At 38.5% G+C, this 259,732-nt stretch overlaps 4 protein-coding genes, 1 long non-coding RNA gene and 1 pseudogene across 7 annotated transcripts in view; 3 read left to right on the top strand and 3 right to left on the bottom strand.

Moving 5' to 3' along the window:
- Positions 1–47, top strand: part of LOC148846512 (ATP synthase small subunit 6, mitochondrial-like) — a 777-nt gene extending 730 nt beyond the window's left edge. Inside the window, exon 2 of the mRNA XM_088952774.1 lies at positions 1–47. This exon is cut by the window's left edge and continues 423 nt beyond it. The gene's annotated coding sequence lies outside the window, so the exon portion shown is untranslated.
- A 10,287-nt stretch (positions 48–10,334) lies between these two features.
- Positions 10,335–43,741, bottom strand: LOC148846511 (potassium transporter 10-like). The gene is made up of 8 exons (XM_088952773.1): positions 42,527–43,741; positions 41,894–42,119; positions 40,067–40,312; positions 38,110–38,160; positions 37,721–37,981; positions 37,441–37,608; positions 37,115–37,369; positions 10,335–11,429 (listed from the first exon to the last, which is right to left on the bottom strand). Exons 1-8 carry the CDS (start codon positions 42,647–42,649, stop codon positions 10,381–10,383), a joined length of 2,379 nt encoding a protein of 792 aa, XP_088808899.1. The 5' UTR covers positions 42,650–43,741; the 3' UTR covers positions 10,335–10,380.
- A 2,883-nt stretch (positions 43,742–46,624) lies between these two features.
- On the top strand, positions 46,625–47,953 carry LOC148846510 (uncharacterized). 2 transcript variants are annotated; one of them, XR_016101942.1, is made up of 2 exons: positions 46,625–46,809; positions 47,003–47,953. It is a non-coding gene; the product is annotated as an uncharacterized LOC148846510 (long non-coding RNA). The 2 variants fall into 2 exon arrangements; XR_016101943.1 differs by having other exon boundaries at positions 46,625–46,816.
- Positions 47,954–90,967: 43,014 nt separating this feature from the next.
- Positions 90,968–93,070, bottom strand: LOC148846509 (pentatricopeptide repeat-containing protein At4g32430, mitochondrial pseudogene; annotated as a pseudogene).
- Positions 93,071–94,898: 1,828 nt separating this feature from the next.
- Positions 94,899–118,870, top strand: LOC148846508 (Tetratricopeptide repeat (TPR)-like superfamily protein). Of its 2 annotated transcripts, none has more exons than XM_088952883.1 (2): positions 94,899–98,135; positions 117,674–117,805. In XM_088952883.1, the coding sequence occupies exon 1, from the start codon at positions 95,388–95,390 to the stop codon at positions 98,127–98,129; it is 2,742 nt and encodes a 913-aa protein (XP_088809009.1). In that variant the 5' UTR covers positions 94,899–95,387; the 3' UTR covers positions 98,130–98,135; positions 117,674–117,805. The 2 variants fall into 2 exon arrangements, with proteins under 2 accessions (XP_088809009.1, XP_088809010.1); XM_088952884.1 differs by lacking the exon at positions 94,899–98,135 and adding an exon at positions 116,210–117,491 and having other exon boundaries at positions 117,674–118,870.
- Positions 118,871–123,380: 4,510 nt separating this feature from the next.
- On the bottom strand, positions 123,381–252,983 carry FC2 (ferrochelatase 2). The gene is made up of 10 exons (XM_088952771.1): positions 252,643–252,983; positions 246,609–246,936; positions 230,377–230,520; positions 179,390–179,491; positions 167,505–167,608; positions 167,284–167,410; positions 149,907–150,059; positions 129,340–129,440; positions 128,965–129,166; positions 123,381–123,920 (listed from the first exon to the last, which is right to left on the bottom strand). Exons 1-10 carry the CDS (start codon positions 252,705–252,707, stop codon positions 123,696–123,698), a joined length of 1,551 nt encoding a protein of 516 aa, XP_088808897.1. The 5' UTR covers positions 252,708–252,983; the 3' UTR covers positions 123,381–123,695.
- Positions 252,984–259,732: the final 6,749 nt, after the last annotated feature.

Raw genomic sequence — 259,732 nt, 5'->3', positions numbered from 1 at the left:
GATTATTATAATGTGGACATGATGATGGTGTTTGTTTTTCACTCAATGTTTTATTTTGGTAAAAACTAAAAAGTAACAAGTAGTGCTGTTAAAGAACGCTTCCATTCATACTAGTTAGATATGTTTTTCTTTCTTTCTTTTTTTTTTTTGCATTAAATGTCTCATTTTGCTATGAAATAATACATTTGAATTTTGAACCTTGGTAGTCACTTCTTTCTCTCTTTGTTGGATTGCTTCTTTTTGTTGCATTTATTGGTGGTGACAATTTTCTCTTTGTTTTATTATGTAGTGAAACGCCAGTTCCAATAAAAAATGAATGTATTGAAGTAAATAAGTTAACGTGGTCTTTGATGGTGGACCAGTGCTACATGATATAACAATATGCAAATGAAATTTATTGAAGAAAACTAATTACTTTGTTAGTTCAGTAGTTTAACACTGGATGCAAGTGATGGTAAGCAGGCCAGTGGAACTAAAAGGTTTTGTTGAGGTATTCTAACTCGTATATATAGAACAGAATGTGTGCTTCTTGGAACTGCTTTTTATTTGATTGCATTGTTCTGTAAGTGATACTGCATCTTTTCGCACCATGCACATGAGTGTAACAGCTACATTGCATATTCTGGGGAATGGGGGTAGGGTAAAGAAAAAGGATTTACCTGGATTTCCCAGCAAGCATCTATTGAAATTATGTTGTATGCTACCTGAGATTGGAGGACCATTTCGATGAAACTTCTTTCATGGCTATAGAAAATATTGCTAGTATCAATCAATTTTGTCAAGGTGGCAGTGGCACCTAGGTAACAAGGCTTTTTAGGGGGTTTTCTTGCACCTTGATGGTTATCATTTTTATCATGTTGGAACCCAGGTTATAAGCCATTTTTAGGGTCATCTTGCACCTTGCTTTTGCGTTTTTACAATGGGGGTTTACAAATTTTAGGTGTAGTGCAGCTATATCATATTGTGTAATGCAGCTCTATTTTAATAAAAATAGAGCATCATCTGCTTCTCTCTGTCAGTCAGTCCTATATTTGCACTTTTTTTCCCTCTTTTTCTCTTTAATCACTCACCCCTATCTTTTCAATTGGGATCTCTCTTCTGTCTCTCTTCGCATACTACACACATGAGCATGCATTCCTTTATGTATTTGCTGCAGTCAACATAGTTACTTGTTCCTTTGATTGTTTATTTATCACACATGTAAATGCATAGATGCTTTTCTCACATCTTCAAGCTTAAAAAATAAGGTTCCCACCCTTAGTTTGATTATAAACTATGTAACGTTGTTTTATTCTACTTTTAATGTTTAATTTATTCGTTTTAGATTGACTTGTAATGTTCTGTAGTCATTACTTCAACTGGGGAAATAAGGTACCTATAAAAAAGGATAGAGAAACAAGCTAAAATTAACGAAGTATTGATCACTTTGACAACTGTGCCTGTGGTAGTTATCAGTTCAAATGTTCAATTATAACATCAACCAACATACCTTTTGAAGGTCAGATCAGCCCGACCTTTGTCAACATTTTTTATTTTACCGAAGTTTGTCTTAAAAGATACCTTCATTTCTTGCTTTACACCACATGGATGCCATATCCTAACTTCTTTGGATTTTACCGCAAAGAAACTAAGCAAGGACAAAACACTAGGGTGGAAGCGTCCAGCTGCTAGATCAAAGTTCAGAGCGTCTTGAAGGAAATCTGGGGGATTCCAAAAGGTAGAAACTTGGCCACACTGGCTCCAAGAAGCCAAAAGGTGAGCCAGCACATTTGCCTCCCTTTGAACAAAATGAAAGGAGATTGAGCTTCCACATATCTTGTACATGTCATCTAAAATAGGCCAAACGGGAGGTTAGGTCTAGACTCTAGAGAAGGGTCCAAGGTTTGGGGTTGAAGGGCTAGAGGCAGGTCTAGAGAAGGGGGAATGAGGGTTTGTGTAGGGTATATGACTGTATCAAGTGATTAGGAAGCTAGAGAGAGAAAATAGGGAAGTTTTAATATTTTAATTTTGGAATGGAATTTCTTTAAATTGTTACAGGAGGGATTAGGTGAGTGAGCCAAAGCAGGGGATTGCATTTGGACAGGTTTTGAGAAGGTTGGGCAGAAAAAGACAAGCTCTCAAAATTATAAACGTTCAAGAACTAGGATTTTAGTGGGAAATTTTGAAAAATGTTTTAATGAGATGATAATGAGCCTTATATATGTGGGATGCCGGATGGCTAAATCTGATCTGGTTTTCACCAAGGTTTTGTAAAAGATTTAGATAGACAAGTTTCTTTCCCTCTAGAAAGGTCTGAGACTTGAAGGGAATGGAGAGGGGACTGACCCGTGATTAGGCTCAGTCCTCTAGATGATGATGATTGTTTGCTTTTGATTGTATTTTCCCAGGTTTTTTTATGGCGGATGGTGGCGGAGCTCAAAAATTTGAGATAGATGACAAGAGGAGAGAAAGAAAGAAGTGAAGCCTAGGACTCACTCCTAGGGTTTTTAGAATGACTCTAGGGCTTGGGCATGAATCAAAACAAGCCACACAAGCAGAAAATAATATCCAACATACATTGCCCACATGTTGCAACTTTTACACATATATAAACTGTAACGGGTCAGTCAAGCTACTTTCCAAAATAGGAAAACTCAAAATTACAATTCTGCCACTTATAAGTTAAACCAACTTAAAGAAAACTAAATAACTCTTTAACTGCTTAACCAATGACTTTGAAAATTTAAACATGACTAAACTATGACTAGACAACTCAAATTAACAGGCTGGACTGCACGTACAATGTTAAAAATACCCTTGGAGGCTAAATCAACTTGAATTCCAAAAATTGTCATTTTGCCAACTCCTTGCTGCATTTTTAATGCTTAACTCCAAGAGATGATTAAAAACTAAAGTTTCTACCTAGCAATGAACAAAGAGGTGGTTTAATTGAATCAAAAAGTCATTGCTGCATTATTAATGCTTCACTCGCTCACCGAAGCTTCGAGAACCCCCTCTTTGGTAATGTTGTTCATTCATTCATCCTAATAAAATATCTTCTTAAAAAGCAATTAAAACTATAAAATCATTATTTTTTGTGTGAGAACTAAGAATTTAAGACCTAATGTGGACTTGTTTAGGCTGCCTTGAGGGGTGTGGCACGGGGGTCTGGGGGCAGAGCCCCGGGCCAAGCCACTAGACATAGAAAAAGCAAAAAAGTGTCAAATTTTCAAAAGGTGCACACTTGAGCTGAGGCGCAAGGCGCACTAGGTGTGTGCCTTTTGAAAGGGCTGCGCCTAGGACCTGGGCGAGGTGCCTACCCTAACATGTGCCTCACCTGTGTGCCTAGGCACAACTTTTAAGTCATTGCCTGCGCATCATTATTTTTTTTCATCAATACCTGTGCAACATCAAATTGCAAGTATTATTTATTTGCTGAGATGGTTTAGTTGTGTACATAAAAGACCATCTAAAAAATTATTAGAAAAAAGTGATCTGTTACAAGTTGAAAGGGCTAGAAGAGCTAGGGGTAGACTGAAAAGGACTTGGAAGCGATAATAAATGATTCAAGTGCTCATAATTTAACGATTAATATGCCACTGAACATAACTGATAGGGATCATAAAGCAAACTTGAAGACTTGTAGAGAGGAAAAGTGCCCAACGATTGTAAGGCTTTGGTTCTTATTTGGCACAATGATGGAGAAGATTCTAGTTGGGAATTTGAATAAATGCTGGGTGTTTTGAGTTAGTAATCAACTTAAGTAATAACAATGTGTTAGGAGAGTGTTTTACAGCAAGGTTATCTTAGGTATATTGTTTTTAGAAGTCATTGTTTTCGGTTTAAATTAGTGTTCTTAGTAATTTAAAAGGCGTGCCTAGGCGCACAGGCGAGGCACATTTTAGGAATGTAATATGTTACATTAGCTGCTTGATGCAATTGAGAAAAAAAAGAGATTGTGGGTTTTATATGCTTGAAAATGTTTTATATGCTTGATTTCATTTTTAAATTCTCATATGAATATGCTTTACATATTATATTTATGTATTTTAATTTTAGATAATAAGTTTTTTAAAACATTTATTTTAAAACTTAAGTTTATATTTTTATTAATATTATGTTTTATAATTTTTTGAATTTTTGCATTTTTTGAATTTTTAGTTTTTTTTTTTTTTTAAATTGTGCACCTTGTGCTTTTAAAACACTGAGTGTTCTGTACTCCTAAGCCAAGCAAGAGTAGGATTCCTGGTTAGAAACAATCAATTGCTGTTTTAGGTTATAAATATGTTATCTTGTTTTTTTCCCAAGATAGAGTGAACAAAATACAGAAGTTTGTTTCCTTATGTGGATGTGTGCTGCTTCCAGCGTTTTGGGTTGAGGCCTAAACCCTCTAGGAGTGATTCCTATTATCTCTCCCTCTTTAAAATTCTTTGCTGTTCTGCATCAAGAACACAATGGCAAAACAGGATTCGTGCAGCTGATCCCATATGGTTGGGACAAGGCTTAAATGATGGTTTATTTTCTGACACTTCTTGTCCAACCACTGACTTTTGGAGGTGCTTCTGACCTCCAAATGGCCTTCAATGGGAAGGCATTTGCATAGTGACCTCATGGCTGTCGAAAAAAATTAAAGGGAGGAGTTTTGCCTAAGATGGCCTCTGTCATTCATCTTGGCCAGAGGGGTAGAAGACTTCAGTTAAGAGTAGGATAAAATATACCAATTTAGCCTTTTGAAGACCCCTTGGAACACCGAAATTTCAAGAAAGGCCTAAGGATGATATTGTAGCACAAGTGCTGGAACTTTTGAGGATTGCTGATACACGATAGAGCTGAGGGATTCTAGTTCTTTTAGGAATTCCCCTACCTGAATACCGTAATAAAATCTTACCCACATCATATTTCATAAAAGAAGGATATGGAAGAGGTGGCACTAAAAGTTTCAAGGGTTTTAAAGGGAGTATCTTCATATGTTGCTGAAATCCCAATCATTTCTAGTCCATATTTGCTTTTTGGTTAGAGAGCTTCATGTTCTTTTACATTCTTTCAGAAATTTTCATGTCATTTTCTCAGTAGAGAAACTTTACATCCTTTTTTTTTTCCCTTGAAACATTCTTAAAATCCCAGCCTACCCTTCTATTTAGGTTAGTTCATATCCTTTTAGTTTATTATATGTAAGAAAATATGGATTTGCTGAACTACTGAATTATTAGGTAGGGGATTGCATATTAAATGTCAAAACAATGGACATAAATGCAAATTTGTTAAACACAGGGTGTGAATATGCAGAAAAATATTTTAAATTCGCTTAATGCAATATACTATATGGATCGTATCTGGTCAAACTTGAAGAAAAGCTGAAATGAATATCATAGGACTATGCATCAACTGAAATAAAGCAGTCTGAAGCTAATGTGCTCTGATTCTCCAACTCTGCCATTAGATGCAGTTGACCAAATAATTTCAAGTCGCCAACTATACAACACTCATTTTGTTTTTATCTGGATTGGTTGTCTAGTTGGGGAACTTCGTTACATTTTTTTTGACTCCATATACCATCTATCTATATGTATACTCCTTTAAAATGTATGTGCCTTTGAATTTCTGGAACCTTATTTGACAAAATACCCTTATTTGTAATTTGCCCCATTTTTACTGAAGACAGTTGTAAGAAAGCATTTGGTATGATCAGGTACTTATGCATTATAAATAATAGTTAATATAAAAATGTCCTTAATGTTTCTGGTTGTTTTTGCAAGAAGTATCCTTATTTGGAAAATCTATCCTCACTGTATGGTGAGGGAGAACTCTTAATTGGGTTGGGTTGAATTGAAGGAAGCTGTCCTGTCTTTTTTTTTTTATAGATTTCTAGTGGTTGCATTTGAACCAAAATGACTAATTTTTTGTTCTTTAAGACTTTTTTTGTAATATAATTCCAAAAAAGCATATTTTTGTAGCTAGTTACTTATTAGGTAGGTTGCATGACTATTGATCTCTCAAATTGCCCAAAGAGCCAAGCTTTGTAAGCTAATATTTGCAGTGATTTGTAAACCACTGAAACTCAAGGCGAGAAGAAGAATATTACTAGGGGTGTTTGGTTCCATTTACGTTTATGGTGGCCATTTATTTGTACCTTTTCACTTTAAACGTTTATTTATATTTTTTCACTTTAAACGTTTCCTGTTTTTGTTGCTTGGTTGGGCTTTACTCTAAACGTTTTTTACTCTCCACCTCAGATTAATACCCATTAAAGTGTGACACATCAGCATTTGGTTTCAAGAAACGCTGGGATGTTGGGGAAACAAGAATTTGGCATTTCCCCAAATGCCCCATGCACAGAAATCAAAGTGTTTCAGTTTTTTACCGTCTATTTGATAAACGGTAAAACCAAACAGTTATTTCGTTTTGCTTCATATGCAATAAACGCCAATGCCTATGTGGTGTTGATGTGGTCCACTAGTTAAGTAGTTGTGAGTCTTCTATATGGCTTAGTCTTATTCTTTTTTTTGAGAAGTCCTAGTTTTGATATACTGTCACTTAACCTAGAATTTATAGCATCCAAGTCAAATATGTTCTCCTAAATCGATTAGTTTCTTCGTAGAGGCACTCATATGACTTTAAATTCTGAGTAGTCAGGATGATACCTTTTTATCACGTCCATGTGAATATTTACATTTGTTAAATTCTACAAGCAAATAAAGGTGAGTGGAAAAATTATCTGTATTTTTTCCTGCCATATTATTCATTTTGGTTAGAAGCAAATTAAACAAGGACTACAAATAACAGGGTCTTACCAAGGTTCAAATGTTAACAGTATTGTATATTGTATCGGGATGGATACAGATATGCTTGGATTATAAACTCACGCAAATGCATGCAGAGTTGAGTTTTACAACTTTAACTTCCGACAGAAAGTTGGCTTAATGAAAGTTGTTAAGGAGTAGTCTTCGCGAGTCACAGTGCCATGTAGCATTGTTTGCAATTTGGCATGATGATTCGAGCTGGTCATCGCGTACAAGCTCAAGCTTGTTCCGAGAAAAGATTTCCTGTGACCACAGATCATGCGACCCCAATTGAATGTCAGTATGCCAGTGTTTTAAACCAATCAGCAGTTGAGATGGAGGGGGAGGATGATAATAGATGACTAGAGAGGAGGATGATGAGGAAATCGAGTAATCTCTGTGCCAAGTGGAGCCTAAGAAAGCTCCAGGTCCGGATATGGCTTTTCAAAGTCTTTCTTGTTCAACATTGTGGGAACAAATGCCAAAGAGGTAGTTAAGGAATTCTTTAGGACTAGAATTAGAATTGTAAGAAGTGTAAGTGCCACAGGATGCGATCCAATATAGACCAATTAGTATCTATAATATAATTTATAAGATTATTGGGTAGATCATTGCAAGCAAGCTAAAGTTTATCGTTAGTAGAATCGTTCCTTTCAGGTAGGATGATCTCAGGCAATGTTCTAATTATCCAAGAAGTTCTTCATCATATAAAGCTTTGTAAGTAGAAGTCAAAGCTTGACATGAGTAAGGTTTATAATAGAGTTGAATGGAATTTTTTCATGTTTAAATTTAGGAAAGGGAGGGCGAAAGTTACTGTTCATCATCTTCTTCCTCCCGAAAACAGAGTAAGAGAGATGCTTGTGCGAATTGCTGGTAAATCCCAAAGTGGCTGGTGCCTTAATCTCGGTTGTCGAACCAAATGGATGATATCACTCACAGTCAAAGGTCAAAGCACGAGTGGAGATCCCAATTCCTGACTGTGATGGCAAAGCAGGTTAAAGAGAGGAAAGCGGTGATGTTTACGGTCACAGGTCAACCGCATGTGTTCATGCATTATCATCCATGAGTAATGACTGAAAATCCTGTTTGCGGTCTGCTACTGTGCCAATACTTCACACACATGTGGTAGCTTCTATTAATTTTTATCCATCATCCAAATGATACCCACCTTTAGCCAAGCGAGAGAAATTCTAGCCAAATAATACGCACCTTTAGCTTCTGCTAACTTCTGCCTCAGGAGACGGAAGGGAACCAGTTTGTTACTGGCCCTTGTAGAGACGTCGAAGCTCAGAAAAGACAGAATGGTGTAAATTAAGGCGATGATTTTAATCAAAATACCCATCAAAGCATTAGTCGCTATGGGATTTACCAGCAACCAGCACAATATAATCAGAGCATCTAGCTTACTATTTTTGTTTCAGGGAAGACGATGAACAGTAACTTCTACCCTCTGTCAATTTGATTTTCAAATTTATAAAAGGGGCAAATTGGTCAGAAAATGATTTTCTTGTCTTGTTCACTGTTTTCTTAATGTATTTCATAACATATCCGAATTTGCAGTTTCATGAAACTTTATTATTTTTTTTTTGTAAAAAGCTCATATAAAAATATATTATCAACAATATATATTATACATATGTATGTGTTAATATATTATAGAATATATACATATGTATTTGTTAATCGAGCCAAGTTCGTGAGCTTTTGAGTTAAACTTATTGGTTCAACTCGAGGTGGAATAACTAATTGAACTCCTGAGGTTTGAGGTTTGAATTTGATTCAAGCTCGACCAGAGCTGAACTCAAATTGAACCTAATGATCTTGAGCCCAAACTATTCCATTAGAGCTCAATTCGACTGCAGCCTTAGTTACAAAGTATAATTTCTGGCACAAAAGTCTCATCTGCTAACAATTGCCCTTCTATTATACTTTGTTAGATGACTCGTATATTTTCAAAAGTTGATCTCATTGAATTGGGCATAAACAAGGAAGTGGGTTTAACTAATGTCAGAAAAGACATGATACCGAAAAGGGTTTGACTAATCAAAACCTCCTATGAATTTTGATAAAATCCACCAGCTTGATTGCCACTTTTATGATGCTGGTTAATTGGTTGTAACTTGTAAGTTTTTCTAACATCATGTCTTTCTGACATCATAGTTAAATCCTAAGTAAAAATATTTGTAAATCCTTTAAGAGTTAACCTGAACATATTCGCATCCGCATCCTCTTGGCTAATATGCTTAATTAACACTTGATTTCGATTATATTTTATTTTAAGTGCCTTCATGGACACTAACCCTTGTTGTAATTTTGTAATTAATATCAACATAACTACAATGTCATTTTTGTAAAAAAATGATTCTTATTTCTATACCTAATCAATATGTTGTAATTTACTTATTCATTGTAAAGTAACTTAGTAATTAATATTTTACAAAAACGAAATTATCTTATCTTGAAAAATCTATTAGGACCATTAGGACTTCTAAGAAACATATTATGTGCAATACATAATTTTTAATTAGTAGTCACTTTTGTTTTACATTATTTTTATTTCTGTAAATTACCAAAAATTAAGAAAAAAATAATTTTTGGATAATGGATTTTATATATCCATCTTAAAGTTCTTTCCTAATTCCTACCATGAAAATCATTTAAGATGTATAAAATAAACTATTTTATAATTTCATAATTTCTTATTTTTTTTGAGAAAAATCCATAAATCTACTAATAGAAGCCTAAAATCACAGTTATCCAAAAAAAAATCGACATATTTGCATCAACTGAGCATTAAAAGATGAAATGAAGAAAAAGGCAGACTCACCTTCCCTTCTTTTTAATTTTAATTACTTCTCTTCATTCAATGCAAAATCTCGGGTGTTTTGGCTGATGACTCTCCCACAAGCTTTTGAGACAGAGATACTTGTAATTCTACTAGTCTGTAGTTGCATGGGGTATTTTTGTCTTTTTTCATTTCTTTTATTGGAAACTGTCGCCTTAAGTATAACTAACTACGGCTTCGCCAGCTAAAGATTTTTGGTGCCTTCTCTCATTTCTCCTCCCTTCTCCCTTCTTTCTCTCTTCTTCCATCTTTTTCTCCTTTTATTCTTGGATTAGAATGTAAAATTGGAAGTGATAAAAAAAAAAAGCTGTAGAAGAAGACAAAACATGAAAAATACATATTCTGCAAAACCAGTCATTGCATCACATGATATGAAGCCTTATCGATCAATATTCAATACCATGTGGGCAGAATGGCATTAGTTGAGTGGAATGGTTTGGCACCCAAGTCCATTCCACTCGTGCCATGTGCTTATCCAATCCATTTGGATACTGATATGATGTGCCTTTGTATCAAGTGTAACTTATCCATACAGCCATACCTTGAACCATGACTCTTTTGTGGCAAGGATAACATTTTAAATTCTTATGAATCTGTGCTACCCCTTTTTATTCTTCTGCAACCAACATAAACTACCTAAATATTATAGAAAGAATTTTTTTTACCTATTTTATGGTAAAACAAACCAAGTCTACAAGTGACTGAAAAATATCAGAGAGAGAGAGAGGGACTGAAAGAAACTTGACATGATTTTCTTATTGATCACATCTAAAAGAACTATACATAAAATATTTGGCCAACATTCAACAGGCTCTCATGAGGAATGTTAAATATTACACTGTTTTCCCTGCATATCCTCCTAAGAAATGCATATATGTAATCAATAGCAATCTTCTTAATGAATTTGGACTCTCTCCTTGCCCTTACTACTGTGTTCCCCAGTATGTGAACCACCCCAGCACCTCTACAACTATTCAAGAATTCCAATTCATCCACCTCAGTCTGGCTGCTTGTCTGCCCTGATGACCTAACAACACTCCCACTGTTTGTCTGCTGTGGGGATTTGATGGGTACAATTGAATCAACTGATGACAGTGTAGCCTCTAAATTGGAGGAGATTGTGTTGCCATTCTCGGTCAGTAAGAAGTCTCTTGATCGCTCTGTTTGTTGTCCATACAAACTGTACTCATCTGAGTCTGAGCATCCCTCCATCATTGACTCGAGCCGGACAAATAAGAAAAGACTATCGAAAAGCATCTTCTCAAAATCATCATCCTTCTTGTGAAGATCTTTATAGCCATATCTTGCCACACATCTGAACATGTGGAAGTTCTTTGGCCCAATTCGTTTTACCAGAAACCTCTCTTCTATGGGAACAGTATAGACGGGGAGGTATTTCACACACACAAATACAACAACAGAATGAATGGCAGGGAGATTGGTGATGAAGTGTGAGAAAATGTGTGGTACACCACTTGCTAGTTCAGTGTATACCAGGCCAATCCCAGGCACTCGGACTAATCCAAGGCTGGGACCCAGACCAAGGATCCAGGCCATGGAGACCCTACTGTGCATCTCGAATTCATACCTCTTAACCGTTCCATAATGCCAAACATACATAATGAGAAGAAAGGCCGCTGCAATCACAAGTGGGACCCATCCACCTTGATCAATCTTGAAAAGTACAGCAGAGAAATATGTACACTCCACAACCAGTGATAAGACGGTGAAGATCAGGACAAGAATCCAATGGCACCTCCAAACCAGTAACATTATTAGAATCATGAGAAGTGTTGTGACCAACATAACTACCACAACTGCAGTGCCTGTTTGGGACATAAGAAAATATCTAAAAAACGTAATTCTAATTTGCCAAGTTATAACATGCAATTCATTAAAGAGAAAAAGGAACAAGAATAAAAAAAGAAAAAAACTAAAAAAACATGCAATTTATTAAAGAAAGAAAAAAAGCGAAATCTATGTTAACAAACACAATTTTTACACTTCTTTGATCATGTTAATTGTTTGCAGAGAGGGAAAACATGAAAAGCATGATTAATCTGTAGCCTGACTTCATCATCATCATCATCCCAAATGCCCATTATTGTAGTCTGGCAGACCCGAATTTATCTGTTTATGCACAAATTAAATAAATGGAACAGAATGCATTTAGCTACAGAAACATATACTACAACAAATATCATTCAACCTATTTGGAGAAAATTTTTTGGTATTTCAGTATAAACACGTATGTTTTTTATTTTTTTATTATATTTTTAATTTTCTCGCTAGTAATGAAATATAAATGAAGAATATCCTTATCATTCTGAACTGTCCTATCAGTGATTCTTCTGCCACGGATACCTTTGACTGAGAATCAGTTTGACTAGATGATTTTTACCATCCAACAATCATGATCTTTCACTCCTGCATTCACTTTGGCTTATATGTTCATACTTACTGATGCGAGAACCCACATCAAAGAGTGATACACAACAAATTAAGAAGGAAATTTAACTGTGAACAAGAAACAGAGTTCCCATCAAAGTTCTATTCCTATCAAATCTTGATGTCCACCTGCTGATAAAAAAATAATAAAAAAAACTCTTGACGTTCGCTCTAGCCTTGACAGAGGATTCATTTCTCGTTCATGGTTATGTTTCCTTCGTAGTGTGATGTAGATCATTGTTTGATGTCAGTTTATCTTTATTGACTGGTAGATATATTAGCCAAACAACAAAACTCTTTCACCCTATTCTACCACCTCTTTATTTCTTGCAAACCAAAAGGATTGTGTTATGGGCCCGGGAATAGGATCTCGTCATGGGTCGGTCCACAGGGAAAACCTCCTGTTTTCCCTTGTTCCTCCTCTTTTTTGCAGAACCTATCTTGGCGTCCTAAGGGTGATTTGTCCAAGAGATCACCTAACTCACCTTTTACTCTCTTTCTTGACTGAAATTCGATACCTTTATTGAATAATATCAGCTCCTTAAATAGGAGATTACAAGAGGTAGAATCCTACTTTTAGGTGGACTCCTTGCTAATCTACTACTCCATCCTATTAAACTGATAAGATAAGACTGAACTGATAAGATGAGATAAGACTTCCTTAATCTATCCTACTGAACTGATAAGATAAGATAAGACTCCTACTAATCCCTGCTACTGAAAGCAGATAAGGTAAGAATACTGAATAGATAAGATAGGATGAGAACACTAAATTGCTGCTACTGAGAACACTAAATTACTGCTGCTGCTGCCGGTGCCCACATCAGATTGTAACTAGTTATTGCTTTGAATCATCCAATAGAACTGTACTCTCTTGAAAATCTTATACATGGGACACATGTCAAGACACCGTAGACTATGAATATTACCCTTTGCATGGGAAATACAACACTATTCTGTATGTGTAATTTGTGGCAGACAGGAAGGAGGTCCATTCCATCTATTAAAATATGATGCACCACCAGCTTAAAGTGCTACTATTCAGTGTGTCCAATAAATGACATCTTCTTAGACCAAAACTCAATCTGATTAGATGAATTTGTATGTCAAAGATCAGTAACGTAACTAATTTTAGTGTAGTTTGCATTAAATCTGGTGTCATCATTACAGTTATAAATCTAATTAATAATTACACTGTTTTTCATTTTAATATGCATATCAAAGACCAAAAATCCTTAATTTTAAAAATTTCAAAAATAAGCTGGGTTCAGACACTCTCACTGAGCCTCCAGCATCCATAAGTAAAATCAGTTTTTTTTTTTTTTGATAAAGCATCAGTAAAATCAGTTTTAAAAAATGGTTTTTTTGACACCCCTAGAATAATTGCAGCTGGTGGTATCAATTAATGTTTTTAACATCCTTTAAAATGTATGCAAATTTCCTAATATTTCCACAACATATTTCCATTTCCATGGATACCAACACGAAATCTGACATTCTCTAGTGAAAGCTACTGTACTGTGTGGAGTACAAGAAATAGTATTATAACATAAGTTGGCGATAATATTTTAGATATGTGGTATTATTGCCCACCTAGTGGACATGATTACCACTATGATCTAACTCGAAATTCTTTTCAAACACGAAGTTAAATCTTAGTTTCCATTGTATAATAAATTATTTGGTTGATCTATTAGAATCATTTGCATTTTCTATAAATTTAAATTGTACTTGAACTCACTAAATTATGCAGTTTTGATAATTAAGAACAAGATAATAATTTATAAGTGTCTACTAATGCATCTTTTATCATTATATAGAATAGCATTATATATATTTTTTGTATATTTTACAATGTTTCCACCATGCTTATAATTTTTACAATATTTCCACATGACATTTCTGACATGTTTCCTATATTTGGATGACTGAGTAGTCAAGCTGGAGGCAGGATGACTAAGGAGGAGAGAAGTTTAAGATGGATTTAAAAAAAAGGAATTAGAGGAGATATTACTTAGGGAGGAGATCTTCTAGAAGCAGAAGTCAAGACATAAGTGGATTAAGGAGGGCGATGGTAATATTTAATTTTTTCATGCAATAGCCAATGGAAGATGAAGGAAAAATTTTGTGGATAAATTGGAAATAAATGGTGAAATCTCGAGGAACCAAGAGGAAATTGCAAAATGTTTTGTGGATCATTTTAAGAGTGTATATAAGAAGGTGAGTGATGGTGGAGGGGTTAGACTGGTCAAGGTTGGATCTAGAAGTGGCAAGGGTGTTGGAAAAGGATTTTGAGCTGGAAGAAATTAGGAAGGTGGTTTTCTCAATGGATATATCTAAAGCTCTAGGACTAGATGGCTTGATAATGGCTTTTTACCAAGATTGTTGGGAGATAGTTAAATTTGATTTGCTTAGCAGCCTTTGAGGAATTTGCTGAGGAACATTTACTTAGTCCAGGGATAAATTCCACTTTCTTGGCCTTGATACCTAAGAAGGGTGATGCCATTAGTCCAAGAGATTTTATACATTAGCCTGGTGACTAGCATTTCTAAAATTCTGGCTTAAGTTCTGTTGCTAAGATTGAGAGAGGTCCTCCCTAGTTTGGTTACACAATCTTAAAGGGCTTATATTCAAGGCAGACAAATTACCAATCAAAAACTGATAGCCGATGAATGTGTGGAGGATTTTAAGAGGAGGAAAGGTTTGTGTGTAAATTAGACTTGGAGAAGGCCTATGACATGGTGGACTGGGTTTTTCTGTTGGAAGTATTGAAATGCTATGGCTTTGGGGAAAGGTGGTGTGGATGGGTTGAAGGTTGTTTGAAAACCTGTCATTACTCGGTCTTGGTGAATGGTGTGGTAAGGGACTTCTTCCCAGCTACTAAGGGATTAAGACAAGGGGATCCCCTGTCCCCCTTCCTTTTTAGCCTACTAGCAGATGTGTTTAGTAGACTCCTCCTAAGAGCATATATGATGGATCCCTTTAAAGGGTGGAGAATAGGCAGGATTAATACAATGGTGACACATTTACAGTTTGTAGATGATATGATTATCTTCTGTGAGGGTGGGGATCCATTAAAGGCAAGGCAGTTGAAGGAGGTGATTAAGTTGTTCGAACATATTTCTAAGTTGAAAACTAATTTCAAGAAGAGTTGTGTGGCAGGGATAGATTTGGAGCAGGAGTTGGATGAAGTAGCGGAGTCTTTAGGATTCCCTATAGTTGTTTGGCCCTTGAAATACCTTGGGATGCCACTAGGAGACAATCCGAAAGAAAGTAGGTTTTGGAACCCATATGTGGAAAGGTTCTCTAAGAGATTGGCTACTTGGAAGAGAAATTATATTTCGATGGGAGGTAGAATTACAATGGCCTTTTATTAGGATTGCCTGGAGATCATTAAACCGGACCTACTTGGAATTTTTAGAGAATTCCACAAGAGGGGTAAAATTAACTCGGGAATGAATTCCACCTTTATCACCCTGATGCAAAAAAAAAGTTTAATGCTAGTCACTCAAAGGGTTTTAGGCCAAGCAGCTTGGTAACTAGCATTTACAAGATAATTGCTAAAGTGTTGTCCTTGAGGATTAAGAAAGTTCTTCCTTTGATCATCTCTCATTATTAAGGGGCTTTTATTTAGGACAATCAAATTGTGGATTAAATTCTTATTGCTAATAGGGGCCCGAAAGAGATCTAAGAAAAAGGGTGTGGCAATCAAGTTGGACTTGGAGAAAGCCTATGATCAAAGGTTGCTTACAAGCTAGTCACTTTTTAGTGATTGTGAATGGTTCAATGATGAACCTTTTTGAAGCCATTAGAGGGCTAAGACAAGGAGACCCCCTCTCTCCTTTCTTTTCATTTTGGTGGCAGAGGTTCTTAGTAGGTTGATCTCTAGGGATAGCCAATTACAAATTCTTAAAGATTGGGTGGTGGGAAGAGATAGAGTGGTGGTTTCCTATCTCCAGTTTGCAGATGACATTTTAATTTTCTGTAATGGGGAAAGCAAAGATGGGGTTGGAAATTTGAATCTATTGGTGAGCCTCTTTGAAATAATGTCTATTTAAAAATCAACTGGAACAAAAGTGTGGTGGTTGGTGTAAATATTGAAGAAGAGGAGGTAGGCTCATTTGCGGAGATTTTGGGGTGTGAAAGAGGGTAATGGCCCTTAAAATATTTAGGTTTACCTCTAGGTGGCAACTTGAGATTTGTCAGCTTTTGAAATCCGGTTGTAGAGAGAATTGAGAAAAGATTAGCTAGGTGGAAAATGAATTACATCTCTCCATGGGGGGGAGATCACTTTGATAAAATCAACCTTGGATAACCTCCCTATCTACTTCATGCTTGTCTTTAGCATGCCTCGAGCAGTTATGAAGAGTGGAAAAATTGATGTGAGACTTACTGTAAGAACCGAGAGATAGAAAAAGGATCATTTGGTAAGATGGGATAAGGTGGTAAAAAGGAAAGAAGAGGAAGGGTTGGGGATAGGAAACATTAGTAAGAAAAATCTCTCTCTTTTAAGAAAGTGGTTGTGGCACTTCCCCTTGGAGAATGATAGATTGTGGCTGTGTGGCATAAAGTGGTTTAAAGTATTCGTGGGCTCTCTAGGTACGGATGGGATGTCTTCCATTTCCTTTCCTGTAAAGGAGGTTTTGTGTACCCCTATCCCCCTAAAAGTCAGTGCCTTTTGTTGGGAAGTTTATCATGGGTGCATCAGAGTTATTTGCTGCAAAAGAAAAGGCCAATTTGGAGCTTGTCTCCCAATTGGTGCATTAGTGTAAGTTGAATGGTGAGAGTGCTTTCCACCACTGGAATTTGCAGTGTCCCACTTTCTCTTTTCGCTAAAAAAATGTCAAACTAAAATCACTTCAGCTACACCGAAAATCAACACATTGATTAGTTTCATCATCATCATCAACCATGGCTAGGGGAGGATTGAAGGAGGAAGGAGATTTTATCATGGCAACAAGCTGGAGAAGGACCTTGAAGGTTGAGGCTAAGCAGTTTCTTTTTGAAAGCTTTAGGGTGAAAGGGAAGAAAGTTCTGAAAATCAGAGAACTAAACAAAGCTATGGTTTTACTGGTTGGGAAAGAAGCTGTAGTTTGGTTTTGTACATTCTTGGAGAAAGCAGTTCAGGTGAGTGGAAAGTTAGAGTGCGAAGAATCAAATGAGGTTAATGGTAGGAGATTTGTAGCAGAGAGGAGGAAGAACTCTAGAGGAAGGTTTGTGGCTTTGTTGGAGTTTTTTGGGGAAGGAAAAAAACAAATGGTTTGTTTCCCTGAAGGAAAGCTGGGGATTGGATGGAAAGAAGTGTCAAACTGTTTTGAAGGATTTCTTTGCCCGAGAGGGATTTGGAGAAGGTAGCAGCTTTGAGAAGGAAGAACAGTTACAGGTAGTGAATGGAGTTGGTGGAGTTAGGAAACAAGAGTTCCCGAAAGAGGTTGCAAGTGTAAAAATTCTGGGTAAAGCAGCAAAAGATTGCAGAATAGTATACAATGAGCTCAAGAATGAGTGGGAGAAAAAGTTTATAGCAACTTCTACAGTACCTCCGAAAAACTGGAGGACAGTTGCAGAAGAGTTATTAAAGAAGTTAAACTTGAACTGTACTATCATCTTAACCCCCTTTGAGTCTTGTAAGGCCTTGATTGAGGTAGTTGGAAAGGAGTTACAACTATATGCTTTGTGTTGTAAATTGCACTCAGCTTCTGTATCTATCACAAAATGGACCCTTCATTCAAACTCTAAGGATATGCATGCAAGGTACAAAGTAATAGTTCAGATATTGGGTCTGCCGTTTCATCTTTGGACCTCAGGTGTTTGATTCTATAGCTGCTCTGTGTAAGGCAAGACTGGAAGGTTCCTTTGTAGAAGACCTCCATTCACCTGCAATTTGCTTGAGTAATGTGCATCTGGAAGATATCCCTCGTTCAGTAAAGCTGATGGCTGATGAAGTGTTCTATGTGGCCTGGCTGGTTACAGCCATTGAAGTTGCCTTGTGGAGTGAGGGGAGAAGGAAGGAGGATGAGAAGGTTGAAGAAGAAAAGCTATGTGGAAGTGAGGGATTGGTGTATTCAAATCTAGCTGACAATTACACTAAAATGGTATTCTTGGGAAAGGATAACTCAAAAGGAAATTTACCAGCAACCAAGGGGAAAGAGCCATTAGGAGAAGAGGAAAAGGTGGTGAGCTACAGGTCTTATGCTCAGGTTCTGACAGAAAGAGGGAGTAGGGAGAAGGCTATTCGACAGGTTTCACCAAATAAGAGTGGTTCTAGTCAAGGTGGAGAGAAAGGACTGAAACATTCTTTAAAAAAGCAAGGGGGTAAGGTGGTAAGAGTAGAGGGACACGTGGGCACAAGTAGAGAGGGAACTTGTCTTAGCCACAGGGAAAGTTGTTCTAATGGGCCTAAAGAGGGCAGGTGGGGTGGGCCCATGTGGGCACAAGGGATTACTGCATCCCAGAAGAGGGCAGTTGGGGTGGGCCAAGTCATTTAAAAGGCTGATTGTCAACAGGTCCTTAAAGGAGGGTTTGGGTCTGGCCCAGCCAGACCACTTAAAATTGTCATGTGACCACTTAAGTGGTAAGTGGTCACGTGGGCCAACTAAAGGGACAGATGATGGACTCTAACTTTGGTCCGTCATCTTCTCCAATTCGAAGGGATGCAGGGAGTGGAGGTCCTGGGAGTTTCAGCTCGTTGCAGTGGAGACCTGTGTCAGCGCCGGAGCTAGGCTCGCTGGAAAGACGTAATCCAAGAAACAAGAGAGCCGGTTTAACAGAGGGTGTAGCAAAGGAGGACGATTTTCTGGAACTCAGTGAGGAAGATTCTGAGTTTGACGAATCTGAAACTTCAAGTATTGGGAGTGTTCGGCCAGAGAAATCCCTTGGGTTTCGAGGGGATGAAAGTTTTGACACAGAGCTGCTTTTCTTGGAGGAAGACGAAGGCAAAAAAGATGATGGTGAGACTGTTATCATCACCTCTGAAGCCGCCTTGGAGGTGGATAGGGAAGAAGAGATGCCAACCAGCCTGGGTATTGGACACTGCCCGGGGGATCTGGAAGCTATCTTCGAGGTCTCAACAGGTGCAGGGTGTTGCGGTTTTGGTTTCTAACTGTTCTTCTGAGCAAAGTAGGGGTGTAACCAGTAAGGGGGCACCGATTTCTCAAGTTCAGCCGCCCATTCAACTTCAGTCTAACATCGAACCTCCGGAAACCAGTTCTTGTAGGTTTAGTCCCAAGATAAAAACTTTCTTTGGAAGTCCTTCAACAAAACCATCATCTCCAGGTATGTTAGTCTTTGATTTTAAGAATACTAATGAGCCTTCTATGAGTGCAACAGATTTCATCCAGACCCTTCCATTGTTTGCCACAATCCAACAGGTTCCGGTTAGAGATAAGGAAGAAGGGTTTAATGGAGGGAGTATGGAAGCTGAATGGAAGGCACAAGGTGATAAAATCTGGGATTTAGTTTGTGATTCCTTTGAGGAGCTGACTAGGAGGGATGCAGAAGTTGGATACATTGAAGAAGACTTGAATCTACAGGAGGCTAGCCAGAGAAAAGGGAAGGAAAGGAATGAGGGTGAGGGAATGGGGAAGCAACTGATGAATCAAGTGGCTGAAGAGATGGGCCTGAAACTGAAAGAAGTAGTGAGTGTCATAGCGTATTCCAAAAAGAAGGGGAAGAAGGAAAAAGATCGTCCAAGAAAGAGGAAGCTTTTGGAGGTAGAAAGATTAAAATCAGATGTGGCAGCAGACTTAGAGTTCAGTACAAGGGGGGAAAGAAGGAAAGGAACCAAATAAGGGATGGTGGTGTCTAGGGTGGAAATTTAAGTAATCCAATGAAGATACTGAGCTGGAATGTTAGAGGGTTGGGTAGTGCTAGGAAAAGGAGGGTAATAAAGGACTTGATTAGAGGGGAAAACCCGGATATTGTCTTGCTTCAAGAAACAACAGTGGCAGTTTGGGATAGGAAATGGGTAAGTGTGTGGTGTTCTAGAGGAGTAGGGTGGTCTTTTCTGCTGTCCTGCGGGGCTTCAGGAGGTTTAGTGACTTTGTGGAGGAAAAAGGTAGTGGAGCCAATGGAAGAGCTAATAGGTCGGTACGATTTCTTTGAAATTTAAGAGTGTGGGCGAAGAGTTTACCTGGGTGATGACGAATGTCTATGGCCTGAATAGATATGGAGAGGTGAAATGCTAGAAGAACTCTATGATATAAGGGGTTTGTGGGAGGGTTCGTGGTGTTTAGGTGGGGATTTTAACGTGATTAGGTTTACAAATGAGACCAATAACCCCAATCAAGCAATCACAATTAGCATGAGGAAATTCAATGAGTTTATTAATGTGTGGTTTGTTAGAAATCCCCCTCCAACAAGCTGTCTTCACTTGGTCCAACCTACAATCTAACCCGAGATGCTCTAAGCTGGATAGGTTCGTCTTTAGTTCAAATTGGGGAGAGTATTGGTTAGGTCTATCAGCTAGGGCCTTGCCAAGAGTCACTTCAGACCATTGGCCGATAAGCATTGGAACTAGGAATTTCCTGAGTGGGCCTAAACCTTTCAGATTTGGAAATATGTGGTTAACACATCCAGACTTTACCCAAAACGTCAAAGAGTGGTGGAGTGAAGAAGTGGTGGGTACCCTTGAGAGGGGTGTCAAATTTCATAGGAAAATTCAAAGGCTAAAATGTAAAATTAAAGAGTGGAATAGGGAGCATTTCGGGAGAGTGGAGGAGAAGAAATTAAGTGTTATTTCCCAGATTAAACTTTTGGATGAAAAAGGACACAACTCTCTCTCAGAAGAAGAAAGGACCTTAAGATGGAATCTGAAGAAGGAATTGGAAGAGATAGTGCTAAGGGAAGAGGTGTGTTGGAGACAAAAATCAAGGCATCAATGGATTAAGGAAGGGGATGGTAATACTAAATTTTTCCACACAATCGCTAATGGAAGGAGAAAAAACTTTGTGGAAAAGTTAGAGATTAATGGCGAAGTAGTGGATGATCAAGAGGAGATTGCTAATGTTTTCACGAATCATTTCAAGGCGTTTACAAAAGACAGGGGGATGTGAGGCTTAGAGTGGATGGGTTAGATTGGCCTAGATTGGACTCAGAGGTGGCAACTCAGTTGCAAAAGGAGTTTGAATTGGAAGAAATAAAGGGAGTCGTGTTTTCAATGGATAGATCTTGGACCTGACGGTTTCACTATGACTTTTTTTAGGATTTTTGGGATATCATCAAGTTAGATCTGTTGGTAGTATTTGAGGAGTTTGCGGAGACTCACTTTATAAGTCCAGGGATCAACTCCACCTTCCTGGCTTTGATCCCTAAAAAGGGAGAGGTTGTTCAACCGAAAGACTTTAGACCCATTAGTCTAGTGACCAACATTTATAAAATTTTGGCCAAAGTGTTGTCGTTAAGTTTAAAATCAACCCTGCCAACTTTAATAAGCCAATCACAAGGGGCCTTTATTCAAGGTAGATAGATCATAGATCAAATCTTGATAGCAAATGAATGTGTGGAGGACTTCAAGAGAAGGGGGAAGAGAGGTTTTGTATGTAAACTGGACTTGGAGAAAGCGTGTGACATGGTCGATTGGTCTTTTCTGTTGAAAGCCTTGAGGAATTTTGGGTTTGGAGAGAAATGGTGTGGCTAGATTGAGGTTTGTTTAAAAACTTTCCAATTTTCAATTTTAGTTAACGGAGTGGTTAGAGACTTCTTTCCAGCCTCTAGAGGGTTGAGACAAGGGGATCCTCTTTCTCCTTTCCTTTTCACCTTGGTAGCCGATGTATTTAGTAGGCTCATTTCGAGAGCTGATGGGTTGGATATGTTTAGAGGATGGAGGGTAGGAAGAGAGGGTATTATGGTGTCACACTTGCAATTTGCGGATGACACAATCATTTTTTTGTGAGTCTGGAGATCCCTTAAAGGCTAGAAACTTGAAAGGAGTAATAAAGTTGTTTGAATGCGTGTCGAAGATGAAGGTCAATTTTGAAAAGAGTTGTGTAGTGGGGTAAATTTGGAGATGGAGGAATTGAGTGAGGTAGCAAAGTCCTTAGGTTGCCTTACATCTAGCTAGCCCTTGAAGTGCTTGGGTATGCCTCTAGGAGATAATCCAAGAGAAGGAAGGTTTTGGAATTCGATCGTAGAAAAATGCACAATGAAGTTGGCAGTTTGGAAGAGAAACTACATTTCCCTTGGAGGTCGGATCACTTTAATTAGAGCTACTCTTGCAAACTTGCCAACTTACCTTCTATTTGTCTTTAGAATGTCACAAAAGGTGATTTTGAAGGTAGAGAAAGTCATGAAGGATTTCTTGTGGGAGTCAGGGGAATGGAGGAAGGATCATGTGGTTAGGTGGGAAATAGTGTGTAGGAGGAAGGAGCAGGGGGGATTGGGATTAGGCAATCTAAGGAAGAAAAATACAGCATTATTAGGTAAATGGCTATGGAGGTGGCCTCTAGAAAGGGAGAGACTTTGGCATAAAGTGGTAAGGAGTGTGCATGGTGTTGCAAACAATGAATGGGATGCTGGTGTATCTCGGCGTGCTACGCTGAAATCCCCATGGAAGGCTATTCATAGTATTCTTTCCATTTTCCTAAACCTAATCAGGTATGATGTTAGTACTGGAGATAGGGTTTTGTTTAGGGAGGATGTTTGGATTGGTGACTGTGCCCTCAAGGACCTCTTTCCCTCCTTGTATTCCATCTCATGTTTTAAAAACAAGCCAATTCAAAAGTTTGTATCATCATCCTTTTCTTCTGGCATAAACTGGAATCTGGGTTTTAGAAGAGGTTTGAGAGATTCTAAGCTTGAACAGGCTGCTTTGCTCCTCAAAACTACTGATTCTGTTTGCTTGGACCCTCCTTCTGTAGACTCCCGTATTTGGAAGTGTTAAAGTGAGCCGAATAGGGGTAGTTTAGTCATCTCATGTTTGTTAAGTACCTTGCTTATGTGGCAGTTTTATTAGAGATACTCTGCCCCCACTTAAGTAAGGGCAGTTTAGTCTTTGTAAAGGTTATTAGAACCTAATAAACATTAGGGAGTCGAATGAACAGTGAACGAATCAGTTTTGACTAAACCCTCCTGTTCTCTCTTTCTCTTTTCTTCTTCTTCATCTTCTTCCTTCTCTCCTGGTTCGGGTTACTGTAGCTACATTCGAAACATGGTATTAGAGCGAGGTTCCTGACCTGCTTCAGTTTGTAAAGCATCTCAGCTGTGTTCGTGACACATTCTTCTTCGTTTCTGGTTAGTTAATGGAGAGAACTGGTTCGCCCTAGGTCTGAGACATCACAGCTCATTTCTCTCTGCTGCGCACAGTCTTCTTCATCAAGGAAAGTGATTTCAGCAGTGAATGGTTGGTTGATACTCTCAAAGGAAGGTTGGTTATCTAGTCCTTTTGTGTTGCTGGTATTTCTGGGTAGAAACCCTCCAAGAATCAGTTAGTACTGATTAGAACCTAAAGAACTAGGTTCATTGTTGCCCTAGAACGGGCTGTGTACAGTAGCCGAATGGTGTAGGGGCTGCTGTAAGTGGTTGAGTGGGTTAGGGCTGCTGCAGGTGGCCGAGTGGTGTAAGGTGTAATGCAGTGACCTAGCCGAGTTCTTTGTGGTTGTGTAATGCCCTCTTAAATGTGTTAAACAAGTATGAACTGGGTGTAGCAGATTTGACTGTGTTATGGAGCTTGTGGTGCACAACTTCTAATGAGTGGTTGTAAGAGGGCCTACATGTCATTAGTGAGTGCTAAATTGATGCTTATTTAGTTCGTGGGTTTGTGAAGACAGCAGTAGTGTGAATAAGAACAAGGCATGGGCTCTCACTGTTGTGTTTAGGGGCTGCAATAGGTGCTGAAATAACATTAGTCAGCTTGTAGCTGAGAAGTCAGATTAGTGGCAACTGTGAAAGAGTACAATGGCAGCAATAGGAGATGGGTACAATGATCAGAAACCTAGTGTGGTGGTTTCCCCCGACTACCTAGGGGTACAGATGACCTCAATTAAACTGAATGGGGAAAACTACGTTCCGTGGGCTAAATCTGTGAAAATTTTTCTCAAGGCAAAGAGGAGAGTGAAGCATGTAAAAGATGAGAAGCCACCGGCTGACTCTCCAAGGTTTGATGATTGAGAACAAGAAGATGCACAAATCATGACTTGGCTATGGAATAGTATGGAGCCCAAAATTAGTGCCAACTTCATGTTCCTTGATACGGCTAAGGATATATGGGAGCATGCTAAGAAGCTATATTCTGGACAAGATAACACAACAAGAGTATATCAACTTTATCAGGAGTACTTTGATTTACAACAAGGAACCAAAACACTAGAAGAGTACCATGCCTACATGAAGAATATAAGGAATGAACTCAATGTCTATCATGCCCTCACTCCAGATATTAAAGTTCAGCAATAGCAAAGGGAACAACTAGATGTTCCAAGATTTTTAGTGGGGTTGAAGTCGGAGTATGAACCAGTTAGAGCCCAAATATTAGGGGGCTCTTCACTTCCTACACTTGAGGAAGTATTCTCAAGGCATTGTAGAATTTCTTTGGGACAAACAGAGAACTCCACACAGTCTGATAGATCAACACTTGTGACAGCTAGAGGAGGTGGACATAGTACAAGAGGGGGAGGTCATGCTCCCCAAGGAGGCCGTGGCAGTTCCATGATTGGTCGGGGTGGTCGTGACTCAGGGGGAGGCCGTGGCAGAGGGAAGAATTACTCTACAAGGAAGTGTACTCATTGTGGTAGGGAAGAACACACAGTGATTTTTGTTATGACCTACATGGCCCTCCCTCTAAATGGGCTAATCATGCTATAGCAGGTGAGGTTGATATCAGTGACAGTAAATAGGCAGACCGAACTCCTCCCACATACTTCTGGGAGGGAGATGGTGAGTGTACTGCGTGATGAGTATGAACGGTTCCTTCAAACCACTTCACAGCATACCACTGCCACATTTGCCCAATCAGGTATTGCTTGCATGTCATCTAAAACCCCTCCCTGGATTATTGACTCTAGAGCCTCAGATCATATGACCGGGACTCCAGGTGTGTTCTCTTCTCTTTCTAAAACCTCCACATCACAAACTGTTACACTTGCCAATGGGTCCTCATCTCCCATCTGTGGTGTTGGTAATGTTGACATGGCTTTTATGCCCTTATCATCCATTGAATGTTCAAGAAGCTCTTCAGACTTCACTTACTCCTCTACAATGGCATTGCCGATTGGGACATCTATCTCTCAAGGCTCTCAAGATTTTGGTCCCGTCACTGAGTCATTTGTCAGTTTTGCAATGTGAGTCATGTTAGTTTGGGAAACATCGTCGTGTGTCCTTCAGTCCAAGAGTTGAGAGTCATATGTTGAGTCCTTTTTTTTTGGTTCATTCAGATGTTTGGGGTCCAATCAAAATAGAGTCTTATAATGGGTACAAGTATTTTGTCTCCTTTATTGATGATTGTTCAATAATGACATGGATTTACTTAATGAAAGAAAGAAGTGAATTGTTTTCCATTTTTCAAAAATTCCATGCTGAAATACGCACACAATTTGGTGTTCTAATCAAAATTCTCCGTTCAAATAATGGTTGTGAATACCTTCTTACTTCATTTCAACAATATTTAGAACAGCATGACATTATTCATCAAACCTCATGTGCATTCACCCCTCAACAAAATGGGGTAGTTGAACGGAAGAACCGTCAGCTTCTTGAAACTGCTCGGTCTATTTTTCATCACATGAATGTTCTTAAACGGTTTTGGAGTGATGTTGTACTCACTGCATGTTTTCTCATTAATCGGATGCCCTCTTTCATCCTTCATGGTCGGTCCCCCTTCTCTATCTTGTTTCCTACTTTATCTCCATTCCCATTAATTCCTCGTGTCTTTGGTTGTGTGTGCTTTGTCCACAATTTGAGTCCTAGAATAGACAAGCTAGATGCACGCTCAATTAAATGTGTCTTCCTTGGCTACTCACGGACTCAAAAAGGGTACAAGTGTTATAATCCCATTACCCGGAAGTGCTATGTCTGCCCTGATGTCACCTTTTTTGAGTCTGTCCCCTTCTTCTCAAGTCTTGAAGCACCTTCGTCTCCACCCGTACTTCCTCTTCCTCTTCCTGTCGGTGATCCAATTCCAGATGCTGTTGTTGGAGTAGACTCATCACCTCATGCAGTGCAAATCACCACCAAACGACCACTAATCCGACAAGTGTATACACGTCGAACGACACTGGCCCCTCCTCCAGCTTCTACCTCATCTACCGATCCTCTCATGGCTCCTATTGTTGAACCTTCAGACCTTGACCTACCCATTGCCATACGGAAAGGTAAATGCAGTTCTACCCTCCATCCCATTTCCAATTTTGTTTCATTATCTCATCTTTCTACCTTACATCGCCAGTTTGTTTCACCTTTGTCCTCTATTTCCATATCTAACAATGTTCAAGAAGCTCTTAGTTCACTTGGGTGGCGGCGGGCAATGGAGGAAGAACTTTCTGCTCTTCAACATACTCAAACGTGGGAACTTACTACTCTCCCACCTGGTAAGCATGTTGTGGGCTGTAAATGGGTGTATACTGTGAAATACTTGCCAGATGGTAGTGTGGAGCGTCTGAAGGCCAGACTTGTTGCTAAAGGTTACTCACAGTTGTATGGAGAGGACTACATGGAGACATTCTCTCCGGTGGCTAAGATTGGTTCTGTTCGTGTACTAATTTCCCTGGCAATTATGTATGATTGGCCTCTGTTTCAGCTTGATATAAAGAATGCCTTCCTCCATGGTGATCTTGTGGAGGAGGTATATATGGAGCAACCACCTGGGTTTGTTGCTCAGGGGGAGGATGGTAAGGTATGCAGATTGGAGAAGGCAATTTATGGGTTGAAACAATCGCCGCGTGCTTGGTTCGGGAAGTTCAGTGAAGTGGTGAAGAGTTTTGGAATGAAGCAATGCCAGGTTGATCACTCAGTGTTCAACTATGACTCAGAAGCTGGGAAGATCCTATTAGTGATCTATGTGGATGATATTGTCATTACTGGCAGTGATAAATTGGGGATTGGCAAACTAAATGTATTTCTGCAAAATCATTTCCAAACAAAAGATCTTGGAACATTAAAGTATTTTTGGGAATAGAAGTTGCCAGGTCAAAACAAGGTATAAATCTATGTCAAAGAAAATATGTTCTTGATTTATTGGAAGAAACATGACTGTTAGGTGCAAAACCGGTTGAGACCCCTATGGAACCAAATGTTAAGTTGAGCAGTGATATAGGAGAAGTATGTGAAGATCCTGGACGGTATAGACGACTAGTGGGGAAGCTGAAATATCTGACTATCAGGAGACTTGACATATCCTTTGCAGTCAGTGTGGTGAGCCAATTCAAGCAGAACCCTCGTATACCTCACTGGGATGCAGTTCTTAGAATTGTAAGGTATCTGAAAGGAGCTCCAGGCCGTGGACTATTGTATAAACCAGGAGGAAAACTTGAAGTAGTGGGGTATGTAGATGCAGACTAGGCAGGCTTAGTGAATGATAGAAGATCTACTACAGGCTATTGCACATTCCTTGGAGGAAATCTTGTGACGTGGAAGAGTAAAAAGCAGACAATTGTGGCCAGAAGTAGTGTTGAAGCTGAGTATAGGGCCATGGCACATACTACTTGTGAGTTAGTGTGGTTGAGGAATCTTCTACAAAAAATTGGGTTTCACATGGATAAACCTATGAGACTGTATTGTGACAACCAAGCTGCACTCCATATCTCATCCAATCCTGTATTTCATGAGAGAACAAAGCACTTAGAGGTTGATTGCCACTTTGTGAGGGAGAAGGTCCTTGCTGGAGAGATAAACACAGAACATGTTGGCTCAAATGATCAATGGGAAGATTTGTTTACAAAAGCTCTAAGCTCAGGGAAAGTGAACTATCTATGTAACAAGCTGGGATTATATGACATATATTCTCCATCTTGAGGGGGAGTGTTAAAGTGAGCCGAATAGGGGTAGTTTAGTCATCTCATGTTTGTTAAGTACCTTGCTTATGTGGCAGTTTTATTAGAGATACTCCGCCCACACTTAAGTAAGGGCAGTTTAGTCTTTGTAAAGGTTATTAGAACCTAATAAACATTAGGGGGTCGAATGAACAGTGAACGAATCAGTTTTGACTAAACCCTCCTGTTCTCTCTCTCTCTTTTCTTCTTCTTCATCTTCTTCTTCCTTCTCTCTTGGTTCGGGTTACTGTAGCTGCATTCGAAACAGGAAGCCATTACCTTCGGGTTCCTTTTCTTGTGCCTCCTCTGCTTCCTTGTGCTCCTCTCCATTGCCTCAACCTTTTCATAACAAGGAAGTTTGGTCCAAACCTGTCCCTCCTAAAGTTGGAGCCCTTTGTTGGGAAGTCTCCCTTGGGAAAATCAACACTTTGGATGTTTTGCAAAAAAGAAGACCTAGTCTTTGTATCTCCTAACTGGTGCACCCTATGCAAAGCTAACGAGGAAAGTTGCTACCATATACTAATCACTTGCCCTTTTGTTGTAGGCCTTTGGGAATTTTTTTTGATCTTTTTGGGTGCAGGTGGACAGAACCAGTGCAGATTTGCAATCTTTTTGATCCTACAATTTCAGGTGGCCAAAGAGAAGAGGAAGAGTTTTGTGGAGGTGTGTTAGAGCTGCTTTGGTGTGGATTGTGTGGGAGGAACGAAATGCTAGAATCTTTAATGACAAGGAGAGGGATCAAACATGTGTGTTAGAAAGTATCTTATGTAGGGCCATAAGTTGGGTAAAATCCTTGGATCTGTTTTCCACCTACACTTTCGATGACATAAGGAGAAATTGGGAACAACTAGCTAAAAGTTCTGCAATCAGAAGCAAGCCGGTGGTGGATTGGAAGCCTCCTGATGAAGGCGTCATTAAACTAAATTTTGATGGCAGTAGTTTGGGCAACCTCGGGGCAATAGGGGGAGTCTTTAGAAATGATGAGGGTCAGATTGTAGCTCTATTTTCTGATCCTATAGGGTGGGAAGACTCTGTAAATGCAGAACTCCAAACTGTTACAAGGAGCAGAATATGCAAGATAGTTGGCAGTGGAGCATTTAATGATTGAAGGTGATTCCAAATTGGTTATTGGATGGCTAAAAGAACCAGAGACGGCAGCCTGGCCGTACAGGGGGGCTTTGAGAAGATTTAAGTGGCTGACTTCAAATATTTCAGTCACAGTTCAATGGGAAAGAAGATCGGCAAATGGGCTGGTAGACCTTCTAGCTAAACAAGGAGTACATAGGAATCAGCTCTTTTGGGCTCAATTGTAAGCTTTATGATGCAGTCTGGAGGCTGCACCTTGCGCCTCTTTGTGGGGAATTGTATGATGAATACTTAGTTCTTTATTTAATAAAATTTTCATTATCATTATCAATCAAAAAAATGGTGAGAGTGCTTTCCACCTCTTAATTTCCTGTTCCTTTGCTTGTTGTGTTTGAGAATGGTTTTGCTCTCTTTTTGGTTGTAGGTGGATCGCTCCTGTGAGTTTGGAAAGGCTTTAGCCCATCCTTTCTGAGAAACACAAAGAGAAGAAGTAAAACCTTGTAGAAATGTATAATGACAGTGGTTGTGTGAACAATATGGGAGGAGAACTTAAGAATCATTGAGGAAAGAGAAAGAAATAAGGAGGCAATTTTGGAGAAAATTACAGTAAGAGTAGCACATTGGCTGAGGACCTTCTCTTGACAGTATGGCTGGCCAGAAATAAGAGGAAGAGAAGAGAAGAGAAGAGGAGAAGAAGAGAAGAGAAGAGAGGAGAGAAGAAAGAAGGGTTTTGCAATGTAACAATGCTGGCGGCGCCAACCTTTATTTTAATATATATAGGGCGGTAGAAATAACAAGGGAAAAGACCCTTGTGCCCCTGAGTACATTAACAGACATAACAGAAAGAAAAAACGAAATAAAAAGAACTTTAATTAGCCAAACAGACCCTAACATCAGCAACTAAATTATTTTAACACTCCCCCTCAAGTTGGAGCATAGATGTCAATCATGCCCAACTTGTCACACAAATCTTTGTGCCGCACATGATGAAGACCTTTGGTGAAGATATATACAAGTTCTTCTTCTGAGCTGACATATGGTGTACACACTTCTCCACTTTCAAGTTTCTCTCTAATAAAATGCTTGTCCACTTCAATGTGTTTTGTCCTATCATGCAGAACTGGATTAGCAACAATATTGATGGCAGCTTTATTGTCACAGTAGAGTGACATAGGATTGCTCACTATTAAACCCAGTTCACCTAACAGATTTCTTATCCACATGATTTCCGCAACCCCATGAGCCATCGCTCTATACTCTACTTCAGCACTGGATCTAGCCACCACACTTTGTTTTTTGCTTCTCCATGTGACAAGGCTTCCTCCTACAAAGGCACAATACCCACCAGTAGACTTTCGGTCATTGACTGCTCCTGCCCCTGCCCAATCTGCATCAGTATATACTTCCACTTTTAAGTGACTGTGTTTCTGGAACAACAAACCAACTCCAGGAAACTTCTTGAGATATCTCAAAATCCTCTCTGTAACCTCAAAGTGAGTTGTCCTAGGGCTGTGCATGAATTGACTAAGGACACCCTCTGCATAGGCAATATCAGGCCTGGTCATAGACAAATACAAAAGTCTCCCCACGAGTCTTTGGAACATCTTTACATCTTTCAAAAGCTCTCCTTGACTATCTGCCAGATGGTGATTAGGTTCAATAGGTGAATCAAATGGTTTTACCCCCAACTTGCCTATATCTTCTAATAGATCTAGTACATATTTCCGTTGGGAAATAAAGATGCCCTTGTGAGAGCGGGCAACTTCAATTCCAAGGAAGTATCGTAAGGGGCTTAGATCCTTCACCTCAAATTTAGTGGCTAAGAATTTTTTCAGTCTTCGGATTTCAGCCTCCCAATCTCCCGTGATCACTATGTCATCCACATACACAATAAGAGTTGCAATTTTACCTTGACATCTTTTCACAAATAGAGTATGATCTGACTGACATTGTTTGAACCCCATCTGTTGAACTGCTAAATGAAACTTACTAAACCAAGCCCGAGGTGATTGTTTCAACCCATTTAGAAATTTTTTTAACCTGCACACCTTTTGCTCACTGCCTTTGGCACAGAACCCTAGGGGTTGGGTCATGTACACTTCCTCTTCCAAATCACCATTCAAGAAAGCATTTTTGATGTCCAATTGGTGAAGATCCTAGTCAGGATTTGCTGCCAAGGAAAGAAGAATCCTGATAGAGTTCATCTTGGCTATTAGAGCAAAAGTCTCTGCATAGTCCACTCCATATACCTGTGTAAAGCCTCTTGCTACCAGTCTAGCCTTGTACCTTTCAACAGTTCCATCAGCCTTGTGTTTCACTGTGAACACCCACTTGCACCCCACTGATTCCAAAAGTCTCTGCATAGTCCACTCCATATACCTGTGTAAAGCCTCTTGCTACCAGTCTAGCCTTGTACCTTTCAATAGTTCCATCAGCCTTGTGTTTCACTGTGAACACCCACTTGCACCCCACTGGTTCCTTCCCTTCAGGAAGGTCTACCAACTCCCAAGTGTCATTTTTGTGTAAAGCATCAATTTCTTCTTGCATTGCATCTGTCCATTCAGGTTTAGACAAAGCTTCTGCCACAGTCTTAGGAACGGGGACATTGTCCACAAAAGAGAGAAAGGCATGGTATGAAGCCGAAACATGCTCATAGGACACAAAATTAGAAATAGGATGATTAGTGGTACAAGACCTAACACCCTTCCTCTTAGCGATAGGAATATTAAGATCATTGATGACAAGTGAATCAACATTTAGAGGAACAAATATATCAATGGGAGCAAGTGTACTGGCTGATGAGACGGATCTGCCTCGGGTGAATTCGATGATTTTGGTTGCATAGTGTCAGGCTCCACGACTCTTGAACTCTGCTGGCTCTTATGGCGACGATGAAAAACCCGAAATGGAGGATCGGGTAAAGAAGGTAGTTGAATTTGAGTCGTCGCCTGTTTCTCCTCAACCCTACTCTCCCCCTGAGGAGAAACTGAGAAAAAAGGTTGATTCTTAAAAATGAGACATCAATGGAAACATAGTACTTGTGAGCAATGCGATCATAGCAACGATACCCCTTTTGAGATAAAAGGGTAACCAAGAAAAACACAAGGAATAGCCCGAGGATCAAGCTTACCATGAGTAGGGGACAGGTTATGGACAAAACAACGACACCCAAAAACACACATCGGAATGGTGGACAACGGGGCTGTAGGGAACAAGAGCTGATGTGGGGCCTTATACTCTAGTAGCCAAGAGGGCATGCGATTGATGATATATGTCGCACACAAGACTGCATCCATCCAAAACTGTTTTGGCACATTCATATGAATCAATAAGCCACGAGCGACTTCGAGAAGGTGACAGTTCTTCTGTTCAGCCACACCATTTTGTTGGGATGTCCTGGCACAAGAGCTTCGCTAAAGTGACCCACTCGAAGCAAAAAACCTTCGTGAGATCACTATGGAAATATTCCTTTGCATTGTCTGACTAGAAGATATGGATTTCCGTTTGGAACTGAGTGAACACCATGCGTTGAAAATCTTTCACAATTTGTGACACTTCATCTCGAGATCGCATAGGGTAAACCCAAGTGTATCTAGAATAATCATCAATCAAGGTAATGAAGTACTTATAGCTAGTCGCAGTAGGTGAGTAACAGGGCCCCAAACATCAGAATAAACAATATGAAATGGAATTCAGATCTTTTATTTCGTAAAGGTAAAGAACTTCTACAATGCTTACTCAACTGACAAGTTTGACACTGTAACTGACTCACTGACTCAAACAACTTTGGAAACATAACTTTTAACGACTCAAAAGAAAGATGACCTAAACGACTATGCCATAAATAGGCTTGGACTCTCACTTGACGAACTCATGGACTCTATCGCCACTAGACCAACATTATTCTCCAACACGTAGAGACCATCCACCATGCTTCCTCTACCAATCGTCTTCCTCGAGGTCAAATCCTGAAACACACATGAAGACGGAAAAAAAGTGACTGAGCAGTTCAAGGAGTGAGTCAGACTACTAATAGACAACAAATTAATAGGTAATTTCGGAACATGCAGTACATTGGGAAGAATAAGTCCAAGTGGGAGAGGTAATGGTGCCTCGGCCAACTATGGTAGAAAAAGAACCATCAGCCGGTCTTACCTTGTCTCTCCCAAAGAGGTTATATGTTTGAAACAAATTTGACTTACCGGTTATGTGATTTGAGGCTCCGGAGTCAATAATCCAAGGAGAATCTGTAGTATGAGATGACACATGGAAGGCTGTGGCATTACCCGATGTAGACGCAAACAAGGTAGAGGGAGTAGGACCAGAATCCATCTGGCGGAGAGTCCTATCATACAATTCCAAATGTTCACGGAAGGAGTTGACAATATCTTCCTTAGGGTCAGAACTGGGATGCCTCTCTTGAGTTACCAAAGGACTAGTCTCTGTCGATGCCATATTAGCTGAGTTATACATTTTTTTATTCTACTGGCCTGGTTTCTTGCCCTGATCAGGTGCTGACTTCTTACCCAAATCCTGTGCCCATTTAGGTTTTCCATGGAGATCCTATCATGTATCTTTTGTGTGTCGTGTCTTCTGGCAGTGAGTGCACCAAAGTTTTCTCTTGTCATCTGGTTTTTTTTTAGTGTCATCCTTTTTAAAACCACCTCTGACATTTGTATCTGAATTTCCCCGGACAGCTAGGGCAACTGACTCCCCTTCTACACCATTCATCACACTTCTGCTTTCTTCTGACTGCACCGAGGCATACACCTCCTGAACTGATGGCAAGTCTTTACTACCCAAGATCTACACCCTGATGGACTCATACGAAGGATTCAGCCCTAGGAGGAAGGCAAACACTCGTTGCTGAGATACAAGTGACTTATAGGCCTTTGCATCTTCATCACACTTCTAATTCACATTCTGATAGTGATCAAGTTCTTTCTGTATTGATGTCAAATCAGAATAGTACATCGAGAGACACGTCTCCCCCTGCTTGCAAGTAGAGGATTCAGCTTGCAGTTGATATATCTTGGCATAGTGTCTCTGCTCTGAATAGGTGGACTTCGCTTGTTCCCATATCTCACAAGCAGTTTCAGCCCACATAAAAGTCTTCTTTACTTGTGGCAGCATTGAAACCAAGAGCCAAGACATCACCACACAAGTCTTCCTTACTTGTGTTTCTGCTCTTGGTTCCACCTATCATGCTCAGCACTTCCATACTTCGGTTCCTTCACTCTCCCATTGATGTATCCTATTTTCCCCCTAGCAGTGATGTAGAGTTTTATTCCCCTAGACCACTCAAGGTAATTTAGACCATCAAAGGGAATAACAGCCATGGGAAAGCTCATATCCATTTCCCCACTCACTCCATTGTGGCTCTCTGAAATCTCTGAAGTAGCAGAATTCTCAGTCGACATGGTCAAACAGATAATCAGTCCCAAACACCGGACTTAGGACCCCTCCTTATTCCACAAAACAATGCTCCACTCAGTCCACACCTACACACTTGGGTTTAACAACCAGGTTGAGCACAAACAGTACCAAATTTAGGACAAAACAGAGGTAGTATTCGGCAGATTTCAGACCTGTATAGTTTTAACAGTCCCAACCTACCAGAATTCCAGAATGTCTAACAGCCACTAATCAGCAGGAGAGATCCTTATTACTTATAGTCAAATCAAATCATTGAGAAGACAGGTCATCCTTGACCTACAGTTGTCTTAACACATGAGCAGGATCACACGATCCAAGAAAAAACAGGGGTATACAGATTTGACAGCATTCAGCCGCACAGACTCATAGGGTTTTCACTCGGCACATTACCAAGGAGGGTAAAGAAGAGAAAACAGGGAGAACTGTACCAGTTGTAGAGCTGTTTTTTCAGTCCAGAATCAGATTTCTGTTCCGCCCAGGTTCAGCAAGTCTGTTCGATTTGTTCTCTCAGTAAGGTTGTTCGATCTGCACTCTTTAATCAGTATTCCTGCTCTGATGCCATCTTGACAGTATGGCCGGCCAGAAATAAGAGGAAGAGAAGAGAAGAGAAGCGGAGAAGAAGAGAAGAGAAGAGAGGAGAGAAGAAAGAAGGGTTTTACAATGTAACAGTGCTGGCGGCGCCAGCCTTTATTTTAATATATATAGGGCGGCAGAAATAACAAGGGAAAAGACCCTTGTGCCCCTGAGTAAAATAACAAACATAACATAAAGAAAAAATGAAATAAAAAACACTTTAATTAGCCAAACAGACCCTAACATCAGCAACTAAATTATTTTAACACCTTCAAACTATTCTCAAATTTCTCAATGGAAGACTTTTTCTGAAATTGGGGGTCGATTGCCCTTTCCTCCTCTAGAAAACAAAAAGTCCTGGAGGTTTGGTTTCCCCCAAGTGGTGGGTGGATGAAAATTAACTTTGATGGAAGTAGTTGGTAATCTGAGACCCTCCGAAATTGGAGGAGTGATTAGAGATGGGAGTGGAAGCATTTGGAGCTTGTTTTCGGGGCCTACTGATTAAGGAAATGGGAATTACAACGTTGATTTTAGAAAGGGATTAAAAAATAGTCTCATTGGTTGGTTGAGAAAAGGACGAGTGTTATGGCAGTTCAGAAATGAATTTGGGCGGTTCAAGCTATTGTCAAGACAAATGAAAATTCATGTAATATGGGTCAGGAGGTCTGGTAATGGGTTGGCAGATGGACTATCTAAGCAAGGAGTAAATAGACATCATTTGTTTTGGGCTCAATGTTAGATGGGTGGTGGGAATTTTTGTTGTAAAGTTTTTTTTATCAAAATAGTAAAGGGTTTTATTTCTAACAATTTCTTGTTGTATTCTCTTCCTTTTTAAGCTTTAATGGAATTCTTTGGGTTGCTGATAATAAAAACAGTTATCTTCCTTCCCATATATGTATTATGAACAATGCTAGTGGAGAGACTAAATCATGTCTACTTATCTCTTACTCATTCATGTAATTGACCCCATATAGTTGGCATAAGGCATGCACGATGATGATGATGTTTGGGAGTTTTTTGGTTGCAGATGGACCCCACCCTTGGAAGCTGCCAATTTATTTAGCACATGACTCCTATCATTTTCAGAAAGAAGAGGGAAGGTAATGCGGAGTGCCACTAGATCTCTCTAGTGGCTAAAGGGGTAGAGTAAAAGTTTGGATACTCTAATAGAAGAGATCAAATTGAAGGTGATTTATGGGGTCAAGGCAATGGAGAATTAGAGAACTTTAATGATTTTTTTGGTGGATGATTTCCTTAGAGGGTGGGATGTAATGCTAGGCAGCATCATCTACCTTGAAAGTATCAATGCAAGAAGTATGGGTTGCACCCAGTTGCAATAAAATCAAAATGAACCTCTATGAAAAAAAAAAAAAAGAAGGGAATCTATTTTGGCCCTCTACTCTGGTCCTATAAGGGTTGGAGACTCTTTGAACACAGAACTTATAGCTCTCCTTCAAGGTCTAAAACTAGCTAGGTAGCTGAACCTAAAACAAACAGAGATTGAAGGAGATTCTATGTCGGTAGTGGGCTAGATGGTGAACAACAGTCAGGGTTCAAACAGGTTATGAAGGAAATTATGAAGCTGGCAAGAGAGTCAAGGCCACTTATAGGTTGGCCAACAGACCGGTAAATTCATTGGCAGATGCTCTAGCAAAGCAAGGGGTATCCAGGGAGCAATTTTTTGGGCTAATTTGTATTCATAAGCTGTTTTTGGGTTTCAACTCTGGGTGAGAGCTGTGTATTCTAATTAAAATTTTTGAATTAATACAATTTATCAGTTACTGATAAAAAGAATGTTCTTTCTAGTCCCTGTTTCATCTGTTCGGAACCTAATGGATAACTTTTATTTTTTTAATAAGCAACCTTAACATAATGGATAACAATTATATGTTGCCCTAGATGATAACCAATTACAGTTTGGAATTCTAGGAACACACAAATACGAATGCCTTCCAAAAAAAATAAAAAGAAAAGAAAAAGAAGTTGCAAAGTACACCAGGAGATCAGCTTACCATAAGCATTTCCAATCTGGTTTTGGTTTTTGAAGCCAATAGTGACAGCAATGCAGAGGATCATAAGAATCCAATTAATATCTGGAATATATATCTGCCCAAGAAACTTCCTTGATGTATGAACTACCCTGACTCTTGGAAAACAGCCAAGTGCAAGGGCCTGCTTGATTATAGAAAACGTTGCAGATATGGTGGCTTGGCTAGCAACAATAGCAGCTGCAGTTGCAATAATAAACATTGGCCAATATATACCATCTGCAGAACAGGGAATTGTCAGCTGACTTGCAAGTAAAACAAACAATGAAAAGCAATGGGTCAAGACAAACCTGGAATTGAACGGTAAAATGCATCCTTCACATGTTCCTGGTTTTTCATGAGGTAAGAAGCTTGTCCTGAATAGGCTAAAAGAAGGCAAGGGAACACAACTATAGTGAATGCAATCTGAACAGGCAACACTGGAAAATGGGATAGGTCAGCAAAGAGTGCTTCTGTCCCTGAAATAGAGATGTAATTGTCAAGACTCCATATGCCGATCAGAATCCTAGGATAGTAACTATTCGTATCTGATTAAAATGAACCATGAATGGATTTGAGGATTGCATTTACCAGTAATACTAAGCATGATCCCTCCAAGGGATGTCCAACTATCTTTCCCTCCCCTCCTGAAATATCGATAGATATAAACAGGAGAGAAAGCTCTGAGCACAGTGCTATCATATTTACATATGTTGAAAATACCAACACCTCCAATTAAGAGAAACCAAAGAAGCACAATTGGAGCAAAAAGCCATCCAACTCTATCTGTTCCATAGTGTTGCATGCTAAATAAACCCACTAGTATGATTGCTGCTACAATTACAACCACATCTGAACCAGAAAAAAATATAACCATTAGGCAAAAGCTATATATTCCAGATACAAGAAATGTGAAATGAACAAAACATATATAGAAAGAAATCTAAAACAATGAGAAAAATTCACATTTAAGGCAATACCAGTGCTCATCTTGGGATGATCAACCTTGATCCCTCCGGCAGCTGAAAGAACTGCCAAAACATAATTTCAATTCAAAATCTTTCAGTGGAAAGGAAGGAGACGGAACAGTAAAAGCTTCAGTGAAATATTCAAGAGTATTTCAAATGCATGATATAGCATTAGCATGTAACAATTGAACTAAAGATGAAACAAATAAAAAAAAATGAACTAAAAAGAATGAACATAGAAAGCAAAACCTAAATAGAAAAGGGTACAATTCAATGGGAGGGACAGAATGCTATTGTTGTGGGTGGTTTGAATATCCATGGTTCACCTCAACTTGACACAACTCAAAAACCTTGTTGAAATCCAAATGGTTGGATTCCACTCAACCGATTGAATGACTAATACCAGTCATTTAACAGGTTGGAAATGAGAGCCAGAGGTTGGCATGCAACTGACTGAAAAGCTTATTACTTTGTCTTTCGGCAAATAAGATTTTAAGGAGGTCAGAAACTCCTTAATGGCTGAAGCTGAAGTTGGGTAGCTTATTACAACCAAGAATATTTTATTATTTAATTATTTTATCTACTAAAAGACAAAGCAATAAGTCATTCAGTTCAGCAACTTAAGCTGTTGTCAAACAGCCCATTAGCTGAAACTATAAAATTATAAGACTAAACTGTTAAGCTAATTTGATTCACTGGTACAAGCAAGTGACATTTCTGCACAGAGGAAGTCGCTAATTTATTCACTGATTCAAGAAAAAACAACCTGAATTATATGAAGAATCCATGTTGGTTAGGCAGGTTCTTCAATGATTGCATGGCAAGAGTGGGCTGAGGGGTTCACGAATACCAACCTCAGCTAGATCTGTTTGATAATCAAGTCAAAAGATGCTAACATAAGCTGGAAAAAACCTAGGATTACCAGGTAATGTAATTATTTCCACCTAAAAGTAATTGCCAGTAGGGAAGACGGCCACTTATTGAAAAGCTCTATACATAGAAGAATCCAATGAAACCAACTCCACAGCAGGTTCACATAAAAATCAAGCTATTAGGAAGGTCATTTATTAAATGCAGCTAAGGGATGTATACCATAAAAGAATATATAATATTACACTTCCATATATCAAGCATTTGAAAAGCTAAGTTTAGTTCTATATTGTGTATCTCCACATCAGTGCCAGATCTCACGACCACAGCTTCACAGTTGCATACATCTTCAAGGCAATGTTTCAAAAAGTGCTGGAGGCCCTCCATGTGATATGCTAATGAAACAGGTGGAGGCATACAGGAGATACACAGATATTGTGCTTTACACAGGAGGTTTACAGTTACAGCCAATATGTTCTTACCTTTTAAGCCATTTAATTGCATACCCTGTTAGATGCTAACATGATACAGAGGAGGGAAACCTTCCAAACTTGTTTATTATAACATTTATAATAAAGCATTACAAGTAGAATGAGGACACCATTGCTTTAATTGCTTCAACATTTTAAATTCATTGAACATAAGATAACACACCTGTTAATGTCAACGTTATGCAATTTATGTAAATTTTTAATTCTGAAATTTTGATTTGCAACTTTGCAAATGATGCATTGAAGGCTGATGGTATTTATATAGTAATAGGTTATGAAACATCATGTTATGACACTTCAAATTTATATTTAAATTTAATGGTTTTATTATTAGAAACTGCAAATATGAAATTTACTAATTTCTCATATTTTCCTATTTTGGGATATTTACAACATTTATTTTAATTATTTATTAATTAAAAAAATCTATGCCTGGGAGGCTTATGCCTTATACCTTAGCATAGTCCACATTTTAAAGCATTGGTTCAATGAAAGATCAATCATTTGTAACAATTCCTTGGTTTTACAATCTTCCTATATAAAATATAGAAAAAGTGATAAAGGAAGAAAGAAGAATGGAGAGAGATAATTCAAGCATGGAGTAAGACCTGATATGGCTGGGGTGAGAATGCCATCCCCAATAACCATGCATGTCCCAACAAGGACAAGAATAAGGAGTGCATTCTTCCTGTACACATGTGCCTCCAACCATTTTTTGGTTTTTCCAGCAAATGACTTCTCAGGGAATATGTGTCTACTATATGTTGTTAGCTCCTCATCTGTCCGGTGTTGGTTTGGAATAGTTTTTACTTTTGCATGTCGACAGAGCAGCGAATAAAGAGCAAATGTTCCACCTGCAAAAGTTAGAGGGTAAGCTTAGCAGAAGATCAGTAATCCACCAATTTCAAGAGCAGATAAAAATAGAGTATCATACAGAGATGAACATTAGATGCAAAAAATTGTCAGAGACAATCGGTACTTAAGGGTGCTTATGGGTATCTCCTAATAACCATTATAAGAAAAATATTGCAAAATATCCAAATTGTGCCATTCATAGTTACAGACAATTATACGAACTTCTGTTACTTTTCTCTATTTCCTTAAACACTTTTTGCAACCATCAGACATATGCAATATTGTCTGAGAGACAGACATTCCTAGAATATATCAGAATATCTGGGGCATCATTTACCAAAGTGGCTAAAATCAGCTCTGCAGTAAATATTTAAATCTTAATGAGAGTTTGAAACCAACAACGGCACATTGATAACCAATGAAAATATGGGTGACAGCTGTTATGTTTGTCTGCTTTGTTTTACAGCTTTCAAGGTGGATTACAGAGAAGAAACAAATTCTCCACGTTTCCTTAAAAGAAGCCATGAGACTTTTATCATGGTCAGATCTATCAGTCCATCAAATGTCAAACTGGTAAACCAAGCTGGCTTGACCCCTCTGTTTAGTTGCTTATCCATAAGATCAACATCTTTTTGTCAGTTTACCTGCTGGAGTGGGTAAGATTGGAAGCGAGGGGCTCCCAAAAATCGTCATGCTTTCCCTATTAATCAATAAGAATAGATGTATAGAACAAACATGGAAAATGGCAAAACCACCCAATTCCTATAAGATTTCGATTCTTTCTTCATTTACCAAATGTGAGTTGCATTGCATATTAGAAAAAATAACAAAGGATAAGCCTTCACAAGGCTGAAACACAAAATAACATCGACAAAAAGAAAATCCACACAGAATAATGCAGAATAAACAAGTGTAATAACCTAACTTCCCCGGGCAATTAAGAAACCCAACCTACAAAAGAAAAAAGGTGCCACTTCCCAACCCATCTACACAAACAAAGCATGAACAAAGTTTCAGACAAGGAATTCATACTAAAATTTGAAGAATCAAATATGGACAAGAACCTATTTTGAAGTATCCATGTAGCACAGGCATAGACTCACACTCTTTAAGAATTGAGGCCTTATATCAATCTCCTGTTTCAAAAGAATGATTATACCTCCCTTTGGAGATGTTATAACTGAGCATGCATGGGGCCATCATGCAAAGGATCCAACACTGACTAAAGAAAAGATCAGGCTGAAATCATTGGATGTTGGCTAAAAGTTCAGGGTTGGGTGTTAATCCTGCCAGATTTTCAAGGACTAAAGAAAGAAGATTTTGGGGCAGACTTTTGGAGCTCCTTAATGCTTAATTTCTGGTTTTCTGATGTATTCTGTTTGTAAGTCTGTTCTGTTTTTGTCTGACTGTTTCTTGGGGGTGACCTCTTGTCACCTATGAGCTGTAAACACTTTTTGGTAATAAAATTTTTTCTTTATTTATCTTCAAAAAAAAAGGCGGCTGGCCACATCATCCTGTGAAATGCAGACACTATAATGCTCAAAATCTAAACACAAATTCATGGCCTGAGATAAATTTACCTTGACCATTATCATTAGCCCTCAAAACAATAAAGACGTACTTCAGGAGCGGAATAAGAGTAAGAGAATATATAATCAATGAGAGAGCTCCAATGATATCCTCCGGATCTTCGATTCCACGAGGGAACGTATTGTAGAAAACATACAAGGGAGACGTGCCCAAGTCTCCATAGACAACTCCTAGACTCTGGAATGCAAGCCGCAAAACCAAGACTGCTGAGAATTTCTGCACACAAACAGAGAAAACAAAAACTGAATCAGCACCCAACCCAAGATTCAAGCCCCGAAATCACTCTCAACAAGCCATAACCCATGCATAAAAAACAAGCAATAAACCCCTAAATGTATTCCCAGTTCCCATTTGAATGAGTAGAACGCACAATCAGTGGAGGACCAACATGTTAAAAACTAAAATTTCCAATACCAACTTCAATTTGACAAGTCAGAACAGTTTAGCAGTGCAGATAGTAAGATAATAAAAAGCCCAAGTATCCCAAAAGAAAAAGCATGCGGTATCAAAAGGATTTTCGTGATCATGGGTGAAGATTTCAAATGGAAAAGAAGAAAACAGGAAAACAAAAAAGAGGGACTAAAAAAAGGTGTACTTTCGCAATAGAGCAAAACTAATCTCACCTTTTCTCTGTACATATTCTTAATTCTTCCAGCCTCCTCGTCCATGGGCTGATCAAGCTTCTGATCCAAATCCCACATGCTCCCTTTGTCATTAGTATCTTCGTCAATTGGTCCGGATGCCATAGAAACAAGAAACCTTTCCACACGATTTCACAACCTTCTTACCCTTGCCCTCTTCCCCTTTCAACCGAGTTCAAAATTGAAATCCAAAAGTCCAACCATCCGACTTAATTGATTATTTCACTAGAACCCAAATTGCGGAAAACATCTGTCTTGCTTCAATTGGCATACTCAGTCCGGCACACGCGCCCTATGCGCCAAATAAGTAAAGCCTATCAAAACCCCAGTCTTCTTCTTATCCAATGCAAATCCTTCGATACCCAAATCACCAAGACGAACCTCCGCAGCAGAAATTAATTAGTAGTAACCAAAAACCCACCTTAGAGAAATAATTATAGTGACTGAAGCGCAGCTCAGAAAAGCAGAGGAGCTGCTAATTGATGCCAGCAAAGCTCAGAAAAAAGAACCGAACCCACCTGAGGTCTGAGGATAAAAATAAAATAGCTCAATATGACAATATCTCCCTCGCAGAGGAAAAAATACCATAATCCCTTTAATTTCTATTTATCCTCTCAATCATGTTTGACGGATTGCAATTTTCACGTGGGGTCAGCTTCAAGCAGCGAATATCAACCACAGAATGATAAAGCTACAAAAATCTCAAATACCCGGTACAGAATTCAGAGACTTCAGCCCTTCGGAGTCGGTGATCCCGCCAGTTCAGAGCTTTAACCATGTGGGTTCTACCTACAATAGCAGTAATCTAATGATCTTGCTCCCGGAAACGAAAGAAACCGAGAAAATGAACCCACTTCTTTCACGGAACTAAAATAGAAAGAACGAAGCCGATGACTCGATCACTGCTCCAGCGTCGTTTGTGCTGAATTTAGGTACGTCGTCCACTCGTCCCATCCTCTCTCACAGAGCAGAAATGGAGCGACGTCGAAACGTGTCATAAGGCACCAATAAAAGACAGGAGTAGAAGAAGACTCTCAACCGTCATGTGAAAAGAGAGAGAGAGAGAGAGAGAGAGAGAGAGAGAGGCAAATTGAAGTTTCGCTTCTTCTTCGGTTAGTTTTGGGGGAATTGATGATTGATGCGTACCTGTAAAAAGAAAATAAAATATAAAATTAGAAGAATAACACAAAATAATGAAAACAGCGGCAACTGGAGAAGGTTTATTTAGTGGAGACTCCACATCTGAGCCGTACGGTGGGACCACATTGTTAGTTTCTCCGTACGAGCATTTTACAGCCGTTCATGTCTCGTATATACTTGTCGTTGTCATATACTGTCGCTGTATAGAGACAGAGATATACGTAGGCTAGACTACTAGAGCTTTACGTAAAAAGATAAATTAAAGTTTCCACCCCATACTGTTGAGTATTGACACTTAGCCCCCGAACTTTAAAAACTCCAACACTTTGTCCTATTCGGTCAGATTTCATAAGCTTGTTAAAAATTTCTAAATCCTCAAATTACCCTTCTTTTAAATTTATTAGGCCGTTTTGCCCTTTCATAATTGCATAAACATTTTCTTCTTGAGAATAAAATAAATACGTTCCAATACCTTGTCAACATGATCTCACTATAAATCTCATGCATGGCCGGTCCCATTGCACATATCATGCATGGTGTGTCCCAAACTCATGGTTAGACCTGTTCATGCATTGGGTAGCTCGATGACCTAGTTTGGCTTGATTATCGAATGGACTTGAATATGATTTTTAGTTTGTGGGCTTGACCTCGGGCCTAAAAGCCCGGCTCAATTATTTTTTGGGTCGGGTTCAGGATTTGTCAAAAAAGCTCAGCCCAAGTCTGAATTTTTATAGTTCTTAAATCCTAAATCCTTAACTCGACTAACCCTTTCCTACTTTCCCTCTCTCCGGTGGTGACCAAGTCCTCTCTCTCTCTCTCTCCAGCGATGACCATTACTCTCTCCCATCTCATCCATGAAATGTTTAGAGCCTTTTGGAGTTAGCATCTCTATTGGGTCAAGCACTGGCGCCACCAACAAACTAGGTCCTCTCACTCTCTCTCTCTCTCTCTCTTGTTATCTTCCTTTCTCGGTCTCTTTATCTCCGGCGGTGACCGCTACTCTCTCCCATCTCATCCATGAAATGTTCAGAGCCTTTTGGAGTCAGCATCTCTATTAAGTCAGGCTTTGGGCTTTTTAAGAGGGTTGGGCTCGGGCTCAGGCTTGAAAAAAATTGTTAGTGAAGAGTAAAAACCTGGCCCGATCAACCCATGAAAAGGTCTACTCATGGTGAGATGTGAGATGTCGGATCATGTTGGTAGGTTGTTGGAACACATTTTGTTGGTAGTTTGTTGGAACACGTTTGTTGGTAGGTTGTTGTGACATATTTTGTTGGTAGGAGATCCTTGTGTTTCTTTCTTCTATTTTCTTGGGTCATTTACTAAAAACACTCCCTATAGTTTCACGAATTTACTAAAACCTACTCTATAGTTTATGTTTTACTAAAACATCTTTTATAGTTTGTAATCAATTTACTTAATCGATTAGATGAAGGTGGAAAAATGACACTTTAACACTAACGCACACTCAAATAAATTTAATAAAAAAACTAAAAACAAAATGCCATTTTTGCCCCTAGTAAAACACAAACAACCACTCTATTTTTCTCTAATTTGTCAATTTTTTTTTATACAAAAAAGTGTTTGGGTACTTTTGGAATAAACAACCATGGATCCTTACCCTTGAACATTTTCCACTTAGTTTAGGGGTACTTTTGGAATAAGCAACCATGGGTCCATGCCCCTTAAACATTTTCCACTTAATTTAGGTGATCATGTTACTATTTTCATGTGAAAAACAAATAGTTCTTAATAGAAGGTCGGTTAAATAGATAGGCTACAAATTATAAGAAGCATTTTAGTAAAATGTAGACTATAGAGTAGATTTAAGTATACTATAAGGAGTGTTCTAGTAAATGACCATTTTCTTCATTCAAAGTATGTAAGAAAGAGATAATTTGCTTTATCTTGCCCATTTTCATCATTTTGAAAATATCAACTTACTCATGAGAAGTAGTGGGAGGAGGGGTCCCAATAAATTTCATTTGGTCCAATGGGATAAAGTATACAGACCAAAAGAGGAAGGGGTTTGGAGATTTAGAAGAGTGGGATCTTTTAATAAGGCACTTCTTCACCCGTTGGGGAGGAGAGTGGTGGTGGAGAAATATGGGGTGGTTAGGTTTGGATGGGAATCAATGGAGCTTAGAGCTTCCTAAGGGGTTTATGTGTGGAAAGGTATTAAAAAATTCAACTACGAGTTTAAGAATTTCACTTGTTTTTCCTTTGGTGATGGGGAGGGGATAAGATTTTGATGAGATTATTGGAATAGGGTGGATAAGTTGGAGGTGGAGAGCTTTACTTAGGGTTTAATGGATCTAGTGTCCAAGGAATAGGAGAGCTTTACTTGAAGGAGAGGTGGAAGAAGGTTTTGACTTGCTAGAAAAACTAGAGGGGACAAAGGTTTCAAACCACTTGAGAGATGAGCTATGGTGGAAGGAATGTTTTAATGGTAAATATACAATCAAATCCTGCTACCTCAAGCTTGTGCAAGAATCATTTGGATTTTGATCAGGATGAAGGAATTTGGGGCAATTAGGTGCCTCTAATGGTGGAAGCTTTATCTTAGCTCATAGCTATGGATAGTGTGCTATATGTATTTGTATTGTACATATTTGTATTTATACTTTTTTCAAATTGAGCTTCTATGGATTTGTATTCCTTTTATTGCTTGGTGGTGCATTTGGAAAGAAAGGAATAGAAGATGCTTTGAAGATAAATGCTAGAGCTTAGAAAAACTAGTGATGGCTATTGGCAAAACTTCTTTTGTTTAGGTTTGCAGTATCAACCTACTCCAAAGGGCATTTTGAAATTAATTTTTTCCATCAATTTAATTAAGGGAAAATTGTGATAGGTATCCTGTATTTTAGGCCGAGTCCCAATTTAGTACCAGTACTTTAAATGGCAACAATCTAGTACCCAAACTTTCAATTTGTCACAATTTGGTACCTGGTGTTAAATTGAAAATAAATCATTATCAATTTCGACCAATGCAAGTGGGAACCACTGCTCATACTTGCATTTACAGAGAATCCGAAAACCAGCTCCCTCACGCTGGTGGTGTCAAGCGAATGCGCTGCCGGAGAAGACGACTTGTTGCCGGTGCCGAAGAGACAACCAGGGCCAACTAGGTAAAAAGTTATTCCTCCTCCTCTAGCTCCCTCTGTTTTTCTTTTAACAGTAACCACCATTGCAACTTCGGGCAGCGGCGGTTTCTTCGCCCACCCGCGCTCCCTCTCTTTCTTCTTTCCACTTCTCCTTCTTTCTTCTTCTTCTTCTTGGAAAATCCCCCTGATTCGCCGTTTCTTCCCTATGAATGAATAGACGCGACGGCGGCGTTTCATCATCGCTGCAACCTGCAACTTGTCACAGCAGGGGACATGAAATCGGTTGGGACCAGAGCCAGAAGTGATCCCTAAGCAAATCCGGATCGGGGACCTGAAATCTGTTTTGCCTCCTGCGCCTCCATTGTCTCCTCCAACGCTGCTGTTGTGAGGAAATGGGTCTACAAAATCCGCCACTTCTACAGTGCCCGGCGCAACCAACTAGTCGTCGGCCTCGGCGTTCAGTGGCCCCTAGATGACCCATCACAAGCATATACATTGCAGCTCTGCGTCGGTCGACACTGTTTAGTCATTCATCTCTTCCACGCCCGGTATGTCCCTTGAATCCTCCATTGGTTCCTCTCTGACTATCAAAATACCTTTGTTGGTATCTGGAACTATAGTGATAAAGCCAAGCTGAGGGAGTCGAAGCACAACCTGTCTGTTTCTCGTCTTATGGACGTTCAATGTGTTGTAGCAGCGAGAATGGATCTGAGTTTGCAAGCTTCCATGGAGGCCTTGGCGGAAGCAATTCTTGGCAGAGAGGGCGTCACTAAGCAGAGAAATTACAACGAGTGATTGGAGTCATGGCTTTCTTTCTAAAGAACAGGTGCTCTATACTTGTGTTGATGCATTCGTTTCATCAGAAATCACTAAGCCTAGAATGGGGTAGGTTGTCTCTTCGGCGTCGGCAACAAGTCGTCTTCTCTGGTGTTGCATTCGCTTGATACCGCCAACGTGAAGGAGCTGGTTTTCGGATTCTCTGTAAATGCAAGTAGAAACAGTGGTTCCGAATGATGGTTATTTTCATAATTCTAATCGATAATCGAAATAATTGGGGGTATTTAGGACTTTTTATTTTCTAACTAACAGAAATTTAACATCCGATATCAAATTGTCACAAATTGAAAATCCAAGGAGTTTTATTGCAAATAAAAGTTTAGAGAGAAGACATCTGGATTGCGTGATTGCTTTTGATGGTGATGATAAGAAATATCAGATGTAGACCATGAAGAATGTTCTAGGTCAATGAGTCATGATAATTACCAATTTGGTGTGGGACCATCGAAGATATCGTGCTGTGGTCCTAAAAGACAACTTTTCCGCTCTCCACTACGATTTATCCACCGCATTGTAAAACGTGGGAGGTGGTGGTCCTCCTGTCTCTCCATCACGACCGTCTGATCTGTCCCACCACATTCGTTAATGCGGTAATCAACGTAATTGGGTTATTGTCTCCGTACGATCTACCATCTCTCGTATTGTTGCGATACGAGCCTACGACTCTACGAGTACGAGATCCAGCACGGTCTAGACACTAGACGGTTGGGCCTATATATTGGGCGGAGAAATTGGGGTCCGTTTGGAAACCTAATTTAAGATACATTTGACATTCTTTATTTTAAAGATTTATCTCTTTTTTCAGTTAATAGACATTGAATTTTTTAGGATAAAAAGTTAAAATAAGAAATGCCAAATGCAGCTTTAAAGATTCAACGAAGGAATAAGCTATTCAAAAAGGTTTCTGAGCTATCTTGATTTCTTCACCAAACATACTTAAAGTTTAAAGGCTGTCCATATAGGGCAGCTTCTGGCTTTACATGGACAGCCTATGAAATTGTGTTTGGTGAAAAATTCAAATTACCTAAATCTGGCCTAAATCAAGTGTTAGTCAGTTTTTGGAATGTACACTTTAGCCTCTTTAAATAACTTATTCCGAGTAAGGTTTTTAAAACCGATTTGGACAATCAACCGGTTAGGGGTATGGTTTTTGGGTTAAACATTAGAGCCCGTTTTGACAAAAAAATAAAAAAAATAAAAAAATTAAGAAAAATAAAAAAGGTTAAAACCGTTTGAACAGTTCGAATGATTAACTGCTCGAGTCAACGATTTGTTGGGAAAAATGGAACTAGCCACCTGACCGGTTCCTGGTTTTTTCCTGTCTAATCGTCCGGTCCGGTCCGATTTTAAAAATCATGATTCCAAGTGCCTCGAGGTGGTTCAACCAATTTAAGCATAATGTTCAGCTAAGCCCTCCTAAAGTAATTCGGATGAACTGACACATCAGCTACATAGCGGGCTCTAGAACCAATATTAATGCCCCACATCAAGAGTAGAATACATAGTATTTATAGTGAGAGATTAAATGGTTGTGGGTACCATATATTTTGTATATATTTGGTATTGATGCTGCATAACAGTGATGTATATGTGTAGGTTGAAAGCACCGTTTTTTGAGAAAACAATGTATTTTTTTTTTGTTTGAAAATGTTGTTGCTAGGAGGATGTTTCTTGGGGTAACAACAATACCTTTTATTTGGTATTAGTGCTCCATATATGTTTTCAACATTGGTACCCATTATAAGAAATCCACTATCACATCATGTCGTTGTTGGCAACAATAAGCTTCAAATTGAGAAAGCATCGAATTCGGCGTTTCCCCAAACCATGTCTTCTCGATTTTCAAAGTATGATTTAGAGCACAATTTTTTATGAAAAATGTTTTCAAATATGTTGCCATTTTTAGGAGTACCGATTTTTCCAATGTAACGCTGATGTATCACCATTTTCTGAAGCAACGACATTAAAGCCAAACACCACCTTTATAACTTGATTTCAGTTAATCATATCTTCTCCCAAACGGTCACTATGTTTTATCGCTTTGGAAAGAATGTGGAGGAATTAATAGGCCCCACCCAAGTTGGAAAGATCTTAGATGAAAGAGAGAGTAGAAAGTAAATTAAACTATATGAAAAATGTAAAAGAAAAAGTGTTTAAGATACTGATTAATTAAAAGAATAAAATATATCGAAAAGAAAGTCGGAAGGATCTATGGACTAGTAGTATATATTATAGAATATACAAGAGCAGGTGGGTCGTGAAGTAAGACTTTAAAACATAATTGATTCACACAACCACGTGAAGGACATGTTATAATAATATGTTTGTAGGTCTTCTCGATTAATGTGGCTGATTTTTTTGACTTAGTATTTTATGGTTCTAAAATATTTTTATAAATATTTTTATATAAAAGGTATGTCAGTGTAGCAGGCTCCGGCCGGACAGATGTATGCAGCCTTATTTATGTATATATAAAAAACGATTTTTAATAAAATATTTTTATATATAATTTAAAAGAAGCCTTTCAGTCACTCACCATGTTTAGTTAAAATAATAAATCGTTCAATTCAGCCATTTCAGCACATCGTATATGTACGATAGTTGTCTTAATAGAACAAAATTAATTTCTTATTCTTATTTTGTTCTAATATATATATATATATATATATATATATATATATATATATATATATATATATTTTTTTTTTTTATAGTTTAAACACATGCTCCACCAAAAATGGTGCCAAAAAGCCAACTGGTGTATTGAAACCAACTAGAAGGTTGATACCTTTTCCTTTGGGCCGGCGGTTCAACAATTTAAGTAAATGGATCAATTTCTAATGTGATCAATATATATATATATATAAAGAGTTGGAAAGATCATTGGTTGAGTTGATTAATAGTTTCTCTAAGGCTATGTTTGGTTTGAAGGGAAAGGTAAGGAAAGGAAGGCTAGGTTTCCCTGTCTTTTCCTTCATTTCCCTGCATTTCCCTTCAAACCAAACATAACCTAAGAAAACATGCTTGAGATTGGTTCAAATTAGAGTTGTGAAGGGGTCATTAGTACAAAGGTTTACAACTTAGGCCGGGTTAGCCTAAACCCAGACCAAAAAAATAGGGTTGGGTTGAAGTTTGTGCTCAGGTTAGAGTTGAAAAATGAAAAGTATGAACCTAACTTAACTTCATATTCGTATGTATTAATATCATATAAATATGTTCATATATATGTATATATGTATGTAAAAAATTTTAAGTTGAAAGGAAATTCTTTTTAAATATGATGGCTATGTTTTTTATACATAATAATGACAATATTCAACTCTTAGGGTATAGGAAATAAGTACATTTGTTAAAAGGAAGTAGAAAATGAAAGATTCTAGTGGTTTCTTTAATTATTTTGCAACGAAAAAAAAAGAAAATATCGAATTTTGATAAACAAAGATCACACCCATGGTAGTGTGTAAAACCCCAATTAAAAAAAAAAAAAACACTACGTACCTACTGAAGATTGATTTGCACAATATTCTGTGAATAAACCTGCTTTGGTTCTCCCTTACAACCTTGTAAATGTTTGGCCTCCAAGATATTCCATACAAAGCAGCAATAGATCAAAGCTCTGGTTCTCTTGGTAGAATTCAATCCAAAAGAAAAGGCAGAGGGAGAAAAGGGTGGAGTGACTCTAGGAATTGTACCGGCAATCCTATTAGTGATTTAGGATTTTAGTTAGGCAAAAAGAAGTTTCTCATTAAACCCTAGGGTCAACCATACACTCCTTTTATGAAGGTAGATTCCTATTGCAATTAGGAGAGCTTATCTCATATGTTTCTCATAATTACAATTAAGTCCGTACACTAAAATCTCTCTTAGTGATTACACCTTTTTCTCATACTTTGTCTGCATTTTCCCCTTTAATGTGTATGACCTCTTAGATTCAATACAATTAGGCAATGGCAAATGATAACAAACTCCTTCAGCATCCTAAGAATTGAATTAAAACCATTTTAATTTTCCCTTTAATGTGAATAATTGACCATTATTCATAGGGGTTCCATACATCATAGCAACACCTAATAATATCTAATGACCACCTTAATAATAGTTTGCATTTGAACTTGTCCCTAAAGAGCAAAGGGCCATGGTGAATATATGTCAAATCCTACTGGCTCAATCATCTACCCCACCAAATTGATGATGACTCTATTGTGAAACTCTTTCCATATTGCCCTGGTTAAGGATTGCACCTGTACACTTGTTTGAAAAAAATCAGTTTTTCTCTTACAAAAACCTAATTTTGAACTTGTCCCACATTGGAAAATTATAAGTTTTGTTTTCAATATTTCAATAGGAGCTGATTTACACTCCTTAGAATTAGTAGAGGAGAGTATGGGGATTCAATACCGCGCAATGCGCGCGCACGCGTGTGTGTGGTGCAATGAGGCGCTTTAGAGGCACACTTTGCTCGCACTTTGCGCGTGGCTTGCGATGGGCGGCTTTGGTTTTGGTACGTTGATGACCGTTGATCACCATTGATGAGATCAATGGTCACGATTCGATCAGGTGTGATCAAGAGGCACAATTCAAAGTTAATAGTCACCAACTGTTGTGACTGTTCAAGGTGCCTTCTCTAAACCAACACCTACCTTTTCCTCATACCTCTTCACAAGTTATTTAAGGAGCATGAATTAGACTCCAAAAACACAAATTTCGAAATTCACTATCTCTCTCTCTCTCTTAGTCCGGTATGCTACAATCTCACAGAAGGTTTCTTTGGAGACTCTTCAACTTTGCTGGTTGCAGATTCTCGCCCAAGGCTCTGTTGTATCCTGGGAACGAATTTGCCTGTAACCCAATAGCAAACTCAATAAAATTGAGTGGGGGCAAATAACGTTCTAAAGACAGTGTCTTCAGACGCGCCTCAGAGCTTCTCCTCCTAAGTTACAGTGACCCCATCTTCCCCAACAATTTTAGAACGTTATTTTGCAATGGAGGCGGAAGCAAGCATGACTTCGATCAAGATGATGAACCAAGATCTTGTTCGACTAGACCAGTTCGATGGAGCAAAATTCAGCCGATGGCAAGACAAGATGATCTTCTTTCTGACCACACTGAAGCTATACTATATGTTTGACCTGAATCTGCAATCACTTCCTGAATCCACTGACAAAGATTCTGAGAAACTAAAGAAGGAAAGAGCAAAACGGGAAGATGACTCACTTCTGTGCCGATGACACATACTGAATGCCTTATCAGACCGGCTCTACAACTTCTACAAGGAGCTTACATCTCCAAAAGAAATCTGGAAGGCCTTGGAATTCAAATACAAGGTGCAAGAAGCAGGTACGAATATGTATCTTATTGCAGAATACTTTGACTTCACCATAAACGACCATAAACCCATACTAGAGCAAGTTCATGAACTACAGATGATAGTCAATAAAATTCGATCCCTTAACATCATCATTCCTGAATCTTTCCAAGTGGGAGCAATCATTGCCAAACTTCCACCCTCTTGGAAGGATTAAAGGAAAAAGCTTCTACACAAGGCTGAAGAACTTACTTTGGAGCAAATTCAGCAACACCTGCATATTAAAGAAGAGTCTCGGTTTAGAGACAATAAGGATAAGACCCTGGTTGAAAGAAAAATAGAACACTTACAGAAATGATAAACTGCATGTTGTTAAAAGCTAATGCACCCTTAAACCTGTGGAGGGGACTCTTAACAGTCTGCCATTTACATAATAGAATTGTTTCTAGAGTTAATAACAAATGCCCATATATGAATTATGGACAGGAAGAAAACCTAATTTAGCATATCTAAAAGTGTGGGGGTGCTTAGCATATTATAGAGTTCCAGATCCTAAAAGAACCAAATTAGGACTCAGAGCTAAGAAAAGTATGTTTGTTGGATATGCAGAACATAGCAAGGCTTATAGGCTTCTAGACTTAGAGTCCAATATAATATTTGAAACTAGAGATGTTGAATTCTTTGAAAATAAACTGTGTTCTGAACTTGCAGAAAATGAATCCACAAAAAATGACAAAAAAACTCAGATCTCAATACCTATTGATAATAATGAGACTGAAAGAAGAAATGACACAACTATAACACCTACAATAAGACTTAGAAGAAGTCAAAAACAAATAACAGAGAAACACTTATGTTTAGATTTTATCTCTACTCAGTCAATTGTATTTTTGGTTGAGGTTGATAGAGAGAAGATTTTAAATAAAATACCCATTGTCCTAAACATTGAAAATGATCCAAAAATCTATAGTGAGGCCATGACCTCTAGAGATGCTACATTTTGGAAGGAAGCTATAAATGATGAAATGGATTCAATAATGTCAAATAACACATGGGTACTAGTAGATTTGCCTCCAGGATCAAAACCAATAAAATGTAAATGGGTGTTTAGAAGAAAATACAACACTGATGGAACTGTGCAAACTTTTAAGGCTAGATTGGTAGCCAAAGGATTTAGTCAAAAGGAAGGGATTGATTACTTTGACACCTATGCACCAGTGGCTAGAATAACTTCTATTAGAACACTTATAGTATTAACATCCATTTATCACTTATCTATTCACCAAATGGATGTTAAAACTGCTTTCTTAAATGATGATTTAAATGAAGAGGTTTACATGGAACAACCAGAAGGATTTGTTCTTCTTGGAAACGAAAAGAAAGTCTGTAAACTGGTTAAATCACTATATGGATTAAAACAAGCACCTAAACAGTGGCATGATAATTTTGATTTTTTGCATTATAGCTTTTGGTTTTAAACATAATAGTGCTGATAGATGCATCTACTCAAAATTCACTGAAAATTATGGAGTAATTGTGTGTCTTTATGTGGATGATATGCTTATTGTGGGTACAAATATGATTGACATAAATGAAACTAAAACTACTTATCATCTGTTTTCTAGATGAAAGATTTAGGAGAAGTAGATACCATCTTGGGAATAAAAGTTAAAAAACATAGTAGGGGCTATGCACTAAGTCAATTACATTATATTGAGAAAGTACTTGAGAAATTTAAGCATTTAGGTTTTAAAGAATATAGCACCCCATATGATTTTAGTATAAAACTAGTAGAAAATACTGGTAGAGCAATTGCACAACTTGAGTATGCTAGTGCAGTAGGGAGCTTGATGTATGCTATGCTTTGTACCAGACCTGATATTGCATTTGCAGTAAGTAAACTCAGTCGGTTTACAAGTAATCCCGGTGCAGAGCACTAGAAGGCAATTGAGAGAGTTCTTGGGTATCTCAAGAGAACCTTGGAACTTGGCTTGTTTTATTGTGATTATCCAGCTGTATTAGAAGGGTACACTGATGCAAGTTGGATTACCGGTAATGGAGATAACAAGTGCACATCTGGATGGATTTTTGTCCTTGGTGGGGGTGCGATCTCTTGGGCATCCAAGAGACAAATTTGTATATCTCACTCGACCATGGAATCCGAATTCATAGCCTTAGCGGCTGTTAGAAAAGAGGCTGAGTGGATTATGAATTTATTATTGGATATAAAACTTTGGCCTAGTCCTATGCCTCCAATTTCCATTTATTGTGATAGTGTGGCAACTCTGTCAAGGGCCTACAGTGGTACCTACAATGGTAAGTCCAGACATATAAGTCTGAGACATGAATTTGTTAGGCAACTGATTCAAGAAGGAGTCATCACTATAACCTATGTGAGGTCAAGTAAAAACTTGGCTGATCCTCTTACCAAGGGTTTAATTAGAGAATTGGTAAGAATGACAACCAAAGAGATGGGATTAAAACCCTTTACTTAGTCACCTGTAATGGTAACCCAACCTGAATTGAAAAGCCATCAGTATTGGGTTTAATGGGTAACAACAAGTTACAGCAATGTGATTGTTAGCATTGACATTGAGAAATTTCCCATCACAATATAAACAGTGTTGTTCGTTATGATGAGAGGTTGAGATAAACTCTTAATGAAGTTCTGAAATGTGTCAAATAACGGAGCACATAGTGGAACTTCACCTATGTGAACATAGAAGTGGTGCCGCTTCTCATGAGGGTTTGGGTTTGCTCTCGGGATTGTTCATGAAACCAGGAAAGAAGCACATGGCCATAACAGTGCTGAGCAAAATTTGAAACTCTTGCAGAGACTGAACATTTTTATATGTATAGGTGCCTCCGGTCTATCTTGAGAGTAGTTGGTTTAAGGTCTTACCACCAACAACTTTGACAAGGCTCTGAGATAACTATACTAACAAGAGGTTTAAGTTGATAAACACCTTTTGTATGCATAACTGTGTCATAGTAGTTTGGATTGAGAGAAAACTATGTAATTGTTTAATCAATGTGGGGGATTGTTGGATTTTAATCTCATAGGAGATTAAATCCAATGGGTTTGATTGGTCAATTACATGAGAAATTGCACCTGTACACTTGTTTGAAAAAAAAACAGTTTTTCTCTTACAAAAACCCAATTTTGAACTTGTCCCACATTGGAAAATTATAAGTTTTGTTTTCAATATTTCAATAGGAGCTGATTTACACTCCTTAGAATTAGTAGAGGAGAGTATGGGGATTCAATACCGCGCAACGCGCCCGCACACGTGTGTGTGGCGCAATGAGGCGCTTTAGAGGCGCACTTTGCTCGCACTTCGCGCGTGGCTTGCGATGGACGGCTGGTTTTGGTACGTTGATGATTGTTGATCACCATTGATGAGATCAACGGTCACGATTCGATCAGGTGTGATCAAGAGGCACAATTCAAAGTTAATAGTCACCAACTGTTGTGACTGTTCAAGGTGCCTTCTCTAAACCAACACCTACATTTTCCTCATACCTCTTCACAAGTTATTTAAGGAGCATGAATCAGACTCCAAAAACACAAATTTCAAAATTCACTATCTTTCTCTCTCTTAGTCCGGTCTGCTACAGTCTCACAGAAGGTTTATTTGGAGACTCTTCAACTTTGCTGGTTGCAGATTCTCGCCCAAGGCTCTATTGTATCCTGGGAACGAATTTGCCTGTAACCCAATAGCAAACTCAGTAAAATTGAGTGGGGGTAAATAACATTCTAAAGACAATGTCTTCAGACGCACCTCAGAGCTTCTCCTCCTAAGTTATAGTGACCCCATCTTCCCCAACAGTGAAACTCTTTCCATATTGCCCTGGCTAAGGACTTCTTAAGTCACATTAGTCTCAGATGCATAGGACATTCTCCCTCCTCATGGAGAGTGATAAATTTCCACATACTTCCATGCATAAGACACTATAGCTTATGTGTGCATACTTAAATCCCTTGGTTAGGGTATAAGTGTTTAAACCATCAAACTATAGCACTATATGCACAAGATATCCATAACGCCTTATGTCTAATAATCATTTCCATGATTATTGTGATAGAATCAGATATTTGCTTTAGTGTTTCCACACAAGTAATTTGAGAGCCATCACCCTTTAAGGCAAGCATAATGTGTGCCAATCTATCTGAATTATCAAAGCCCTCTTAATAACCCTATGGTTGGAAACTATTTTAGTATCTTGTACCAAGGAGAGGAATATTTTAAATTCTTAGTACACTTTTAATAATATACTAGCTTGGCAAAGATATTATGGATTATTCATGTAGTTATAAGCAAAAAGATATGAATGAAAGCTGCCCAATTTGTATTAAAGTATGAATATTACAAAGTTGCCCTTTTACACTATCACTAGCGGAGGGGCCTTTCTTTGCAGGGGTTGAAATGGAACCGTCGACTTGTTGATCCGGTCCCTGGCCAAAAACCATTGAATAGGTTAATAATTCATTGACTCGAGCGGTCGAACCATCAACCCATTGACCCGTAAAATGGTTTTTGACCTTTTTTATTTTTTTAATTGGGAACCATCCAAGCATCTGGTTCCGTTTTATCCTAATCTCGGTTCCTAGCCAAAAATCATTGAATCGGTCAATGACCCGGTCGAACCATTGACCCATTCAATGGTTTTTGGTCGTCTTTTTTTTTATTTTTTTAATTTTTGTTGTCAGAATAGGCCATCTATTCGAAGCGAACAATCGAATCGTCGATGCGAAAACCGATGGACAGAATGAATCCATTTTCAGGTCATATGAGTCACACACTTGAATGACATAACACGTATGGTACTGTTTAATGGACCTCACACACTCAATTTTTTGCTTGTAATTTTTGTTGTCAAAACGGGTCATCCGTTTTTTTTTTTTTTTTTTTAATTGGGAACCATCCAGGCAACCAATTCCATTTTACCCCAATCCCAGTCCCTGGCCAAAAACCATTGAATCGGTCAATGACCCATTGACCCAAGTTGTCGAATCATCAACCCATTGGCCTGTTTAATGGCTTTTGGCCGTTATTTATTTTTTTAAAATTTTTGTTATTAGAATGGGCCGTCCATTCGAACCGTTGACTTGAAAGTTGGTGGCAAGAACAATTCCATTTTCGGAGTCACATGCTCAAATGACATAACATCATGATTTTTAAAATCGACCCGAAGACCGAATCGGTCAAGGGCCCGGTTACCAGGTCGAACGGTCCGATCGTTTGAACCAAATGATCGGCCCATTTTGACAAAAAAAAACTATCAAAACCGTTTGAATGATTCAATATCTAGTTATTAACAATAATTATAATAATAATATTTATAATATATATAATAGCTATTATATATTTTTCTAACAATATTTATATAATTAATAGGAAATGGGTTGCTCTCACGTGAAAATCTACTAGCACGATAGATTCCATTTCTTGCACGGAGAGAACACCCCAATCCTATTATTATATATATAAGATTATGTTAGTTTCGAGGCATATGACTAACAGAAAAGACAAGCCAGCCTGAGCCCAAATATGATCATAAACCCAAACCAAAAACTTTAGGTTGGGTTAAGGTTGACCTCAACCCAACCTAACCTGGCCTGACTTGTACCCATACTAGTCTAGTCGAGGTCAATAATAGGTTGAAATATTACAAGAAACCAATAATAATGCAATATTTGAGACTAAAATATTTGAATTATGTATTTTTCCCTTTTAGGATTAAGTAGAGTAGAAGAGACCCTTAAATGCATGGGCTGGTGTCAAAAGATGCCCTTATAAAAGGAATGATTACATTCAATTTCCTAATAAGGCCCCATTCATTTTACTTACCCGGGTAAGTTGCTCAACTTACCCACTCCTGTATACTAGAAAACGAATGGGGCCTAAGAGGGAGTAATGTAATTGCATTCAGTTTCCTAATAAGAAAGGAAATGGAATTGGTTTTCAATGAGTTTAAATAGCCCCATATTTATGAACTAATAATGGTGGCCCAGTTGGTAAGTTCTCTGGTTAGTTTTAGTGGATCAAATGCTAAAAAAGTTGACATGGAGAATTTCAATATTATATATAATACACTAAATTGTGGGTGGGTTTAAATAGCTCCATGAAGGGGTGTCAATTGGATTGGATTTGGTCCAATCTGATCCAGTTCAATGCGAATCCATTACAAATAGACCAGGTCCAATCCAATCCAATGAATAGTCTGGACCATTTTGGACTGGTCCAATTCAATGTTTGGACTGTTCAATTTGTTTAAATTCATTTTAATTTAGATTGGTTTCAATCCAAACCTGATCCATTGACACCTATATTCTTATCTTATATCAATGGACCAGATATTATCTTACTCCAACCAAATCCAATATAAATTTATTACAGATGGACCAGATCAAGTCTAATCTAATGAATATTTTGGACCAGATTGGTCCAACCCACTATATCATTGTGGTCTGTCCAATCCATCCAAATTGATTTTGGGTTGGACGGGGTCCAGTCCAAAACCGGTTCATTGACACCCCTAGCTCCATGTTGGTTATTTTTTTTTTATATTTTTGTCAAAATTCATTAAAAGCACAAAATTCTAAGGGGTTGAGAAGCGATATGAGGAGGAAAGAGAATATGCTGTTGTGGACAACTGCACTTTAAATTTATAGAATAGATATCATATAATACCTTTTTTCTTCACCATTAAATCTGAACAAATTAGAAGAAGCAAAAAGATAAAAAAAAAGAGTTTTTGCCGTAAAAAGGAGTTAAAAAAAGGAAAAGCATCACCAACATAATTTGTGTAGTTTTCCCACTTCTTGTGGGGTTGTGGGTCATAAAAGACTTCTTTTGTATAACATAAAAAAGCCTGTTAGACACCACTAAAATGGAATTCCACATCTACGATGTCAAACGAATAGTATGATGCATAGTAAAAGTTGAAAAGAGCAATGCTATCATCACGAGCCCTGGTCAACATGAAATCCAACATGGGCAACCTGTACATTGGGGTCATGGGATTGGGATGTTTTATGTTTCAACCTTTTAAGTTTTGGTAAATTATAAACTGCCACCCAGGACTTTACATTAATAACACTTAAGCCCCTAAACTTTCATTTCTGACAAAGATCTACCCTGAACTTTTATATTCCACACTTTGCCCCTGCCCTCACTGATGGGCTTTGACTGTAAAGATAAAATTATCAAAATGTCCATTCAAAGTTTTTTCCCCTATCTTTCTGTATTTCCTCTTTTCCTTTATTGCAAATTTCTGTATTTCTTAATTTCCTTTTCGTTATATTTTTTCTTTTTTTTTTGTGCAAATTTTAGTGTTTTTGTAATTCCTCTTCTCCTTTATTATATTTTCTGCAATTTCTTATTTTTCCTTTATTTCTGCTTTTTTGTTGTATTTATCAATTTTCTACAAAATGGTCTTATAAAATGATATAAGGGCAATGTGGGGTTTTAGAAATATTTAGACATGCATATGATGGTCACATGAGATTTTTTTTTTGAAATTAAATGATGGAATGACAATGGTGGGGGCAAAGTGTTGGAATATTAAAGTTCAAGGTGGGTATTTGTCCCAAAATGAAAGTGTCATTAATTACCCCAAAGTAAAGGGTGACAATCTGTAATTTATCATTTTTTTTAGTTAAAACTAGGGTAAATCTATGATGATGGAAATGTATGATACTGAAAGAACTTTGATCAATTAATTAAACCACCTTCCCATGAATTTTGATGAATACCATCGAATTGGTTACCACTTATATGATACTGGTTGTTTGGTTATTATAAATTTTTCTGGTATCATGTTTTTCCCTGTATTATAGTAGAACCGTGAAAAAAAAATTTAAGCCATCACAAACCAGGTGAATTTGAATGAATATTAGGTGATTGATTACCAATTGATTGGTTATAATTTGTTAGGTTTGAATATCAATTGATTGCTTACTAATTGATTGGTTGTTAGTTTGTTAGGTATGATACCTTTCTGAGAGTCCTGATCACCTGCCAACAAAATATGTCTCAACCCTCTACCAACATCATCTCACACCTCACATATCATGCATAGCGGGTCTCACTTTTATGATGGGTTCCAGTCTCATGATGAGATGTGCGGTGTTAGATGAAGTTGACAGAGGGTTGGAACGTATTTTATAGAAGATCTCAACTCCCTTTCTGATCGGTTTCGTTATTAGTTTGGTGGTGAGAAATCATCAAAAAGGTGGTGAGCATGGAAAGATGATGGGGTTTTGCCAGAAATTAGTTTGGTGACTTGGGCCCAAGTCACCACTTCATCTGGCCTGTCCATTGTCATATAAAATATCTACAATAATGAATTTCCAGTACACAACAAAATTTAGCAAATGCTCAACTTGAGCCAATCTGCTCAACTTGCACCTCTATATGTTAAGACCTGTTCATTTAAGATAAATTATCACCATCACCATCATCATCATCATTATCTAACCCTTGTCCCAATTATATAGGATCCCATTACATAAATCCTGTTTTTCCATTCTATCACATCCATCATTTAATCATGGGCATCATTATCATCATCATAGTCAACATTTTCATCTAAGCCTTGTCCTAATTACATGGGGTGGGCTACACATTTTGCCATTCTGTTCTATTCAGAACCATATCCATCATTTAATTATGGGCGCTTAAATCATTTCTTATTATTTCCACTGAAGTCTTTTTTGATCCGCCCCTAGCTTTTTTAGGCCTTCCCACTTGAAGGTGCCAACTGGCTTTTGTGCAAAGAAAGAAAAAGGAGACCACCAACTCAATTAGTAAGGTCTAGCTGGTTGTAGTGGAGACTTGAGATTGACCTTCATCAAGGTTGGGGGTTATGGGTTTGGGCAATTGGCAACTTCCCATTGCTTAGCCCCATGGAGGGCAAAAGAAAAAAAGTAAAAAAAAAATCTCTGCTAGCTGTCCATTTTTTGTTCACTTCAAATTGTATAATTCTCAGGAATTTTCAATGAATCCACAGAGGTGTTTTGTTTTAAAGCAAAAGTGCTTTAAACTAAGGTTCAAAATTTCATCACATATTGAGGCATACTGAGTGTATCATATCATACATGGCACACCACACTAAATATTAGGTATCTAATGTTTTTAATGTTGTAGGGTAGGCCTTACTAAGACCAGCCCTCTGTAAAATTTTGGAAAAAAAAATGAGCAATTGGGTCAAAACCCTAATATTGGGATGTATTGATACTTTGAACCATGCTTTAGACTATCATCTTATCTTGTCCGATGATTGTTATGACATATGGCAAGTTTGGTGTATAAAGAATGGCAAGATATTCATTGAGAAATCCTGACAAATCTAAAACCTAAATGCAAATGTTCCAAAGTGCATTTCATTCATACCTGTTTATGTAAGGTGGTATAATTACTAAACTGCTTCTGATTTTCATAACTATGACAGAAATCTGATTTACACTATATACAATTTAGATTTTCATGCATTTTCTTGTGATGTATGAGTGGAAAAACTAGATAGGATAAGGTTAAAATTGATGTTATTTTAAGAAACCTAGATCTAGATTCTAGAATAGCTCCAATAGATGATAAGATGAGAGAAAGTAGATTGAGATGATTTTATCACGCGTGTAGAAGATCATACAACACCCATAAGAAGCAATTGGTTTTAAGTTAATTGGGGCAGACTAAAAAGGACATGGGTTGAAGTATAAGAAAATATTTAATTGTTCATAATTTAATAGTAAACAGGACAAGGCTTAGATGGTAATTATGCAAGTGTTTGTGATAGGGATGCAAGTAAGGTACCTCACATCCGGCCAGGGATTCTAGGTCGAATTTATTCAAATTTTAACAAATTCCCAACCTAAGCTGACCCAAGTTGCATTTCTAGTTTGTGACTGTGATTTGCATCGTACTTGATGCAAAACCTGCACTTCTTGTCTCATTTGCCTTCATTAGAAGTGTAAATTTTGCATTCCAAAAATTAGTACAAAATTTACACACCTATCTCCAACCTTCATTCTCTGACACATAAAAGTGTTGATCAAAATATTTTACTTATTACTTCTCCTACTTTCATTTTCATTTTTTTTTCTCATAAAAATGGGTACAACATCATTCAATTTTTAATTTTGCTCCCCAAAACAAAGTAAAACCTGAAAAAAAAGGTAAACTAGAATTTAAGTTCATCCTATTTGCACTCTTAGACATTTGCACCAGAAAAAATAAATAAAGCCTAAAATTAATGGACTTTATTTACCTTAGAACAAACTCAATATTACACATAGCCCTCAACCTTCCTTTTCTCCCATGTTTGACCTGGCTTAGGTTCATTTTGATGTATCCGTTTCTGAGCCACTACTAAATCAATATTTTAAATTCCATGTGCCATTAATTTATTATAATTTCCATTAGATCTCTCTCTCTTTACAGTTTTAATTTTGTGAGATATGAGGGTTTGACAAAGACAAGTAAGGTGACTCCAAAGTAGTCTTTATTAATTAACTGGTCAAAAGGTTTCATAATGAAGATTAGTCACAAAAGCACTCATCCCCTTTATTTTGGGAAAAAGCTGCAGCACTTTTAATTTTGTAAGATATGAGGGTTTGACAAAGACAACTAAAGTGACTCGAAACTAATCTTTATTAACTGGTCTAAAGGTTTCATAATGAAGACTAGGTACCAAGCACTCGTCCCTTTATTTCGGGAGAAAGCTGCAACATTTTTGGGAGATATGGGGGTTTGACAAAGATAATCAAGGTGAATTCAAACTAATTTTGGAGTCATTTGGTAAGTCTTTTTGGGAAGATCTTTTGGTAGCTCTGACAGTCAAAAGACACATTAAACTTTTATATGAAGATATGAACAGCTCGAAGTTAGTTTGGAAGATACACATCTTTTCATGTGTCTTTCCATGCCTTTCCGCATAAGAATAAAACACGAAAGATGCGAAAATGTTCACTTGGAGCTTTCCGAAATCATTCCAAAATGGGCTCCTCATGTCTTTTCGGTGCTTCAATTTTTGGCGGCTAAATCTTCCGCGAACCAAATGAAAAAAAACCGAAAATCGATCTATTAAACTTATAAACAACTAAAAAAAGCACACAAAAAGACACATCAAACAGGACTCTTATTTATTAACTGATGTACAGATATAATAATGAACACCGAGCACCAATCACTCAATGCCCCTTTATATTTTGTGGAGAAAGCAGCAGTTTCAATAAAAATAAACAAACAAAAATAAATCTGAACATCATGGGTCCATTCTGAGTGAGAAAAGATCAGTTTAGCCATCCTGAAAAGAAGGTGAGTGAGAAAAGATCAGTTTAGCCATTGTCAACCTGAAAAGAAGGTGGAACAAAGTGATCCCACAAGAGTGGATGCCTGTATGGAACCACTATGTCACATGGAATGGCGGAATTGAAATGCCCCCACCATAACCACCAAGGTGAGAATGTGACTAAGAATGTGCTCATTATCATTTGAATTTATTAAAACCATCCAAGATATAAAGTTCTTAAGCCTTCATAACTCCACCATGGACATAACAAATGGACTGATAAGTCATAAGTATATATGTGTGCCTAATCTTGTAACCCATTAGGCGATGTAGGATCATATGATCTTTGAAAAATGATTTTAGGGTTTCTATTCATAGATGGGTGAATCAACCACCACGTGGGTAATAATAATACCCCTTAGACCCAGCTACATCAGCTTTTTATGTGATTGTGTAGTTTGTCTATAGACTCCAACTTGAGTATGTCTCATCTAAAAAAACAAAGGCATAATAATAGAAAGTTGTCCTTTATTACCCAACTTGAGTATGTCTCAGAGAAATTTGCCATATGAGTAGTGGGTGATGTGAGAAGAAAGTCACCTATGGAACCATAGTTACACTAACTATTGCAATATGCATGTATATGGCTCATGGCCTCATGGGTCTATTACTGGAGAAATTTCTGGAAAAACCCCACCATCTTAGGTGATGTTTGTCAATGTGAATGATTTTGTTTTCTAAAACAAAAATGCGTTTTTATTGATGTGGCAGTTTTTTGGTAAAACCCCACCATTTTAGAAAATATAAGTATTTGTTGTTGGTATATATTATTGGCAAGCACCCCTTAGGCTGCATTTGGTAGCGATATAAATTTTGGATCGGTGCTATATTGCAATCTGGTCTGATTTTATAGTAGAGATGTAAATAAACTTTGCCAATCGATGCAAAACTACAAATATGTCAACTTTTACATCAAACATCGATGAAAAGTTTACATTGATTTTATTCAATGTAAAGTTTTCCTACATTTCCGATCAAAATCGATGGCACTTCCCTTCCACATCTTTGATTAATTCCCATCTCTGTACATCACCGCCACTGGCTCCTCTCTTGGCGAGAACAGCTTCAACAGGCCAAAACATTTCAGAAGAACATTCAGAAATGGGCTTGCTTTGGGATCACCATATTTCTGCTAATCATTCTCATCAGTCATTATCATGCAAAAGTTACTGTTTGTGCCTATAGGTGTCAATGGATCGGTTTTGGTCCACTTCAAAATCAATTTGGATGGATTGGACAGACCAATAAGACATATTGGATTGGACCAATCCAGTCTAAAATATATATTAGATTGAATTGGACCTGCTCCGTCTATGATAATTAATTTATATAGGATTGGGTTGGATTAAGCCAATGCCTGATCTATTGATATAAGATAAGAATATAGGTGTCAATTAATTGGGTTTGGGTTGAAACCATTCTAAATTAAAATGAATTTGAATAGATTGAATGGTCCAAACATTGAATTAGACTGATCCAAAATACTCCAAAATATTCATTAGATTGGATTGGACCTGGTTCATTTGTAATAGACTCACATTGGACTGGATCAGATTGGACCAAATCCAGTCCAATTGACACTTCTATCTGTGCCGTTCCATGCCAAACAAACAAGAAGAGTGTAAAACAATTTCAAACACCTGGTCCCATATTGCATTCAATTGAACCGGAAGAGTCATCATTTCCACCAAATATAGCCTAAGTAAATCTTTTGACAGCCTATTAAGTTTCCCAATTTTAGGATATTTTGGTTTTTCACACATATTCATCTTTGAATCTTTCGGTCTACAAGACACCAAAACGGAAAAACCACTTTTTGATCTTTCAAGCTTTCCACAGACCATTTTATGTGCGATGTTGTTTGTTGAGAATGGAGTAAGTGAGATCAACAGGGTTGGAAGATGGGTGTGGGTTGAAATTGGATACATCGAAGGTGTTTGGCACCTATGTCTTTTTTTTTCCCTGCCGTTATGCTTAAATAATTGGCCACATCAGCTTTTCATAATCTATTTATTGATGTTTGTCACCAATACCGTTCATTTTTCTATAAGCTATTTATCTGGGTAAGTGCATTTGTCCATTTTCTTTTATTTATCAGGTAAATAAGACAATGATCGTTTTAATTATGTATGTGTTTGGTATAACTTCCATTTATTGTACTTGATTTGTCTTCAAAACCAAGAAAAAGTAATTGATAAACTGTTTGTTGACAACTAGGTGCCACTAGGCACCATTAGGCACCACATCAGTGAAACAACGAATAAACGCTGAACCGTTTGGGGAAGCGTTAAAATGAAGCTTCCACCAACGGTTGGTGTGCATATAAATCCAAATCAACTTTTATCAATACCTATGCGTACGAATCAACATGATAGGATAAATGTTGGTGTGGCTATGACATGACACCACTTATCAAATAAACGAAAGTCATACCAAACACCACTTATAGCAGTTTTGTCCCATCCAAGTGTTGATAACTTTCTCCCAAGTGGGAAAGGTACTTACCCCCTAAATAAGTGATACCTAGAGAAAATAAATTTTCCATAGACTCCACACAGATCTGAAAAAAGAACATGGGTATCTTATTCAATGGGAACCAAAATCCCATTGATCTCAAAGTCTAAGAAATGAAGAGGCCTTGAATGGATAATTTTTTCCTTCTTTTTTTATAGTGTACGTATGATTATTAGGAACAACACTTTGGTGTTTGTAATGGGGCCAATGCTGCAACACTATCATGTTGTAGCCATGGTAAATATTTGTATGATGGTAAATAATCTATAAAATACATATTCATGTCCAATAAATTCTCATTTAAAAAGTTCGAATTAAAAACTTGGCTTTTATATGCATATGTAAAAATATAAATATCATTTTAAATTTGAATATATATATATATATAATTAAAAGTTACCAAATTTTTGTTCCCATATTTTTTGTTCAACCACAAAATTGGTAATATATTCATTGAAAAGTTCAAAAAAATTAAGGTGGTGTATACATAGATTGAGAAACTATTCCACTAAAAAACAGTTTAAGGAGTTGGGATATTTTGTGAGCTGCCAAATTAAAGCCTATATCTTAAATTGGACATCATTAAACTTATTTCTATAAGTTATTCGTATTAGATGCTCCATGTCCCTTTGATGGACCATGTAGGTACCAAAGGTGAAAAGAAGTATGGCTCATTTATAAGGCATTTGAAAACATTAACCATATATCCATGATGGCTTCTGATTCATGTGTTTGATCAATAGCATGATTTTATTATTTTAAGAAATAATATGATGATATCGAGTCAGATCAACATCTTGTTATACTTTTTTGATATATATTCCTGTGCATCACACGAGTGTCTTGCTAGTTAAATACAATACTTTGAAACCAAGAACAAAAAAGGGGCTACTTTTGGTCAAATAAATGTATTATGGTAAAAAATCTATAAAATGCATATTCATGCATACACCCTTTAAACTAGTCAAAACCCCAATACACCCTCTGTAGAGGCATATTGGGGTGTTCCCGATATGATACGTATTGGCCGATACAGGCCGATACGTGTTGATACTTTGAACCTTGATTGGAAGGGTTTTGACCAATCAAAATCCATGTGTGAATTTTGATAAATACCACCTGATTGGTTAATATGTTTATAATATTGATTGATTGGTCACAAAATTTTTAGATATAATGTCTTTTCGGTATTATATTTGGACCCCATCTATATAGATATAGAAGATATTGCCTAACCAAGAAAAATATATATAAGATATAGATGTGGTGGTTCATGAGATGGTAAAGCTTTAAAACCACATAGACTGACCTCCTCTTTTATATTGTTGTCGAATTCCAACTTTTGTAAAGTGCCAACTAGCTAATTGTTAAGGTGTCTTGTTGGTTGTAGTAGAGACTTTGGGGTCAAATCTTGCTTGCACCAAGTTGGGAGGGGTCATGGGTTTAGCCGGGGGTTGGGCTATCCCCATTGTCTAGCCCGCATGGAGCCAAAAAAGAAAAGGTTCAAGGTGACTTTATAGATGGGTCTGATGAGTGCAAGATTGACAGAGCTAAGTGGAGCTATTTAGGGCATTTTAGAGTACTAGTAAGCATGCATGTGCTTTGCACGTGGCAATTTTAGATGATGATAATGATAGTAATAATATATCCAAAATTTTCTATAAGCTTTTATGTATTTTTTTGTTTTTATATTTTATATTTTTATTATTAATTGGATGTAGAATGCAAAATCCAAATCTAATTACATAAACATCTCATCCAAATATGTGATAAGCGGATTGAGTTATGAAGTTTCAGGTATCATTGACAAGCCTACCTGCTTGCTAGGGGCCCAAACGGATTGGATCAGATTCCAATCATGGTATATTTGAAACCGATCCAATACTATTAACAACAAATTCGATCACATGTCATAAACTTGGATTTGAATACGAATCTGATGAGGAAGTCATACATTTGGATATGATCCACTCCAATTTAATTTAAAAATTAATAAAATATTAAAAGAAAATTAGAATATAACAATTTAAACAAAGAAAAACAAAAAAATATAAGTATCTTTTCAACTATTTTCATCAAATATATATATATTTTTTATAAAAAAGATAAATAATATAACAAATTTACGAAAATGAAACATAAATAATATATTTATAAATAAATATATAGGTTCAGATAAGGAATGATCTGAATTTGATCCAGTTTCTGATTAGATCATATTATCCAACTCAATCCAATCCAAAGATCTGGATGGGGGATATTTGAATTCAATAGAAATGATTAGATCGGATCTTGATTTTATCCATTTGCACCCCTACTGCTTGACTAAATTCTTCATTTTGCAATGTTTTTTTTGTGTACTTTTTTTGTTCATTTATAAAAAAAATGTAAGATTTAAATAAAATTAATTGAATGTGGTGAAAAGTAGTAGTCCAATTTACAATTTAAGCATCACAATTAAATAGGGAGTAAATTAAAAAATGAGTATTTTAGTCAAAAGAAAATTCCACAATCTTATTCATATTTTTAATAGTAGTGTAAATATGGAATTAAAGATGTGTTCAATTTTTACTATAGTTTTTTTTTTTTGTATTTTTGTGTGTAAAACTAATTATGATATTTTCCACTTACTTTTTGTTTAATATGATAAATATATTATATTATACATGTGCATGAATGTTTTTTTTGCAAAATGTATGCATTTTTTATTTTTGTATTTTATTAATTTTTATTATTCTTTTATGACATTAGAGTTTAATACATTTAACCCAAAAGTTGAACTATTTATCATTAATTTTTATATTTCACTTTTCGCCAATTATAAATTATGTATTTCATTTTCATTACTAATAAAAATAAGTGTTGTTTATTACTCTTGTTTTTTAATTTGATTATATTAATGTGTCTAATTTTTTTTACATTTTTTGCAATTTTCTATATTTATTTCTATTTTAAAATTTTTATTACCTAACTATGACTCCATAGATTAATCAATTTGATTCCGATTGCTGAATTGCTTAATCCCAACTAGGATAAAGAATGGTTTTGTTTTTGAGTCAGTTTTAAAATATATGGATTTATATTGTTAAAAATATTGACATAGATCTAATTAGTAGCGTTTATTAGTAAAAAATTGCTTAAAAATATAGGATTTAATAATAGAAAATGGGATTTAATGCCTTAAGTATAAGACTTAATTAGAGGAGATTAAATGATGTGGAAAGTAATAGTTGAAGCTATATTTTCAACCCTTACAATTAGATATTGATTAAATGCACAAATATTGGCATTTTAGTAGCCATTAAAGTTATAATAAAATAACTTTTATACCCTTTATCAAATAAAGAAATAGAGGGTAGTATTAGTCCAAAAAAACTTCCATACTACATTCACACTTTATATATAGTATAGATATTCAACACTATGGTTTTCATAAAGTGTTGTGTGTTTGAATCCATTGGAACCTACTTTGGTGTGGTTGAAAGTAGAAACCACATGGTTTGAATTGAACCACTGTGTTGTGGTTGTAAACAAAATTTTCAATAGAATATTTTGGTCATTTATTGCAAATAGTAATTAAGCATGTGTGTTGCACGTATGATTTTTTTTTCATATTAATTACTTGAATTTTAGATATATCATAGTTAAGACAGAAATTAAAGATTAATAAAAGTAACAATATGGCTAAAAATAAACTTAAATATATACTTGTACTAAATGTGCACCTGTAGAACTCTATACTTTTTTATCTTTTGTGTTCTATCTTTTTTTTTTTAAATATTTATTATTCAATTATGACATTATGAATTTCTTTGAAAAGTTGGATCATTGGCCCACTATTCAATAACCGGCCGTCTCACTCATCAGGCTGGCTTGGATCAACTTAGATAAGGACGTGCACTCCATCACGTCGACCCTCTCGATTCAACTTATCGACACCTTCTCCTCCTTGGTGAAGCTGGGTCATGCTCAGTGCCTTCACCTTAGTCCTTGGCTTCTGAAGCTCAGCCGATAGAGGTCAGCCTCCAGGATAGTGCATAAAGAAGAATTTCCCTTTCTAGCGCTTCATTAAAGATAGGGCCCTAACCATCACCTTTATGCACTGCCAAGATGAGAAGTAGTAATACCCCTGCTGGTGATGCTTCAGTTGGAGAAAGTAGGTGAACAAGGTGATCTCAAGGCCATGGACAAAACAGTAGCAAAGGAGATTGACTATAAACCTAAAAGACTTTGGCATTAATTGGACAGGCAGTACCCGTTACCACCTTAACACTTCGACAATTCCCTCGCACAAAGTAAACCTCATCCCAACTATCAGGCTATGCTTGTACACGCAAAGCTTGCTTGGCTGAGCCGAGGTGGCACTCTCACCAACACCCAGGCACCTGAGCTCATACTCCTCAGGTATGCAATATAAGGCTCTGATTCGGGTCAAGTCCCCAGGCGTCAGATAGAATGGAGTGGTCCCGAATTGACTATCAGCCCATGGAGGAAGGTCAACCTCCTCCTCAGTTGACGACTCAGCCTCGACCTGCCAGTGTGTGGCCCCTTGGCCCTCATGAGCAGCAAGGGCGGCAGCCTCGATAAGAGACCCTGGCTCAGACCCACTACTAAAAGAAGAAGAGGAAGAAGAAGAGGAAGAAGAGTGGTTAGAGTCAGAGGATGAGGAAGAAAACATCTTACCGAACTTTATAGAGGTTTAGACTGCGGAACTGAAGCAACACCGAGCCGAAGACTACCACTAGCTGACCTCTACAAGTACTCCCTTTGCAAATGAAGAAGTTGAAATGCTCTCCACCCCCTTTTATAGGGCTCCCAACAATCCAGATCAAGGCGAATCAACGGTGTAGATCAAACGCCACCCTCTGATAGCTCGGGAAGACAAAATGCCTCCGCCACCCTTCGCATGCGTGTAGCCTCGGGGAAACAAAATGACGCTCCCACCAACCCATTTTGGAAATGGTACAAGTGTCGAGCCAGCTAGTTCGCCTAGAAAACCGGTTCAACCCCGAGCCATTCAGCCTAGACAACGCACTCAACCTAACTTCAAATTCAAGTTTCTTAGCTGAGAACCGAAGAGCACTTCTACGCCACATCGCGACCGATCACTACACTCATCTACTTCGAAACTGGGAGAGTGGTGTTTGGGTTATGGTTGAGCTGGCCCCGGATGCCACATGTCACCTTCACGGCCATCTTATCTCTTCTGTCACATCGGCACCACGTTAGATGGATAAGCGCGACCAAGAAAGGAGAATCCCATATGGATCAATAGGACAATTCCGCTGGGGATTAGGCCTTGTCCCGAAGACCTCGATGGACAACCTCATCCTGACAACCTCGGAAACCTCATTCGAATTAGACATGGGTCCTTGACTATAAGTAGGTAATCTCTGCTCAAGGTAAATGACTTTTGACTCTCTAGCACCCATACTATTATTCTGCTCAGACCAGCATTACTCTTAACTGCTCGGCCTGACTATCCACCCAATCTTTTTACTGACTTGAGCATCGGAGTGCCTACTCGGGGAATAACTCCTTGGGCCTCTGATCTCTTTCTTGGTTTCAGATCTTGCTACACGACTTCGTCCTTCCACCTTGGCTTCACCAATTGGTATGACTATTCGACTGCGACCTTAGTTTGGGACACCTCATATCGAATAGCATGATGTATAATATTTATTTTCGTTCAATATAATGAATGTATAATATTATATATGTATCCAAAATTTTATTTTATTTTTATAAATATATAACATTATTTCTTATGTATAATATTTATTTTTGTGATTTTTTGTATTTTCTATTTTTAAAAAGCTTATTATTTGACTATGATATCATTTCATTTTTAGGTTGATTTTAATTTTGGCATTCCATTTTTCATCATTCACAAATATACAATGCCTAGTTCTTTTTATTTTTTTTTTGTATTATAGATTTTATTTATTTTAATTTTTAATTATTTAATTATGATATTATTTATTAACGGATTTGACCCTAAATGGTTGAATTGCTTACCCACCACCGAGAGGGAAGAAAATGGTTTTGTTCTCAAATTATTTTTTAAAATATTTATTTTTATATTATTAAAATTATTGTTGTGGATTTAATTAGTACAATTAAATGTTGAGAAAAACATATCTTAAATATAGGATTTAAAAATAGAATATACCTTAGATATGAGATTTAATGAGAGATAATAGTAAAATAGTTTTACTTCCAATTGGTTTTAAATTTTACATTTCATTTCCATCATTAATAAAAACATTTCTTATTTATCATCAATGTTTTCAACTTGTTGTTGACCTGGTCGATTGAATCGTTCGAACTGTCACTCGACCTTGATTCTAGGTTTGGTTCTATTGAAATTCTCCCTTTTGGTTAAAACCATCTAACTTGGACGGTTCAACCATTGACCCGTTCAACCCAATAACCAAGTCGCAGGTTGCGCACTTAATTATGTGCAAATTTTGGAAGCCATAACTTTGAACTCTGATGTTCAATTGGGGTTATCTTTCTTTCTTTATTTATTTTTTATTTGAGTAACTTTTCAACATCTATGTGTCCCACGGGCATTATGTGCATTGCCTTTCTATTTCGCAAAACAACCCTTTTTGGCCCCAAATTGCACATTTTAATATATTTTTTTTATAAAAACAATTAAAATGGAATTAAAAAATATAAATAAATGTAGCATAATACATATATTATATGTAATATATGTAAAACATAAATATGATATACGTAAAACATAATTATACTATTTATTGATAAAATGTGTATTTTTACACACACACTTAGTGTTGACGCAAAGTGGTTTGACTCATTTGACATTGATAGTCGAATTGGTGACCTGTGACGCAAAAGCAAAAGCGGGTCGGCCTGTAGGTCAGTTTTTAAAATATTGTTTATCATACTTATTATTGTTTAATATGTTAAATATATGATGTTAAAAATGGGACCCACACAATGCATGAGAAAATCTGAAAGATTGAATAATTTTATTTACTACTAATTAATTGATAAAATAATAATCAAAAGTTTCTACTAATTAACTAAATGTATTCAAAGTTTTTGTTAATATTTAAAATTTTAATAATTGTAATTTTCATTTAATGTTGATTGATTTACATAAAATAATTATTGTTAATTTAATATGAACAAATATTTTTTAATAAATTTAAATTTACTATACATTTTTAGTAATTTTAATAATTGTTATTATTTTCATTATTTTTTAAATGAAATTTTGATTGACTTTAAATAAATAAAAATCATTACAAAAGCTAACATTTTTATTAATTTCACTAATAATTAACAATTATATTGGAATGGCACTGGCATGGGGCACCTTATCCATGTCCCCCGCCCTATAGTCAAGACACTCTATCCCATCCCTGCCTCATACTAAGTGTTAGGTGGGTTTAGGTTAAGGCACCCACTCCCTGTTAGGGATTGGAAATCCTCGAATTTCCCTACCTCATCCTTAGTGTCGGGCAAGTTCAGGGCAAGGCACCCACTCCAATATAAATTAATTAGTAATTTGATTTTTCAACATTATAATATTTTATTCCCCCTTCTGCATTCAATTATTAACTATAATAATAGCAGTAACTAAAATTTTACTTTTTGGCAATTGTTAAATCTAATTCTCAATTTTATAGTAATTAGTTAAAGAGTTTTCAATTTCTATAAAATGTTGTTAACTAACATGAATATAACAGTATTTACCCAAAATACTTTAAAAAGTAATGATGAGTTAATTAATAACAATATTTATTAATTTATGGTAATTTATTAGCCACACTAATAAGAATATTTAATTTTTGGTAATTTACAAGTTGTACTTATTAATTTTTGGTTAATAGTCATTAAATATGGGTTGGATTAAATGTTAACTGTATTTAGCTATTTATTAATTTATATGAATATTTTAAATGAGAGAGTGGATATAGATTGTGGGAGAGATTTTAGGAATTGATTGGGAAGTGGGGTAACAAGATAAGTTCCTGATGGCTTAGAGGAGATGCCTTAGGGAAGAGATTGTAGGAATATTTTTAGGTAGTTGGGTTGGGAATGGTGACGTGGTTTAATGGGAGTGGTGGAAAGTGGAGAGGAGAGAGAGTCAAGGAGTATATAGGATGGGGGTAATGGAGCAAGGAGAGACATATTGCATATGATATACGAAAGTTAAGTTTATTCGGTTAACCGAATTTCTAATTCTAAAAACCAAATTAACCAAAACCCCAAAAAAACCAAAATTTTTAGTTCGGTTTTAACCGAATTATGCTCACCCGTATAATAGATGTGCCCAAAATTGTTTTGTATTTTTTGTATTATTATATTTTAAAATTTTCATTTTTAATTATACATCGTGAGTTAACCCATTTGACCTAAAAGATTAAACCACTAACCCACCCCCTAGATAGAAAAATTGTTTCATTTCCCATCGGTTTAAAGTTATATATTCAGTGTCAATGTAGGCATGTTTTGATCGCTAAGATTACGGGGGCATAGAAGGTGCTAAACTGATACCACAAGAACACCCGTGACGAGTCCATGATTCGGCCCAGACCCGTTATGATCTCAGAACCTGCAAAGACTTGTGATGAACTTAACAAACCATTACAGACTTGTGATGATCTTAGTAACCATCGCAGATTTGTGATGAGCATAAAATACCACTTGGGACCCACGGTGAACAATGGGCATCGCCTGAAACTTGTGATAACATCGCCGATCTTGTCCTTTTACACGTGGCCATTGGAAAACCCGTAAGGAGACGTAACCTACATGTGCCATGTGAGAATTCTTAAGAGAAAGGAAAGTTTGTCTTTAAGGATCTTGTTGGACATGTGGTGAAACCCCAATGGTTATCTAGTAATAGCCAATATAAAGACAAAGATCCCCTTTCCTAATAGGAAATGTCTCATTTTAGATCATTCTCCTTATAACATTGGGATCATCTCTATAAAAAGGGAATAACTCTCTTCCGCAGAGAATGATATAACCTTGACCGAGGGCTTCTCAGAGGAGGACTCTCCCTTCTCTATTCTCTCCCCCTCTTTTCCCCATGCTCTCTCTCTTTCCTGTCGCCTCCTCTAAACCTTTGGAGATTCGACCACCCGCCAACGAGAATTCATGTTATCAACAACAAATATATAATAATATAATTGTGTCTAATTTTTTCAAAACTTCTTTATTTTCTATATTTTTGTATTTTTTATATTTCTAAATTTTTATTATTTATTTATGACATCATGGAATTATCCATTTGACCCAAATGGTTGAACTATTTACCCACCACCTAGATGGAAAAATATGATTTCATTTCTAGGTTCATTGTATTAATAATTATTGTGTATAGATTTATTAGTAGAATTGAATAGTGAGAAACAAAAATATTAATGTTAGATTTAATGAGAGAGGATGTGATTTATTTAATGATTTAAATGTGAGACTTGTTCAGAGGTAATTGAATGTATTTGATAGTATTATTTTAATTACATTTTCTGCCCTTACAATGGAGGTGAACCAAATTCAAGAGAATGAGTATTTTAGTAAAGAAAATTTCCAAAAGCCAATACCTTATCCACACTTTTATATGTAATATAGATGGACACTGATAGAGGAGCTAGAGGAGGTCGACATAGATCAATGAAGGAGGACGTGAGTCTTAGGTCTCTGATACCATGAAAGACAATAGTGGTTGAGAAAATTTTTTAATTGATGGTTTGATTACTAAGAAGCCTTGGGTATTTATACATACAAGAGGAAGACGCATAAGATAGGAGTGTACAGAGATTAACACAAAGCTGTTACACTGATGATAAGGATAGATAAGGATAGGTGATATCCTTAGATATCCTTATCGTGATAGTGTTTATCATGTATCCTTATCGTTATAATGCTTATCACGTCTATTAGATACATTATAATAATGGTTGAATCTACCGAAGCATCGGCCTATTCACAAGATTTAGGCGTAGATGAAAACTTGTAATGTTTTGTGTTCTGATCCATACCATACCTCCAAACGAGCAGCATTTTGGTGTAGCATGGATTGAAACTAATCATTCTACAATTCAATCAGAATCGAAAAGTGTCTTTAAGGTTCTGTTTGTTTTTTAGGCTCAATTTGGAAAGAGTACAAATACAAATATGTACAATGCAAATGCATACAAAATAATACAAAATACATGGATTTGCACTTTACATATTTGCATTTATACTCCTTCCAAACTCAGCTTGGAAGGAGTACAAATACAAATATGTAGAGTGCAAAACCTTATATTTTGTATGTATTTGTGCCATACATATTTGCATTTGTAGTCCTTCCAAACGAGCATTAAGAAATAGGAAGGGGGAAGTTGGTTAACAGGAAATTGATTCTCATTGACCAATTTTACAGTGTTTTTTTTTCTTTGGTAAACTTTGGGCTTTATGGTAAATTTAGTTTTCCTGGATATCACTTAACCACCTCCCATGTGAGTAGGGGTGAGAAAATGGTTTATTTGGTTAAAAATCGAACCGAATAAACGAAATTCTTAAAATGAAAATTTTAAATGGAAAACCAAACTAAAACCAAAATTTTTGGTTCTGTTTTCAGTTATTTTGGTTAAAACTGAATTTCACACTATGTATGTATGTATATTATATATATATATATATCATATTCATATATGTATTATATATTATACATGTTATATATGTATTATATGTTAATATATATTATATAGTTAATAAAGTTCAATTAATTTGGTTTTTTCACTTAAATGAATTCCCAAACTTGAAATCCGAAACCGAAAATGAAATTTTATAAAACAAAAAAGATTGAACTGAAATGATTCTTAGAACCCTTCCAAATAGAAGGCGGGATCAAACCTGTAGAACCACATGCTCTCTATGATATGATCAATGGGCCTCACATGCACCTTGCTCTGTGCCAACCCCTGTAATGTGTGATATGTAATATCCAAGAACAAGAAAGAAAGAAATATTATGAGTATCTATTACAAATGGGGTTTCATAATCAACCAGTTCAACATTTTGCATACAAATGTTGCTTAAATTTGTTTGGCCAAGAGGGCCAGTTTACTTGAATGGAAGTTGGATGGTTAAAATAAATCAATGTTTTAAAATTTGACTTAGAAATTGAATAGTTTTTTTTTTCCCTTTGAGTGGCTGCAGGTTAACAGTTCAATTGTTCAGGTTAAATGGGTTAACCTATGATATCATAGATCATGTAACAAAATATAAAAATAAATAAAATATAAAAAATACAGAAAATTTGCAACAACTTGGACATGCCTATTCATCATATTAAACAAAAATAAGTTAATAGTTGAGAATTATTATTATTATTATTATTGCAATGGTTAAAAGTATAACAAATATGAAAAAATATATTTAATGTATGACCAATGACCCACTTACCAAGTTGAACAGTTTGACAATTTGATCGGACAGGTCACTAGGTTGTTGACTCAGTCAATGTCTTTTTTCCCTAAGTAAATGTTTAGGGCTTAACAAACCCTAGCTAGCCAGCAATTATATTTTGGTCCAACCAGCTGAGTAAATAATTGATTGAAAACATTTGAATCAATAGACCTTATAGAATCATGGATCAAAGCAAGGGGCCAATAGTTACCCAAGTAAGCGTGACTAAGATTTTTACCAAGGCTCAGTTTGGAAAGAGTACAAATACAAATGTATAGAGTGCAAAATCTTATATTTTATATTATTTTATATGTATTTGTACTGTATATATTTGTATTTGTACTCCTTTCAAACTGAGCCCAATGTAACAAAATTGATTTTAGGGCAATTTGGTTATGTTTCCTAAAACAAAAGCAATTTCTACATCAGCACAAGTACATTTGTTTTTATCTTAAAAAAACAACACATATTACCATTTGGATGTGATTTTGTAATATGAAAAAAATTAACTAGCTTTCTTAATAATTTCATTATAGGCAGCACTATATAATCACTCAGGCTCAGTTTGGAAGGAGTACAAATACAAATATGAAGAGTGCAAATCTGTGTATTTTGTATAAATTTGCATTGTACATATTTGTATTTGTACTCTTTTCAAATTGAGCCTCCGTGAAATTTATTACACCTGCCCCTTAAATACCCCATCCTAGCCTTGAAAAGATTTAAAGCAAATTTCTAATAACTATCAAAATGTTTTATTGAGTGCTCATTAAGAGGTATCTCTAGGAAGCAAAATCTCTTTGCACAGACCATCCAATTGCATATTGGAAATATCTCAATCCAAGTTAAATTCATGGGGAGATGTTCCCAATGTAGGGTCTTTTCCTTGAGTGTGCTTACATGGGGTGTAGCTGTTGGATTTTAATCTCATAAGAGATTAAATCCAATGGGTTTGATTGGTCAATTACATGAGAAATTGCACCTGCACACTTGATTGAAAAATTAGTTTTTTGTTTTTTATTACAAAATCCAGTTTTGAACTTGTCCCACATTAAAAAATTATAAGTTTTGTTTTCAGTATTTCAATAGGAGCTGATTTACACTCCTTAGAATTAGTAGATGAGAGTATGGGGATTTGATACTATGCAATGCGCGTGTACGCGTGTGCGCGCGTGTGTGCAGCGCAATGAGGCGCACTTAACTACTTTTTAAACAGTCACAATATTTGAAATTGTGACTGTTCAAGGTGCCTTCTCTAAATCAGCACCTACTTTTTCTTCATACCTCTTCACAAATTATTTAAGGAGTATGAATAAGACTCCAAAACATATAATTTCGAAATTCACTCACTCTCTCTCTCTCTCTCTCTCTCAGTCTCACAAAAGATTTCTTTGGAGACTCTTCAGCTTCGTTGGTTACAGATTCTCGCCCAAGGCTCTGTTGTATCCTGGGAACGAATTTGCCTGTAACCCAACAGCAAACCCAGTAAAACTGAGTGGGGGCAAATAACGTTCTAAAGACAGTGTCTTCAGACGCGCCTCAGAGCTTCTCCTCCAAAGTTACAGTGATCCCATTTAAATCCAACAATTTTTAGAACATTATTTTGCAATAGAGGCGGAAGCAAGTATGATTTCGATCAAGATGATGAACCAAGATCTTGTTTGACTGGACCAGTTCGATGGAGCAAATTTCAGCCGATGGAAAGACAAGATGATATTCTTTCTGACCACACTGAAGCTATACTCTCTGCTGGACCCGAATCTGCAATCACTTCCTGAACCTACTGATAAAGATTCAGAGAAACTAAAGAAGGAATGAACAAAACGAGAAGATGACTCACTTCTGTGCCGATGACACATACTGAATGCTTTATCAAACCGGCTCTACAACTTCTACAAGGAACTTACATCTCCAAAAGAAATCTGGAAGGACCTGGAATTCAAATATAAGGTGCAGGAAGCAGGTACGAATAAGTATCTTATTGCAGAATACTTTGACTTCATCATGAATGTGATTAAATTGGCATTGCCTAATGCCTAAATCTCATATGTCAAATAACCATATGAAATCTATTGAAACAAATTCTAGGTGATTGCTCAAATCATATAAAGACTTTTTCAACTTGCACACCTTATCTTCATTTCTTTTGGTACGGAAACCAAGTGCTTTACTAAAAATACCTAAACCCATACTTGAGCAAGTTCATGAACTACAGGTGATAGTTAACAAAATTCGATCCCTTAACATCATCATTCCTGAATCTTTCCAAGTGGGAGCAATCATTGCCAAACTTCCACTTTTTTGGAAGGATTACAAGAAGAAGTTTATGCACAAGGCTGAAGAACTTACCTTGAAGCAAATTCAGCAACACCTTCGTATTGAAGAAGAGTCTCGGCTTAGAGACAGTAAGGATAAGACCCTGGCCGGTATTATATATATATTTAAATAATATTATATAAATTATAATTATATAATAATATATAGTATATAATATATTAATAAAATAAATAACTTTTCGTAATTTTATTATACTCATTTATTTAATTGTTGTATATATAAATAATTTTATACACAAAATTCATATAAAATTAAAATTTTAAGTTTTTTTGTCAACTTTTTATTAAATAAATAGCTTTGGCCTTATGCACGGACTGACCTGGCCCAAGGCTCGCCCCACGGGCCTACACGGGCCTAAGCTGTGAGCTGTGTTGGGCCGACCCACAAAATTTTCACTAGGAAGGGCGGCAAGACCCATAATGGCTCACGGGCGAACATAGCCTAGCCCACACTTTGTGCGAGCTGCCCATGAGCCGTGTCGTGCTGGCCTGACACGGCCCACTTTACACCTCTAATTACACTAAATAATTTCCGATATTAATGAAATGTTTAGTGTAACACGGCCCACTTTACTCCCAATAACACAAAAAGAACAAAAAAAAAAAAAGATTTAGACAGCTACCAAATACCCAAATTGCTACTAGAAAGTCAAATTTGGCATTCATTCATACACAGCAACGCATGCATTTTTTTAATTGAATGGACTATCGGATGTGACTGGACACATTTTTCAAAAAAAATTACTAATTAGTTCAAATATTTTAGGAAGAAACTAACCATGGTACCAAACACAACTTAATTTATTCATCACATTGAACCCATGAGGACCACCATTCAAAATATGTCATCTATCATTGTTGTGTGGAACCTTCGTCTACAAATTGTGTTGCGCAACTAATATATCAATAGATACACATGTGATGATGTGACTTACATTTAAGAGTGCAAATATCAGTGGTCCTTATTTGAGGTTGACTTGAGCATTCACCTTGAGAATTGGGAGCATGGGAAAAAATTCAGAGAAAATAATATTTTAATTAATGTAAATATGCTGACTTCAATGAAATTTGGTAATATTTTAATTAACACAGTATGCTTCATGGGGGCATATCTGATTTTCTTCACGTTTCTCTTCTTTTTTACTTGGTTTGATAGCCATCTTTAGAGTCGTTTTAGGGGGTGGATTTTGCTGTTTCTTCATGTTTTTCTTCCTTTTTGTTGGGTTTCAAAGTCATTTTAGGGTGTGTCTTCATGTTTCTCTTCTATTTTCTTGATTTCAAAGCCATCTTTAGAGTCATTTTAGGGGGGTGGATTTTGTTGTTTCTTCATGCTTCTCTTCTTTTTTCTTGGTTTCAAAGTCATCTTTAGAGTCATTTTAGGGGGTGGATTTTGTTGTTTCTTTTGTTGCATCTGCTTTTGTTACTATTTCAGGTTTGAACCTTTGGGCGGGTCCATTCCATGGTTTTCAAAACCAGACCGGACCAGACGGTCGGATCGAAAAAATCAGGAACCGATCAGGTGACTGGTTCCATTTTCCCCTAAAATCATTGATTTTGGTCAACGAATCGCTGAACTAGGCGGTTAACCGTTCGAGCGGTTTTGACTTTTTTTTTAAATTTTTTTAATTTTTAAATTTTTGTCAGAATGGGCCGAGCGTTCAGTTTGAACAATCGGACCATTCAACCTGGTAACTGGACCCCTGACCGGTTCGATCTCCGAGTCAGTTTTAAATACCATGGTCCATTCAAAATTTGACAAAAGCCCAACCCAAACCCCCCAAGTTGCACTCGAAGGTGGACAGAAAACCAGTAGATCATGGAGTGGAGATTAGGTAGAATTTGGTTGCAGTGCAAAATTTGTATCTGGTTTAAGTTTGCAAACATTTGTTTGAAGGAGAGGTTTACCACTTTATGGCTTTACCCCATTGGAGGGTGACAAATTTGTATTGATTATTGTCCCCCTTTGCATATCCTGAGGACAGAAAGTTCACCCTGAAAACCTTGAAACAAAAATTGCTTCTATAAAAGGGGAATAAAAATGAAGCAATCTATTGTGTCCCTTCTCCCTTTCTTTCTCAAGCTAAGGGGAGTTTGAAAATAAAGCACACTATCTATAAGGCTTTCTTTGCTTGTAATGCAATTTCATTTTCATTCGCTGGTGTAAAAGTATGGAAGTGCAAATTCTAGTTTATTTTTATTTTAAGTTTCACTTTGTTTCATTCGCTAGCAGCTAGCGCGGGTGAAGTAAAACAAGTTGTAATAAAATCTAAAATAAACACTGCAAAATCCCAGGTTTTATTTTCCTTCACATGTGCAGTAAACAAACAAAACAATGTAAAATCTAAAATAAAAACAAATCAGAATTTGCACTCTCCCATACTTTTCCACCAGTGAAAATGAAATTGCACCAGAAGCATAAGGTCTTATAGAAAGCTGAGTGGGGAGTGGGAGGTAGAACTTGGGATGTTACTTGCACCCATTAGACCATAATGGGTTACTACTTTTGTCATAATAAGTTTCTCCCTATTTCTCTACAATGTGGAAAGAATTATATTTTTTTTTTTCAAAAAGTTAAGAAAAATCTAGTGCTGCCATTACTAGGATAGGATTCAGAAAATGTTAGCCTCAAATTACCTTTATTTCAGCTTCTGTGATTAAGTTTATATTTTTTAACTCTGAAATTTTTGGATCCTTGAATTTGTGTTTCATCATACAAAGGGTAAAAAGTTTTCAATCTGAAATATTTTACCATATTTTTCCGTTTATTTTCATTTTATATTTTTAATATTTTTAGGGGTAAGGACTTGCTAATATCATTCTCCTTTAAAAATTTGAAAAAAAAACTAAAAAAACACGAAAGTACACGTGTGATTCAAACCGCCCCGATAGAGGTGTATTGATACTTTAAACCATGAACGAAAGCATGAAAAAAATGGCCATTTCCTTCAAATTTCAACCCATATTTTTACCTACTGACCTGGTTTCTCCTGGTCCTTCCATTGTAAAAGGTTTCTCCTGTTTTAGCTAGCAAGAAACCTCATTAGAGATTGCTGATTAAGGATCAGTTTGGAAAGAGTATTAATACAAATATATGTAGAGTTAAATACCTCTTATTTTGTATTATTTTGTGCAGTGTACATATTTGTATTTGTACTCTTTCCAAATGGAGCCCAACGAACAGTTGGACTCTCAAGGTCTAATACTTGATTCTAATCTGATTCTAGCTCAGTTATGAGTGTAAGCAAATTTAGGAGTGGCCTAAATCTGGTTGTTTTTGACCCTTTAGGCCTTTAATTAGGATCTGTTTATTTGCGGTGCAAATCTCAGTGAGATGCAAATTTTGCACCCACTTAAGTATTTCATCTATAAAAAATGTACTTTTTGTATCATTTGCACTGATTTGTGGTGCAAAATTTTCATTTCAAAAACTGAAGTGAAAATTTCACTGCCTTAGGTTGCGTTTGGAAACGATGCAAATATGTAGAGTGTAAAACGGTTCATATAAATTGTAAAGTTGGGTTAGTTTTGCATTGACAAATTTACCTTCTTACCATTCAGACTTTTAACTATAATGGATGCAAACACGAATTCCAATAAAGTATATGTTTTTTTTTTTAATAAAAAACCCACTTAAATGCAAATTTACTTCTTTTTTATTGATATACTTTTGCATCTTATTATCAATGTAAATATGCATTGGTCTGTCATTTGTCAATGCAAAAAATGTAATATTGCCAAACAAAGGCAAAAGTGAACTAGAGCATATTTACCCTGAACCAGGATTTACACTCCATTTGCATCTTTCCCAAACGCAGCCTTAATTTTCTCTTATAGAGACCACATCATTATTGTTTCTTACCTCATATACACCTGACGCAAAGTCAAATCTAAAGAAATAAATAAATCAAATTTGACATTCAACATATTTGCATTTTTATACATTTACATCAATATGAATGAAATTTGTACTGCAAACAAACTAATGAGGGTGGATTATTGTATCTTAAAAAGGAAGGGAAAACTTCGGTTTGGGGAAGTAAGAGTCTCGGTAGGGTTTATACTTTATAGTCTCACTGATCTGTTTTAATGTGTTTTCTGTCAAACCCCACCCTTTTTTTGGTAATTTTTTTAAAGCCCTAAGGCAAATTCATTCAACCATTGAGCTAGCTCGTAGGAGACAGGATTAATTGGAGACAAAATCATGTACATCTGACTGTGCTATCTATCACAAGTGAATAAACTAGTGTTCAGTATAGATGGGGCTCATGATAGGTAGCCCAGTCCAGCCTGGTGTGCATGATTTTGTCTCTAACTCATCATCCGATTGCACTTCATAAGCCACTCGATTATAAAGACATGTGGTACTTGATGAGACAATCTTGGGAGCAAGAAAAAGAATGAAATGATTGGTGTAGGACCTGTAGGTTTAGGTTTGATACAAAAATGAAGTAGACAGGAAGGGGAGAGAGAGAGATATGAAACAAGAATTTATTGGGTTAGAAACCAAGTTAGCCATCCCCCAAACCCCTAGACCTACAAACGTGTCGCAAGCGACCCCGATGAAATGTAGAAAAAAAAATCAGTTGATGTGATGTCTTGAATTTATTAAAAATGCTGATGTGTTCATATTCAAGTTTCCCTACAACCACAACCACAGAAAGACTTTATTTTTTATTTTTGAATGAACCAGAGAAGAGAAGAGACTTCAATTATTAGCATGCTAGCTGCCACCTTCAAACGTAACTCTCCCTTTCTAAGGCTATGTGGATGCATGATTTGCACATGAATTTCAAAGCTTCAAATTATGAAGGTAGATTTGGAATTTAAAAACCTTGACCCTTTGTTGGAAGTTACTTTCTAATGAAAAAGCAGAGGGCGATATAAGGATTACATGGAATCAATTAGCCTGGCTGTATTTCTTTGCAGTGCAAATGTGGAAATGGGATGACTGGATAAGTTATAAATCCTAATTTATTTTTGTTTCAGATTTGACATTGTTTTGTTTCTTTTAATTAAAAAGTAAGGCCCTGTTTGGTTTGCAGGAATAGGTGTCTGGAATCGGAATTGGAACGAGTTATTTCGATTCCAACTGTTTGGTTGGGTTGAATTGGAATCCCATTCCCATTCCTGCTGGAATGGGAATAGCTATTCTCTATCTCTCCCTTGGGAATGAAATCTTATTCTTTTGTATTCCAATTCTCATTTTCATTCCTGTCTGAACCCTATTCCAATTCTGATTCCAACTACGAACCAAACAGACAATAAAATATATAGGAGGCAAGATGATGTGTTTCCCACATTATATGAAAGAGAATGGAGGTTAGTGTAAGCTTATTTTTCTGAGAGGAAAGAGGAATAATGTAGGGAGCAAATGGCAAGAAAATTTAAAGTGCAAATTATAAGGAGCTAGGAGACCAAAAGTGCAAATTTTGCATCACGTAAAAGTGAAAATATATTATAACTATAACAAATGGATGCAAAAATTGAACCCAATTTGAAGGGGTTTTACCAAACTGTTAAATGTACAATTTCCATGCCCTGTTTGATCTCTTTGCTACACACTTGACTGTAAAAATCAGCCCCTACAAACAGACCAACATGTAGGTGGGTATATTTAGTGTTATGTTAATTAAGGTGATGAATTATATTGGACCTTACAGCATTTGGTAGAAGATATTTTAGAAGGTTATATGTAGGGGTGAGCATTATTCAGTTAAAGCCGAAAAACCAAACCAGAAATTTCGGCTTTGGTTTTTTTAGTTTTGGTTATTTCAGTTTTGGTTTTGATTTTCAGGTTTAGAAATTTGGTTAATCGAAAAAAACTGAATTAATCAAACTTTATTATCTATAACATATATATATATATATATATATATATATATATATATATATATATATATATATATATTAACATATAATACATATATAATATGTATAAAATATATTATATTGTGTATTAAAATATATAATTTATTATATATTGTATAATATATATTAAAATATATATAGTGTTGAAATTCGGTTTTAATCGAAAACTTCGGTTTTGATTATTTTGGTTTTTCAATATTTCAGAAATAAATTCTTTCTATCTAAATTTTAACACACCAGAAATAAAAGCTTTCTATCTAAATTAAATCTCCTATTCCACCAAACCCTAAAACAAAACTCTTTCACTAAAAATTTCCTAGGTTCTGACAAGGTTTAAAATTTCGATATGATACACCCGATATGGAGCGTATGGTATCATATCTTTTAAAAACCGATACAGGATATACATGGAAATAAGACGTTTCATCTTTTTTCATGCGTATCGGGGGTGTATCGGGGCATATCAACGAAAAAAATACGACCAAAAACTTAAAAAAATTAAAGGGGGAAGGCATGATTCTTTTCCCTGAAATAAGCCTTCTTTCACCCCCAAATGACTCTAAAAGTCCAAACTTCATTCCTAGAGTGCTAGATTTGAAAAATTTTGCAAGAAACAAGTGTGAATTATTATTTTTTTTAAGATTTTTTAAATTTAAAAAAATATGGCAAAAATAGGTAATTTTTTTTCAATCTTTTATAATATCTTGTGATTTCTTTTTTTTTTCTTGAATGTTTAAATTTATGTTGATATACATTTCTTACATTCAAAGTCACATTTTTTTTTGTGCTACCAGTAGATTTATGGAAATTTCATGAAGATATTTGGGAAAAATATACATTAAAAAAAATTGAAAATGTAAGTTTTTTCTTTGTCCATAAAAACTAAATATCTTTTAAATCTATGGATTTATCTATCATATCCATAGGGCAATTGAAATATCTTCTTTAATATATATATATTTTTTATTTTTTTTATATTTTTAGAATTAAAAAATAAATAATAATTAATTATATTTTATCATTTGATCATAACAATTGAATATATTATAATTCTATGGATGATCTATCATATCCATAGACCAATTGAACCTTCTTATTTAATATATTTTTTTATTTTTTTAGAATTAAAAATAAATAAATAATTAATTATATTTTATCATTTGATCACAATGATTGAATATATTATAATTCTATGGATGATCTATCATATCCATAATTGAAATTTCTTGTTTAATAATTTTTTTTTGAATATATTATATAATATTTATTTAATTTTAAAAAATGAATAATAAATAATAATTATTTAAACAATAAATAATTATTAATTATATTTTCACATAGAAGTTTAGCCAATGCATGTTTTATGGTTGGATAGGAGAGTTGGGTTTTTCTCATCCCATAAAATATTAAAACTTATGAATTATAATTTATAAATTATAGTTAAGCATAGGATTTTTAATGAAATTATAAATAGGTATAATATATTTATTCATAAAACCATTAAAATATATTAGTTTAATGTATATACACCTCATTGAGGTCTTATATTTAGTGTTGTTGATGTATTTTTATGATTTATTTAAGTATTTATAGTATTTCCAAACGTATCTTAGTTTTTCTCGGATATACATGCGTATCTCGATACATATCTTAAAATTGCCTTTCCGATACACTTGGCATTTCCTATACTTTGAACCTTGAGTTCTGAAGGTTCCTAAAATGATTCTATTATGCTTTCTACTTCTAAAAATATGAGTATTTTCGAATGTCCTTAACTATTTGGTCATTGAAAACCTAAGTCAACAAAGCTCTATTCCATGTGCCATAACTTGAGTTTACAAGATTCTTAATTTTCACATTCACATATTACTGATGGGCTGCACCAATAGGGGCATATTGCATATCATTGCCATTAATCCAAGGGACTTTCTAGATAATTAGATATTAAACTCTGAGTTAATTAACTCTGAAAAAAACTTCATAAAACAACTACAAAAGAACATTAGCCATCTACCTGCAAACATATGGGAGCACTCAATTTTAATCACCATCATCCATGCCTTATCCCAATTATATGGGATCCGTTATACGAATCCTACTTTTCTCATTTATTCTATTTAAAGCTGAGCACAAAAAGGTTTGGCAAAAGTTTGTGTTGGTTGTCAATCTAATATAACCCTCATTTATTTGGGCTTGCGACCGACAAAAGTTTGCCTTTAGTAATTTATACCACAAAGTTTAAGGATTATTCAAAAATCATCAAGCTAATTTGATCAAAAAATTTGAAGCACTCAACATATCTCAAACCGCCCACCTATACCTAGGCTTAGAATTCCATTGGTTCCACCCAAATCCTCTCTAAATTTTTTCCATCTTATCCATAATTTGCGTAGGAAATTCAATAAAGACATGGCCTGATTAGGGATCAAATGAAGAACATTCTTAACTAAAACCTAACTCCCAACCTTAGATAAATTTGAAGCCCTTCATCCATTCAATTTATTTCTAAATTTATCTACAATAGATTCAACACTAAATTATTACTTTTACACCAAAACAAAGGGATACCTATATGCTTAGTATATTTTCCCATAGAACTCATCTTCAACTGTTGCCTTAATTAATTAGCACTTTTGTGGTGCACATTCTTACTACAAAACAACCCTGATTCTGCAAAATTTATTACTTCGCTTGACATAGATTGAAATTTATTCAGTCCACTCCCTGTGATTTTTTTATGATATCAATAATTATGTTTTTTTGTTATTTCGTTTAAAAAATTAAAAACTAAAATAATTAAAATTTACAATACTATTAAAAAATATCCAAATATATTCAACCATATTTTTAAAAATATTAATATGCATACATACATACATACATACCTATAAGCAGGGATTCCCTTCAGGGGCCTTGTGGAGCAGGCAGTACTCTCTTCATCCCCACCCTATTCTTGTCAACAAGGATAAAAATTTCCCCATCCCTGCCTTTAAGGAAGGAAATTCATTCCCATCCTCACCTCGAATGTGGCAGGTCCCTATGGGGATTAGGAAAATGGGGAAAATTGCTATTCTTACCTATCATATGCTTTAGACAAATTAAGTTTAAGGCCAATAGATCCTTGGCCTCTCTCTTATTCATGGAATGAGCATTTTATTTTTTGCAATAAGAGCATTAATTGTCTATGAGGCATAAAACTTGATAGGGTGAGAACAAATTTTAACTTATTAGCTAAAAGATTTACCTTAATTTTGTAAATAACATTACAAAAATGAATTGATCTAAAGTCTTGAACTTTCCCCGGATTTTAGCTCTTAGGGATAAAAGTGATGGAGGCGTAATTCAATCTCTTGAGGATTGTTTCTTTTTTTTTTTTTTTTTTAAAAAACTTACAAATAAAGCCAAAAAATGTCAAAACCCATTTTAGTCCAAACGTTTTGATATGCGACAATTGGAATACCATTAGTTCCAGAAACCTTTAGGCTTTCAAGACTCATTAGTCATTAGTCATTACAATTCCTTGTACCTCTTCAAATGAAGGCATCACATTCAAAACCTGGTTATCCTCATCAGAAATGAGAAATCCACAAGAGAAATTAAGGTCATTCTTGGTTTATTGCTCTAAGAATGATTCTTTTAATTCACAATCATTCTAGGCAAGAATAAGTAATATTAGAACGTTTGATTACAAAATTTCTACCATGGGCCTCATTCTTTTTAGAATGAAAAATCTATCTATGGCACAAAAATTGAGCTAACATGCAACATGAAAAATGCCAACATGAGTAGTGTATGTATGCCTATATTATTATTTTGGTTGATAAAAAATAATACAATTGAAATTTGTAACCAAGTAGGTTCAAATTTTATTCTCATTCTTGCTATTAAAAGAATTTATTTTTTGGAAAAAAACATTTGGTTTGTAGCAACATTTTCTCATTCAAACTTTTTGTTTAGATAACCCTTGAACTTTGCCAAAAAAATCACTTTAGACCCTAAAGAATTAAAAAGGATAATGTTAGATTTGTCATTGACAGATGTATTGGACAATGAATAAAATAATAAATATATGTTTATGTGGCATTACTCAAGTTAGAAAACACCACTTTAATAAAATTAATCAAATAAATTATATAAACTACACTAATTAAGATAATTAAATAAATTAAGCCAATTATGTAAATTAAGCAATTGAATAAGTAAATTACAGATAAGTATCATGTACTTCGGGGGTAATAACACTTAGGTACCTTGAACTTTCAGAATAGACACTTAGCTCCATTTCCGTTAATTACCGAAATGCCCATATTTTTTAAAAAATTTTTAAATCATAAATTTTAAAAGACCAAAATAACCCTGATTAAAAGTTGGGTTCTATCGGTCTGGACACCACTGTTGCTCACCGTGGGAAGAGAAACTATTGCCGTTGTGGGTAGAAGAAATCATTGCCGTTGCCTGAGAAGAAACCGTTGCCGCCGCTTGAGAAGAAACCGTTGCCGGCGTGGACCCAAAAAACATTGCCGCCACTTTAGAAGAAACCATCTCCCTTCTCAGCATATATGTTAGATATCAGCACATAAGAACCTGACTCCATGGGTTCCATCTGCATTAAAGCCTCAGTAGCCCTTTTACCCATTTCGACATTCCCATGAATCCTACAAGCCCCAGGTAAGCTCTGTAATGCAGATAACCCTGGTTTTGTTGACATCTAATGCACAAACTCCTCTGCCTCATCGAGCCACCCTAACCTGCCCAACATATCCACAACACATGAATAATGTTCAAGGGATGGTTCAATGTGATGATCTTTGACCATTGAATCAAATACTCGACAACCCATATCTACCATCCCACGTCGGCCACATGCAGTTAGAGCAGATAGATAGGTGATTGAATCTAGTGGGATTGATTTTCTTTGCATTTCCTTAAGGTTGTGTTTGGTTTTGAAGGAAAATGTAAGGAAAGGAAGGAAAAGATAGGGAAATCTTTACAAAACTTGTATATGTTTCACTATATTTTCCTTCTTTTTCCTACATTTTCCTTCAAATCAAACATAACCTAAACGTTTGGATAGGATACTAGTAATGCTAAGGAGAATGTTTGTAAAGCTTCTTGACACATTCCATTTTGTGCTGTTGCTGCCTAGGGTGGGCTGAGGGCAATAAGGTAAATCCACTTCTGAGCTGAGGGTTGATTGATGAGTCCGAGGGCTAGTAGGTCAGACCTGTAGAGAGAGAGAGAGAGAACGTTAGGAGCCCCGGATGCTGCTCTGAGGTGGAGGCTTAGATGGAATGTTAGTATGGGTGTGACGAGAGGTGGACGGGACCTAAGGTTGAGATGCTCAAACGAAGCCACAAGGGAGGCAACAAAGTTCTTAGCAGTAAAGAGTCTAGATGCTCACTTTGGGGGGTCACCCTCTATTTATACTTGAGACCGCTTGGAGGTAAGTGGATGCGGATGGTCAGGATGTGGTCCGGAGGGCGCAACCATCCGAGACCGCTGCGTGCGGCCACACTATTAGCCTTGTATCATGCACCGGCCTTTGCTCTGCATGCACTCTCATTGGATCAGCTCCTCATGCTGCCTTCCGCCACACATGTGCGTGCCATTGGCCTGAACTATAAGCGCCTACATCATGTGCATACCCAGAAATTAAAGCATTCCATGATATGGTCTCTTTGTAATTAATCTCATCAAAGATGTTCTTTGACTCCTTCATGGACTCAAATTTGGAATACATGGTAATGAAATTGTTGGAAACATTCAATTAGACAGAAAACCAGTTTTTATACAAAATCCATGAATTGTATGTCATTTTACCAAATACTCAACTGATATAACATGGATTAATCCAAAATGAGACCATGTATTCTCAACTGATATTTCATTTATAGAAATCATGGTCGTCCATAAAATTACATTGTGTTCAGTCATGCCCTCAAACACCATATTAGCATCCTCAACCACCTCACACTATGAATACATTGAGATGAGAACATTACAAACTGAAGCATGAGTCCCATACCCAGATCTCAAAATGAGACCATGCATTTGTCTCCCAAGTTCCAAGCTTTTTTCATGGCCACAAGCTGAAATAACACTAGAAAAAGAGACATGACATGACCAAGCTCCATATCTTCCTTTACCAACTCAACAAAGATATAAACCGCTTCTACCCCATAATTTCCTTCCTGGACATATCCTGAAAGTAGAGCATTAATTCCAAGAAACCAAAATCCCTTTGGGGCATTCCATCAAACAATGTCTTGGATTCTTGTAGATAGCCCCACCTTGAGTACATTGTTATAAGTGCATTCCCAACAAATGTTTCAGAGTCAAACCCAGATTTAATTACAAGGGAATATCCTGAATATCTGAGCAAAAGTTAAGAATAGTAGTACAAGTCACAACATCAAAGGAGAGCCTAGTTTGATGCATTTGAACAGTGAATCTTCGCGCATCCTGACTTTTTTCAATGGAAACCTGAAAGAATTGTGTTTCAGGAAACAATATCCGGGCTACTTAAGTTCTTGAAGATTTCAAAAGCTTGATCAAATTGTCCAGATTTGTAGTACATATTCATCAGAGAATTTGACATAGTGACAAACGAATCAAACCCAGATTGAGTCATTTTTGTTGGGTCATCTCATTAGAGAATTGTTCAGATTTGTAGTAAATCTAATATGGTTTGATTGATCAATTACATGAAAAACATACTTATACACATGTCTTAAAAAATAACATTTTTTATTACTAAAACCAGTTTTTAACTTGTCCCACATTGAAAAATTATAAGACTTGTTTTGAGTTTTTAAGTAGGAGCTTATTTACACTTTTTAGATATAAAGAGGAGGGTATGGAGGTTTGCTACTATGCAATGTGCATGCATGTGTGTGTGCATTGCAATTGAGGTGCTTTATAGACGTACTTTGTTCACAAAGAGCATTTTTGACTTTTGGTGCAAGACTAACCATTAATGTTTCAACGGCCATGATTTGATTAGGTATGATCAAGAGGCACCATTCAAAGTTAACACTTACAATTTTTGGAATTGTGACTCTTCAATGAGTCTTTTTTCTGAACCAGCACCTTCCTCTGTTCTATGACTCTTAACAAATTATTTAAGGAACGTGAATCAAGCGATTGAACACACAAGTTTCGGTGACACCAATTCCCAACATTGAGTTATTTTGCTTCAAACTTAAAACAGATCGATGAAGTTGGTAATTGAAGTCTTGTGAATTTATTTCATCCTTATAGGCAAAATGGTCCAAAAATACATGAGAAGGGTAATTTTGGTATTATAAAATGCTTAAATGATGGAATACTAACAAGTGGACCTAAGTGTCTATTTTTGAATGTTTGGAGTACCTAAGTGTTGCATTTGAAAGTTTGGAGCACCTAAGTGTTACTACCCCCTGTACAGGGTACTTATTTGCAATTTACCCTAAATTAAATAAGGAAACTAAATTTATTAAGAAAATTAATAAACAAAGCCAATCAGATAAATATATAAATTAAATTATTTAAGGAAATTAATTTTAATAAGTAAATTAAATAAACAAAGCTAATCAATCTAAATAAGTAAATTAAGCCAATTAGGCAAGGTTTTAAAAATCAACCTAAAGACGAAATTGCTTTGGCCATCATATTTTGGATTAGCGGTTAGATCATCCAGTTTGAATGGGCCAACCTATGATGTTTTGAAAAGTAAAAATAATTAAAATAAAGGTCCTTAAAACCATTCATTGGGAGTTTGGTGGTTTAACTATCCGAGTTAGCTGTTTATTGACCAAGTCAACATATTTTTGGAAAATTCCAAGCCAAGTATAAAATGGAGCTAGACAGTTGATCGGTTCTTAGGTTGAACAATTTGACCACTTGAGTCAATGACGATTTTAAAATCATGTAATTAAGTGAATTAACTAATTTCTTAAGTAAATTAAGCTAATTAAAGTGAATTAAAGTTAAGTAAATAGAGTAATTAAATAATCAAAACTAATTAAGGTAAATAAATAAATTAAGTGATTGCTAATTTACTATTAATTAAGCTAATAAAGTTACTATTTAAGTAATAGTTTACTTTTAATTATTGTTAATTTAATGACTCTAATTTGATAAAATCCTCAAAGTAAATCTAGTTCAAGATTACTAAAATTTATTTTTTAACATATAAAGTGGCATTTTCCAAACTTGAGCAATGCTACATAAGCATGCTTTTATTATTTTATTCATTGTATAATGGAACCACTAATGACATCTCTAACATCGTTTATTTTTACCAAAGTGACTTTTTAATCATAGTTTGAAGGTGAAAATGGTCATTTTAATTTTTTAGGGTGTAAAGTATTTTCTTTTGGCTAAATGCACCATAAATGAAAGTTGAACCATACGTGGCCTAAGTTAAAATTTCTATAAATACTATTTCCTTGTTCACAAATTTCGATAATAAATAACAAACCACCGTTGAGAGGCTAACAAACACTAACCAACAGCAGACAAAAGCCAAAGCACTCTATACAAAGAGGAGATACAAAACAAAAAGAGAGATTGAGCAATTAAAAAATCAGCAACTATACAAAGTTACAAACAAACCATTAATCCAAAGAGTTCAACACCATAAATCCACCAAAATTACAAAGGAATTCCAAAGGTGAGGAGAGGAATCCAACATCAAGAGAGGGAAAGGGATACAAAATCTCCATTACAGTTACAGAGAGGAAACCCATCCCACCCCACCAGCACCAAGAACTAAGAACCCCACAACGAGAGGAAGAAAACTAAAAGCTAGGGTTTCTTCTTCTTCTACTAGCAGCAGGCGTTTCGGAGTTATAAGAGGACATGTGGCTTCTCAAAGGGTATTAACGACGTGTAAAATCAGAAATCCTATTTCCGAAGCCAGAGAAATAATCAGATGAGATCTCAGAGCTGCCAACTTTGCTTCTTGAATGGTCCTCAAGCTTTCATGGCCGCGTTTCAAGACGGTTTACTCACTTTCTCCAGAACTCGTCCGTTGCGCCTCTTGCCAGGCAGATTTCGCAACAGAAACCATGAAGGCTCTGTACTTGGGATTCTCTGCCGAGAAATCATACATGGCTTTCTCCCAGAAAATGTGGGAAGCCATGAAAGCCTGCGGGGATCTCAAATTGATATCAGATGGTCGAAAACTTCATGGCCACTTGATTTCCACCGGCTTTCAATCTTCTGTTTTCCTTCAGAATCATCTTTTGAATATGTATTCTAATTGTGGCTCAATTGAAGACTCTCTCCGTGTTTTCCACGAAATCAAGAACCCGAATGTTTTCAGCTGGAACACAATGATAAGTGGCTTAGCTGGGACTGGCTTGGTGGGGGAAGCAAGGCAGGTGTTCGAGGATATGCCTGAGAGAGATTGTGTTTCATGGAATGCATTGATGTCGGGTTATTTCCAAAACGGACAATGTGAGGAAACTTTGGAGGTTTTTGTTTCCATGATGAGAGATTATAACTGTGTCCCAGATCCATTCTCTTTCTCCTGTGTGATGAAGGCATGTGCCTGCCTACAATTCCTTGAATTGGGACTCCAATTGCACGGTCTTGCAAAAAAATTTGGTTTTGGAACACACCCAACCATCGGAACTTCAGTTCTTGATATATATGTCAGATGTGGAGCCATAGATTTTGCCCATCAAGTGTTTTGTCGGATTTCCAGTCCAACCATTTTTTGCTGGAATAGTATGATATTTGGTTATTCTAAATCATATGGGGTAGGACAAGCACTATTCTTGTTCAATCAGATGCCTGAACGTGATGCTGTTTCCTGGAACACAATAATTCCTATATTGTCACAACATGGACTTGGAGCCCAAACTCTTTCTATGTTTATTGAGATGTGCAATCAAGGTTTCAGACCAAATTCTATGACTTATGCTAGCGTCCTCAGTGCATGTTCTAGTATTCTTGACCTTGAATGGGGTAGACATCTGCATGCTAGAATTTTGAGACTCGAACCAAGCATAGATGTTTTCATGGGTAGTGGTCTGATTGATATGTATGCAAAGTCTGGAAGCTTAGAGAATGCAAAGCAGGTGTTTGATAATTTAAGTGAACACAATGTAGTCTCTTGGACTACTCTTATTGGAGGGTTCGCACAGAATGGGCTTGAAGAACAAGCTCTTTTGTTATTTAATCAAATGAGAAAGGCACAGGTTGCCTCGGATCAGTTTACTCTTGCTACTGTTCTGGGAGCTTGTTCAAGCATAAAAAATATTTTCCTTGGAACGCAGCTCCATTCTTATGCAGTGAAGATTGGGCTAGATTCCTTTGTTTCCACAGCCAATGCTCTACTAACCATGTATGCAAAATGTGAAAACACTCAGATGGCAATCCATATCTTTAACTTAATGCCTGTTAAAGATATAATATCATGGACAGCAATGATTACTGCATTCTCTCAGGCCGGTGATGTTACCAATGCCAGGACATATTTTAACAGGATGCCGGAGCGAAATATAATCACTTGGAATTCAATGTTGGCCACATATATACAACATGGGTTTGGAGAAGAGGGTCTCAGGTTGTATACTTTGATGCTGAGAGAAAACATGAGACCAGATTGGATTACATATGCAACTCTCCTTGGTGCCTGTGCTGATTTTGCGGTGTTGCGACTTGGCAACCAAATTGTTGCTCAAGTCGTAAAAACTGGATTAAGTTCTCATGTGCCTGTTGCAAATGGTATTGTTACCATGTATTCAAGATGTGGGCAGATTCAGGAAGCGCAAAGTGTTTTTGATTCTATAATTGATAAAGATTTAGTATCTTGGAATGCAATAATGACAGGATATGCTCACAATGGTCAAGGGAGGAAGGTGATCGAGATTTTTAAAAACATGTTGAAGGTAGGCCCTCCACCAGATCACATAAGCTATATTGCTGTCTTATCGGCTTGCAGCCGCTCGGGTCTTGTAGCAGAAGGAAGGTTTTATTTTGATTCCATGACAAAAGATCATGGAATCTCTCTAAAGTCAGAGCATTTTGCCTGTATGGTTGATCTTCTTGGTCGGGCTGGACTTCTAGAAGAGGCCAAGCATTTGATTGACAAGATGCCCATAAAACCAAGTGCTGGAATTTGGGGAGCTCTTCTTGGTGCTTGCCGTATCCATGGAAACACGATGATGGCAGAATGTGCAATAAGAAATTTGCATGAATTGGATCCAGAAGACCCAGGAAGTTATGTCCTATGGGCCAATATATATGCTGATGCTGGAAAGTTGGAAGGTGTTGCGAAAGTTAGGAAGCTTATGAGGGATAGAGGAATCCGTAAAAATCCAGGCTGTAGCTGGATTGAAGTCAAAAACAAGGTACATGCCTTTACAGTAGATGATGCTAGCCACCCACAAATCAATGAAGTCCACGGAATGTTGGAGGAGATTATCAAGAAGATAGAGAGCACAGGATATTATGTAAGAAAAACTAGTTTTGATGGATTCCGGGGGTACCATAGTGAGAAGCTTGCTGTGGCATTTGGGTTGATACATTTGCCTGCTTGGATGCCCATCCATGTTATGAAGAATCTTCGTATATGCACTGATTGTCATACGGTTATAAAATTGATATCCCTTGTTACTGCAAGGGAATTAATAGTACGGGATGCCAACCGTTTCCATCATTTCGGAGAAGGATCTTGTTCTTGTGGGGACTATTGGTGATATAAGGTATGTAAAGTATCTATTTATTAGTGGTTTTTAATCAACTCTTGAAATTTTGTGATAATAGTCATTTTTTAAACTACTCTTATTGTTTAGTTAATTGATTAAGCGTACCCTTGCTGTCTGAAAATTGAATAGTGTTATCCCTACTGTTTTCAACTACCTAAAACTTCCCTTACCGTTAACATTCCGTTTAAACCATAAACATGTGACATCACATGATCGTTATATTTTCCAAAATCCTTAACATACCCTTTTATGGTCGAAAATCCCTAAACCCTTCGCAGAGGTTTCCCCGACCAAGCCCAATTTCGGCCCTCGTCACCAACTGTTGTATTCGAACTGTAAGCACCTCATCACCGATTGAACCCGAGATGAGGTAGTTGAGGCGAGGTGGGGGAGGGAGGGTTTGGTGGCGGTGACTATTTTGTTGTAGTACCTCATCACCGGCTGAACCAAAGATGCAGCGGCGAGGCGAGGTGGGGAGCTTGCAATTGAACAAACCGAATAGGGATTTCTCTCTTCTTCTCCTTCTCTACAATCAAACAAAACCGAACCCCTGTCCCCTGTCTTAAAGCGATTACAAGTTCCCTCTTCTTCGTATTCTATTTGTCTTCTCTACAACCGAACAAACCGAGCAAGTCTCCCTCTCCTGGTTCCTTCCCATTGTTGAAGGCGCTAGACGATTACAAGTTCTCCGGTTAGGGTCAGAGCGAGAGGGGTTGGGCAACTTCCGAGGGCAGTGCGATTTTATCAGTGGTTCTCCTTTCTTGGACACAAGTGGCTGAGACTAACTCCGGAACCCTAGAAGAAGAACGAAGGAGAAGCTTAGAAACCCTAGACTAAAATTGATCGAATCATGGTGGAGCTTTTTCACCTGTAACCATGATCGTCTGATCTCATTTCAAATCAACGATACAAAGACTTGAATGGGCCTTCGTAAAGAGTCATTCTAGAAATCTCTTCGGGCACATCAAAGACTATTAGCCAATATAATAACCTCTTCTCCTGTCATTAACGTGATCTCTTCCTCGATTGATCAGCCTTCTTTTCTATCCAAGGCAGACTACTAAACCCCTGTCCTAAAGCGATTACACGTTCCCTCTTCTTCGTCTTCTATTCGTCTTCTCTACAATCAAACAAACCAAATAATGCTCTCTCTCCTACTTCCTTCCCATTGTTGAAGACGCCAGACAATTACAAGTTCTCTAGTTAGGGTCTGAGCAAGAGGGGTCAGGCAACTTCTGGGGCAGTGCGATTTTATTGGTGGTTCTCCTTTCTTGGACATAAGTGGCTGAGACCAACTCTGGTAAAACTTAGGAAACCCTAGAGGAAGAACGGAGAGCTTCGAACTCAGGTAAAGTCGAAAACATAGAAGAACGGAGGAGATTTTGAATTTGATTTAAGGGAAAAATGGACATTTTAGCCCTTTGTTAATATTTTAACGGTAATAGTAATTTTTAGAAACAGTAAGGATAGTATTAGTCAATTTTCAAACAGTAAGGGTATGTTTAGTCAATTAGCTAAATCATAAGGGTAGTTTAAGAAATTTACCCTATTCATTATTGCCATTATTTTTATGTAGTGAATTCCGTTGAAAAATAATGTAAGCTATTTATGTATTTTCTATATTTACATTTTTGTTTGGGGGAGGGGGTGTTGGGGCTCTTTTTGTAAGGCTCCGTTTGATTTGTGGGATGAGGATTTCTCTTTTTCTCTTATTTGTTTTGAGGGAAACAAGGGGATGGGATGAGAAAAACGTAGAATGTGGGATCCCAAAATTGTGTAATTGGGGTTGCACTGTATAATGGTGCAACCCCGATGGAAAAACTTGAGAAAATTCATTTGCTTGTGGAAGGGGGATGGTTCTTCTTCTTCTTCAACTGGAGTAAGGCAACGAACCAGCGATGAAGAGTCTCCTTACCATGGACCAGTAGCGATGACAGTGAATAGCGACAATGATGAATAGTGATGAACCAATGACGATGGCGAACAGTCCCCCTTTTGACAGTGGCGATGAACCAGCGATGAAGAGTCTCCTTATCATGGACCAACGGCAATGGCGAACAACGAAGAACTAGCGATGACGAACCAGTGATGGTCCCTCCCCCTTGGTCTCTCTCTCTCTCTTCTTCTCCTTTGTTTTCGTTTTTGCTCCCTTGTTACCATCGAACTAGATACTATTCATTGCCTTCCCTATTCGAACAGAGGAGGCGGCAGTGGCGACAATCCTTTATCATTTTCTTCACTATGCAGTGGCAAGAGAACCAGGTCGTGACGATCTACTTCTTTCTTTGATCGTCGTTTTCTTCACCCCTTTGAATTTCCTTCTTTCTCTGATTTTCGCTGCAATTCTCAGTAGCAGTGATATGCTTTCTCCACACTCCCATCTCTCGGTACTTTTCCTACTATTTTCCCATATAAACCAAACAATGAAAAGTTAAATTTTTACAACATCCCATCCCATCTTTTCCCATCCCACCCAAATCTTCGCACAAACCAAAGGACATGGAAATAAACTACTTCAATTGCATAATTCTTTTACAGGATAACTGTACACCTGCACTAGGACTTAAAATACCACTTCTAACAACTTAGTTTCTATTGGAATTTTTCCCCTACAATAATTTTTATAGCAGTTTTTATTCCCTTCTTGTTCATTAAATTAGAAAGGCCAACAATAATAGAAGCCTTCCTCCTTTTTTTTTTTAATTTCTTTACATGGCTAGGGAAATTAGGAAGAACTTTTCAAAGAACTATATCCTCGAGATATATTAGGTATTTTTTTTTTATTTTTTTACATGTGCATATTAGGTATTTATTTCATTTTCAAGTCCATGCTAGTAAAAAGTCAAACAATCTCCCTTTAACAAATGCCAGGAATATGGTGCATGTTGGTGTTTAGGGAATTTTAAGCTTAATCCCAAAATTGACAATTTTAAATGTTAATGATACTTAAAAACCTATCTCTCTCCCTATTTTTGAAAAAAAAAGGTTTGTGGTATAAAGTATCGATACACCCCTTCCATCTTATCGGGGTACATTGATACTTTTAACCTTGTTCATCATTGTAGGCAATCAAATTTCCAGGTCATTCCCTAATGTTTATGTATGTTTGCATCAACTTTTTAAAAACCGATCTGGAAACAAAACCGTTCTATCTACCAGTTTCTAGGTCAGCGGTTTAACCGTTTGGGTCAAATGGTTCGGATGGTTTGTATATTAGGGCAAATGTTTATATGAGATTTTCCCTAGTATGCAAGCCTCATAAGAGATGTTAGTTGAAAAAGCCAGAAAGCGGAAGGAGAAAGGAGAGGAGGGAAGAAGAAGGAAGAGAAGGAGGGAAGGAGAGGAGGGAAGAAGAAGGAAGAGGATGAGGATGATTCAATGCTCACCGGCGACGATAGTGGTGGCTGTTAGACAGTCTTGTATGCCCTTAGCTTCAATTGGATTTGATGTACTTTTGTTATTTAGTGGAAATAAATTAAAGTGCATGTTTGATTCATGTTGTTTGGTATAATTCTGTGTAAGACCCTAAAACTGGACATTTATAAAACTTGTGTTAGTTTTAAGTGTTCACGGCCATTGGATAAGTCTGGGGAGATTTATCCTGTCAAGGCTGATACTGGTGTGCCACCAAGTGTTGGGATGGCTTGTTTCAGCCATCAGGGTAAAACCCAAGGCACATGCAGTATGGGATTGCTTGAACCCTTGAACCGGACCAGATTTTCAGTATTGCCCTAGACCTTGGAGACAGATGGGCAAAACTGGAAAGTTACACCTGACCCCTAGACTCGATTATGACACATCACTAGGTGTCGGATCGGGTTGTCTTTGATGTGTCAATCAGTGAGATCCTTAGTGGGGGTCAAAACCTGGACATGTTGGGGCAGTCTGAGAATTCATCTGAGTGAGTGGTCATAGTGACAAGATCAGCCCCTTTGTCGGACAATGGTAATGATCGGTAATGCACTATCTTTGATGGAAACCAAACTGCCGGCAGTTGATTTCAATCGTTGAAATTTTATTTTGCAAAATAATATATATATATATATATATATATATATATATATATATATATATATATATATATATATATATATAATATGTACGGTTTCAAAAGATTTGCAAAAGGTTTTAATTCCCAGGATCCATGTGAGTAGAGAGTGCGGTACTGTTCCTTGCAGCCGAGAGAGAGGTCTTCTCTTGTCGGGCAGTGCTTGATCATTAAGGGCTGAGAGGTTAAGTGTAAGACCATTTAGGATAATACCTGATGGGCTAATTTTGCACATGCCCACAGTCCATGGGTTTTTATAAGATGGCTTGGCCCAGGGACTACTTAATGTAAGTGTTGGGCCCATAGGGTCCATGTGATGGGCTCAAGAGGGTCACTGAGTCTTTTAGTGAATTTGGCTGGGCCGAACCCATGTGGCTGGTGTGTAGATCAATGCTTGAGTCCCACGCCATACAAAGAAGCCCAACTGGGTAGCAGGTTGGAAACTAGTTAAACACTGAACACTTAATGGGCCAAAAGCCCATTTCGAACTGGGCTGATATGATCACCAGTTCATAGGGCGAATCTGAGATTAGTGTTAGTAAAAGGATTGGGTCTTTGGCCTTATCCACTCTAAGAGACCAAATTCAAATTAGATTTGAATCTGGTAACCTCCTGATAAGATCAGGAGTTAACTAACTTAATCTGCAGATAGGATTAAGATTAACCTCTATCCAAATACTGATTTGGATTGGGATAACTCCCAAAATATTGGGAGGTTTCTTAATCAAGAAGAAAGAGGAGAAAACCCTAGCAAAAATATCAGATTTCGAACTAGGGGGTTGGAGTAAGCAAGAAACACATCATGCAATCTGAGATTTGATCTCTCACAGACTCCAGAGAGAAGAGACAATTCTGCCCTCTTCGTCCCTGGACTTCTCCTCCTTCAGCCGCCACCACTACCTGTTGGAAGATTGGATCTTTGCAGCAACAGGAAGTCAAGAAAGCAGTTCTTGACAATAGTCTTGCAAGAAAGACACTAGGATTCGGTGTTCAAGGTTTCCAGAGGGTTCTTGTGAAGAATCCAGTGTGTAGGACGCACCCTGCTGGTTCCGTTCCATCCACAGCTGTGTCATCTTCAGCAGGAGCAGATCTTGGTTACTTCTTTGGGCGTGAACACCAACTTTGGGAGATATTATTTCTCCGGATCAGGTATAATCTTTCCTGTTTCCTTTTGGTTCAGATTTGGTTTGTTTATGGTTCAAGTAGGATCCTTGAATAATGTATTCTAAATTTAGGGAATATGATTCCCAGTTGGAAGAATGTAGGAATTTTTTTTTGAAATTCGCCCCCCATTCCGCACCTTTCTTGGCGTCCATTAGATGGATCCTACCAATCTTTTAGTGGCGACAATGGTGAGGCAGTGACAACAGATACAAATTTGAGATTTGAGTGATTGGATATCAGATTTGAGATCTGAGTTCGGATCTTAGATCTAATATCAATTTCTCTAAAACATTTGTAGAAGAAAGTCTTCTTCTTCTTTTTCTCTTTGTGCTAGTTCCCAGATCTGTGTTTGTGTCTTATACTGGATCTCAGATCCGAATCATCTGAGTTCTCTCTGCAATTTTATATTGTGAACCGCTGGCTGGGTCGAATGAGTCGACGGTTTGACCGTCCGGGTCAATGGTTTTCTGACAATGTCAACGGGTTTTGACCCAATAATGGGTTAGGGGTGAAACGGAACTGGTTGTCTGGACGGTTTCCGGGCCAAACGATCCAATTGTCCGGGTCAATGACGGTTCAAAAACATTGGTTTGCATTACCTATCCGCATCATTCAATATATTGCCACTAGACACTACATTATAGTTATTTTAAACTACCATTACTCTCCATCCACTAGGTGAGGGAAGATTGAATGGAGATATGCTCAAGTAGGCGTATTTGGTAGAGATGTCAATGGATTAGATAGTGGTTTGATCCAATTCAAATCCTCAATTAAGTTAAGTAGATGTTGAATATCCTGAAAAGTAACTAGTCTTAAATGAATTGAAAATTAACAAACCTATTATGCTATTGGATTGAATATCCTATAAAGTAACTACATATTTCACCCTTCTCGAGCTTCTCTCTTATAAAATTTTTGCTAACTTAAATATATTTTATGTCATAGAAGACAAAACTAACGACAATATTTATAGCTGCCTTATTGTCACAATAGAGGGGCATAGGGTTGTCAATTTTAAACCCCAATTCCCCTAACATATTTTTCAACCAAAGCACTTTAGCAATCCCATGTGCCATAGCCTTGTACTCAACTTTAGCACTGGATCTCATAATTATACTTTGCTTCTTTTTCCTTCAAGTTTACTTCCACAAAAGTACAATATTTATTAGTGGATTTCTTATCATTTATAGATCCTGTCCAGCTTGTATTAATATAAACCTCCAATTTTAGGTGATCATGCTTTTTAAACAATAGACTAGTCCTTAGGTACTTCTTTAGGTACTTGAGAACCCTCTCTGCACCTTCCAGGTTAGTTGTCTTAGGAGAATGCATAAATTGAATGAAAACTCCCACTACATAGGTAATGTCATGATGTGTTGTGGCTAAATACAAGTCTTTCAATTAGCCTTTGAAATTGCTTTACATCTTTTAATGGTTCTCCATCACAATCACCCAACCTATGATTAGCATCAATAGGGTATCGATTGGCTTTGCCCCTAGTTTGTCCATATCTTGTAAGAAATCCTGGATGTATTTCTTTTGAAAAATGAAGATCCTCTTTTGTAGATGAGCAATTTCAATCCCAAGAAAATACATAGATTGTCATAGATCTTTCATTTCAAACTGATTTGCTAAAATCTCTTTTAATCTTTGTATTCCAAAATTCTAGTTCTCTATAATGATGAATCCACATGGACTATCAGAATTGCAACTTTTCCCTAACTCCATTAGAAAGAATGTGATTAAATTGGCATTGCCTAATGCCTAAATCTCATATGTCAAATAACCATATGAAATCTATTGAAACAAGTTCTAGGTGATTGCTTAAATCATATAAAGACTTTTTCAACTTGCACACCTTATCTTCATTTCTTTTGGTACGGAAACCAAGTGCTTTACTGAAAATACCTAAATTAATAATAGGTAATGAAAGAACATTAAAGGAATTCATCTTTGCTATTGGGGTAAATGTGTCAATATAATCAATATCATATACTTGGGTGTAATCTTTTGCCACCAATCTTGCTTTGTACCTCTCTATTATTCCATCTAGCTTGTGCTTTATTGAAAACACCTATTTACACTCTATTGGCTCTTTCCCTTTAAGAAGATCCATCAACTCCCAATTATTATTTTTATGGAGGGCATTCATTTTCTTTTTCATATATAGCATTTGCCCATTTAGGAATAGTTAGTTACTTCACAATATTTTTGAGAATGGGGATACTGTTAATGACTAACAAGTAGACATGTTCATGGGTCGAGCTGGGCTAGGTTCGGGCTGGGCTTTGTATATGTATCAACAAAATACACTTAGGACCGAGCCTGATCCGACCATCGGGCCTAAGTCTTAAGCCCAAGCCCGACCCTCATATAAAGCCCGAAGCTCGAGATCAACCAGAAATTTGAAAACAAAATTTTGTTTTCTTTTTTTTATTCAATAAAAAGTATTTTATTTATATTAAAAACCTTCAAAACTCAAAAATAATAAACATTTCACTATTACTTGGAAAAAAAAGAGAAGAAGAATAAAGAAAAAAATATTGTATAGATATTTTTTATTAAATAAAATATATTTTTATTAAATAAACACAAGGAATATGTTTAGGATCCAACTTACCATGTGAAAGGGACAAATTATGAACAAAATATCGACCACCAAAGACTCATAGGAATGGATAAAAAGGGATTGAGGATATAAAAATTTATGAAGGGCTTTATAGTAAAGCACTCTTGAGAGCATGTGATTGAACACACAAGTAGCAACAAGCATAACATCAATCCAAAAGCATTTAGGAACATTCATATGTAACATCATCCTACAAGCTAATTAAAGAAGATGCCAATCTTTTCATTCTAGAACACCATTTTATTGTGATGTTTTTAAACACAAGTTGTGATGAAGTGAGAACCATGAGAAACAAAAAGAAAAAAAAATCATTCACCATGGATTTTTTGTTTGTTTGTTTGTTTTTATATTTTCTATTATTATTATTATTATTATTATTATTATTATTATTGTTGTTGTTGTTGTTGTTGTTGTTGTTATTGTTTGATAGCTTTAACATTAAATGAAACCTTCCATTTTATCATTCTCATCCCATTTGGCCAAGGGTTTTTCTAAGACCACACATTTTTAAATCATATTCAAGTGATAAAAGATATATCTTTACTATTAGCTTTCTAATAATTGTAGTTAGTCCCAAGGATTGAAGTATCGATATCGACTATCATATCAGACAATTTTGATATGAATACGAATGCACTTTGGGAACACATCGATACAGATGAAAAATGTGGATATGCTAGGAAAAACACATATAAATTCCATAAATACATTAATAGCACTAAATTTAAAATCAAATAACCACAAATAATATATAAATACATAGGAAATGTGTATTTTAATTGTATATATGAAAAAATATAGGATAATTAATATAGCGGGACATACAATTTTATTGATAATGTATCAATCAAGAGTCCAAGACACATAGTATATGCACATATTATATTTTAATTATTATATCAATTATTTTATATTATATTATATTTTATTTTTTTTACATTAACCAAAAAGTCAACCAAATGTTAAATTCTCAAATGTAGATTAAAGTATCAATTAATAATTTATAAAAAATATATTATTTCAATTTAAAATATATCAAATCTCTTAAATTTTTTATGATACATATCATATGTAAATTTATAATTTTTAATTACTAAAATAATTGTTCCATTTTTAATATTTTTATTTCTATAATTTTTCTAAAATTAAAATCCATTTTTTATATAAATGTTGATTAGTAGATTTGATAGGTTCTATTTAATATTCTATTCTCAAATATTTTGTAAACAATTTTTATTTTTGTAAATAGTTAATATATTGTTATTTAAGTACTAAACTACTTATTCTATTATTAAAATTTTATTTGTATAAATTTCTTGAGATTAAAATCATCTTTTGATTTTAATGTGGATTTGATAAATTATTTATTTCATTAGTTTATAAAATATCAATTTTGAATATTATTCTTTTTAATTTTTAGTTGGAGCTGTTAAGCAAATATGTATTATTTATTTGGTATATGTAGATTTAAGCTAAGGGCACAGTATACATCGAGTGACTTGGGTTTGAATCCCTTTATTCTCATTTTTTTAGTAGAAAAATATGATGTATCGGTCTGTATCAATGTGTATCGATTAATACAATATGATATTGATCGATATGCATCCGTATTGGTCCGATAGCACATTAAGAAATGGAAGACAATTGGTGTTGAAGAATTAGGTAGAAAAATCTAAAAAGAGAAAAGCTAACACAATTTAGAAATAGACAGATAGTAAAATAAAATTAAAACTTAGATGAAAAGACTAATGATATGCGACTTGAAATCGAAAATTGCATGAAGAAAGTAGTGAATGACATTTTATGAGTATCTCAAGGGAAATGAAATGGTACTAATAGAACTTGATGGTGGAATGAAGAAGTTCAAAATATAACTATATTAAAATGAGTGTGTTAAAAAAGGAAAAAAATCCAAAAAAAATATAAAACCATAAGAAGGTAAGCGAAATTAAATTTAAAATTTATGGTGAGTTTTAATTAGGCACTATAGATGGAGAAAAATGGATTTATATACTAGCATAAATGAGAGAAAATAAAAGCAAAGATTTGAACCATGCTATGTTTTTTAAAGAGAAATATCAAAGGGTCTTAGTAAAAGATGAAGAAATCAAAGAAAGATGGAAAAACTATTTTGAAAAGTTATTAAATAAACATGTAGAGGTTGATAAGAGATTACTATACTAATAGTGTAAAAAATAATTGTACTTTTATAAAATTAAAACTGTTGAAGTAAAAGAGTCATTAAATAAGATGAAGGGAAAGACATTACGGCCCAATAATATCAAATAAAGTAGAAAAAGGTAAGGAAGAGATATGCTTATTGTGACTAGTTAAGCTATTTAATAAGATACTCAAGGAAAAGAAGATGCATGATGAATAGAAAAAGAGTGGTATAATGCCTATATTTAAGAACAAAAGCAATATACAAAGTTATAAAAACTATTAGGGGATTAAACTTATGAACCATTATATTATGAAACTTCGAAGAGAATAATTAAACAAATGCTATGACATGAAACAAGTATATTAAAAAATCAATTTGGTTTTCTGTTATGGAGATCAATCATAAATTATATAATTTCTATATTACAAAATTTGCTTTTATTTTAAAAACTTTCATTTTGATGGTTTTAAAAATATATTGTTTTTTAAATCAAACCTACTTGTTTCTGCATTTTAAAACAAAAATCTTAGTTCAAGAACATGGCCTTTTTATTATTTTTTATTTTTTGCTGATATTGCAATTTCAAAAGCATATAAAAAAACTGCCCCTCAGGGTGAGTTTGGAAACGATGCAAATGGAGTGTAAGTCTCAGTTCAGGGTAAATTTACACTCTGGTTCACTTTTGCCTGTGTTTGACAATATTAGATTTATGCATTGACAAATTATAGAAAACACATTTTTCAATGCATATTTACATTGATAATAAGATGTAAAAGTATATCAATAAAAAATAAGTAAATTTGCATTCAAGTGGCTTTTGATAAAAAAAAGGCATATGATTTATTGAAATTCGTGTTTGCATCTATTTTCAGCTAAGGCTGAGTTTGGAAGGAGTACATATGCAAATATGTAGAATGCAAAATCTTATATTTTGTATTTTTTTATATGTATTTATGCTGTACATATTTGCATTTGTACTGCTTCCAAACTGAGCCTAAAAGTCTATTTGGTAAAAAGGTAAATTTGTCGGTGCAAAACTAACCCAACTTTACAATTTATATATGCCATTTTGCACTCTACATATTTGCATTCACACTTATTTGTATTATTTCCAAACCCAGCGTAAGAGACAGTTCATATGATTTTGTTTTCTAAAACACAAAAAAAAAAAAAAAAAAACTACCCCATCAGTAATATTATATCGTTTTTACTAACTAACGTTTTTAACAGTCGTCCAATTTCAGTTCCAATCAAGACAAATTGACTTGGGGAGTGGTGGGGTGGGGGTGGGGGTGGGGGTGGGGGGGCAATAGGCAATCTTCCTGGACACAGAAACAAACACATCAAATCACAGAGAAGTGGATGAAAATGCCTTCTTTGACTTGATAACTACATAATTTTAAGGGTCCCCTAATATATTATATCTTGAGGGTGCAAAATTCCGTTCCAATTTCCAAACCTTTTAGTTGTATTTTATATAATAAGAAGTTAGAGTCGTGTAAAACTATAATAGCAAACCATTGGAAAGATTTTTTTAAATTCTCCATGTATGAGTTTGCCTCTTTTTTCAAGCTTTTGAATTCTTAAGAATAAGACAACTCCTACCAAAAAAATTGGACGAAACAATAGAAACCAGACAAACCACCAGAAGTCTTTTTCAAAACTGAAGCAAACGATTTTGTCATATATGCATAACTATTCTCTATTTTATGTAGAGAGAATTCATCTTTTTCAGTCGAGTCTTGATAGAGTTGTTTATTGCTTTGTAATAAGCTAATATCTCATATTCGAAGTTATCCACAGAGTATCTGTCTATGGGCCAGATAGATGCCTGATTTGGCCTGTTACCTAACTAGTAGGAAGTGGGAACAAATCAGACTTTAAAAGTGCAATCTGCAATGTCAGGCCTTCAGGTTCAGTGGGTCAGGTTGGGTCCGCCTCCTGAACCAGACCCTTAACAATAGATCAAGAGTCAATCCAATTATTAATTGGGATCTCTGGCCTTACAAGAACTATTTTGGAACGGCCAAAAGAGACTTTCTTTTTGGTCATTTAGGCAAGGATTTCGTAGGTGTGTTGAGGCTAGAATCTGGTTTACTTATTTTGTTTCTGTTTATTTTTACTTATCAAATAATAATAAATAAAAGGGTAATATACAAAATCCTCCTCTGAAGTTTTTGACAATCATAAAAATCTTCTCTAAGTTTCATTTTAACAAATACCTCCCTAGAATTTTTGAGAAACTCAACAAAAACCTCCATTCTATCACCTTTCTAGATGGAAAATGTTAGACTGATGCACTGGTTTTTTTCAAATGCCCATTTTGCCCTTTTATAAATTATTTTACATACAAAATTACTGAAATACCATGTTTTAACTTGACAAAAACCTCTTTTAAAGCTATCTTCCAACATTTTTGTTGAGTTAAAATAAGGTTATTTCAGTAATTTTGTATGTAAAATAATTTATAAAAGAGTAGAATGGGTATTTAGAAAAAAATGATGTTTCAATCTAACGTTTTTCGTCTGGGAAGATGACGGAAGGGAGGTTTTTGTTGAGTTTCTCAAAAATTTAGGGGATGTATTTGTTAAAATGAAATTATAGGGAAAGTTTTTATGATTGCCAGAAACCTCAGGGGAGGTTTTTGCATTTTACCCAAAAGGGCAGTCGAGTGTACAATGTTGTGCTAATGCAGGGCATGGGGAGGTTGTACTCAGCCTTACCCCGAAGGCTATTTCTAAGATTTGAACCTTGATCACCTAGGTTGCAATGGAGCAACCCAATCGTTGCACAGTTTGTGCCAAGGCTTACCCACCTCCCCTATGTCTTTTGACAAATTTTTAAACCTTTGTTGTACTTTGACTTCTACAAAAACCTCCCTTCATGTTTTAAATAAATATGCAAACTCACTCCCTCCATTAATTATCTTGTAATGGAGAAATTGAACTTATGACTATGCCCTTGATATGAATCTGTGTAGAGATGGCAAAGGGGCGAGTTTGGGGAGGGTTTTATAAATTTTAGACCCTACCTTCCTACCTAAACCTCCCAACTTGTATTCTCTCGAAAGCCTATAGTAGGTTGAATTTTGATAATCCAAACCCTCCTCACACATGAAAATGCAAAACCCTCTTCACACATGAAAATGCAAAACCCTCCCCTTCGCACATTCAAGGGTAAGGGTGAGTTGGGTTTAGAACCTACATTTAATTTCTTATTATTTCTTGTTATATATAATCAATTATTTGATTAATACATGTAAAAAACACAAGCTATCAATTATCGATCATTCACATAAAATTCAATATGTTATTAAATTCAACACCTAATACATAAAGTTTATATATGTTTTCTAACAATATGCGGGTTAGGAAGGATTGGTTTTGGTTGTGCAGCGCAATGAAGCGCTTTAGAAGCACACTTTGCTCGCACTTCACGCGCATCGCGTGGCTCGCAAAGGGTAGATTTGGTTTTGGTGTGATGCTGACCATTGATCACCATTGATGAGATCAACAGTCATGATTCAATCAGGTGTGATCAAGGGGCACAATTCAAAGTTAACAGTCATTAACTGTTAGCTTTGGTTTTGGTGCGATGTTGACCATTGATGAGATCAACGGTCACGATTCGATTGGGTGTGATCAAGAGGTACAATTCAAAGTCAACAATCATTAACTGTTAATTACCTTTTAAACAATCACAATGTTTGAAATTGTGACTGTTCAATGTGCCTTCTCTGAACCAGCACCTACCTTTTCTTCATACCTCTTTAGAAACTATTTAAGGAGCATAAATCAAGCTTTTCACACACAACTTCGAAATTCACTTTCTCTCTCTCTCTCTCTCAATCCAGTCTGCTACAGTCTCACAGAAGGTTTCTTCGGAGACTCTTCAACTTTGCTGTTTGCAGATTCTCACCCGAGGCTGTGTTGTATCTTGGGAATGAGTTTGCTTGTAACCCAAAAGCAAACTCAGTGAAATTAAGTGGGGGCAAATAACGTTCTAAAGATAGTGTCTTCAAGGGTGCCTCAGAGCTTCTCCTCCGAAGTTTTAGTGACCCCATTTCCCAACACCTGTCAAATCCATATTCACATTTTCATTTTGTGTTCTTCAAACAAAAAAAGAAAACTATAGAGTGTCGGCCCTATTCACTTTCTTCAAGCTCGTGACACCAAATAGAGCCAGCGGTGAGACTTAATGGAGGTCATCAGATCAGAGCCAACGATGAACCTCAAGAAATCTTTGGTTGTTTTGTGCTCCGAGTTCGAAATTGATAATGGGTGAATGAAAAAAATTTGAGGTAGTTGGCGGTGGTGGTGGAATCATTGAGAGGCTTTTGACGAGGCTGGAGAATCATTGAGAAGAATCGAGTTGTTGATGCTTAATGAAATCTGAGAAGAATCGTTCGAGTAGGGTTTTTGAAGGGCTTACGGGGTTTGGAGATTTAAAGAAGCATCAATAACATCACTATGGGATCGATCGATGAGGAGTCGGGAATCAAAGGAATCACCATTGCTAAGCTTAATGGAAGTTGTACAAGCCTCGACTTGGCACTGAGAAAAGCAGCTCTGTTGGCAGTCTCAGCATTCCAATGCCACCACCAACACCCCTCAAAAGAAGTAACTCTTTCTTAAGTGATGAAGATGGTCGGAGGAAGATAGAGGGAAGAGAGAGAGAGAGGTCAGAGGAAGAAGGGGTGTCAGTCAAGAGGAAGGGGTCGAGGGCAATATTGGGTTTTTTTAAACACCACATGATCATGTGTAGGGTTTTGAAAAAATATTAATAGAGGCTAACGGTAAGGGTAGAACTAGTCAATTATTAGAAACAATGAGGTAGACTTAGACAATAATCAAACAGTAGGGAATAGTTAATCTCATGGTGAAGAAGCTTTTCATGGGCAAGAATGGGATTTTGAAAACTTTAAAACAGTAAGTCAATGTCTTCCTTCAAGACAATTGATGGAAAGGATATATTGGCATATACTTATTTGAAACGCGAAGGGAGGTTTTTGTAGAAATCAAAATATATAACATGTTTAATTATTTATTAGAAAGCACGGAGGTTTTAAGTGATTCTGTCTTATTATACATTAGGGGCCTCTGATAATTGCTGAAATAGCTGAACTGAGTGACTTCATTATTTTGCCTTTTGGTGGATAGAATAATTAATAATTAAATAACAAATAATAGTGTAAATTAATCAAACCATCTTCAGTGTTAGGCCATGTTTGGGAGTGTTTAAGAATAAGTGCTTATTGGAAATAAGTGTTTATTTTAAAATTAAGGGCTTATTTTTTAAGTTTAAATTTCCAGTTTTTTTTATTTTTTTTAAGTTCTCATACAATATGCACTTATTCAATTTTTTCTCCCATAATTGTCCCTAGTTAATTTTTATAATACCAATTATAACCCTTTTACAAAAACAATTTTCCATAGGCACTTTTATAAAAGTTATTTTATGAAAGTTATTTTTACAAAAGTAAAGTATTTTTACAAAAGCACTCTTATGAAAGTACTTTTATGAAAGCACTTTTACGAAAGAACTTTTATAAAAGTACTTTTACAGAAGCACATTTATGAAAACACTTACGGAAGTGATTTTATAAAAGCACTTTTACGGAAGTGGTTTTATAAAATCACTTTTACGGAAGTGGTTTTATAAAAGCACTTTTATAAAAGTATTTTACGGAAGTGCTTTTATCAAAATACTTTTGTGAAAGCACTTTTGTAAAAGTGCTTTTATAAAAACACTTCTATCAAAGTACTTTTATTCATTCACTTTGGATGGATATTTTGAAAATTTGAAAGAAAATGAAGGACAAAAAGGTCACAATTGCTTATTTAAGTGCTTATTGGAGAAAAAGACCACAAAACGCCCAATATAAAATAAGTGCTGGAAAAAGTTGGGTGCCAAATGCAAATAAGTGCTTATTAGAATAAGCACTTATTCTAGCACTTATTTTATATTGGGTGTTTTTAAGCACTTATTTTTAACATAAGCACTCCCAAACATGGCCTTAGTCTGTTAGACATCAAGGAGCTCACAACCTCCTATATAACTTCTTTCTAAAAAGACCATGTAATAAGCCATTCAGTCGGCCACTTCAGCTGTTATAAACGTGTATGATGAGAAAAGAGGCATTGGAACAACCAAAACTGATCCCAACCAAATTATTTTCAGGATACGTACAGATCCAGCCGGTTTGGTTTGGTTCTATTTGAAAATGGGTTTCAATAAATCAATCATATGGTTGGTTTTTTTTTAGGATAGAGAACCTATTTTTCTAAGGGCCTGCTTGGTTCACAGTAATAGGATCCTTGAATCAGAATTGGAATGGTCCAACTGTTTGGTTGGACGGAATTGTAATCTCATTTCTATTCATGCTGGAATGGCATTCCCCTGTTTGAGGGTATGGTCATTCCCTCCCTCTCTCTTGAGAATGAAATCTCATGCCAGATTATTTCAATTCTTATTCCAATTTGTCTGAACCAAACAGGCTATCGGAAATAGACCATTCTGATTCTAGGCTCAGTTTGGAAGGAGTATAAATGAAAATATGTAGAGTGCAAAATCTTACATTTTGTATTATTTTGTACATATTTGTACTATACATATTTGTATTTATACTCTTCCAAAACTAAGCCTAAGGAATATTGATTCAAATTCCAACTATGAACCAAACAGACCCTAATTTCTTCATTGTGATTTCTATTAAAAGAGGAAAAAAAGAATGGCTAAGGAAATTTGCACAAGGGCAAATTGGAGTTTGGATCTACTTCTCAGAGTACGCCTCACAGCATGTTTCAGCTGTGCATCTGGAACATCTCCCTATGATTAAAAACTTACAAGCACATAGATGTTCCATATGCATGACTGAAACGTGCTGTGAGTTTGGTGTGAAGCGTGCTATGTGAGGAGAATATCTGAAATCGGCAAATTGGTATATAACTTACAATGGCTGGCCCTACAAATTTTTTTATAATTTATTTCTTATTAATGAAGCAAAATTTAAGCCAAAACACTTGCCACATGGCAATATAAAAACTTCCAACAGCCAATATTTATTATGGAAAATAACAACCAATAAAAGCTATAGTATAGGAAACTTTTATCCTTGGATCTGACTGGGCCACGGCATGGTGCCTGGGAAATTGGCTTCAGTGCTCACAACACCATGCTCACACCATTCGCACAGCCTTTTTACAGTGTTGCATTGGGAATATCTCCCCATTAAAAAAAGCATATAAATATGAAGACATTCTAATTGCAAGTCTGTAAAGGCTGTGTGAACAGTGTGAGCACTGAAGCCGATCTCGATGCCTGGGCTGAGATTGGATTCAGTCCTCATAAGACTGTGTTCAGACTGTATTTACAGCCACTTTTAATCGTGTATTATGAATATTTCCATATTTGTATGTTTTTATTCCTGAGGAGATATTCCTAATGCACAGCTGCAAATGACTGTAAAAACTGTGTGAACACGGTCTTGTCACGATTGAATCTGATTTTGCCTGGGCTTACTTCTATCATGTATGAGGCCAAAATTGACTTCGGCCCTAAAAATAAGGTTGGGCTGGGCTTGGCCAATTGAAACCGCAGATTAATCCTACCCTCAGCTGGGCAGTGTTGGTTGGGAGAGAGTTTAGATCTGCTCCCAGCAAACAGTCCCAACAAGTGTTTATAGCCGCACATTGGGAGCAACTTCCATGAATGATAAGGGAGATGTTCTCAATGTGCGGCTGTAATGACTTGTTCAGACTTGAGAGCAGATCAGTGAGATGCTTTCAAGGCTGCGTTTGTTTGGATAAAAACACAAATGTATATTCTACATAAATAGATTTTCTTCATGAATGCAAAATGGTTCATGGTTGTAAACCCAGTAAGCCTACAAAAATCAAGATCTAAAGAGTACAAGTTTGGATACAGTAATACTCTATTCACAATATGAAAATGTCAGAAAAAACAATTTTCCCTCTTAATTTTTTTACTTTTATGACAAATAAACACTTACAAATCCAAGTCAGGGTTCATAAATACCCTGGTTTGACGTTTGTATTGCAAACAAACGCAGCCACGTGGCTGTAACAGCTTCTCTTGTTGGGATTTGGAAGCAGATCCGAATCCGATCTCTCGTGCATGGGCTATTTCCGGTTGGTCCAGGCCAATCGCCCGGTCTGATCAGGTTTTAAAACCTGATGATTCTTAGGCAAAATAACAATACATCAGGGAAATTTTAGTAATAAAACCTTTTGTCCTTTTCCATATGTATTGACAAAAATACTCTTGAATGGAAGTGGGAGCATTTTGCCGTTGGCCGCAAGGAGGGAACAGATAGCTGCTGCTGCTGCCCATGAAATTGAAAGCAAAGCTTCCTGTAGAAATAGAATGAATGAAGTTTTCAAAAGAAGCAAGCTTTCAACTCTGAATTCTATTGGAATAATTCCATCTTCATCTTCATTCTTGAAACAATACTTCTCCACCAATCCAAACCTCACAACTTTGTTCAACAAGTATGTGGATAGAACCAGCGTCTCGTCCTGGAACTCCGTCATCGCCGAGCTGGCCCGGAGTGGCGACTCAGTCGAAGCCCTTCGAGCTTTCTTGTCCATGCGAAAGATCTCTCTCAACCCTGATCGTTCCACCTTTCCCTGCGCCATTAAGTCCTGCTCAGCCCTCCTCGATCTTGCTTCTGGTAAGCAAGTCCACCAACAAGCTTTGGTATTTGGTTTTGAGTTCGACCTGTTTGTCTCCTCCGCTCTTATTGATATGTATTCGAAATGTGGGGAGTTGGTCAGTGCTAGGAAACTGTTCGACGAAATTCCTCACAGAAATGTAGTCTCTTGGACATCAATGATTACCGGGTGCGTCCAGAATGGTAATGCCCATGAAGCTTTATTTCTTTTTAAGGAGTTTTTGATGGAGGAGAGTGACGGTGGGGGGGAAAGAGAGGTTTCGGTGGATGCTGTAGCGCTGGTTTCCGTTCTATCTGCTTGCTCTCAAGTTTCGGAGAAGTGTGTGACAAAAGGCGTCCACGGGTTTTTAATAAAAAGAGGATTTCAGGAGGACCTGGGTGTCGGGAATACTTTGCTGGATGCATATGCAAAATGTGGTGATTTGGATATCTCTAGGAAGGTGTTTGACGGGATGAAAAACAAAGACGTGATTTCCTGGAATTCAATGATTGCTGTTTATGCCCAGAATGGATTATCGACAGAAGCATTGGAGATCTTCTATGAGATGTTGAAGTCTAGAGATGTCTCCTACAATGCAGTGACTTTGTCTTCGGTGTTGTTGGGCTGTGCCCATTCGGGTGCTTTGCAGCTGGGGAAGTGTATACATGATCAGGTATTCTGGTCCTGGGGTTTTGTCCCTTTTAAGGGAAATTTTGTGCTATTGTGGACCAACACCTGAAACAACCTTTCAAATGCTGGTCCTAAGCCTTGTTCCTCCCTTTTGAGATTTTTGCATTGAATATTTCCCTTACATGTTAAATGGTCTAATCTTCATGAACTTGTTGTTTTTCACAGGTGATTAAAATGGGTCTTGAGGATGATGTGTTTGTTGGTACCTCAGTTATTGACATGTACTGTAAATGTGGGAGAGTAGAGATGGCAAGGAGAGCATTTGAACGCATGAAGGAGAAGAATGTTAAGTCATGGACTGCCATGGTGGCTGGTTATGGCATGCATGGCCGTGCCAAAGAAGCACTTGAAGTCTTTTATGAGATGCAAAATGCTGGGGTGAAGCCAAATTACATAACCTTTGTGTCGGTCTTAGCTGCTTGCAGTCATGCTGGTTTGGTGGAAGAAGGATGGCATTGGTTTAAAGCCATGACCCAAGAGTTTGAAATAGAACCTGGGGTTGAGCATTATGCTTGCATGGTTGATCTTCTTGGTCGAGCTGGCTATCTTGATCAGGCCTATAACTTGATCAAGGGAATGAAGATGAGGCCTGACTTTGTTGTTTGGGGTGCACTTCTTGGTGCATGTAGGATTCACAAAAATGTGGAGCTCGGAGAAGTCTCTGCAAGAAAATTGTTTGAATTAGACCCCAGTAATTGTGGATACTATGTCTTACTTTCCAACATATATGCTGATGCTGGAAGGTGGGAAGATGTGGAGAGGATGCGAGTTTTCATGAAGGATCGAGGCCTAATTAAACCACCTGGATTCAGTTTAGTAGAAGTGAAGGGTAGAGTTAATGTATTCCTAGTTGGTGATCGGGAGCATCCCCAGCATGATGAGATTTATGATTATCTAGAAAAATTATCTGTGAAGATGCAGGAAGTTGGCTACATACCAGATACAACATCGGTTCTTCATGATGTTGATCAAGAAGAGAAGGAATCGGTCCTGCGAATTCACAGCGAGAAGCTGGCTGTTGCCTTTGGCATCATGAATACAGTCCCTGGAATGACAATCCAGGTCATCAAGAACCTTAGAGTCTGTGGTGATTGTCATACTGCGATTAAGTTAATATCCAAGATTGTCAATCGAGAGATTGTAGTCAGAGATTCAAACCGATTTCACCATTTTAAAGATGGTCAATGTTCTTGTGGGGATTATTGGTGATATTTATTCTATAAGAAAATCAAAAAAGAAAAGAAAATCAAACAACTTCCAACTATTTATTTTGGATGCCGGAAGTTGATCAAAATCCAAGTTACTTAGTTTATGTAACCACATTGTTGTCAGTTGTCACTATTCTACATTGAGATTATTGAACATCTTTATGTGAGAATGAACAGTCCAACCACAAATCCTGAAGCTGTACAGATTCATCAGGCCAGTGGTTGGAGTTCAAACTTTCAATTTTGCTACATAAAGATCTTTATTTAAATCCCGAAACATTTGTTTAGGCTCTTTCATTGATAAGTATTATAGTTTTTTCTTTTTTAATCTTTTCCTTTCAGGGGTAGGGGAATTTGCTATAGTCTATAGAAGTTTACTTTAAAGGCTGGTTTGCTATGGGTTTCCCTACCTTTTCTTTCAAACCAAACAATAAGTATTATAGTTATTTATTTATTTTTTTAATTTTTCTTTTCATGGGTGGGGGAATTTGCTAAAGTCTATAGAAGTTTACTTTAAAGGCTGGTTTGCTCATAGGTTTCCGTTCCCTACCTTTTCTTTCAAACCAAACACAGCCCAAGGGTGTTGCTATGGAAGCTATTTTTGAGATCATCCTACTTGTGGACCATCATTTACCTAATTCTGGTAAGGATACCTTATTATACCCAGTCCAGTCACTATCTTTGGTGTGTCTCCAATTTTTGCAACTCTTTGTTTTGCTTACCCTACATGCCGACGCAGGTCCCGTGAAAAGACATGTCCAACTTTGTTTTGAATTATGTATTTACTGATATCCCACTGTTTCTGTTTTCAATCCCAACAAAAATTGTAGAGAATGCTTCAAAAATTGGTTGTGGAATATTAGGAAGTGATTAAGATAGAGCTCAAAGAAAAACTAATTGAACAAATTGAAATGAAAAGAGAAAACATGAGAAATTGATATAATAATTGAATCCACCAAACCATTTTTATTCCACTAACGACATAGAGGTAATGCTCAAGAAATTATTATCTTGGCTAAATTGCACTAAAAAGATCACAATAGATATAGGGAAGTTAATCATTGATTTGGAGAAAGCAAGGGGATCTTTATGCCTACATGACATTTTGGCTCTAAGGTGACTCCAAACCAGTGATAAGAGTGTTTCAAGCTACAACATTCTGTTGGGCATGTGGTCGACAATTGTGGGCATGTGGTACATTGCAAATTAAGATGATGGGATGTCTTTCATTTTTATCTAAAAAGCAACCAATGAATACACTAAGGGGCTGTTTGATAACAGTTGGAGTGGTTGATCTGAATGACTCATTCTTTTGTCTTTATCAGGATACAATAGTTACATGATAAAGTACTTAAAAACATTCATAATAATCAATTCAACAAACTATTTAGCCATTAAAGAACTCTCAACCTACTTAGAGCCTCTTATCTCTTATCTCTTAATTCTTCACGAGGCATTAAGATCGTTTGGTTCTCATTTTATCTTTAGACTTAATGTACTTAACATCATGTACATAATAATAATAATGCTCACTTTTCTTTTCCAAAAATATCCCCAAAAGGTTATTCTTTTAATGTATGCTATTTTTAAAATTTATTATTTAAATAGTTAATACTAATTTTTTATTATCTTATTATATAATTATTAATGAAATAACACTTAGAAATATTATTATTTAATTATACATGTATTCTGTTTAATTATTTTATTATAAATTCAATTAATTAATTGATTAAATTATAATTATTAATTAATTATCCAAATGATTAATAATAATTATAAACTATTAATTATTAGTTAATTAATTTAATTAATAACTATGTAATAATTTATTACTTATTAATTAATTAATAAATGATCAACTCTTTAAAAAATATTTAATAATTTATAATTTTTAACAATTCCACTTTTATTAATTATTTTATATTGGTTTAATTAATTGTTAATAAATTTTTTAATAATTAAACAAGTTTTTCATATCCAAGGTTAAAAAGGTTAATTGTTATTTTTAAGATCTCAGCATTCAGATTTTAGAATAATACACCTCTAAAAGTATTTATTACAGTTTTAGAATCATTCAGATGTTAGACTTCAGACCTTCGGTGCAAATGAATAGTCCTTTAATGACTTATTTATAAAGGCAAAGCAATAAGTTTTAAGTCAATCTACTCATTTTTTGTTTGTTACACAATTCAAATATTAATATATCACTTATGCATATATTTAACTTAATTTAAAATCATATTAACTCTAACACAAAATTCCATTCAGCTCTATGTATCTCCTAGATTTCTGATGATGAAGAAGACAAATAATAAAGCAGATATCATACCAGAGAAGGGTCAACAAGTTAGAATTGTTCATCTTATCGGATAATTTGATTTTGTTTTACATTCCCAAAACTATTTTAACTCTTTCCCATGCCTTTTAGTTTTCCTTTTCCTCTTCATCTTTTTCCCATTTTATTTTAATTGGGTCAGCTGAATTAAAACTCACCAACTCAAGTCTGATAAAACATGGCATTACCAAATTATCAGAGTTGCTTTCTGATCATATCCACACTCATAGCTTCACAAATTTGATAAGAAAGGTATATAGAGGAAAGGACGAGTTCACATTTGCTATACACAATGCTGAATATGGAATCAGGTCTACAGACAACCATTCTGTTGATGTGTCATGGGTGTCACATCAGCAATTAAATGGAGGTAGGGGTTTTGTAATGATTAGTTTTGGGATTCAGGAAAGGAGCTAGGGGGTTCTTGAAATGCCAAGTTGGTGTTTTTTGAATTGCCTTGATGATCCTGAATCGTCTTAGTGACATGTTACATTAAAATTTGAAAAAGCCCACTCCGGTGCCAAACACCATGTCATTATAAATATGTTATAATATTAAGTCAAATCACTTTAAATGCCTAATCAACGTGCATTCCATTTTTTTGTGTTTTTCAAAAAAAAAACAGGTGAAACAAATGCATGTGCAACACTCCGGTGCCAAACACCATGTCAATTAATTAAAAAAAAATCATGTTATGTAGATAGAATATCCCCCAAAAAAAGCAGTAAATCTATTGTAAGGAAAAAAAAAAAAAAAAACAAAAGCACTGAAATGATGTATCAACTTAATTTTGGTAGAACTGGAATTTTGTTTTTTTATACATAGATTTTTGGGTTGTTTTTGGTGCATTATTTGAATGGCCTTGATTTGTAGAACTCCTGGTATTTTACTTGGATGGCTAAGAATAATTCACTGATTTTAAGAAATCTCTTTCATGGACTGTATCTTTAGATTGATTTAGTACATCATTTAGGTGGGCTAAGATTAAATGAAAACTTGGTCCATCACATAGATGGGCCAGATTAGTTGAAAATTTGATACACCATTGATGGTCCGGTTCTCTAGTAAGTTGACACATTACATGGCCTTATTTTTTTAGATATTTTCATGCATCACTTGTACGGTTGACATTACTCGAAATCTTTGGATGGGCGAGATTGGATGAAATCTTGATAAACTATTTAGATGGTTGAAATTAATTGATTGATAAAATATCTTGGTGCATTTTAGATACACAGATATGGTAGAAAGATGTGAATACATTTGGATATATTGGGAAACTCTTACTAATCTACAAATACATCAAATAAAATTAAATTTGAAGTTGAAATCACTATGAATAAGGTATAATCACATCGGAAATGCACACTCCAATAGTTTATATCATCATTGATGGGTCCATTTTATAGTTCTTCCCCACCATGAAGATCATTTAAAACACACATAATACAATAATTTTATGACTTTCAGAATTCCAAAAAAAGATATCTAATAATTTAAAATATAAGACAAATACTTTTCTATTTTTTGGATTTTCCTAAAAACTTAAGAAAAATCATTTTTATCACAAATTGTTATTAGATCAATAAATTTAATAGATCATTAATGGTCCATCTTATAGTTCTTTCCTACTATAAAACCTAACAATACAAGCCTAAAATATTATAGCTCTAACAATAAATCAACATATTATTATATTTTAAACTTCAAAACATGTAGATCCACAAAACTTTGGAGGGTTAACAAGTACTTACCTGTTCTTCTTGAGTTCAGTCATTTTCTTTAGTTTTTTATCAACATTTGGGTCATTTTTGGAGGAGGAGCCTCTTCCAGAGCAATTAGAAGCAAGTTGGAGTGAGCAAATGTTGTGGTATAGGTAATCTGGGAAGGCAACTCGTTCCATTGAACCAGGTGTTGTATCTGTTGGCATCAAGCCAATAGTGGTTCGTATTGACTGATTATACATGCTCAATACAGCCCGTCACCATTGATACTCCATGGCACGAGTGGAATGGTCAACATGAGGAGCATTCCACCTATGCCACATGCCATTCATCTGTGATACTGATACGATATGCAATGTATCGGCCGTATCATATTGATATTTTAAACCTTGATATTAGTGCAATGAAATTGCTTTGTGAATAAACAGATCATAAGGCTGAGTTTGGAAAGAGTATTAAAATATGTAGAGTGCAAATACATGCAAAATATAAGGTTTTGCGCTCTACATATTTGTATTTGTACTCCTTCCAAATGGAGCCTAAGTTGCAAGTTTTGAACCCAACAAGAATGCCAAAAAGTCAAAACAGAATGAACGGAAATATGCAAGAATAGCTGCGGTACAATTAGCACAATTAGAAAATTCTTCTGCCTTTACATGTATAGAGATGTAAGAAATAGTGTGGGAAGCCTAACATCCACCGAGTACTTTTTTTTATTAGTTTCTACAAAAGTGTCCACCAGTACACGTATTTTTCTATCCTCAAATCTTAATTGAGCACTGACAAATTTGAGTATCCGGGTATGTGGAGTGGAGTGGATGCACAACTAAACTCTTCCTGTGTATAAACAAAGGGGAAGTATTGCTCTCGGCCCAAAACATACACATTTCAGGGAGAGTTGCAAAATGCAAACTATTTCAGTGGAATAAGGGAAATATTCCCCACTGGTGCAAAAATCCTTCACCGGTGGTGACTTCCAGAACCAATAGAACAAGAACTGCCAGCATAGCAGCTCTGCCATTCCAGGTTTCAGCGCTTTTGGTCCAACCCCATTCCCACACAGTTACAGGGGGTGGTAGTTCCCTGCGTTGTGAATCATAAACTGCCAAGAGCTCCTCCACACTACCCAAGGGGACGAGAGACTGCAAACAAAAGAACCCATAGCCATCAGATTAGTTAGGGATACAATAATAGAAAAATTAAAACAAGCACACTTGCCAATGACTTGGAATTATATCACAAGCACCACAAGCCACCAACTTCATGAACAGAAACGTATACATAGCATGATTAAAGGGCCTTAATAACGTGTCTCTATGTACATGTGAGAGAGAGAGAGAGAGAGAGAGTGAAGCATAATCAAAGTAAAAGCACTGACTTAAGATCATAGGTTACCATAAAAGTAACAAAGAAATCTGACAAGTGGATGAATCAAAAACTAATTAAAACAACTAATTTGTAGTTGGCTGTCGAAAGCCACATGGAATGAGACTAATTTACAGTTGCGAACACTTGAAAGTAGAAATTACATCGTCTAATACAAATCCAGCATTGTGATCATATTAAGGTACTAGCAATGGATAATCCCAACTTCATTTCTACGTTTTTATGTCCCTGGAATGGATCCATTTTATATGATCCATCTATGCTTACAAATGATGAGAAAATTTTAAATGAATATAAACCTCAAGCAGGACTGAAAACACACGCCTTGGTGTTAAAGAAAGACAAGAAACGTTAAGCAAGACTTGGATTAAGAATGAAAATAGTCTGGAATAGCTTATCGTGAAGATCCTTCAAATAATTATGGACCCCCAAAGTTCTACATTTCAGTATAGTTGATGAAGCTTTAAAAATGAAAAAGCAATAAATATCAAATGTATTGAATCAAATACAATAAGTTTAATATAGTTAGCTTGTACCCTGCTATTAATGTCAACTAATTATTTCATTAAAATCAATAATTTAATTCCCAAGATTTCAAATAAATTTCTGTAGGGGTTGGACTTTGGCTTAAACTGTTTTTCATTAATGCTTCACCAGGTATTCTCTTCTATATAATGTTTTTTTGAAAACTTTTTTCTATATAACATTTAAGAAGGAAAAATTAAAAAAAAAAGTCTTTTTCCCCCATAATAATTTTCCTCACCAACCCCCAAAGTGAAGTTGGATCCTCATGTGTCTCTATTGTGGTTGAAATAGAACAACAGGGAAACAGCCAACCACTGATCTTGTTTTTCTACAAGAGAAAGGGGAATATGTCCAAACCAATGGACATTAAAGAAGCACCAATGCAGGATGTTGCACATGATACAACCCCCAAAGTGAAGTTGGATCCTCATCTGTCTCGGACAGCATCCCAAATAGCCTTTGCAGAGGGAAGAAACATACAAGTATCACTGATCTCGGGTGTCATTGAACTCCACAACCATGACATAATCATGGAGTCCTCTTCGTCCCAAGCATCAAAATTTGGCTCGCCCAACTTTGGCCCTGTTCCAAGAAGGTGACTAATTTTTCCTTTTCCCTTCAAATAGGTACGCACTAGTTGTGACCACTTCAAGTAGTTTTGGTCATTCAGTCTATATGTTGTCTGAATATTCTGCAAATCACCAGTGTGAGGATGAGAATTTGTTGCTCCTTCATCGGTTTGGACGGGAGCACTTGTTGTAGTCATGTCGGCCATTGTTAATGGAGGAAAAATAAGGCCAGCAGAAAAGGAGAATAAAGGAGGGAAGAACTGGCCGGAATAAAGGAGAATAAAGGAACACTTCTGGTTACAGATCAAACTGAAGGTCATAAGAGAAAAACACGAAAAACTGGCAATGAGGGCCAAAAAAAATCTCAAGGTTGACAAACCTAGAGCTCTGATACCATGTTTTGGAATGGTAGAATACTGATATATTTCATTCTATTGCCAATTGGCATATTTATACAGTAAGCTGCTGCAATAAATAGAAAGAAGAAAAAATATAAAGAAAAGAAAATAGAAAGTACAAGAATAGAAAGAAAAACTTTCTAAATCAATCCTTCCACAATCCTAGGAATATATACAATTCTATTTTTACACAACTACCAAATATAGATCTGCACTAGTAACCCCACGTTTTCCAACACCTAGCATGCCACAAGTGTAACCTAGCTATTGACTCCACATTATTCTGACTACTGGTTGCAGATGATTGTAAGGCCAAACTTATGTCTGCATCAAAATAGTAGAGACCTCCACACTCATGACTGCTCCCAATCGTTCTCTTCATCAATCTGTCCTGAAAGACATAATGAGTAGGAAAGAAAGTTACACTACAATTTAAATTCTTGGTAAGCTTCAAAACAGATAAGAGATTGGAAGTAAGATTGGGAACATGTAGAACAGATTTAAGAGAGAGGTTCTTGCTTAGGTCGACTCCCCCTTTCCCCGAGATAGTGGAGAGGGAACTGTCAGCAACCCTCATCTTATCTTGGCCAGACATCAATTGGTAAGAAGAAAATAAAAAGGACATGTGTGTCATGTGGTCAATGGCACCAGAATCAATAATCCAAGAAGTAGAGTCAATAGAACTAGTTGTACTATAAGCAGAGACAATACCTGATTTGGCAAGAGAGGTGGAAGCAAGAGAATTAGTCCTTAGACGGGTTAAGGCCCGGCTAAGGACCTCTACCTCATCAACAATGAAACCCTAGGATTCGGATGTGGGGAAATTAGCAGCCTGTCCCATGGGAGAAGATGCAACTGTAGATGTGTTCTTCGAGCTATCACCACTGTGGCTAGTAACATGATTCCCACTTGCTGTTTGATTCTTCTAGGGTTTCCTGTCTTTCCTTAAAGCAGCTGGTTTCAGATGAGGATAAAGAACCCAAGTCTCTTTTACATGCCTTTCACCACCACAATGAGAGCACTTAAGATGCCTCTTGTCTGAATGCTTGCTCCCCTTTTGGTTTGAAGAAATTTGAGTGTCAACTTGCATCTTTTCCCCCTAACCTCTTCATTCCTTACTAGATAATAGACATGATGTAAATCTGACAGTTCATCCCTTCCCAAAATTTGAGACCTTATGCTCTCAAACATTGGGTCTAAGCCAGCCAAGAACTTAAAGGCTCTACCCTCCTCAATTTGTTTATCATGCCTCTCCTTGTCTTTTGCATTCTCCCAATCAAGTATAAGATGGTGATCGAGTTCTTCCCATAATCCTTCTAGGGTTTCAAAATATGTTGCAACTGTCATGTCTCCTTGTTTCAATGCAGCAATGTCTTGGTTCAGCCTATAAATTCTGGCATTGTTCTTTCTCTGTCCATAAGTTTTAGAGACTCTCCCAAATCTTAGCAGCAGTCGGAAAGTGTTGAACAGTCCTGGCCACTCTTGAAGTCATCGAAGCAAGCAGCCAGGACATAACAGTAGCATTTTCCCTATGCCATACTGCATACTCCGCACTACCCATCGCAGGTTCCTTCTTCTATCCATCTAGATAACCCATAAGATCCCGGGAAGTAATGAAGAGAATGGCTGAAACAGACTATTCTCTGAAATTATATTCATTTAACAGTACACTGGTGATCTGCAAGCTGTGCAGATTTGGATTTTCCAGATTATGAGACCTCCCACCAGGTCTATTATCCCTAGAAGATACTTCTCTAGATATTGAAGACATCTCCTTCCTCTTACAGTGATCACAATTGAAAAACTCAGTACAAAGAGCACAATTTCAGACTTACCGAAGCTGTTGCAGGCCTGAAAAGCCCTTGTAACAGAACTGAAACCAAGAACACTCCACTTCTGTACAATGCTGAACTCTTCTGGACTGGACTGGATTTTGATTTCTACTGTAGTAGACTGTGACCAACTGTACGAACCGAACTAGGACTGACGAAGTCAGCCCTTCCACCTAGATCTGTTCCACACAGATGTCTCTTAGCAGCCGAATGGCTACTACCTGCTGTATGGTGTCTAGTAGGGCATCGATTTCTTGAACAAACTCCCCTTGGGCCCTACAACCAAGGGAAAGCCTAGATACAGACCTTTCTGTGCTCTACGGTCAGCCCTAGGGTTTCTTCACAGCGACCAAGACAGAAAAGAGAAAGGAAAAGAAAGGAAAAAAGAAGGGTCAAAAGGTGGCGGCTGTAATCAGACAAACGAACCTTGCTCTGATACCATGTTTGCTGGATTACAACAGTCGAAGATGAGGGAGAAGAAGAAGAGAAGGTCTAAGAGAGGCAGCATAAAATCTTCAGCCGGCCCAACAAGTTTATATAGATGATTATAAAATAAAATTACATGAACAGACTAGAATGCCCCTGATTAGTGATGGGACATCTAGACAAATAAAACAATTAAAGCATTAAACATGTTTGGGCCCAATAACTAAGAACATAAGACACAAATAAGACTAACTTAAACACTAATAACAGCCGAACCAACACCTAGGTTGTTTCTCAGTCAATGATTTCTAGTGGATTGTTATTCTTAGAAACTCTCACAGAGTATATAGCTATTAGATAAGGTTATTTTTGGGTTTTCCTTACTATTTTGGGACAGGGGTGTTTTTGTAATTTCAGGGTTTTATTGGCTGCCGACCTAAATAGCGCTATATAAGAACATTATTAGCTGCTGTTCAAAGGGGAGAAAAAAAGAGGATATTCAATTACTTCCAAGCTTAAGAAAGCTGTTGCTTTTCTTTCTTTCACTCTATTTTCATCATTCTCTTGAATTTCTCAAACAGATTGGGTGATTTTTGCTGTAAAAATAACTAGAACAGATCTGCTAGACCTGTTCTCCTGCATTAAAAAGGCAGGAGTATTACTTGGCAATAGTGAGAGGGTCTTGTGAGATTTATTCCAGCCATCAGGACCAAACAAAGATTGAAGGCGGGATAAATCCCTGATAACCCACTTAGCTTTTCTCAATAACATGTAGAAGTAGGTTAGACCTTCATCAACACAGCTATTAAGGATAAACATTGATTCACTGGACAATACTCACTATTAAGTTTAATAAGGGAAGTTGCTTGTAAATTTGCTCCCATTTACGGATTCATCTTTAAGATATTATTGTCCATTTTCAATATATTCTTGGTTGTGCATTCTGACATAATCACGAGTATACATTCTGCACCTTCTATACATAAACATATATCTTTAAGATAAAGTATTTCATTTGAGATCCATGAATTGAGAGTTTAAGATGCTTACTTGACGAGCTTCAAGATTTGAGACTGCCATTGCTCCAACATATGGTAAACTTTCAATAACAGCATCTGCCAAGTCTGAAATGAAGGTAGGCTCGCAACCTAGTGCTGGAACACGCCCCCATTTCTCTATACCAGATTTTAAAGCCAATTCTTTGTACTCAACATCAATTTCTTCAAGAGTTTCAATGTGTTCACTGACAAAACTGAAATAAAATATGAAATGCATAAAATAAAAATTTATAATTAGATAACCAAAACTGAAAATTATGTAAACTAACAGCATAACTGGATTTACATGACAAAAATACAAAATAACTAGCGTTACAACCTAAAGAAGAACAGAAAGATACAGATATCAAAGCCAATAAAAACTAACCTAATAGGAACAGCAAGAAGACTTTTCACTCCTTTCTGGCCAAGTTCAATGATTGTCTCATCAGTATATGGCTTCAACCATTCAACTGGTCCAACTCTGCTCTGTAAATACAAAGTAAATCCTGTAAACCAACTCATTGAAATAATGAAACAAGAACCAATGCCTCTGTAACAAAGATAATTATAAAGGAATATGGTTAACATCCCTAAAAAGGATAGATACCTAACAAATATTGATGAATGGACTTCTAGAGCTGGAATGGGCCTGAGACTAGGGACACCTCTTTTTATTTTCTGGATGTGGGAGAAAACATTTTTTTAACATATATCAATTAATTAATGAGGAAATTCCTTTGTCAACTGAATTCAACAAAAACTCTTGTTCAACACCATCATCATCTAAGTCTTTTCCCAACTGTATGGGGTTGGATACATCAATCCTATTCCGCCATTCCATATAGGGATTGAAATTTCCCCATCCCCGTCAGGTACCTGGTCTCCCCGACCTAATGGGATCAGGTCAGGGATGGGGATTAATAGGGACTCCCAATTCTATATATATATATATATATATATATATATATATAATACTGTTAATTAAAAATTTTCAGGGATTCGGGTCCCCGAAAACCCATCTTTATTGGGGATCGGGAATGGAGGATAACTTTTATCCCCGGAGGGGTCAAGGTTGGGTACGGAGAAATGTGATGATGAAAAATTCTGTTTTTGATCAATCAGCCATGGTTAGTAATGTGAGACCTAAACAAAGTGGAGATCGGGGTGGTAGTGGAATCAAGAAGGAAGACAAAAAGGATTTGATTTGTGACTACTGTAAGAAGTCTAAACAAACAAGAGATACTTGTTGGAAGCTTCATCCTCATCTTGTGCCGAATAGACTCAAAAACAATAAGGGAAATGCTCACATGGTAGTCACTGGTGACATACCGGCCCCTCCTACTACAACTACTCTGGAGTTTGTTGCAGCTGCCGCAGTGAGGGCCAAACTTGATAAATATGGGCAGTTCCTGAATCAGCAGGATACAGTCAGTTCTAATTCAGTAACAGGTAAACAGCAAGGTACAACTGGTTCGGGTGGAGCACACTCTACTTCCTTTGATGACACAGGTAGTTCACATGCCACTGCAAATTATGTTTCTACTTCAAGTAAGGAGGGACCTCCTTAGATTTATAGATTCTGGAGCCTCAGAGCACATGACCTATAGTTCCACTATCTTTTCTTCTTACCAACTCTGTTCTGGCAGAGACAAAATCTCCACAACTGATGGATCTTATGTTCCCATTGCTGGGAAGGGGTCTGTTAAGATTAATGATTCCATTTCCCTTCCCTCTGTCCTTCATGTTCCCAGATTGAGTACTAACCTGTTATCTGTTAGTAGCTTGACTAAGAACCTGAACTGTTCAGTAATTTTTTCTCCTGGTCATTGTATCTTGCAGGATCTGGATTCAAAGAGGACGATTGGGAATGGTCGTGAAGTAAATGGAATCTACCTCCTGGATGTGCTTCCTCCTCATCAGGGTCATCATGTCAGCAGGGATAGTGAGTCGGGGTTTGAGTCAGATTATGCTTTGGCATAATCGTTAAGATCATTTGTCTTTTTCTTCTTTGAGTTTCTTGTTTCCAAAGCTTTTTGAGTCTGTTAATTTGTCAAGTCTGGAGTGTGAAGGTTGTCAATTTGGAAAACATTGTAGACATTCCTTTAAAGCTAGTAATAAAAGACGTTCATCTCCTTTTGATGTTATTCATTTTGATGTGTGAGGACCTTATCATGTTCCTTCTATGGGTGGTTATCGATATTTTCTCTTATTTGTGTATGATTTTTCTCGATATTCTTGGATTTACTTAATGAGATCTCGAGATGAGGTACCATCCTTGGTAAGGCAATTTCATTAGATGGTGCTAACACAGTTTGGGATACGAATAAAGGTGTTTAGATCGGACAATGCCAGGGAATATTTTGAAAAACACCTTGCTTTGTATCTGTTAGAATATGGTGTCGTTCATCAGAGCAACTGTTCCTACAGTCCACAACAAAATGGTGTTGCAGAGAGGAAGAACAAACACATTGTTGAGATTGCAAGAAGCATGATGATCACATCTATAGTTCCAGTTCGGTTTTGGTGTGATGCAGTTCTCGCAATAGTATTTTTGAATAACAGGGTGCCCTCCCGTATACTTGGATTCAGCACCCCATTCAGCCTCCTTTTTCCTAAGGGGGAGATGTTCCATATTCCTCTCAGGGTATTTGGGTGTGTTTCCTTTGCACATACTCTTGGCCCTCATCGCTCGAAGCTTGATCCGAAGGCAAAGAAGTGTGTCTTCCTTGGATATGCATTAAATCTGAAAGGGTATAGCTGCTATGATTCAATCTCTAGGCGTCGGTATGTTACTATGGATGTCACCTTTTTTTGAGTCCACATCCTTCTTCTCGAAGAATCCTTCTCAGGGGGAGTGTTTTCGGGAAGTGAGTGAGCAGTCTATCCCTCTTCCAGTTCCAATTCCTATGTCCACTCCTGTGTCTGATCTTCCTATGTCACCTACCTTACCACCTCCCTTGTGTCCTGCTTCTCAACGTTACTCACGACAAAGACTTCACAAGGAGGTTGATTCCATTGCAGTAGAACTCACATCACTTCCTGTCGGTTCCTTGGAGACTCCAGATTTAGCTGACACGGATTCAGGTAATCCTCTTGATTCCACTACTGTTTCAGTTCCCATTAATTCTACTAATCCCATTACAGATAACCTGGACCTTCCTATTGCTCTCAGAAAAGGGAAGAGAAAGTGTATTGCTCATTGTATTTCACAATATCTATCCTACAATGGACTTTCTCCTTCCTACCGTGCTTTCCTTTCCTCTCTTGACTCTGTGTCTATACCCAAGGGTGTCAGTGAGGCTCTCTCCAAACCTAAGTGGAAGACAACTATGCAGGAAGAGATGGAAGCCTTAATTAAGAATCAGACATGGGAGATTGTGGATCTACCAGAGGGCAAGGAAACTGTTGGTTGCAGATGGGTTTACACAGTCAAATATAAGGCAGATGGAAGTATAGAAAGGTATAAGGCCAGACTTGTTGCAAGAGGGTACACACAGACCTATGGCATTGATTACTTAGACACCCTTGCACCAGTTGCAAAGATGACTTCTATTCGGATATTTCTTTCTCTTGCTGCCACATACTCTTGGCCCCTGTTTCAACTCGATGTGAAGAATGCTTTTTTAAATCGAGATCTGCAAGAGGAAGTGTATATGGATCTTCCTGTTGGTTTCTACAATGATGCTGAAAAGGGAAAGGAATGCAGACTTAAGAAGTCACTTTATGGCTTAAAGTAGTCTCCCAGAGCATGGTTTGGCAGGTTCAGGAAGGCCTTGGTTGTTTTTGGCTACACTCAGACTCAATCTGACCATACCTTGTTTGTGAAGCAGAGGGGATCCTTGGTGTCAGCCCTAATTGTTTATGTGGATGATATTGTTGTCACAGGAAATGACCCAAGTAAGATTGATAGTTTGAAGAAGAATTTACACAGAGAATTTGAAATTGTAAAATCCCTATTCGATTCTAGGTTAAAGTAGAGAAGAAGAAGAGAAAGGAGGAGGAGAAGAAGGGTTCGACCAGATAAGGAAAATCAGTCCACCTCTAGCCGACCCACTTGTATTTATCTCCAATAACATAGTTAGAAGAAAGACCATATTGTCCCTCATAAGTGATGGGACACATAACTTAAATAAAATAGACCTTTCACTCTCAAATAGATAAACCCTGTTAGTAAACCCTAGCAGATTCTAGGTTGAAGTAGAGAAGAAGAAAGAAAAGAGAAAGAAGAAGAAGAAGAAGAAGAAGAAGAAAGAAAGGTTCGGCCAGACTAGAAGAGAGTCAAAATCACCCTTCCCTAGCTGACCCACTTGTATTTATTCAAAAACATAGAGTTACAGGAAAGACCATTTTGTCCCTCATAGAAGATGGGACACATAACTTAAACACAGATACAATAGACCTTTCACTCTCAAGAAGATAATCCAGAATGACCAAAATACCCCTGACTCGAGCATTCTAACACTCCCCCTCAAGCTGGAGAGTATATATCATATAGTCCCAGCTTGTTACAAATGTAATCTATTCTTCCCCGAGACAATCCCTTTGTGAGAAGATCTGCCCACTGATTTCCTGAGCTCACATGAGATGTGGTTATCACTCCACTTATCACTTTATCTCTTACAAAGTGACAATCAACCTCAATATGCTTAGTTCTCTCATGAAAGACAGGATTGGAAGAGATGTAAACAGCAGCTTGGTTATCACAGTATAGTTTCATGGGTTTGTCAATTGAGAATCCCATCTCTTGAAGCAAGTCCTTCAGCCATACTAGCTCACATGTGGTATGGGCCATAGCCCTGTACTCTGCTTCTGCACTACTTCTTGCCACCACTGTTTGTTTCTTGCTCTTCCAAGTTAGAAGATTGCCACCGAGGAAGGTACAATACCCTGTAGTTGATCTCCTATCTGATATAGAACCAACCCAATCAGCATCTGTGTACCCTACTATCTCAAGAGTTCCTCCACTTTGGTATAACAAACCACGACCTGGAGCACCTTTTAGGTACCTAACAATTCTCAGAACAACTTCCCAGTGAGGAACCCGAGGATGTTGCATAAACTGGCTCACCACACACAGCAAACGATATATCTGGTCGGGTAATAGTCAGGTAGTTCAATTTGCCCACCAACCTTCTGTATCTTCCAGGATCATCAAACTCTTCACCCGCATCAACACTCAGCTTGGCATTGAGTTCCATAGGAGTCTCTACTGGTTTAGCACCTAACAACCCTGTTTCTTCAAGTAGATCAAGAACATATTTTCTCTGACATAGGTTGATCCCATGTTTTGACCTCGCAACCTCTATTCCCAAGAAATATTTCAGCTTCCCCAGATCTTTCGTATTGAAGTGATCCTGTAAGAATTTCTTCAACCTGTTGATTCCATTGCTATCACTCCCAGTTATGACAATATCATCCACGTACACGACTAGCAAGATTTTCCCATCCTTTGAGTTATAGCTGAACACAGAATGATCAACCTGACATTGTTTCATCCCAAAGGTTTTCGTCACTTCACTGAACCTTCCAAACCAAGCACGTGGAGATTGTTTCAGTCCATAAATTGCCTTTTTGAGCCTACACACTTTGCCAGACTCCCCCTGAGCAACAAACCCTAGTGGTTGCTCCATATACACCTCCTCAACTAGATCACCATGCAGGAAGGCATTTTTTATGTCAAGTTGTACAAGAGGCCAATCATACATAGCAGCTAATGAAATCAGCACCCGAACTGAACCAATCTTAGCCACAGGAGAAATGTCTCCATATAGTCCACACCATACATCTGAGAATAACCCTTGGCCACCAACCTCGCTTTCAATCGCTCCACACTGCCATCAGGAAGAAACTTCACTGTGTAGACCCATTTACACCCAACTGTGTGCTTACTGGAAGGAAGAGCGGTGAGTTCCCATGTGTGATTATGTTGTAGAGCAAAGAGTTCTTCTTCCATGGCTTGCCGCCACCTTGGGGAGGCAAGAGCTTCCTGGACAGTCTTGGGAATGGGAACAGATGAGAGTAATGATAGAAATTTGCAATGAGAAGCAGAAAGGTGAGCAGTAGAAACATAGTGTGAAATGGGGTGAGAAGTACAAGTACGTTTACCTTTTCGCAGAGCAATAGGAAGATCAGGATCTGAAGGAGAAGGAGCAGTAGCAGGATCTGTCGACAGGGGCTGAAGTGGAGGGCCCGATGCACTTCTGCGGGTATACACTTGAGTGATTGGCGGCTTCTCAGTAGTAACAGGCATAGGATGTGCATCTGCAGTAGAAACAGGAGCTACTGGAAGGATGTCCACAATAGGTACCGGAAGGGGAACCACAGAGGGAGAGGAAGAGACCCCAACATCTGAGAAGAATGGAACTGACTAAAAGAAGGTGACATCAGAGCACACAAACGATTTATAGGATTTTGGGTTATAACACTTATACCCTTTCTGAGTCCTTGAGTAGCCAAGAAAGATACACTTAGTAGCTCGAGCATCTAGCTTGTCTAACCCAGGCCCCAAGTTTTGAACAAAACAAACACAACCAAAGATTCTTGGGGTAAGAGGAAATGGAGATAAAGTGGGAAACAACACGGAGAAAGGGGATTGACTTCCAAGGATTGACATGGGCATCCGATTGATCAGAAAACAGGATGTGAGAACAACATCACTCCAAAAATGTTTTCGGACATTCATATTAATCATCAAGGATCGAGCGGTTTCAAGAAGATGTCGATTTTTTCGTTCAGCTACACCGTTCTGTTGTGGGGTGTAGGCACAGGAAGTTTAATGAATGATCCCATGATGTTCTAGGTATTGCTGAAATGGTGAGGAGTTGTATTCTTTGGCATTATCGGAGCGAAGAATTTTAATATGAACACCAAATTGAGTGCGTATTTCAGCATAAATTTTTTGAAAAATAGGGAACAACTCACTACGATCTTTCATAAGATAAATCCATGTCATCATTGAAAAGTCATCAACAAAGATTACAAAATACTTATACCCATTGTATGACACCACTTTAATTGGACCCCATACATCGGAATGAACTAAAGAGAAAGGACTTGAGACACGACTATCAACTCTTGGACTAAATGAGACTCTATGATGTTTACCCAATTGACATGACTCACAATCTAATGATGAAAGATGACTCAAGGAAGGAACCAGTAACTTCAAGGCCTTGAGAGAAGGATGACCACGTCTGCAGTGCCTATGAAGAGGAGTAAGAGATGACTGAAAAGCTACTGGAGGACCACCACCATCAAGGTAATATAATCCACCTGCTTCATGCCCTCCACCAATCTTCCTCCCCGTCTTGAGATCCTGAAACACACAAGAAGAAGGGTAGAAGGTTACAAAACAACTAAGAGACTTGGTTAATCTGCTGATAGACATAAGGTTAAAAGGAAACTTAGGAACATATAAAACAGATGATAAAGGCAAGGAGGAGAGATTAACATCACCAACACCACAGATAGGAGATGTAGAACTATTAGCAAGTGTAACTGTTTGAGGTGTGGAGGAGTGGGAAAGGGAAGAAAATACATCATGAGTCCCAGGCATATGGTCCGAGCCCCAGAGACAATGATCCAGTGTGAGTCTTTGGAAGCTAAGCAAGCCATACCTGAATGGGCAAGTGTAGCGGTGTTCTGCTTAGATGTTTGAATGAACTGCTCATATACTTCACGTGGTATACTCACCATTTCCTTCTCAGAAGCACAAGTAGATGTGGGAGGATTGGGTCAGTTTGCTGACTTTCAATAATTGTGTCACTACCCTTAGTCCTAGCATGGTTAGCCCAAGTGTTGGGTGCACCACGCAAATCATAGCAGAAATTAACTGTGTGCCCCTCTAAACCACAATGTGTACACTTTCTCTAAGTATTACTCCTTCCTCTTCCCGGACCTCCCCCTGAGTCTCGGCCTCCAGTCCGGCCACTAGCCTTGCTAAACATGTGACCACCACGGTTGCTTGGGAGTCTACTCCTGACACCACCACTTCTATTTCCACGACCACCCCCTTTAGTCACTACCAAACCAGATCTGTCAGAGAGAAGAATGTTCTCCCGACTCAATAGATGTCCTCTTAAGACGAGCAAAGACTTCTTCAAGTGAGGGAAGAGCAGATCCTCCCAATATTTGTGCTCTAACAGGCTCATACTCAGCCTTCAACCCCACAAGAAACCTTGTCACATCAAGCTACTCACATTGTTGTTGTTGGATCTGAACATCTGATGTTAGAGGATGATACACATTAAGCTCATTGCGAATGTTCCTCAAACTTGCATAGTACTCTTCTAAGCTTTGACTCCCTTGCTTCAAATTGAAATACTTTTGGTACAACTGATACACCCTAGTTGTATTGTCTTGTCTAGAGTATAACTTCTTAGCATGATCCCAGATTTTCTTAACTGTATTTAGGAACATGAAGTTCACACTAATCTTTGGTTCCATGCTGTTCCAGAGCCATGTCATTATCTGTGCATCTACTTGTTCCCAGTCACTGAACCCAGGGGCATCAGAGGGAGGTTTCTCCTCTCTTACATGTTTTACCTTCCTCTTGGCCTTCAAGAACACCTCCATAGATTTTGCCTATGGTACATAATTCTCACCATTCAACTTGATGGATGTCATTTGAACACTTAAATAGTCTGGAGAAAGCATGACACCTGTTTTGTTATCATCCCCATTTTCAAATGAAGCCATCTTAATTATTTCACCTTCAAATATACAACACAACCTCACACTCTTTCACAAGACTCATCTCACTTATAACACCACCAATTCCAGCTTCTTTAAATACACATTACACACCACACACTAAGGCTGAAATCACTCAGTCTTCACATCAAACACCTGAGCTGCACACTGCAGGACCATTCACCATCAACACACTAAGACTGAAATCACTCAGTCCTCACATCAAACACTTGGGCTGCACACTGCAGAACTGATTACACACAAGGTATAGGAGATCACTTTTAAATATTTTGAAACATAGATACACTAATCACCACGACACAACCACCACCAATCTACTGCTTTTGTGAACTTCAGCAGTCGACAACTCTTCTTTCAACATACATACGAAGAGAAATGCAGAGGAACACGACTGAGATCCATATCAGTCACATTGAGCACCACCACAACCAACTTTTGAAACAAAAGGAAACATTCGCAGTTCCTTACTTGGACAAACAACAGTAGTGTTCATACCTGTACACATTCAGCCCTCTTCGATACTGAATAGAGGGTTTAGTATACCACTTTAACGACCACCACAGCAACGACCGGAGGCATCCTCACCTCCAGGCCCCCAAAACGACAGCTCCTTTTCAGCCCCTTATCGAACCTCCACTCAGGTCAATCGAAAAGGAAGAAGATGACTGTGAAAGTTGGCGGCGAACCCAGAAAGAGAACAGCAACAAGAAACAAATGAGGATACGACCTTACAACTCTGATACCATGTTAGTAAACCCTAGCAGATTCTAGGTTGAAGTAGAGAAGAAGAAAGAAAAGAGAAAGAAGAAGAAAAAGAAGAAGAAGAAGAAGAAGAAGAAGAAGAAAGAAAGGTTCGGCCAGACTAGAAGAGAGTCAAAATCACCCTTCCCTAGCTGACCCACTTGTATTTATTCAAAAACATAGAGTTACAGGAAAGACCATTTTGTCCCTCATAGAAGATGGGACACATAACTTAAACACAGATACAATAGACCTTTCACTCTCAAGAAGATAATCCAGAATGACCAAAATACCCCTGACTCGAGCATTCTAACAAACCCAAATGACCAAAATACCCCTGATTTGTGTATTCTAACAGAATAAGGATCTTGGAGGGCTTAGGTACTTGTTAAGCATTGAAGCTGCAAGATCAAAACATGGAATTCTTATTTCTCAGAGGAAGTATGTTTTGGATCTTCTACAACAAACAAGGAAGCTTGGAACAAAGGCAATCAGTACTCCTATTGATCAGAATCACAGAATTAATGCATCATAAAGTGAACTGGTAAAGGGCATTGGGAGATATCAGAGACTTGTGGGGCGGCTGCTATATTTGTGTATGACAAGACCAGACATTTCCTATGCAGTGAGTGTGGTAAGTCAATACATGCATGCTCCACGAGTCCAGCATTGGGAGGCTGTTGACAGGATTCTTGCTTATTTGAAGGGACACCCAGGTAGAGGCATATTGTTTCCTGATCATGGATAGTTGAAGCTAGAGGCTTATACAGATGCTGATTGAGTAGGATGCCTTGATGACAGGAGATCTACTTCAGGAGTTTGCACCCTGGTTGGGGTAACCTAGTCTCATGGAAGAGTAAGAAACAGACAGTGGTGGCAAGATCGAGTGCAAAAGCAGAATACAGGGCCATGGCACATGGAGTTTCAAAACTTCTCTGGGTTCGTTTCTTGTTAGGAGAGATAGGTGTGTAAATGCAGAAGAACCTATGATGTTGTACTGTGATAATCAGCCAGCAATTAACATTGCCCATAACCCAGTTCAACATGACCGGACAAAGCACATTAAAGTGGATAGACACTTCATCAGAGAAAGGGTGACTTCTAGGGAAGTTTGTCTCCCATACACTGCTTCTGATCTGCATCTTGCTGATGTTCTCACAAAAGGTGTTGCAAGGAACAAGCTAGAGCATGATCTACGCAAGTTGGGAATGTGTGACATTTACTCCCAACTTGAGGGGGAGTGTTGAGTTGGGCCGATTTCTAGTTATTGGGCCTTAAGTTGTGACTGTTCAGCTACTTAAGTAGCCGCCCTACTAAGGGCATTCTAGTAATCTCTTATTCTTTTAAGTTGAGTATATAATACAAAGAGGGGTTGGCGACCAAAACTAATTCAATTCTGGTTGACATCCCACTCCTTTTCTTCTCTACTGCTGAACTCCACCTTCTTCTTTCTCTTCACAAGGTATTTATCTAAAACTGTAATCAGTGATTTCTACTGTTTTGTCCTTATTTTAAAACCTCCCATTTCTAAGATATTTGTCCACAAATCTAATTTTACATTTGATCCTTCTCTGGATTCATGAATTAATACTATCATCAGCATATAACATGCACATTGGACCTCCCGAATATAATCAATTCGTCCATGACTAATGCAAATAAACAAGGAAAAAAGTGCTAAGTCTTGGTGAAGTCCCAATAGTAACTAGAAACCTTTTTATCCCTCTCATAAGTGTTCTAACATTGGTTGTTGCACCCTCATACATATCCTTAATTAAGTTTAGATGCCTATTTGGCACTCCTTTCTTTTCCAAAACCCACCATATTGTCTCTCTAGAAATTCTATCATATGATTTTTCTATATCAACAAATACCATATGAAGATGACTCCTCTTCTCTCTCAACTTTTCTATCAGTTATCTCAATAAAAAGATGACTTCCATAGTTGATCTCCCCGGCATAAAACCAAAATGGTTTTCTGATATACTTGTTTCATCTCAAGACCTCTGCTCGATTTGTGGTGGCTCTAGGCAGCCTCTAATGGCCAAGGCTCCTTTGTACTGGTTCTTATTTTAATAAATTACCTTACCTTTTCAAAAAAAAAAAGACCTCTGCTTGATACTCTTTCCCAAAGTTTCATAATGTGGTTCATGATTTCATTCCCACACTAAGTATTACAACTCAATATATTGCCTTTGTTTTTAAATACAAGAACCATATTGCTCTTTCTCCATTTGGCATCTTTGTTGTTTTCATTATATTATTAAATAACTAGTTAGCCAAACTTCCGTTGGGATGGCATCTAGTCCCAATGCTTCCCTTCATCTTATTTAAAGCCACACTCACTTAGGAAACTCTAATTTTATGAAGGCAACTATTAACTTTAGTAATATTGAAGCTTTTAATCCCTCCCCCACTATCACCCTCTACATGTTTTTCACTTGGGAATTTTACAAAGTAGCTTTTCCATCTTTCCTTGATTTCTTCATCTTTTATCAAGAGTCTTTAATCATCCTCTTTAATGCATTCAATACAATTCAAATCTCTATGTTATCTATCTTATCTTTGCAAGTTTATATAGTCCATTTTCTCCCTCTTTAGTGCCTACTTTATTATAGAGTTTATCATATGCCTTAAATTTGGCTTCACCTTCTTTCTTGACTTCTTTTTTTCTTCTCTGTGTGTGTATATTTTTATTAAATTCTTTACACTTTTAGCCTTTTGTTGATCTTTATAACATGACTATTTCTCTTTGATTATATTTTAGCCTTTTCGTTGGCATTTTGCCATTTCCATTAGATTCTCTTAAAATCTCTTTTGCTACTATTTTTTTTCTACCATTAGCTATTTCCAGCCACATATCATTAGTCTATTGATCTAAATTCCATTTTCTTTTCTACAATTAACTTTTAAGCTATGCTATTTTTCTCCTTTTAAATTTCTCTACCTAATTCTCAGACACCTATTTTCTTTCTATTTCTTTTCATCCTTTAAAGCACACATCTACCACCATTAAAGTATGATATGCAGTCTTTACACATCATTCATTCTACTCCCCTACTAAGGAAAAATATATATTTGACTTGAATTTCACCTGTTTTTAAATCTTATTAAATGTTTTTTTGATAAGTAAATTATAATTTATTAATAGAAATTATACATACAAAAAATCATCTGTGGAAAGGTACAAGACCTCTCCACAATACACAATTAAATTTACATTACAACTGAACTCAATACGATTGATCCATACTTGCCCCTTGCTTAGCTAATGTATCCAACCCATTAGCAGACTTTTGGATCCACTGTACCCTCAATACCAAGCTGCTTGTTAATCATTTTAAAATTTTAACTTCATCCCTATGAGCCCAAACCACATCCTTTGGTTTCCTTAACCATCCTACTACCATCTTAGAGTCCTCTTCTATAACCAGCCTCTCTAATTTTAGTTCTTTTGCTAACTGTAACCCTTGAATTGCAGCTAAGAGTTTGGCCCTTGTAGAGTCCCTAACTCCAATCGGTCCTGAAAACAAAAGCAAGAATATGACCTTCATTTCTAAACACTCCCCCTATTCCAGAGGAACCCGGATTGCCATAACTACTTCCATCAAAGTTTGACTTTATGAAACCCTCCGAAGGAGGAGATCAAGATTTATGTGCAGCTTTCTTCTTTGAAGAGCTTATTGCCACCTCCATTTTCTCCATATATCATCAAAGGAAGAAAGGATGTTATTAAATGTTCATCCTTTTTTATAGCATATATTTACTACTGTCATATTATAAGTGGTTGCAAATTCTAAAATTATAACTTCTATTTTCATTTCTCTCCGTAAACTAAATCCAACATGCACCTTATTATATCTTGCACTTTCTTTCCCACATCCATGTCTGAATTTCCTATAAATGTCTTCTCTTCATTTGGAATTTCTTGAATTAATCCATTTATGTTCTCCTAAATTTGTCTTTTTAGTGTTTTCTTCTGAACCCACTAAAGGTGCATAAGCACTAATTATGCTAATGATTTCCTCACCTAAAACAAGTCCAATTAAATTAGTGTTTCCCCAACTCTTTTGGCATTTACTATTTCATTTTTTATATCCTTATATACTATTGTTGCCACTAGAGCAACCACCAACACTGGGGTAATAGCCTTTTATTTGCTAATATTGCTATTCCAATTTTATTATTTACTTCTCCCGCATATCATAGTTTACAGCTATCAATTTCTTTAGCTTTTTTCTCTTTTCATTTAGTTTCTAGTAAGCATGATATATTAATCCTTCTCTTCATTCTCTACTAATTCCACAGTCTTTCCTATTAATTCCAAGTAACTAATCAAATTCGCATTTCTTCGATTAACTCTTTTTTGATAAATAATCATTATAACTTCATCGAAAGCAATGATTTACAATGGGCCTGAGGAGACATGCGAGGTGCAGCCTCTCAAAGAGCAGAGCATCAAATTAGAATTGAACCCTATCAACCCCTTGTTTGGCTTAAGTATCTGTCATCACATTACCTGTTCTTATAGTCACACTGTTAGTAAGCCATTTGAATCTCTTGATCTCATTCCTATAAGTCCATATTACTGTCTCTGGGTCCATTAACCATCCCACCACCAGCTTGGAGACTCCTTCAATTATCAATTTGTCAAAGTTCAGCTGTCTTACTAACTGTACCCCTTGAAGTACAGCAAGGAGCTCAGCTCTAATTAAGTTCCCTACACCTGCCACTCCTGACAATAATGCAACAACAGTTCCTTCTTTGTTTCTGAAAACACCCCTACACCTTAATGACCTGAGTTGCCCAAACTGCTCTCATCAAAGTTTATTTAATAAAATTGTTATGATTCGGCCTGCCTTGGAGTTCTATCTGTCTGAGATCAGTTATGTAGAAAGAGGTAGAAAGGTGGAAGAAAGAGAGAAAGGAGAAAATCTGGTTCAAACTGGAAGTCTCAAGTCAATTCTCCTAGTCGGCCAGACAGTACTTTTATTATTAAAAATAATTGAAAAGACATATGTGCCCTTATTTAAGTAAGGAGCACTGGTTCTAACACAACATTACAAATCAGCAACATTAATCTAGGTATAAAGACAAAAATACCCCTACGCTAACACTCCCCCTCAAGCTGGTGAGTATATATCATATACTCCCAGCTTGTTACATATGTAGTCCACTCTTCCCCGACTCAAGCCTTTTGTAAATAAGTCTGCCCATTGGTTTCCTGTATTAACATATGTAGTGTCTACATCTCCATTCAGCACCTTCTCCCTCACAAAGTGATAGTCAACTTCAATGTGTTTGGTTCTTTCATGAAACACCGGATTAGAGGAAATATGAATTGCAGCCTAATTGTCACAATAGAGCTTCATTGGAGTGTTGATGTTGTACCCTACTTCCTGTAGAAGGTTCCTTAGCCACACTAATTCACAAGCGGTGTGCGCCGTAGCCCTATATTCTGCTTCTGCACTACTTCTTGCCACAACCGTCTGCTTCTTACTTTTCCATGTCACCAGGTTACCTCCCAAGAAAATGCAATAGTCTGTGTTAGACCGCCTATCAGACATAGAACCGGCCCGGTCAGTATCAGAATACCCTTCTATTTCAAGTTTGTCGCCACTCTTGTATATCAAACCGCGACCCGGAGCCCCTTTTAAATACCTCACAATTCTCAGAACTGCATTCCAATGAGGAATCAGAGGTTTTTGCATGAACTGGCTTACCACACTAACCGCAAATGAGATGTCTGGTCTAATAATGGTTAGGTAGTTCAGTTTACCCACAAGTCGTCGGTATTTGCCAGGGTCTTCAAACACTTCACCCGTATCACTACTTAGCCTGGTATTTGTGTCCATAGGTGTTTCAGTTGGTTTAGCACCCAACAAGCCTGTTTCTTCCAGCAAATCAAGCACATATTTCCTCTGGCACAGATTAATACCATACTTGGATCTTGCTACCTCTATCCCCAAGAAATATTTCAGTTTACCAAGATCCTTTGTCTGAAAATGATCCTGCAGATAAGTCTTCAGCCTGTCAATGCCCATGTTATCATTCCCAGTAATAACAATATCATCTACATACACCACCAACTGTATTTTTCCTCCTGGAGAGTCATGACTAAATATAGAATGATCAACTTTGCACTGTTTCATACCAAACTTCTTTACTACCTCACTGAACATACCAAACCATGCTTGAGGAGACTGTTTAAGCCCATATATAGCCTTCCTTAATCTGCACACCTTACCATCCTCCCCCTGAGCAACAAACCCTGGAGGTTGCTCCATGTAGACCTCTTCGAGTAAGTCACCATGCAAAAAGGCATTCTTGATATCAAGCTAATATAGCGGCCAATTATACATGGCCGCAAGAGATATCACAACAGGAACTGACCCTATCTAAGCAACCAGTGAGAAGGTCTTTGTGTAGTCAATACCATAGGTTTGGGAGTACCCTTTTGCAACCAATCGCGCTTTCAGGCGTTCAACACTACCATCAGATAGATACTTAACCGTATAAACCCATTTACAACCAACAACTTGCTTCCCAGGAGGAAGAGCAGTGAGGTCCCAAGTATGATTATGATGAAGGGCAGAGAGTTCTTCTTCCATCGCTCGGCACCACCCTGGAGAGGCAAGGGCTTCCTGGACATCCTTAGGGTCAACAACTAATGATAACAAGGTGACAAAATGGCGATGGGAGGCAGAAAGGTGAGTAAGTGAAACATAATTAGAAATAGGATGAAGGGTTCAAGTGCGCTTACCTTTCCGCAAGGCAATGGGGAGATCAAGCTCAGATGCTAAGTGTGGGTCTGGTGTCGGATCTGTCGACGAAGATGTAGTCGGAGGAGTAATAGCTGGTACACGTGGGCGATGTGTATACACATGACGGATGGGTGGGCGTTCAATAAGTGGTGGCACCAGAGGCAAGGGTTTGGTCACGGCTGGAACAAGGGGAAGAGGGTCGGCAACGGGAAGTGGAAGAGGAGGTGATGAGGAGGATGAAGCATCACCGGACTCCAAAAAGAATGGAGTAGACTCAAAGAATGTGGCATCAACACACGCAAAGGACCGTCGAGAACTAGGATGGTAACACCTATACCCTTTCTGGGTCCAAGAATAGCCAAGGAAGATGCACTTAAGAGAACGGGCATCGAACTTGTCATTCCCGGGACCCAGATTATGGACGAAGCAAACACACCCAAATGCCCTAGGCATAAGAGGAAATGGAGACAAAGCGAGAAACAAGACCATAAACGGAGAATGGCCATCAAGGATGAACATGGGCATCCGATTAATCAGAAAGCAAGAGGTAAGCACTACATCACTCCAAAAGGGTTTGGGAACATGCATGCGATGCATTAGGGACCGTACGGTTTCCAGAAGATGGCGATTCTTTCTCTCAGCCACCCCGTATTGTTGTGGGGTGTAGGTACATGAGGTCTGATGTATAATGTCGTGTTGGTCTAGGTATTCTTGAAATGATGAGGATAAATATTCACGGCCATTATCAGAACGGAAAACTTTGATGTGGGTACCAAATTGATTACAAATCTCAGCATAAAATTTCTGAAAAATGGTAAACAATTCACTTCTTTCTTTCATTAGATAGAGCCACGTCGTCCTTGAAAAATCATCTACAAAAATGACAAAATATCTGTATCCATTATATGACATCACTTTATAAGGACCCCAAACATCGGAATGAATTAACGAAAAAGGACTCGACACATAGTCATCAACCCTAGAACTAAAGGGAACACGATGGTGTTTCCCAAACTGACACGACTCACAATCCAAAAGAGAAAGCTGACTCAAAGACGGAACCCAAGACTTCAAAACTTTTAGCGACGGATGACCAAATCGGCAGTGCCACTGGAGAGGAGAAAGAGATGACTGGAGAGCTATTGAAGTTCTGCCACCACCGTCAAGATAATACAGTCCACCAGCTTCATGCCCTCCACCAATCTTCATCCCCGTCTTGAGATCCTAAAAAACACACATAGAAGGATAAAAAGTAATGGAGTAGTTAAGTGATTTGGTCAACTTACTAACAGACATAAGATTAAAAGGCAATTTAAAAACATACAAAACTGAGGAGAGGGATATAGGGTCTAGGTCAACATTACCAACACCACAAATTGAGGATGCGGAACCATTAGCAAGGATGACAGATTGTGATGTTGAGCAATGAGATAAGGAAGAAAACACACCTGGAGTTCCAGTCATGTGATCAGAGGCTCCAGAGTCAATGATCTAGGAATTGGGTGTGGATGCCAAACAAGCCATACCTAAGTGAGCGAAAGTCGTCGTGTTCTACTGTGATTGGATAAACCTCTCATATTCATCACGAGGAACACTCACCATCTCCTTCACGGAACCATCTGTGGATGTAGGAGGTATCTGATCAGATGAATGATTCTCCTGTCTAAAGTTGGAACTGGAGTCACTGGTCACGACATGATTGGCCCAGCTTGAGGGTAGACCATGTAGATCATAACAATAGTTAATGGTATGTCCATCCATACCACAATGAGTGCACTTCCATCCATACCCCTGAATCTCTGCCCCTAGTACGACCACCACCACGATTATAAGTAGGCCCACCATTGCCACTTCGGCCATCCACAAACCATTACTACCACCACGGCCAGACTGAGCTCCACCTCTAGCACCACGACCTCTCGATACAGCAAAGGCAGATCTATCTGAGATATTAGAGTTCTTAGTAGATCCAATAGAAATCCTCCGGCGTTGAGAAAATACCTCTTCTAAGGAGGGGAGAGCTGATCCTCCTAATATCTAAGCCCGTACTGGTTCATATTCAGACTTCAGTCCCACAAAAAATCTAGTCACATCAAGTTGTTCTCTCTGTTGTTGCTAGATCTTGACATCAGAAGTGAGAGGGTGATAGACATTCAACTCATTACGTATGTTTCCCATGCTGGCATAGTACTCCTCAAGACTCTGATTGCCCTGTTGCAGATTAAAGTACTCTTGATACAACTGATATACTCTGGTTGTATTGTCCTAACCCGAATACAATTTCTTCGCATGGTCCCACACATCTTTGGCAGTGTCAAGAAACATGAAGTTTACACTAATCCTGGGTTCCATACTATTCCACAACCATGTGATGATCTGAGCATCTTCTTGCTCCTAGTTTTCATACTCATAAGAGTCAATGGAGGGTTTCTCCTCTCTTATGTGTTTTACCTTCTTCTTTGCCTTCAGGAAGACTTCGACGGATTTAGCCCAAGGCACATAATTCTCTCCATTTAGTTTAATGGAGGTCATCTAAACATTCAGGTAGTCTGTAGGCACCATCACATTAGGTTTACGATCACTGTTATCTCACATTCTGTTATCACCGATTCTGCACACTTGCTGAATTCTATTACCACTGAATTCTGCACACTGCACACAACTAGATCACACTCGTCACACTGATTTCAGCACTTGTTGCTGAAAAGTGTGCTCTTTACACCACAAACCCTACCCCTATGGCTACCTGAAATCTCACCACTGAATGATCACAACTCTTCCTTTGAAATACACAAAAACCAGCATAAACCCTAGCACACTACTGTCTGAAACCCTAGCATATGATCTGAAACACACTTAACACACTTCCTATTTGATCCATAACAGATATCATGCACAGAAATCTCTTACCTTATCACTAAAGGAACAACCACACGAGCAAGAAATCAGTCCACACAAGACAACCACTGCACCACACAAATCGGCCCTCTATTCTTCATCAATTAGGGAAGGGCGACCTTAAAAACCACAGCAACCGACCACACACGACCTGACTGGAGGCATAGAAACCTCCAAGGGAAGAGGGCGATCACTCCTTTTCAGCCCTTTTCCTTATCTCCAGTCGAATGCAGAAAAATCAAGAGAAACCGAAAATAGGGTGCACAGAGAATAGAAATCTAGGCAGACAAAAATCTAGGAAGATTCAAGTAGCTCTGATACCACGTTATGATTCGGCCTGCCTTGGAGTTCTATCTGTCTGAGATCGGTTATGTAGAAAGAGGTAGAAAGGTGGAAGAAAGAGAGAAAGAGAGAAAGGAGAAAATCTGGTTCGAACTGGAAGTCTCAAGTCAATTCTCCCAGTCGGCCAGATAGTACTTTTATTATTAAAAATAATTGAAAAGACATATGTGCCCTTATGTTCTAACACAACATTACAAATCAGCAACATTAATCTAGGTATAAAGACAGAAATACCCCTACGCTAACAAAATTTTTTTTCAGGTGGAGACCACAGGGAATTAATCATTTCCTTTCTTGAAGGGCTTTTTGCCACTGGACCCCAATTCCTCCAAATATCACCAAAGGAGAAAAGAGGGAAGATGTCTAGTTGGATTGACTTCTTTTCCCACATTCATCCAAAAGGAAGCAGGAACCCTTGCTTATTCCCACACCACAATGAGATATTATTTTAGTGCATCATGTTAAGGGAACACCCTAGCATACCTTGTCTATTTCTACCACACTTGCGTTAAGGTGAAGCATGTTTTGACAAGGACTCTTGTTTAATGCATTAACAGTATGGACTAAGTTTAACACAAAATGTTATTGTTTACTTCTTTTAATTGATATGGAGCAATGATATTTTTGTGATAACATCAAAATGTCATTTAGTTTTGAGACTAGGAAATTTACTCTAAGCTGTCTATTAAGTCCTTGCTTGAGCTCAAGTCAAATATGTCATACCTATGAATTACAAATTTCAATCAATGGATTTACATGTCATGGCCACAACACTAACAACAATAGGTTATCTATTTGTATAGACACCCAGTAAATTCCTTTGCAAATGATAAAACTCTTGTTCACTAAATGCATTACAAAACTCTTTATTATTTTCTTGGTTCTTTGAATCAAAAACAATAATAGTAATCAAGGTTTTCAAACCACTGTTGACCTGAACAGTCAGACCATTAGACCCAGTAATCAGTCAAGGTACCGGTTCCATTTTGCCCCCAAACCACTATTTTCCCAAAAACCATTGAATTGATCAACGACAGTGGTCAAACCATTGACCTGGACAATGAATTTCAAGCCAATTTTTTAATTTTTTAAAACTTCACGAACTGATCCGTTCAGACTGGACAGTTGAACCAATGACCTGGAAACTGGGGGCTAAAGCGGTTCCAGTTCCGGGTCAGTTTTTAAAACATTGACAGTAATAATACAGAAAGTATTAAAAAGAAAAAGAAAGTCTATTACCTGGCCAAACTACTATTTTCCAAAAACCATTGAATTGGTCAACAACAATGGTCAAACCATTGACATGGACAACAAAATTTTGACAATTTTTAATTTTTAAAATTTTTGAAAACGTCAATAGCTGATCCATCCAGAATGGATGGTTAAACTGCTGACCTGGAAACTGGTGGCTAAATCGGTTCCGGTTCCAGGTCGGTTTTTAAAACATTGACAGTAATAACAAAGAAAACATTAAAAGAAAAGGAAAGTCTATTACCTGATAGGCAAGAGTATAGGCATTAGCTGTTCTTCGTTTTTCAAGTTCTTCCATTATCAAATCCACACACTCCTCCATCTCTGCTTTGTATGGATCACCAGCTTCCTCCACATAAGCAAGCGGCACTCCATGAGCACTAAAAAATATCATCACCTACAATTGATTTTACCAATAATTAGTTTGTACATAGTATGTAAGACCATATAACTTCTGATGTTTGAATTAATCAAGACGAGAAAATAAATGAACATATAAATACGTAAGCAAATAAAGATAAGTTCCATGGGGAAAAGTAAAAAACATAGAGAACTGGAATTCATTATAAAAAAAGGATATAAGTAGACTATGGGGCTGTTCGGTAACAGCTTAAGTGGTAGAATTGAAAAGCCTATTGCTTTGTCTTTTAGTTGATTACTACATCCTAAAATATTTTATTATTTAATTATTTTATCCACTAAATGGCAAAGCAATAAGTCATTTAGTTCAGCAACTTTAGCTCTTATCAAAGAGCCCATAAGTAGATGGAAGCTTTAAAGAAAATCCACCTATTCAAAATAAATTGCAAAGCATTGCAATATGCAATGGAAAATAACCAAAGCTTTCATGCTTAAAGTTTACAAATAACCTAATCTATATATGAGAGGCACTATAGGAATTTAACATTAACTTCTTAAAGAAATAAGTGTGTTTGCCTTTAATTCTGCCAGTTTTGAGCTTCTCTTTCACTTCTGATCCCAAGACTGAACAAAGGAGAACTGTGTCAACTTGGCAAGCAGCATCGAAATGTCCTGCCAACACTTATAAACATGAATCCTGGATTGGTTTTTTAATTAATCTATCTCCTGAAAATAATTGTTCTTTTATTTGCAACTTATATAAATTATATTAATTTATATTGGAACCTATATAAATTATTAATTGATTACCAAAACCATATGTTAGAGTAAAATGAAAACAAAAAGTGCCTAGAAGAGGTATACAGGCTGGGAGGGATGAGGAAGAAAAAATAAAACATACACTTTTACAACCTCCACCACCAACAAAGGTCCTTATCCCAACAATACACAAATCCAACAACTACCCCTACAAAAGCAAAAAATGAACAAACCTGTTCTGCCCAGAGCAAGCCCATATGAAAAGACCTAACTATTAATAATTCGGCCTGCCTTTGAGTTCTGTTAGCCTGATAACAGCCAAGAAGAGAGAAGAAGAAAGAAGAAAGAAATAGAGAGAGAAAAGAGGAGAAAAAAAGTCTAGTTCGAATAAGGGAAAAATCACTTCTCCCATTCGGCCAGACATGTTTTATATTACTAACATAATGGAAAAGACACATGTACCCTTACTTAAGTGAGGGACACTAGTTGTAATATAATATTACAGATCAGCAACCTCAACATCAGTATAAAGACATAAATACCCCTACACTAACACTCCCCCTCAAGCTAGTGAGTATATATCATATAATCCCAGCTTGTTACATATGTAGCCCACTCTTCCCCGACTCAACCCCTTTGTAAATAACTCTGCCCACTGGTTCCCTGTGTTAACATATGCAGTGTCTATCACTCCATTCAACACCTTCTCTCTCACAAAGTGACAGTCAACCTCTATGTGCTTGGTTCTTTCATGAAACACCGGATTAGAAGAAATATGGACTGCAGCCTAATTGTCACAATAGAGCTTCATTGGAATGTTAATATTGTATCCTATCTCTTGTAGAAGGTACCTTAGCAACACTAATTCACAAGCAGTATGTACCATAGCTCTATATTCTGCCTCTGCACTGCTTCTCACCACGACTGTCTGCTTCTTACTTTTCCATGTCACCAGATTACCCCCAAGAAAAGTGCAATAGCCTGTGGTAGACCTCTATCAGACATAGAACCGGCCGAGTCAGCATCAGTATACCCTTCTATTTCAAGTTTTCCACCACTTTTGTATATCAAACCACGACCAGGGGCCCCTTTTAAATACCTCACAATTCTTAGAACTGCATCCCAATGAGGAACCAGAGGTTTCTGCATGAATAGTCTTACCACACTAACCGCAAATGAAATATTTGGCCGAGTAATGGTTAGGTAGTTCAGTTTACCTACAAGTCACCGGTATCTGCCAGGGTCTTCAAACACTTCACCCATATCACTACTCAGCCTAGTGTTTGTTTCCATAGGTGTTTTAGTTGGTTTAGCACCTAACAAACCTGTTTCCTCCAGCAAATCAAGCGCATATTTCCTCTGACACAAATTAATACTATGCTTAGATCTTGCTACTTCTATCCCCAAGAAAATTTTCAATTTACCAAGGTCCTTTGTTTGAAAATGTTCTTGTAGAAAATTCTTCAACCTGTCAATGCCCATTTTATCATTCCCGGTAATAACAATATCTACATACACCACCAATAGGATTTTTCCTGCCTGAGAGTCATGACTGAAGACGGAATAATCAACTTGGCACTGTTTCATACCAAACTTCTTTACCACCTCACTGAACCTACCAAACCATGCAAAAAAGCATTCTTGATATCAAGCTGATAGAGGGATCATGTTGTTCCCAAAAGATGATGATTCTTTCTCTCAGCCACCCCATTTTGTTGTGGGGTGTAGGTACATGAGGTATGATGTAAAATGCCATGTTGGTCCAAGTATTCTTGAAATGATGAAGATAAATATTCACGGCCATTATCAGAACGAAAAATTTTAATGTGAACAGCAAATTGATTGTGAATCTCAACATAAAAAATTTGGAAGATGGTAAACAATTCACTTCTTTCTTTCATTAAATAGAGCCATGTCATCCTTGAAAAATCATCAACAAAAATGACAAAATATCTATATCCATTGTATGACATCACTTTATAAGGACCCCAAACATCTGAATGAACCAAAGAAAAAGGACTCGATACACGGTTATCAACCCTAGGACTAAAGGGAACACGATGATGTTTCTCCAACTGACACGACTCACAATCTAAAACAGAAAGTTGACTCAACGAAGGAACCAAAGATTTCAAAACTTTCAGCAAAGGATAACCAAATCGATAGTGCCACTGGAAAGGAGAGAGATATGACTGGAGAGCTGTTGATGTTCTTTCACCACCGTCAAGATAATACAATCCACCGGCTTCATGCCCTCCACCAATCTTCATCCCCGTCTTGATATCCTAAAAAACACACATAGAAGGGTAAAAAGTAATATAGCAATTGAGTGACTTGGTCAACTTACTATCAGACATAAGATTAAACGGAAATTTAGGGACATACAAAACTGAGGATAAAGATAAGGGGTCAAGTTAACATTGCCAACACCACAAATCGAGGATGGGAAACCATTAGCGAGGGTAACAGATTGTGATGTTGAGCAATGAAAAAGGGAAGAAAACACACCTGGAGTTGCAGTCATGTGATCAGAGGCTCCAGAGTCAATAATCCAGGGATTGGGTGTGGATGCCAAACAAGCTATACCTGAGTGTGCGAAAGTAGTCGTGTTCTGCTGAGATGTGGATTGGACAAACCTCTCATACTCATCACGGGGAACACTCACCATCTCCTTCCCGGGAACATCTGTGGATGTAGGAGGCATCTGATCAGCTAAACGATTCTCCTGTCTGAAACTGGTGTCACTAGTCAAGGCATGATTGGCCCAAGTTGAGGGTGGACCATGCAAATCATAGCAATAATTAATGATATGTCCATCCATACCACAATGAGTATATCTCCTCGGACCCAAGCCACGTCCTCTGCCACGGGCTCCCCCTGAATCTCTACCTCCTGTACGACCACCACCACGGTTATATGTAGGTCCACCACCACCACTCCGGCCATATACCAGACCACTGCTACCACCACAGCCAGACTGAGCTCCTTGAGCTCCACCTCTAACACCACGGCCCCTTGACACTACAAAGGCTGATCTATCAGAGACATTAGAGTTCTCAGTAGATCCAATGGAAGTCCTCCGAATTCGAGCAAACACCTCTTCTAAGGAAGGGAGAGCTGACCCTCCTAGTATCTGATCCCGCACTGGTTCATACTCAGATTTCAGACCCACCAAAAATCGAGTCACATCAAGTTGTTCTCTCTGTTGTTGCTGAATTTTGACATCAGAAGTGAGGGGGTGATAAACATTCAACTCATTACGAATGTTTCTCATGCTAGCATAGTACTCAAGATTCAAATTGCCCTGTTGCAGATTAAAGTATTCTTGATACAGCTGATATACTCTGGTTGTATTGTCTTGACCAGAATACAACTTCTTAGCATGGTCCCACACATCTTTGGCAGTGTCAAGAAACATGAAATTTACACTAATCTTGGGTTCCATACTGTTCCATAACCACGTGATAATTTGTGCATCCTCTTGTTCCTAGTCTTCATACTCATGAGAATCAGTGGAGGGTTTCTCCTCCCTTATGTGTTTCACCTTCTTCTTTGCCTTTAGAAAAACTTCTACAGATTTAGCCCAAGGTACATAATTCTCTCCATTCAGTTTAGTGGAGGTCATTTGAACATTCAAGTAGTCAGTAGGTATCATCACATTAGATTTGCTATCACTGTTATCTCCCATTGCTGAATTATGTTATTACTGAATTCGGCACACTGCACACTACTTGATCACACTGGTTTCAGCACTTGTTACTGCTGAAAGTTGCACTCTTTACACCACATACCCTACCCTACGACTACCTGAAATCTCACCACTATATGAGAACCACTCCCCCTTCGAATCACACAAAAAGCAGCATAAATTCTAGAACACTACAGTCTGAAATCCCATCATACAATCTGAATCATACTTCCTATTTGATTCATAACAAAAATATGCATAGAAATCTCTTACCTCATCACCTGAAAAACAAACCACACAAGAAAATCAGTCCACACAAAACACCCACTGCACCACACGAATCAGCCCTCTTCTCTTCATTGTGCTTTTGGTACTTTGGAGTTTGTGTTCTCTACAACACATTGGCACGTGTGCAGAACTGAAAAGTGTTCCAGTTCTTCCAGGGTTCAGATGATCTTCGTCAAGGAACAGGACTTTTCAACCTGAACACTCCGCTCTGAAACAAACCAATCCCCACATGCATGAAAAAACCCATACAATGGAATATGATATCCACTGTTGTTGATCCAGCACCAACTTATACCTGCTTCAGAATTTATTTCCATGTTTAGCCACGAATTCATATCTTCCTTTCTTCTTAAATTTATTGTTGTGGGCATTATGGTGAGAAAATTTCACACAATATTTCAAGCAAATACACAATTATATCCAGGGTTTTCCAATAATTATCGACTATTTATTGGTTAAGAATACGTTTTCAGTCTTAACAGGAACTCAGAGAGAGAGAGAGAGAGAGAGAGAGAAAGAGAGAGAGAATATGAATCTTGTTTCAGATCACAACCTCTGAGATCACCATTGTGAATTGAACGAACCATATGTTCTTAAAGTCTGCAATAGAAAAGACTAGTTTTGGAGCAGAAAGTTCCACTTTAATACATTAGATTGCATTTTTGTGCAGTTAATTTCTGGAATACTGAGCAATATGGATGCTCAATTTGTAGCTTCTGCTTCTAACCCCCTTTGGTTGTGTCTTCAACACAGGTTGATAATAGATACAACCATGCTGCAACTGAGCTGGACCATCAGATACATATGCTCATTTTGTTCTTCAAACAATCTCTTTTCTATATAGCAATCAAAGGGAGAAAATTGCCAATCAAATCCTTGCAACTGGAGAACACATCAGTAGTGGATGCATCGGAGAGGAGAAGTCATTTGAATCATCTTAAATCCAAAAGCAATGCGCTCTGCGCTAAGAAGAAAAGATCATCAGTCACGGAGACCACAAAAAGGCTTGCTGGAAAGATCTGTCTCAGTTTTACGGGCATGGATGTTTCAAAACTTCCTCCATCGGTGAGTTCCCTCACACGGAACTCATGATCTGTCTACGGCAAGAACCAGTGAGTATGAGAGGGACGGGAAGTACCTCCGGTGTGTCCTCCGGAAGGTCGTCAGCGTTGGATTTCTCTCCATGCTCAGATGGAGGAGGAGGAGGAGGTGCAGGGGTCAGGGTTACACAGGGCAGGTCGAGAATCTGAGAAAGTTTGAGCGGGAATGGGGATAAATTTTCGTTTTGGGTGAAATTAGGAGCTAACGGGATGATCTAACTACCATCCCATTAGCTTTGCACGTGCTGAGGGAGGAATGCGTGTGAGAGGACACTTGGCGGGATTCCATTGTGTGGGGCGTTTTGGGGGCAAGGCCGTGGGGCGCAGATTTGAACTCGTTTTTCTCTCTCCCTCCCACCTGAATAAAAGAATTCAGTTCCCTTCCCCCAATGGTATTTTTCAACCAAATCCTTCTTCCATTGCCTCATACCTGGCTCCTCTACCTTCTTTCACAACTAAAAGGCTTTAGCCCTCAAGTATCACTACTAAAGTCTCTTTCTTTGTGTAGGTGGCCGCTAAAGTCTAACACCAAGTCAACACATGCGATTTGATTCAAAGGAAAAGAAGAGGGCAGCTAATAACTTAGTATTAATTGATGAATTTAACAAAGGATGAGAGGGAGAGGAGCTGTGTTTTCATCGGGTGCCATTGTCTGAGATGGTGAGAGGGTGAGAGGGTGAAGCAAAGAGAAGGTTGCTGAGAGGGTGAGAGGGAGAGGAACTGTGTTTTCATCTGGTGCCATTGTCTGAGATGGTGAGAGGGTGAGAGGGTGAGAGAGTGAGAGGGTGAAGCAAAGAGAAGGTTGCTGAGAGGGTGAGAGGGGGAGATGGGGAGGAGCTGAGATGGGAGAATTTGTGGAGGTAGGCCGTTGGAAAAAAGTTTTGAAGATTGAATCTAAGGAACTCCTATTTGAGGAACAGAGATTAAATGGTCAGCTGAGCTTGAAGATCAGGGAAGCAAAGAGAGGGATGGTGCTGTTAGAAGGACTGGGGGTAATTGAAGGGCTCAAGGAGTTTGTGGAAGGTGCAAGTAACAAAGGCAGGCAAAATAGTTGGAAAGAGCTTTTCTCAGAATCTGGAAGAAGGGTTGTTGTAGAGTGTAATAGAAACCTTAAAGGTTATTTTATCTCCTTGACAGAATTTTTTGGCAAGGGTAGAAAGCAGATGATCTGCTTTCCAGAAGGAAGGAAGAGTCAGGACTGGAAGGCAGTTCTTGGTGCCTTATTTGAACTGCTGAAACACATGAGTGTAAAAAGAGAAGCAATAGTATAAAGGAAGATAAGCAGGTCTAGTAGTATGGCGAACAAGACTAAGCAAGAGACTCCTTTAGTGTTAGCTGGGGTAGGTAATTACAAAATGGGAGTAAACATACAGAGAGGGGATTGGGAAAGTAAATTGATAGTCAAAGCTTCAGCTCCCATTCTTGACTGGAGGAAAGTTGCAGATCTGTTGACAGCAAGGTTAAAGTTGAAGAGCACATTTATTTTAACATCCTTTGAGAAGAACAAGGCTTTGCTGGATTTGCTTGAAAACAGAGTAGAAGTTGAGGCTTTAAACATCCAAGCTAAGCTTGGAAATTTCACAGTATCAAGATGGTGTCCGGGATCAAACTCAAAGATTTCTTTGTTGAAGATGGAGTGGTGGTGCGTCTGTTAGGTCTTCCCTTTCATTTGTGGAAGAAAGAAACTGCTGAAGCCATTGCTTTGATGTGTGGAGGAGCACTAGGAGGGGCCTTTTGGGGAGACCTTCGTTCAGCTTCCATTTTATTGAATGGAGTAAAACCTGAGGAGATACCTCGGAAGATAGAGGTGCTAGTCGAAAGGCAGTGCTACTCAGTATGGCTGGCTTCATCCTCTGAATCGATGCTCTGGAAAGAGGCTCGTATGAGGGAGATGAGAAGGTTGAATAAGAAGAGCTGTGTGGCAAGAAAGGGTTGGAGGATTCAAACAAGAAAAGCACTTTCACTAAAATGGAAAAACATTTGCTGGAGAAACAAAAGGGTAGTGGGCAGGGGGTGGGATTTTTGCGTGTGGAAGAAGTGAGCAGTCTGGAGGGTGGCAGGTCCTTTGCACAGGTTGTAACTGGCGCCAAGGCTGTTCTGAACAGGGAAAAGGGGTTGGGCCAAGGAAGATTTGAACTTAAACCGGGGTCGAGGCTGGACGTGCGTCACCTTCTTAAAAGTCATGTGAGCTCACGGGTGCTTACAAATGGGCCAAAGCAAAGGCCCATGTGGGCTGCTAATGGTATTCTTGAAGGCCCAAACAGGCCAGCGGGCCCGACCCAGATTGTTTATAAGGAGCGTGAGCCACTAAAGAAACACGTGACTGGGGTTTCGACTATGATAGACATCGGTTTTGGTCTATCATCGTCCCCAGCTACGAGCCAAAAGGGGGAATGCGCGCAGCGTCGGAAACCAAGAAGGAAGAGGGTGTTACAGTGGGTCTTCCGACGCAACTTGAAGGAGCTTAGCCCCGTGCGAGGCTTCTCAGAGAGGCCAGAGGTAAGTTTCACTAGGGGAAGAACTGAAGAGAAGAAAGAGAAGTTTGAAGGGTGGTTGCAGTGTGGTGAAGACGATGGTGAACCGGAGGACCTTTCTGTCGACGGCTCTAGCGTGGGCAGTGTAAACGATGAAGGCAGTTGTGCTAGAGGTGATATCGAAGGGTGGAATATTGCAAGATTATTCCAGGGTGAAGACTGCAATTGGATTATCTCATTCCCAAGATCATAGAGTGCGCAAGGTTTATCAGAAGGGGAAAACCAGGAGAACCGGAAGCAGAGCAGGATTATGCTATCTAGGGGTGACCCAAGGGTAGAGTGGAAAGATCACCAGGTTGACCAAAGGACAGAAGTACTTCCGAACCAACTCAAGAAGATAATTGTTTACCAACCTTCGGAACAAGAGAAGGAGGCCGGGAGCAGTCCTATTCTAGCTTGTCCTTCAGTCCCAGGTAACCATGTGATTTCGGTTTGTGCTACTAATGTGTCTCTTGTGCCTTTGGTTCCAGATTTCGTTCCTGTACCATGTCCTGTAGCCCATGAATATGCAGTCGAGCTAGTAGGCGGGCTCTCTAAGGGGGAGAAGAGAAGGAAGGATTGTGGGAAGGTGCGGGAAGAAAGGTATAGAAGTGGACAAGTGTGGGAAATCATTGAAAGAGTGTTTAAGGTTGTGGAAGGGCAACTAATATGGAGGAGGGAAGGGGAGGAAGGAAGAGAGGAGGGACAGGAATGAGGGTAGAGATGGAGAGGTTTACAGGGAAAAAGCAAGAAAGGAGGGAGGTAACAGTAAGGGGAGGAAGGTTGGAGAGGAAAGAACTGAGGTGGGAATAGAGAGGGGAGGAAGGAAAGGCAGGTGGACAGAGATGAAGGGGATTCTGTAGGAAGGGTAGGGGTGGTGGAATTAGTGAGAGAAGACACGATAGCAGAATTTGTAGGGAAATTGGGCTGTAGGCTGGAGGATTTGAATGAGTTGAAAGAAAGTTTACAGAAGAGGAAGATGCAAATCATAACAAAGAAGAGGAGGTTGAGTGAAGTAGAAAGACTAAAGAGAGATGTAGAAGAAGAGGAGGTAGCAAAGGGTTTGTAAAAGAAGCGGAATGAAGATTCTTAGTTGGAATGTGAGGGGAATTGGGAGTGCGAAGAAGAGAGCAACAATAAAAGAGGTAATAAGACGGTATGACACAGACATTGTGCTGTTGCAAGAGTCTAAGAGAATGGAGTTTAGTGACAAATGGGCAAGGAGTGTATGGAAAGCCAGGGGGATTAGCTGGGTGGCGGCTCCATCGTGGGGTGCTTTCGGGGGGATTGTAACAATGTGGAAGATGGATGTGGTTGAAGGGATGGAGGAGTTGATCGGAATGTACTCGGTTTCCATGAAGTTTAAGCAGCAAGAGGATGATTATATGTGGGTGCTCACAAATGTTTACGGACCGAATGATTACAGAGAGAGAAAGAAGCTGTGAGAGGAACTGGCTGATGTTAGAGGGTTGTGGCATGGGCCTTGGTGCATGGGTGGGGACTTCAATGTGATAAGGTTCTCGGAAGAGTCCAATAAGATTAACTAGAGGGTGACAAAAAGCATGAGGAAGTTTAACAGTTTTGTGGATGCCTTTGAGCTTAAAGAGATTCCCCTAGCGCATAAGGCATTTACATGGTCAAATCTCCAATCTAGACCCATTTGCTCCAAGCTGGATAGATTCCTGTTCTCTTTGGATTAGGAAGAACATTGGGGAACCTTGAATGCTAGAGCTCTCCCAAGGGTGACCTTGGATCACTGACCCATAGTGTTATGCAAGGAGGAAAGAAGGTGTGGAGGTCCTACCCCCTTTAGATTTGAAAATATGTGGTTACTGCATCCAAGGTTTACTAATAAAGTGAGGGAGTGGTGGCATGAGTGTAACCCGTCGGTAGAGTGGGAGGGGATAAAATTCCATAAGAAACTACAATTCTTGAAAGCAAGAATTAAGGAGTGGAACTTGATGGAGTTCGGGAGGACAGAAGAAAGAAAGGGAGACTAGATGAAGAAGATAGAAAGCCATGACTTTAAAGAGGAAAGGGGAGAATTTGGAGAGGAAGACAATGACCTCAGGAGAGAACTGAGAAGACAGTTAGAGGACTGCCTGCACAAGGAGGAAATTAGCTGGAGGCAAAAATCTCGGTGTAAATGGCTGCAAGAGGGAGATACAAACACTAGGTATTTCCACTCTCTAGAAGATGGCAGGAGAAGGAAGAACTTTATCTCCAAATTGGTAGTAGATGGAGTTGAGTTAGTACAGCAAGAGGAGATTGTCAGGGCCTGTGTGGAGCATTTCAAATCTATTCTAAGAAGGCCTGTGAGTAGAAGGGTGTGGGTAAAAGGTTTGGATTGGCCAAATGTAGGGGTGGAGAACAGGAGAAGGATGGAAAGAAGCTTTAATATAGAAGAGATCAAGGAGGTTGTGTTTTCAATGGATAAAACAAAAGCTTCAGGGCCGGATGGGTTTACAATGGCTTTTTATCAGAATTGTTGGGATATTTTGAAAGATGATCTCTTGCGGGTGTTTGAGGAGTTTTTCATGAGAGGAATTGTCAATTCGGGTGTGAACTCTACATTTATAGCCTTAATTCCCAAAAAGAAAGATGCATCCCACCCGAAGGATTTTAGGCTAATAAGCTTGGTGAATAGCTTGTACAAGATCATTGCAAAAGTGTTGTCTTTGAGGCTGAAGAAGGTAATAACGGATATCATTGAACACTATCAAGGAGCTTTTGTGAGTGGAAGACAAATTACAGACCAGATTTTAACTGCTAATGAGAGTGTGGAGAACTTTAAGAGGGATAAAAAGAAGGGAGTGGTCTGTAAGCTGGACTTGGAAAAGGTTTATGACTTAGTGGACTTGGAGATCTTGAGAAAAGTTTTAACCAAATTCGGGTTTGGGGCAAGATGGTGTAAGTGGATCATGGGTTGTGTCCGGAATTGTCATTATTCAGTGCTAGTGAATGGGACAGTGGTAGATTTCTTTCCAGCCAGTAGGGGTATAAGACAAGGAGACCCCCTTTCTCCTTTCTTGTTCATTTTAATTGCGGAGGTTTTGGGGAAAATGATTCACAAAGCAGATTCTAGGCGCTCATTAGAGGCTAGAGGGTTGGGAGGATGGAAATCCCTCTCACAAATTTACAGTTTGCTGATGACACGATTCTGTTTTGTGAAGGTGGTAATGTGAGGTTTATCAGGAATTTAAAGTCGGTGATACAACTGTTTGAGCAACTGTCCAATTTGAAGGTTAACCTTGGGAAAAGTTGTGCAGTGGGGGTGAATTTGGAGGAGGGAGAGATCAGGGAGAGTGCTGAAGTGCTGGGGTGTGAAGTCACGGGGTGGCCTCTGAACTATTTAGGATTACCATTAGGTGATGATCCCAAGAGACAGCTTCAGGAACCTGGTGATGGAAAGGTTTGAAAAAAGATTGGTATCCTGGAAAAAGAACTACCCCTCTCTTGGTGGGAGAATTACATTAATTAAGGCCACGCTTGCTAACTTACCCATCTTTTTCATGTCGGTATTTAAAATCCCAGTGAATATTGCTAACAGATTAGAGAAGTTAATGAGAGATTTCCTGTGGGAGCCGGGAGAAGAGAAGAGGGATCATAGAGTTTGCTGGGAAATAGTGTGCAGGAGTAAGTCGTGTGGTGGTTTGGGGCTTGGGAGTATTAGAAGAAGAAATATGACTCTGTTGGGGAAGTGGTTGTGAAGGTTTCCAATGGAGAAGGAGAAGCTATGGGCTAGAATAGTGGCAAGTATTCATGGGCTGGAGCACAACGGATGGGATGCTGGAATCAAAGCTAGGATCACAAGCAATTCTCCTTGGAAGGCCATTCATGACCTGCTACTAGTTTTCATTCCTAATATCAGGTATGACTTGAATTCCCGTAACTCCATAAAATTTTGGGAACAAACCTAGGTGGGGAGTGCCCCTCTAAAGGATCAGTTTCCGTCTTTGTACGCTCTTTCTGATTTGAAAAATGAGCCGATCTCATCTTTCACCACCTTGTCATCTTCCAATTCTGGGATTGGGTGGAACTTGGGTCTAAGAAGGGATTCAGACTTCGACTGTATTTCGAGCCTTCTTGCACTTCTTGATAACGTTGTCTTAGACCCCACTAGGTCGGATTCTAGAATTTGGACACCTAACCCCAATTGAATTTTCTCTTGTGCTTCGTTCTTCAAAGTCTTAAGTTAGTCCACCAGTCCTACCCTGTCCCCTTTTCCTGTTGGTGAGGTTTGGTGCAGAGCTATACCTCCTAGGGTTGGTAGTTTTTGTTGGGAAGCCTATCTGGAAAGAATCAACATTGGTGATCTACTCCAAAAGAAGAAACCCAATACTTGCTTGTCACCTTAGTGGTGTGTTCTGTGTAAAGCAGATGGGGAGACTGGTTTTGACCTAATGGTGTCGTGCCACTTCGCGAGGTCATTGTGGGATTGGGCTTTCTCCTTATTTGGATGCAGCTGGAATCCCCCATCAGACATGCAGTGCCTTTTCGCCCCCTCCTTCTTCAGGTGGCGGTTAAAAAGGGGAAGGACAATGTGGAGAGGACTAAGGGCTGCAGTATGTTGGACACTGTGGGAAGAAAGGAACTCCAAGATATGCTTAGAAACTCAGAGAGGGACAGCAGATTTGAGGGCTATCATACAGTTTAGGTCGGTACAGTGGCTGAAATCTCTGGAAATATTCACAGATTACACTGTGGATGACATGTTGAGGAAGTGGGGTGAAATTGCAAGTTGCACGCAGACCAAGTGGATTCTTGAAATTAAACTTTGATGGATGCAATAGGGGAAACCCGGGACAATCAGGGATCGGGGGTGTTTTTAGAGATGAAAATGGGGTCATCTCTGCTATGTTCTCAGGCCCAATTGGAGTGGGTGACTCCCTTAGAGCTGAGATATGTGCAGTCATGGAAGGAGCCCGGAAAGCTAAGGAATTGAACATCAAGAAACTTATAATTGAAGGGGATTCAGAGGTGGTGATAGGGTGGCTGACCAAAGAACAAAATGATCTTTGGAAGTATAATAATGAGAAGAGGAAATTCAAATGGCTTGTGCGGGAGATGGAAGTTAAGATATGTTGGATTAAGAGATCAGCTAATTCCCTAGCTGACGGTTTAGCAAAACAAGGGGCAGAAATGGATTCCTTGTTTTGGGCGAAGTTGTAATGTTAGTGTCCTTGTATCTTTGTATTTTCTTCTTTCCTTTCTTGAAGTTCTTTGTGACTCTTGGAAGATAAGTGTGTTTGTCTTCCACTTGTAAATTTTCTACTGATGAATTAATGAAAGTGTTATTGATCAAAAAAAAAAAAAAAAGATAAGTGTGTTTGTCTCTTATGCTTGAAAAATGCAGAGTCTTTGAGCCACCTGCTCATTAATTGTATGACAGCCCATGACAGCCTGTAAGCTTTGATAGTTATTTCTTGACCTGTTATATGCCTGCAATGCAGAGTCTTTGAGCCACCTGCTCATTAATTGTATGACAGCCCATGACAGCCTGTAAGCTTTGATAGTTATTTCTTGACCTGTTATATGCCTGCAGATTTTGCTGGGTTCCTCCTAAAAATGTTGTTGATTTCATCTCTAAATGGCCTGCTTGCAATCTTGGACCTAGGGGTAAATTATAATATTGGAGAACCATAGTTGATGTAGGACTAGCTCAGTCCTAGTCCTTAGAGAATGTTGAATGGTCTTCTTGATCAGAGTTTTATGGCTGTTGATGGCTGCAATGGCTTCTTGAAGGAATAAGAGAGAAAATAGGGAGAGAAAGCAGAGAGAAAATACCTGGAATCACTCACAGGGTGTCTAGAATCACTCTAGGGCATGGGAATCACTCACCATAGCTAGCATAAGCTGAAGAAAACTCAATATATTTCATTGCATTTTGTGTAAAACGTCTATACATGTTTACAGACTCTAAACTCATAATAATCCAAGGAGTCAAACTGTTAGACTCATAATAGTCTTAGGAATCAAACTATTAGACCCAGTAATCCTAGTAGGACTCAAACTAAGCTGTCATATCATATTTTAATTCAAAGAAGACTCAATAACTCTAATCCTACTTATGCAATGACTGAAATTTTAAACATAAGCAAACTATAACTAGACAAAATAAACCCTATTATTGGACCCCACAGAAATTGCAAAATAAACCCAAAAATACATAAATATATAAAATTTCATAAAATTCCAATTTTGACTCTTCAGCTCCTGCATCAATAGTTCATGCAGATTTGTGGTGCCTTTGGGAGGAACAAATATAAGGATATTTGAAAATAAACCTACTGCTTGGGAAGGAATCAGAGATAGAACCTTGAATCTCCTCAATTTGTGGGTTCTCACGAGTAAGCTTAAAGGAATACCTCATGAATATTTGGACAGGAAATCTCAGCTGTATCCTTCTTTCCTCTAGGTCTGACCCTTTGATTCCACCTCAGATAGCTCCAAGACCAAGTTGAGAATTCCTGCTAAATTTTGATTGCAATTGTAGAATAATCTCTTATTGTAGGAGGATGGCAAGGATTGGTGGTCTCATAACTAATTCTGCAGGAACTATGTTGTGGGCTTACAGTGGACCTATTGGCATTACAGATGTGGCTTAAGCCCAAGTTAGAGCTCTTTTGATGGGGTCAAGGGTGGCTAGGTCTATTCATTCCACTCCTATTGTGGTGAAGGGTGATTCAAGAAATGCTATTGGATGGGCTGATAATCAGGATGCAGGTCCTCGGAAATTGGCCCACCTGCACAATGAAATTCAAGAGTTCTCCGTTCTTTTTTTGCTTTTTCAGATAAGTTCCTAGGGAGCTGAATGCCATGGCTGACTCCTTAGCAAAAACATGGGTGTATAGGTTTCATTTTTTTTTTTTTATGAATGAAGATAATTTTACTAAGCCAGAAAATTAAGGCCTTACAGGACCCATGAAGAGGCACGAGCTGTTACCTCTTCTAACAGAGTATTACATCAGGTTAAAAACAGGAATAAACAGAAATAAAATTACAGTGCAGCCCAAAATAAACGTTCCCTTGAAGCCTCTTGCTTGGCTACCCATCCACTAAGGTTTTTGCTGATCTTCCCACCCAGAGAGAGGTAACAGTCATGCTTCTAGTGAGCCAATTGACTTTCCTCAATAAGTCTCTGTGTTGCCACATGGCTGAAGCTGGATCTGTCAGCCATCCCATAACAATTTTGGAGTCTCCTTCAATTACCAAATTCTGAACTCCTAATTGCTCTGCAATCTGAATACCTTGTACAGCCGCTAAAATCGCAGCTCTATTAGAGTCTCCTATTCCACGGGGTCTGAAAACAAGGCTAAGATGTTGCTGTCCTTATCTCTTAGCACCCCTCCTATCCCTGATGGGCCTGGATTTCCTTGGCTACTACCAACAAAATTCAGCTTTGCCCAACCTTCAGGTGGAGGCACCCACCCTACAGATTCCTTGTCCTTCCTCATATGACTATTAGCCACCACTATCCAGTTTCTCCAAATATCATCAAAAGAAAATGTATGAAAGAAGTCCATAGTTCTTAACCAATGGATGGCCCTAGTCAAGATACAATCCTCTACAGCCAGAGTGCTTCTTTCCTTTTCCTTGAATACCCTTACATTCCTTTCTTCCCAGATTGTCCACAAGGCGGCTGCTCTAATGCATCTCCACACAGTTTTTCCTTTTTTTGTAGGCCACACAAAAAATGAAGGATCGAACAACTGACTTAAGTCTGTAGTCAGATTCCCCCTACACCCAAACAAAGCAAAAATCCAACTCCGAATAGCACTAGAAAAGGAACAAGTGGGAGCAATCCTCACCACTAGCCCTGCAAAGTACACACCAGTTAGGGGACAAACACATGAAAGGCCTTTTCTTCTGCAAGCAGTCCAAGGTATTGATTTTTCTATAAAACACCTCCCCATAAAAAATAATAATTTTAGGTGGAACAGGTCTAGACCATATCTCCTTGGTCGAAAAACCCAACTACCCCGGGGAAGAGCATAGGGTCTTAAAAAAGAAGCACAAGTGAAGTAACCTTTTGGATGAGGGGACCATAATCTCACATCCAAACTAAGAGGGTCCAAAAAGACACTGCCAAGAAGAGACAACAGATCTGAAACACTACTAAGTTCATTACCCCCAATCCTCTCTGAAGACCGAAGTCCCAACTTAAGGATGAGGGTGAGGTAAGAGTTCGGAGAAAATGAGAGAGAGTTTTTTCCTTGTAAAGGGAAAGGTAATAGAGAGACGGGAACCAATCCCTAAGGGCAACGATACCCACCCAAGTGTCTTCCCAAAATAAAACAGAGTTACCAGAGTTGACATCATACCTGACAGAGTTTAGAAATTGAGGGAGGATACTTTGGATTGCTTTCCACAGAGATGCCTACATAGCTTGACGCGATACACCCGCATCCCATCCATTTTCCAGTTTGCCATGTATACTAGCTATCACTTCATGCCACAACCTCTCCCTTTCTCTGAACCACCTCCACAACCATTTTCCTAAGAGAGCTTTATTCTTGAGAGCTAACTTTCCTAATCCTAGTCCACCCTCTTCTTTACTCCTACAAACTATTTCTTAGTTAATTAGATGATCTTTCTTTTCCTCCCCTTGTATAGTGATAGCACTTTACCATTGTTTTTTTACTTTTTTGGGGCTTCTTGGTTTTTGTACATCCCCCCTCTTGATATTTAATGAAAGTTACCTTTTATCAAAATAAAAATAAAAAAAAAATAAGCATACACATAACTCCACAATGATGGGCAATAAAAGCACCTAATCTGTGATAAACATTATTTTATTCTGACACATGCATAAAGATACCAAATGGGGGCCAACCAATACCACATTGGAAATATGTGCCATAAATAGATGCAATGAGTAGGAAGGTCTAAATGTAACAAAAAATGGCATACCTTCTCAGGGTGCTCAAATTTTTCTAACTCTCTTTCAATTAAATTTGCCATGGCCTTTATGTAGCCTTCACGCTGGTACCAGGAAGGTATAACAGTGTGTTGCATGTTAACCAGGTACTCATCCTCCCTAGTGATCAAATAAATGAAATTATCAGACAAAACTGAAGTCAGGGTGCACTAAAAACATCATAATGTGATAGTAGCATGAACTCATTCAATACCGGAATATGCTTTCTAACAGTCGAAGGCTTGAACCACTAGTTGATATTGAGAATTGAGGATAAAGAGGAAGCACAACAAGCTTTGTTATTCCATCTCTTTTTATCTACAAAATATAAGACAAAAATTATAAATTATATTTATACTCCAGCATACTGAAAATTTCTATAGCAACCATTATGTTGTGTTTTCTTTGAAAGAAAATGAGAAACAACAAGTTGAGGGAAAGTTCTTAAGGAATCCTGAAGTTAAATCTTGATCACCAAAATGATCAGGTTCAACATGAAAAAATATTTTTTTTTGGGATAGGAATAAATTTAAAAGCTAGATTTTTCAGGGAAACTAAACCCTATTTGGGATTGCCCCTAGGAAGCATTTATTTGCATTTCAATGATCTTTGGTAATTAAGATACAGAAGTACTTTTGCAGATGCGGAGGACAGCAAAAGATTGTGAGCCAGAAGTACCTATTTGATAGCCTTTGCCTCACAATTAGGTGATTTCTGGCTTTTGGCTTCTATAGACAGAAAAAAACTTAAGCATGTCTTATAATTGTAATGTAAATGTAAAGAGACTGGGCCGAATGGGTCCTAGTATCTTCTCTTGTAATATTTTTTCTATTTTCCTGTTAGCTAATGGGCCTCTCTTAATGGGCCTGTTATTTTTTTTGTTTGATCTCTTTATGTTACTGCCTAGTTGGCCGCCCACTTAAGAGCATACTTGTAATTATTTTAACATTAACTTTTAGTAAAAAGGATTAGAGAAGAAAGGCAAGGATTATTCAAACCTTTCTTCTTCTTCCTCCTCTTTTCTCCATCTTCTTCTCTTGTACTGCTGCTCTTACTTTTCTTCCTCCTTTTTTTCTCTCTAATTTTCAGGTTTACACCTATTTTTGAGGACTGGTTTACATCTTGGTGTTAGAGCAGGTTTCTTTCTTCCTTCTTTTCTTCTTCCTCTTTTCCCATACACCCTTAGATTAAGAGAGTGTATGGAGAGAGATTCTCTATAGCTCATAGGATCTCTGGCCTAGTTGGTAGAGGGTTTGGAGAGTTTAAATCTGGCTGGATATTGCCAAGAAGTAGTGTTGTTCTGTTGCTGCCCAAAACCCTAGCCGACTAGAGATTTTCGAAGGTACAGGTAAAGGTGAAGCTTTGGGTGTGGCACTCTGTGCTTGGAAGGTGTCTTTTGACTCCTAAAGGAGGGTGGTTCAGGTTTGGAAGAGATTGGGAAGCTCTAGTAGGATCGGCTACATCTTCTCTCTTCCTCCCCAATAGTTGGACGGAGTAAAACCATAGTTTTCAAGCATCTGGGTTCTGGTTTGACTTCAAGTAAGTTTATATAGACCAAATTTCTGGTTCTTTGATTTTCATTTGATTAATGGAGCCATACGAATGTGAGTTCAAGCAAGTGTCGGTTTCCGGCCTTGGCTCGGTAGATTCCGTTTTGACTGGTGACCACAATCAAGCTTGATGGGACAAATTATCTTGTTTGGGCATAGTCTATAAGAATTTGTCTGTAGTAGAAGAAAACTCGGGTATTTCACAGGTAGTAAAGTGAAACCCAAAGAGACAGACCCTGAATTTGAGAAATGGATGCAGGAGAACAATACAGTCATTTGATGGTTGGTCAACTCTATGCAACCTCATATAAGTCAACATTATCTTTGGATGTCTTCGGCTAAGGAGATATGGGACAGTGTTACTAAGACCTATTCACAGAAGTTGAATGTAGCCAGAGTTTACAAGTTGAAAAGTGATGTGAAGAACCTAAGACAGGGGGAGAAAAGTGTAGCAATCTACTATTCTATACTGAAATCCTTGTGGTAAGAAATTGATGTTATGGAGACAGTTGTATGGGAGAGTAAGAATGATGCTGAAATGTATAGGAAATTGGTGGAGAGAAATAGGGTGTTTGAATTTCTTACTGGATTCAACCCTGAGTTTGACATCATTAGACAAAATATCCTAGCCAAAGATGAGGTTACTCTTTCCCAGGCATACGCTATGATAAGCAGTGAAGAGAGTAGGCGGAAGGCTCAGTTACAGAGTCCACCTACAAAATACTTTGCGCATGCTGGAATAAAGCCAAAGGGTCCTACTGAGAAAAAGGAGCAGATATGTGAATATTGCAAGAAATCGAGGCATACAAAGGACACTTGCTATAAGCTTCATACTGAGCTTCTTCCTGATAGGTTTAAGAATAACAATAGCTCTAAGAAGGGTAGTCAGGTAGGAAAGCCTAAAGCAGCTAATGTTGCTATAGTACCTGAAGGAGGAAATAAGGAGAGTGAAGAAAAATCAACCATTGAGCAGTTGGCAACAATGAAGGCGGATTTTGAAAAGTATGGGAGGCTGCTAAATCACTTGGAAGCTATTGTTTCTTCATCTCATTCTTCCAACAACACATCATCATCATCTGCATTTGCTCACTCAGGTATTCGTGCTTCTGCAAATCATGCTTCAGTTTCAGGTAATCATAAAATCCATTGGATTATTGATTCCGGTGCATCAGACCATATGACCAGCCTGTCTAATTTCTTCTGCTTATACCACCTTCTCTCTAATAAAGAGAAAATATCCCTTGTTGATGAGTCTCTTGCTCCCATTTCTGGTAAAGGGGATATAAAGACCTCTGACACCCTTTATTTATCCATGAATTGTAGCATAACCTTTTTTCCCACTCATTGTGTTTTTCAGGACCCGCAATCTCAGAGGATGATTAGGAGTGGCCATGAGGAGAACGGAATATACTTGTTGGACACACCGGATAGAGCTTTTGGACCACCTCATGGAGTTGCCTTAGAGTTAGTTTTGTCAGAGTCTGTTAACAAAGTCTTGTTATGTCACTTTCGGTTTGGTCATTTGTCATTTTCTGCTTTGAGTCATTTGTTTCCAAATATGTTTAAGGGAGTGTCTTTATCAAGTCTTCATTGTGAGTCGTGTGAACTGGCAAAGCATTGTAAACATTCTTATTCAATAAGCAATAAAAGATCTCTTTCTCCTTTTCATATTGTTCACTCTGACGTGTGGGGGCCATATCATTTTCCAACTACGGGGGGTTACAAGTACTTTATCCTTTTTATTGATGACTACTCTCGTTACACTTGGATTTATCTCATGAACTCCAAGGATGAAGTACCAGCTATTGTGCAAAAATTTCATGAACTCATCCTCACCCAATTTAGCACTCAAATCAAAATATTCCGTTCTGATAATGCTAAGGAGCATTTTGAGAAAACCCTCTCCGCCTACCTTGAAACTTTTGGGGTTATTAATCAAAGTTCTTGTTCCTATACTCCACAACAGAACGGAGTGGCGGAAAGGAAGAACCGACATGTGGTTGAAGTTTCCCATCCCTCTTGTTTGCATCCCATGTTACTATAAAATTTTGGGGAGATGTTCTTCTTATTGCTACCTTTTCTAACAACTGTATGCCCTCCCGAGTTCTTAACTTCAAAACCCCCTTTAGCCTTCTCTTCCCGGATGAGGATATTTTTTCTCTTCCTCTCCGTGTTTTTGGGTGCACTTGCTATGTGCATATTCACAGCCATCAAAGGCACAAATTTGAACCTAAGGCTCGTAAATGTGTTTTTCATGGATATGCCTCCACACAGAAGGGATATTGTTGTTTTGATCCAGTTAGTGGCACCCGCTTTGTATCTCGGGATGTCACGTTTGCTGAGTTGACTCTCTTCTTTAGTATTTCTCCTGAGGGGGAGCAATCTGAAGAACCCTTTGCTATGTCTCCAGTTGTTCCTCTTCCCATTCCTCTTGAGTCCACTCATGATGTGTCCACTTCTCCCACTGGACCTACCTCCAATATACTTGTTCCTCCTCCTCCACCTCATTCTCCTATAATTCCTCCTCATCCTGTTCTCCAGAGGTGGTACCAAAGGCACAGATTCAAACATGGGCAAGTTGTTTCCACTCCTACAGAAGAATCTCTTGCTCCTCCCATCATTACTGAGGTAACAGGTCAGCCTTCCTCTGATCCATCTACATCTTTCCCAGACATTGACCCTCCTATTGCTCTCCGCAAGGGCAAGCAGAAGTGTACAGCCCATTGTATCTCCAAACACCTGTCTTACAGCCTTCTCTCTCCTTCCTACTACTCTTTTCTTGCTTCTGTTTCTTCTCATGTGATACCCAGGTCCGTACCGGAAGCCTTATCTAAACCGGAATGGAGGGATGCTATGATGGCTGAACTGGATGCTTTGCATAAGAACCATACCTGGGATATTGTTGACTTGCCTGAAGGGAAGGAACCAGTGAGTTGTAAATGGGTGTTTACCATTAAATATCACTCTGACGGATCTATTGAGAGGTTTAAGGCTAGGCAGGTTGCTAAAGGCCACACTTGGATGTATGGTATTGACTATCTTGAGACATTTGCTCTTGTAGCTAAGATGACCTCAGTCCGGGTTTTATTATCTCTAGCCGCTATTTTTGATTGGCCTCTATACCAGTTTGATGTTAAAAATGCCTTCTTAAAAGGAGACCTACATGAAGAGGTCTATATGTCTTTGCCTCCAGGGATGTATGAGAAGGAAATGCAAGGCAAGGTGTGTAAACTGCAGAAATCTATTTATGGTCTCAAACAGTCTCCTCGGGCTTGGCTTGAGAGGTTCAGGGCTGGCTCTTGTCTCCTTTGGTTACACACAAACTCAATCTGATCATACCCTGTTCTTGAAGAGAAATGGCTCTCTGGTGACCTTTTTGATAGTTTATGTTGATAATATTGTGGTCATGAGTAATAATAACACTCAAGATGTTAGTAAACTCAAAAGATTTCTTAACTCAGAATTTGATATCAAGGATTTGGGGGATCTTCGGTATTTTTTGGGCATTGAAGTTGCTAGATCTAAGGATGGTATCCTCATTTCTCAGCGTAAATATGTCCTTGACCTCCTTGTTGAGACTGGTAAACTTGGAGCTAAACCAATCTCCACTCCTATTGATCCCAATCATAAGCTTTCTGCTACAGATGGTGACCTTTTATCTGATAAGGGGGTGTTTCAGAGACTGCTTGGGAAGCTGTTATATCTTTGCATGACTCGGTCGGACATTTCCAATGCAATAAGTGTTATTAGTCAATTTATGCATTCTCCCAGAGAGACTCATTTAGCTGTTGTAGAAAGGGTTCTGTGTTACTTGAAAGGTACTTCAGGGAAAGGTATTCTAATTGCCAAACATGGACACATGAAGTTGGAAGCTTTCACTGATGCTGATTGGGCAGGATGTATTGATGATAAGAGATCTACCTTAAGTTATTGTGCTCTGGTCGCTGGGAACATTGTGTCATGGAGGAGTAAGCAACAGTTTGTAGTTGCTAGATCCTCAGTTGAAGGAGAATACAGGGCAATGGCGCATGGTGTGTCAGAATTACTATGGCTACGATCCCTTTTAGAAGAATTGGGGGTTGACTATGAGAAGCCAATGATGCTCTATTGTGACAACCAAGCAGCTATCAATATTGCACATAATCCTATTCAACATAATAGAACTAAGCACATTGAGGTTGATAGACATTTTATAAGGGAAAGAGTTTCCTCAGGAGAAGTTTGTTTGTCATTCATAATATCAGACGAACAATTGGCTGATATCTTGACCAAGGGAGTTCCGAGAGGGAAAATGACACTACATAAGCAAGCTAGGCATGATTGACATCTATGCTCAGCTTGAGGGGGAGTGTAAAGAGATTGGGCCGAATGGGTCCTAGTATCTTCTCTTGTAATATTTTTTCTATTTTCCTGTTAGCTAATGGGCCTCTCTTAATGGGCCTATTATTTTTTTTTTTTTGGTTTGATCTCTTTATGTAACTGCCTAGCTGGCCGCCCACTTAAGGGCATACTTGTAATTATTTTAACATTAATTTTTAGTGAAAAGGATTAGAGAAGAAAGGCAAGGATTATTCGAACCTTTCTTCTTCTTCCTCCTCTTTTCTCCATCTTCTTCTCTTGTACTGCTGCTCCTACTTTTCTTCCTCCTTTTTTTCTCTCTAATTTTCAAGTTTACACCTATTTTTGAGGACTGGTTTACATTTGTAAAGATTCCTTCAAATACCTGAACTACTTTCATAATCTTTATAATAAATTCTTGAATGACTAATGTATCACACAGACCTTCAGTCATGCACAAAAGCTACTTTCATAATCTTACATGAAAAAAAGTCACCCAATACTCTTATTATGGAAAATCCTTCCATTTGTAGGTGCATCCTGCAAATGCTCCCTTTTAAGGGATTTTGAATTGTCAGCAGTAAAACCAAAAACAACTTTATTCAAGGTGGATGCACTGGAAATGAAACATGGTAAAGGAAATGAGAAAACACAGGAGTTACAAAGTAACTATAGTAATTCCACATCAATGTTAGATGTCCATGATTAAGGTAATAATAAATGCTTACACAGGTAGTAAAAAATCCACACCTATGAACTATAATGTGCAGATTCCAACTTAAATTTTCTGAAATTTTCAAGTAGATTAATGTACGATAATTTAGTGTTTCTAAGTAATAAGATTTTTAAAATATATTCCTGTATTATCATGGTCTCTTTAATAGTGATATCAAATTATGAACCATTGATACCTAAATGAAATTAAACAATGACATTATGTTACTATATAACAGTTTAGTTGCCATAACCCTTGGACCATATAGTTTCTAAACAGGTTAAAAACTAAATGCAAACTATAATTTTTAGAATATTAACACATTCATAATCAATAATGATACAGCCAAAGAAGAAAGTAAATACCATGTTATTTTTTCTTTTAAAATACTCTTGAATTCAGACAAAATACAGAACTGAAAATAATTTTTTGGGTTCATTTACACAGAATCAAAATCAGCATATCAGAATATCCTAACCATGCTTTTTACTTATTCGCTTGGATGGCAAAATATTGCCAGAAAAAAGTAATGTAGAGAATAGATATTTAAATCTTTAAGCATCTTAACCTAACCCATTTCTTAGGTGGAACCACCCAGTGGTTTCCTAATCCCTGTAGTAAATGAGATACATGTGGACACTTTGATATATGGCATGGATCATTGTAAGTTTATTTGACACAATGCCCTACAGCTTCCATGCATTTATTCTCAGGTCCAACTGAAGTACGGGATTCAGTCTTTGTGGAGTTCCAAGCTGCATTGCAAGGAGCACAGATTGCTAGATAATTAAATTATGACAGACTGTTAATTGAAGGTGACTCTAAACTGATAATAGGGTGGTTGAAGGAACCAAAAACAGTAATTTGAAAATACAAGGAATATATGAAAATATTCAAATGGCTGGTTAGAGACATGACAACATATATCCAATGGGAAAGGTGATCAGCCAATGGGATGGCTATTTACTGTGCAAAATGGGGGGGTGCATAAGTCTGAACTATTTTGGGCTCAGGTGTAATTCTGTTTCTGGTTGGAGCTACATCTCGCACCTCTGTTGGATGCTTATTGTTATACTTTGATGTAACCCTTTCTCTTTTTAATAAATTTTTTATCATTTATCAAAAAAAAATCAGCACCACAATAATTTTTCCTAGAATAAATTTGGTCTTTCAACTCCCTACTTTGCTAAAACATCTGCCATTTCATTTGCTGTTCTCCTTATCACCTAATAGAAAAGATGATCCTTCTTGCTAGGGAGTCTATTTCCCTGAAAGCATATCTATAGAGCCAAGGAACAGAATTGACTTGCTGAGTCCATGAGATTATTAGTTGTGACTCACCTTCTACTTCCAATTCTGTGATACCCAGTTGTTTTGCAAAATCTTAAGCCTTGTAATAGGCCCCAAATTTCAGCCTTTACTGAATTCCCAACACCAATTGGACATGAATACAAAGCCACCACTTCAGCTTGGTGATTTTTAAAGACTCCTATTCCTTCCCTTCCAGGATTCCCCATTGAGCTGCCGTCAAAATTAAGCTATAGTCTATTTTTGGCTGAAGGTTCCCAGTCCATTCTCAATCTTTCCTTGAGTCTACCCGTTTGTGCCACTTCATCCCATGCTCTTAGAATGGTATTAGTTGAATACTCCCATAGTTCTTACCCATTGTGCAGTTCTGACTGTTTTTGCCTCAGTCAGCTTTTCTTTGGTTCTGTTTTTTCACTAACGATCCTTTGGTTTCTTTCCACCCATATAGTCCACACTACAGCTGCTTTTGTTGTCCTCCGAAAAATCCTTCCCCTTTTTTCTATTGCCTCAAGAAGTCAGGATTGAATTGGCCTACCACATCTTATGGGGGGTCCCATCTGCAACCAAAAAAAGAACAGACAAAGTCCCAAATACCAGTCACAAAATCACAGGAGATTAACAAGTGAGGGAGAGACTCACCACTAGCTTTGCAAAAGACACACACATGAGGAGAAAGGCACATATTAGGCTTTTTTTTTGTGGCCTGTCACAAGTGTCAATCTTTCCAAGGAACAGCGAAACACTTCCCAATACTAACCTTGAACTTTTGGAGGGATAGGTTTATACCAAATCTCTTGCACTGGGAAATTCACCCTTCCCCCCTGAATCCGAGTGTACAAGTAGGTTGAAAAAGGAGGCACACAAGAACAAACCTTCAGTGGAAGGAGACTAAACTCTGGCATCAAAAACACTTGGGTCCAAAAAAAAACATTTTCCAGTTTAACCCTAAGGTAGTGATTACACAAAATTTAGCAACATGTTCCAATTTGTAATTTGAAAGGGAATAGAAATTAGGGAATTGTAACTTAAGTGGCAGCTCATCAACCCAAAGATCTTCCCAAAACAAAACTTTATTTCCATTACCCACATCAAAATGAATGAAATTTAAAAAGGAAAGTAGCACCTCAAAGATCTTTCCAAGGAGAGCTCAATGAAGTGTGAGTCACCAATTTTGCATCCCAGCCATTTTCCGCTACTCCATGAATGCTTGTAAGGACCCTCTGCCAAAGTCTATCACTCTCTAGAGGAAACCTCCAAAGCCACTTTCCTAGTAAAGTTGTATTTCTCTTTACCAAATTCCCTATGCCCAGTCCCCCTTGATCCTTGGGTCAACAAACCTATTCCCATTTACCAATGATCCTTTTTCTCATCTCCCAGTTCCCACAAAAAGTCTCTCATAATCTTTTCTAGTTGCCTTTCCACCTTCACTAGAATCTTAAAAGTGGATAGGAAATAGATAGGTAAGTTGGCTAAAGTGGATTTAACGAAAGTTATTCTACCCCCTCAAAGAAATGTGATTTCTCTTCCACATGGCTAACTTTTTTGTAAATCTTTCCACAAAAGGTTTTCAGAAACCTTTTGTTTTCAGATTACCCCCCAAAGGCATTCCAAGATATTCTAGGGGTAAGACTTTGAATTCACATCCAAGAATCTCTGCCACTACCTGAATGTCATCTCCTCCCATATTGACTCCTGCCACACAACTTTTCACCCAGTTCACTCTCAATCCCGATATCCTTCAGAAAACCTCCACCAACTCCTTCAGATTCCTCATTCTGGATATATCACCTTCCTCACAAAGAATGATTATGTCATCAGCAAATTGTAAATGAGTTACTGTCACCTCATCCCTTAATCTCCAACCTCTAAACATTGAGTCAGCCCTGATAGTTAGTCTACTAAGCACTTCAGCCATGAAGGTGAAAAGAAAGGGGGAATGGGGTCACCTTGCCTCAAGCCTCTCTTGGTAAGGAAGAAATCTCTAGCAACTCCACTTACTAGAATCAAGAAGTAGACTGAACGGATACACCCATTTATCCATTTCCTCCATTTTTCTCCCAATCCAATCTTTTCCCGGCAAGCCTATTAGGAAAGACCAATTTGCGATATCATAGGCCTTTTCCAAATCTAATTTACAGATTAAACCTTTCCCTCCATACTTCTTTTTCTATGCCACACACTCATTTTCCACAAGAATTTGGTCCATTATTTGTCTCCCTTCTACAAAGGCTCCTTGATTTTACGATGTTATAAAGGGTAAAATAGTTTTTAATCCAACCACCAAGACCTTGGTTATCATTTTGTAGAGGCTACCCACTAGGCTAATGTCTCCCTTTCTTTGTAGGCAAATTTTATTGCATGAAAGGTAAACAGCTGATGCCTTAGCTCATTTGTAGTACAAGGACAACTTCAATGTTCTCAAGGTTTTAAATATTGACACACCCAATACACACGAACTTTGTGTATAGGGTGTTTCTAAGGCATGCAAGACTCTTTTTTGGTTTTGTTTTTTTTTTTCAAAACCAATAAAATTATGATAATATTTATAGAATGTCATGGGAAGAAGACAAAAACCATAAACAAAACCAAACATGTCCCATTAACAGGAAAACTGGAAAACCAAAAGAAATTTTCCAATGTTGTCAAGGTGTAGCCTATGCAACTAAGTGCCCTTGGTTGGGCACTTAACCTAAATGCCTTGACTTGTGGAAACAAGGCACTCGCCTAGGCAACAAAAACCACAAGGTGCACCCCATTCTACCATTTCTATAATATCATGTAAGATTTGTTTTAAAGTTTTACTGTTGAAATTTAAAAGATTCAAGGGTTTTGAGAAGAAATAAAAGAAAGAAAGAAGAGAAGGATAAAGAGGTTACTTTTTCTTTTTTTTATTCTCCTTCTTTCTCTCTTATATTAAATAAAGCAACCTATTTTCTTTTTTTCTTTTATTTACTCTGTTAAATTTTTACATATAAAATTATAGCCCCCTCTAATTGTTAATTTGATATGAAATTGTTCTATAAAATACTTATTATATTAGTATTATTTTTTATAAATGATTATATTAGTATTATTTTTGAAAATATTCAAATTAATATTATTTAAAATACTATTGTCTTTTACACATATTTGTTAAGGCATTGCATAGACAACTAGGTGCCCTTGGTTGGGCACATCACCTGAACACCTTGACTCATAACAACAATGCACCCATCTAAGAGATTAGTTACCTGCACAGGGGACAAAAGTCACAAGGCAGGCGCCTTACTACAATGTTATTATTAAGGCTGCACCTTACTAATATGTGTATTAATACATTTATACATACTATATGTATTATTTATGCTTTGTTTTAAAGTTTTTTTTTATCAGTAAATATGTATTTTATTAAAATTCAGATTGTAAGCAATTTATCCAACTTGGTGATGGGACTGTTGATCCCCTTTACTCACTCTATTCACCCCCTCATTACAGTGTATCCCAAAACAATTGCTGTCTCAGTATACAACTTTGTTTTAAAGTTTTACTATTGAAATTTAAAAGATCCAAGGGCTTTGAGAAGAGAAAAGGAAAGAAAGAAGAAAGGATAAAGAGTTTTCATTTTCTTTTCTGTCTCTTACATTAAATTAAACAGCAGATCCACCCTTTTCCTTTTCCTCTTTGAATTGATCTCTATCTTAAATTTTTACCATATAAAATTATAGCCTTTTTTTAGTTGCTAGTTTTATGAAAATATTGAAATTAATATGTTTAAAATGTTATTGTCTTTTAGACATGATGATTTTCCATGTTTTGAGAGAAAATTTAATGTTCTAATAAAAGGAATTTCTATTTTTTTTCAATTAACATGCAAGTTGAATGGTATATAAAACTAGGGAATTGACCAAAACCAAGATTTTTATTTTTATAAAATTCTTATTGTTAACCAAATTTTAGTTTTTTATTTTATAAAATTCTTATCGCCTAAGCAACTAGGTGCCCTACTGTCCACAAAATCACCTAGATTACAACAATGCATCCTCCTAATTGGTCCACAACAGTATATTGACTCCCCATGCAAATTTTTTACAGGGAAGGTATTATCAAATTGTCCAGATGATATTTTCTGTCACAAACATGGAGAAACACATAACCAATCTGAGGATATATATTCACAAAATAATAATCAAAATTGGCTAGCAAGGTTACCTGCTCAATAGCTTCTTCAGTGAAAGGATGCCAGTACCTCATTCCAACATACACTTTTGCAGGGACATTTTTTGCAGAGAGGGCCTTTCTCAGCTCTTCAGCCTAAAGCACATAAAAGGACATTACAATTTATTATGTAAAACATGCATTGACTCCTAAAAAAAAATCAAAACAAAATTTTCAGAACAATAGTAAATCATGCCCACCACTGTTAAAAAAAAGAAAGGAAAAAAGGATCCAAACAATAACATCTAAAAGACAAATTACTCCACAAACAAAAGATAGACCAGAATGAACACCTTGTTTGCTGGAACACAGCTGCCGAAGGAGAAGAGAAGAAGAAGAAGAAGAAGAAGAGAAAGTTTTGAGAATGGCGGCAATAATCTCTCAGCTGACCCTACTCTATTATAAATAAGTGTATTACATAATGTTACATGAGTTGACTAGACTGCCCCTGATTAGTGATGGGACACCTAGACAAATAAAACACTAAATAAGATTAGGCCCAATAACTAATGACTTAAGACCCAACAAAGATAAACATACATATTAAGACAATCGAACCAACACTCCCCCTCAAGCTAAGCATGGATGTCAATCATGTTTAGTTTGCCAAGTCCGTCCAAGAATTTTACTGAGGCTAGCCCTTTTGTTAGAACATCTGCGATCTGCATCTGGAGGGAGTATAAGGAAAGCGGAGTTCTCCTAAGACTATTCTTTCTCTGACAAAGTGTCGGTCAATCTCAATATGTTTCGTTCTATCATGTTGCATTGGGTTATTTGCAATGTTGTTGGCAGCCTTGTTGTCACAGTACAACTTGAGAGGGATAGCTCCCAGTTTATTCCAAGTTCACCAAGAAGGATCTTAAGCCACAGAAGTTCAACAACACCATGAGACATAGCTCAATATTCAACCTCTGCACTTGATCTTGCAACCACATTTTGTTTTTTACTCCTCCATGTAACTAGATTTCCTCCAACAAAGGTGCAGTACTAGGAAGTGGACTTCCTGTCACCAATAGAACCAGCCCAATCTGCATCAGTATATGCTTCAACTTCAATTTTATTGTGTTTTCTGAACAGAATTCCTTTCCCCGGGCAAGTCTTCAAATATCTGAGAATCCTTTCCACAGCTCTCATGTGAGGGATTTTAGGAGAGTGCATGAACTAACTAACTACATGTACAGCATAAGCAATATCTGGGCAAGTGAGAGACAGATAAATCAACTTCCCCACCAGCTTTTGGTATCTCTTTTTATCAATGTAGTCCTCTCTTACCGATTCCTGTAGACCATGGTTTTGCTCTATTGGAGTATCTACTGGCCTACACCCCATCATACCTGTCTCTTCTAGAAGATTAAGGACATATTTCCGCTGACATATATAGATGCCCTCTTTTGACCTAGCCACTTCAATCCCAAGGAAGTATCTCAGTTGACCCAGGTCTTTGATCTCGAATTCAGTAGCCAAGAGCTCCTTTAGTCTTTTTATCTCTTCCTGATCATCCCCTATAATCACCATATCATCAACATAGACAATAAGTGTTGTAAGTTTTCCATTTTTCTTCCTTATGAACAAGGTATGATCTGCCCCACTTTGAGTGTAACGCCCTTTCTTCATGGCCCCACAAAGCTTCTCAAACCAAGCTCGAGGAGACTGCTTAAGACCATATAATGCTTTTCTCAATTTACACACCTTCCTGCCAAACTCATAACCTGGTGGAGGATCCATGAATGCCTCTTCATGTAGGTCGCCATTTAGGAAAGCATTCTTCACATCCAACTAATGCAGCTCCCATGAGAAGTTTGCAGCTAATGACAATAGAACTCGGATTGTGTTGAGTTTCGCTACTGGAGCAAAGGTTTCTTTGTAGTCAATCCCTTTTTTTTGAGTAAACCCTTTTGCTACAAGTCTGGCCCTGTACCTTTCAATGGACTCGTCCTCCCTATGCTTTACAATGACCACCCACTTGCATCCAACAGTGCTTTTCCCTTCCAGTAGATCCACTAATTCCCAAGTCCTTGCTTTCATTAAGACTTTCATTTCATCGTTCATAGCCTCTTTCCATCTTGGGTCAGACACTACCTATGAATACCTAGTAGGGGCATGCACAAAAGAAAGAGCAAACACAAAGGAACAATAACGAGGAGACAAATGTGAGTAAGACACAAAATCAGCAATGGGGTGCCGGATAGTACAAGAATGGGTAGGCTTACGAAGGGCAATAGGGAGATCCAAATCAGAGGGAAGAGTGATAAGATTACCTAGAGTTGCTGAGACAGGTTGATCCGAGTCCAATTGGTTGCTGTCATGAGTTATAGGGCCCTTTTTCCTTCTGTTGTAGGTGATTCTTATATCTTTTTGTTGCTTGCTGGAGTCTTCAGTAACATCTGCAACATCACGAGTGGTAGCTGGTACAATGGAAGCCTCACTAGATTCACCCGGGATACTACAACTAGGAGGATTAGGAGGAGAAGATGGAAGGTCCGAGGCAGAAAGAGGCACAAAAAAGGAGGGAACAGAAGAATCATCTTCCATCCCGCTAGTCTTCCCCTGAAGAGAATTCTAGGAAGAGTGAAAATAGGATTGAGACTCAAAAAACACCACATCCTTTGTGACATATTTTTTCTTAGTGACTGGATCATAACACTTGTAACCCTTCTGTGTAGGAGAGTACACCAAAAAGATTCCTTTAGTAGCCTTAGGATCCAGCTTGGTCTTCTTTGGATCCTTTACATGTAAAAAACATACACAACCAAAGACCTTCAGTGGAACAGAAAAGTCTGGGAGATGAGGACAAAGGACAGAGAAAGGAGTTTTCATACCCAATACCTTGGATGGGGCATTCGATTTATCAGATATGGTGCAGTAAGGACTGCTTGAGACCAGTAGTGTTTGGGAACCTTGTGCTGAAATAGTAAGGCTCGAGCAGTCTCCAATAGGTGTCTATTCTTGCGCTCAGCAACCCCATTCTGTTGGGGGGTACTAGCACAAGATGACCGATGTATCACTCTAGCATCCTCCATAAACAGGTTCAAGGATCTTTTAAAATATTCAGCAGCATTGTCTGACCTGAATTGCTTAATTTTCTTGGCAAATTGTGTTTCAATCATTTTGTAAAATGCCATGGTTACCCGTGGCACTTCATCGCATCCTTTTAACAAGTAGATCCATGTGCATCGAGAGTAGTGATCAATAAAACTGATAAAATACCGAAAGCCATCAATAGAAACAAGGGGTGAAAGGCCCCAAACATCAGAGTGGACTAAATCAAAGGGAGCTTGAATTTCATTACTAGAAATTGGATAAACAGTTCTACATTGTTTTGACATACTTCACAAACTAAATTTTTACTTGAAACACCCTTGAATAATTCTGGAAACAACACTTCTAATGATGAAAAAGGTAAATCACCTAGCTTAGCATGCCACAGATGTAACCTAGCTATTGACTCCACATTGGACAGACTACTAGTAGCAGATGTTTGTAAGGCCGAACTGATGTCTGCATCAAGGTAGTAGAGACCTCCATACTCATGACCGCTCCCAATCATTCTCTTCGTCAATCTATCCTGGAGGACACAATGAGTAGGAAAAAAAGTTATGCTACAATTCAAATTATTGGTAAGCTTTGAAACAGATAAGCGATTTGAAGAAAGATTGGGAACATGCAGAACAGATTTGAGTGAGAGGTCCTTGCTTAGGTCAACCACCCCTTTCCCATAGATGGTAGAGAGAGAACCATCAGCAACCCTCATCTTATCTGGGCTAGACAATAAATGATAGGAAGAAAATAGAAAAGACATATGTGTCATGTGGTCAGTTGCACCGGAATCAATAATCCAAGAAGCAAGATCAATAGAACTAGTTGCACTAAAAACAAAGACAATACCTGATCTGGCAAGGGAGGTGGAGGCAAGAGAATTGGTCCTTAGACGGGCTAGAGCCCGGCTAAGTACCTCTACCTCATCAGTAGTGAAACCGAAGGACCCGGGTCCAGAGGAATTAGCAATCTATCCCATGGGAGAAGAAGTAATTGTGGATGAGTGTTTTGAGCTATCATCACTGTGACTAGCAACCAAATTCTCACTTGCAGCTTGACCCTTCTGATGCTTCTTATCTTTCCTCAAAGCAGCAGGTTTTAGATGCGGATAGAGAACCCAACAAGTCTCTTTCACATGCTTTTCTCCTCCACAATGGGTGCACTTCAGATGCTTCTTGTCCGAGTACTTATTCCTCTTTTGATTTGTAGAAATTAGGGCCGAATGTTCAACAGGCTGTTCAGCTGGCTTACTTTGAGTATCAACTTGCATCTCTTTTCTTCTAACCTCTTCATTCCTCACAAGGTAATAAACATGATGTAAATCTGGCATTTCATCCCTTCCCAGAATTTGGAACCTTATGTTCTCATATATCATATCTAAACCAGCCCAAAATTTAAATGCTCTGCCCTCTTCAATTTGTTTGTCATGCCTTTCCTTGTCTTTGGCATTCTCCCAATCAAGAATAAGGTGATGATCTAGCTCTTCCCAAAGTCCTTCTAAGGTAGCAGTGGTTGCAATAGTCATATCCCCTTGCCTCAAGGCAGCAATGTCTTGATTCAGTCTATAAATTCTGGCATTGTTTTTTCTTTGCCCATAAGTTTTAGACGCTTTCTCCCAGATCTTGGCAGCAGTGGAGAAATGCTGAACAGTCCTAGCTACTCTTGGAGTTATTGAAGCAAGTAGCCAGGACATAACAGTAGCATTCTCCTTACGCCAAACTGCATATTCCACACTACCCACTTCAAGTTCCTTCTTCAGCCCGTCCAAATAACCAGTGAGTTCCCGGGATGTGATGAAGAGCATGGCTGAAACAGACCATTCTCTGAAGTTGTACTCAGCCCGTCCAAATCTGCAGACTGTGCAGATTTGGATTCTCTAGAATAGGAGACCGCCCACCAGTCCAAATATCTCTAGAAGACACTTTTTTTTTTATCAATAACACTTTCATTAATTCATCAGTAGAAAATTTACAAGTGGAAGACAAACACACTTATCTTCCAAGAGTCACAAAGAACTTCAAGAAATGAAAAAAGAAAAAACAAAGATTCAAATACACTAACGTTACAACTTAGCCAAAAACAAAGAATCCCTTTCTGCCCCTTGTTTTGCTAAACCGTCAGCTAGGGAATTAGCTGATCTTCTAATCCAACATGTCTTAACTTCCATCTCCCGCACCAGCCATTTGAATTTCCTCCTCATTATTATACTTCCATAAATCATTTTGATCTTTAGTCAACCACCCTATCACCACCTCTGAATCCCCTACAATTATAAGTTTCTTGATGTTCAATTCCTTGGCTTTTCGGGCTCCTTCCATAACTGCACATATCTCAGCTCTAAGGGAGTCACCCACTCCAATTGGGCCTGAGAACATAGCAGAGATGACCCCATTTTCATCTCTAAAATCACCCCCAATCCCGGATTGTCCCGGGTATCCCCTACTGCATCCATCAAAGTTTAATTTCAAGAATCCACTAGGTGGGGGGATCCAAGCCACACTCGTTACTAACTTGGTCTGCGTGCAATTTGCAATTTCACCCCACTTCCTCAACATGTCATCCACAGTGTAATCTATGAATATTTCCCAAGATTTCAGCCACTGTACCGCCCTAAAATGTATGATAGCCCTCAAATCTTCTGTTCCTCTCTGAGTTTCTGAGAATATCCTGGAGTTCCTTTCTTCCCACAGTGTCCAACATACTGCAGCCCTTAGTCCTCTCCACATTGTCCTTCCCCTTTTTAACCGCCACCCGAAAAAGGACTGTGAGAAAAGGCCCTGCATGTCTGATGGGGGATTCCAGCTGCACCAAAATAAGGAGAAAGCCCAATCCCACAATGACCTCGCAAAGTGGCAAGACACCATTAGGTGAAAACCAGTCTCCCCATCTGCTTTACAAAGAACACACCACTGAGGTGACAAGCAAGTATTGGGTCTCTTCTTTTGGAGTAGATCACCAGTGTTGATTCTTTCCAGATAGGCTTCCCAACAAAAACTACCAACCCTAGGAGGTATAGATCTGCACCAAACCTCACCAACAGGGAAAGGGGACAAGGTAGGACTGGTGGACTGACTTAAGACTTTGGGGGTAGGTGTCCAAATTCTACAATCCGCCCTAGTGTGGTCTAAGACAATGTTATCAAGAAGTGCAAGAAGGCTCGAAATACAGTCGAAGTCTGAGTCCCTCAAATCCCTTCTTAGACCCAAGTTCCACCCAACCCCAAAAGTGGAAGAGGACGGGGTGGTGAAAGACGAGATCGGCTCATTTTTCAAATCAGAAAGAGAATACTGTAGAGAACACTGATGTGGGTCCCACTGCAGTGGTCCCCACTGTGTTCGTAGGACAGCAGTATTTGTTTCAGTTATAGTAGTGTCAGTTTGAGTCAGTTTGCTAATTCAGCTGTTATTTATTTCAGTTTTATTTACTTTCTTTAAAGATCTGTCAAGAATCTGTCCCTCCTTTCAGCAACTTGTGTTCTCTTGCTTCTCTTCTATTCTCTCCCTTTTCTCTCATCTTCTTTTCTGTTTTACAAACCTAAACCTTTTCGGCGGCTGAATCTTGGAGATTACCAGGAGATGTTCGCAGCAGTTGAAGACTTGCCGCAGCCTACAGAGAGTTGGTAATCAGGAAGAGGCAGCGAAGGTTAGGGTTCAGGTAACCCTAGAAGACAGTACACCGAAGGCAGGTAATCAGTAAGTAAGTTTGTTTCTTTACTGATTTTTAGAGATTGCAATCAGCCGAGATAGGTTGGACCAATCTAGAAAGAGGGGCCGAACTGTGTTCAAGTTTGCTCAAGGGTTTGGCTTGCCGAACTGTGATTAAGTTTGTGTCTTGGGTTTGATTGTTGGGCCGAACCCTCCTCTTCAAAGGGGATTAGTTTTTTAGGGTTTCACAGTGCCCTACGACAAGTCCTACTAGTGTGGACTGCTTGGAGAGTGCAGCTGAGCACTTTAGTGGTTTTAGATCACTAATTTTCTTCAAACCAACTGTTAAAACCCTATTTTTGCTCTCACAGTAGTGGGCCCCACAGTAGTGGGCCCCACAGTAGTGGTTTCAGAGAACAGCATCTCAGATTGATAAGCGATTGATTTCAGATCAGTTTTGTGTTGGTATTCCTAATCGGATCAGACTAGTTTCAGATCAGTTTCAGATCGGTTTTGTGTTGGTATTTCTGATCAGATCAGATCAGATCAGTTTCGGATCAGCTTTCAGACTTACTTCCTTGACTCTGTTTTCTTGTATAATTGCTCTAACAGTTTGTAGCCATTGAATCTTGATCAAAGATGGAATACAAGGGTCAGGGAGATAGTAGTTTTGGAAACCACAATTATGGTAATGTATCTGAAACCGGGTTTCAGATTATAACTATGAGATTTGATGGGTCAAATTATTTGGAGTGGGCACAATCAGCCATGATGGCTATTGGAGGAAGGGGAAAATTGGGTTACCTCTTGGGAGATGTGAAAGAACCTTCCAAAGAGGACCCAATATACACTAAGTGGGTTCAAGAGAAATATTTAATTATGGCATGGCTGTGTAATTCCATGCAGCCACATATCAGCCGAAATTAATTGTGGGCAAAGACAGCCAAAGAAAGATGGGATGTTGTGAAAGAAATCTATTCCCAACCCCTCAATGTTGCCAGAGCCTATGAACTGAAGTGTGAGGTGAACAGCCTTAAACAAGGACAGAAGCCAGTTTCTGTCTACTTCTCTACCTTGAAATCCATGTGGCATGAGATTGACCATCTGGAGACCCTTGAGTGGGAGAGTCCCAAAGATGCACAGACTCAGAAAACAAGTTGAGACGAATAGGGTATTTGAGTTTCTGGCTGGTTTGAATTCAAAATATGACATTGTGCGACAACAGATATTGACAAGAGATAGTGTGACCCTTTCTCAAGCATACTCCTTGGTGCATAGTGAAGAGACCAGGAGGAATGTTATGATTCAGCCTCAGCCTTCTTTCCCAGCCTTGACAGCTATTAAACCCAAGCCAGGGGGTGACTCAGAAAGGGACCGGAAGAAGGAAGATAAACGGGATCTGGTATGTGAACATTGCAAGAAACCCAAGCACACAAAAGATACTTGTTGGAAGCTACATCTTCACTTGGTCCCAGCAAAACTGTGAAATAAGAAGGGTAATGCTCATATAGCAGTGAACACTGATTCAACATCCTCATCAGGTACATCCCTGGAGACTTTAGCTGCTGTTCGGGCTGCCCTCATACAGTAGGAAAAGGAAGTTGGAAGTTCAGTTCAGCCATCCCAATCCCCATCAGCTCCTGCTACATCTGCATTTGCACATTCAGGTGCTCGAGCCTCAGCTTACCATGCTTCAGCTCCAGGTAATACTGATCACTGCTGGGTAATAGATTCAGGTGCATCTGACCATATGACTAGCTTACCATCTTTGTTTACTTCTTATAAGTTGTCCTCTGGCCGAGATAGAGTATCCATTGCTGATGGCTCTCTTGTTTCCATTTCGGGCAAGGGGGACATCAAGTTATCGGACACTATCTCTTTATCTTCTGTTTTGCATGTTCCTAAGCTTGATACCAACCTCCTTTCAGTTAGTAGTATTACCAAACACATGAACTGTTCAGTAACATTTTTCCCTGACCGATGTGTTTTTCAGGATTTGGAGACGTGGAAGGTGATTGGAACTGTCCGTGAGACGAATGGGATCTATCTGCTTGAGGAGAGTACCCGACGGGAAGAGCCAGTGGATAAGAAGTCTTTTGTTTCCCAGTTTGTGAGTTTGGTTATGCTTTGGCATAACCAATTAGGTCATTTGTCTTTTAAGTCTTTGAAGAGTCCGTTTCCTGCTGTATTTGAGTCTGTTGAGCTATCAGAGTTGAGGTGTGAAAGTTGAGAGCTTGCCAAACATTGTAGAACCTCTTATTCTTTAAGTAATAAAAGGAGTAATTTCCCTTTTGATACTGTGCATACTGATGTTTGGGGGCCATATCATATCTCTTCTATGGGTGGGTACAGATATTTTCTACTATTTGTTGATGACCATACCCGGTTTTCTTGGGTATATCTTATGCGTTCTTGGGATGAGGTTCCTGCTCTGACCCAAAACTTCCATCAGATGATTCTCACTCAGTTTGGAACTAAAATCAAAGTCCTCAGATCTGATAATGCAAAGGAATACTTTGCTCAACCATTGACCTCCTACCTTCGTAGCCATGGAGTTATTCACCAGAGCACTTGCCCTTATACACCACAGCAGAACGGCGTTGCCGAAAGGAAGAATTGGCATATCTTGGAGGTGGCTAGAAGCATTATGTTTACCTCCAATGAACCTACTCGCTTCTGGGGTGATGCTATCCTCACGGCAGTTTATCTCATTAATCGAGTTCCTTCCCGGGTCCTTGATATGAGAACCCCCTTTTCCCTTCTTTACCCAGACAAGGAGTTGTTCATTGTTCCCCTTAAAACCTTTGGTTGTACCTGTTTCGTCCAGCTTCTCGGGCCTCATCATTCCAAGTTTGACCCTAAGGCCTTCAAATGCATTTTCCTTGGTTATGCACAAACTCAAAAGGGTTATTGCTGCTATGATCCGGTTTTAGGGAAACGATTTGTCTCTATGGATGTCACCTTCTTTGAGGAGACACCCTACTATCCTAGGGTTTCTCCTCAGGGGGAGAGCAGTAAAAGTGGGGCTGTTTTGAGTTTCTTTCCTCAGGGGGAGAGTAGTGAGAGTGGAAGTGGGGCTGTTTTGAGCAGTGAGAGTGGAAGTGGGGCTGTTCCTTTACCTATTCCACTAGGTAATGAAGGTTGTAGTGGTGAGGGTGGTCAGAGGGAGCCGGAGTTGAGAGTCTATCATAGGCGATGCAAGCAGGTTGATCCTAGTCTTCGGCAGTCCCGGCCAGATCCAGTTCCTTCTGCGGCTCCAGATCCAGAGCCTACTGAGATACCTCTCGCTGTTGCCACTTCCCCTCCTGTGGATGACCTTGATCTCCCTATTGCCATTCGCAAAGGGAAACGACATTGCACCACTTCTACAGCTCACAGCATCTCACAGTTCCTATCCTATAATCGTCTATCACCATCTTACCGGTCCTATCTCACTTCCATTGCCGATGTCCCTATTCCAAGAACAGTGCAAGAAGCCTTATCGGTTCCAGAATGGAAAGATGCAATGCAAGTCGAAATGGATGCTTATTGAAGAATAATACCTGGACACTGGTTGACCCACCAAAAGGAAGGTAACCGGTGGGATGCAGATGGGTATTCACTGTGAAGCATAATGCTGATGGCTCTATTGAAAGACACAAAGCCCGGCTGGTTGCAAAGGGATTCACTCAGACTTATGGTATAGACTACTTGGAGACCTTTGCCCCAGCAGCCAAGATGACCACCATTCGAGTTTTGTTATCCCTTGCAGCAAATCATTCTTGGCCCCTGTTTCAGATGGATGTTAAAAATGCCTTTCTGAATGGAGACTTACAAGAAGTGGTTTACATGCAGTTCTCTCCTGATTTCTATGATACAGAGACAGGTAAGAAGGTTTGCCGACTGAACAAGGCATTGTATGGTTTGAAGCAGTCACCTAGAGCCTGGTTTGATAGGTTCAGATTAGCCCTTGGAAGGTTTGGTTATGTACAGGCCCAGTCAGATCATACACTATTCATCAAAAGGATGGAGTCCTCTCTGACACTACTAGCAGTATATGTAGATGATATTGTGGTGACAGGAAATGACAGTCATGAGATTGAGTCTCTCAAGTAGCTCCTTCATCAAGAGTTTGAGGTAAAAGATCTTGGTGCACTACGGTATTTTTTGGGTATTGAGCTTGCTGGATCCAAGCAGGGGATTTTTATCTCCCAGAGAAAATATGTTCTAGATCTGTTGGCGGAAACTGGAAAGCTGGGTGTTAAGCCGGCCGATACACCCATCGAACAAAATCACAAGATTAGTGCAGAGGGTGGGGACCCTCTTGAGGACAAAGTTATGTTCCAACGATTGGTTGGAAAGCTTCTATATCTCTGTCTCACTCGGCCGGATATCAGCTATGTAGTTAGTGTTGTCATCCAGTACATGCACTCCCGTAGAACTTCTCATCTTCTTGCGACAGAACGAATATTAGCATACATGAAGAGATGCCCGGGTAGAGGTATATTATTCAAGAACAATAATCATATGAGGGTGGAAGTCTATACAGATGCCGATTTGGCTGGAAATGTTGATGACAGGAGGTCTACCTCTGGATATTATGCCCTTGTGGGAGGTAACCTTGTCTCTTGGAGGAGTAAGAAGTAGAGTGTTGTTTCCCGCTCCAGTGCTGAAGCAGAATACAGGTCAATGGCTAATGGAGTGGCTGAAATCTTATGGCTGAGGTCACTACTTGAAGAGTTGGGTATTGACTATGAAAAGCCCTTAATGTTGTATTGTGATAATCAAGCAGCTATTAATATAGCCCACAACCCAGTGCAGCATGACAGAACTAAACATATCGAAGTTGATCGACATTTTGTGCGAGAAAGAGTTATATCACAAGAAGTGTGTCTTCCGTACATCACATCCAATATGCAGCTCGCGGATATCCTCACCAAGGCTATACCGAGGAAGAAGTTACAGATAGACCTATCCAAGTTGGGCATGATAGATATCTACTCCCAACTTGAGGGGGAGTGTAGAGAACACTAATGTGGGCCCCACTGCAGTGGTCCCCACTGTGTTCGTAGGACAGCAGTATTTGTTTCAGTTATAATAGTGTCAGTTTGAGTCAGTTTGCTAATTCAGCTGTTATTTATTTCAGTTTTATTTACTCTCTTTATTATGTAAGTACCAAGGGCAGATGTGTCCTTTCATCATGTACTAAACATAAACCTATAAATATTAAGAGAGTGGCGACGGCAGATCTGTCAAGAATCTGTCCCTCCTTTTAGCAACTTGTGTTCTCTTGCTTCTCTTCTATTCTCTCCCTTTTCTCTCATCTTCTTTTCTGTTTTACAAACCTAAAACCTTTTAGGATTCAAGACTGATTACAGTCTTGATCTTCTACTAATACAAAGACGGAAACTGATCCTTTAGAGGGATGCTCCCCACCCAGGTTTGTTCCCAAAATTTTATGGAGTTACCGGAATTCAAGTCATACCTGATATTAGGAATGAAAACTGGTAGCAGGTCATGAATGGCTTTCCAAGGAGAATTGCTTGTGAACCTAGCTTTGATTCCAGCGTCACATCCATTGTGCTCCAGCCCATGAATACTTGCCACTATTCTCGCCCATAGCTTCTCCTTCTCCATCAGAAACCTCCACAACCTCTTCCCCAGCAGGGTCATATTCCTTCTCCTAATACTCCCAAGCCCCAAACCACCACATGACTTACTCCTACACACTATCTCCCAGCTAACTCTATGATCCCTCTTCTCTTCTCCCGGCTCCCACAGGAAATCTCTCATTAACTTCTCTAATCTGTTAGCAATATTCACTGGGATTTTAAACACCGACATGAAAAAGATGGGTAAGTTAGCAAGCGTGGCCTTAATTAATGTAATTCTCCCACCAAGAGAGAGGTAGTTCTTTTTCCAGGATACCAATCTTTTTTCAAACCTTTCCATCACTGGGTTCCAGAAACTCTCTCTCTTGGGATTATCACCTAATGGTAATCCTAAGTGGTTCAGAGGCCACCCCAAAACTTCACACCCCAGCACTTCAGCACTCTCCCTGATCTCTCCCTCCTCCAAATTCACCCCCACTACATAGCTTTTCCCAAGGTTAACCTTCAAATTGGACATTTGCTCAAACATTTGTATCACCAACTTTAAGTTCCTGATAAACCTCACATTACCACCTTCACAAAACAGAATCGTGTCATCAGCAAACTGTAAGTGAGTGAGGGGGGTTTCCATCCTCCCAACCCTCTAGCCTCTAATGAGCCCCCTAGAATATGCTATGTGAATCAGTTTCCCCAAAACCTCCGCAATTAAAATGAACAAGAAAGGAGAAAGGGGGTCTCCTTGTCTTATACCCCTACTGGCTGGAAAGAAATCTACCACTGTCCCATTCACTAGCACTGAATAATGACAATTCCGGACACAGCCCATGATCCACTTACACCACCTAGCCCCAAACCTGAATTTAGTTAAAACTTTCCTCAAGAACTCCCAGTCCACCAAGTCATAAGCCTTTTCCAAGTCCAGCTTACAAACCACTCCCTTCTTTTTATTCCTCTTAAGGTTCTCCACACTCTCATTAGCAATTAAAATCTGGTCTGTAATTTGTCTTCCACTCACAAAAGCTCCTTGATATTGTGCAATGATATCTAGCAGTACCTTCTTCAGCCTCAAAGACAACACTTTTTCAATGATCTTATACAAGCTATTAACCAAACTTATTGGTCTAAAATCCTTTGGGTGGGATGCATCTTTCTTTTTTGGAATTAAGGCTATAAATGTAGAGTTCACACCCGGATTGCCAATTCCTCTCCTGAAAAACTCAAACACCCGCAAGAGATCATCTTTCAAGATATCCCAACAATGCTGATAAAAAGCCATTGTAAACCCATCCGGCCCTGGAGCTTTTGTTCTATCAATAGAAAACACAGCCTCCTTGATCTCTTCTATATTAAAGCTTCTTTCCATCCTTCTCCTGTTCTCCACCCCTACATCTGGCCAATCCAAACCTTCTACCCACACCCTTCTACTCACCGGCCTTCTTAGAATAGATTTGAAGTGCTCAACACAGGCCCTGGCAATCTCCTCTTGCTGTACTAACTCAACTCCATCTACTACCAATTTGGAGATAAAGTTCTTCCTTCTCCTACCATCTGCTAGAGAGTGGAAACACCTAGTGTTTCTATCTCCCTCTTGCAACCATTTACATCGAGATTTTTGCCTCCAGCTAATTTCCTCCTTGTGCAGGCAGTCCTCTAACTGTCTTCTCAGTTCTCTCCTGAGGTTATTGTCATCCTCTCCAAATTCTCCCCTTTCCTCTTTAAAGTCAAGGTTTTCAATCTTCTTCATCAAGTCTCCCTCTCTTTCTTCTGTCCTCCCGAACTCCATCAAATTCCACTCCTTGATTCTTGCTTTCAAGAATTGTAGTTTCTTATGGAATCTCATCCCCTCCTACTCCACCAACGGGTTACACTCATGCCACCACTCCTTCACTTTGTTAGGATCTCTAGAAGACACTTCCCCAAATATAGAAGACATCTTCTCCTACTTGCAAAGATCAAAACTATAAACACAATATACAGAAAGCTGTTTCAGACTTACGGAAATTGTTGCACTGCAAACTCAGTCCTGAGAACCCGTAACAGAGCTGAAACCAAGAGCACCACACGGCTGCACTGTGCTGACTTCTGCTGTGTTTTAGCCTCTGCTGTCGCAGACTGTAATCACCCCTACGACCAGCTCTAGGACTGCCGATATCAGTCCTCCCACCTAGATCTGTTCCACACAGATCTCTCTTAGCCGAATGGCTACAATCTGCTGTAATGAGTCTAGTAGGGCATCAGCTTCTGGGACAAACTCCCCTTGGGCCCTACAACCAAGGGAAACCCTAGATGTAGGTCCTGTTGTGTTCTACGACCAACCCTAGGGTCCCTTTGCAGCAACTAAGATAGAAAAGAAAAAAGAAAGAGAGTTAGATAAGAGTAGAAGAGGAGGCGGCGGCTGTAAGCAGGTGATAGATTAGAGCTCTGATACCATGGTTGCTAGAACACAGCTGCCGAAGAAGAGAAGAAGAAGAAGAAGAGAAAGTTTTGAGAATGGCGGTAATAATCTCTTAGCCGACCCTACTCTAATATAAATAAGTGTACTACATAATGTTACATGAGTTGACTAGACTGCTCCTGATTAGTGATGGGACACCTAGACAAATAAAACACTAAATAAGATTAGGCCCAATAACTAATGACTTAAGACCCAACAAAGATAAGCATACATATTAAGACAGCCAAACCAACACACCCCACCCCACCCCCCAAAGAAAAAGAAAAAAAAAGGAAAGAACTACCTGAAACCACTCACACAAAAACCTAGACACAATAGTAGTGGTGTGACATGCTTCCCTTGGAAAGGGGTTCATACAAGACCTTAAAGGAATTTTAAACAAATATTGCTTTAATATCGTCTGGTATTCTACAAACATATTAAAGCAATATGTCTGTAGTTGTCTGGTATTCTCAATTTTAGATCATAAGCCAGTACTTCTAAAGGAGTTTGTGGAGAACAAATGGAATAAGGAAATTGCAATTTCTAAGGGGAGACTTGAAGGCTTGGAGCAAAATTGGTGTTTGGGAAGGGGTGATAAAAATTTGGTGATGAAAGACCTTTGGGTAGGGGAATCTCCTTTAAAAGACCAGTTCCCTAACCTTTTTGCCCTCTCTAACCTTACGGGTGTACCTGTATCTTTTTTGGGAACTCCCTCTCCCACGGGCCTCAACTGGGACATGGGTTTTGGAAGAGCTTTAAGGGAGAGTGTGTGCCTCTATGGTTAACCTTCTTAGTATCCCAGAGACTTCTTTTCTGACCATCTATCGGAAGATTATAGAATCTAGGTTCCCTCACCAGATGGACTCTAGTTCTTCGTTTTTCAAGTCGTTATCATTACCTGCTTCACAAGGAGTGGACTTCCCGGTGAAAGAAGTGTGGTCTAAGCTTATCCCACCTAAGGTTCAAGTTTTCTACTGGAAATCTTTCCTTGGAAAGGTTAATACTTGTGATGTGCTGCAGAAAAGAAGGCCTTTTTTGCTGCCTCTCTCCTCATAGGTGCTTGTTGCATAGGAAAAGTGGAGAAACCCTACCCCACTTATTAATCTCTTATTCCTTCATTACTCTTATCATGGAATTTTTCAATTATCTTTTTTTTTCTCATAGGTAACAGAAATTATTTCATTATATAAACAGAAATGTACAGAAGATAATACAACCAGGGAGTGAGTACCCCTTAAAGCATGTGTAACAATTGAGTCCTATACAATCAGTCCCTACCCAACCCTTACCCTAATGATCAGATTAATATTTTCTCCTTAAAACAGTTGAGTCCAAAATACCTGCTCCCTTGCAACCCCTTGCCTTGCTAGAGAGTCTGCCATCCCATTAGCCGCCCTTGGAACCCATTGAAAGAATACTGTCACTCCTCCCAAGTGCCATCTGATTTTCTTTACCAAGTCTTGGTAGATCCAGGCTGCCTTCTTGTCATTCTTTAGCCAGCTTACTACAACTTGGGAATCTCCACCTATTAAAAGTTGTAGAGAAGATGGGCCGAATGGCCCATAGGTTGTTTATCCTTTCTTGTTATTTATGTTTCTTTTCTGTAATGGGCCTTATTCTGGGCCCATCCTGTAAATTCTTGCCCAACTAAGGGCCTCCTTGTAATTATTCAAATATATCTAATAAAACAGTGTTAGGGGGCTGAGAGAGAGTGAGTTCGAAAATCCTCTTCTCAGACCCTCATTGCTGAACCCTTAACTCTCTTCTCTTCAGTTTTCTTCATGGTATCAGAGCATAATTGAACTTCAATATCCTAGGGCTGGAAGCTTGACTCGTGTTGCTTGATTCTTGGAGGTCATTGGAAGTGCCCAAGACTCGAATCTCTTGGAGAAGTGGTTCGGTGGCCAGGAAGAATCAGAGAAAAGAAAAAGGGGAAGAGGAACAGTTCGGTTCTGTTGAAGCTCGAAACTGTAAGTTGTACTCAAATTTCTGGGTTCAATTTTCTTCTGGATCGAAACTGTAAGTTGTACTCAGACTTCTGGGTTCAGTTTCTTCTGGTTCAAAACTGTAAGTTGTACTCAGATTTCTGGGTTCAGTTTCATCTGGTTGTTCTGTATTGCTTTCAAATGTGTTTGGACTGTTGAACTGCCCGAAAATCTTTGGTTGTTCTGTACTACCTTCGGCTGCCATTCAATCTGGTTAACCCAGAAATTTCTGGGCTGTTTTTCACACTTTATTGGACTGTCAAACTGCTGAAACATCCTTGTAACAAGGTTGTGGATTGTTGCTTATGCCTGGCTGTTTTTGGGGGGCTGTACGAACAGTTCTTGAGGCCTTTTTTCCTTTTGACAGTGGGGTTGTCTCTATTGCCCACACTGTGTTTGTAAAAAGGACACTTCAGCTGAGTGCCAAGTGGTATTTACTTTGAAGTCCAGATTTGAAAAGGGTACTTCGGCTGAGTGCCTAGAAGTTTCTGTTTACTTCTTGAAGGCTGAACTCAGTGTATTGGCTTCTTGTGGTCGGCTGAACTCTGTTATTGCTTGTCCTTATTCAGTATACTTGTAGAAGTCATCTGAAATCATATTTGAAGTGTTTACATGATGTACTCCTCAGAGTTTGAAAACAAAAGTGGTGCTGAATATGGACTGGTTCAGGGGACTCCAAGTGATTCCTTATTGACTGTGACCACAGTTAAACTAGATGAAACTAATTATCTAGCATGGTCACAATCGGTAAAGATTCATCTATATAGTAGAGGAAAGTGGGGGTTCATTTCCGGGAGTAAAAAAGCTCCCCCAGAAGATGATCCATCCTACGAGAAGTGGATGCAAGAAAATTACACTGTCATTGGGTGGCTTGTGAACTCAATGCAACCACAAATCAGTCAACACTACCTATGGATGAATTCAGCAAAAGAAATTTGGGACAGTGTTGCAGAAACCTATTCCCAAAAACTCAATGTGGCCTGGGCATATAAATTGAGAAGTGATGTAAAGAATTTAAGGCAAGGAGAGAAACCTCTTGCTGTATATTTCTCAACCCTAAAGTCCCTATGGCAAGAGATTGACCTAATAGAAGCTGTTACTTGGGACACCACCAATGATGCAGAGACCTACAGAAAATTGGTTGAAAGGAACAGGGTTTTTGAGTTTTTAACTGGGCTAAACCCGAAATATGATATCACAAAACAGAATATTCTTTCCAAGGAGTGTGTCTCTTTGTCACAAACTTATGCATTGGTGAGTAGTGAAGAGAGCAGAAGGGCTGTCCAGGTTCAAGGGGCTGATATTAATGATCACTTTGCCAATATGGGGATTAAACCTAAAGGGAATACTAGAACTTCTAGTGGCACAGGAAAGAAAGAAGTTATATGTGAGTACTGCAAGAAGCCGAAGCACACCAAAGACAAGTGCTGGAAGTTACATCCTAATCTTGTTCCCATTCGGTTTCAGAAAAAACATGATAGTAAAAGATCAGGAAGTGCAAATGTAGCTGTCGGGCCAGATAGTGAAGAGATGTCTGCTTCTGCACAGTTGGCAGCCATGAGAGCAAAATATGAAAAATGTGGGAAGATGATCAGTCAGCTGAGTGATGTGACCTCTCCTTCCAACCCTTCAGGAAATTCTACTGCTTCAGCATTTGCTCATTCAGGTATAAGGGCTTCTGCCAATCATTCTACCTCTTCAGGTAATCTCAAGATCCCTTGGATTATTGAATCAGGTGCTTCTAACCATATGACCAATCTGTCTACCTTGTTTGTCTCATATGACTTACTTCCTGGACGTGATAAAATCACTTTAGCTGATGGTTCACTTGCCCCTATCTCTGATAAGGGAACCACCAAGGCTACGGATTCCTTGCACCTACCTTCTGCCCTTCATGTACCTAAACTAAATACAAATATGTTGTCTGTGAGTAGTTTAACCAAATCACTAAACTTTGTATAACATTTTTTCCTTCCTACTGTGTTTTTCAGGATCTGGAGTCTCAGAAGGTAATTGGGAGTGGCCATGAGGCGAACGGAATATACCTGCTTGATACTCCGGGACAATGCAATGATCATCTTGGGAATGTTGCTCTCAGATTTGTCTCTTCAGAATCTGTTAGTCGGATTATGTTGTGTCATTGTCGTTTTGGTCATTTGTCTTTTTCTGCCTGGAGTCATCTATTCCCTGAACTGTTTAAGGGAATTAGTTTGTCCAATCTTCATTGTGAGTCTTGTGAATTGTCAAAGCATTGTAGAAACCATTATCCTTTGAGCAATAAAAGATCTTTTGTTCCTTTTAATATTGTGCATTCTGATGTGTGGGGGCCTTACCACTTACCCTCCATGGGTGGCTACAAATATTTTATCCTGTTTATTGATGAATTTTCACGGTTCACTTGGATATTTGTGATGAAATCCCATGATGAAGTTCTAAGACTTGTAAAACAATTCCATGAATTTATTCTAACCCAATTTGATACCAGGATTAAAATCTTCAGATTGGACAATGCAAAAGAATACTTTGAGAAAAACCTATCCTGCTATCTTTCTGACATGGGGGTTATTCATCAAAGCTCATGTGCTAGGACCCCAGAACAGAATGGGGTTGCTGAGAGTAAAAACAAGCATATTGTTGAGGTTGCAAGAAGTATCTTATTTGCCACACATGTTCCTACCAGGTTTTGGGGTGATGTTGTTCTTACTGCTACCTACCTTATAAACCACATGCCATCCAGGGTTTTGGGGTTTAAGTGACCCTTCACTCTTCTTCATCCGGACAAGGACCTTTTTCCTGTTCCTATTCGTGTCTTTGGCTGCACCTGTTACATACATGTTCCAAGTGTCTAAAGGCATAAATTTGAACCCAAAGCTCAAAAGTGCATCTTCCTTGGTTATTCCCCCACACAGAAGGGTTATTGTTGTTTTGATCCAAAGTCTGGCAATCGGTATGTCTCATTGGATGTCACCTTTGATGAGCTTTCCCCTTTTTATGGTTCCTCTCCAGAAGGACATTGTCCATAGAGGGAAGATTTGACACAGGTGTTTGCTCTTCCTCTTCCTGTCCCTGTTGAGTCTCTTGATGTGTCTGCCTCTCCTTCAAATGTATCAAGCGCGGATCAATCGTTCCATTCTCCTTGTCCCAGTACTCTACCTCCTCGACCTATCCTCAATCCCAAGGTGTATCAAAGGCAAAGATCCAGAAATGTGCAGGTTGTTTCTCCTACAACACATGAGCCTCATACACTTCCAGTCACAGAAGAGACAACAGGTACTGTTTCAGCACCTTTGGATTCATCAGCCTGAAGGGAAGGATCCTGTTGGTTGCAAGTGGGTCTTTACTATCAAATACAAAGCTGATGGCACCATTGAAAGGTACAAGGCTAGGCTGGTTGCAAAAGGCTATACACAGACATGTGGGATTGATTATTTAGAAACTTTTGCACCTGTTGCCAAGATGACATCTGTGAGGGTTCTTCTATCTTTAGTTGCTCACTTTGACTGGCCCCTTTATCAATTGGATGTGAAGAATGCATTTCTGAATGGTGAATTACATGAGGAGGTTTACATGTCTCTTCCTCCAGGGATGTATGAAACTGATATGAAAGGGAAGGTATGCAGGCTGAAGAAATCTCTTCATGGACTAAAACAGTCCCCTAGAGCATGGTTTGAGAGATTTAAAACAGCACTTGATAACTTTGGTTAGGTGCAGACACAGTCCAATCATACTCTTTTTGTGAAGAGGAGTGGACCTCTGGCAGTATACCTCATTGTGTATGTAGATGATATTGTAGTGACTGGTAATGATGCCTCAGGAATTCATGATCTAAAATATTTTCTCCATACAAAGTTTGAGATTAAAGATTTGGGGGAATTGAGATACTTTCTTGGCATAGAAGTGGCTCGATCCATGGATGGGATTCTTATCTCCCAAAGGAAGTATGTCCTTGACTTGCTCTCTAAAACTGGAAAGATGGGTGTTAGACCAGTTGCTACTCCTATTGATATCAGTCATAAACTCTCAGCCTCAGAAGAGACATTGTTAGCAGACAAAGGAATCTTTCAGAGACTTCTTGGGAAACTTTTGTACCTATGCATGACTCAACCAGATATTGCATATGCAGTCAGTTGCATTAGCCAATTCATGCATGCTCCCCGAGACACTCATATGGCAGCTGTAGAGAGAATCCTATGTTATTTGAAGGGCACCCCAGGAAAGGGTATTCTGTTTGCCAAGCATGGTCATATGAAACTTGAAGCCTACACCGATGCTGACTGAACCGGGAACATTGATGACAGAAGATCTACCTTTGGGTATTACAGCTTGGTAGCTGGTAATGTTGTTTCTTAGAGAAGCAAGAAACAATCGGTTGTTGCTCGGTCCTCTGCTGAAGCAGAATACAGGGCCATGGCACATGGGGTTTCTGAATTATTATGGCTAAAATCTTTGATGGAAGAACTTAGAATTGAATATGACAAGTCAATGGTGTTGTAATGTGATAATCAGGCTGCCATCAACATTGCTCACAACCCAGTGCAACATGATAGAACCAAGCATATTGAAGTTGATCGACACTTCATTAGGGAAAGGATCTCTTCGGGTGAAGTGTGTCTTCCTTTCATCACATCTGAAGGACAGTTGGCAGATTTTCTCACCAAAGGCATTCCCAAGGCAAAACTTCAGCATGATACCAGCAAGCTTGGCATGATTGACATCTATGCTCAGCTCGAGGGGGAGTGTAGAGAAGATGGGCCGAATGGCCCATAGGTTGTTTATTCTTTTTGTTATTTATGTTTCTTTTCTGTAATGGGCCTTATTCTGGGCCCATCCTGTCAATATTATGTTTTTTGTAAATTCTTGCCCAACTAAGGGCCTCCTTGTAATTATTCAAATATATCTAATAAAACAATGTTAGGGGGCTGAGAGAGAGTGCGTTCAAAAATCCTCTTCTCAGACCCTCATTGCCGAACCCTCAACTCTCTTCTCTTCAGTTTTCTTCAAAAGCCTTCTAAAATTTATTTTTTCTGCTAGTTGGACCCCAAGCAGTACAGCGGGCAGTTCAGCCTTGGTTGAATCTCCTTGGGCAATAGGGCCCAAAAACAGAGCTAAGATAGTCCCCTCTTTATCCCTGAAAACCCCTCCTATGCCTGAAGGACCTGGGTTACCCAAGCAGCTCCCATTAAAATTGAGTTTTGTGAAGCTTTCTAGTGGTGGCTCCCAGACCTAAACTGTTCTATTCTTTCTTGTAGAGGAATAGGCCACTTCCCTCCAATTCCTTTTGATGTCATCAGAGGAAAATAGAGAGAACACTTCCAGGGACTTAACCCAATGGATCACCCTTAGATGAATATAGTCTAAGATTGCCTCCAGATTTCTCTCCTCATCTTTGAAGAGTCTTGCATTTCTTTCTTCCCAAACTGTCCAAACAATAGCAGCCCTAGTGCATCTCCATAAAATTCTGCCTCTTTTCCCTGGCCACCTAAAGAAATCATCTGCAAACAAACTAGTTAAGCTTGTAGGTTGAGTCCACCTGCACCCAAATACATCAAAGAGCCACTCCCAGATGGAGGTTACAAGCAGACAGGAAATCAGAATGTGATAGGCAGTCTCACCATTAGCCTTACAGAGTGTGCACCAGTTAGGGGATAGACAAACCTATTTCCTTCTCTTTTAAAGCATATCTAGAGTGTTGATTTTACCATGACAGACCTCCCAACAAAAAAGCCTCTACTTTTAAAGCAACTGGTTTGCACCAAACCTCACTTGCTGGAAAGGAAGACCCTAAAGACGCTTGATCAATCGGAGAACGGAAGAAAGAAGCACAAGAGAAGGAGCCTTTAGGGTCTGGAATCCAAATTCTTTAATCTGGAATAGAAGGGGGCACTGCAACTGAGTCAAGAATAAGCAGAAAAACAGAGACTGATCACATTCAGCCTCTCTTAGACCACTTCTAAAACCCAAATTCCAAGATACTCCCTCCGCAATTGAGTTTTAGGAAGAAATTGGCTCGTTTTTAAATAAAGACAGTGAATAAGGGAGGGGAAAGCATCTTTAAGAGTCAAGTCACCCACCCAAAGGTCCTCCCAAAACCGAATTTTAGACCTTGAATGGGAATCGTACCTGAATTGCTCGAGGAAACATGGAAGAATTGCATGAATTGCTTTAATACTTTCCAAGGGGAGGAAAGAGTAGCTTTGATTGAAACTCCAGCACCCCAGCCGCTTTGCAACAGTCCATGAAGGCTAGCAATTACCTTGTGCCACAATTTCTCACTCTCCAATGGGAATCTCCACAACCATTTACCTAAAAAAGAATACAATAGGAAGGTGATAAGACATCACCTAAAGAGGAAATAAACCCAAGAGCCCAACAAAGCTCTCAAAGATCCCATACTAAAACCCATAAAACCAAATGGAAAAAACTTACAACTTTTCTCAAAAAATCTCGAGCACAAGCCAATAAAACAAAACAAGAGATCCCCATAAGAGCAAAAACATCCAAACCCACCCCTAAGTAGAAACTTAAACCCTCCTTGCTCCACAACCTAAGCCTCAATCTTCCACCACAAATTCATCCTTCTGGCCTAAAACATCTCCGTCCAAACACTTGTCGCCATCCCAATTAGTTTTTTTGTTCATCTTCTCTTCCCTTTTCCTTCTTTCAAACTCCTCAAAGGCCCTTCTAGTAAACTCCTCACTACCCCAAAAAAATAAACCCAGGCTCTTTCCAATTGTGACCTCTCTAACTCACCAGGTTTTGAAGAGTCCCACTCCCTGTCTTGTCGTCAATGCCACCGTTATTTTGCATTGTTGCACTCTTACCAGCAGCAAATCATCAGCACTCACTTTGTCCTTCTATTGCTCCTTTCCTACATGAGAGGATACAGGCTGGCATTGCACCATTGTCTCCCAGCTATCAGTGCCAGATGACTTACTGCCTCTAAATCTTTTCCTCTCATAAACCCATTTGAAGTTTTTCATGGGGCCTACCCCTGCTAGACCAAGTTTTAGCCTGGAGAATACCTTTGTCACATGCACTACATTAAGATTTTTTGAACTACGAGGTTTCTTGTTGATCGCCTCACTTATCTGGTTCTTTTTCTTTTCATCAAGCTTGCCCCTACGACCCAGATCAACCTCCAATCTTCCTGTCGTCACCTCCTCGGATTTAAAACCATCCTCATCGTGTCTCCCCTCCAGACTCTTCGCACCTTCTGCATCACCAACTTCCCCTTTTCCTTTATCCACAACCATTTACCTAGCAGTGCTTGATTCTTACAAATCACGTTCCCCACCCCTAGCCCACCTTTTTCCTTGCTCCTACACACTACTTCCCACTTCATCAGATGATCGCTCTTTTCCTCTCCAGGTTCCCAAAGAAAGTTCTTCGTTATCTTTTCCAACCAGATGGCTACTTTTTTGGGGATTTTAAAGACAGAGAGGTAGTACACCGGAACATTTGCTAGGGTGGACTTAATAAAAGTTAATCTACCACCTAAGGAGATGTAGTTCCGCTTCATGCAGCTAATCGTTTTTCAAACCTTTCTACCACCAGTGTCCAAAAGTTCACACTCCGGCAAACCTAGTTACTTCAATGGCCATTCACTAGTATGACAATTGGTTGCAGGTGGATCCCTCCCCAAGAGGTGGCCAATATTTTCAGGCCTAACTTCCTTAGGCAATCAAAGAAAAGAGGAAGGTTGATGTGGAGAGCTACAAAGGCTGCAACTATTTGGGTGGTTTAGGAGGAAAGGAATAACAGAATTTTTAATGGAAGAAGTAAAACTGTGGAGGAGGTTATTGAGACAATAAAAGTAAAGGTAGCATTCTAGATTAAAAACATGGAGTTCTTTCAAAGTTTCACAATGACGGATATTCTAAGGGCTTGGAAGAAGATATCACAATCCTCTAGAGACAGACTGAATAAAAATGGAATGGAAACCCCCACAAGGTAGTAAAAGTTAGAATTTTGATGGAAGCTCTTTGTATTGGTGGGGCAATTAGAAATTCGGAGGGTAGACTGCTGGCCCTTTACTCCGGGCCAATTGGTGTGGCTAACTCCATAGAAGCTGAACTATTGGCTTTACAACAAGGTCTCAGATTAGCTAAGCAATTGGGCCTCAAACAAGTGGAAGTGGAAGGGGGCTCAAAAGTAATCATCTCTTGGACAAGAAGTAAAAGACATATTCCATGGACTCTCAAGAATGCTTTCACGGAAATAGAAATGACTGCAAGAGAGCTGGATGCTGAATTCAAATGGGTTAGGAGTGCAAATGGGCTAGCAGACTCCCTTGCTAAACAAAGGACATCAATTGTTATGGGCATCTTTTTAACATGGTGTTGGTTTTAGGGCTGATGTTATGGTCATTAAATTAAACTTGTAATGTTTTTAACATACTTTTTGTTGTCAGCCTGTTAGTAAAGAATCAGTGCTGTTAGGGTGTTCTTTTCTTAAGGTTTTTTTATGTTCTTTTAATAGTATGGGCTGTCAGGGTCAATTCTGTAATTACAGCTCTTAGTTTTTACCAGCAAAGTATAAATAGAGATTGGGGCATCGCAAGCCCAAGTTTTTTTGGCATCCAAAAGACTTTCTCCCTTTCTTCTCTCTTCTCTTCTTCTTCCTTCCACTATTTGATCAGTTTTTGAATGAAAACATGGAATCAGAGCTGATCGTGGGGCACTAAGAGCACTCAGATCTGCAGTTTCCTTCCAGAATTCTATTTCTTTTGGACTGTGGAGTAGAGAACCCTAATTGGTGATCAGATAAATGTTTTTCCCCTTCTTTTGTGCTCTCCCTTGGTCGTAACACCAAGGAGAACAGGTGTAACAACCCGATGGAGTAAAGGTTACATAGATGATATGGTTTCTGCGTACTTGTGTGCACAAGTTGTGTAACTCCTGATGCTTTTTTTTTTAAGAATAAAAGGAAATTCATTAAATTGAAAAACGCAGTACACCTCAAAATGCTGGTTGTCTAGATGACAAACCAACTACTTAACAGAATTACACAGAAAAATAATCAAAATTACATGGATTGAATTCCAAAGTGTTCCAGAAATTCTCTAACAGATCTGCCTTGTGCACTTGGTCAAACTCTGGAAGACTTAGGCCCCAAGCTGAAGTCATATTGCGCACTCCTGCTATCAGATATTCAATGTTTTTGACTTGTCTTCAAATACCCTTCTGTTCCTTTCTTTCCAAATGGCCCAACACACTGCAAATGGAATACAACTCCATAAGATTTTGGTTTCCTTGCTTCCTCTGATTTTAGGCCACGAGGAAAAAATCTCTGCTGATGTCGAGGGATGAAAAGCAGCCACTCCAAAGTCCAAACAGATGAGAGAAAAACTTCCACATAAAGTTTTCCACATTGCATGAGAAGAATAAATTGAGAACTGTTTCCTCTGCTTGGCTGCACATATAGCAACAATTTGCAAGCTGCAAGCCTCTGGATTTCAGATGATCGCAAGTTAAGATACTATCATGTGCCACCAGCCAGGCAAATGCCTCTACCCTTGAGGGAACAGGATTGCCCCCCAAGCGTAGGTGTATCCAGATTATTTTTCATTTCCACATGGTGTTAGGTGGACTGTATGTGAACTAAATCCTTGTGAAACCTAAAACCCTACTGTTGTGGAGCTGTAATTGGTAAGTTTCAGCAGTCGAAATTGTTTTCTGGAGTGAAACCCTAGTGTTGTGGAGCTGTAGTTGGTAAGTTTCAGCAGTCTGAATTGCTTTCTGGATGGTTAAATCAGTGTTGTTACTTTCTTTAAGACCGTGGGTGTTAAAAGAATGGTATCCTTATGGCTTCCGAAGATTCTACTTCTTCTGGGGTCACCACATCACAGGGAACAGCCAGTGTAGGGACTGTTAACATGATGTTTCCTATATCAATTAGTCCCTTGAATGGCCAGAACTATCTGGAGTGGTGTAAGGGGGTGAAACTCTATGTAACTGTAAGAGGCATATGCCTTGATCCAGTCCAAAGAAAGTAGACAAAGTGTGATGGTTTCAACTAAGGGGGAGCAGCTGATAGCTTTGGCTGCAAGTGGTAATGTGATAAAGACGAGTGAATTTAAGAAGAATGACGATAAGGATAAGTTGTGGTGTACCCACTGCTGATGCTCTAGACCTACGTGTAAGAGTTGTTAGAATCTCGTAGGGAAGCTGAAGTGGGCAGGAAAAAAAAACAAAAGAAGGGCCAAAAATAGTATAGTACAGCTAATGTGGCAACTCAAGATACTAAGCATGGTGGTATGTCTACTGGTACTACTCAAAATCATCAAACTTGTTTTGACCCCAAGGAAGATATCATCAATTCCATTCGTGATCATCTAGAATCTTATGATAAGGCTTTACGTCAGATGGACAACACTACTACTGGTACTCCCTCCACTACATTTGTGTCTACATCAAGTAATGCTGCCTCTGCCTTCCATGTTTCTACTGCCACTAATTCCCCTTGGATCATTGACTCTAGGACCTCCAACCACATGACCGGTAGGCCAAATCTTTTCTAGTCTTACAACCTTTTGTTCAGGAGAGATAATGTGAGGCTTGCAGATGGATCTTTCTCCTCCATTGTAGGCTAAGGATCAATATCTCTTGCCCATGGCCTTAACCTTAATAATGTATTGCATGTACCTAAACTTCCTATCAATTTACTTTCCATTAGTAGTATCACAAACTCCTTAAACCATAGTGTAACCTTTTTCCTAGTTCATGTGTTTTTCAATATCTAACTTTTGGGAGGATGATTGGTAGAGGAAGCTTAGTAGATAGTCTCTACACTCTTGACAACAAGGTTGGTTTCTCAATGTCAACTTTGAAGTCACATAACCAGTTGAGTCAATCAAATAAGAGTCAAGTATTTTTGTGGCATAATCGGTTGGGTCATGTGTCCTTTGAAATACTAAAGTCTTTGTTTCTTTTTTTGTTTAAGTCATGTTTAGTGTTAGATTTCCAGTGTTAAACGTGTCAGTTGAGCAAACAATGTAGAACAACTTTTCATTCAAGTAATAAAGATCGAATTTTCCTTTTCATATTGTGTATTCCGATGTCTGCGGACCAACCACTATTACTTCAAAGGGTGGTTATAAGTACTTTATCACTCTGATTGATGACTTCTCTTGCTATACATGGGTATTTCCCATGCATACTATAGACAAAGTTCCAAAAATTATAAGGGACTTCCAAAGGATGGTGTTCACGCAATTTCATGTTGAGATTCAGATATTTCAATCAAATAATGCAAAAGAATGTTTCCATGGTAATCTAAATGAATTTTTTGCTTCCCATGGATCATTCCATCGGAATTCACGTGCAAGAACTCCGCAACAAAACGGTGTTGTAGAAAGAAAGATCCAACACCTTCTTGAAGTAGCACAAGGGAAGATGTTACATATGAATGTACCTAAATGGTTTTAGATGGATGTTGTACTTTCTATCGCACATCATCAAATGTATGCCCTCCAAAGTTTAACCATAAGGCCCTCATCATTTGTTGTTCCCTTAGTCCCCCTTATTTTCCATTCCTACGGGTGTTCGGATGTCATGCCTTTTTTCATGATTTGTCTCCTTCCCGTGGTAAGTTGGATCCTCGGTCTATTCCATGTATCTTCCTTGGGTACCCCTCTTCTCAAAAGAGTTATTGGTGTTTTGATCCCATTGGTTATAAGTACTTTGTCTCTATGGATGTTTCCTTTTTTGAGTTTGAACCATTCTACCCTACTTCTCCTCAAGGGTATAGTAGTATGGAGGAGAAGCACATTCGTCAGGTATGTCTTCCTTCTATACTGGATCCTGCTCCTTTTTGTGCCTTCCTACATAAGCGTCTTAGAGATCAGCAATGTTCTCAAGATTGCGCACAAAGGCCATACCATTCTTCTTCCCTATTTTCTTTTGTTGGTAATATATTTTTCATTTTACCTTCAAGAAAAGAGATACATAGATGCTACATCAATTAACAAATCAGAGCATTTAGGAGACACATGAATCTCAAAATACATAAAGATAGAAATGAGTATATTTATAGAATCTAGGAGCAAACCTGATGACCACTAGCACCAGTAAGAAAAAATTATCGATGCAAGTAAGGTCCAAATGAGCTAGAAGCATACCAAAAGGGACATTTAGGGGAAAATCCAGTTAATAGTTGTTGGTTTTATTCTAGTAGCAGAGAGCTTGTAGAAATTTTCATTTAGAAAGTAAGATTGGGTATGTAGGGTTGAGAAGGATATGATTTGAAGATCCATAAGGTGAGGCTGCTCAACAAAGCTTTATTGGGAAAGTGGTTGGGAGGTTTGGGATTGAGAGTCTTTGTGGAGAAGGGTAATTGCTTTCTTTTTTTTATCAATAACACTTTCATTAACTCATCAAAAGAAGATTTACAATAGGAAGACAAACACGCTTAACTTCCAAGAGCAACAAAGAACCTCAAGAAAAGAAAAAAAGAAAGAAAACACACTATAGTTACAACTTAGCCCAAAAAAGTGAATCCCTTTCTGCCCCTTGTTTAGCTAAACCGTCAGCTAGGGAATTAGTCGATCTTTTAACCCAAAGTATCTTAACTTCCATCTCCCGCACCAGCCACTTGAATTTCCTCCTCTAATTATTGTACTTCCATAAGCCATTGTGATCTTTAATCAGCCACCCTATCACCACCTCTAAATCCCCTTCAATTAAGAGTTTCCTGATGTTCAACTCCTTAGCTTTCTGTACTCCTTCCATAACTGCAAAGATCTAAGCTCTAAGGGAGTCACCCACTCCAATTGGGCTTGAGAACATAGCAGAAATGACCCCATTTTCATCCCTAAAAACACCCCCAATCCCCGATTGTCTCGGATTTCCCCTGCTACACCCATCAAAGTTTAGTTTCACAAATCCACTAGGTGGAGGGGTCCAAGCCACACTCGTTACTGACTTAGTCTGTGTGCAATTTGCAATTTCACCCCACTTCCTCAACATGTCATCCACAGTGTAATCTGTGAAAAGCTCCAAAGATTTCAGCCACTGTACCGCCCTAATATGAATGATAGCCCTCAGATCTGCTGCTCCTCTCTGAGCTTCTGAGAATATCCTGGAGTTTCTTTCTTCCCAAAGTATCCAACATACTGCAGCCCTTAGTCCTCTCCACATTGTCCTTCCCCTTTTTATCCGCCACCTGAAAAGAGAAGGGGAAAAAAGGCCTTGCAAGTCTGATGGGGTATTCCAACTACATCCAAATAAGGACAAAGCCCATTCCCAAATTGACCTCGCAAAATGACAAGACACCAGTAGGTGAAAACTAGTCTCCCCATCCGCTTTACAAAGAACACACCACTGAGGTGACAAACAAGTATTGGGTCTCTTCTTTTGGAGTAGATCACCAGTGTTGATTCTTTCCAGATAGGCTTCCCAACAAAAACTACCAACCCTAGGAGGTATTGCTCTGCACCAAACCTCATCAACAGGAAAAGGGGGGAAGGTAGGACTGGTGGACTGACTTAAGACTTTGAAGAAAGAAGCACAAGAAAAAAATGTCGTTGGGAGAAGGTGTCCAAATTCTAGAATCCGACCTAGTGGGGTCTAAGACAACGTTATCAAGAATTGCAATAAGGCTCAAAATATTGTCAAAGTCTGAGTCCCTCAAATCCCTTCTTAGACCCAAGTTCCACCCAATCCCAGAAGTGGAAGAGGACGGGGTGGTAAAAGACGAGATTGGCTCATTTTTCATATCAGAAAGAGCAAACAAAGAAGGAAATTGATCCTTTAGAGGGGCACTCCCCACCCAGGTTTGTTCCCAGAACTTTATGGAGTTATCGGAATTCAAATCATACCTGATATTAGGGGAGAAAACTGGTAGCAGGTCATGAATGGCTTTCCAAGGAGAATTGCTTGTGGTCCTAGCTCCGATTCCAGTGTCCCATCCACTATGCTCCAGCCCATGAATACTTGCCACAATTCTAACCCATAGCTTCTCCTTCTCCAAGGGGAATCTCCACAACCACTTTCCCAACAGAGTCATATTCCTTCTCCTAATATTCCGAAGCCCCAAACCACCACATGTCTTACTCCTACAAACTATCTCCCAGCTAACTCTATGATCCCTCTTTTCCTCCCTCGGTTCCCATAGGAAATCTCTCATTAACTTCTCCAATATGGTGTTGTTAACATTGGGTGGAGATCAACAGAGGTGTCATCTTCTTATGGTGTGAACCTTTGGAAAGGATTAGAGGATTATAAGACCATTAATGGTTTGGATTTCTAGAACCTACCTAGGCCAGATGTTTGGTAATCCTATTAGAGAGGTAATATCTCTGGAATCTAGTCTGAAATCCTCATTCTTTTTCTTTTTTGAAGAATAAAGAGAAATTTTCACTAAAAAAAAAAGGCATAAGTACAACATAGGGTGATAAGATATCACCACAAGAATGTTAGCAGCCCCAATAAACCCCAAAGGCCTAAGAAAACCACTGCTTACACCCAAGGAAAACCCAATCAGAACCTAGAGAAAGAACAGAACAAGCCCTCTACAAGATCCAACAAAACTAGGACCACCAGACCACCACAGAACCAAAGCTGTGACCTTTCTAAAGCCCACATCAGTCTTCATCTGTAAGCTCATCCTCTTGAATTGAATAATCCTCATCCCAAGCCTTGCTCCCTCGTGTAAAAGCTTTCTTTTTCTCTTTCTCTTCCTATACTGTTCTTTCAAATTTCTCAAAGGCCCTCCTGGCAAATTCCTCACCACCCCAAAAAAACAGACCCAAGATTTTCCCAACATCACCTTTCTATCAACTAATTTCTGGATAGCCACATCACTTGAGTCTTCTCCATCAACGACAGTATCCTGTGGCAGCTTGATTCCACTAGATTCAGAATCAACACCACCCACCTTGTTTTCCCGTTGATTCTTCAAAGTAGGGGGAGGTTGTGACTGAACTTGCAACGCCACCCCCTCTGACCAGTTTCAGGAGTCCCATTACCTCTTACTCTCTTCCTTCTATATACCCATTTGTATTTTTTGTGTAGGTCCTGCCCCTGCCAAGCCTATTTTTAGTCTTGAAAATATCTTTGTCACATGAACTATGTTGAGAGATCTCATATTACGCGGTTTCTTGCTTATTAACCCATTACTCTGATCCTCCTCATTCTCTTCCAGATTACTCCTTCGGCCCAAATCAACACCCAGCCTTCCAATCTTGGCCTCCTCGAAATACAGGCTATCTTCTGCGTTTTTTCATCCTGATCTCCAGTAGACTCAACAACATCTGATACATCCTTTCCTTCAACCTTGCTTTCAATTTCTGGCTCAGCACCAGCACTAGAGATCCTATCCAAACCCGTCTCTTCCTCCCCTTCTGGCTTCTCTGTTACAACAGAGACTGAACTCTCCAAACACAATGAAACTTGAGTTTCAGAATGATAACTAGTCCCCTAGGATTGGAATATTCCCCAATCCTATCAGGCCCACCACTGATCTGAAATAATGAGAGTCGTTGAGAGTCGCCCCTGAACCACCAATGATCATCTTCTTGCCATTTTTGTCAAACTTCACGATCACCCAGATCCACCTCTGTTCATTTCTTTTTCTAGCCTCAGCCAAGACCTTCCTTGCTCCTTCATTTCTTTTTAGCTTTGGTTTGAAAGGTCCTAACAACTTTCTCTAATCAACTTTCCTTTTCCTACAATGAAAGTCCATCCTGCCGATACATTCATGTGAGATCCCTGCTCTTCAGTATCCATAGGAGCACTTGCATCACAAACCTTGGCAACGGCCTCAAGCTTTTGTAGAGAATCTTCTTTAATTGTGGGCTCAGAGCCATCAGAAATCCTACCTAGTGAAGACTTCCTGGATCTCAATTGCAGATGCGTCTTGTTCTTCCTGAAACAAAGCCTTCCTATTTTTCTTTCACCAGGTTCCTCCCAATGAGAAGAAGATGGACTATAAAGTTGGTCTACTGAAGCACCACTACTTAAGTTGGTCACTTGCATTGTAGAGAGACTTCTGGGCCCGTCTCCAACAGGCCCAGGGGTTCTTTTACCCAATTGAGTCATGGCCTTGGGCCCACCGCTCTTATAACCCGAGCCTAAATTGATACTACCCAGCCCACTTCGAGACTCAAGTCTAAATTGATACTACCCTTCCTGACTTTTCAAGTTCCGGCACCTCAGACCTATCGAAGAGCTCATTAATGAAGTTTTTCCCCATTTGGTCAATGCTTCCGCATGCTGACTGTCACACGCCAGCCCTTCTTCACGTGAGAAGGTGAGCATAACTTCTTCCTGCTCCACTCCTTTCAAGGTCTGCAGATTTTGATTTGCTGCTTTTGGGTATAGAGTTTCAGCACTCACGATGTGTAGTTTTTGTTTGTCACGTAGCACTAGGTCCTCCACCCCTTCGTCTTCCTCCCTGCAAGTATCCTTCCACAGCGCAGCTTCAATGGAAGTTGCTAGCCAAACACTGTATTAAGTACCATCAGCCAGAAACTCAATTTTTCTTGGGATATCATCTGGTTTTACAATGTTCAGAAACACTGCCACAGAACGTAAATCCATTCCGAAGATTCCTCCTGTTGTCAGTTGTTTATGTTTATGTATTGTTTATGTTTATGTATTCAGGTTTAGTACCATAAGGGTACTGTTGTAATTTCCTCTTTGATTACATTGTTCGGCTGTACTAGTATAAATAATAATAGATCATTCTTTCGCCCCCTAAGTTCAATAGGGGCTTTCAGTCCTCTCGGCACTCCTCTCCTCTCTCCCTCTCTTCTCTCCTCTTGTCTCTCACTTGCTCTCGCTCTTGCTCAACATGGTATCAGAGCAAGTCGTCCAGGCCTGAAGGGTGGTGTCAAGCAAACAGTAGCAGATAGTCTTTTCATCTCCCAAGGCTGTATCCATCGAACTGCTAATCAGTTGTATTCAGTTCGACCCAGAAGTTGTAGAGACTTTTCATCTTCCAGCCCAGAAGTGGTATTCATTGTTGATTCGACTGTAGAGAGGCTATCATCTGAGGTTCGTAGAGGGAGTTTTTGGCTTACAGAGAGGCTATCATCTGAAGTTAAAAGAGGTACTGTTCATTTACTGTACGGCTGCCCTACGGATTGGCTGTTTATTGATTGACTGTTCAGCCGATTGATGGACTATTGAGGGACTATTTTTTTTAACAAATTAGTTGTATTCAACTTTGTTTTGTAGTCCTTTACCCCTTCGATGGACTGTTGATGTCCTAAAACAGATTTTTTGTATTGATCTCAGTCATTGACTGTTCGGCTACCAGACCTGCCGATTAGGGGTGTGGTGATCTTCACCTGTTTTTTCTATTCTGTTGGAGGGTCATATGACATCTATACAACTGTAGGTCATACAGACCTGATTGTGTGCTGCAACTGCAGTGTTCTCTTCTTGGATTCCTACAAGACCGTAGGTTATACAACTGTAGGTCATACAGACCTGATTGTGTACTGCAACTGCAGTGTTCTCTTCTTGGATTCCTACAAGACCGTAGGTTATACAGACCTGTTCCATAGGTCAGAAGGACATGTTTCCATAATAGCCGTGTACGGAAGTACTCCTTTTGTTGCTGTTTTTTTTAAACCAGCAATCATGAGTAGTGAAGATTCAGCCTCATCTGGAGTTTCCTCAATGCCGAATGGAATGGGTGGAGATGACCTATCCTTTCCTATGGCTGTTGTCCCTCTTGATGGTTTAAATTACCTAGAGTGGTCAAGAGGGATCAAGTTATACATCACTGCAAGAGGGAAGATAGGCTACATTAATGGGAGGATAAATGAACCATCCTCCGGGAGTGCTGAATATGATAGATGGAATCAGGAGAACAGTATTGTTATGTCCTGGCTCTTGGTTTCCATGCAACCTCAAATCAGGAAGAATTTCATGTGGGCTGAAACTGCAAATGAAATCTGGGAACAAGCAAAGTCTACATATTCAGAATTGAGACACTATGCCAAAATTTATCAACTGCAGGCAGCATCTTCTACTTGTAGACGGGGGGAGAGGTGTTTATCGGTCTATTACTCAAATTTAACATCTGCCTGGAAGGAGTAGGATCACTACCAGAGTGTGGATTGGAAGTGTGATGAGGATGCTAAGAAGTACAAACAGATTGTCTCCCAGCAAAGGGTGTTTGCATTCTTACATGGTCTGAATCCTATGTATGAATCTATCAGAGTTCAGATTCTCAGCTCTAAGGATCTCCCTTCTGTTCAGGAAGTCTATGCTCTTGTACAATTGGAAGAAAGCAGGAGAAATTTGATGAACAGCCCTGGTGGGGATGCTGTTGTATTAGTTGCAAAAGGGGGTGTATCTACTGGTGGGGGATCTTCTTCCCGGAAAGGAGATCTCCAAAAAAAAAACTGAAGATAAGGAAAAATTGCGGTGCACTCATTGCCAGAAACCCCGACACACCAAAGATACCTGTTGGGATCTTCATGGGAAACCAAAATGGGCTCAAGATCTGACTAAGAAGCATAGTTCAGAGGTGAATAAGAAGTACGGGCAGCAAAATGCAAAGAAACATCACATGGCCAACATGGCTACCTGGGAGCATCAGCCTACCATTTCTACTGTGACTCAGACACATCTCACAGGACCTGACCCGAGGGAGGACATTATGAATTCCTTCTGTGACCATTTAGAGCTCTATGTTAGAGCAATTCGTCAGATGGATACTCCTCCCTCAACCTCTTTTGCACCTACGTCAGGTAACCCTGCCACTGCTTTCCATGTTGCTTCTCACACCCATGACTCTCCATGGATCATTGATTCTGAAGCATCAAAACATATGACTGGTACTTCCTCTTACTTTGAAACCTATCACCCTCTTTCTGAAAGAGACAAGGTGAGACTATCCGATGGATCATACTCTTCCATAGCTGGTCAAGGAACTATCTCTCTTCCTCTTGGCCTTACCCTCTCTGATGTTCTTCATGTTCCAAACTTTCCCATTAATTTGTTTTCTGTTAGTAGTGTTACTAATTCCTTGAATTGCTCAGTGACTTTTTTCCCTTCTCATTGTGTGATTCAGGATCTGGCCTCGGGGAGGACGATTGGTAGGGGTCGTATGGCTAATGGCCTTTACATGCTGGAGAATAAGGCTGGTCTTCATGTTACAAAGTCTATGAGTCAGTCCTGTAAGAAAAAAGTCTATTTATGGCATTGTCGTCTTGGTCATTTGTCTTTTGAGTCTTTGAAAATTGTATTCCCAGAACTGTTTAAGTCAATGTCTGTCTCTGACTTTTCTTGTCAAACGTGTCAGCTGAGTAAACATTGTAGAACTCATTTTCTTCAAAGATATAGTAAATCTAAATCTCCATTTCACATTGTTCATTCTGATGTGTGGGGCCTTGTTACTTTACCATCTGAGAGTGGCTACAAGTATTTCATTACCCTCATTGATGATTATTCTAGATTTACGTGGGTATACCCGATGCGAACCGGGGAAGAAGTACCAAAAATCATTCAAGATTTCCGGCGGATGGTCTTCACTCAATTTCAAACTGAAATCCAAATTTTCCAATCAGATAATGCAAAAGAATTTTTTCATAGTGACCTCACAGAATTTTTTGCTTCGCATGGTTCCCTTCACCGTAGCTCTTGTGCCCGCACACCACAACAAAATGGTGTGACCGAACGGAAGAACCGACATCTCCTTGAAGTGGCTCGAGGTTTACTACTTCATATGAATGTTCCCAAACGGTTTTGGCTTGAAGTTGTTCTTTGTTCCACTTACCTTATAAACTGTATGCCCTCTCGTCGGTTAGAGTACAAAGCCCCACATCAACTTCTCTTTCCTAAGGCTCCCCTTCTTTCTATTCCTCCTCGTGTCTTTGGTTGTCGGTGTTTTGTCCAAAATCTATCTCCCACCCGTGCGAAATTGGACTCTCGTGCTATACCTTGCATATTTCTTGGTTACTCTTTCACTCAAAAGGGCTACCGTGTTTTTGATCCTGTTTCTCGTAAATTCTATGTCTCCATGGATGTTTCTTTCTTTGAAGATGAACCTTTTTATCCCGTTTCTCCTCAGGGGGAGTGTAGACATGAGGAGAAACTAGTTCAGCTTCCCTCTCTCCCTGACCCTCCATCTTTTCGTGTTTTTTCTCGTCGTCGCAAAGGCCAGCCAAATCCAAGAGCTGTAGAGAATCCGGAAGCTGTAACTCCAGTGCCACCAGACTCTTCGAGGGAGGATCATTCTCACTCAAGTATTTTAGCTCCCAATGATGTCCTTGAATCTATTGAAAATGATTCCTCTACTGCTAATGATCTTGACCGTCCTATTGCTCACAGGAAGGGTGTTAGATTGTGCACCACAAAACATTCCATTTCCAACTTTGTCTCCTATGAGAACATTTCACCCTCATTCCGTGCCTTCCTTACCTCTATTGACAGTGTCCCTATCCCTAAAAATGTGGCAGAAGCTCTTTCAATCCTGAATGGAAAAATGCCATGAGGGAAGAAGTTAATGCCCTTCACAAAAATGGAACATGGGAACTTGTTGATCTTCCCAAGGGAAAGGTTCCAGTTGGATGTAAATGGGTGTTCACAGTCAAGCATAAGGCTGATGGAACAGTGGAAAGGTATAAAGCTCGCTTAGTGGCAAAGGGATTCACTCAAGTGTATGGAGTTAATTATGCTGAAACTTTTGCCCCCGTCGCCAAGATGAATTCCATTAGAGTCCTTTTCTCTCTTGCAGCCAATCTGGATTGGGTTTTACACCAACTGGACATCAAGAATGCATTCTTGAATGGTGATCTTGAAGAGGAAGTGTACATGATTCAACCTCCTGGGTTTCTAGCCCAAGGCAATGAAAAGAAAGTGTGCAAGTTGAAGAAGTCCTTATATAGGCTGAAACAATCACCAAGAGCTTGGTTCAGTAGATTCCATGTGGCAGTTTAGCAGAAAGGATACAGGCAATGTCAATCAGATCACACACTGTTCGTAAAAAAAGGAGAAGCTAAAATTGTTGCTCTAATTGTTTATGTGGATGACATAATTGTTACTGGTGATTGGGAGGATGAAATTCAGAAATTGAAACTTTTCCTTGCAACTCAGTTTGAAGTGAAGGATCTAGGACCCGCCAGATACATCCTTGGAATTGAAGTTGCCCAATCAAAGAAGGGTATCTTCATTTCTCAAAGGAAATACGTCCTAGATTTACTTCAGGACACTGGAAAGATGGGGGTGAAGCCAGTTGACTCTCCCATTGACCCCAACCATAAATTAGGTGACAACAGTGGTGAATCACTTAAGGATGTGAAACAGTTTCAGAGGCTTGTAGGGAGATTGTTATACCTTTCTATGACTCGCCCAAACATTGCATATGTTGTTGGTGTTCTCAGTCAATTCATGCATGCTCCTAGGTCTTCTCATCTTGAAGCAGCAAAGAGAATCCTCTTATATTTGAAGAAAGTTGAAAAACAGCCCACTTGATGTATGGAACTGTTTGAGATTAGATGCAAACCAAAAAATCAACAAACAAGAGAGGAAGAGAAGAGAGAGCTGGCGGCAATGAGTGTTAGAGAGTAAGAGGTTCGAACATTACTCCTCTCTAACACTCTAAACATCTTATTAATAAGTTAATCTTTGACAAATTACAGAGAGGCCCTTGAGTTAGCAGGAAAATACAAAAAAACAGAATATTACAGAGTATGGGCCCAGAATAAGGCCCAGGCCCACAACAGAGAGAGAAACATAACATAACATGAAATGATAGTCTATGGGCCATTCGGCCCATCTTCTCTACACTCCCCCTCAAGCTGAGCATAGATGTTAATCATGCCCAGCTTGCCAATGTCATGTTGAAGCCTTGCCTTGGAAATGCCCTTGGTGAGAAAATCTGCCAATTGTCCTTCAGAAGTAATGAATGGAAGACACACTTCACCGGAGGAGACTCTTTCACGAATAAAGTGTCTATCAACCTCAATATGTTTGGTTCTATCATGTTGTACCGGGTTGTGAGCAATGTTGATGGCAGCCTGATTATCACAGTACAACATCATGGGTTTGTCATGATCTACCCCAAGTTCTTCCATTAAGGACCTTAGCCACAACAATTCCGAGACTCCATGTGCCATGGCTCTATATTCTGCTTCTGCGGAGGATCGAGCCACAACTGTTTGTTTCTTACTCCTCCAAGAGACAACATTACCAGCCACCAGACTACAATACCCTGAAGTAGATCTTCTATCATCAATATTTCCAGCCCAATCAGCATCAGTATAGGCTTCAAGTTTCAGATGACCATGTTTGGCAAATAGAATTCCTTTTCCTAGAGAGCCTTTCAGATAGCACAAAATCCGTTCTGCTGCTGCCATATGGGTATCTCTAGGAGCATGCATGAATTGGCTAATGCAACTGACAGCATACGCAATATCTGGCCTGGTCATGCACAGGTACAAAAGCTTCCCAAGAAGTCTCTGAAAAACCCCTTTGTCTTCCAACAAAGTTCCATCCGAAGCTGAAAGTTTGTGACTCATATCAATAGGAGTTGCAGCTGGTCTTGCACCCAATTTTCCAGTTTCAGACAACAAATCAAGGACATATTTCCTCTGGGAAATAAGAATCCCATCCCTGGATCTGGCAACTTCTATGCCAAGGAAATATCTCAACTCCCCCAGATCCTTAATCTCAAATTCTGTATGGAGGAAAGACTTAAAGCCCAGAATGCCTGAGGCATCATCACCAGTCACTATAATGTCATCAACATACACAATGAGATACACTGCTAGAGACCCACTTTTCTTCACAAAAAGAGTATGATCTGACTGTGTCTGAACATAGCCGAATTTAACAAGTGCAGCTCTAAATCTCTCAAACCAGGCTCTAGGAGATTGTTTGAGGCCATAAAGAGATTTCTTCAGTTTACATACCTTTCCTTGCATATCTTTCCCATACATTCCTGGAGGAAGACACATGTAGACCTCCTCATGTAAGTCACCATTCAGAAATGCATTCTTTACATCTAACTGATAGAGAGGCCAATCAAAGTGAGCTGCCAGAGATAAAAGAACCCTCACAAATGTCATCTTAGCAACAGGGGCAAAAGTCTCCAGATAGTCAATCCCATATGTCTGTGTGTAGCCCTTTGCAACAAGTCTGGCCTTGTACCTCTCAATAGTCCCATCTGCCCTGTATTTAATGGTAAAAACCCACTTGCATCCAACTGGATCCTTCCCTTCAGGCAAATCCACCACCTCCCAAGTACCATTTTCATGTAGAGCATCCATTTCAGCCTGCATGGCATCTCTCCATTCTGGAATCCCAAGAGCTTCTGATACAGACCTAGGAATGGGGTTAGAAGCAACTAAAGAGAGGTAGGCACAATATGAAGGGGAAAGTAGGTCATAAGAAAGGTGTTTGGAAATGCAGTGTGCAGTGCACTTCCGCTTTCCTTTCCTAACTGCAATGGGGACATCAAGATCTGGGAAGGGGGATTCCAAGGGAGCTGAAGCAATACCTGTTATCTCATCTGTGATTGAGAGGGTATGAGCCTCATCTGTTGTAAGGGAAACCACTTGCTCATTCCTGTATCTCTGCCTTTGATACACTTTGGGATTATGGGTAGGACGAGGAGGTAAAGAAATAGGAGCACTAGGACAAGAGGAATGAAGTGGCTGATCCTCCTTTGATTCATTTTGTGAGGATACAGATTTGTCAAGAGACTGAACTGGGACAGGAAGGGGAAGAGCAAAAACTTGTGACAGACTCTCCCCCTGTTGACAATGTCCTTCCTGAGAGGAACCATAAAAAGGAGAAAGTTCATCAAAGGTAACATCCATAGAGACATGTCTGGTGCCAGCCTTTGGATCAAAACAACAATAACCCTTTTGTGTGGGGGAGTAACCAAGGAAGATGCATTTGTGGGCTTTTGGTTCAAACTTGTGTCTCTGCACACTTGGAATGTGAACATAACAGGTACAACCAAACACACGAAGAGGAATTGGGAAGAGATCCTTATCTGGATGAAGAATACTGAAGGGGGATTTAAACCCTAAAACCCTGGATGGCATACGGTTTATGAGATAGGTAGCAGTAAGTACAGCATCACCCCAAAATCTTGTGGGAACATGTGAGGCAAATAAAAGGCTCCTTGCAACTTCAACAATATGTCTATTTTTCCTCTCAGCAACTCCATTTTGTTCAGGGGTTCTAACACAGGAGCTTTGGTGAATAACCCCCATGTCAGTGAGATACAAGGATAAGCTCTTCTCAAAATACTCATTTGCATTGTCAGATCTGAAAACCTTAATTCTAGTACCAAATTGAGTTAAAACAAGCTCATGAAATTGCCTCACAAGTCTCGGGACTTCGTCTCGGGATTTCATTAAGTATATCCAAGTGAATCTAGAAAAGTCATCAATAAACAGGATAAAGTATTTGTAGCCCCCCATAGAGGATAAGTGGTAAGGCCCCCACACATCAGAGTGTACAATATGAAAAAGAAAAGAGGATCTTTTATTGCTCACAGGGTAATTTTTTCTACAATGCTTTGACAACTGACATGACTCACAATTGAGACTGGACACACTGACTCCCTTAAACAGTTTGGGAAGCAAATGACTTAAAGCAGAAAAAGGTAAATGACCCAACTGACAATGACTCAACATAATTTGACTGACAGACTCTGAAGAAGTAGAACCAAAAGCAACATTCTTGGGATGATCAAAGCAATGGCCAGGGGTGTCGAGCAAGTATATTCCATTCGCTTCATGGCCACTCCCAATCACCTTCCGAGACTTCAGGTCCTGAAACACACAGTGAGAAGGGAAAAATGTTACACAACAATTCAATGACTTGGTCAAGCTACTTACAGATAACAAATTGGTATTTAACTTAGGTACATGAAGAGTGGAAGATAAGAGTAAAGAGTCTGTAGGCTTGACAGTTCCCTTGCCAGAAATAGGGGCAAGAGAACCATCAGCTAAGGTGATTTTGTCACGACTAGGAAGCAAATCATATGACACAAACAAAGTGGAAAGGTTAGTCATGTGATCAGAAGCACCTGAGTCAATGATCCAAGGGGTCTTGGGATTACCTGAGGTAGATGCATGGTTAGCAGAAGCCCTTATACCTGAGTGAGCAAATGCAGTGGTGGTTGGACTTCCAGAAGGGTTGGATGATGAAGTTACACCTTCAAGCTGGCTGATCATCCTTCCAAACTTCTCATATTCAGCTTTCATGGCTGCCAATTGTGCACTTGCAGACTCAAACTCTGTATCTGTACTTGTGGCTGTATGTGCACTTCCTATCTTTCTACTGTCATTCTTCTTCTGGAATCAGATAGGGACAAGACTGGGATGCAATTTCCAGCACTTGTCCTTAGTGTGTTTCGGCTTCTTGCAATATTCACACACCACCTCCTTCTTTCCTGTGCCACTGGGAGCTCCTGTAACCCCTTTGGGTTTGATTCCCATGTTTGCAAAATGATCATTGATACTGACCCCTTGAACCTGCACTTGCCTCCTACTTTCTTCACTGCTGACCAAAGTATATGCTTGAGACAATGAAACATCTTCCTTGGACAAGATGTTTTGCTTTGTAATGTCATATTCAGAATTCAGCCCTGTCAAGAACTCAAAGACCCTATTCCTTTCCACCAATTTCCTATATGTTTCAGCATCCTTAGGAGTATCCCATGTCACGGCCTCTATCAAATCAATCTCTTGCCGTATAGATTTTAGGGTTGAGAAGTATGCTGCAAGTGACTTCTCCCCCTGTCTTAGATTCTTCACATCACTTCTCAGTTTGTAAGCTCTAGCAACATTCAACTTCTGGGAGTAAGTTTCTGCAACACTATCCCAGATTTCTTTAGCCGAGTTCATCCACAGATAATGCTGACTAATCTGTGGCTACATTGAGTTCACAAGCCACCCAATCACTGTGTAGTTTTCTTGTACCCATCTCTCATAAGATGGATCATCCTCTGGAGGAGCTTTTTGCTCCCAGAAATAAAACCCCATTTTCCTTTGCTACAAATGTGGATTTTCACTGATTGTGACCAAGCCAAGTAGTTGGTCCCATCAAGCTTAACTGTAGTTACAGCCAGCATAGAATCAGTTGGGGTTCCCAAAATCTGTCCATATTCAGCAGCATTCTTGTTTTCAAGGCTTGGGAAATCCATCATGTAAAGGCTCCAATTAGGATTTTAATAGGTTTCTCAAGGTACTGGGGTCTTGATGAGTTTAGTTTGAGCTGAATAGGCAACAACAACTAGCTCACAGAATCAGTTCAGACTTGATAACTGTGACAGTCCAGTTCGGTGGTAGTTTTTTCTTTACTGTTTCACCCTTTAAAGGACACCCAACAAACCTCCAATCACAAGGTATTTCAGGTTCTCAACAGCCGTTGTCCCAAAGAGAAGAAAACAGGGCCACAGTCCTTAAGAGACCTTTTGTCGAACACTCAGTGTGCAGTAGTTAACAGCCTACTGTTAACTAGAAGAAATCACTTCAAGGTGTTCAGTATAGGTCCAAGGAGAGGCTGGGATGAAGATGAGACTAGTGCCACTTAGTTTTAGATCAATTTCAGCAGCTCGGCAGTCCAATAATCAGCCAAATAGCACTTCCAAAACAACCCAGAAAAACAGTCCAGCAACAGTGGGCCGAATGTATGTGGGCTTTGAATGCTTTAATAGTCCTCCCAAACAACAAAAAATAACTCAGCAAAGGACTGAGAAAAGACTTACAGCAAGAGAGTCTCTGGTTTGAACTATAAACCAGGCCGAACACTTGTTCTCTGAGATAACTTCGAAAGTCCTTTTCTCTTATTTCAAATCAGGCCAAACAACTTGCTCTCTGATTCTTCCTGGTCACCGAACCCTTCTCCAAGTGTATAGAAACTTGGGCACCCTCTAATGACCTCCAAGAACCAGGCGGCTGACTGTAAACTTTCAGCCCTAGAACCTCCTCATGTAGTTGGCTGAACTAGAACCACATGAGGGACACGCCAAGCAATGGCCCGCTCTGATACCAAGTTGAAAAACAGCCCACTTGATGTATGGAACTGTTTGAGATTAGATGCAAACCAGAAAATCAACAAACAAGAGAGGAAGAGAAGAGAGAGCTGGCGGCAATGAGTGTTAGAGAGTAAGAGGTTCGAACATTACTCCTCTCTAACACTCTAAACATCTTATTAATAAGTTAATCTTTGACAAATTACAGAGAGGCCCTTGAGTGAGCAGGAAAATACAAAAAAACAGAATATTACAGAGTATGGGCCCAGAATAAGGCCCAGGCCCACAACAGAGAGAGAAACATAACATAACATGAAATGACAGTCTATGGGCCATTCGGCCCATCTTCTCTACAAAGAAGTATCCAGGTACTGGTTTGTTGTTTCAAAAGCACGAACATTTGAAAGTTGAAGTTTATACAGATGCAGATTGGGCTGGATCCCAAAGTGACAGAAAGTCTACTAGTGGCTACTGCACATTTATAGGAGGGAACCTTGTTACATGGAAAAGTAAAAAGCAAAATGCGGTAGCTAGATCCAGTGCTGAAGCTGAATATCGTGCTATGGCCCACGGGGTTGCTGAAGGCATGTGGATAAAGAATTTGTTGGGGGAGTTGGGTTTCCCAGTGACCAAACCTATAACTCTATTTTGTGATAACAAAGCAGCTATAAGCATTGCTGCCAATCCGGTGCTACATGATAGAACAAAACACATCGAAGTTGACAAACATTTTATCAGAGAGAAAGTTATCGCAGGCGAAGTGTGTACCCCCTATGTCACTTCTGAGAACCAGCTTGCAGACATCTTTACAAAGGGTTTAAACCTTTCCAGACATCATGATCTTTGTGACAAGTTGGGCATGATTGATATCTATGCTCCAACTTGAGGGGGAGTGTTGTCAGTTGTTTATGTTTATGAATTGTTTATGTTTATGTATTCAGGTTTAGTACCATAAGGGTACTGTTGTAATTTCCTCTTTGATTACATTGTTCGGCTGTACTAGTATAAATAATAATAGATCATTCTTTTGCCCCCTAAGTTCAATAGGGGCTTTCAGTCCTCTCGGCACTCCTCTCCTCTCTCTCCCTCTCTTCTCTCCTCTTGTCTCTCACTTGCTCTCGCTCTTGCTCAACACCTCCTAAGCAACCATTGCAAGCTAACACAATTGATTCAAATACTTTCTGCTTCCAAAGTTGAAACAGCAAGCCAATAATGATATGCATTCATCCAGTTCTCTATTCAGCAAAGGCCTTCTGAACTATGGGCACTAAATTAACTGTTCACCCCTCCTTTCATAATACTGGTACCAACCTATACAGCCTTGAACATAGATCACTCAATTTACCTGCCTCACACCAATCATCCTCCCAAAACCTGATTCTTGCTCCATCTCCTACTGAGAAACTTGTTAAGCATCTGAATTCTTGGTTGAATTTCATGATCCCCTTCCACACACTCAGCCCATATGAAGACCTTAGCTCCCTATTCCCACCCCATACTTACCCACCACCACTCTTTTCCATAAAGATCTTTTTTGGTAGTAAATAAAAAAGGAAACTTATTAAGAGAAGAAAAAAGTACATTATAGGTGATAAGATATCACCCACTAAGAATGACAAAGCACTCAAGAGAAAAACCCAAACTCCCAAACCCAGAAACAAAAAAAGAAACTTTGACCTTGAAGCTGCAGAAAATTAACCCATAAACTTGCTTCCTAAGTAGAGAACCCTCGGTTAACCAATGCCAAGATGCCCACCCAACAGAAAATCTCCCTAATCAGAAAACCAAAAACTGACACCAATCATATCAAGGGCTTTCAGCATTCAGCGGGTACTGTAGCTCTAACTCCTGAAGTGCTATTCTAGTATATTCTTCCCCTGCTAAAAACAATAAGCTCACCATTTTACTCACTTGAACACTAGTTTCCACCACCATTTCCACATCCACTGTTTGCTCAATTTTTCAAACTCTATCCAATTCCACTCCTTCCTCTTGCTCTTCCACTTCATCAACTTCTTCTAAAGCATCCTCTTCCCCTGACAACACCCCTTCTTTTGCTAAAACCTCTTCTGTGAACCCTGCTAATTTATCTCCCTTATCACCACCAACTGGAAAACAGCTCGATAGATTCTCAACAATAGTGTCTCTGATCAAACAAGTTTTGTCTTTCAATCTTTTCCTTCTATACACTCTCTTGAATTTGCTGCTTGAGCCTGCACTTATGAGTCCATCTTTCAGCCTGAAGACTTTGGTAATGTGAATTACATGCCCAGTATTGGTGTTCTTCGTCTTCTTAGAAACTACTGATGATTTCAAGAAGCATGCTGTTTCAATAACCAAGTTTCCTTGTTCCCTGTGTCTTCCTACCAATATCTCTTCCTAATTTCCCCACAAGACTTCTGAGAAAACTATCTTCTTTTTCCTCAGAACTCTTACCAGCCTGAGTACTTACAACATCTCCCTCAAGGGTTTTGGAACTTTGCACTGAGACCCCAGAAACATCCGAAAAAGAAGCTGCCTCAAGCTCCCGCGAGCAAGCTTCACCCCTAAACACTTAGTTTTCTGACACTATCTCTTCCTCAAACATAGACAAGGGAAGACCAGACTACCTCTTCGCTGCAATCGAACCACGAATTCTCTTGCCCCATCACTTCTGAATCTGTGAGAAAACTCTGGTCTTTCCCACCACTAACATCCACAAGCTCCAGCTCAGCAGAGGAAGACAAATTCTCCATCGCTTTTGTATCTTGAAGAGATCCATCCTTCAAAGGGGAACTTTCCTGTCCGAGATTCATACTAATTGCATTATGTTCTTGGTTGAACTTTGTTACCACCCATTCCCAAATCTCATCAGCCTTCCTATTTTTTGAAACATTGCCTTTGTAGTTCTTCCTAGTGATCGATGTTCTACTGCCAATTGAATTCCTGGACCTCAAACGTAGGGCCATCTTACCTTTCCCAAACTGAATTTTCTCTCTTTTCTTTCCGTTGGGCCTCTCACGAGAAGACAAAGATAGACCATATAATGGATCTATCAAGCAAGAGGGTTTAATCTGGTCACGTGATTTGTAGAAAGGATATCTGGTTCAGTCTCTAATCCCTTCGGTCCATATCTTACCGGTGCAGTACTTTATCCATATAAGTCCAAGCTTTGGGCCCACCCCCTTCGACTTCCTTTTTTCAACAACTGACACTTGACCACCCGCCAATGGATTTGAATTTAAGATCTCCACATAAGAGGGATTTGGCACTGTTGGATGGAACTCAAAATTATTCAAATAATTAGCCTTAAAAGGAACAGCCCAATGGTACATTTGGATCCATCTTTTCATTTCCAAAAGTATTTTCTTCTGTCCCAAGCCTTTCTTGGTCCAGCCAAAGATTTCCATGTAGTACTCCACTTTCCAGGTCAGCTCCTTCTTCCTCCTCCGTTCCTATTAGCCAGAGTGACACTTCGACAGCCAAAACTAACCACCCTTCTCCTTCAGCCTGCACCCCCACTTTCCCAAGTGAAACTTCTTCCCCCACACACCCCTTCCCTTAAGAAATCCCTCTGAACTTTTTCAATTTTTTCAGCCACCTTTGTCTGTATCTTTAGTAATGACATGTAATAAGTTGGTAAGCTTGAGAGGACACTTGACTTATGTTATTCTCCACCCCCCCCCCAATGATAAGTATTTTGCTTTCCACCCATCCAACCTCTTCTCAACGCTCTCCATAATTGGCCTTCATAAAACACCTGGGTTTGAAGATCCCCCAGTCAGCATCCTTAAGTAGGTGAAAAGAAGTTCCCCAAGAAGTTGGGATTTCATCAGATTGAAGCAGGAGACTCAAGGTCGGTAATAGGATGGATGCAGGAAGGAAGCTTGGGGTTATGAATACATAGACAAGCTATGAGAGAAATCTGGTCGCTAACAGGGAAATAGATGTAAAATTTAATTGGGTTAGAAGGTCAGCCAATAGTTTGGCTGATGGTTTAGATAAACAAGGACCAACTAGGACTGATTTCTTTTGGGTAGCGGGCAGCCTAGTAATAAGAGATTACTTTCTGGGTTACAGCACTCTCTTTGGGTGCCTGTTCAAAAAACTTGCATTAATCTCTTATTAATTTAATGAAAACTACTATTTCTGATCAAAAAAGTAGTTTCCATAAATTCCTACAAATCAACTTCACTCCCACATGGACTGAAGTTTAGACTGAAACTGAAGTTTAAAACCATTCAAGCATTACTCTCCCGAGACTTCATTCATAAAACTACTAAGAACTTTAGCAGGAATTTTCTCAAGGAAGAACTAGAAAAAGAAAAAATGATGCTATAATAAGGTAACAGATATAGCCAGTTGACCAAGTTAAAAACAGCTATCTTTGAGTGCTGTATGGTCAATTAAAAAGAATATCCTACAGTATATAATTTTCATTTTTTTATCAGCCAGAAATTTAGAATTATATTAAAGTATGAAGCTGGTTAGTACAATAAAAGGGTATATCCACCCAAAATAACAATCCAGTCCCAACAAAGTCACAAGATTACAATATTCAAAAGTTAGTTGTCGAAGGAGACACCAAGATGGTTATAAGTTGGCTACAGAAGGACAGTGGACTTTGGAAATATGCCAATGAGAGAGGGGAGTTAAAATGGCTAACCAGGGGGTTAGAAATTCAGATTCAATGGGTGAAGATAAGTGCAAATGCTTTTGTGGATACATTAGCAAAACAAGAGATGGGAAGGGAGAAAATGTTCTGGGCTATAATATAATTTCTTGATTCTTGATATCTTGGGGAGAGTTAAGACACTTTATTTCTCCCCAGAGGATTATATGTAATTGCTGTTTTATTAATGAATAGTTTCTGTTATTGATAAAAAAAAAAAAAAAAAAGTTACAAGATTGCAATAGTGCCCAAAACGATAGTTCTCTATTCACCCCTTGTTTGCTAGAGTATCAACCATCCATTTGCTGTCCTTCTAACCCAATTGAAAGTTATGTCCAGCTCCTGCTTGATGCTTTCTATTTCCCTAAACTCATGCCTATAGGTCCATGATGCTTTCTATATCCATCTCCTGCTTGATTGGTTTCATTTTTTTTATCAGCAAAAAGAACTGAGAATTGTATTAAAAAGTGCTAAATTTTGAAATTACAATAAGTCCCATCAATCCCCACAAGGTACAAATGTTACAATTGCACCCAAAACAATTGTTGCCTATTTACCCCCTGTTTTGCAAGAGTATCAGCCATCCCATTTTCAGTCCTTCTTACCCAATTGAAAGTAATGTTCAGCTCCTGTTTTATGCTTTCAATTTCCCTATATAGATCCATGGCATGAGCTGAATAATCTTTGCCCAAGAAATGATAAGCTTTGTATCCCCCCTCTACTTCCAACTGTTGAAAGTTTGCTTGTTTGGCAAGTCTTAAGCCTTGAAGTAGTGCGATCAATTCTGCCTTTAAGGAGTCTCCCAACCCCAAGGGACCTGAAAACATAGCCAAAACTTTCCCTGTGCAGTCTCTAAAAACTCCTCCAAAACCTGCCATTCCAATGTTTCCCATGGAGCTCCCATTAAAATTCAAATTTATTTTATTTTCTGCTGGGGTCCCATACCATAACCCTCTTTTCCTTTTCTCTTGAGGAGGCTGCCACTTCAGACCATGCCCTTATGATGTCATTTACTAAAAAATCTTTGAATGCATCAATTGTCCTTATCTAGTGAGCTGCTCTATTTAGAATAACTTCACATAATTCCTCCTTTGATCTGATTTTCTCATTAAAAATTCTTCTATTTCTTTCCTCTCACAATCCATATTACTACAGTCCAAATTGCTTTCCACATAATTCTTCCCCTTTCTTGGTTGTCTTAAGAAGCTTGGGCAATAAGCACACTATATCCTGTGGAGATATCCACCTGTAGCCAAAAAAAGAGCAGCAGAATTCCCAAATACCAAGAATAAAAGAGCAAGACAGCAATAAATGAGATAGGGTTTCACCACTTGCATGGCAAAGGAGGCATATGTGGGGTGAGAGGCTAACATTTGGCCTTCTTTTCACAGGTATTTATCTTTCCAAGACAAACTTCCCAACACAAAGCCTGGATTTTAGGTGGGATAAGCTTGCTCCAAACTTCTTTCACAGGAAAGTTCTCCCCCAAGTTATTGGACTGCAAGAGAGCATTAAGGAAGCACAAGTGAAAATACCATTAGGGGTACAAGACCAAATTCTAGTGTCCTCCCTTGACTGATCAGGGAAAGTTTGGTCGAGTTTACCCAGTAATTGGATGAGTACCTCACATTCATTGTCCCTCAAACCCCTTCTAAACCCAAAATCCCAGTTAATCCCTGAAGGAGTCAAGGAAGCAAATCTCGAGACAGGTTGTTGTTTATAGTTCAACAAGGAATAAAGGCTAGGAAAGGCAAACTGAAGGGGGGTTTCAACCATCCAAAGGTCTTCCCAAAACAATACCCAGGTCCCACTTCCCACATCATATCTGATATAGTTGATAAAATTTGGGTACACCACCTGTATTGATTTCCAAGGAGGCAGAGAGGCTGCTGAAGAGGCTACTTTTGCATCCCATCCATTATTCGTTGTCCCATGAATGCTTGCAATTACTGTATGCCACAAGTATGTCATTTTCCATCAGAAATCTCCATAACCATTTCCCTAACAGTGCTGTATTTCTGGAGGTTAGGTTCCCTATTCCAAGTCCACCCTGCTCCTTTGGTTTGCTAACTTGCACCCACTTCACAAGAAGATCCCTCTTCTCATCCCCTGGTTCCCAAAGGAAGTCTCTCATGATATTCTCTAGTCGATTTGCAACTCTAGCTGGAATTCTAAAGGTGGAAAGATAGTAAATAGGTACAGGATAGGCCAGGTTTCATTTCTATCAGAAACCAATCAAACAATTTCATTGATGTGCAAAATTAAATTAGATACAACAAGTACAGAATATGCCAGGTTGACACCAGCCAGAGACCACAAAAAGTATCATCTCAAGAAAGGAAATAAAACACCTATCCTCACCCCACCCCACCCCCGCCCCCTGAGAATAACGACCAGTTAAATTCGGTTGCTATATGATTGACTAAAAAGTCTATCATATGATATATAATTTTCACCAATGTGTAATGTTGAACAGAGAAAATATAGCCAAAGTTTTGGTCACAAGTTTGGAACTAGTTCACTTATCATTATTTACAAGTAAATTGCTCAATAATCATCAAATAAACTACAAAGTATGGGAAAATGTTGAAGATGACTTCTTCATCAGAAAAGGTTCCTTGCTAGAGAATACAAATGCATAATGGGGTACAGTTGCAAAAAAGGCTAATGAATGCTGATAAATCATGCCTGTGCATCAGTTATCTGTCGAAGAGGAGAACCACCACCGATTGAAGCATATCCTTCTTTGCTCTTAGGTGCCCTCACCACAGATATGAATTGTGCCAGAGGCTTTTGAAGAAATCGGAACAATCTTGGCAGCCGAATAATATCCTGTCATTTAAAATGTCAAAAACTTGAAAAGGGGAAAAAAAGAAAATTCTAAGATGAAGATGTGATAGTAGAAGAGTGGTTGAATCCAAGAAAAAAGCCTATATAATACAAACCATGTGGTGAGTTTGGTGACAAGCATTTAAGTTTACACTGCATCTTTATCTGAAGAAATTAACAATTTTTATCTTATTACATTTTAATCTGCAGGGAATATTACAAATTCTTATCTCTTGATCCTTTTCAAAAACAAGAATTTACCCCCATAGTGGGCTGATCTAGTAATCAGCTAAGCTATGAAATCTTCCATCATAAAAGGCAAAGCCATATGGTGGAAGATGTGCTTTTAGGTGATATGACCTCGGAATAGAAGGAATGAAAAGATCTCTAAAAGGACAGGAGCTACAATAAGTGGACAAATGACAAATTTTTTATAGTGTATTGGAGGCCAATAAGTGCATTTATTCTAGGTGGCATCTAAGACAGAGAATGCATAGGGTTATGCACAATGAAGTTTTGGAGTGTAATTAAGGCTCCATTTGTTTGTAATGCAATATCATTTGCACTAGTAAAATGCATGGGAGTGAAAATTCTAGTTCAATTTTATTTTGGGCTTTGCATTACTTTGTTTTAGGTTTTATTTTATTTCATCTACACTGCAAACAAACAAAATAAGGTAAAAACTAAAACAAAAATAAACCACAATTTGCATTCATTCATTTGCACTCCTATAGTTTTGCCCCAGTGCAAATGAAATTGGTTGCAAACAAACCAGGCCTAAATATCTATTGCAGAAGGTTAGGTTCAGAGGCCAGAGCTAAATGGTGTCAGTGGACGTCAAAACGCATTATCTACTGTCTCCCTTTCAGTGGATAATTAATGGTGCATCTGAAAGTTGCTTCCTAAGTGAAAGAAGGTTATGCCAAGGTAGTCAACCAAAGTAAAGTGATTCAAATGTTGGGTAAAAATGGATCCTCTACCCAAATATGCACATGACATCTTGCTATTTTGTGATGCATGCCATGAGACTATATATTGGAGATGCCTCTTGGTATATTTTGAGGCAGCAGAAGGACCATAGTAAATACGTATATGGAGTAAATGTGGTACATAAACATTTGTGTACACCTCAGAACCAAGAACAAAAAAAATGTGGAAAAGTTAGTCAAATAAATGTGATGCCATAAAGAACAGATAGATAAATGCTTGTAGGAACTCAGTAAAATCTGAAAGGATGGAAAAACTTACTTAGTTACTTGGAGGTTACAGATAGGTTGAATTAATAACTTTTTATGTCTTCTAATATGTAGAACTACAGTTCCAATCTATATTTAAATCAAACCTATTGAAATGAAGAGAACCTAAGAAAAATAACATAGTAGGACAGAGTAGTAGATGAGGGGTAGGTGTTAAGGAAATAACTAAAACATGTTCCAAAAGCAAAAAAATCCAATTTCTCATTCCATTCTTCTGAGAGAGAAAACATGAATAGGAAATAGTGGGATAAACTAGTTTTCACAATAATTATGGAATTTCCACTGAACACTAAGGGGGATACCTAACCTATTGACCCAACGACTGTGAAACTTGAAATGAACCCTACCAATGGCTCCAATAACTTTTTTTTTTGAGAAAAAGTTAACCAGATTTCATTGATAGAGATAATAAGTACATGGTAGGTGTACTAAATGAACCCTACCAAGGGGCGAAGCTTGTTGCTGTATAAATTTTCTAGGTTTGCTCCCAATTTAGCTAATCCATCAGCAATATGATTCATCTCCCTCGGGATCCACTTCAGAATAACATTCAAATGCTCCAGGGTGTCTCTTGCCTCTGACAGATAATGACTCAACCTCCATGGGCCCCCCTCCTTCTCTTTCGGCCATTTGATGGTATTGGCCGAATCTTCTACTATGGATAATTTCTGAATGCCTAGGTTTTTTTATGATTCTGATACCAGTGAGGGCTGCCATCACTTCAGCCCTTTTTGAGTCTGTAATACCTAATGGACCACTAAACGCCCAACAAATCAGTCCCTGTTCATCCCTCAAAATTCCACTTATCCCAGCTTTGCCCGAATTGCCTGCAGCACACCCATCAAAATTTAGAATCATCCCTGCTTCAATTCGAGGAAGCTGAAGACTTTTGGTTGGTTGAGGGTGATTTGGGAGAAGAAGGATCAATTGGATAGTTCTGTTAAGATCATTAAGGGATAGGTCTTGAAACATCTCACTGTTAACGGCGCATGATTTACAACAGAAGAAGATATCTACGATTAGGTCCTCTAGAGATCTATATCTGTTTTCAAAAATATGCCTGTTTCTTTCCTCCCAAATTCCCCACAAGACTGCATGAACCACGGTTTGCCAATACACTTTACCTCTTCTGCTCGAACCTGGCCCATACCACTGGTTGAGAAACTCCTAAATGTGTTTGGGAGAGACCCAACTATAGCCTAACAGGTTTAAAAAATACCACCATATCTTTTGAGAAAAGCTACAATGAATGAGTAGATGATCTGCTGATTCCCCTTCTCTTAGGCAAAGCACACATACATGAGGAGAGATATAAACTTGCAATAACTGGAATCCAAATAAAATTTAAAACGAATAAGTTACCCCTATGACAAATTTGTTTTTGATAGGAAACGATAACTTCATTAATTATAATAGTTAAAATTTATAACTGTCACCATCCAAGGAGCAAATTTTTTGAGCCGTTGATCGGTAATAAAATAGAGTGTTACATTGATGACATGGTCGTGAAGACCCAATTTTCAAATTTCTTGTTGAATTATTTACAAAGTGCTTTTCAAATTTTGCGAAAATACAATATGAAATTAAATCCAAACAAATGTGTCTTCAGAGTCACCTCGGGTAAATTCCTAGGCTATATAGTCAACCGACGTGGCATCAAAGCCAACCCGGATAAAATAAAAGCCATCATATATATGAGACCACCCCACAAAATAAAATAGGTTCAGAGGCTGACTGGCCGGATAGCCGCCCTGAGCTGCTTTATGTCCAAGTCGGCAAATCGCTACCTACCCTTTTTAAAGCCAAGCCCTTTGACAAATTTAGTCTCACAAGTAAGCCCAAAACATCTCCTGCCTATTTACTCCTTGCTAAGCTAAAGCATCATCATTCCATTTGCTGATCTTCTTGCCCGCTTAAACTGCACCCCCATGACAAAATTTATAAAAAATAAATAAATTGAAAATTCCTAGACTCAACTTTAGGACATTTATTATGCCCAAGAACAGTACCAGTACCAAGGGGATGAAGAAGAGAATGGAAGATAAGAGTGAATTGGCCTACCTATTTTTTCAAAGGATCCAAAGAGATTGAAAGAAGGATACAGATAAAATAAGTTGGCTCTCCTACAAATAGGGAAGGAAATAAATTGGTAGAACTAGTGCCAAAAGGTTGAAAGGGGGATTACAATGGCCATGCTCAGATTTCAAACCTCAATGGCCAAGCTCAGATCATTTGTCCATGTGGTAGCGTCCAAATGTGAAAAAAGACAGTTGGATGGGTAGAGAACTTTGACTCATTTGCTCTTGGTGGCAGGCCGTTCCTAGTAGGTGACATTTTGTAATGTTCCAACGGAACATTCCTAGAACAGAAACATAACTATATCTTTGTTACACAAAAGAGAAATGGAGTTTGTGCAGGCAGGTCAGTGGAGGAGATCTTTGAAGATAGAAGCAAAAAATTTCCTGTTCGAAGAGATGAGAATCAAGGGGAAGGTAAGCCTAAAGGTAAGGGAAGCGAAAAAGGGTACAATATTGCTGAAAGGATTAGAAGTGATCGAGTGGCTAAGAGAGTTCATAGCTGGAGCCTGTTCAAAAGGTAAGCAGATAAACTGGCAGGATTTTAGTACATTAGAAGGGAGAAGATATGTTGTTGAATGTAAGAGGAATAGAAAAGGTTTCTTTATAGCTTTGGCTGAATTTTTTGGTAAGGGACGAAGGCAACTGGTGTGTCTACCAGCAGGAAAACAGAACCAAGGATGGGGGGAAGTTGATTGGTTGTTCAAAGAGTTTTTAGCTCAGAGTAGCAAATGATAAAAAAGCCTCCATAAGGGAGGAGAAGGCATATCTCAGCAACAGCAGGGTAGAACAAGGGCCAGTGGTCATGGCAAAAACAAAAGGCCAATGCAGAATTGTGGGAGGTCTAGAGAGAGAAGAGTGGGATAGTAAACTTGTGCTACAAGCCAAGGAAAAGGTTAATGATTGAAGGAGGGTAGCTGACTTACTGGCAACCAGGTTGAAGCATCATCATTCGATAACTGTAAAGCCCTCCTAGATCCAATAGAGAATGAATTGGAAATATCAGCTATCAATGTTCAAGCTGATTTTGGATCATTCACAGTCTTTAAATGGAATCCAACATCCAACTCCAAGGATTTATTTGTCGAAGATGGTGTGGTGGTGTGTGTAATAGGCTTGCCATTTCATCTATGGAAACAAGAAGTAGCAGAGTCTATAGCAGTATTGTGTGGAGGAATCTTGAAATGAGCTTTCAGGGGTGATTTTTATTCAGTAACAATCCTGCTAAGTGGTGTGAAGCCAGAAGACATTCCACGAAAGGTAAAGGTACGAACAGAGGGGAGTTTTGTCTCTGTGTGGCTAGCATCCTCCATTGAAGCAGGGTTGTGGAAGGAGGCTCGTATGGTAGGAGGGGAGAAGGGGGAAGAAGAAGCATTACGTGGACTTGTGAGATTGGTTAATTCAAATGGGAAAGAATGTTTCGCTAAAAAGGGCCAACAAATTTTGGGAAGCCAAAAAGCTTTGGGGCAGATGGAAGGTCAAACCTGTAGAAAGCAAGAAAAGGCTATGACAAATGGCAGATCTTTTGCGCAGGTGGTGTCAGGGGAAATAGACAAAAATTTACCAGTGTCTATAGGGAGAGGGCTGAACCAGCAACCTCAGATAGGGAGGGTTGCTGGTTCGACCATTAAAACAGGGGGGCGTGATTTGTTAAGAGGTCACGTGGGAGGAAAAGACTTAGAAAATGGGCCCAGTCGAGTGGGTCCCTTTTCTAGTGGGCCGGAGAAGGCAACTCAAGTAAAGGCTTTAAAGTTGGGTTCTTATATTACAAGTTTTGAGCCCAAGGCCCATTACAAGGCAGATGGGCCAAGGGACCCTTTAAGTAAGCACGTGACTGGGAGGAGGGATGAGATGATAGACGAGAATAAGCGTCTATCTTCTTCTACCATGAATCCCTCCTTTCGGTCGAATAGTTCAGGTGCAAAACCTCAAGACTCTCAGTCTCGAGGCTCTCTATAGTGGGTCCCATCCAACCTAGCGAACCGTCTCTCACCAGACAGACGCAACCCGAGATACCTGAAGCCTAGTGATTTGAACAGAACAGGGTTTGAAGATTGGTTGAGTGAACAAAACAGCAGTGACAATTCTGATAGAGACGAAACTTTAAGTTTGGGAAGTCTATCTCCGAAAAGCAACAATGATTTACTTGAAATAGAAAGTTTGCATACAGAGTTGTTGTTTTTAGAGGAAGAGATTGAAGAGGCAAGTGGCGGGAAGACTAGAAATGGTGAAGAAAATGGTCCTAAAGCTGTGAAAACTCCTCTTCCCTTCGTCGAGGGAGCTGACCCTGAGTCTAATGAATTATAGGATGTTCGTGGAGAGGGACAAGAATCGGCCGTGAGGATGGATGTGGGTATTCTAGTGTCGGAAACATAGAGAAAGGTTTTCCAAGTGGGTAGGTCGTCAGGAAGTGATTCTTTCACTATGTCTACTTCACAACTTTGTCCAAAAAGCGGATGGGCCTTAAAACCATTTATCGCCTATCAGCAACTCAATTCCAATGATTCTAGTCCTACCCCCGTCCTACTAGGTATGGGTGTCAATTCTTTTTTAGGTACCGACTTGTCTGCTATGCCTGTAACAAATATTCCAGCTTCCCATCCAAGAGGTTCTAATGCAAGAGAGAGGGTGATAGTGGAAGGAGGAGAGAGGGTGATGGAAGCAAGTAGCAAGGGGGAGGCAGACAGAATTTGGGAGTTGATCTGTACAATGATGGAGGAACAAAATAAAAAGGAAGGACTTGGAGAAAGATGTTGTAGCCAAAATAAGTGTGAGCAGGGCAAAATTCTTCCTCAAACATTGGCTGGAAATGATGGAGAAAAGAAAGAGGATGATTGCTGTATTAGGAAGAGGGGGGGGGGGAACAAATAAGAAAAAAAGATCTGAAGTGGAAAGGCTAATTTCAGACATTGAGGGGGATTTAGAATTCAGTGGTAGAGGGGATAGGAGGAAGGGCCTAAAATAAGGAGAATATGGCCTCTTATTGGGTTCTTTTGCTACTTTGTCTCGAAGAAAATTATTAGCAGGAATGTAAGAGGGTTAGGGAGTGCAAGGAAGAGAAGGGTGATCAAACACCTACTCCGAAGGGAAAAACCTGATATTGTGCTGTTACAAGAATCCAAATTGATGGAATTATATGGAAGATGGGTGAGGGGTTTTTGGAGGTCTAGAGGTTTAGGTTGGAGCTTGGCTCCTTCTTGGGGAGCCTCGGGGGGGATTGTAACACTGTGGAGGGAGGATGTGGTGGAAGTAGTGGAAGAATTGATAGGCAGATTCTCAGTTTCCATTAAGTGCAAGAATGTAGAGAATGGGTGTGTATGGGTTTTAACCAATATTTATGGCCCTAATTCTTATAGAGAGAGGAATGAGATGTGGGAGGAACTATATGCAATCAAGGGGCTATGGGATGGTCCTTGGTGCCTGGGCGGGGATTTTAACGTCATTAGATTCTCTGATGAAACCAGTAATCCCCAACAGGTAATCTCAACAAGCATGAGGAAATTTAATGGTTTTATTGAAGATTGTAACCTGAAGGAAATACCTCTACTGCAAGCCAGTTACATTTGGTCCAACCTTCAGGAAACCCCTTTGTGCTCGAAGTTGGATAGGTTCCTATTTAACCTTGCCTGGGAGAATAGTTTGGAAAATTTGGTTGCTAGGGCGTTACCCAAGGTCACCTTCGATCACTGTCCTATCCAAATAGGTACTTAGTCTTTTCCTATAGGACCCAAACCTTTTAGATTTGAAAATATGTGGCTTACCCATCCAGATTTTGTAAAAAAAGTGAAAGAGTGGTGGGGTGAGGAGGAGAGGGGGGTAAGATGGAAGGGGATCAAGTTCCACAAGAAATTAAAAAGGTTGAGAGCCAAAATAAAAGAGTGGAATAGAGATCAATTTGGTAAAATTGAGGAGCAAAAATTGGGCCTAATCTCTCGAATAGAGAACTTGGATGTAAAGGAATCTCACAATGGGCTGACCGAGGAGGACAGAGTGTTAAGGAGACAATTAAAAAAGGATTTGGAAGAGGTGTTATTGAGGGAAGAAATCCATTGGAGACAAAAATCTAGACACAAGTGGATTAAAGAAGGCGATGGGAACACTAGATTCTTCCATGATTTGGCAAATGGGAGACGAAGAAAGAATTTTGTGACCAAGAAAGAATGTTGTAGCCAAAATAAGTGTGACCAGGGAAAAATTCTTCCTCAGACATTGACTGGAAAGGATGGAGAAAAGAAAAAGGATGATTGTTGTATTAGGAAGGGGGGGGGGGGAGGAACAAAGAAGAAAAAAAGATCTGACGTGGAAAGGCTAATCTCAGACATTGAGGGGGATTTAGAATTCAGTGGTAGAGGTGATAGGAGGAAGGGCCTCAAATGAGGAGATTATGGCCTTTTCATGGGTTTTTTTTTTTTTTTTTGCTATTTTGTCTCGATGAAAAATATTAGCTGAAATGTAAGAGGGTTAGGGAGTGCAAGAAAGAGAAGGGTGATCAAAGACCTACTCCGAAGGGAAAAACCCGATATTGTGTTGTTACAAGAATCCAAAATGATGGAATTAGATGGGAGATGGGTGCGGAGTTTTTGGAGGTCTAGAGGTTTAGGTTGGAGCTCGTCTCCTTCTTGGGGAGCCTCAGGGGGGATCGTAACACTATGGAGGGAGGATGTGGTGGAAGTAGTGGAAGAATTGATAGGCAGATTCTCAGTTTCCATTAAGTGTAAGAATGTAGAGAATGGGTGTGTATGGGTCTTAACCAATGTTTATGGCCCTAATTCGTATAGAGAGAGGAATGAGATGTGGGAGGAACTTTATGCAATCAAGGGGCTATGGGATGGCCCTTGGTGCTTAGGCGGGGATTTTAATGTCATTAGATTCTCTGATGAAACTAGTAATCCCCAACAGATAATTACAACAAGCATGAAGAAATTTAATGGTTTTATTGAAGAATGTGAACTGAAGGAAATACCTCTGGTGCAAGCCAGTTACACTTGGTCCAACCTTCAAGAAACCCCTTTGTGTTCGAAGTTGGACAGGTTCTTATTTAACCTTGCCTGGGAGAATAGTTTGGAAAACTTGGTTGCTAGAGCATTACCCAAGGTCACCTCCGATCACTGTCCTATCCAGATAGGTACTGAGTTTTTTCCTATAGGACCCAAACCTTTTAGATTCAAAAATATGTGGCTTACCCATACAGATTTTGTGAAAAAAGTGAAGGAATGGTGGGGTGAGGAGGAGAGGGGGGTAAGATGGAAGGGGATCAAGTTTCATAAGAAATTTTTAAGGTTGAGAGCCAAAATAAAAGAGTGGAATAGAGATCATTTTGGTAGAATTGAGGAGCAAAAATTGTGCCTAATCTCTCGAATAGAAAACTTGGATGTAAAGGAATCTCAAAATGGGTTGACCGAGGAGGACAGAGTGTTAAGGAGACAATTGAAAAAGGATTTGGAAGAGGTGTTACTGAGGAAAGAAATCAATTGGAGACAAAAATCTAGACACAAGTGGAGATTTTTCCATGATTTGGCAAATGGGAGACGAAGAAAGAATCTTGTGACCAAGCTAGAGATAGGAGAGGAGGTGATTACCAACCATAGCCAGAAAATTTGTGGACCACTTCAAATCAATTTATAGAAGACCTTTGAGTGAGAGAGCAGTCGTGGAAAGGGTGGAATGGCCAAGAATTGATGACGGAGTGGCAAGGTGGCTGGAAAGGGATTTCGATGAAGAAAAGATTAAGAATGTTGTCTTTCTAATGGATAGATCCAAGGCTCCAGATCCAGATGGCTTTACAATGGGTTTTTATCAAAACTGTTGGGAGGTGTTGAAAGAGGATTTAGTTGAAGTCTTTAAGGAATTTGCAGACAATCACATTATAAACCCTGGAATTAATGCCACCTTTTTTGCCTTAATACCTAAGAAGAATGATGCCAACCACCCAAAATATTATAGGCCTATTAGTCTGGTGACAAGCATCTATAAAATTCTGGCTAAAGTGCTTTCGTTGAGGATCAAAACAGTCCTCCCTTCTATCATTAGTGAAACCCAGGGGGCTTTCATTCAAGGGCGACAAATAACAGATCAGATCTTAATTGCGAATGAGTGTGTGGAGGAAATGAAAAGGTCTAGTAAGAGAGGTTTCATTTGTAAATTGAATTTTGAAAAGGCCTATGATTTGGTGGACTGGAAGTTTCTATTAGAGGTTATGCGAAACTGTGGATTTGGGGACAAGTGGTGTAGTTGGATTTTTGGGTGTATCGGTACTTGTCACTACTCTATTCTGGTAAATGGTATGGTGAGGGACTTTTTTCCAGCTTGCAGGGGTGTCAGGCAAGGGGATCCACTCTCACCCTTCCTTTTTACCTTAGTAGCTGATGTGATTAGTAGGATCATTACTAAAGCTAACAGTGAAGATGCCATTAGGGGTTGGAGAAAAAAGGGGGGATTACAATGGCTGAAAAGGATGCAGAGAAGGAAGTGGATGACAGTTGTTTTAGGTAGGGGGGGAAAAAAAGGAAAAAAGAAGAAAAAATATCTGAAGTAGAAAGGCTGATTTCAGACATTGAGGGGTACTTAGAATTCAGCGGTAGAGGGGATAGGAGGAAGGGCCTAAAATAAGGAGAATGAGGTTTCTTGATAGGGTTTTTTACCACCTTTGTCCCGATGAAAATTATTAGTTGGAATGTAAGAGAATTAGGGAGTGCAAGAAAGAGAAGGGTGATCAAAGACCTACTTAGAAGGGAAAAACCCGACATTGTGCTATTACAAGAATCCAAACTGATGGATTTAGATGGAAGATGAGTTAGATCTATCTTGAGGTCTAGAGGTGTAGGTTGGACTTCGGCTCCTTGGGGAGACTCAAGGGGGATTGTAACTCTATGGAAGGAGGATGTAGTGAAAGCAATGAAAGAATTGATGGGTACATTCTCCATTTCCATCGATTTCAAGATTGTAGAGGATGGGTGCATAAGGGTTTTAACCAATGTGTATGGCCCCAACTCCTATAGAGAGAGAAACGAAATGTGGGAGGGGTTATATGCAATCAATGGGTCGTGGGATGGCTCCTGGTGCTTGGGTGGGGATTTTAACGTAATCAGATTTTATGAAACTAGTAATTGCCATCAGACTAGCATGAGGAAGTTTAATGGTTTCATTGAATATTATGAGTTAAAGTGCAAACCAATTATACTTGGTCCAACCTTCTAAAAACCCCTTTGTGTTCAAAATTGGACAGGTTTTTTATTTAACTTAGCCTGGGAGAACAGTTTGGAAAACTTGGTTGCTAGAGCTTTACCCAGGGTCGCCTCTAATCATTAGATAGGTACGGAATCCTTTCCCACTGGACCTAAACCTTTAAGATTTTAAAATATGTGGTTAATCCATCCAGATTTTGTGAAGAAAGTGAAGGAGTGGTGGGGTGAGGAGATGAGGGGGTAAGATGGAAGGGGGTCAAGTTTCATAAGAAGCTAAAGAGGTTGAGAGCAAAAATAAGAGAGTGGAATAGGGATCATTTCGAGAGAATAGAGGAACAAAAATTGAGCCTAATCACTTAGATAGAAGACTTGGAGATGAAGGAACCTCAAAATCTTGTGACCAAGGAAGATAGGGGTTTAAGGAGACAATTGAAAAAGCATTTGGAAGAAGTATTATTGAGGGAGGAAATCAGTTGAAGACAAAAATCTAGGCACAAGTGGATAAAGGAAGGCAATGGGAATACTAGATTTTTTCATGACCTGGCAAATGGGAGACGAAGAAAAAATTTTGTAACCAAATTGGAAATAGATGAAGAAGTGATTGCTAACCAAGATGATATAGCCAAGAAGTTTGTGGACCATTTTAAATCGACCTTTAGAAGGCTTTTGAGTGAGAGAGCAGATGTAGAGGGGTTGGAATGGGCAAGATTGGTTGATGAAAAGGCAAGGTGGCTGGAAAGGACTTTCGAGGAAGAAGAGATAAAGCAGGTTGTCATTCTAATAGATAGATCCAAGGCACCATACCCAAATGGCTTTACAATGGCTTTTTTATCAAGATTGTTGGGAGGTACTAAAAAAGGATCTAGTTGAAGTATTTAAGGAATTTGCAGATAACCACACAATAAGCCCTGGAGTCAATGCCACATTCTTAGCCTTAATCCCTAAGAAGATTGATGCTAACCACCCAAAAGATTTCAGGCATATTAGTCTGGTGACAAGCATGTATAATATCCTGGCTAAAGTGCTCTCTTTGAGGATCAAAGAAGTTCTCCCATTTATTATTAGCCAAACTCAAGGGGCTTTCATTCAAGGGTGACAAATAACATATCAGATCCTAATTGCAAATGAATGTGTGGAGGAAATGAAAAGATCTAGGAAAAGAGGTTTCATGTGTAAATTGGATCTTGAAAAGGGTTATGATTTGGTAGATTGGGAGTTTTTTGTTAGAGGTGATTAGGAACTGTGGTTTCAAGAACAAGTGGTGTAGCTGGATATTTGGGTGTCTCAGTACTTGTCACTACTCTATATTGGTTAATGGTGTGGTGAAGGATTTCTTTCCAACTTGTAGGGGAGTTAGGCAAGGGGACCCACTCTCTCCTTTTCTATTTACTTTAGTAGCTGATGTGATTAGCAGAATCATTACTAAGGCCGATAGAGAAGATACCATTAGGGGTTGAAGAGTCAGGAGAAATCAGATTCCAGTCACCCACCTTTACTTTGCAGATGACATAATGATTTTTTTGTGAATGAGGTATTAGCAAGAAGGTAGAAAACCTAAAGGAGCTAATCAAAGGTTTTGAAAAAGTATCTAATTTGAAAATAAATCTGGAAAAGAGCTGCATAGTAGGTATTAATCTGGAGGATTGGGAGATTGAGACCATATGGAGTGTCTTGAGTGTTCCATTTCTTCTTGACCTATGTCCTACTTAGGGCTTCCATTAGAAGCAAATCCTAGGGAGAGTAGATTTTGGACCTCAGTGCTAGAAAATTTTAAGAAGAGGTTAGCTTCGTGAAAGAAGAATTACATTTCATTGGGAGGGAGAATCACTCTAATAAAAGCTACATTGGCTAACTTACCCACTTATTTCCTATCTGTTTTTAGGATACCACCTAAGGAAGCAAGGAAATTGGAGAAATTGATGAGAGATTTTCTGTGGAAATCAAGAGAAAGAAAAAATGATCATTTGATTAAATGGGAAATTATTTGTAGAAAGAAAGAAGAGAGAGGTATGGGAATAGGGAGGGTCAAAAATCAAGCTTTGTTAGGGAAATGGCTCTGGCGATGGCCACTGAAAAGTGAGAGGCTTTGGCATGAAGTGGTGGGAAGCATTCATGGGAGTCCAGAGAATGGATGGGATGCTGGTGCATCAAGGCAGGCTAACTTGGCAGCACCTTAGAAGGCCATCCACAACACTCTTCCTCAATTTCTGAGGTTTGTTAGGTATGAAGTTTGTTCTGGAAATGCTGTCCGATTTTGAGAGGACATCTAGGTAGGAAACACCCCTCTAAAGGACCTATTCCCTTTATTATTTTCTATTTTATTGTATAAAAAGGAGGTGGTCTCAAAATTTGTCTCATCTTTAGGAACAGCTATAGCTCCTAATTGTGAATTCGAGTTTTGTAGGGGCTTAAGGGATAATGAAACTGAATCTCTCTCTGACTTACTTGGCTGCCTTAATCAAGTTTGCTTGGACCCCTCTAATCCAAACAAAAGGGTGTGGGCTCCTAGGCCCAAAGGGACCTTTACTTGTGCCTCTTACTTTTAAGTCCAACTCTCATTCTTCTGTCCAACAACTTTTTCCATCAAAGGAAATTTGGTGCAGGCCAGTTCCCCCATAGATTATGGCTTTTTGTTGGGAAGTGTACCACGGAAAAATAAACACTCTAGATAACTTACAAAAGAGAAGACCTTTCCTCTGTATTTCTCCTAACTGGTGTACCCTCTGTAGAGCTCATGGGGAGGATTGTTATCATCTACTAATAGCGTGTCCTTTTTCTGCAGACTTATGGGCTTGGTTACTCTCACTTTTTGGGAGTAGTTGGAGCTTACCAGTAGAAGTTCACATGATCTTTGACCATTCTACTTTCTCTTGGCCTACAAAAACAGGGGGAATTATGTATAGATGTGTCCAAGCGGCCCTAATTTGGACACTATGGGAAGAAACAATGTGGAGGTGCATTAGAGTTGCTGCTTTGTGGACAATTTGGGAAGAAAGATATGTGAGGCTTTTCCAAGAGAAGGAAAGAAATATTCAGACTGTAAAGGATTCTATTTTGGCCAGGGCAATCCATTGGCTGAGATCATTGGACTCCTTTAAAATTTTCTCTTTTGATGACATTTGGAGGAACTGGATAGTTGTGGCTAGTAGCAGTACCAGAAAGAACAAGGTACCAGCCGTGTGGTTGCCTCCTTCTGAAGGCTGGACAAAGCTGAATTTTGATGGTAGCAGCCAAGGCAATCCAGGTCCCTCAGGGATAGGAAGGGTACTGAGAGATAAAGACAGCAATATCTTAGCTTTATTCTCAGGCTCCGTGGGTATAGGAGACTCTATTAGAGCTGAGCTTCTAGCGGCAGTACAAGGTATTCAGATTGCAGACCAGTTAAGAGTTCAGAACGTACTTATTGAAGGAGACTCCAAAGTTGTTGTGGGTTGGTTAAAAAATCCAGATTCAGTTATCTGGTGCTACAGGGACATTCTGAGGAAAGTTAATTGGCTTTCAAGGAACATGACTGTTAATTCTCAGTGGGTGGGTAGAACAGCTAATACCATAGCGGAAGGGTTAGCTAAGCAAGGGGTATCAAGGGAACATTTATTCTGGGCAGCTTTGTAAACTTTCATTTCCTAGTCTGTTGTAATACATTGTTGTTGGTTAGGAGAGGTACCAGCTCGTGCCTCTCCTTGGGCAGTCTGTATTGTATTATCATATTGTTCTTTTTTGAATAAAATATCACACACTTATCAAAAAAAAAAGGAATGCTATAACTTTTCAAGAGAAGGAAAAGAGCAGCCAAGAATTGAAAGACTGTGTGTTGAATAAGGCAATACATTGGCTGAAGACCTTGGAAATTTTTCAAGATTTTTCATATAATGCTTTTTGGAGAAATTGGTTAGCAGTAGCAAGGTGATCTTCCTTCAAGAACAAGATAGTTACAAGGTGGCCTCCTCTGTTTCAAGGTTTGCTGAAGTTGAACTTTGATGGAAGTAGCTTGGGTAACCCAAGGCCCTCTTGAATGGGGGTGTTCTAAGGAATGAGAGTGGAGAGATTGTTCTGCTTTACTCAGGTCCTTCAGGATTCAGAGACTATTAGGGCAGAGCTATTAGCTACTGTACAAGGGGTACAATTTGCAAACCAATTGGGGGTAGAGCAGTTAATAATTGAAGGGGATTCCAAAGTGGTGATGAGCTGGCTGAAAAACCCTAAGCATATGGTGCTACAAGAATAAAATTAAGAAAGTCATGTGGCTGACAAGGAATATGTTGGTTTCTATATAATGGTTGGGGAGATCAGAAAATGCTATGGCTGATGTGTTAGCCAAACAAAGGGTAAATAGGGAAGAAATGTTTTGGTCTCAACTGTGATTTCTGTAATTTATTTTAGTGAACTTGTAAGCTTTTAGGAGGGGCTGCAGCTCACGCCTCTCCATGGGTTGTTGTACGAAATTACACTTCTAAATCAAGTTATTAATTAATAAAATTTTACAATTGCTCATCAAAGAAAAAGGATACAGATAAAATACTAAAAGGCAAACAGAGAATAAGGAACCCTGAGACTGGTTCACTTGTTGCCTTAGAAGGGTGAGGGAGAAAGCCATAACTTAGATTTTTTTTTTAAGATAAGACATACCTTGGATTTTCATTTGCAAGTGGTGACATGTTCTCCCCAATTCCCCATCACTTTTATTAGAATAAAATACACACATATCAGCATGCACATATTTCTTTAGTTTTCAAGAAATAAAACTTAGTAAATACTGGCCCAAAAAAAATAGTTCTGTATTTTGTCATACAGTTAGTGAGAATATAAGAGAGAGAAGAGAAGAAAAGGGGGCAAGATATTTTGAAGAAAGGAGAGAAGAGTTCAATTTTACCAAGCCAGTGTTGCATGGACTCCCCTAAGTGGATGAAGTGTCCATGTTTAACACATGTTGATTTCCGAAATGGACACCTCTTTTTTTATCAATAACTTTGAAAAATTTTTGGAAATCAACTTCTTGTTGATTTCCAAAATGGACACCTCAACATAACATTTTCCTTTATCTGCTTATTTGACATAAATGAGCAGCTAATATATACAATGAATGCCATTTTTTAATGGAAACAATTATTAAGTAACAAAGACAAAGTTTTAGACCTTGTTTATAGCTTGATAAATTTAAAATTCAAAAGAAAAAGATGAATTATTTTAATAGTTTATACTTTTCTATGGGCATGCCTTCAGTTCCTTGTTTTTCTGACATTTGGTCACTCATTATGGAGTGGTTGTTAGCTCACCTAGAATTTGAAGACTTTTCTTCATGGATCACTCACTATGGACTATGTTAGATCTTATTTAGGATGAAGTAGTTTTGAGTGTCTTGTTTTCTGAATTATGAATTGTTTGATTGTTGAGTTAATTATCAATTGTTTCACTATTTCTGTACCTTTTAATTTTCAATTTTTATTTTATTTACTATATAAAAATAGGAAAAAAAGGAAGGGAAGAGGAGGAGTTCAAATACTGGGCCATATAGTGTGCGTGACTTGTAAAGAAATTCAAATAGAAATAGAAAAGGAAAAGGAAAAGATTCTATGTACCGGGTCAGCAAAAAGGTTGAATAAGAAAGGTTGCACATCTTCAAGAGTCTCTGGACCTCCAAGGTTCAACAACAGAACTCCAACCTTTTCTTCACCAATAACAAATGTATTAGATAAATCTTGAGTTTTAGAGGTCATTAATGCCCTCAATGACAAAGAATTCTTTTCAGCTGATTGCTTTGAAACTGAAGATGGAAGCTCAATCCATCTTGAGGAATATCTGGAAGCCACACAACTCTTTTGGTAATATGATCTAACACAAGCCTCCATTTGAACCCCAGAATAATGATGAAACCTCTGAGTCAGACATGTTGGCCGTGGTAATAGTCTGGAGAAAAACAGAATGTCAAATTATAGAATTACACCAAATGTATTCGTAACTCTACACTATTTCAAATAGCATATAAAATGCAATATAACTGTAGCTAAATCCCCATCATTGCACTCAAAGCAAAACCAGATTACTGATTTCTCTTCTTGTCCCCTTTTTTATTGATGCATAAAAAGGTTTAATTTTTTTGTGTCTCAATATTATTAGGACGTATAGGAAATATTTTAGTGCATACCTCGCAATAAAAAGAATAGAAACTGAACTTAGCATTTTCTAGAGTGGACAAAACCCCATACACTGACATACATGTATGCTTGTACATAACATACATATTTAATTTTATATCCATGTCACCAGTTATGATATAACTATACCCAGCTTCTTAATTACTTCTAAATCCAAGCCCATCTTCCCTTTTTTTCTCTACCTCAATCAAACCAACTAATGCTATGTTTCATTACATGGTGTCCAACATTTAGAAGGAACTTAAACGACTGGGAAATTCAGGACCCAGTTTCCTTGATCAGCTTGCTTAAAACCTCACACCCTCAGTTAGAGCAGGAAGATGAAAGGATATAGAAATGGGAAAGCTTGCAGAAATTTTCAGTAAAGCCATTCTTCAAGAACCTGAACTCTTGATGAGGCAAAAAATAAAAGAAGAAAAAAATGGAAAAAAAATATGAATGAATTCTGTTTTGCATGTTTTTTGTAGTAGGATTCCAAATCGTTGTTTTCGGGTGCTTATCTGTTAGGTTTTGGTCTCTTGGGTCTTTCTGTAACAAAAGTTATCTTTTGGGGTTCATTTGATGTTAGTTTTGTTCTTAAGGAGCTGCTTGTGAGAGGGAAACATTGTAGGGGCTTATGTCTAAATATTTTAAAAGAGAAGGGGGTTGTTTCTATAAGGGCTTTGTTTTGTTCTTTCTCTCTTGTTTGAGTTGTAGCTCAGCCCCAACTAGGGTTTTCAAGTATTGGGAGCTTGGGTTTTGAAAAGTCAACCCATTTTGGCACCTTCCAATCCCTCTAACGTAGCGCGTCCGCACGGGAGGCCAGCTTGCTGCCATTGTTACTGTAGCGGAACTGTTCCAAGAGGAGTTTTACTTCAGCTTCAGGTCTGAAATCCCTAAAAATCCAACTCGTTTTGTGTTTTCAGTTTGGTATTTCTTGTGCTTATTGCTGTATACTTTAAGTGTTGCATGTAATTTGTTTTTCTATCCACATCAAGTGGTATCAAAGCAAGTTCTTTCCTTGGGTTTGCTTCAAAGTTCATCTCCTTGTCATGGTTGTAAGGGGTGGACATGGTAGAGGTGGTAGAAGACCACAACATGTCACTGTAGAGATTTTCCAGGAGGCTATAAAAGGGCTGCAAGAACAGATTGAACATCTTGCTCAACTTGTAGGTCAAAATGCTGTTAGGGATGGTGACATAACAAGTGGTTTGGGGCTAGGAAGAAGAAGACAAGCTCCTAGAGTTGATGAACAGCCCACTAACATTATTAGTGAAGAATCAAGTGAAGACATTGAGCAACCTGAAGGTGATCAGCATGAAAGGAATAACAACCAACGGTGGGAAGACTGAATAATACAAGCTTTACAATCCAATCAAGGTGGTCATGGTGCTCAACTTCATACTAACGAGTTTGATGGTGAATCGGAACCCGCAGAGTTTCTAGGTCAAAATGCTGTTAGGGATGGTGACATAACAAGTGATTTGAGCCTAGGAAGAAGAAGACAAGCTCCTAGAGTTGATGAACAGCCCACTGACATTATTAGTGAAGAATCAAGTAAAGACATTGAGCAACCTGAAGGTGATCAGCATGAAAGGAATAACAACCAGCAGTGGGAAGACCGAATAATACAAGCTTTACAATCCAATCAAGGTGGTCATGGTGCTCAACTTCATACTAACGAGTTTGATGGTGAATTGGAACCCGCAGAGTTTCTAGACTGGTTGGACAGCATTGAAAATTATTTTAATTGGAAAGAAATGAATGAAGAAAGAAAAGTGAAGCTTGTAATAGCAAAGATGCGTGGGACAGCCTTGGATTGGTGGAAATTTTACCAAAGGGGCAGAGAAATGAAGGGGAAAAGAAAGGTTAATTCTTGGGGAAGAATGAAAGAGAAGCTGAAATCCCAATTCTTACAGCCAGATTATGAGCAAATTCTTTACCAAATGGTGCAAAATTTAAGGCAACGGGAAATGAGTGTAGAGTACACAAAAGAGTTTAATAGATTAACTCTTCAAAGTAATATAACTGAAACTGAACAACAAAAAGTTAGTAGATATATCAATGGTTTGAGGCTGCTAATACAGGATCAAATCAGCCTACATTGCCCATATAAAATAAAGGATGCATATCAGCTAGCTCTGAAAGTTGAAACTCAATTGAGTTGGAGCTCGGGGCGAAAACTAAGTGTTGTCCAAGGTACACCTTCATCAGTAGGCCGAAGTGTTGGGGTTGGTAAGGGTCATGTGATCAACCAAATACAACCTACAGTCCAAGGGGCTCCAAATGCAACCAAGAGCAATCAAGGGTAGCCTACTGTTAGATGTTTCAGGTGTATGGAATTGGGACATAATTCCAATGAATGTCCTAAGAGAAGGATTGAAGGGTAAACACATCTGGTTGACGAAGTCATTGATGAACAACAAGATGATATAGACCATGTCGAGGATGGACAAGTAGCTGAAACTATTGAAGCTAACGCATTAGAGGAAGAAAACTTGGATGGGGAAATTGAGGGTGAAGCTCTAGTGATATGGCGCTCCATGGTTGCACCTAAAGAACCACTACCAAGGGATTGGTTGAGAAAGAATATCTTTAGAACACATTTTACAGCTGGTGGGAAGTTGTGTAACCTTATTATTGACAGTGAGAGTCTTGTTTCTCAGGAGATGGTGGATAGATTACAACTCAAAACTGTTCAACACCCCCGACTATATTGTATGAGGTAAGAGTTTCTTCTAAATGCTTAATTAATTTCTCTATCGGTAATACATTTGAAGAATCAGTATGGTGTGATGTTGTCCCAATGGATGCATGCCATATTCTTTTAGGACACCCATGGCAATACGATCGTAAGACCATTCATCATGGGGACAAGAACATATACAGCTTTGTGAAAGACAATAAGAAAGTAACTCTTAAACCAATGCAACTTGATTCATTTCTAAAGAAGGAAACCAAGCCAACCATTGCTCTCTTCACCTCAAACAAATTGGCTCAAGAAGAAGGAAATTTGGATGTTGCTTACGTACTACTTGCAAAAGAAGCTAGCAAAGAAACACCTATTCCAAAGATGGTGAAGAAGCTACTTCATGAGTATGCTGATGTGATGCCTGAGGAATTACCTAATGGCCTTCCTCCCCTAAGAGATGTACAACATCATATAGGTTTAGTGACAGGAGTAGCATTGCCTAACTTACCCCACTATAGAATGAGTCCTAACTCCTAAGGAGCATGAGGAGCTCCAAAGACAAGTAATAGAGTTGTTGAAGAAGGGGCTGATCCGTGAGAACTTAAGCCCATGTGTTGTACCAGCTTTACTCACACTAAAGAGAGATGGTAGTTGGCGTATGTGTATTGACAGTCATGCCACTAATTAGATTACAATTAAATACAGGTTTTCCATACCCCGCCTTGATGACATGTTAGACACATTGGCTGGCTCACAAGTCTTTTCAAAGATATATTTGAAGAGTGGGTACCATCAAATCCGTATCCGAGAAGGGGATGAGTGGAAGATTGCATTCAAGACTAAGGAAAGTCTTTATGAATGGCTGGTTATGCCATTTGGATTGTCTAATGCTCCTAGTACCTTTATGAGGTTCATGAGCCAAGTTCTAAGACCATTTATGGGGAAGTTTGTGGTAGTTTATTTTGATGACATACTCATCCACAGCAAAGATCATGACAGCCACTTAGAACACTTGAGAGCAGTCCTACAAGTCTTGAAACAAAATAAGCTATATATAAATTTGAAAAAGTGTAATTTTATGACAGATCGATTGGTGTTTTTGGGGTATGTTGTTTTAGCCAAGGGGATTGAAGTGGATCAAGAAAAGGTTCAAACTATTCAAGAGTGGCCAACACCAAGAACCTTAACTGAAATTCGTAGTTCCCATAGGCTAGCAACATTTTATCGCCGATTTATAAAGAATTTCAGCACTATTATGGCACCCATTACTGAATGCTTGAAAGGAGATGAGTTTACATGGACTCTCGCAACTGAGAAAAGCTTCCAAGAGCTAAAGATGAGGATGACCAAAGCTCCATACTAGCCTTACCTGATTTTAACAAGCTCTTTGACGTTGAATGTGATGAATCCCATGTTGGGATTGGAGCTGTCCTTAGCAAAGAAGGCCGTCCAGTTGCTTACTTTGCAATGTTCAACTTTGATTCTTAGGTCTATTAATTTTCTTAATTTTTTTCTCTAGAGTTTAGTTTCTTTTTTGTATTTTTTGATCTTTTGTAGTCCTAAATTTGCTTTTTTAGTTTCTAATTCACTACATCCCATCCTAAATCGTCCCAAATATCATTCCCTACCTTCGTAAATCAAACCTTAGCCATTAAAACTCTCAAATTCCAAAAGTTTCCTTAATTTTTAGTCTACATTTTGCTATAGCCCTGCATCATTTCTGTTAGAGAATAAAAACCTATTCAGAAACCTCACCTAACATCTTAAGCTTTTAGGTTGAACAATTCTTTTAGATGGTACCAGAGCTTGTTTAACCAAGTGGTCTAGTGCTTGATCCTCACCGCCCCCGTTAATTAATTAAAATTCAGCACAAGGTATGGGTGGGTCTGTGCTTGTCTACGCTTCAAGCCCAATGGGCTTTCATGCGAGGGGCATGTTAGATACTAAAAACTATTCAGGGACTTCAATCTAACAGCTTTTGATGGGTAAATAACAACTATTGAAATCCGGAGATGAAAATGGTAAACAAAGAAAAAGGTATCCACATAAACCAACCTGTGTGAAAAAAGAAAAAAAAGGACTGCATAATGGTGAACTACACAAAACCAGGTAAAGCCATTGACCATGGGTTCCAATCCATTACATAACGAGGAAACCACTACTCCATCAAAATGTTAAATGTTTTAAGTTGGACAAAAAAAAGATAAACGTAATAATCTAGCTGTGAATCAAAAGGGGCAAATGAAATCATCAAACGCAATAAATTATCAATATATGACGTATAGAAGAAATCCACACTTGTAAATATTCATGGATAGCCAGCCATATTACCCTTTGCCCTACAAGATACACACCAATTAACAGTTGGATCTCACGTCCAGGAAAGCAATTAAAGGGAGGAGGTACTAGCACCATCATTAGAATGGTTTAAATAAAATACTGCCACAGCTAATACATATACCAATTAAAATACTAAACGTGTCCCAGAAAATTGGCAGACTACTGATGCTAAAAGTCAAGGGCATAAACAGCACGTGTAGTTGAACTGTTAGGAACAAATTAGCAACCATGTTGTAGGCAAATTATTCAGAACAGTAGCCCTTTTTTCCTACTTACGGAACTTACGGCTTCCGACTTAAATAACAACAAGCCAATGAACCCAGGATAACACAGAAGATCACTACAATCTCCATCTCAGACGCCCTAGATTTCTAATGGGCTCAATTTCTGTTGCATGATCAATAGAAAAGATCATTACCAGAAAAATAGATGAACGAATAAGCTCACCTAACCGATGAAGAAGCTTGATGAGTGAAATTTGAAGGTCTGACTCTGAGCTCTATATTTGCCATCTCAATTACGATGACTTTCGAAACAGAGGCAAGCTTGGAGATGGAAGATTGGTGATACAGTCCTTGGAATGGAAGAGTTGGCTGACTGGGGAGTGATCAAGGAACATTCACGCCAGCGTCGGGCGTTGGCGTGAGTGTCTGTTCGAGGCCATTTTAGATTTGCGTCCTTGGCTTTTTGACCATTCAATGGAGAACATGGCCCAGAATTGGGGAAGCCTCGATAAACTTTTGCCAAATATCAGTCAAGAGACTCTCAGACACATCAAGTTTCTGACTGTTTTACTCTGGTAGGTTTGCGAGTAAACAGAGTTTCACTTCATTGACGACGTGGCTGAATTTGATTGGTCAGATGTATCATTAACGTACTCCTGCAACCTTTCCTACTTTTTTAATTTTCTTTTGTGGTGATAACGGATAACGCTTTTTTTGGTAGAAAATATAACGGATAACTGGATAAGGGTAAATGTTGGAGGTGACGAAAAATTACTCAAAGGAGCCTTTCTTTTTAAGTTATTTTCCTCATCACTGCCTCTCTATCTAATAATTCCTAAAAGCTGCCTTGTTTTTTAATTTTTGCCTTCAATTCAATTCAAGCACCATCCAAATCTTATCTCAAGTAGATCTTTCCAAAAAAAAAAATTTTTATTCTTATCTCAAGAAGAAAACGATATCCTTACTAACAGAGTTCACCATTTCGCTTATCAGTGTAACCTACACCATTGCGATATCACATTAAGAAGTAGTAGTTTACTGAAAATAGTGTTGGATGGTCTCTTTTTGTATCTAGTTTATCTGTTTCTTTTATGTTTTAGTTCATGGGACCCTTGAAGGGTGTATCTATCCTCCCAAATATTTAAGATAAAAGTGATCTTGTGTCTCATTATTTGTTTATCTTGGGTATGGAGGGTCTTCTAAGAATGCACGTTAGGGCTAAGAAGCATAATTTGATTCATGGTGTTGAAATCCTACACCTCTGATGTTTCTTTTTCTTTTTCTTTTTTTTTTTTGTTAATGATGTTTTTCTTTTTATGAGGGTGTCTAAGAAGGAGGCTGCCAATCTATTGGGCATCATTAATAAATTTCAAGGAATGTAAGGAAACTTATTAATTGCCAAAAATAAGGTATTTTTTGCAGCAAGAATGTAAGTCATAAAGGACAGAAACTTCTTAAAATGCTATTTAAAATAAGTAATTTGGATTGTAAGTCAAAGTATTTAGGTATTTCCTATTTTGGAAAAGAAGAAAATAGTATCATTTGTTGATTTTGTTTTTGACTTGTCTGGTAAGTTGTGATGCTATCCAATTCAATGTGTGCCAAGCCGAACAAGTAGCAGATAATGTCCAGTCAATTGGATGAAGCCAAGGTGGAGGGACGACATCATACACCACAAAGATTTGCAGACAAAGATAGAATCAGAGGCTCGAGGAGATGCTCCCCAGAAAGGCACTTTGATGCTCAAGTTAGTAACAGGAGGTGAGATTGATTGAGATGAGTTGTAGAGTGCAAGATAGTCCAAACGAGGAGAACAATCTGAGAACAAGAGCATGTAATCAGTTAAAAGTCCTTTACGGGGGGGAGATGCCTTTAAATAGGTGAGCATCTATGTTGTAGCCATATAGGTTCTTCATGGGGTTACCAGGATGAGGCTGCCCACCAAGGTTCTACAATGGGGGCACGTCTCCTTGTCCATGTGGGACTTTGCTTCCTCACAAGGTCTTAGATGACATGGCTACATGGGCGTATACTGACGTGGTTCAAGGACATCAACCACAAAATCGGCCATGTGACAGCTTCTGCCAGTTAGGACACCGTTCAAACAAGTTGAATGACTTAAAAACTACTTATCCCTCAAAGGCAAGTAACTTGGTTTTACTTAAGTCTGTTAGGCAAACTGTTGCTAACCATGTAATGTCTATGGTCCACTAACTAGATATGGTTAATGAAAATATTGATAAAGTCCAAGGTCCTGGTTGGAGCCCCCTCCTCGATCAAACATTGGAAGGAGGGCTTCTTCTTTATGAGGCACCAAGATGGCTAGTTGTTTCCTTTCGAGATGGTCATCCCAAGGATGAAGGAGAAGGCTCCACCGAGGTTGAGTTGTCATGAAGGAAGTAGCGGCCATAAGAAGGATCATGTGTGTACACATTAGGGAGTACACCTTGTCCAACATGTTGATCCGTGTCAGGCTTATGCGGTCCTCGGCTGGTTGGTGTCTTAGTTTGCTCCGCACTTAGTCCCCAACCTTGCTTATTGAGTACTAACCTTGCAAAGATACTAAAATGGCTAGAGACGACAAGAGGACACCCCTTGGCAGTGGCGACTGCGAAGGTTGCGGCTGCCTCGCCAACTGGTGTGAGCTCTCAACAATGGTCCGCAGAGGACACCCCTTAGTAGCCAAAGTGGCCAAGGTCATCAAAGGAAGTCATGGTAGTCTAATTGTGCTAACAACAATTAAGTTAGATGGAACAAATTGCTTGGCGTGGGCACAACCCATATGGATTTATTTTTGTAATACAAATAAATTAGGTTATCTTACAAGCAGTAAGGAAAGGCTGACAAACTGATTCTACATATGAAAAATGGTTGCAGGAAAACTATACAATGATTTGGATGGTTAGTTAATTCTATGCAACCTCACATAAGCCAACATTACCTCTATATGAATCCGGCTAAGGAAATTTGGAAGTATTATAGAAACATACCCTTAGGAACTAAATTTTGGAAGAACTTATGAGTTAAAGAATGATATAAATAATCTGAGACAAGAGAGAAAAGTGTAGCAGTGTACTACTCTATGTTGAAGTCATTGTAGTGGGAGATTGATGTAATGGAGACAATTGTGCGGGAGTATACTAAGGATGTAGAGACTTAACGAAGTTTAATTTTAAGAAACAGGGTATTTGAGTTTCTCATAGGACTCAACCCTAAGTTTGACATTACTAAACAGAACATTATAGATAAGGATAAAGTGACCCTTACTCGGGCATACTCCATGGTTAGTAGTGAAGATGGTAGAAGGCAAGTACAATTATATGAACATTCACCAACAAAGCATTTTGCGCATGTCGAGATAAAGTCAAAGGGGCCAACTAAGAAAAAAGAGGTGATATGCGAATACTACAAGAAGCTGAAACACACCAAGGATACCTAATGAAAGATACATCTTGATCTTCTTCCATAGAGGTTTTGAAATAACAACAATACTAAGAAGAGTGGTCAGACTGTGAAGCCTAAGAATGCAAATGTAGCTATTGTACCTGAAGGTGGAAACAATGAAAGTGAGAAGTCAGTGATAGAGCAACTAGTAGTAGTAAAGGCGGAATTTGAAAGGTATGGGAAGCTCATCAACCATTTGGAGACTATAGTTGTTGAATCCAACTCCTTAGGCAACACCTCTTCATTTTCCTTTGCACACTCAGGTATTTGTGCTTCTACAAATCATGCTACTATATTAAGTAATCATAAAATATCTTGGATTATAGATTCTGATGCTTCAAACTATATAACCAACATGTCTAACATCATTTTCTATTCATAAAAACTCCTTTCTGATCGAGAGAAGTGTTAAACAGTGTATGCCCTTAGCTCCAATCAAATTGATGTACATAAACATCTATTGTAAATGAATAAAAGTACATAATTGATTCATATTATATATGGTGTGTTTATGTGTAATTATCCATAAGTTGGACACTTATGAGACTTGTGTTAGTTTAGAATATTCTCAGCCGTTGGATAGACATGGGAAAGTTTATCCTGCCAAGACTAACACTAATGTGCTGCCAAGTCAGTTGGGGTAACTTGTCTCAGTTGCTAGGGTTAGACTCGAAGTACATGTAGTGTGTATTTTTTTGAAACACTGAACTCAGACCAATTTTCAATTGTGCCCTGGACCTTGGAGACTGATGGGCAAAAACTAGAAAGTTACACCTAACCCCTAGACTCGATTATGATATTGTGTTGGGTGTCGAATTAAGCCATATTTGATATGCGCCAATCAGTGAGATCCTTCGGGGATCAAAACCTGGGTATGTTGAGACAATCTGAGAATTCACTCAAGTGGGTGATCATACTGACAGGATCAAACCCTTTGTCGGACAAAGTAAATGATCGGGACTACACTATCTTTGATGGAAAACCAAAATTGTCGGCAGTCGATTTCAATTGTGTTTGAAATTTATTTTGCAAACTATATTTATATGAATATATATTATGTTTTATGAAAAAGGTTTGCAAAAGGTTTTAATTCCCAGAACCCATTCGAGTAGAGAATGCAACACTGTACCTTGTAGCTGAGGGAGAGGTTCTCTCTTGTTGGATAGTGTTTGATCATTAAAAGCTGAGAGGTTAAGTGTAAGACCATTTAGGGCTTTTATACCTAATAGGCTATATCTCACTTAAGTCCATTGTCCTTGGGCCTTTATAAAATGGTTGGACCCAAGGACCATTTAGTGTAAATGTTGGGCTCATTAAGAACCCATAGTGATGAACTCAAGGGTTCACTATGTCAACAATGAATTCAGCCAAGCTTTGTTATACAAGTTAGGCTGAATCCATATGGACTTTTGTGAGGTCATTGTTAGGGTCCCACGCCATAAAAAGAGAGACAAGTTAACCATCAATTAATAAGGTACATGAGCCACCTCCTTAATAGGCCTAAAGCCCAAAAATTAATTAGATCAATCAGAGTGTCACATGACAGCTTAAGCAGTTATGTGACATGGGCGAATTTGAGTATAGATATGGGTTTGGATCAGTAAATATGATAAGAGGATAAGTCTTATCCACTTAAAGAGTCCAGATCCAAAAAGATTTGGATTATGAAACTTCTAATTGGATTAGGAGAACTACTCTTTAAGGTCTCTAAATAGGAGACAGCGAACTACTCCAATTGGCACACATCATTGCTCTCAATTCTCCCCCTATCCTTTTGCTCTTGCCGCCATACATACCCAATTCGTTCTCCACCTTTTGGACTGATAGAGATCAATTCCTACCTTTGATTTTGTAAAAAAAACATATCAGATTTCGTGCTCATCTCCCTTGCTTGATCCAACCTGTTGGATTGTAGTTTTGTTGAAGGACTGCATTGCTGAACCTGCTCCATTCTAAGCTGTGTTATCTTTAGTGGAAGTAGGTTTTGGTACCCTCTTTGGGTGTGAACACCTACTTTGGGAACTACACGTGTGGATTCTGTATCAGGTATTCCTCTCCCTTCCTTTTGGTTTCAGATTTGGTCTAGATTAGTTCAAAAACGATCATTGAAAAATACAGTTTTTCTAAAACTAGGAATGCGGTTCCTAGAAATGAGAAAATAAATTTTTGAAAATTTGTCCAACCATCTAGCATGGTTCAGCCATCCAAATGATGAATTTCCCCTTCCTTCAAGAACATATCTTTTATTAATGGGTATCTTGCTCCCATCCCTAGAAATGAGAATATCAAAGCCTCGGACTCCCTTATTCTATCATCTATTCTTCATGTTCCCAAATTTAACACCAATTTCTTATCTATTAATAGTTTGACTAAATCTATGAATTATAGCATAACATTCTTTCATACCCATTGTGTTTTTTAGGACTTGAAATCTCAAAGGACAAACAGGAGTGGCCATGAGGCAAATGGAATATACTTGTTGGATACACCTAATGGCAATATTGATTCTTGAACCACTTCAAGGAATAGCTTTTGAGTATATTTCTAGTGAGTTTGTTAATAGAGTCGTGTTATGTCGTTTACATTTTGGTCATTTGTTTCAAAAAATGTTTAAAGGGATATTTGTGAACTTGCATATCATTGTAGACATTCCTAGTTAGTGAGTAATAAAAGATCAGCTTTTCATTTTCATATTGTGCACTTTGATGTGGGGGGCCATATCATTTATCTGATATGTGGGGTTACAAATATTTTATCATTTTTGTTGTTGATTACTCTTATTTGGATTTACCTTATGAGATATTGTGATGAATTTCCAATTATTGTACAACAATTTCATGAACTTATCTCTTACCTAGTTTGATACTTAGATCAAAACATTCTGCTCTGATAATGCTAAGAAATATTTTGAGAAAAAAGCTCTCATCCTATTTTGATGCATTTAAGGTTATTCAATAGAGTTTTTGTTCCTACACTCCACAACAAAATGGAGTGGCAGAAAGGAAAAACCGTAATGTGGTTGAGGTTGCTAGGAGCCTTTTATTTGCATCCCATGTTCCTATTAAATTTTGGGGGATGTTGTCTTTACAACTACATACTTGATAAATCACATGCTTTCACAGGTTATGGGTTTCAAGATCCCTTTTATCATTCTTTTTTTTTTATGAGGATTTATTTTCTCTTCTTTGAGTTTTTGGGCGTGTTTACTATATTCATGTTCATGGCCATCAAAGACGTAAATTTGAACCTAAAGCACATATGTGTGTTTTTCTAGGATATGCCCCCACACATAAAGGATATTGTTGTTATAATCCTGGGCATGGCACTTGTTTGTTTTTAGTGATGTCACATCTACAGAGTCAATACCTTTCTTTGACACGGGCCAAATGGCCCTAGTGCATCATTATGTTATCTTTTGTTTTAATTGTTATGTTTGTTCATGGGCTTGTTAACTTTTCTCTTTTTTTATGTTTAAGAATGATTATGAGTTGGCCACCCCTTTAAGGGAGGATTTGTAATTGTCCTCTTTATATTAAGTTTAATAAGGATTAGAGGAGAAGGGGCGAAAGGCATTAAACCATCTTCCTCTCCTTTCTGTTTCATCTTCTTCTTCCTTTTCTTTACTGTTTCTCTTCTTTCTTCTCACCTTTTCATCCATAATATGAAATTTATTTTATGATTTATTGGACTGAATCACATAATAGGAATTTAATGACACTTTTTAGGCATCGGAGGTGTTTAACATGGTCTTGTGTCTAACACTTGATTAGAGGAAAAATGTTTGAATGTAGTTAGACATGGTCTTGCATCTAACTGCAATTAGAAGCATTTTAAAGTGATGGAATGACATTAATGCCCCCAACATGATT

Source organism: Nelumbo lutea, chromosome 7 (assembly GCF_056320005.1).
Source record: "Nelumbo lutea isolate HS-2025 chromosome 7, American lotus-T2T, whole genome shotgun sequence".
NCBI lineage: Eukaryota > Viridiplantae > Streptophyta > Magnoliopsida > Proteales > Nelumbonaceae > Nelumbo > Nelumbo lutea.
Note: the sequence above shows the minus strand (reverse complement) of the source record. Positions and strands in the feature narration are given on the sequence as shown.

Excerpts from the sequence above, each read along its gene's own strand:
- LOC148846511 (XM_088952773.1), bottom strand. The coding sequence starts at position 42,649 with ATGGCATCCGGACCAATTGACGAAGATACTAATGACAAAGGGAGCATG. Across the intron at positions 42,120-42,526 it reads AGAATATGTACAGAGAAAAG|AAATTCTCAGCAGTCTTGGT; the intron begins GTGAGATTAGTT and ends GTTTGTGTGCAG. Across the intron at positions 11,430-37,114 it reads CCAGATTGGAAATGCTTATG|GCACTGCAGTTGTGGTAGTT; the intron begins GTAAGCTGATCT and ends TGTCCCAAACAG.
- LOC148846508 (XM_088952883.1), top strand. The coding sequence starts at position 95,388 with ATGGTCCTCAAGCTTTCATGGCCGCGTTTCAAGACGGTTTACTCACTT.
- FC2 (XM_088952771.1), bottom strand. The coding sequence starts at position 252,707 with ATGGCAAATATAGAGCTCAGAGTCAGACCTTCAAATTTCACTCATCAA. Across the intron at positions 230,521-246,608 it reads TCAACCTTTTTGCTGACCCG|GATATTATTCGGCTGCCAAG; the intron begins GTACATAGAATC and ends TTTAAATGACAG. Across the intron at positions 129,441-149,906 it reads CCTATACTCTTGCCTATCAG|AGCAGAGTTGGACCAGTTGA; the intron begins GTAATAGACTTT and ends TTGTATTTACAG.